The sequence below is a fragment of the Trachinotus anak genome, unplaced genomic scaffold, assembly GCF_046630095.1.
Source record: "Trachinotus anak isolate AG129_WGS33_773 ecotype Australia unplaced genomic scaffold, CSIRO_AGI_Tana_v1 ptg000008l, whole genome shotgun sequence".
Taxonomy (NCBI): domain Eukaryota; kingdom Metazoa; phylum Chordata; class Actinopteri; order Carangiformes; family Carangidae; genus Trachinotus; species Trachinotus anak.
The window spans coordinates 26,933,776-27,162,994 of NW_027273859.1; the positions used below are offsets into that span (position 1 = coordinate 26,933,776).

General features: G+C 40.0%; 7 protein-coding genes and 1 non-coding gene across 17 annotated transcripts; 2 read left to right on the forward strand and 6 right to left on the reverse strand.

Annotated features, from left to right (window-relative positions):
- Nucleotides 1–70,396: 70,396 nt before the first annotated feature.
- Nucleotides 70,397–75,357, reverse strand: dmrt2a (doublesex and mab-3 related transcription factor 2a). 2 transcript variants are annotated; one of them, XM_071483906.1, is made up of 4 exons: nucleotides 75,172–75,357; nucleotides 74,036–74,437; nucleotides 72,208–72,310; nucleotides 70,397–71,783 (listed from the first exon to the last, which is right to left on the reverse strand). In XM_071483906.1, exons 2-4 carry the CDS (start codon nucleotides 74,405–74,407, stop codon nucleotides 70,672–70,674), a joined length of 1,587 nt encoding a protein of 528 aa, XP_071340007.1. In that variant the 5' UTR covers nucleotides 74,408–74,437; nucleotides 75,172–75,357; the 3' UTR covers nucleotides 70,397–70,671. The 2 variants fall into 2 exon arrangements, with proteins under 2 accessions (XP_071340007.1, XP_071340008.1); XM_071483907.1 differs by having other exon boundaries at nucleotides 74,036–74,464.
- An 8,506-nt stretch (nucleotides 75,358–83,863) lies between these two features.
- On the reverse strand, nucleotides 83,864–88,674 carry dmrt3a (doublesex and mab-3 related transcription factor 3a). The gene is made up of 2 exons (XM_071483921.1): nucleotides 86,824–88,674; nucleotides 83,864–85,216 (listed from the first exon to the last, which is right to left on the reverse strand). The coding sequence occupies exons 1-2, from the start codon at nucleotides 87,221–87,223 to the stop codon at nucleotides 84,195–84,197; spliced, it is 1,422 nt and encodes a 473-aa protein (XP_071340022.1). The 5' UTR covers nucleotides 87,224–88,674; the 3' UTR covers nucleotides 83,864–84,194.
- A 5,703-nt stretch (nucleotides 88,675–94,377) lies between these two features.
- dmrt1 (doublesex and mab-3 related transcription factor 1) lies at nucleotides 94,378–126,947 on the reverse strand. 2 transcript variants are annotated; one of them, XM_071483924.1, is made up of 5 exons: nucleotides 126,581–126,947; nucleotides 125,270–125,444; nucleotides 123,165–123,322; nucleotides 115,768–115,963; nucleotides 94,378–99,812 (listed from the first exon to the last, which is right to left on the reverse strand). In XM_071483924.1, the coding sequence occupies exons 1-5, from the start codon at nucleotides 126,797–126,799 to the stop codon at nucleotides 99,652–99,654; spliced, it is 909 nt and encodes a 302-aa protein (XP_071340025.1). In that variant the 5' UTR covers nucleotides 126,800–126,947; the 3' UTR covers nucleotides 94,378–99,651. The 2 variants fall into 2 exon arrangements, with proteins under 2 accessions (XP_071340025.1, XP_071340024.1); XM_071483923.1 differs by having other exon boundaries at nucleotides 115,768–115,966.
- Nucleotides 126,948–129,012: 2,065 nt separating this feature from the next.
- LOC139624638 (cilia- and flagella-associated protein 157-like) lies at nucleotides 129,013–138,039 on the forward strand. The gene is made up of 9 exons (XM_071483920.1): nucleotides 129,013–129,268; nucleotides 130,139–130,410; nucleotides 131,023–131,176; nucleotides 131,317–131,584; nucleotides 132,522–132,643; nucleotides 134,259–134,409; nucleotides 135,216–135,361; nucleotides 136,537–136,677; nucleotides 137,137–138,039. The coding sequence occupies exons 1-9, from the start codon at nucleotides 129,114–129,116 to the stop codon at nucleotides 137,207–137,209; spliced, it is 1,482 nt and encodes a 493-aa protein (XP_071340021.1). The 5' UTR covers nucleotides 129,013–129,113; the 3' UTR covers nucleotides 137,210–138,039.
- On the reverse strand, nucleotides 134,149–134,220 carry trnac-gca (transfer RNA cysteine (anticodon GCA)). Its single transcript has one exon. It is a non-coding gene; the product is annotated as a tRNA-Cys (tRNA).
- A 444-nt stretch (nucleotides 138,040–138,483) lies between the features above and the next one.
- kank1a (KN motif and ankyrin repeat domains 1a) lies at nucleotides 138,484–199,008 on the reverse strand. Of its 4 annotated transcripts, none has more exons than XM_071483909.1 (12): nucleotides 198,047–199,008; nucleotides 165,725–165,852; nucleotides 152,526–155,207; nucleotides 149,959–150,081; nucleotides 147,319–147,427; nucleotides 146,793–147,014; nucleotides 144,763–144,850; nucleotides 143,384–143,603; nucleotides 141,456–141,598; nucleotides 140,340–140,540; nucleotides 139,663–139,761; nucleotides 138,484–139,475 (listed from the first exon to the last, which is right to left on the reverse strand). In XM_071483909.1, the coding sequence occupies exons 2-12, from the start codon at nucleotides 165,759–165,761 to the stop codon at nucleotides 139,413–139,415; spliced, it is 3,987 nt and encodes a 1,328-aa protein (XP_071340010.1). In that variant the 5' UTR covers nucleotides 165,762–165,852; nucleotides 198,047–199,008; the 3' UTR covers nucleotides 138,484–139,412. The 4 variants fall into 4 exon arrangements, with proteins under 4 accessions (XP_071340010.1, XP_071340011.1, XP_071340012.1 ...); XM_071483910.1 differs by lacking the exon at nucleotides 198,047–199,008 and adding an exon at nucleotides 190,546–190,639; XM_071483911.1 differs by lacking the exons at nucleotides 165,725–165,852; nucleotides 198,047–199,008 and adding exons at nucleotides 169,475–169,521; nucleotides 170,618–170,712.
- A 392-nt stretch (nucleotides 199,009–199,400) lies between these two features.
- On the forward strand, nucleotides 199,401–219,164 carry rufy3 (RUN and FYVE domain containing 3). 5 transcript variants are annotated; one of them, XM_071483914.1, is made up of 18 exons: nucleotides 199,401–200,017; nucleotides 205,796–205,969; nucleotides 206,350–206,467; nucleotides 206,774–206,875; nucleotides 207,229–207,352; nucleotides 207,607–207,671; nucleotides 208,639–208,704; nucleotides 208,790–208,859; nucleotides 208,995–209,084; nucleotides 209,663–209,746; nucleotides 210,120–210,287; nucleotides 211,207–211,304; nucleotides 212,437–212,556; nucleotides 215,007–215,130; nucleotides 215,208–215,293; nucleotides 215,387–215,414; nucleotides 216,139–216,216; nucleotides 217,223–219,164. In XM_071483914.1, exons 1-18 carry the CDS (start codon nucleotides 199,756–199,758, stop codon nucleotides 217,364–217,366), a joined length of 2,001 nt encoding a protein of 666 aa, XP_071340015.1. In that variant the 5' UTR covers nucleotides 199,401–199,755; the 3' UTR covers nucleotides 217,367–219,164. The 5 variants fall into 5 exon arrangements, with proteins under 5 accessions (XP_071340015.1, XP_071340014.1, XP_071340017.1 ...); XM_071483913.1 differs by having other exon boundaries at nucleotides 199,402–200,017; nucleotides 216,136–216,216; XM_071483915.1 differs by lacking the exon at nucleotides 199,401–200,017 and adding an exon at nucleotides 202,854–203,518 and having other exon boundaries at nucleotides 216,136–216,216.
- Nucleotides 219,165–220,532: 1,368 nt separating this feature from the next.
- Nucleotides 220,533–226,042, reverse strand: grsf1 (G-rich RNA sequence binding factor 1). Its single transcript, XM_071483922.1, has 10 exons — nucleotides 225,662–226,042; nucleotides 224,832–224,976; nucleotides 224,366–224,521; nucleotides 223,509–223,643; nucleotides 222,821–222,959; nucleotides 222,594–222,730; nucleotides 222,010–222,095; nucleotides 221,797–221,932; nucleotides 220,977–221,022; nucleotides 220,533–220,638 (listed from the first exon to the last, which is right to left on the reverse strand). The coding sequence occupies exons 1-10, from the start codon at nucleotides 225,890–225,892 to the stop codon at nucleotides 220,635–220,637; spliced, it is 1,215 nt and encodes a 404-aa protein (XP_071340023.1). The 5' UTR covers nucleotides 225,893–226,042; the 3' UTR covers nucleotides 220,533–220,634.
- Between the last annotated feature and the right edge of the window lie 3,177 nt (nucleotides 226,043–229,219).

Here is a 229,219-nt window from a genome sequence, read left to right on the forward strand (position 1 = left end):
ACATATAACTATGGGCTGTAATTGATTGAGAACTGTTTTTTTTTTTTTTTAAGATACTTGAATCATTGACTTACTTATAGATTGATCTGGGTAAAGTTGAAACAATAAGTCCTGCATTTTGTTTATTTGACAAAAACCGTTTTGGAAAAAAAAATGGTAAATGACCCAGAGTTGACCTAAAAGGCAAATTTTTATCTGTTGTTAAAAGGGCCTCCATTGGGTGACTAAAATACTAGCACCAGCCGACGTTGATATTTTGGTGGTTTTAAGTTGTGTTGTTAAGTAAATCCAAACTGAGCAAATCTAACGCCCTCCAAACATTTAATGGCACCATCATGTCGAAGTAGAAAACCATCCCTCCGGCTGTGATGAGATGTGGTGACCAAAACTCAGCCTCTGCTAAACATTTGGAAAACGTCACAATGTCAATTAGCCAATGCTGGGATTTGACATCCATTTGATTTTCATTTATAACTCAAGTTTTAAATTTTAAAGTCTCTCCGATGTTGGAGTCCAACGTCTGTACATTAATTCAATCACTCTGAGTTACGGCGGAGGGAAAAGGCTCTGACAGTCAGCATCAGTTACTTAGCAAGCTGCCTAGCTTAGCCACAGTCATTTAAAAGGTGTATTTGTACCATTGACTCTTGTCTCATGACTATCTGCAAAAAATACTCTATTGCAGAGCAGCTTATACTTTTTCAAAGGACGTTGAATAAAAGTTAAGGGTGCAGCAAGATAGCTAACAAACTAGCTTCCTCCATTTTGGAAGAGGCTTTCAGGCCATTTTCAAAACAGACATTTTGGATTGTGATAGTTGGGAAAATAAAGGTGATATTAATAATTACATTGAATAAATCTAATTCATTCAATATTAATCTTATTATTCACACCTGTGCTTTTTCAGTGAAAATGTCTTCAATAAAAAAGTCCCAGTCCACAAAGGTTGAGCTCTGCAGCAACTTTCTGGCAAAACTTCACCATTTTTAAATGCTGGTGTGACCAGATGTGTGATCCTTTCTATTTTTTCTTCCATTTCAGCTTTTTACTCTTTTACTTCTCAATTATCAGTTATTACCCAAAGTAATTATTCAATTGCTTATTCATCACCAGCAGCAGTGATAATAACAGTAGTAGTTGAAGTATTAGATAGTAGTATGCAGTCCTTGCTCTTTATCATTATCATATTGTCATGTTATTGGTGTTTTAAGTGTATCTGTTAGTCATCCACAAAAGTTATTGGGTATAACGTTACAAGAGCAATCCTCATTCACACAGACTGCTGGCAAAAAAACAGGCGTTCAGTGTCTGCATGATTGACTTTTGGATCTCAGAGGTGTCCAGTTTGGCCCCAGCTGTTGTGTCGTCTCAGTAAATGATTTCCTAAACATCATTCTTGGCCAGCTGGCTGCTCTTTCTCTCTCAAATTTATCCCCTGGCCCTCTGACCAGTGTTTGTTATTTCTCTCTTCAAGCTTCTCATGAAAGGAAAACTTCTGCAAGATTTACAGGCAGGTGCACCGTGCCCTCCTCCATTACTCCACCCTCAATTTCTGCCTGCCAGTGCTCAATTTTGCGAGAGCTGCTTTTGAGCTCTCTCATGGGACTGGCGTCTGGTCCACAGCGACGGCACTGAGATCTTTTTCCAAGATGGTGCCGGGGTCATGTAGGAGGCTGAAAAGAGAGGAAATGCTGTCAGAGGAAGCCTCTTTGTAGTTGCCTTTGTTGCAGGTGTTCTGCCATTCACTGTTAAAGCACACTGCTTAATATTACAACCTGCCTGACATCTGGTGTCCTGGGCCGGATCGAAGCAGGATGATCAACGATAACCCTGCCTGAAAATATCTTCTGGCAGATTACACATAAGCACAGATGCTGATTATCAGCAGATGGTGTGTGTTTATTGTCCAGTCGGAAAGTGAGCATCATTTCTTTTTTAGATAAACCTCGAGTTTTCTTCCTAAAGCAATATCTACTTGTTAAAGCTTAGGAGACAATCATGATCATGGTTAAAAGAAACCTGACTGACAGTGAACAGGAAGTGAACCTCATCCCTCTGTGAATCTATAGCAACACTTTACTACTTTCCAATTTGCTCCCTGTGAGCAAGAGTTTCATAAGACACTGCCACTCTAATGTTTTTTCTCAGGAGGAGAGTCAGACTCTGCACAGATTGATTCTCCCTTTGGCGTCCTCCTGATTACCATAAATCCTCTCGCACACAGGAAGTGACATGTTCTGCAGCAGTAAAAGAAGTGCAACAGTCTTGTGTTTCAGATAACCAGAGGGACTGCACAGTTTGCATCAGTAGCAACAGCCTCCTCGGCTGTAACGTGAATGTTTTCATAGAGATGGACCCAGTGTCTTGTCCCAGGCCTTATTGAAACCCCTGTGGCCCAAAAAGCACATAGACCAACATTATAAACAAGACAACCTCCACTTCTACAGTTCAGTAGCTTGTATGTCTATGTCAGTGTCATCTGCTGCTCCTTCTGCCACCCTAACCTCCACCTTAGTTCTCCTAGCAGGTTCCTTATTGCTGGATTTTTTGAGCGCTCCCTAAAAGTGCAAACTAACTGTACAGCCATTTGCTATAAACTGGTAATTACTTGAAGAAAGTGTTTTGGATTGCAAACTGCAGCACTTCAAACTCTGTCAAACAAGGACCAAAACATTACTCTCCTTCCCAAACATTTTTGATTGACGGATGATTTCTGGCAAGTAGAGTGCAACACCTTGGAAAGAAGGATCCATTTTTAGCTGCGGCAAATACGAAGCATTTAAATGTTTTACTGTTACTTTTTGAACCACAAAAAAAGAAACTGCCTTTGAAACATGTCTGTTAATGACATGTATAATTGAGTTGTGTCCTCAGGTTGGAACTGGATGAAACAGATGAAACGGGGCAGGATGGTTAGTTTGGCTCCTCTCACCCAAATGTGGGCTCCAGCTCTTTCAGCTTGTAGCAGAGGTGAAGCTGAAAGAGCGAAGCCTGCATGTGTTTCGAGCTTGTCACAGTGAATCCCTGCAGCTCGGGTGGTGGGGGTGGGGGGGTGAAGTCAGCCCTGAATACCTGCCCACCATCGCTGCATGTTGAGCATCTGTGAGCTGTTAAGACCACTTCATCTTAACCACATCCACAGGAGTGAGGTTAGTGGTGTTAAGGTGTAAAAGAAAGGTACAATATGTCCGTCTGCATTTGTAAAGAAATGTGTCTGTTGTTGTGTAACTGAAAAATGTGCAACTGTGTTTTGTTTTGTTGTTTCTCTTTGAACTGGAGCAGAAAGACGACACGAGAAGCTCAGGAATGGTAAACTATGGTATGTGTGGCATGCTGGGACTAATTGCTTGTTTCCACTCACAAAATTGAGTGTGGAACCTGAACAAATTGACAGTTTTAGTGTATGGAATAATCATTTTCTGTCCATAAATCACCCAAAATGTCATTATTGACATAATGCATCATGAAAATCCAATAATTGATTAAAATATACCTTTACAATTCAAACATGCAGTTGTGTCTGCTTTGTAGAATCACTAAATAAGAGTGAGGTAAATGTTTTCCTGGTCTTTGACCTGCCAGAAGACAAAGATCAACACGCCTAATGGATCTGTAGCTGCCCGGCTCTGTGTGAAACACTTCAACGCATCTTTGGACTCGTCCTTATCACCAGTTTTTCTGCCTCCTGTGAAATTTCTCCCACTAGACTACATTTTGTTGAATTTCACTGCAAACAAAAAAGGCTTTCAGGCTGTCATCTGTTTACAGTGTGTAATTCATTTGAATGTTAAACAGATTTGTTTTGAAATCCTGCAGAAATATCTCCACCTCTGTTTATCATCAGGTTTTGTTTGGATGATGTGATTAAAAGAGCTCCGGTCAAACCCCAGTCGACAGAAACCCATTAATGTTTGGTTCACGTGTTAGTTTGAGGAAGGTGGCAGCCTCGTCTTCGCTGGTGTTTCCCTCTCCTCAGTGGAGCAGAGGCTTCGACGGACGTCTACGTCACATGCTTCATGTGCAGTGCGCCATGATTTATTTGCTCAATCTGTTTCCATTGCAACATTTTTGAATTTCCAGCGATTTCACTCTGAAGTTTTTTATGTGCACACTGTGAACGCTCATAAAAACAGGCAGATAGAAACAGACTTTCAGTTACAGACAACAAAAAGTGTAAGTTACTGGTCTGGGCAAAGAAAGAGTTTGTTTTTAGTCCTAATTAAACACATTTTTGTGTTTATTATGCGTTAATTAGTTAGCTTTAGCTAAGCTAAGCTAAGCTAAGCTAACCAGTTGCTGGTCCTAGCTACATATTTGCATTAATCCTCTTGTCTCACCTCTTGGTAAGAAAATTATTCCCTAAAATTTCTATATCTTTCCTTTACAGTACTAATTCACACAGTCAGTGAAGTATTCACTGGCAAATATTTATTACATTTAGCATTTCTCGGTGCGATCTTGTCATATAGAGCAAACTTAAATGTTTAATATGACGGTGACTAAAAGAAAATTGAGAGAGTTTTGTGAAATGATCCTGTCATACAGACAGAGAAAGTGGCCTTTAACACAACCACAGTACATCAGTCTGAAAAGAGGTGGCATCCTTTGTTTGACTATCTTGACAGAAGTGATATATTGTGGTATTATGTTGTATACTTTAACATCGACCCAAACAATGCTCCTTTTGTTCATCCGCGTACTGAACATGGCGCCATATTTGTCGTCTGTCTGGTTTCTCCAGTTTATTTATTTTTCCTTAAAGCTGCATTTTTGATATTTGGCATAAATAAACATGTTTGATGTCAGGTTGTAGCCATTTGCACTGCTGTTTTCTAACAGCTGTATCATAGTTGTAACAGCTTTTTTGTTGATGTTTTTTAATTTTATTTGCATATGTGTTCGTTGCACGTGACTCTTAAACCTACACACTTGCACTGTGTTAGTATTAGGTATTCACACAGGTTATCACTTGCTGCAATGCACACCATTCTTATCTGAGTTAACAGTGTGTAAGTAGAGGATGATGTATGTTTTGTCAGCCCTGTGCCATTTGACAGGTTTCGAGGCTTAACCCATTACTGAGGTAACGACAGACGTGTTTTTGACAAACGGGATCAGGCGCTGCATTCAGATACATCAACCTTCATCTTTTCACTGGAGGCTCAGCACTCACTTCGAGAGAACAATACCAGAGATAAGTATTTAGTTGTTGAATTCAAGCCCGTGGTATTTCACCTGGCACTGCAGACGAAAGCCCACTGACAGCGATGGCAGCCACCCTGCGCTGCAATTAATATGGGATTCCTCTGCTCACAAAGAGCTTGTCAAAGTGCCCCACCTCTCTCCTCTCAGGCCTTTCACAATACAAATCCCCTCGCTATTCTCCAGGCTGCCGTTGAAGGCCTCTGCATTTTCCTTTCTCTTGCAGCAGATGTGTATGTAACTTTTTCACCCTGAACAGGAATCCTGTGATGACTTGTTGTCGCTCACAAACAGATTGGCCTGTCATATTTGTCAGGCTCATGTTTTGTTATGGTATTAAACAGAGAGAACATTCACAGGATGATCTGAGCGGAGTCAGCCATGTGAACTGATTGATACACTTTACTTGAATCATTACATCAATATGGAAAGACTGTTTCTATTAATATCTGTGCTATTGTCAACACTTTGTTATTTGTTTAAGAACGTATGATGAAATGTTTCCAATGGGCAGTGGTGGAAAGAGACTAATCTAAAATTAACTGGGAGTTAAGCAGAGTCAGGCACTGCCAAGATGGTGACAGCGAAGCAGCCCACTCCGAGCTTCAAAACCTGTGGCTGACGTCACGGAGGCTTTGTCCATCTTTATGTGCAGTTTATGGTATTTCCATTTTGCGCAGCTTTACACCATATTTCAGAGGAATATTTTGTACTTTTTACTTATATCTGTTGGAAAGTGAAGGCTCGGCACACCCACACAGGTGTTTTTAACTACCCTGGTTGATTAGACTTCAATCAGGTGAAGGTCGTGTGGCTCTCTGCTGGAAACGTGACCTCACCAATCTCTCTGTGTTAAAAATTACATCCGGCTTAGTTTCTCTGCAGCCACTAATAAGCAGCATAAGTGAGAGCACCTGTGGAGACCTGCAGGGGATTAAAGCCTTCACATTCAAATTATATGATACTATAAATGTGGGTATCAGGGGCCAAAACCTTCGACGGCTGCATTCGAAGACCGATTATCATAGTTCAGCCCTTCCAGTTCAAAGGCTCCTTCAAATGCAGCTAAGCAATGTAAAATAAATAAAAAAGAGATAAACAGGAAATCCTTCAAAGGATTACGGCCTTCTGAAGAATGCAGCTCTTAAATTGGGACACAGCTTATATGATGCATCACTTTAATGTTATTATAAGTAATTAGCATTTGTTTCATCTTGACCAGCTACAATATTGAAATGCTGCTAATGTAGTAGAAGCAATCAATTAATTCTACATAATGCACATGATCACTATTACTTTTTTAAATTTTAAACACCTTCTGACAATACTTTGTGAGGGAAAATTTATATTTAGAATTTACATGTTACATGTATTTTTCACACTTTGTTATAACCACTTTTACATAAGTAAAATATCTAAATATTTCTTCTACCGCTGCCCATTGATTGTAAAGAAGGTAGAAAAGTAAATAAAAGTAAGTATCAGCTCAGTAAAAACAGTTTTCAGAATCAGAGAATTACATACAAATAAAGAGATTATATTTCCAGTAACTGAGGTGGATTATTGCCAGGTACATCATCACTGACATGACAATAAAAAATATTCTTTGTAGTTGTTGTGAACTTGCAGAGAGATTTGGTTTGGCTTTTGACGTAAAGGATGAGGTGGTGCTTTACTTTATTACCACCATGTCTGTTCGGTTTTTACAGTTAAGTGCGTACTGTCTGTTTCTGGCAGACAAGTCTTCTGGGAGTCGTGTTTTTCAGTCTCCTCAGCACCAACTTGAGGTCATGAAAGGCTTAAAATGCCAAAACATTCAAGTCTTATGGCACACCAGAGGCCGAATCACTTAATCTCACTTCCACCACTTAATGATGTGTTGTGGCTTGATGACAAATTGCTTGTTAGTAGATACAGGCTATCTTAACCCCCTCTCTCTCTCTCTCTTATTTCGCGAGTTACAGCTGTAAATTCACAAAAAAGAGCATCTCTGGATTTTTCTAGAGAGGTTAATAACACTTCTAACTCATCTGTCTTGAATGTACTTCCCGTCATTATTTTAATTCCATTTTGGCATCAAAGTTGATAACTGATCCTACTAAGATAAGACAGGATTCCTGAAGTTAGTTTGGATTTGCTTCTGTAAAATCTAACTGGGGAAAATCCTGTCTTATACTCTTATGACAGGGAGTTTCTATGCCCCCAGATCACCAGACTCATAATGAATGGTAAGACTGGGGGCGTCTGAGCAGCCTGGTCCCTAGTCTCTAGTTTGACTCGGGACTTGTGTCTTGTGCTTCTTCCCTGATTTCCTGTTTGCTCTGAACTGTATCTGATCCAAAAAGAAAACAATGTTGTGAATGCTGATAACTTCTCAACCAAGTTTTCCCACTCCCAAAAATCTAGCTGACGATGACAGCTGTATGATGTGTGGGCCAAACAGAGAGCCTGCTCACATTTGGTCGTATGCGTCAGGATGCAGCCGAGCATGGCCACATTCAGCCACAAACAGCCTTGGTCTATTTCCAATGAAAAACATCTTGGGATCCAATTTATCTCCTGTAATCCCAGTTGCCTTTGGCTGCCTCTGTTCCCACTCTACCATGCTGTCCCATGCTACTGTTATTAACCACAAAATAAATCAGATCAGCAGCGGCAGGTCAGGACGTGCTGGCAAATTCAAACTTTACAAAAGAGGTTTACAATAAAGCAATTTAATGGCGCACTATATATGATTTAACCCTCATTTGTTCAGATCTTTCTCCAGTTGCATCCTGCAATGGCAGAAGGTTGAGTACTGTCCATCAGACATGTGTGGACGTGTCTTTTATTTTTAAGTTTTGACAATTTTTTAAGTGTATATCCAGAGAACCATAACGTCAAACTCTCCAGAAACCTTCAAAGGAGAACCGTCTGTTCCATCTTATGGAAAAGTTATTTATGATGGTGTCATTTGTAATACATTCAAAGCCTGTATTACCCTGCTATTCATCTCCTGACAGGTTTCCGCTGAACTCACTGCTACTCATCTGAAAAAGAAAAGGCTCACACATGAGCTGAATGCCATCTTTGAGAGGTGTGCTGATCAGTCCGCTTCTATTTTTATTCATACTCAAATAACACAAGTTACAGGAAGGAACATCTCTGAAAATCCATTTGAAAAGCCAAACATGCCTGAAATTGTCACAGTGATGAGTTTTCCAGAGGTTTAGCCGTACAGCTGGGATAAGTTTGTTCAGGCAAATTGCTGTGCAAGTCCATCAGTGAAATGTAGACAGGGCTGGCTCTGAGCCAGAGCATAGCAGGCCCACTGCAGTCATCAAGAGGAATTTGCTTTGCAGTCAAAGCAGCAAGGAGGGAATAATGATGTGACCAGTAGAAACCTGTTGATGAAAGAAAGTGAAATGTGTGAACACTGTCAGTAAACCCCGGTGCCTACTGCCATTTTAACACAGCCAAGAAACACTTCAAATGCAGTTGTGGGCATTGATATAAAAAATGTGCAAACTCAACAGTTTCTTGTATCATTTCTCGCGTCCCCTCAGGGTGCTGACACATCAATCAGAAATCCCAGAAACCCAGAAACACACATCACAGGACTCATGCCCAATCCTGAGTGTTATATTTAGGAAAATGTGAATTAAAATTCATTAAAAAAAACCCAAAAATCAGCTTTGGTATCATTCTCTTCATGCACTTTTAGTGTTTCCGGGTATTCTTTGCACCTGTTTTGCACTAATGTTTTTATACTATACTGTATACTACACTTTATACTGTCTTTATACTACTGTTTATAGTGTTATACTGTTTTTTACCTCTATTTTTATGTTTCTTTTTATTCTGTTTAGCACATTCTCTGTGTATGATAATGTGCTATGCAAGTAAATTTGCCTTGGCACCAAATTAATCTCTTTTTCAGAGAAGCCAATTATAAGTTTTGCCATTGATACATAGCTAACATTAGCATTTATATGTTGTTTACCTACCAGTTTTGCCAAGAGCCTCAGCCATACAGCAATACAAGAGGTTATAATACGCACTCTGAGCAGTGCGACTTCCTCAGGGTAGATTAGACGCTACAGTGACTCTGTATCAGACCAGACCAGGGTTAGCCGGTTAGCATGCTAACTAGTAGAAGAAAAGAAGTGACAGAAATAGAAGCAAAAAAACCAAGAGGGTTGCTTTCCTCCAGTGGAGACAGCTCTTTCTTGGTGAGTAAAAGACTAAAGTGTGATTCTGAAGTCACAGCGTTTCTTCTAGACTGGTTTGGAAACAGATTTTAGATTAATCACAGTTGCAGAGATGTGCAAATATGGTTGAAGTTCAGCTGAATGATTCTAAATATTATGTATATATAAAGTATCATGATTTTTTTAAATTCAGACCACAGGTCAAGTCTTCCAAACTGCTGCGTTGTTCAAAAAGCAAACAGTTAAATTATGATTATAAGTCATGACAGTAAACCCAGACAGACTGAATCATAAAAGAGGAACCGCAGTCAGGTGAACAGACATATTCAGTTTGAAGTGACTTGAAAAAAGGAAGCTGACTGACATGCAGACAAATGTAATTCACCTTTGTATTTTATGAGTTGATGTTTTTTCTTATGAAGTGCTTATATTATATTTTCAACAGCCTGTAGACTCATTAACTACAGTAATAATAATAATAATAATAAATGACTGACTAGTTTAGGATTGTTATGTCCACACGTCGAGTTGAATTATTTCAGTTTCATTTGTTCCTTCTGACACAAATGTGCGGAAATTCCTTGACATGCAAGTTCACATATTAAATATGATCTCACCTCCTGTAACTTCAGCCGTGCATGACAGACTTATTGCTGTATTTTGCCTTGTATCGTGTTCACACCAGGTACAAACAGAAGGAAACACCTGAACATCGGTGTCATTTGAGTCGTGCTGGCTATTACATGTCAACATCCTTCTCCTTTTACCCCTAAACTGTTGCTTTTTCATTAACTATAGTTCATTCAGATTCTGGTGTCACTTTAAACCAACCACAATGTGCTAACGGACACAGATTTGTAGATGTCTCTGTGCTGTTACTTTGTTTGAAGGATTAAAACCAAAAGTTTAAATCCACCACAAAACAGCTTCATGTGAATCTGTGCAAACACAGGCTGTTCTGCAGGGAAGTCCTCACCAGATGCTCAATACAGCTCTAAGTGAGCGTGAACGCTGTGTTTTTAGTTTTCATATTTTCTCCTTTCAGATGTGTTGAAAGGTTTTCACTTACTGCAACAACATGGCATGTACTGCCCCCCCCTCCACCCTCCCCATTTCAGAAACACAATCAAAGCACAGTAAATGTTTTCATGTTCAACCTCCCCCTTGACTTTCTATGGAGCTGCTGTCTTTTATCATCAGATCTCCACATGCATGAATCAAAACTCTACAAATGTGGTGAAACTTGTAATTTGCTCCATAACAAAACACAAATCTTCTCCATTCTGTTCCTGAATGTCGTCCCAAATGGTATTTACAATGTCTTAAAGAGGTGAAACGTGACGTTTTCGTCTCATTTTAATGAAGCCTTTGACCAGAAACGATCGCAGCAGACCCGCTGACAGCACTGATTCTGCATTTCTTCATGTTGCTTTAAAATATTCCAGGTTAACAGTAACATGGTGTGACTTAACGGGGAACAGGTGGACCTCCTTAAGCTGTAAGAAAATAGCAAAAGCATAACAAGGCCCCTGTGGTTTCCTAAGTGTGCCCTCATTTACCATATATACCCGCATATATCAGGGTTATAATCATTAACAACCAGTTCAGCGGGAGTTCAGCGTGCACCGGGAGCCTGTGGAAGCCTGTACTGAATGGAGATATTTTGGTTTTCCCTGAAACCACACGAGAGAGACTGACCAAATGTTATGGTTTACTTGTTTCACAGAGCTCAATGGGAACTATTTCCTTTCACTGCTGAGAGAAATCAAACGGGATAGAGTTGCAAATAATAGCTTATTTCTCAGCGGTTTCTCTTCTGAGCAAAGCCTGGTGCTGAAAATTTCCCTTAATTGCAAAAACGATTTAACATGCATGACACATATTTGACTTTTAATGGAAAAAAAAAAAGAGGAACTCTATCTGATGGTGCTCCTGCAGGCGCCATTGTCCCACTTTGCCCCCAAATAACGATTAAGGCTTCTATCAAATATCACCAGGGATCTTAAAAGGCTCTGCGGCGTCATATTGTCTTCAGGACGCCTCACCTCGACAGAGAAACGTGATCGCACCACGCTAAGAGCTGCTGGATGGGGGGGGGCACAAACATGCATGTGACAATTGAATACTTCTAGGAGGTAACCATTAGACTTTAAAACATACAGTAACCTTTCCATGAGGTGATTCTCTCATATCCCTCTTTTGTGCTCTGCAGAACGATCACTCAAAACCTCAAAGGGCCACAAGCTCGACAACCTTACAGCCGGCCAATCCTGAAGAATGACACCACTCCTTAAAAACTATACCCAAACAAACACTCTTACAAAGTTTGAGTGCACATGGCTTCAGACAGCCTTAAGAGTTCCCCCGCTTGTGCAACAATTACCCTTTTAGGATTGGCTAATCCTGAAATATGGGCCTGTGACTAATGGTGGAATTTAGCAAGAAATCAGCTCCAGTTTCACCAGGTTTTATTGACGCTAATGCATGATGCAGATACCTTTGGCTATGATGAATGAGCGTGGGGATACTGTCAGGTTTACCCCTCCACCTCCCCCTCCTCCCCCTCCTCCTCCTCGTCTTTCACTGTTGCTTTTGTGCAGGTGATAATGAAAAGTGTCAGAGAAGCATGTAACAGGCCCTTTTCACTCGCTTGCCAAAAGAATAAGCTGTCATGTCAACATTGATGTTGAATGGGAACACTTGAGCTGTTTTATTTCTTGTTGTTTTATAGGGCGCGGTGCCTCAGAGAAGTTTTTTTTTTTCTCTTTTTAATATCTCGATATAAACTGTAGCATCTTATTTTTGAGCGTGCGCCAGCCTGCTCTGATATCTTGCTACAGGGGGATTGAGCGTAAGAGCAGGGTTTAGTGTACTTTACTGCACAAACACGGCATCAGTCGTGCTTTGAATGTGGATCTCTGCGGCATCAACAACATGATGGACATGTGAAACGCCTCTATTAGACGGTGACAGATATTGTACTGATGAGTTGCTGCAGGTTGCTCGATGGAGCAGCCTCAGAGTTTCCATACTCACGGAGACCTAAAGCACTTCGAAGGGACCGTGTCAATATTTGCACGGTTACATCTGTGCAGTGAAAAACATGGATAATTACAACGTCATGTAACACAGTCTTTATCATATCTTTACTCTGATATGTGGAGATTTGATAGATTTCACTGAACCACAAAAGCAAAGCAAACAACCTAAAGTCATTTTAAAGAGCTATGATGGGATTTAAGATAAGTTACAAGAATATATAGGGCAGAGAGATACATGAAATATTTACATTTCAGTATTTGCAAGCTTAAACACATGCCACATATTGGCTAAATTTATAATTATGGTTCATCAGAAGTGTGAAATAAATAGTGCATTTCCTCAAGTACTTTTTTTTTTGTTATTTATGTGTACAGTTATTTATGTCACTCTCCCATGTTATTGTCATTCTTGTTATAATACTGCAGGTTATTGTTTTTGTGCCATTGGGGATTGTTTTTGCACTTTTCTTAATATGTACAGTTTGTCTGGCACTGGTTGTGGGTTTAAAAAACTTTTTTTTTGTGTGTTTCTTTTTTTTTTTAATGTCTGTTCTATGTGCCTTTTGAATTGCCTCCTTGAGAGAAATATAGTTTACACAATTCCACAGTTTCATTTTGTGAGTTTTTGTCTGCATTTTTAATACTTTGTAAATTATATAGAATATACAAATACATCCATTAAATAAGATCATAAAATGTCAGTGTTATTTGTCATTTATATATTTTCCATTTATATTATTTTCAAAACAAATTTGTATGATTTTCAAAATGAATGCATCAAGAATGTAACATTCTTACAGCACTACATTCTTCACAATACTTCTTCTTTTTTGTAGTGATTTTTTTTAATTCAAAATTTGAATTCAGGCCTTTTACTTGAAATGATAATCATTGCCGTATTACTACTTATGCATAAATGAAATGTGTCAGTACTGAGATGACACAATACCTAAACCATTAAATCATTGTGTGTGTATGTATAGAGGTTTGGCCTCAGAAAAACTGATGAAAGTAGGAGATAATAATAGAATATAAAATATTTTTTACATTTAATGATAAGAAAAGGCTGTTTGCCACATGTATTACAGTATAGTGAATAGAGACATAGAATAGGATTTAGCTCTGATCCTGCAGTAAATGTAACTCAATGAGCAGCAGCAGTAGCAATAACACAGCCCATCACACATATTCCTGAAAAGTTTGAATACATATTTACATAATACACAGGCAGCGTTTGACCACAACAGTCACTGCCGCCACTTGTTTGACGTCAAATAGAAATTCCTGATGAAAGAAACGGTACCCTTTATAAAACGCTGTTGTATAAATAAAGTGAAACCTGCGCTTTGTGGATTTTATTTTATGAATAAACAAGTGTATATGTATTAAACAAAAAAGAAGAGTAAAAAAAAAAAACTGCAGAAAATATACAGCAACAATGAGCCAGGAAAAACTTGCCAAGAATTTAAAGTAGCTGTCAACAGACAGATTGTTTTAAATACATTTAAACATCGCTAAAATGAGTTATTAATGGTTTATTCAGCCCATGCCAAACAGAATATTTTGACTTTTGTTTCTTGCAGATGTCCGTCTCTCACACACACACACACAGAGAGAGAGAGAGAGAGAGAGAGAGAGAGAGAGAGAGAGAGAGAGAGAGAGAGAGAGAGAGAGAGAGAGAGAGAGAGAGAGAGAGAGAGAGAGAGAGAGAGAGAGAGAGAGAGAGAGAGATTACATCTTGGCAGTTACAAAACCCAACTGACTATCTGACGTGACATTAAACAACAGCCAGAAACAACACCAATAAGTCACGCTCATAAACCCAGCAGGCAAATATGATGAGGTGTCAAAAGGGATGCAAAGTCAAGCCAAAGTGATACATGTTGAAGGGCTGAGCCCTCGGAGGCAGCTCTTTGCAACAGTCAGATGCTTTGATCAGCAGGCAGGATGAGAGGCATGGGCAGAAAACAGCCGCCTCCTCTACTGCAGATCCTCATGTTTTCAAGTGTTAATCTTCTATATTAAACTAGTTTCTTCATATCTGACAATAGCATTTACACATGAAGTGTGCAGATCTGTGTGTCGTGGTATCCTGGATTAACCCCCCTCTGATTCGAGTCCGTCAGCAGCTCTCTGTGCTCAGAAGCAGTGGGGAATCTGCAGTGCTGTTTAATGACACTGGATCCCCCTTTATTGGTGATGTTAAGTACCAATATGAAGTCAGGAGCCCGGTAATGACCCCCTGGGGAAAGAAACACTTTGGTGAATGGGGGAGATCATAAACTGCTCCAGCAGCTGCAGCTCACTCCTGACGAATGCTTGTCTGAAGCTTTCTGAGCAGCTACTCTTCATTATGTTCAGCCGCTGTGTCTGAAACTCACAATTCTTAGGAAAAGTTCATAAAAACAAAACTTTTTTTGTTTTGTTTTGGGGGTTTTTTTGGAATTTTTGGAGTCAGTTCATCAAGATGAACAGATGGTGTTGCTAATTCTCCAGCTGCTGCCATTAAAGCACAGCAGAAGAAGAGGATTCTCGTCAGGTCAAACCTCAAATGACAGCTTGAAAGAAATATGGCTTATGTGTTTGATTCATTTGACTGTTTCTATTACACTATGTCATATTTAGCTTTTTTTTGATTCACCAACTTTTCCAGATTTTGTCGTAAATATTTTGACTTCAGTCTTAAACAAAATGTAGTCGTTTATAAGAATCTGGAAATGGTGATAGTTTATTATTATTATTATTATTATTATTATTATTATTATTATCATTATTAATATTATACTTTTGATTACTATTAATAATCTTGCTGTATAGGTAGCAGTTGAATCACACAGATATTACATATGTCTATATATAAGATGTGTGTTGTTCCCACAGTGACCTTTGTTGTCATGGTTACAGTAATAAACACTTATGGCTTGGTAAGGTTTAGGCACAAAAACTACTCAGTTAGATTTAGGAAAACATCACGGTTTGGGTTAAAATAAGTACGTAACACGAGACGATCTTTGTTGCCATGGTTACAATAATAACAACGTCAGCAAAAGTCATTGATAATGGAAACAACATAAACTGCTATTTTCCCATGGGAATCAAACAACGTTCTCCTGTGTTATATTCCACCCTCCTCCAGATGTGGACTTTGTCGCTCTATAAACTACGTCACCGCACTTTTCCCTTTGCTCCTGTCATCATCACTACGACCACTAGATGTCGCCTAGCAACAAAACATAACTATGGGTCATGGTAACCTGCTGCACAGACGTTAGCTCGTTAGCTCGTTTTCTGGGTGATCAATTTTTCATTTCCTTTTTTTTTTTCAGGTTGATTTGATTTTAGCTCAGTTGGGGAAAGTAGTCATTTTGATTTCTATTCACTTTTCACAATTTCTAACGATTTGGCTTTAATACGAAACAAAAGTGGAATTATGTTGATGAATTTCACAGTAAAACTGCCTTTCAGTCGTTGGTTTAGTTGTAGGTCTCGAAGCCTCTTCTTCCACCACCTTCCTTCATTCTGCCGTTCTGTAAAAGGAAATTGGAAAATGACTGATCATTGGTCAGAAAGCTTTGTGCACATCATTGTTGAGTTACAAAAACAAACTGTGGTGAAAATGGAGCTTTTAAAAATATAATGTCACACAGACAAATGAAAACATTATAGTACTTTAATATCTATGATGTGTGGATTGAACTCCAATTATTAGATGTTAATTTACACAACTTGACACTGTGCAGCTTATTTGATGACTTGGGAGATGAAGTCCTTCATAAAGTCTGAGTATTTGAAAGGCTCTTAAGTATTTTTAATGTAACATATGTTAGACGGTGTTTGGTGTTGGATACAGATGTTGCAGATGCTTTTCATCCCTAAAATTTCTTTCCATTTGACCTTGATATATATTCAGCTGAACGCATCTCATTCACAGATTCCTCTCTACTCTCCAGCTCAAGTTATGTTCTCTCAACATGGACTCTGGTCTCTGTGCTTCTTTTCCCACAGGTTTGTTGGTCATTTATTTTGAAGGCAGACCTTGGCAGTCTATCAGCACAAGCGTTGATAGACAGCCAATGGAGCATAGCCAAACAACATGGACGCAGGTGTTGGTGCTGTATATCTGAGATCTGAGCAGCCATCTTGCTGAGGTCATGATCAAAGCGAGGACCCTGACCAGGGGAATTTTCCCATCTGCAAATCAACGAGCCGGTTTATCGTTCATGCTAAAATTGATGGGATGATGGCATTTGGATAGTTTGCAAGTTAGATAAAGATCACGGTCGTCCATCAAAAATGTTAACACAGTTCTACTCACGTAAGCGTGTAAAATAAAGCATCGTATCACCTAAAAAGAAATGGTTCCATCGCTGCTATCTTCTCTATCAGAGCTGGGCCTTTTGTTTGGGACCGTTATCAGTGTGGTCACAGTCAACCATTCTTCTTGTCACCTCAATCATATCTGCCTTGGTGGTGGTTTATGATGATCGTTTATCATATATAATCCAAATACCTGCATGCCCGTAGTGGAGAGTACAGTAGCACAAAGACAACTTAAGTTCTTATTTCTTTGGTTGGTTCAGCAGGTTCATGAAGAAGTAGATTATCTGTGGATGCAACTTTTCTGGCATGAAACTCAAAATAAAGATGTCATCTTGAAACAATTCCTGGAGAAATAAAAGGTTTTACAAAGGAGTTACACGGGGGAACATATTTGTCATGGTATCAGACATTTGTCAGTGTTGTTTTTCAATAACATTTACCACCAATCAGTCAAGTGAAATATAATGAATTTATGATATCAGGTTAAACTGGGATATCTACTTGTTTGATTAATGTTTACTAAAAAAGTGAAAAACCAGGAAAGTGTTTAGTCATTTTTAAAAATCAAATAATAACTGCTTTAAGAAATGTATGTCTTCTGTAGAAGCCACAGTCGGGCTCAGGAAGCAGGGAAGTTTTACATGGAGAGATGATGGAACATTTCATGGGATTTGCTGTCAATAACAAAAAATATGATATATCTCCAAGCTTATCCATCAATTGTTTCACATCTAGACATCTTGGTTACACAAGACGAAACTTGTTTGAAACATCGATTATATATTTTTTCTGACATGTACAGAAGGGATGTGGAAACGCTGTGTAGTAATGAAAACCCAGCCATTAATTCGCTAAACGATTATCAATCAATAAACTTGCTTTGTATTCAGACGAAATACAACATTTAATACAATTTTTGTGACACAAATCAAATTTTCCTCCTTAGATCAAGGACACACATGCAAAGACTCTGATCATGGAACAACATCAGGATTTCATGGAGATGAATTAAAATGAAAATGACTTAATGGAACTGTTGAATTATTATTATTATTATTATTATTATTATTATTATTATTATTATTATTATTATTATTATTATTATTAGTAGTAGTAGTAGTAGTAGTAGTAGTAGTAGTAGTAGTAGTAGTAGTAGTAGTATTATTATTATTTAACAAAAACCCTGTAAGCTGGTTTGGTGACTTGTAGGTAAAAAAACAAAAAAACAAAAAAACAAAAACTAATCAAGGCAAATATTAAAACTAAACAAAAATGTTTTGGTTTTTTTTGTTTAGTTTTGTTTACACATTAAGATAAGGTAACCCTTTACCCATCCCCAGGTGTAATATAGATTAAAAGATTAAAAAAGGGATAAAAGAAAAACAGAATTATAAAAGCTGCATCACTAACTACGTACTACGTACATATCCAGAATACCAAAAAACATGATACGTGAGGCCAATGTACATAAATGTGCTTTGTGTAGAATATTCACAATAAATACATACATACATACATACATACATACATACATACATACATACATAAATAAATAAATAAATAAATAAATAAATAAGGACCACTAATAATGCATTTTTTTCATAATCCTGATTTGGAATTACATTAAATTATATTTGAACTTTGTTATACAGAATTTTGATCCACCATGTTTTTTTCCGTCCATCTCCTGAACATATTTCTTGTCAAAAGTTGTACAAAAATCATTGAAAACTCAAATCTGTTGCAGACTGCACGAGATGGTGGCACACTAATCAAGGCTACTTTTCACACATATTTGTTTCTGTAAAACTTAGGGGGGGAAAAAATCCCTGTTTTTACTTAGACATCGAAATATTTTCTACTTAGATGAGTCAAAACTTTGAATTGAAGGATAAAGGAGTTGGTTAAATATGCAGTCAGGGGTGTGCATGAGAGAAAGGTGGCACACATTTTGAACACACATGTTCGGAGAAGGTGCGAGATCAAGTGTAGTGGAGTCCGCTGACTTGGCCCTGCTGCCTGCTGTGTGACTGATGGTTTGGTATTTCTACATGTGAAAGACATGCACTTCATTGATGTGTTGGGCCTGTTTCGCTCTCCTCTGCCAGTGGGAGACGGTGCCATGTGTAGATTTGCTCAGGCCTCGTTCTCCATGTGGCCACCCAAATGGAGTTAAAGAAAAGCTTTTAGGTGTCTTTTTCTTTTTGTCTTCAAATGCCAAACTCATTCTGCTGGGAGGACTCAGGGGAGATCAATGAAAGATAGAACAAAAACTGACACAACACGACCTCTCTGAAATAAACAGTAGCTGTTCAGGTGAATAGTGCTCTCTTTGTTTTTTGCATAAAGACTCTGTTGTACTTTTTTTTTTTTTTGTACAATCCAAGGACTACAAGCAGAGGCGTGTACATAATCTGTGTGTGTATTCTTACAGCACTACTGGTCGTTAAAGGGATAACTGAATAAGGGCAAAGGTCAAGCAAAGGGTCTCTCAGAACAAGCCCGAGGGGCATTTTTACGGTTCACTTTTTGCATAAAGGATTAGTGCAGGAGCAGATAAGTACAGCTGTTTTCCTTACAACATTTGCATAAGTGGTTTAGGTTTTCTCTCCTTTCACTTAGAATGAAAACACAGAAACAACATAACTCCTTTTTGTTACTAGACATGTGAACTTAACAGTTTAAATGTCTTCGCCCCCTCTGTCTGCAGGCCACATTGCTTTTGTTGATGCTTTGTTGAAGTTAAAACTGGAGTGTTATTATTTCCCATACACTGTTATTTACTCTGCCCTGGACCATGATGTTTAGGCTACATTATGACCAAGAAAGAAGCATAGCTACTATAAATGGAAGATTTAACATAAAACATACTGTATATGCTTCTTATCCCCATTTTTCATTTAGTGCTAAAAATCTAAGCCTGAGCCGGTTCCAGCATGAACTATCTAGACAACTGTTTAATAAGTTTGCTCTTGCTGACTTTTTTATTCAGCTCAAACTTTCTGTCGGTCCATCGCTTCAGATGTCAGAAAACCTCCTCAACTGTTCAGAGCGCAGTAATGCTAACACAATAATTAACATGCTACACTATAAGTTAGCATTTTACATTAACATGCTAACTCTACATGTGTTAATAACATGCTTAATATGGCTACAATGTTACCATGCTAATATTAGCATTATAACGTGAGACGATACATACTATTGTAACATGGTAAATGATCATTAAGATTAAAATCACACCACTGCAGTTCTTCATAATTTATTTGAGTTTTGATGGAAAACACTGAAACTCATGCTAGTTTGAAGCTCACTGGCTTCTCAAACTTATGAGTTAACATGCTACATGTTAGCATAACGTCCAGTGTACTGTTTACTTATGGGCTGTAAATTAGCGTGCTAAAATTAGCATTCAGCTTAAAGCACATCTCAAATTAATAATGCTGTTGAACTAAACTTTGATTGTGTTTGACTTAAGACATTAGCATACACGCACAGAATATGGGATGGCTGTTTGCATTATAATCTTTAAATCTGGGTTCAAATACCTTTAGCAACTGACTTTGAACGTCTGTATTATTAAGCACTAAGCAGAATACAGTATATTGGAGCTTTTCAGAAGTTTTTCCAGTTGTAACTCAGACTTCTATGTTGACATGAACAGTACACACATGTTTGAAACTGGTGACTGCTGGTCAGCGATGGTTTCTATGGCCGGGACCAGGGAAGATTATTTACCTCCATTAGAAAATAGATGTAAAACCAAGAAGATTAATAGATTATTATTTGAAAAATCACAAATTGGATACCTCTGTGTCCAATATGTATTTCTGAACCACCAAGAGTTACTGTGCAGCATATTCATGGTCGTTTCGGACACCAACCTCACCATTTTTTTTTTTTTTTTTTAAAGGATGCTAACAGCGGCACTGGCTGATTATTAGCCTAATAATTCCATCAGAGCTCCAATAAACCGAAAGACTGTTCCAGGACTTTATATCACACCGTGGTAACCCGGGGTTGAGATGCATCTGTTCTGTTTCACTGGTGTGAAAGGTTGAGCAGGAGGAGAGTGAGGCTCTCACACCTGGATGTATGAAGTGTTTCCTCTGGTTTACAGTACAGGGAGGTGAAGGCTCATCCTCGTGTGTATGTGTCTATATCAGGACCTCATTCAGTTACATGACCTGCTGGTAAGGGGAGGGGAGGAGAGGTGGGAGGGGGACACACCTGCCTCACCCTTCTGTCCAACAAAAAGGTTATGTTCCAGTGAAAAGCCACCATAAACCTGGACACGGGCACGCAAGCCCTAATCGACCTGATCCCGAGGTGTCACTTCTTCTCTGAAGTTGCTGCCAAAAAACTCCACCTTCCCTCCAGACCCCACTATGTACCCTGCCCCCCGCTGAGCTCAGGCCTGCTGATGTCCCGGCCCATCATCTTTATTGTCCACAGAAGAAAAAGAGACATTTTTTTAATTGTTTTCATATACTCTATGTGCTGCCCCATTTTGCAGCTTATGCATGTTTGCAGACAATGTGAGATTCGCCCGGACACGTTCTCCTTACCAGTAAACTGAAATGAAATGATAGGAGTCTGTCAAGTGTGCACCAGCAGGCATCTCTGTTGGCGAAAAAAAAAAAAAAAAAAAAAAGGGATTGTAGCTTCTCGGATGGAAAGAAGAGCAACTCTCTCCAGGGAGCGATCTGTCTTGTACTGGAGCTCTTGTGAAGTGCTTTTTAGTATCAGGTGCATCATCTTGAGAACACATCTGACATTCCTGGCTGAATTAGTCTGAAATTCCCACAAAAAATAAAAAACTAGCAGAGCCAGGTGGCTGACCATTATGTGCTCATGCTGTGTAGAACTAAAACGTTTTGCATGTCTCTGTAGGAGGAATGTTTGTGGCAGTGAGTAAAAAATGACCTTGCTTTAAATTTGCCCAGACACTTTTTAACTGGAGCTGTCAGCAGAGGCGCAATTTTTCACCGACCTGCTCGCTGTCACACAGGACGACTAAAATATTATCTTCATAAGCATTTTGAAGCAGACAAGTATTTAAGTACGTTTTAGATCAGACGCTGTTAACTAATATTCTTTTAAAAAGGTGCAATGTTGCATTCACCATCTATTTACAATTTCAGTGTGATATAATGCTACTGTATACTGTATACTATATACTATAATGCACAATAATGTCAAATATCTAAATAAAATGAAAATAAAATTTAGATTTGAGTCTGCATGATTCTTATTGTCAGGTTGTGAATTAACTCCCAAATGTACTTCATATTACGTTGCACTGTACTTGAAATCACCTGCTTTTTGATCTTATGTAATTTATAGCTCAAATAACATTAATCAATCCGGTATCTACTTCAGAAAACAATCTCTTTTGGCGTCGGTCTTTTTTGCTTCCAGTAATAAATAAAGGTTGTAAAGCTTGTGCATGTTGCAACTGGGAACGTTTGGAAACCTGGACCTGAAAAGTTTAGTTTCCAGTAATAATAGTTACAGTCTTTTTTTACAACCTGTTGGCATATCAGAGCAGAGATGTTGGCATGCATTTGACCATTGTGAAGCAGATACTATTGTACCAAAGATTTTCATAGGAAAACGTGATATGATTAAAAAACAACTGACAGTCATTTGTTGAACAGCGTAAGAACTGACTTAGCTTATTGCTGAGCAGCCGACACTGTGGACACAGGTGGAAATCATGGCGCACACGTAATGACAGATGCACAAGCAAAGTCTAAAAGTAACATGAGTACAAAACAGGGACCTGACAGTAATGCCAACTGCACAGCAATATCTGGTGAAAGTTTGGTAGCGTTAGCCACTATTAGCTATTGATCAAACCAGTCCAGGTGAGGTTGAGAGACAGAGAGAGAGACAGAGAGAGAGAGTGTTGTTTATTGGTTTTGAATTAAAATTTTAACTCTAAAAGAACAAATGTGTCATTTACTCTTTCAAAAATTACACAAGCTTCAAAGTTCCAGTTTTTCTCTGTGTTCAACTTGATTCATCGTTTATTTTTTATTATTTATCACTTATGTTTTGATAGAGCTCAAAAGAAATCGGCTTCTTCAACAACCTGTCCATGACGGTGGTAACACTCACTGTGTTGTCTTTATTGTTGTTACACAGCAGGAGAGGGTAACACACAAAAGGACACAAACCATGACATGAGGGGACATTAAAGACAGAAAATGATGATCAATTAAAAAATGACAAAATAATAATAGAATACACAAGACAGGGTGATGGGATAATAAGAACAAGTGAGATCAGGACACAAAATCAAATTGTTTTGATTGTCTCAATACATCTCTCTCTTTTTTTTCCAAAACACTCTTTGTTCCTCACTCTTGCTGTTCGTAATGATGCTAAATACACTTTCATTCATTCTTTGGAATATGTTCAACCAATGTATTTGGAAAATTAGAGAAAGAGATAAGATAAAAAATAAGATGACAATGCAGCAGAATTAGTTGACCTCTTAAATCCCAGTGGGTTAACCATAAGGAACCAAACTGTTTTCATATCTATTTCTACAGATTATTATTTTAAATGCCAGAGGAAATCTCAACAGAGACACCAAATACCAGATGTGTATAAAATTATGGAATATTGCATATGATTAAATTGTTCACCCAAAAAAAAAAAACAAAAAAAAACACTGCATCTAAAATAATTAGAAATAAGATGATTTAGCAACTTGAAAGATCCTGAAAGGAAAATAAAGTAAAACTGTCTGTGCTGTATAGGAATTAATAATAATTCTCTGCTCCTGTTTCCAGTTGTTCCAATAGAGTAAAAAACTGTTATCTCTGTTGGCTGCCTATATGGTTTTTATTTTTCCACCTCCAGGATGGTAATTGTCCACATGTTGTTGTTCTCTGAGGTATTTCAACATGACTTATGGCTCGATCCTGAGGTGGGACCCCCACCACCCCCACGCCCCACTTCACACCCACCCCTCCTCTTTTGTCCATATGGTTCGACTTGGTTACAGCGTGAGTGTGGTAAGATACTTGTTAAAATGTGGTATGTGGCGGCTGCACTTGCTGAGAAGACTCTTCTTGAGACGTCTGATGTTTTGTTCTTCACTTCAGGGGGATACGATACCCTCCTCATGGAAGGTTTCGCTACAGTAAGACCCTAACGTTTAGAAAAAAAATGAGCATTAAAATCAGAAAATTATTATTTAATGAGGACATTCTCCCATGTCAACTCATATTACATTACAATACAACAGACTGGACACAGCATTGTTACCTGTTGGTCAGATGTTTGGGTTAAATGAAGCAAGTAAACGTAAATGTAAATTACAACTGGATTAAATGTAAATTTCACTTTCGGAGGGAAAGTTTTTGGCTGTAGATCAAACCTGGAGTAAAGAAGATAAATGTAACCGGCAAAATAACCAAGTCAGGTGTTAAACACAACAAAAACACATGAATTTTCTTCAGTGTATCAAAACTTCACATCATAAAAATGTGCTGGCAAGAAATTACACAGGACTGTCAGCCAGTGCGATGTTTCAGAAGTGGGAAATTGGCCTCAATTTTTTTCTCCCAGTGAATAAATCTTTCAAAGTTTTTTTTTTTTTTTTAGTTCAGCACTGAGCTTGTTACCGAACATTTTGTTGTCTGATTTTTTTATTTTTTATTTTTTTGACTGGAATTGTGTAAAGGTCAATTTAACAGTGTGTGTGTGTGTGTGTGTGTGTGTGTGTGTGTGTGTGTGTGTGTGTGTGTGTGTGTGTTTCATTAGTTTTTAAGCTAGAGTTTCCATGGTCAAAATGAGATTACATAGTTTTTTTATTTGTTCTATAAGAAAAACTTGCATGTCATTTTTGATGTTATGCATAGAGTCTAAAGTATGCAAAATAAAATAATTACATTACTATTACTACTACTACATATATTACTTTTAATTTAAAGTTGCCTGTGACCCACTGATGAAATTATATTCAGGTTCTTGTTTTTTACAGTTTTATGAACAATGAACATGAGTCACAGAGATCGTTGACTTTGCAACTTTAAACTGGGACCACTTTGGAGCAGCACAACAAGCTGTGAACGGAACATTGACGTAATATAACGTTTATATTTATATTTGTTTGAATCACATAAGCCCACTGTTCAATTCACTGTTATTTTTAGCTCTAGTTTTGGTCTCAACCAACTCCCAAGATAAATAAGAGATTCTCTCGCTGCTTAGTCTGCATGTTGTTCGGTGCTGGGCAGGTTGAGTGGATTTTAAGAATGTGTGGATTTTTTTTTTTTTTTTTTTTATTGTATATTGTGGCCTTCTGTTTCAGGAAATAAGGTTGTTGAAATCATTGAAAGAGAACCAAAACCAGAGAACCAAAACAAAGAGCTGAAAGACGCTTAAACGGTTTAACTATCAATCCCAATCAAAAATGAAATTTCACTTCATTTTTTTAGATTATTATAATTTAAACAACATGGAATAATTTCTAATTTCAAAAAAATCTTTCCTTGCTGTTTTCATCTGTAATTTTGATTAAAAAAAAAACAACTTTATTTTAGCAAAGAAACACTATCACCAAAGTAGGAGACTCCTGCACTTGTCTTACAGCTTCTCACCGGGGTGGCTCTGTGGGATCGATTCGCTCTCCCCTTTCTAAATTTGCATTGAATCACCTGATCAGTTTCCTGTTAGACACTAGTGGATACTGGGCAGACACATGAGAGACTTCTCTTACAGAGTCCGAGCTCTTCCCAGACAGAGATGCGTACACATTTGAACCACATCCACAAATGATTCAATCTGATTTGACAGTCGGTCTGAGAGAACATCTGAGTTTCCCATTTCTGCAGCTCTCTGGCACGATGCAGCCCTGTTGGTCCGCAGAGGCTAATTGTTTCGGCCTAACTGTCCTTCTTCTTCTCACTTCTAACATCATCTGGAGCACAAACGGCCTGAGGAAACCTGTTGGCTCTGCTCGCTCCAATCAGTTCTGAAGGGCTGACACCCAGATCAAATCGCATCGCTCCATAAAAAAAGTATAATTTATGATCCATTACCAATGTTTTCTTTCTTTCCTCTCTCTCCACATCCCCTCTCTTACTTCACATCAGCTCATAATATCCTAACAAAGTCATTCTTTGATGGCGGCATTTCTCATGACTCCCGTAAAGTGGCTCCGCAGTGAGGGAGGAGAAAGAAACCGTGAAGGCCAAATGCGAGGAGGCTGAGATGGAAACTGAAGAACTCATCAAGCTCATTCATCTTGTCGGATGTGAAGGCCGAGAACGCCAAGCGGAGGAAATTTCACACTCACTCGTCTTTCTCAGCGTACTCTATGAATCATATCAGATAACAGGTTGCACTGTGAAGCCACTGAGGTTTTAAACAGATTTGTTGCTTCTCAGTAATTACATTCCTTCCTTTTGCCTGTCAAGACTTTGCGGGTGTGTTTAAGCCTCATTATGGTGTAAACCCCCCCCCCCCCCCAACCATAACCAGCTCCCCTCCTCGGCTTGGCAGCGGTGAGCGGATGCCTCTGGCCAACTATCAAACAGGTAGTTCAGGAGATTTATGTCTCTTTGTCGCCCTCACTGCACAGCAAACTGGTTGAGAAGGGAACGAGTGAAAGGCGATACCTCACTGAAGACAGTATCTTGCAGAAAACGTGCCTCAACATGCCAAGCTGTCTGGATGCCCGGCGAATTGGGCGAGTGGCCCAAACTGCTGCCTCTGTGCAGTGTGTGGCTCCAGGCAACACACAAAAGAAAAGTGTGTCCGCTGAGAGAGCAGCAAACGACTGCCAGAGGATGGATGAGGCCGGGATGTAATCACCTACACGTTAGCAGACTTGTTAATTTTCTTGTTTAGGGAGAAATGAGAAGATGGTGAGAAACTTTTAGTTTGGCGTTTAATAACTACGGTAACACTTTTTAAATCACTGTTCACAACCCTGAGTCGCTCCTCTGAGTTTCAGCTCCAGTTGGTTCAAACATGGCCGACACACTATTTGCTAATGCGCAACATCACACAAGTGTCGGCCAATTTACCCACAGAAGCAGAATTGATTTTAAAATTCTTGTAAGGACTTGGCCCCACTTTATGTTTCTGACTTACTGTGTCCATGATGACCAAAGATTTCTGGCTGTCCTGAAATCTATCGAGTTGGTCGATAGTTTTAAGAAACTCAGTGGTTTTGTGAGCACTCTTAAACTCTGGTTTACTAACTTTCAAACTAACCCACCCACAATTTACAGTAACTTTGTTGTATGAATCATGCACCAATAAAACACTCACTGGTTCCCAATGGTACTTAAATGTAAGAACAGTGGAAGAAAACAAGACTGTGGGGAGCAAGAGAGTAACAACTGGACATTTTATAGGAGAGTACAAATAAATTCTACTCTAAGTATTTTAAAGGTCCATACAGTCTAAAGGTAGATGTCCATGTTTATTTTTTTTTTATTGTAAAGCAGGTCTAGGTTCTATATTAATACTGTGACAGTATCAAAGCCTCAGTCCACAGAGAAATGCACACAGCCTGTATTCAGAAACTGAGCCTTAAAACCAGCTGTCAGGACTTCTGTAACTTTGTGATGTCACAAAAAAACAGTCAACGTCCTCAGCCATTCTCCAATCCCCGCCCACCTGGACCCACCATCCAACTTTGCAGGATTTAGTTTCTCTGAGTGTTTACCTGAAATCTGCTAAATTTTGTTTCTCTATCACTCAGAAAACAGTCAGCCAATCAGAAGAGAGGATCTGAGCCGCTCTTCTGATTGGCTGACAGACCTGTTGAGAGAAGCCTGAGAGAGGAGATGTAAAACTACACTGAGATGGTTTTTGGTTCTTAAAACCACAAATATATCTTCTGATGGAGATCAACACTTCAAAACTAAACAAAACTAAAATTTGGGAAAAAATTCTCAACCTTAATTCATCTTTTTTGTGTGTAAATACATAATTAAAGAGTGAAAAGATGAGAGGAGCCACATTTCCGCAAATCTTCCAGCAGGAGAATATTGCATTTCCCAAACTCTGAAATAGGACAGGCCTCAGAACTGTAAACATCACGGTGTTGATTTAAGGTACATTTTAGAAAAATCCTGTCACACAGGAAACATCAGTGGGGAACAGGTGGAATAAGCTCACCACTGGTGAAACTTCCTTATTTTATTTCATTAAAAAATTAAGCTTGTTTTCTGATAAGAGAGTTTTCTACTTTGTGTCTTGCAGCACAACAGGATTTAAAGACCCCTCATGTGGAATTACAAAAGATGAAGTCTGTTATTTGGGCTGCAGCTAAAGTGTTTAGTCAAAGCTTTAATGATTTAGTATGATTCTGGGAAATGTGACTGAAGAAAGGAGCCATGATGTTCTGCAAATACCCATTTAGTCAGGATGAAAGATAAAGTGGTGTAAATGCAACACAGGTGGTTGAGAGTCTCTCCATGGTCTGTGCTGTGGTCCTCGGCCCTGTTATCTCCTGGGGCTCGTAGTAACCGTCCATCTCTTTCATGGATAAGCAAATCAATCCGCCGCTGTCATCTTGAAGATTCCACAGCAGAAGGGATCGGCGGTGTGAAACGACACCTTGAGCTGGGAGCAAAAAAAAAAAAAAAAAAAAAAAAAAACACTGTAGCTTGGCCTCTGATGTGTTTCACCTCCCTCACAGCAGTTGTTCAGAAGTTTCAACACACACACACTCAGATACACTCAAACACACACACACACACACACACACACACACACACACACACACACACACACACACACACACGGAGCTGCTGTCCCCCCTCCCATGACCACATCATGACCTCATTCCAGTCACCTGCTGCTGAGACCGTGGCTAACCTGCCCTCCGAACCAGAAAATCTGCCGCCCTTTTTTACAAACGCTCTCTGAAGCCGCGCAGGTCAACGTGCTGCTAGGACGGACACATACCTTAAACTCCCTGACATGTTTGTGCATCCAAAACCAGCGGGTGGAAATCTGTTTTGTCTCTTCAAAAAGAAAAGAAAGACACTTTGTTGCACGCAAACCCGGGCGCAGATTGTTAAGAGAGAGCGAGCTGTTGATTTGTTGGAGCTTGAGATTGAATGAAAACCAGCTTGCAAAGTTACATCCTGTACGAGGAACAAAGAGCGATACCGAACGAGCCCCTCGGGATCCCCTGGCCACTCTTTAACATTTGGAACATTTATGCTGCTTTAAATTTTCTTTTTCTAAAAACATCTTTCCCTTGATATTTGGTCCGTGGAATGAATTTTGTTTGCCAGAATAATCCTGCTCTCTATTGTGAATACCATTTAAATACATCTGGGGATTTTGTGGTTGCAGTATTATGTTTCTGGATGCAATTTATTACAGGCTCAAAGAGGGCGCATGAAATAGGTCATTTCAGCATAGGGATGACTTGTTGAAGCTTTTTAAAGGAGCACAGTGTAAATGTTATGTTTCCATGTGCTGTTTATAAGTGAGTGAGGAGTTATGGCTTCAGTGTGACGATGAAAACTTTAAATCCCAGCGCTCCTCTAAGCCACGAACACTTGAAAATAAGGGCTTTTGTTGAAGCAGTTTTTCAACATTATCTTAAGAGGAAACAGGATAATTCTCCAAAGTGCTCACTGGCTGTTTTAACTGCTCATAGCAGCACCGGGCAGCTCAGGCCATAGTGGCAATTCCCATGAAATCTCACGATATTTCTTTCATTTGTTCTCCGTCCACAATTAGTTGTGGTCAGGCTGATCAAAGGCAGCGGTCGGGCGGTTGCATGTGAACCGGCGTCCACTTGCAATGACATCCACAAACCAGAATGAAATATGAAATATCAAGTTTCCACGGATGTATGGACTTGTAAAAAAGAATCTGAGGAATAGGAGGGTTTTCACACTGGGTAATGTGAAACATTTGGTGCGGATTGTAGCCCTCGGCAGAGGCAAGACGAGAGCCAGAGTCTGTCTGGCAGTAAAACCAGGAGCAGGCAGAAGTTAAAACAACTGCAGTCGCTGAGTCCTGTTGATTTAGACGTCATTATGCCTCTTGCTGCAAAACATGATTTGCTGCTGGAGGCTGCTTAATAAAAACAAAGAAGAAGAAAAGAAGAAGCCAGGAAATCAAAACACATCACTCACATTTGTTCTCAGTGCAACAGCTAATACGTCTCAAAAGAACAAAATGTCTTCATGAGAAAAATACACGCAGTGGCCACTTTATTAGGTACACCTGTCCAACCTATTACAACAGCTCTGCCATAAATTCTGCCTTCACACAAGTTTATAATGTCCAGTTCTTTCCTGACATTGCCAGAAATGTGTAAATACAATTATATGATTATTATATTGAGGTGTTTCTATTTTCTTTTTTCATCCATATTTTCAGCTCTAAAACATAATTCAATTAACCCGTCTATGAAAGTGTCAAAAAAAAAAAAAAAACCTGAGGAATAAAGGCTGATTTTATGACTTTATGGACTCTCTCTCTCTCTCTCTCTGAACTGGTTCTTAAGCCCTGATCCTCTTGTACAATGAGGAAAAATAACTGAAACACTGAGAACCTCACAGGGAACAGGTGGAAATATCTCACCACAAATTTATAGAAAGTCATAGATGCTGAATAAGAGATTATTATTAATTTGGAGATTATTGATCATTAATTTTCTTGCAATGTGGTGTTAACACAATGCCCCCTAAAAAAAAAAAAAAAAAAAAAAAAAAAAAAAAACAAAGAAACAAAAGTAAGATATATTAGCTGTGAAGGGGTGAATGGCTGTTATTTAATTAGTTATTTTAATTATTTTTTAATTTTATTTGTCTATGTCAGTGTTGGTGAGGATCCTTTTAATTTATATTATTTAGATGTTTGTAAAAAGAGACACAAGTTGTAAAAAGTGAGAGAAACAGTTTAGTTAATGGGAGATTTCATGTGCTCTTCTAAAATATATCATAAAAAAAGTGTTTGCATATTCGTTAAAAAATTGAAAAGTAAAAAGATTCTGTTCTGTTGATGTTCAACCATTTCTGTAACTTTCTGAAACTGGCAATCCAACATTCACACCCACAACAACAACACAATTTACACAAAATTTTGATATTTCCACGTCCTACAAACTCTGATCAAGAAGAACCCTTCGAGTATTGATTTGTTTGTCTCCATCATGCTGATATCTTGGCCTCCTTTCTCTGACCTCATTGAGATTTAACCAATAAATAAATATGAATTAAACCTTGTTTTTGGATCATTACAGGTGGTCTGCACTGATAAATATCATCATACGTGTCACCATGAGGGGAGTGGTACGGACGTCCCGCTGGCTGCTGCACATGATGGATCTGCAGGCCGACAGAACAAAGTCCGCCGTGGACAAATAGTGTATCTGAACCAAATGGCCCACTTCATCATTCCACAGCAATTGGCAGTAAATGTGGTGTCGGGTTCCCATGTGTCTACCCTCCTCATCTCCCCATAAATACTGCACGAAAGCAGACAGGTTGTGTGTGTGTGTGTGTGTGTGTGTGTCAGTGAATGCAGTAGAAGAAGAAGAGGTAAAATAATTGTGTCCCTGTTGTCTTTAAACAAAGAAGCAGACTGTGTTCCAATTAGTGTTGACTGAGACAGGTGCTGCATGGTCATTGACCTTTGGAGGCTGAATGAGCCATTGGAAAGCTGTGTAAGCAAATAAATAGCCATCCGTTAAGGAGGGTCGCTGGGTGGAGCAGGGTGGAGGGGTCTCTGTGTAACAGAAGCTGAAGAGAAAAGAAGCTTTATCTGTTTAGCAGGCATCCTCCTGCTCCTGAGGTGTCGGGGCGAGACGCCTCTCAGCGACGGACGACCTTAAAGCTTTTAATTGCTTCCTGTGTGTTTTCCATCTGCAGGGAGAGAGGATACACTTTCTCTTTCTTACAGGTTTATCTGTGTAAAAATGCACTTCACACACAACAATTTTATTTTCAAACTTTAGTGGAAAACCCAACTTTTGTTTTGTTTCAGAGGTCATTGCTGGCGTGTTCCTTTCCCTCAGTCGTCTTCTTCTTAGTCTTCTTAGTCTTCTTCGTCTTCTTCTTCTTCCTCTTCTTCTTCTTCTTCTTCCTCCATCAACATTTCCCTGTACACACACGTCATATATGACATATATGTCTCATATACAGTACGTAGTATATACAGTTTTTTTGTGAGGTCACAGTGACCTCTAACCTTTGACCACCATAATCTGATCAGCTCATCTTTGAGTACAAGCGATTGAGGCCAAAATTGATTGTGTTTTGTGAGGGCACCATGGCCTTGACCTTTGACCTTTGACCACCAAAATCTAAATCAGTTGATCCTTGAGACAAATGAACAAATACTTCTTTTTAACATAAAATAAAACATCTACATTTTACTTTGAAAGGCATTAGTTTGCTCGTAGCAACAACCAGAAGAGAATTACCACCAAATTTGTATCTTTTAGCTCACTGTTTTGGTTTTTCTGGCACATTTACTTTCTGTTCAGTTTTAGAGCTGCAGCAGGCAGCTGTTTTCAACCAAAGAAGCTCTGCTAAACCTAACCGGTGGAGTATTTAGCAGATAAAGAGCCAAATATGTTTCTGGAGTTGGTGGAGACCAAAACAGAGCTAAAAGACCGTAAATATTGTCCTTATATTCCTCTGCTGCTCTGTGTTTGCTAGATGTATAAGCAGATGATTGTTTGCTAACACATTAGCCTTAAAATCTTTAGAAGTAACAAACCAAACCAAGGTTTACAGCACATAGAGTCCAATCTGGTGTAATGGTTATATGAAGCAGTAAAACTCCACCTCAGTAACATTTTACAGCTTTGTGAAGCTTATAAAATTGATCCAGTTGGCTGTTGACTGTGAGTTTAAATGTGGAGCATTACCACTCCAGACACTGACTCCACCTTCATGCGTAATAACCACTCAGGGATTCTTTACATGCTACGACTTTGGAAAAGAAGATCTGTGCTAATCTCATGTTTTATCGCCAATGTAAAAGCATTTGCCAATTTGTAGTGTACTTTCTGCAAAATGACATCAATGGTCATAAAGGGTGTCTTCATATTGAGTTAATCTGTTACTATGGTTTCACCGAATAGGAAGTCATTAAATGCTTTTGGGTTGTAAAAGTGTAATATTGTATTTTTGGAGAATATGGGCTCGTGTTCCAATTTCACATCCTGTCTCTGAGGCATTTTGTCGATCTGTACCAATCTGGATGTTTTACTGGGGGCTTGGTAATAATACAGAGAGCAGCTTTTTTAGATCAAAGAGCGCTTAAGGATTTTATTATTTCATCTTTAGAGTCGATCCAAGGAGCAAAGTTTCATGGTTGCCTTCTGAGACTCGACTCCATCTCCAAAATCATTACTCAGCCTGCAGGAACACATTGACTGTGTGAGTTCAGGAGTGTGAAAATTAAATGAAACAGAAAGTGCAAGAATGTGAAAACCAAGACAGCATTAGACATCGTTTAAAAACGTGGGCGGTAAGGAGGGAATCAAATGATAGGCGGTATGTTTTTACTAAGTGACAGCTTGTGTGCCAGATCATGATGGGAAATGTGCTCAGTGCCTGTTTAGGAAATGGATGATGTGTCTTCTCAACTTACTGTAAAGACGTCTGACATGGATGAAAACATCCAGCTTCACTGAGTCACTGGTTTCCAGTGGTAGAAATGGTATACGTCCATTCACTCCCTGTGTTATAAAACTCTGTTCCGGTAATGAAACAGTATTCAAGAGAAATTACTAATGTTACATGTACTTAAAAGTAAAAAGTAATAACTCAGATTACATGTGAATGAGTTTTGTTATGTATGGTAACTGTACTAAGAGGAATTTGTGTCAAAAGTCATCATGAAAGACAAAATTTTATCATTTTCAGAGGATCATTGTGGCCAGTGACCAGTGAAAATAAACCCACTTAGAAAAAAGACCCTTCTTATAAATCCAGAACCTGCCTAAGAAACATTGCATTTTAAGTTTTCTTCACTATCAAAGTAATTATTTGATACTTGTTGGTACATCCATTGATACACAGCAAAAAAAGAACAGCTAATAGCAAATTCGGCATATTTATTTTCCAAAATCTAAACAAATATAGGCTAAAAATCAGAGTTTACTTTGTAATCACTGAATTCATGGCAACAGTATACTTCCTGTTTCTTGGAAAAGTTTACTTCAGGTCATATAACTAAGACTTCAGTGTTTTTTGTGACATTACCCATAAGACTCTGTAGGAAAAAAAAATAATTGTACTATATGCTGTATTTATGATGGACAATAAAAATCTGTCTTAAATGAAAATCAGTATTTGAGTTACTTTCACAAAATTGGGGCTTCCGGCATCACTGATGGTGGAAATAAAGATACAGTTTCCTCAAAACCAGTTTAGAGCAGGACACAGTCGCTAATTTTAGTCTAAACTATGAGATAGTTTCCATCCAGTGGAGACGTAATATTAAATGAACCAGGCTTTTAACATCAGCTTTTAAATGGTAACACAAATAACATAGGTAGCTAATTTTATGCTTCTTGGCCTTGGAAGCAACTTTACTTTTGCAGGTAGTAAGCTAGACTTTTGGAAAGGCTAAAAGAAAAGCCACACCCTCCTGCTTTAAATGCAGAGCGTCACTCCTGCCACACACACACACACACACACACACACACACACACACACACACACACACACACACACACACACACCAGTGTGACAGGAGGAAATGTATTTCTCCAGTCAGTTCCAGTCATGGCTTACTGATGTCCTGTAACTTCACACTGACCATTTATAAAGAGCAGCTTGTTGATCAGATTCTGTTCACTTGTTTCATTTTTAACAACACCGTGAACTTCTTGTTCTGTCAGGTCCAGCTCTGCCTGGAAAAAACCATGTGAAAACACGAAATAAAGATTAAAGAGGCATGTTTCCAACAATAATTCAATCTGGTTTATGAGTCACGTTTCACATGAAACAATAATGTCAGCGTGTCCTGATGTGTCAGCTGATGTGCCTCAGCGTACTGTTACTCATTCTCACGTTAAATATTTGTGGGTAATTTGTGGAGTCGTTGTCATTTTGTCTAATTGCAGATATCTGGGGTAAACATTTGTTTTTACTCAAAATAATTAGAACATCAATAAAACAGCTCTAAAGCATTTATTCAACACCATACTAAATCAGAAGCTGTAGCCATTTAGAGTTGTTGAAGTGGACTTTACTCCCAAGCTGTCTGACATGAAGTCAATAACTAAAAATATACTGAAAGAGGTGGTCCATGGCTTTATTGTTCCACGGCTTGATTTCTGTAATGCCCTCGACAAAGGTATTACTCAGGTTTCCCTCAGTCACCTTCAGTTGGTCCAAAATGCTGCTGCTGGGATCCTCACTGGTTAAAGAACAATCCTGAGCCCCCTGCACTGCAGATTTCCCCCTGGGGAAATGACTCATTTCTGATCTTGTCAGGTATGAATGTTTGTGTCTGTATGTGCAAAGCACATGTAAATTAGTTCTTGTAATCCAGAGACAGTCCAGTAATGTCAGTATTGTCAACACCAGTCATGACAAAAGGGGGAGTACAGAAAGTGGAAGTGGAGAATTTTGAACACTATCCAAACACAATTTTAAGACGCTTGAATTGAATAACACTTTAAAGGCCCCATATAGTATAAAGGTAGATGTCCATGTGTTTTTGATTATAAAGCAGGTCTAGGTTCTATATTAATACTGTGAAAATTACAGACAGGCTTACAAAACATTTCTTTTTCACACCATTTTGTATTATTACCTGCAACTGCCTGAGGAAACACAGATTTACTCATTTTACAGAAGATTTACTCATTATATCTTCTTCTCTGGGGAAAAATTATTTGCTGCACCAGAGAAATCATGTTCTAAATTTTTTTTTGGAGGGCTTTGCAGACTTTATCTTTAAACTCGCTGCCTGAAGCAGATTTTGCGGGGCTGCTCTCAGAGTCAGATCTCCTCTGTGTTTCCAGCTGGTCGCTGCCGCTGCAGGACGCTTATCGGCCCTGACACTGCTTTTGAAAGAGTAAGCGCACACACACTCCCCAGTTACTGCTCATTTCCTCACATCATTTAACGCCTCTGTTGCACCTGGGGTTACCAGACATGGCCTTCTCAGTTACACTTGACCAGGTTGGGTCACTCCTCTCAACTGAGCGCTCTCTCTCGAACCACAGAGCTGTTTTATTTCCTCCTCCTGCTCAGGATTAAGTTATATGAGGACTGTCAGCGTCTCTTTGATTCAGCTCTCAGACGCAGTGGAAGTCAACAGCAACGATTTCAGCATGTGTTGAAGTGTCCAATCATTTACTGCAAGCAAAGTAGAGCTACTTAGTAATGTCTGAATTTGAATCAGCTGTCCTGAGCTTTGATTCAAAAACCCAGTTAAACCGCTAAAGAGAAACCAAAGATTTTCTTGCTAAAGCTGGATTTATACTTTTGCTTTAGGGGTTCATATGAAGAAATCAAGCCTCTATAGCTACAGGTGTAGGCTACGCAAGCCTTGATGTACATTTCCACAAAAGTTTAACTATGCAGCAAGGCTGAGAGAAAATCCCATGAAAAGCCTGAAAGCAGCAGTGAAGCAACCTGGACAAGTTTTCATACTTGTTCACGGCCGACATTTATCTAGGGATCTTGTGCAGTTGAGCACAGCTTCGTTCAGCTTTGAGTGTGGTTTAGCCTTGTAATACTTGGAGCTCAACAGCCTGAATCTGCACTGTAACGGCAGTTATATCAACCGAACCTGAACCTTAGATCAGGTCTAATGCCAGGTGAGTCTCTGGTGGGACACACAAGTTTAGATCCAGATTAAGTCACATTGAAACAAACAAAATATCAGAGAAGGAAGCTGATAATATGAGGCCTTGCACCTGCTGACCCTCTGAGATAATGAATTTTATTATTGTAAGTTGATCAATGAAGAAATTATTGCAATATTTCATTTGAAAAACGGTAAAAAAAAGAAGACTTCAGAGGAGCAAAAGTACTTATTGAGACATTAATCTTGACCGATCTTCCTCGCTCCCCTTCCTCCGTTGTACGAGCTGCTCTCTGGCCACATCTGATTCGTTCTGGGTGTGAACTGACTCTGTCGAGGGGAAAAGCTCAGAATAATAAAGTTGTTTTCTGGACCGAGCAGAACTTTACTGACTAATAAAGAGTCCAACCGCTCAGAAGGCTCAACACTGGATTTTGGGTATAACAGACTCAGTACAAAGAACACTACAGGATATTATTAAGATTATTGTGCCAGAGGGAGCAATGCACCACCTCAAGGGGAGGCAGATGAAAACAAGATGGAGACTGTGGTGCAACAACTTCCTGTAACATAAGTAAAACTTTGCAGTGGAAGAAAAAAAAAAAAAAAAAAAAAAAGCAGGCGGCTAAATGAGGCTGGATGAAAAAGTGGACTTTTCTTAAGCAAGAACTACAGCTAAGATTTTAAGTGTTTAATACCTGTCAACAGTACTATGCCAGCTAATGTTAGCATTGGTACCGATTAAGGTTCAGGACCAGGTTTCTCAGGGTTAAATGAAGCCAAACCTCCTCTAACCCTAAGCCCAGGTTCACTGTGTCTTCCCACCCTGCAGGTAAAGGTGCTTTGTAAATAAACTTGACAGCTGAACCACCTGCTCTCATGCAACCAGCAACACATTCAGCATAGCGGCCTCATCTAATATGACACATGCTGTTTGAAATACCAACACAGCTTTTCAATTTTTCCACTGTAACAAGAAATGCTGGTCTCATGGAAACAAGTCTGAAAGTAGCCAAATTCATGGAAAGTCCCCAGGGGCCGCCTCTGCTCCCGGCTGGTCCCTTCACACCACCGCTGTCTGTTTTCCCCCCAAACATCAGGATGTCGGCTGCAAAATAAACAGGAGGCTGGTTTCACTCTCGCGAGAAGAATCGTCCAGATCACTTCAAGTCAGTGAAGTCAGAGCTGAAGTCCTTCCCCAGGGAGCAATACGCCGAGGTATGAACCAATCACAGCTAAACTCCCCCCTCACTGCACAACTCAACCAACAGAGAAGCTGGACTCGCACAAGAGAAAGGTCTGCTGGGGTCAGAAATATGAGAAGCGCTTGGCTTTTGTCTTCTGAGTGTTGAGTAACACAAGCCGGTGGGAGAGTACAGAAGTATTTGCGTGTGAAGTATTAAAATTAATATGCGTTTCCTGCTTCCATTAGCACTCCATATTTTGCTGGAGTCTGAGTGTGACCTCCTTTTTTTCTTCTTTTTCTCTCTTCACCTCCTGCGGTGCTGTCGTCTCACATTTGTTCCCGTTCGCCGTTTCGACTCATCTCTCGAATGAGCAGCTCACACCGAGCATCCGTCTCAAATGTCAACAAAACGCTGAGGGCCTCAGCTTTCTGTTCCAATTTGTAGTTAAAATACAACCTTGGTAGTCAGGATTTCCTTTATTGTTGTTGACATCAAAAGGTCAGAAGTGTGTAAAAGGTCATTTCATCTTAAAGCCAGAGAGGAATTTCTTTTCAGCACCTTTAATAGCAGTTTCAAGAATCAACCGAGCTGTCATGCAGCAGTTATGTTTTCTCCTCATCTGCATTAAATTACAAGCAGTGAAAGCTGCCGTTTGCTGTTTGATCCTGTTGTGTTAACTGAAACTGTTAAACACAAGCATTGTCAGCTCTCAGGAGCGTGACTGTGTTTACTGTGTTTCTAAATGAGACTTGCTGTGCCAGAAATAAGTTGAAATGTCAGGTGATTCAGTCAGGAGAGGAATTAGCTGTGCACAAACACAGCTGAAAAAAACTTCCATCATGTGTGAGAGAGTAGGTTTCACACCTTCTACCTATTCGAGTTGCTATTGCTACTAGCTAACATTAGCATTAGCAACTGTTTACCAGTCCTGCCAAGAGCTTCACCCAGCATTGCATTTACTATACCAGAGGTTATAACACATCCTCTGAGCAGACCGGGCGCTGCAGTGACTCGGTATCAGAAATTGACAAGGTGGTCCAACCAGGCCGGAGCTTGCCAGTTAGCTAGTTAGCATGCTAACTTAAGTAGAAGGTAAAAGAAAAGAGAAGAAGTGATAGAAACAGAGGCAAAATAACATTTTCCACCACTGCAGACAGCTCTTGGCAAGTGAAGGAATGAAGTTTAATATTTGCAATAACTTTGCACCGTTTCTTCGATAAGTAATCAGCTGTTCGTGCTAACGCCGGCTATGTAGCAATTGTAAAACCTACAAATGGTTCCTCTGAAGAAGAGATGAGTGATTTACAACAAACAGCCACAGTATCTAAGAATCGATCTGGTTATTCACCATCAATCTGCTGCTGTCAGTTAAAACTGGCTCTTCCACTGAAACAGCAGATAATGATTTGAATAACTGATGATGAAAACAGCAAGATAAAATCTAAGCGCTTGTAAAAACTGCATACTTTGTTTTTTTCTTCTTTTGTTTTTCTCTTGGGTTGTTAAGTTAATGCAAATTAAGTAATCTGAGAAGGGAAACTGTATCTTTGGTTGAACTTCTATTACTCTATTTATCTGTTTATTGGATTTTTCATTATTTTTATTTCTTGTGCGCATTAGTCACAAATTGTTTTACTGTATATGTTTTACAGCACTTTGTATAAAAGGTGCGATTTAAATAAAGAAAGAACTGCTCACATGTATGCAACTTTAATGACATAAGTTCATTTTAAGGGGCCAAAAGCCTAAAAACTTGGGAATCACTCTTGCGGTCTCTAGGCCTTGACTGTAGATGTAAATGTGTGTTTTATAAACTCTTTCTGTCATTGCTAGGTTCAAACTTGATCACCTAAAGCTATTTTGCAGTTCATTAGATCTTAATTTGATTTGTGCTCTTTAATTTGAAATACAGTAACACTGCAGCTCAGATTTCAGTCATGCAGCAACGTACACAAGCAAAGCTGTGTTTGACCCTGCAGAACGTCACTTACTTAAGGTTCAGAGAACAGCTGTAGGGATTCATGGAGCAGTGAGAGATCTCTTTATGTAGAAGGGATGTTGGAAGCACAAAGCATATTTATCTGTCAGGGCTGGCAGAGAGTCAAACTGACCCTCAGGTTTCCACTGAGCATCTGAGATCAGGCCAAACTTGGCTCCAGCCCGTTGAGCTGAATGATTTACTGATGAAGATGATGATTCTTTGCCACACTGATTTCACTGCTCGGATCCTCTTTAGTCTGCTGCGGCAAAGGTGCCATCTTTTATTTGGAAAATTACACACCATCCTTTTTTGCTATTTTTTGTAGTTTTGCACATTTCTTATCACCCATATGCAAATTTAATGTAACATATAATTAATTTATATTATTGAATAGATAGACTTATAAAACAAAAACATGAAAAAATTACATATGAAAGCTATTAGAAATTGGAACAATTTCATATAATGACATAAATGTCTAGCTCATACAAATGTGTGTGTATGTTTGTATTATAGACATGTTCATAATTACATCCCAAAGCCTTTCAATATATGTTGATATCATATAGAGTGGGTTCCAAAAATGTTAGATCACTTTTTACAGAATAAGATAGACATGTTTAAAATGAATGAAAAATGAATGGGAAAAGCATATATAAGACTATAGAATTTTTATGTTTTAAACTTTCATATATATAGTGAACATATAGATTTATTTAGCACAGAAAACAAAAGGCAAAAGTTTAAATTATAAATTCCTGGTTCAACTGATCCTTTGTACTGTAGTTTTACAGTACAATACAAAATCATAACAGACATTTCTTTTTTTTTTTTTTTAATCTCCAAACACATAGTTTGGACAACATGATCACACTTTTTTGTTTGACACCTCTCTTATTGTCTGACCGATGGTATTTATTGCCCACATGGAATCAAATTGTGAAGTCATCAAATCCCCAAAGTTTAACAATTATTTTGGTGAGTATGTGTTATCATGATAGAAACAGTGTGTGTTTGTGTGAAAAATAAGACCCAGGATGTAATAAAACACAGCTTTTCTTTAAAGCTACACACGATTCGCGGAATCAATAACACAAATGTTTTCAAACTAAATTTTTAATAGTGGAGTAGTGACAAGCAAAACAGATGATTTTCCACCCGTATGAAAGACAAAGCCAAGTTTAACTGTGATGTCCAAACTATTTCAAAAACAACAGACTTTTTTTTCCTAATCTGTCATTTTGGTATAAATCAAAACAGACGTGTATCTGGTCAAATTTTCTCCATATTCCACTTAAGCGTCAAAGTCTTTCAAAGCACCAAAGTGCAAATCTGTAAAGTGTTTAAAAGGTGCAATAATAATTAATTCAGATTGAAACCATTTATTAGTTAGTTGATCAAATACAAAAACCAAAAAAAAAAAAAAAAAAAAGCAAACAAACAAACAAACAAACAAACAAACAAAAAACACAACACTATCAACAACTTCTGTATTTTAATAACTAAATTATTTAGTTTAAGCAACAACACAAATGTAAATAAAATAGTTGGTTCCAGACTCACTTGTGCAAGCTGGTCTCATATCAGTTCATGTTCAGGTAAAGGAAACGTAATATATTGATATTTTGTAAATGGACACAAAATGTGCATTATTTTGTGACAGACAGCACAACTTTTATTTTGTAAAATAGTAAAGATATTTAATGTAATGGTTCCTGTACATTTACAGAAATTTCAAATGTTTTCATGATAGAAAAATATGTAATTTTAGGAACCACTGCATTATTTAACAATCCTTCGACCCTGCACGGATAAGCGGTGTAGATAATGGATGGATGGAAGTTAAACTTTTCAGTGGTTATATTGAGGCAGTCACAGAACATGGAAGAGGTGAAGGAAAGGTCATGGTCAGCTTTAAACCAGAAAAAGTTAAGTTCAGACACAACATGTTAATTTATATTTAACTAAAATCCTGATGTTTCCCCAACCTTACTCACAACAGTTGTATTGTATTAACCTAATCACAGACCAAACTGTGAATGGGAATCTGGGCCTCTGACTCCTGTCATCCACCCCAACCTGCCTCCTGTCGTCTTTGCAGCCATTAATCAACGTTGTGTTTCACACATTTGAAAAAATATGCTTCCATTTCCTGCTAAGTGTCACAAAAATGTGGAGAATTTGTGTCCATGTGCAAAAAAATCAATAGATAAAATGTGATGTGATGGACACAAACTGATACAAGACTGCATTGCAGTTGTTAGGATTTGCTGTTTTTGTTTAATTCATATAATTGTAAATGAAGAAATTATTATTTTATTTTAAATTTAAATTTTTTTTCAGTTTTCTGACATTTTTTAGACAAAAATATTCAATGACAATGATTCTTCAAAGTCACAATGAAGCACCCGGTCCGGTGGCACTACTCAATGTATAAGGCATAATTTATCTAACACATGTACAATATGATTGTAAGATTAAGCTCAAGATTGATTTTTCACTTCAGTTTGACTTATGTAAAATGATGAAAATCACTTCTGTCTTATCATTCAAATACTGAAGAACCATGTGAAAGAGATCAAACCAGAGGAGACAGTATGTTTTATATTAAAGACACATGCTGCATCAGAGCCAGCCAGAGGGATTAAACAAAAATAACAGCCCTGAGGTTTAGCATCGTTTAAAAGTATTTAAAGATCAATTGAAATATGTTTCAATTGCACTTTTGGGAGCACAACCACAAAATATGGGATTAAAATGAATCAATTTAAGGACAGTATCCAAACTACAGGTCCTCAGTGGAGAAAAACTGGCAAGTGAACCTGGCAAGGTCAATTTTTTTAAGTCAAAATCCAAAGATTTTACTGTTCTTTGTTGTTGTTTTGCTTTTTGAGTGATTTCCATTGTCTTAAAAGTTCCCTGTGGAGTTTTTGGCCACTAGTGGCACTGTGGAGTTATATTTTGTTTGTTCTTGGACTTGGCCAACGTCATACACATGAGTATATTTCATATTATTCCACTGATGCAGAGTTGCAAAAGAAGCAGAGCAATGTGCAACAAAGGCAGTGAAGAAAAGGACTGTAACCCAGTAAACATGGACGTAAACAGAATTTACCTCATCGGTTTTGCAAACATATTAAGCAGGGAAATGGATTCCAGATGTTTGTTCTACACCTCCAACACCACTTTGAGGCAGTGGAAACAATTTCTTAATCGAACATTGACATCTTGACGCCTCTAAAATTGATATGACAAAACTTGTTAGCAAACAGAGCAACATCATCATCAGTTTTTTCTCTGGTCACCTCGTAGGTAAATCCAGTATTTACTTTCTTTTAGCTCTGTTTCTGGTCTCCACCAACTCCTGAGGGAAATTTCTGACGCTTAATCTGTTAAATGATCCACTATGTTCACAGGCCAGTCTATAACTGTGTCTGTCTGGTGCGGAGCAGTGGAGATGTCTATTACCATGTTTTCCTTCTCAATTCTGATACCTGAACTTGTGTAAGTACTGATCTGATACAATTGCATTAAAATAAATGAATAAATAAATAAACAGTATATTACTAACGCTGTATGGGTGTGATATGATTGCTGTCATTGTTGTCTTGCATAGCTCAGGTTAAACCCTTAGTTTTGGGACTTTCCAGTGTAACAAATTGCTCAATTGCTGACATTTTGCTAACTGCTAAAATTACAGTATGTAGCCGGAATCAATTCTTCCTAGCTGCTCTAAAAAGCAAATTCCTGTGTGAGCTACTGCTTTAGAGCAAGAAGAGCAAAGAAGAATTGATTTCCATTTTATCCCGGTGTGAAACTATTAATGAATTACATGGTATCTGATCGGTACATAGGCTTGCATATTGACCTATACCATATTTCAGGCAGTATCAGAGGCATTTCTGATACTAGTACAGGTATCGGAACAACTCTGTGCATTTTCCTCTGAAAATGCTGGGGCTGAAAATGATGCTGTGAGTGCAGTTGTGGCCAGAAAACTAAACAATGAGCTGAAACTTAAAGCTCCGTGAAGCTGCAGACTCAGGTGAGATTTCTCTGTGGGTTCGTCCTCAGGATGTCACATTGTTTTCACATTGTCATTGGCTATAAAAACATAATTTAAATACACTTTAAATTGTAGGTATTTGCTGGTATTTGTAATAATTTATGTGCAGCACAGGTCCTGCACATGAATTATTTTCCCATTATTACAAATCTGTATATGAGTGGTGTCTTGTAACTGATGTATGTTTTTTTCTGTGTCGTCAGACAACAGCCAGCTGAGGTTTAAGCAGGATTAACTTTCCCCTCAGTGTGTTTATCTGTGATAGTGACACATGGCAATAAGATGTTCGCTTGTTTGAAGTGTTTTTTTTTCTCCTCCATGTCTTTAACTTAGATTACGGCTTCTGGAGCTGGAGGCCTCAGCACATCTGTAAGCCAGCGGAAATACCAAAATCTTGCATGCCTCTTTGATTGTTACATTCAAGATATCATGTGCGCTACCAGCTCTGCTGCTGCAAACCATTAGGCTCAGTAACTGGTGGCTTGTAAAATACGTTTGGAAATCCTGGAGACAAGGCAAAGGGGGTGAGATGGGGATTCCACATGGTTATCCAAAGAGATGATAAACAAAGGGAGAAGGTGATACAGTCTAAGTGATATATTGGGCACATGTGGGATCTTGGAACAAAAAGAGAGGATGAAAAAAAAAAAAAAAAAAAAAAAAAGACTTTTGAAGGGAGGGGAGAGCAGAGGGGAGTTTCTTCTGATTTATTCTGCGCTTCAGGGCTTGTGTATCCGAGAACAAGATTAGTTCAGTAGATCACATCACCCTACATCCTTTATAGACTTTCATCCCGCGACCAGAGAGTAACTCAGTACATTTACTCAGGTACTGTACCTGTGAGCAGTCACTCTTCTACTACTACTTTATACTTCTTCTCCAGTACATTTCAGATTGTACTTTTTAATTCAACTGCATTTCTTTTACAGCTGTAGTTCAGTCACCTTTCAGTTTAATGTTTTACACTTGACGATACATATAAGCTGATAAAATACAATTATTAAAGATTAAACCAGTGGTTCTTAACATTTGCTGCTGAAGAATCCTTATAAAATAAAAATCTAAAAAAACAGTGCCCAGTCTTTGCCCCTTGTTACATTTCATTTGACTGAATTTCCAAAAAATGTGCAAAAGAAAATGCAAAGTAATACACATTGCTTCATCAAGATCAACAGCTGGTGGTTTTAATTCTCCAGTCAGGAGATCCTTGAATCGCTGCAGAAGAAGAGAGCACAACAAGATGACGTAATTAAAAAAGCATCAGACATAAGACATTTCTGTTTGTTTTAATTTGAGGAGTGTTTCAGTCTCCTCATCGCTCCACACAGAGATGATGTGTTCATCTCTTTGCTGGAAGCTTGAGTGATTCATTTCCATTTTTAAAGCATTTCTACTCAGCTTTTATTTAGATGCAAATTGAAAATATGCATTAAAATGAATAAAACTTTATGACTTGTCAGCAGCTCCACCAAAGAGACATTTCCCCTCTAAACCTCCAGATGGTTTCATTTGAATAACTATATGAGGCCTGAAAAGCAGAATATCAGCAGAGTTTTGTAGCAGAACTTTGTTTTTTCTTCTTCTTTCTCCCATTAATCATTTCATGACCCATCAGATTCACCTTGTGGGCCTTTGGAGGGGCCTGGCTCCCTATATTGGGAACCGCTGGACTAAACTGTAAGTAGTTAAAATGAGCTCCACCTCACCCACACATTGGTGAATCCCCATCACAAGTATATTATGTATCCTATAATAATATGACAGTCAATCCAATGCTTTTACTTTGACACTTTAATTACATTTTTCTTGATAATAATTTGTTGCTTTTATTTTTAATTTTAAATAAAGGACTTTTACTCGAAGTGGAGTATTTTTTACATTTTAACACTTGATTGAAGTAAAGGATCTGAGTACCCCGACCCCTGGCCTCCCCTCCTCACAGTAACCCAGAGAGGCAGTGAGAGTAAGCGAGGGGTCAAGGCCGCTTGCTAAACCTGGAGTCGGACAGATGCAGAGGTCATCGCCGGTCGGCGCTCCGCGGATAAAAAGACTTCCAGAGCACAAAAGGAAAACCTCCTGCAGAGATTAATGCACTGCTTTATATGTTCCAATCTAGATTCCAGATCCCGTTGTGCCTTCTTTATGGCTTTGCAAGCATTCCAGTTCCTATTGTAACCTGCTTGCACGGAAATAGCTGCGTCATTCTTGCCAAGGTTGATGATTTGAAGTAGCCGTAGGAGCAGCTGGCCTCTGCCAAAAAAACGGACCAGATCTGGGCAGGTCATCAGCGAGCCCACATCAAGGAGCTGAAGCACTTCAAATCCTCTGTGTTAACTTTTATGGTGAGTGTTTATGCAAGGTCATGCACATTGACTTACACCTTTCTTTTATGTAGGGTTGAAGGGACACATGTGTCAGATGGAAATGTATCTTGTTTGGTCACGTCCGGTCTGTTTTCCCTGCTGCTCAGCTTTCAGCACGATTCCTTTCGATTATTCAACAACTGCCGTTTTATTATTATTTTTATTCATATCATTCTAAAGATGGTTTTTCAGTTTTCACTCTGCTCCCTCGCTGTTGCCACTGTGGTGAGCGAATCCTGGACTGTTCTCCGATCAGAGCGTCAGCGCTGTGGCTACATACCACGAATGTACTGAATCTATGAAAAGAAGAGGCAGTGTAAAATCTGGACAGAAGACTCTCTCACACAGGACCAGTGTCAGTCACACACTTGGCTCTGCTGATCACAGGCCTCTGACTGCAGCCTCCATCCAGATCTGTTCAGTTTCAGGAACAGTGATTCTCGCTCCAAAGCCTGAGACATCAAGGTTAAGTTTCTCTCTCTGTTTCAGCCCTCTGTCCTCACTGAGGTGGCATTTTCTCCGCCAGAAACTGAGCTTTTCCAAGATGTTCTCCAGAGTGGATAAATCTTAATAAGCTGGCCTGGTGTTTCACTGTGTAGAGCAATAGAGAGCTTTTCAAGTCGCTGACGTAAGCTGCCCATAAAGAGTTTGGAGGCTGTGTTGTCTCTAACTTTCTCTGTGATCGCTCATTTTAAATCATTAAAGCTAATCACACAGTTGTTGTTAATTCCTTAACCTTGATTTATGACTTGATTTATGGATGTTGCTGTCGAGATCTTCACAACCATAAAATACTGATCAGGTCAGCTGCCTGAAAAGAGGAAGAGGAGGATTCAGATTCAGTCGTTATATTTCTCAGTGGACAGAGTCAAGTTAAATTCTATTTATAGAGCCACTAATTATAATGGAAACTATCTGAGGGCACTTTTCATATAGAGCAGGTTACTCTTTATAATACTATTTACAGAAACCCAACAAGTCCCATCATGAGCCCCAGTGACAAGAAAAAAAAACTTGTGTTGACGCTTGATCTCCAGTAGCGGTTAAGTCTGAGTTCATGTCCATTGATTGATCCACACTAATTGATTAACTTATGATCAGCTGTGGTTTCTGTTGTATAGACAATAGATATTTCACTGATATTGTGCATTTGATGGCTCAAAAACACACAATTTAAGCTTTATTAAACCCAATTAAACTGGTGATGTAGTTTCTGCAGACCTTCATCTGAGTTTGTGTTCTTCAGTCACAGGACTTGACTATTTATCACTTTAGCTCCTCCCCTGCACAGCTGATTTCACTGAGTGGTGTCTGTGTGCAGCTGAAGCCGCTGATTACACTGAGAAACGTCAGAAACATTTATGTCTGAACTGAATGTTGGTGATTTCCATCTGAAATGGGCTCATTTATGATATTTCTTCGATATAAATAACACGTTGAGTTACTTTGGACGATGTTCTTTTATGCATAGATTTTATATAAAGAGCAAAAGCATTGATTCTTCTGACTGAAATGTTTCACAATATTAAAACAAAACATCCACCGTGCCCATTCACGCTCAAACTCACACCTGCAGGGAATTTAGATTTACCAATTGACCTGCATGTGTTTGGGTTGTTGTCTGATGTGACGGATGGATGTAAATCACCACAACATACGAGGTCATGTTTGATTGTTTTGTTCAGTTTGTTCATGTGATATAATGTGTTTGAATCCAGCACCAAGCCTTGGCTTCCTTTCTTTCTCTTACCTCTCTCACCCATTCATTTATTCATTCATTCATTCAGTCTGAGACCCTTCAGAATAAAATGCCACAAAAACACTGAGTGAAACTGTAACATGGAAGTAGCTCTGTCCCTGTGTAACCCTTTGGCCTGGCAGTTTTCTTTCACCCACCATCCTCCACTTCAGCGGTGTTGCGTATCGCTTGCCCTCTGAACCTGTGTGTGTGTGTGTGTGTGTGTGTGTGTGTGTGTGTGTGTGTGTGTGTGTGTGTGTGTGTGTGTGTGTGTGTGTCCCTGGCGCCCTTCAGCTCTGCTGGAGAGAGGGTGACGTCCTCCTCTCTCAGTCAGAGACCTTCGTTCTTACTGCGTCCACGAGCTGCTGAGTAAACACACACTGACCAGACACATGCAGACCTGGCAGGGCAGTGAATCACACGGTGGGAAACTGACCACAAATCACTGCAGAGAGCTGGTGCTTCAATTCCTCCTGTGCACGTTAAAAGGGTTAAAATAATGTGTTTATATGATATTATTACATTACAGCTTCTATGAGCATTAATTTGTTTTTTTGTGAGTGAAAAGATGTTTGGGTTGACTCTGTTTGGGTGCACATTCTTTCAAGAGCATTTTAGTGGCATATTTTGATGTGAAGCAAGTCAGAACTATGTGCCCATATGTTGTCATTTTGAGCATTTTTTTAAAAAGTAGACCTCCTCCAGATCACAGAACCAGAGCTCACTGGTTAGTGTGACATTTTGTGAGTCATGACAGAAAGTGGGGAGACCGGGTGGTGCAGTGGTTCTGACCTGCAGCAGGTTACATTAACAGCAAACAGAGCCCTGAGCTCTGATCAGGTTCTGGTGACATATTCCTCAGGATGGTACGTGCACTTGAAAACGCAATATTTTCTCAGGGTTGGTGTGATATATACACACTGACAGTTCAGTTCAGGTCTGGATGCAAAAACAACACACAGCTCTGCACTTTATCACTTTTTCTTCATGTACAACAAACCTACATCCCTGCAGATCTTTTCCACAGCTTTACAACAGGAGTGAGTCCCTGTTTTGTTTGTTGGCTGCCGTGATGCACGACCCTGCAGTGGTTTCACTCTTTCCCACTGATCTGCAGGGGGCAGTAACTCACCAAGAGACGCAGCAGTGCACCATTAAAGTGCAGAGAAGAAGGAGAGGACCGCTAGCTTACACATGTTGGGTTATTAAAAACTTAATCAGCTCTGCACATTTTTTTTTACGATGAAGGAAATAGATTCCACATGATTATTAGACATCAATGATACACACAACATGTTTTATCTGTTTACAAAAAACTGCAGGGCTCATTTATCTCGAGTGTTCAGGCCTCAGTCGTGAATATAAACATATTTTCTTGGCTTGATCCTCTTGAGTGGGAATGGTTGTGGTTTGAGTGAAGTAATCTTTTAATGAATAGGAAACTAATCTAAAACACTTTGTTTCTTGAAAGATTTTAGTTTTAAGATTTGAGATGTGAATTTAAAATGAATATTCTTTGGTTTTCTGATTAAAAACTTTAAACACAAGCTTTAAACACGCCAAATCTTGTCCATATAAAACGTCTGATTTGCAACTTCTCATGTTCATTACAGGAAAATCAGCAGGAAAAAAGAAAGAGCACTAAATGAGTGGGAGGTGAAGTGTTGTTCAGAGCTGAGGATGAAGAGAGAGATGAAGGGAGGTGGAATTAAGACAGAGAGAGAGAAGGATGAGCAGAACTGACAGAGGTGATACAGAGAGAGAAGAGAAGAAGGGGTGAGAAAGGTCTGGTTACCATTAGTCCTTATTGATCAAGTGTGTGTGTCTGTGTGTGTGAGTGTGTCAGGAACCCTGCTGAGCACCTCGGGGTGACACACTGGAAAACTATGTGAGTCAGAGGGAAGGGGGGAGACATCCCTGTGTTTCTGGGGGAGAGAAGAAGAGTTGATATCTGAGGGCTGAGAGTTTTATTTCACACTGACATTTCTAAGTTTCCATAATGACCATTCTCTGCTTTACCTAAAGTACCGACTCACACCTTTCATTTCAGGAACGTTTGAGGAAACTATAAACCAAAATAATAAAATAAATTGTTGCCAAAGAAATTAAACAGTAATTGTAGCGTGTGCAAAGTGTAACCTCCCTGTGGTAGAAACATCACAGCTTGCAAACACTTTCTGCAGCAGCTTGAAGTCTTTTTCTTTTCTATTCTTGATTTAGGAGTTTTCACTCACTCCTGCCTGAAGATCACTTCAGGTTCTGGGATATTTTAGGCCAGATTTTAAACACACTGTGTTTGAGATCCACCCACAGATTTTTCACAGCTGTCTTAGCAGGGCGCCCAAAATGACTAATGACCGTTATTTCCTTTCTATTTTATAAGTTCATGAAATAAAAAAATAACAGCACAGTAACATGAAGAAACATTGGCAATAACTTACAATAACATTTGAAGACAAACTCATTTATCAATACCTGTTGTATTTGTTTCTTTTCACTTGGAAAATCAATCAAATATGTACCTTGCCCAAACTTTTGCAAACAGCTGTGTATGAACTTATTCACTTTGCACAACACAGAAAAACCAGGTGATATATCCTGTATAAAAACATCTGATTTGCAAGTTTTCAGCTCCATTACAGGAAGTCATATCTCAGAAAAATGTTCTGATGCTTTCACTGGCTTTTTTTATTCACTAGTAAATTCCCACATTTGAATCCAGGTCTTTCCTGTTTCCCAGAAATCTTTTTTTTTTCAAAGGGGAAATTAGATATTTCACCGTAACATCTAAGATGCCAAGTAACCAAGTACGTCTACTGGAGGAGATTTGCTGTTTTCATCTAAAACCTTTCTTTGAGCAACTTACAATCTGTAAGATTTCCGACACACAGGTCCCTGCACAAAACCAAAGACAAAATAAATGTGTGGAGGAAGTTCAATAAGTCTCTCTTCCTCAGTAATTAGTGGAGCCAGGCACACACTGCAAAATGTGGAGGTTTGTGCAGTAGTTAGAAAAATCTCCATTTGCACAGAGAAAACTCAATGAGAAAAGTGCAGCTTATGGTCAAAGTGCAGAGATGAGGTGCAGCATGAAACAGCTGCTGCTCCAGTAGAGACGTTTGGAGGCCAGCAGTGAAGGACTGGTTGCACTAAAAAGTTCCCAGGTGTGAACGTCAGCTCGGTTTTAGGGAAACTGACAACTAGTCTTTTGAAGTGTGCAGTAGTTTGTTGTATCACTTTGTCTTTCTCCTTCAGAATGACAAGACACTGGTGCAACTGGAGCTCTTCCAGCTGCTTTAGTTTCTCTGTCAATACACAAAAAAGCCAACAATAACAAAAATCTATCAAAGTTTGTCTGTAGTTGATTTTGAGCTAGAGAGAAAAAAAAAGCTTTAAAATCACAAATATTCTGTCTTTTCAGTTTCCATGGAAGTAAATAGCAACAGAAATAAGTTTTTGGAGTCACAGCTCCAGCTGTGTGGGTCATCAGGCAGAGCGAGCCGGGCCCCACCAGACCCACAGAGGGCAGCGTACAGATGGGGAGGTCCACGTCTTTACAGGGACTCGGCCCTCCAGAGACCACCCTGCTGCTGCTCTATCAAGTCATCTCACTAACACACTTTACGGGAGGTGAAGCTCATCGTCTGCCTCATTTAACTGTTACATCCCTGTGGGAACGAGTGGAAGTGGGAAATGAGGAGCAGCACAGAGCGGACGACGAGGGCAGAGGCAGGAGGAACTTTTATCCAATTACTTAAGCCATCATAAGATGCAGCTTGTAGGCTGCTCACATAGTTTTGTGAAAGGAGAAACTGCAACTGACAGCAAATTATTTAAAGGTCCCATATTGTATAAAGGTAGATGTCCATGTGTTTGTGATTATAAAGCAGGTCTAGGTTCTATATTAATACTGTGAAAGTATCAAAGCCTCAGTCCACAGAGAAATGCACACAGCCTGTATTCAGAAACTGAGCCTTAAAATGAGCCATCAGTACTTGCAGTAACTTCATGATGTCACAACACTCACTGCTCTCAGCCACGCCCCAAGCCCCGCCCACCTGGACCCACCATCCAACCTTGCAGGATTTGCTTTCTTAAAACGAGCAGCCCTCTCCCATGAATAGTGGGGTACTTTTATTCATTTTTGTTTAGCCTATTTTATGACCTGTGAACAAGTCCGTTCTTTTTGCAATAAAATCAATTGAGTGGAATTTTTTGCCCACGTCATTTTTTTGTATTTTGTTATAATTTCCTATCACATGTACAGAGTCAATTTCATCATTTTTTTTAAAACTAGTTTGATATTCTTTTTCTAGGCAGCTTTAGTTAACTAAACTAGATTTCTCTCATTGGCAGCTTTGCTGTAGTTCAGCTTCTTCTAGTGTATTTAATTAGTAGCTTGCAGCTTTCAAAGTAGCTCCCCAACACTGGGATGTAGCACCTCTGATTATAGGCTGTCACAACCAGAGCAAACAGTACACGGATGAGTGTTTTACACATTGAATAAACGCACTGGGTGAACAGTCTGCAGCCCACTGAAACTCAAGCACATTAAGGGGTCATCTGAACTCCCAAACCTCCCTTTCATCCGAGGTTTTACACAGCCAGTGACATTTTCTCAACAAGGACTGGCGAAACAATAAACCGAAGCGATAAACGTTATTAGGCCATTACTGGACCAACTTTGTGGATCTTGATGAAAAGCGGTGATGACCAGGATGAAGAGTGAACAGGAGCCTTCCATCCACTTGCGTCACCAATACCCCTGGAGAGCCCCCCCCCCCTACTTTTTCTTTTTGTTACAAGCTCTCCGAGTGAAGCATGACGGGACTAGAAACGCTTAACCATCCTCTTTAAACATATGGGCTCTTTTAGGAGCGGTCCAAGCCGTTACACGCGCTTTGCTTTTCTCATCAGTCGGGTCAATTTGTAGGAAGTGACTGGCTTTGTCATTCTCCCTGGCCTAGTATTATCCTTTGCCTTTTTCCAAACAATACCACAACATATCCTGATGTAATGTAAAAATGGATCAAATTGGGCCATTAAAATGCTCTAACCTCAGCTCAAACCCTCTGTCGCTGAAGGTAATGCTCGAGGCGGATACCTAGCAGTAATGGTGAAAGAATGTGGACAGGCCCACTTTAAATGGAGCCATCAGCATGGCACGGCAAGACGGGAAAGGGAAGGGGCTTTTTATGATTTCCTTTGAAAAATTGATTCCAATTTATAAGGGGTCCTGCAAGGGTGTCGTATGCAGTTCCCCCTCTTAATACTAAATCTTTCAGGCAGAAGCTTTTAAAACTTCAAATGCAGCTAGATCTGCTTACACATGTCATGCTATAGCCTATATAGCCCCCTTTCCTGTTCGGCCGGGCAGCTCAAACGCAAACGTGTGTTTCATGGATGTGAGGTTTTTTTCCAGTGAGAAAACAGAGGAGCAGCCCACAGTAAAACACTGCACATGCTGTCTGGCTTTCCCATCAATCGTGTGGACAGGCCGGGCACGGCTCAGGTGGCTCTAAGTCCGTCCAGTCCTCATCGCTGCGTCATCGCAATCCCTTTAAGGCACTATATGCTGGATCACTTTTGGTACATGGTACCATGCAGGATGCAGATACTGTGTTGAATGTGAAAACACTCCCCTGAATCTGCAGTTCACTTCGGCTTGACAGCAACTTTCAGCTCATTTAGCTGTGTGGCTGCAGTTTTACTGGTTTGGTCCACTTTTCCAATCATTGGTCACCACTTTGAAAAGAAAACTCCTCCTTCAGGGTAAAGAGGGTGAAACATTGGTCTTCCATGCCACCTTTACAACACTCAGTAATAAGACACAAGTGTATTGCTGTTGTTTATATACAGTACTTTTCACAAGGGGCTGTGGATCAGGAGGTAGAGCAGGTCATCCACTATTCAGAGGGTCAGCAGTTCGATTTCTGGCTTCTCTAGTCCACATTTCAAAGTGTCTTTGGGCAATATACTCAATTGAATTGCAACTGATGTACCATCACTGTGTGAATGTGCATTATGTGTATGGTACAAAAGCACAATATGTGTAGGGGAAAGTACTTTATGAATATGTGTGTGAATGGGTGAATGTGGCTTCCATTGTAAAGCACTTTGGTCAATAAGACAAGATAAGCACTGTAGAAGTGTTGTCCCTTCACAAAGCATCAACACACCTTTATTTTCTTATTTTCACGCAATCATTTCTGCCTCAAAAGCAGCTTTTACTCAGACGTGTTTGTAAAACTAAAATAATTCTGTGATGGAGAAAGTAAAAAATATTCCACCAAGTTGCACCGATTAGCGTAAAGTCATCCATGACAAAGCAAACAGCCATCTGAAAACATGACCTACATTACTACGCACTTGTGGGTGAACACAGCACAGCACAAGCTACTGTAGACTAATATTAATACCATCACAGCTCATTCCTAATCCAGATAAGCCTCTGTGGTTCCACATTGTGGGCCTTTAGTGCACTGATGGGGATTTTGCCGATGGTGGTCAGATCAGATTATTTCCTCTTTCATATTGTGTGTTTATATCTGAAACCTGCAGCTGTTGTGAGTGTGCAGCAGAGGCAGATCATAGCTGCCGAGTCAAGCTCAGCTCACCTGTGGTTCAGCAGGGAAAAGGCAATAAGGTAATGGTTATAGAGGACCGAGTCTGAACGGGAGAAATCAGAGCTCCTGCCTGCTCAGCCTCTTAACCTGAAACTGGTCCAGTGGAGCCATGATGCTAAATTATGTTAAACATTTCCAGTCTCATGCGGCTTTGGAAACATGGAAAGTATTAAAAAACAGAACAGGTGCAGATGGGTGAAGATAAGAAATAAGCTCAGGCTGAAAATACAACTCAAAGAACTCGAGTAATTCAAGTAGCAAAAATGTTTGATTGTAATTCTGTCTTGAAACATTTCATCATGGTCCTGGAGACGAGTTCACAGACAGTAATCATTGCAACAGGAGCTGGTTCTGTCATGGATGTATTAAGATAGGTGGATACGCTGCAGTGAGTCAGCCTTCCAGCTAATTTGTCCCTTTGGCGAACCAAAGTACTACAGCAACAGATCCCTCAGAGTTCCCTATAGACCACAATTAACACAGAAGCCTGTAAAACTGTTGACAGGACCTCAGACTGCAAACAAGGCCAGTTATTGTTACTTCATTTTAAAACCACAAAGGTTTCATATAAGTAAAACTTCCAAAAAACCCTAAAAACTCGTCAACGTTCTTAACAGGTTCAGGAGAAGAGACTCATGCCCATCAGTAAGTGGGCCTCACAGTGTGGAAGCAAACCACTGGGTCTGCAGCTTTTATTTGAGTGAATGGGAACCATGTTGGAGTCTGTTATCCATTTCTTACAAAACATCCATGCTCTGTGTGTTGAGGACGAGGAGGGGGGAGAACAAAAAGAAGAGGAAGGTGGTAGAATAAATTAAGAAATGAAAAAAGACAAGGATCTGTGTGTAAGTGGATATTTAAACAACACCTGCTGACAGGAGGTGAAACACGGTGTCAAAGAGAGATACACCAGGTATCTGTACGATTTGCTATTGCTACACAGCTAACATTAGCATTATCATCTGTTAAGTCTAGAAAAAACACTGCAAGTTCAGCATCAAATGTCTTTCCTGAACTCATCCAGAGCCGCCAATGCCGACTCTTGTTTTGCTTCTATTTCTATCACTTCTTTCTCTCTACTGAAGTCAGCATGCTAACCAGCTAGCCACCCACTATTTCAGCCTGTCTCATCACTTTCCGATACCGAGTCACTGTGAAGAAGCAGCGCTGCTCAAAGGGCGTATTATAACCTCTTGAGAGTCAAAGATGCCTGAAGCTCTTAGCAAGACTAGTAAGAAAACAGCTGTTATTGCTAACCTTGGCTATGTAGCAACAGCAAAACTTACAAATAGCAGCTTTAAAGAAAAATTCAAGAATATTTCAACCTGGCTATTTTGCACTAATGTGGTGACTCAGCTGGTCTTGTTCACGTTGTACTCCTCATAAAGTAAACACAGGAAGTTAAAAGTTAAATGACCAGTATGGAAAACTGCATAGAGATCTACTGGACATCAACACTCAAATACAGGATGTAAGAGTCATACTGTTGTAAATATGGAAAAAATTAAAGGAATGCATATCATTGTAATTTTACATTTAGTTTGTTGCACAATGAAACTGGTAATTGTTCATTTTAACAGACCTTATTTGACTTAACATTTTTTCTTACTTTAAAAAAATGGAAAAAGACTAAACACTCAATTATAAAACTAATCAATAGCTGCAGCTCTGCTGTAGTCTGATAACTTACCTTCTGCAAATCATTCAAATGTTTTTCAGATTCAGAGGCTTCTCTTCATTTCTCGTGTCTTCGGGAGCTTTCTACATCAGTCTAAATGACGATGAGTTATTAAGTGAATCAACACATGGTCACTTGGAAATTCTAATAGCATTTTTCAGCATACATATGTCACCATGAGGACCTGTGTGAGGGCTCTGCGTACTGTTTTTAAAAACTCAAACAGGTAGAAGCATTGAAACATCTGTTCACACGAGGACTGGCAGCAGCGGTGGAGACTTCAACTGTCGACACTTCCCTCTCAGGCCCAAAGGAAGTGGATATTTTTCCTGCCTGGGTTTGTTCTGCCACTTGGGTCATTCTTTACACATATTACTTATGATGGAGGACAAGCAAAGCAGAGCAGCAGGTTTCTGAGAGACGCTACCTGAGAAGTTTAGGACTTCAGGAAGTTGTTTCACATGCAAACCACAAGAGTCATTAGTATCACAGATATATACCGTTACATCATTGAATATAATACACTCCCTTGAATCAGAGCAATAATCACACCCTTGGATGGTGATTTTATTTTATTTTTTTCTTCAGAGCAGGGGTGTAAATCTCTCCTGCCATTATTCTAACGTGCACAGGTTTTCCTGTGAAAAGCAGAGCTGGGCTATGAGGCGAGCAGCTGAGTAGCACATGTTAAGAGACCTCCCGCTGGCTTCCAAAGACCCTCTTGATAAATTTCCTACAGGTGGAGCAGTGTACCGTGCACTCACTTGCACAAATGTGCTCTGTATGGTATTTTAGTGAGCGAACATAAACTTGATGTTCACCTTTACCACTTTGCTTGTTCAACCCCAGCGTGTCTGAGGCAAAATAACGTTTGTATGTCGTTTTCTTTCTCCTCGTTAGTTTTTTCTTCTTTCATGTCTGTGCATCTGTTGTTCACTTTCACAGCAGTTTTCACTCTAAAGGGAAAAAGTTCTTGGTCAAAGTTGTCACAAGGCAATGGGTCTTTTTTACTACAGGTGAGAATATTTTAAGCCTCAGTGGTTCTTGATAATGAGTTCTGCAGTATAAATCCTATTGGAGGCCACATCAACACCCCCCGACCCCCCTGCTGAACGCCGTGCTGGACAGGAAACTGAAGATCCTGTTTCAGTGTTAATATTCTGGACTGTGGTGATTATTTAATGCGGAGGTGAGATGGTGTGTCGTGCTTGTCTTCTTCTCTTCTTCTTTATTAGCTGTATTGCTTTAGTCTTTCCCACAGAATGTGAAATTAAATATTTAATGACATTAGCAGTTACACAGCACTTAAACTAAAACATCAGGTTTGGTTTTACACAGATAAAATCCTGATTTAAAAAAAAACTTTTTACTTTGCACGTTACGATGAGATGAGCTTACATAATGCTCCAGAAAATAATATAAATTAGTTGAGACTGCCTCCACTTTGACCAGCTAAGACATTAAAATACTGCACGTGTTAATGCATCAATAATAATAATCCAGTAACATTTGATATTTGAAGTCTGAAGTATCTTTTTCTCATAACATTGTTTTCATAAGTAAGTGTTAATTTTATTTTAGTAAACGACTTGGCAACATCTTCCACCACTTCACAAATACTTGAAGCACAAACGCAGAAAAATTTAACTCATGAAGTGGAGTTTTAGTAAGTCTGGTACAAAACTGGACATGTTTCTGAAGATGTAGATTTTTCCAATAGACAAAGTTTGCACGAAAAAAAGGTTGAAGAGTTATCAAACATATGTTGAGTATGTCTAAGGGTCTAAAAATAAATTTGTGCTTCTTTCACCAATACAATTATTAACTTATCTCGTCATATTTTCTAATATTTGTAATTCTTTAAATCAAACATCCACAAATATAAAAGCAAATATTCCTCTGACCTAAGTTGTATTGTTTTTGTTTTTTAATGTATTTCCCAAGTAAGTTTGTGAAAAGTTTATCCCCAGGTTTAACATTTCCTGTCACATTTTAAACCTTCTAGAGCCCTCATCAACGGGGGTCATCAATAACCTAAAGATTTAGAGGACTTCAAATTTAAAACTATAACGTTTTGCAGAAAGGTTATGACCACCTATTCTGTTTGTGTACAGTGAGGCCACATTGTGGTTAACTTGTGACATGTGTGATTTGTGTTGTACAGTAAGGAATAACCCAGAACCCATCCCCCTGAAACAGAAGGCACTGACAGCTCTGTGATCGCCCTGTTCAAAGGCAGGTTGACCGTCTTTCCCAAAGATAGACTTACAGGTGATGTATTGGATGAGTCGAGTGTCTAAACTCCTTCAGAGGTGGTATCCCCCTGTGTCCCGCAGGTTCCCCATAAAACACTTTCATGTAGCTCAGTAAAAAAAAAAAAAAAAGTCCTGTAAAAATTTAAAGGTGGAGTCAAATGCAGAGGGTTTTATTTTTCATCTCCCGGCTTTGGATTTCATTTTTGACCCAGAGTCCAACTTGCTCGGTTTCTCCTACTGGGACAAACCTGAGGACAGGTATCACTTACAAGGATTCCTAATGTAAGGAATGTAATAATTCATTTCCAAGACCAGTAACACACGGTATCTTCAGCCTGGCTTGACCACGCTTCACTTTCCCTTGTTTTTCATTTTGCAACAACAGTTTGATGTATGTAGAGGAGCAGCTGAAGCAGCCTGTTAAATGACTGTTCTACTGGTTAAAGATTAATCACGCTCCATTTTCTACATTCACAATAAAACAAATGACTACATGTAATCTGAAACTTGTGTGGCATCAAACCAACATAATCACTGTTCTATTTAGCTTTTGGGCCTCTTTCAGCTCACTGTTTTGGTTTTACAGTACATCTACTGAAATATAGAGATTGACTGAATTGAGGCTCAAAAATATATTGTAGTTTCCAATTATCAATCAATCAATCAATCAAACTTTATTTGTATAGCACTATTCATACAGGTTAGTGCAGTTCAAAGGGCTTCACAGATGATTGATAAGCCAAAAAAAAACCCACTGTAGGAAAAGTTACAATAATCTTTAGTGGTAAATCTGCAGAGAGATAGAAAACACAACAGGTGTAGCAACAAAAAGTCTTAAAACCGAAGGCTTTAAGGGCCATCAAACTAAAACACATGTTTCTTCTTCATATGAAAATAATGTTAAGCTTAACTTAATGATTTCCTAAAAACTTGATAAGGTTGGTAGAAAAAAAAGCAAGTGAATCTCTTTTTTTCTGGGCATATGGACCTTTATTAGTAGTCGACAGATGACCTGACCTGACATGACCTGGACTTGAAGCAGGAACACTGAGGTCATGGTTGACTTACACCCTCAAGCCTCAACAAAAGCTTCACAATATGTTTAATTAATCTACAAAATTTGAAAAATTCTAAGAAATGTTCTTTATTTTAAATAATAAGGATTTCTCCTGAATTACTTTACACGTAAAAGGGTCATGTTTATGTGTGAGCTCATAGATCGTGAGAAGAAGCAACATCCTTAGGTCTGTCCTGGTCTTTACACCAAGTTTTGGGGTAAACAGATTCTGTCTCATTCAGGTGTCAGATAAGCAAAAGCAAAATGACAAATAGATTATTCTCATAAGAGCGTCCCAGCATCACCACCACTAAAGTCGGACAGTGAAAGACGCCTGTCTGCATGAGAGACAGCGTAAACAGCCTCTTCAAACACGCGGGCAGATAAGAAATGGAAACCAGTTTCTTCACACTGTATTGTACAGGAAACAAAATGTGTTGACGTGAAAACAGAGAGAATAGCACAGGCTGTGTTGACTAAACAGGGCTAAAGTGTCACAGTGGCAACAGGTTCTGTCAGACCAGCTCCAAGGTTAAAGCCTCGCCCTGCCCCTTCAGAGGTCAGCAGATTTCCACTGACGTAAAATCTTATTTAGGTAACATCCAGCACGAAAAGCTGGAGAACAGTCAGACGCTGCTGAAAATGTGTTAGCTGGGTGAACTTTTTATTAAATATGAGGTTAGAAGCAGTTAAATCACTTTTTAGAAACCTGTGCAGCAAAGAACAAAGCAAAATCCTACATTACATTAAATAATAATAATAATAAACTGTATTTATAAAGCAGTTACAGAAGTGCTTTACAGGTAAAACAAATTGAAATAAAAAATCCAAACAAAACCATTTTAGGGGCAAATCATGGCAAATATGTTCCTAATTTTATATAATGATAATAATAATGTATAATTTCAAATTTCCTCCAAATAGTGACCCTGCAAGATCCACAGTCTTTACAAAATCTTATAGTGTGAGACAAAAAACTGTCTTTAGATGTGAGACGGTCACAGACGTCAGTGTATGTGCAGCTTAATCAGGGCAAACAAGTGAAAACACATTTGTTATATGAAGTTTAGGACAATTACAACTTTTTGGCTAAAGGTTCCCAGTGGATCGCTGTGCAGCAACATAGTGGTGGGTTCCTGTTTGGTTTGTTCTCGTGCAAACACAAGGCTTCACACTGCTCCACGGACGTACAGGGGGTGGTAACACATCAAGATACACAGCGATCCGCCAACAAAGACAGGGAAGAAGAAGAAGACTGCTGTAGCCTCCATGTCGACCACATGGATGTGAACAATGCAGGTTTCAAAATTTAGAAAAATCAGCTTTGTAAATGTTTTTAACGCAGCACTGTTCCATGGAGGAGCACTGAACTTAAACCATATCGCCGCCAACTGCTGAGGGAAATATCTGTTGAATTATCTGTTAGATTTGTCTTGGTTGTGCTAAGACAGACCAAAATTTTTTGTACCAGGCTGTAAACATGTTTATTTCTGCTGTAAAGTTGTGAATTTTAATATGGGAGTTTGTGGGGACTGACTCACTTTTGGAGCCAGACTCTGGTGGTCATTTAAAGAACTGCAGGTTTTGTTACTTCTGTGTTGGCGTCATTTCTCAGGCCCGGAGGTCGCCGCTCGGCCCACCCCAACTTCCTCCCAGTGCGTACTTTCTGTTTATACTCTCTGTTACCTCACTTCCTCCTTTGCTCCCGTCATAATTCCTACAGTAAAATTTAACTATGGTTACTGTACAGACAACCTGTGGCTGTGTTTTTTTTTTATACAAGAACAGTCTCAAACAATGATGATAATTGTCTGTGGGTTTCTGACTTCAGGCGACTCATTATATCCACTTTCAAAAAGCCCACACTGTAAATAGGACGCTTGTGTTTGTGATATTTTTTGTTGATTTTTAACACAATGAAATAGACAAAAGAGAAAAAAAAGGCAGCATAAATTATTGAGACATGAGCATTAGTCTCAGCCAAATGTGTTCCTCAAAACCCTCATTTATTTTCCACACTCGATAAACAGAACATTTAATCCTGGAGGAAAAACCTGCCACTGGTTGTGAATCATGTACTGAAGCAGATACATCTGTGAGGTTTAAAGCTGATCCACTGCTCACTGAAGTAGAAGTAACTATAGTGTTAATAGTAGCATGTACCCTCCATCCACACATGAGCCCCATCAGCTCCTCCAGATGAGCTGACTTTGATGGACCAGTAAAAGTGTCCCGCTCTGTCCATGCAGACACAGGAAGTTCCAGTCTGGGGTTTGACTGCTGGTTTGAGGACAGACTATTAAATCCATCTTTCACAGTGGAAATACGTCCTGCAAACACGACACGATGAGTCGTCTCCGCGCACAGCGTCTGCAGAGCTCAGACCGAGAGGATGCTGGAAATAAACCGAGTGGAATCCTTAAAACAGGAAACAGAGTCACTGTGAAAGCTCGGGGATGATGACGACACCGGTGACTCACACTGAAGCTGCGTCCCAGCTGCACATACAAACCAAAACTATCCACTGAACTTTATTTTACCAGGTTATCAAAGAAAACTCAACTTGCAGAAAACACCTACAATTAAAAATAAAATTAAAAAGCCAATGACTAAGAAAAATCAGGATGTAAATAATAAATTGACGAACTTTGACAAATGCTGAAACAAGGTGTTTTAACATTTGATATACAAGAAATTAATGTATGTGAAGTATTTTTCTTGGTAGTTTTATCTGTAACTGAGGTAACAGGAAATCAGGGAAGGCAGATGAATTACATGAACCAGAGTAACTTAAATTAATGTACTTAAACATTTTCTCCTGATAGGAATTTAAAGCTTGTGACAAATAACTTACTAATATATTAATTTCTAGGATATGTCTGGAAACAATTAGTTAAAATTTATTAAGGTTTTAGAGCTAAAGCAGCTCATCCATTTCTATTACGCATTGCATTGTGGGTAGAGTTGCCCCCCATCCCATATAATACAGGATCGTACCCTATTTGAAAAAATAATGCTGCACAATTTGCCCCATATTCAGACAAAATAAAATATTTGAATATGTTCGCTTAGACTTCAGAGAATAACGATGGGTCTTTCACTGTTTTCTGACATTCTATAGACTGAACAATGGATTCATTATTAAAGGAAATGACTGAGCTATTGATAATGACAGTGACTGCTGGTTGCAGCCTGATCATGTGATGAATTAATGCTACCTCACCTGAGGTTTTCTCTGTGTCAGGTACTTGAGACACAGAAAAATTTAAATAATTTGATAAAACACAACTTAAGAAGAATTTTAAAAATAAAGTAAGTAAAAAAATAAATAAACAAATTCTGGTTTTAAAATTTTCATTTCTCTCTACATGTCTCTCTCTCTCTCTCTCTCTCTCTGTTGAATAAACCTGGGCCTATTGAGGCCTGGCTGCTCAATTTTTAGCAGAGAGATGGAGAGACAGAAGAGCCATCTCTGTCTGGTCACTGGCCACATTCACACTACTACATATTAGTTTTAAAACACATCTCTTTTGCTACGTTTACGTCTGTGTCTACACTGCTCTGGAGTTTTAAAGCAACTGAAATGGAGATTTTTGGAAAGGCTTCTGGACCTGTTTTAGTTTGAAAACTCCTGGTTGTGCCGTAGTCTGGACGGACTTTTGGAAACGATGAGTAGATCCTGATCAGGTCTCATCAGCCTCGACTGCCGGTGGTGAAAGCAACACTGATAACAAGTTACAAGCCTCACTGACCTGGTTGTCTCTGCTGGCAGCTGTTGTGTGGTTCAATTCTGCATTATGAAGCTACAACTGTCTTTGTTGTTTCTGGTTCCTGCAGCTAATCAATCAGAGACAATCTGCTTCCTGTTTGCACCGGCTCAAAAAATACCCATTAAACGGTCACATGATATGCGTTTTCAGGTGTGTCAGTATGAACAGGGATTATATCTGATACGGAGCTGAAAAGGTTGTCCGGATGGAGTCGTTTAGTTTAGTGTTCACACATGAACAGAGGAGGGACAGAGGATATATACATCTATAAATAATCAGAATACATAAACGTGTCCTGGGGGGAAGTTTTCTGTAGTTATTGCATCTTTTCATCCCATAAATGCAGTTTTTAAAAAAAAGCATATTGTATAAAATTCTAAAAAAAATTGTGTTGAATGTGCGTTTCTGGTTTTCACTGTATTTTTTATTTTTTATTTTTTTGACTCAGCAGTGAAAAAAAACAACTGCATGTCCCAATCTAAACATAGACAACGCTGCTTGCCCGGGGGAGGCCGCATAGGGAGTGTACATTTGAATAAACTCGTATAGGCTCATGCAAATCAGAGCTTTTAAGTGTTAACCTTGGCAATCATGCTGTTTACTCTAGTTAGCTTAAGCCAGGTGCGGTGCCCATTTATCACTGTGTTAGTAGAATCACATCTGCACCATCTGCACCGACCTCTACCTGCAGTGGCGTCACCGCGGCAACGGTCGCACCTGATACTAAAGTGCTGTGAGTGAACCAGAGGGGGCTGCAGAAGGCGGCAAAGACAACAACCCTGACAGAAATAACATTTGTAATCAGCGTGCACGGCCCAGTGTGACAGTACATCGTAAAGGATTGTGATATTTTCTTTGGGTGACAATGCAACACAAAGCGTTTTTCCATAGCATTTACATGAATGTTTAGACTGGCAAATTCCCTGCAAAAGCTGAGCAGGTGGAGAGGATGGTGATGTTGGCGCAAGTCACAATATAAAGACGACTTTCTTTATTTAAAAACTGGGAAAATCAAGGTTTTCAAAAGAAACAGCAATGAGAGAAATGGGTGATCAAATTAAAAAAATAAAAATAAAAATAATAAAAAAATGCCAGTGCAAACAGACGCCAAATGAAGTGAGCGATGATGAGGTTTGTCTTCTTGGTCTCTCAAGGTTCGCCTTCCCGAAACACCGGCTGCTCAAAGATTTACAATTATTTGCATCAACTTGCAAATGTGGCTATCATCCTGACTTCAAGTGGCTCGATTTGCCTTTCTCCTTGATCCTTGCATGAATGTTTCAAAATTATTCCAGGGAACATGAGACCAAACCTTCAAGTGGCTTCAACTTGCAACTTTACTTCTACTCCCGGGGAACAATTCATCTTCACAAAGGACGAGTGAAACAAAGGAAAACAAAAATCTCTCTTGTTGCTCCTTGTCCCTCGGGGCAGGCTGGAGAGGCTGGTTTGTTTTATGGACCTGAGGAGAAGGCTCACTGTTTACTTTGAGACACTGACTGACTGTTCAGTCGTCTTGTTTTTAGTGCTCAAAGTGTCACTTTGTCTCTGTTTCCCCACTCTCAGCAGGAGTTACGCTGAAGGCTCATGAAACAACACAAACAGGAGCACAGGTGTCAGCGGTAGAAATATTTGTTCTCGACCCTCAGGAGGCAACAGGGCTCAGTACAATGAACAGGCTGTGTCCATGTTGGCCTGTAGGGAGTTTATGTGTAAACATGGCTGATTGGAGGTGTAGATATAAAGACTTTTGATGGTACAGTGAACAAAAGATGCAATTGATGCTCCTTTATACAGCTAATTAGCATTAACTGGTTCATTTTGGAGGAAACACAATTTCATCCACATCTTCTTTTCTGATCAATATAAAAAATGAACATGTTGATAGTGAATATTTTGTTATTTATTGCTCCACATACAGCGAAAAAGACCATTTCCACCTGTTGCTCCTGGGTGGAGGTCGCCACTGATGCACAGGTTGATTAAATAAAAGAACTTTTATATTCAGTTCTATCAATGAGGAGTGTTGCAATAAGATAACCGCCCAGTTTAAAAGATGAAATACTGATGTTATGTTAATAAACATATGATCATATGGTGATGGTAGATGTTAGGTCTTGTGGATCTTTTGCTTTTCACTGTGCTTTAAGTATAATTATGCTTTTTGTTTGTTTTTCTACAGTTATGGTGACAGACTCTCTCTGGCAAAACGGAGATAAAACACATAATAAAGATGAATTTGATTGACAGCATTATTATTATTATTACCACTATTTTCACATTTTTTCTATAGATACTATTATAATATTGTTAACATAACATAACGTGACAGCCCTACTATCAATTCTGGTTTCTCTTATCTTCTCTTTCTCTAATGTTTCGGGAACTTAAAGCATTTGGTTAAAGTTTTGGAAATGTTTGTCATTCATTAGCCCAAAATTTCCAAATGCTTTTTGTCCATTAACAGTCGGGGCCTTGTTCTCCTTAATACATCAAATGTGTAAATTTGCATTACACAGCCCTTTTTGTGTTAGCGTAAGTTTCCACCTTACCCCGTTTTTGTGATAAATAGTCTGTCCAGGTACGAAGGAACAAACTTAGATCCGCCTTGCTGTTATCTCCCTATTGTACGTTCATATTTACATAAGTTAGCGAACTTACTACACTGGTCATCGAGGTTAAACTCAACCAATGGGATCATTTTCTGCCTCAGTAGCATAACCAAAAAATGCTTGATCAACTAATGCTCCAGTGTTTGTGGAAATGTATCGTGTGTGTCTTTGTTTTCGGGATATTCCCAGCCCTCGTCAGCCATGAACCACCAGCCTTTTTGCCCCCATCGGCCCCCAGGCCTGTCAGCCCAGACAACATGGTAATTAAGTGGGAGCTACTTGTCAAAAAGCTGCAGTGCTACACATTTCTTATTGGATTACAAGGTGCTGGGAAGGAATGCAGGAACCGGCCGGTGTTCCTTCCCCCTGCTTGCTGCTGGTAGAGACCGGGGTGAAAATGAATAGGGATCCTACCCCTTCCTTCACGCCCGCTGATCGGCAATGCAAAATACAGCATGTGCCATTTATTTCTAGAGTCAAAATAAAACCAACCGTGTGACTGTGTTCTGTCTGTGTTTGAGTTTGAGGTGCTTAATAGATTCTTAATGTGCAAAGGATTGTAGCGTGTCAGGTGGGCTGGGAGCTACTGGCGTGACAATAGCAACAGTGGGACGGATGGCTTGGCTCAACACCTGGAGAAGGGTTCATAGGTGTGTGTGTGTGTGTGTGTGTGTTAGGCGCTGAGATGACTCAGGCAGTGATAAAGCAATAAACCAACCACAGTCACTGGCAGGGCAGCCAAATGCTATATGGGCAGGAGAAGAATGGAGCTGTTGTATCAGTGCAGGGGAAGTCCGCGCTACGCATTTCATCTGCTCGCTGATCACCATTTTATTTTCATGTCTGTCAGACTTTTACTTCAACAAACGAATACATTTCACGGACTATTCTGCATACGTTTATAAAACAACACTAACAGTGCGTTAGCTGTATGTTGCCGCTCATGAATCTGCAGCTCTGGGGGCGTGTGGCGTTGAGAACATACTTCACATGCTCTGCTCCGACGGGACAGTTGTTGTCCAACAATCTTGCCGATTCGTTTCCACTGGTCGTTTTTCTTTTTTACGTCCCCTCGTAGAGAGTGGCACAACGATCAGCTGCCATTGTTTAAAGTTCACATTGTTGGCTACAGACTGCTGGCTGCTGGTCTCTGCCATGCTTTATACACCTGGGTGCAAATAGTCGCATTGCCTGCCCACCCCGGGTGCAAATAGCATCTGCAAAAACATACTTGTGGTAATAACTGCACACTCGCACCCATAAATACATATGCTTAAGGAAGGATCATAAATGCTGATTTTTTTGTTCTTTTGATGGATCACTGTCTGAGAGGTCAGCAAACTGGTTCTCTGTCCATATGACATTAAAGCAATGAATCTTAAATGAGACAAAACATGGTAAAGAAAATTACTGGCGTGGTCCTTTAAGTGTTGAATAAGTGCAGCTTCGTGACCTTTAACACGACCACATTAGTCTGTATAAGCAAAAAACACACTGTGACCCCTGCACCGATGTTTTTCTGAGCCTGAAACTAGAGCCCTGAAAGAGTAAATTCCCAGACTGTGTGTGTGTGTGTGTGTGTGTGTGTGTGTGTGTGTGTGTGTGTGTGTGTGTGTTTTTTTTCCTTTTCCCAACATCACAGCATGAAGGAAAGTCATTGAAGTTCCTAAATAGCAAATGACACCTGTGTACCCCAAACAAAATGCTACTGTGTGAAATACAACTGCTGATAAGAGGAGGGAGGGGTGGGAGTAGGGAGGGGGGGGTGGGGGGATCAACAATGCTGACATGTTAAATCTCACACTTTGGGAATGAGGCTGTGAGGACTTCAGCAGATACTTATCAGTGGCGGTTAGTGCAGACAAACACTGTCACCTTCTGCTCAGCAGCCAACTGCTGTTAGGGCATGAACACACACACACACACACACACACACACACAGTTAAGTCATAGACAAAACAGTGTCTTCATTGTGCTCTCATTATATCTCAAGACTTGATACTTTGGAGCTATAATGTTTGATTTCCATCCTGCCAATAATAACGTGTGTGCATTATATTCAATTTTTTTTTTTTTATAATTTAATTTAATTATTTAAACAACATGTGAAAATTGAAGAAAAAAATTAAAAACAAATGATTAACTTTCCCCCTGAACTTTCAGCGTCAGATTGTTTTTGTTTGTTCGTTTGTTTCTTCAGGTCAGTTTGTCACCATCACACGCAACATAAACCAGCCTCATGTAGAAGAAAGTGCATCACAGATTTTTATTTTAAAGGAACAGTTTGAGTAAATACACTTAGTCTGTTCAGTAAACATGAAGGTACAGCCTGTTAGCGTAGCTTAGCATAAAGGCAGGACACAGTTAGCCCGGCTGTGTCCAAAGGTAATAAAATCCCTTTATCAGCACCTCTGAAGCTCAGTGAAAAAAGATTAATTTTGGTTTTACAGGATGTTATTGTGCAAAATGTATGACGCTGAATAAAACTGTCATGGTTAGTTTCTAGTCCGAGTGCTTTGACTTTCAAGGCTGTTTATTCTGGCAACTTTACAATGATAAAATCCACAACTCCTCATTTTTACATTTTACACTTTTGTATGGAATAAACAAATGAGACAAACAGTACTGGCAGATTGTGTAACCTTCCCTGGTTCTAGTCTTTATGCTAAGCTAAGCTAAATTGTTTTCTTATTCTTTGTGTGGTAGATTCTCTGCATGACTGTAAATTAACATATTTCCCATATTTCTACATTAAAACCAGATCCAGAATTGTACAAACACACAGATCTCAAAACCTTAAATATGTTTCTACCATGTATGGTGATGTCAGTTCAGTACTTTTTGCATCATCCTGCTGACAAACAAACAAACAAGACACAGGTGAAAACACAATCTCACTGCTGGAAGTAAAAAGGAAAAAAAAGTCCTTGGAATGATTTAACACACTGATTTCACATTTTTATTTCCTCTTCTGTATTTTTCAGAATAAATAAAAAAAGTGTGAAAAATATAAATTGAGCCAGTAGAAATATGAATTAAGCTCCAGTGCGAAACACAATAAATCAAATGGTGAAATTTAGATGAAAAGTTATTTTTCTGTAAATGAATTTGGTGTTTTCTGAGTGCACCCTCTCTTCATCTCACACACACTTGTCTTTCTATACATGTGAGGACCCTCACTTGCATCATGCATTATAGCCCCAAACCTGAACAATCACAGCCCAAACGGTTTTGACCTTCAAACAGCCTCTGAAGTAGAGAGGAGACAATGTCTCCACTACGATGGTGAGGATTAAAACTGTGATTGGTCCTCACAAAGATAGCAACATACTCCCACACACATAAAAAAAAAGTGGAGTCAGCCTTCTCTGATGACACGAACCGTCATCATCAGCCCAAATCAACAAGAAGACAGTCACACGTCCACAGTCTCCTCCTGACGAGAGGTTTCTCTGCACGCTCCAGAGTGAAGGAGGAGACGTGAAGTGACAGGACAATAGAGCTGTGGTCAAACTGTGAAGTGGTTTGGCTGCAGACTCACGCTGATCAAACACAAACGTTGCAGGAAGAAGAGATTACCGACTCTTCCCTTTTTTCTTTTTCTAACCTCTCATCTTGTTCATTACTGCACGGATCAGTGTTCTGCAGCTCATGTGAAACCCATGTTTGGAGCCGTCTTTCAGCATGAACACACACACACACACACACACACACACACACACACACACACACACACACACACACACTGTAGTGAGAGGCTGTAACTGGAAAGGAATGAGTGGAGAAATGCATCTTGAACGGATGAGACGATGCTGCTCACAGATTAATGGGACGATCATGTTTCGACCCAGGAAACACAGTTAGTCCACATCCGCTCTGTTCCACACTCAGCTTGTCTTTTGTATTTGTTCTGAAGTTTATAATTAAAATATGTCAGGTTAATATTTAAATAATTAACATTAACTTTGAGCTGTTCTCTGTAATTTCACTTTACATTTGTCATTAAACACATCATGATAAACAGTATGATTGTTATATTATCAGTGTTGGTTGGTGCCAGTTTTCCAAGAATACACTGCATTTATTTTTTTAAATTGGACCAAGCACTAAATGTGGCGAACTTCAAATTCAAAATAAATAAGTTTTTGTTATATTACAAAGTCTCGAATCCTAACTTCAGCTCTAAATGTACATTTGGGAATAAGAGGCTCAAAACGTTAAAATTAAAAAGCCAAAATTTGCTTCTATTTTTTTTAAATGATGAATAATCTTAAAATGTAAAAGAGAAAAACTCTCCAAACACTTGTGGCAGAGTATTTTTTACAAAACCCATCAAGATATTAACAGGCCTATATAACAGTGATATTTTGTTTTCTATACATCTTAACTGTTTTTGATAACTGTGGACCGACACCCTCAGTGTTTTATTACTGGGTGCAGACTAACTCCTGACCCAAACAAAAACCTGCTCACAGTTAAACGTGTCATAAGTTGAGTATAAAATGAAATACAAGACTTTTTATGGAAAGAGTTCAGTCTTATAAAGTTTATTGACATGAGGAAAACATTGGGATAATGTTTAAATACTCTACACAATAAAGTTATTAAACATGCACATGTAAAATATAATATACTGTACATAAATATTAAATTGGGATAAAATAATAATTTCCAGCCGGTCTGTTTTCTGATGCAGTGCCTGTGTTGAAGTTTTTGTTTGACCCCAAAACCACAACTTGAGATGCCCCCTGTGTCCTCTGAGACAAAACTGCTATTTATAGTGCAAGAATAGACACTTAATGGAAATTAATGGAATGCTCGACTCATGGCAGGTGTGGGTCTTTTCAGTATGGCTTCCACTGAGAAGGACAAAGACTCACTGGGGGCCATCTTGGTCCCCACAGGCTTGGACAGAAAGTCTTTGGCGTACCTGTCGGCGATTTTCACAGCCTGAACGTCCTTGGTGGAGCCCTCCCTGAACTTGCGGGCGGCCTCCTCTAAGAGCTCTTTGCAGTAAGGAGCCCTGAGCTCCGGCCCAGCCCCGCCGCTGGTTTTTTCATTCAGCGAGTGCTGGATGAGGGAGTGAAAGGAGTTGAGTTTCATAGAAAGCTTAGCACTGTCCTTGCTCAGCTTGTTCAAGACTTGGCTGGAGTTTTGGGAATGAGAGTTGTTGTTGTTGGGGTAGGATTGTCCGAAGCTCCTCTTCGGAGGGGAGAAGGCTGAGCACTCCCTCTGCCCTCCGTGGCCGACACCCGGAGGTTTGGGATCGGCCCGTTGAGGGTTTGTCAAGTCCTGCAGCGCTGCGGCTCGGGATCCCTCCAGTTTAGCAGCAAGAGCGTCCGCGGCCTCCTGCTCTGGCAGTTGGCTCTCGGCAGGCATCGCCTTGGGCTCCCACACGGCGCCCGGCTTCATGTTCTGCACCGCCGTGGCATTGAACAGGCACTGCTGATAGAGCAGGGCGTCGCCCAGGTTGGCTGCACCGCGGGGCCACATCATGAAGCTACCTCGCGATGGCTGCAGCGGGTAGTGGCGGTAGGTGGTGGCCACGCTGACGTTAGAGGAGATGAGCTCGACGTTGGCGGAGCCGGAGGGGTACTGCATGGACAGATCCAGGCAGTTGGGCCCGATGAAGTTGCACATATCTTTGGGCTGCGGCTCGACCGGAGCTGCCGGCGAGTAGGCCGTCTTGTAGGAGCTGTATTCGGCGGCGTGGTGGACCATGCTGTTGGGGAAGATGAGCGAGGCCGAGGCCGCCTGGCTGTTCTCCATCAGCTCTCGCTCTTTGTACTCCCGCTCCAGCATGATGGTTTCCAGCTCCTTGTCGGCGAAGGCCCTTCTCTTTCTCATGCGATCACTCAGCGGCGGGGGGAGAGACGGGTTGGCCGCCAGGAATGGATCAGACTGCACCGGGCGATATCCTGTCATCAAAAGAACCCTCATTCAATGCGAGGTTTATGACACTCAATGTGTTTTGGATTATGGATGATGTCAAGCATGCGCGCAGAAATGTTCACAACACTGACAAACATGCAACACTGCAACAATTCTCACTCTTGTTTGAGCAGTTTAGACTAGATATTAATCATACTCAATGATAAACCCATCTTTGTGTGTCGACACAGTGATGGAGATTCATTTGTAAACTTATCACATGCCAAAAAGTTCAACAAGACACTGCTTACAGATGTTAGCAAGTCCTGATCACTGTTAAAGGAAAACAGAAATCCGAGAGAAGCTATGGGAGAAAAGTTAAAGCGAGACAGAGGGAGAGCAAAGAGGAAAAAGATCAGAAACTTAAAGCAGAAAGAAATAAGACATGTCTCTCGTTGTCAGATTTGTTACCTTCGAGGATGCTTTTGGCGAGCATGGTGGACGGACGAATGTGTCGCTGATATATCGTCCTCCTCTCTGCTGGGATTTGTTTCCCAGATATGCCTTTCTTATCCTGAGAAATTGGAAAAACAAAGAGACTGAAGACGTGCTTTCAGAATGTTTTCCCTGAGCCTTAAATAATAAAAATAAAATCTGATTTGTCACAGCTGAGATCCAGGTTATATCTGTGTTTGGATAATCTATGCTGGCATTTCCATTTAAACGCATGGCTCATACTATGGTTTTCTGATTTTATTACAGTTCCAAAAACTATCCTTAAATTACTTAAAGCTGCACCACTATGTTTATGAGATATAGGCCTAATATTTACCTTCAAATTAAATATGGCAAACAGATGTTAAATATATTGACGTTTAGCAATTTAAGATGTAAAAAAAAAAAAAAGACAGAAATTACTTTTTTTAAAAATAATAATAATAATAATAATAAAATCGATTGTATTACTTCAAACCATTATTTTTGACAAGACTGTGTAGTAAAAGTTAAACAAGCCAAGAAACAACGAATGCCAGCAGACAGAAAAACCTCCATCTGGTGTCATCTTTAAACAGCTGCTGCAGATGTGCTACGTTATTTTGCAGCAGCAAACTCTCAAACATTTGTTTGTCACAGGCCTCGAAACACAAACACACAGACCCTGAACACATCCCATACAGTATATTTAGTTGTTTAAGATTAAAGATGGTGCTCACTGTCTATGATCAGAACCTCTCCTTTTTAATATTATGACTTTAATAAACACGGTGATTATTCCTTATTGGTGAGGAAAGCATCAATAATCCCTCCCTGAATCCAACTGAACACACTGAACATTTACTGCCGATCCCTGAACCTTAAACTCCATCTGAGCGACTACGCTCCCAAACCTAAAACTCAACCTAACCCGAAAAAATGGAGGCTGAAGCTCCGCTGTAAAAACAAAACGGCATTTTCTGATGGTTATTGCGTAACTTTGGAAAATCTGCAAAGTCGCTTTGTGCCGTGGTAGCAGAATGAAGAATACCAATGTCAGCCCTGTAATTATGTCACATTCATCAAATCATAATGGATGTCATCTTGCAGTTACACACTCGTGCAGCCTGTCTCACACAGAACTCATGCTCATATAACAAAAAAAACAGATTTTAGCCTTTTGGGCCTATTATTGTCCTCAATCTTGCACGTAATGTTGTAGTGCAGTTCAAATAAATGCAAAACGAAATATTAAAGCCAAGTATGCATGGATGGAATATGAAGATGGTCACACATCAACAAAATATGAAACTGAGCTGACGATGTAATTCAATGTCATGCTATGTGAAAAGATGAGTGTGCTTAACTAATGAATTTACTGTATGGTTTAAAGACATTGGTATGTGTTTGACTTGGGTTTTCTCCTCAGTGGGGTCAGCGCAGTGTGTGCAGAGAGCGGAGAGTGAGCCACTGGATCCACAAAGTAAATAAAGCAGTGGAAAAGAAAATGTGAAGTATGAGCATCTAAATCAACATCTGTAAATCCATAGAGCAGAAAACGCTGCTTTCAGGGGCAGCAGGAGCAATGTGAGGGACACATGCCTGGGTTGAATGTTTTGTTGTATTGTTGATATGCTGTTGTAATTACTGAGCAAACAGAACTGTAAGTGAAGAAACTTTTAAAATAGGCTTCAATTTACTAATTACCTCTTGCACTTGAATGCACCACAACTTTCTCTGCACACTTTCAGTCCCCACAGAGGATTTGAGGGCCATGCATGCATCCACCTGCACACACACCCACACCCACTCACTCACGGCCTACCTCCGTGGCTTGCTGCCTCCTCAGCGCCACCTGCGCCGCCATCACCCGCTGTCTCTCCACCACCAGCAGGCAGTTGGCGCACTGGCAGTCCCTCCAGCGGCAGAAGCGCTTGTGTCCCTTCAGGCAGGACACCACGCCGTGGTTGCGGCAGCGGGCGCACTTCGGCGTCCGGCTGAGCTTCCTCTGGTCGCCCGGGCCCAGGCCGCTGGGACCCGGCTTGTCGCCGCCCTTGCTGTCCTCGCAGTCGTCCTCCGAGGCGGCGGGGCCGAGCGGCGCCGAGCCGGGGCGGCTGGAGGAGTCCGCCGGCTCGTCGCTCTCCGTCTCCAGGCTCTCCACGTCGATCTCAAACTCGCAGCCGGTGATGTCGGACATGTCTGCCCGCGTCCTCCGCCCAGTTCACGTCTGGAGACAAGCATGAATTATTTAGACCTGTGAACAATATGAGTCAACTCAGTATCACATTATGTTGACTCTGCTTTACTCAGTGAATGTCCCAGACTGAATAACCCTCAGCCCTTAAATACAGAAACTGTTGTCATCTTTTAATTCACTAAAATAAGTTGATCCTGGTTAAAAGGCTGATTTCACCCAGAGGCAATAAACGTATATTTCCATTAATTCACAGGAACCAAACTAAAAATAGATATAAGCGTTTAGGGCCTGTTTTTGCCCTTTTTGCCCCTGAGGTAATAACCACTGCATTTTCTTACACAAAAAGGCCAAATGCACCAACAGGCCGAGAGATGCAGGAAGACTGAAGCCTGTGTACATTTTCATTCATGTCAACACAAATATAAGAACGGTTAAAAAAAAAAAAACTAAAAAGTTTTCTCCCACTCGGATGTCATTTATCTGATTCAAATTATAAAATTAGGAATAATTTTTTTATGTCTTGTAATTCACTAGTTCACTAATTTTGCCTCTAAAGGCCTAAATAAGAAAGCAGAGCAAGCTAATATGAAGAGGCCTTTTCTAAAATAGAGAAAAGCGCCATGGTTGCTCTGACAGCCCAGTCATTTATTATTATGGGCTGTGAATCCAGGGACAGATAATCGCTCCGCTTCCCTGCATGCAGCGCTGCACTCAGTGGGTTCTTTCACGCAGGTATTTCCCAGGTGCGTAAACAAGCAGTTTACCTCCACCAGCGGATCCAGCCGTCTCGTCCACAGCTTGCGTGGGGGAGCGGGGTGAGCTCTTCGCGGTCAGACCCACAGTCCGGACTCCGGAGGAAACGCGTGGTTGGTGTAATGAGCAGGTAAGTGCGCGGTGGATCCGCGCGTCGCTCTCCCACAGACCGACTCTCCTCTGAGGCGCGCAGCCGCCGCGCCGCTCCTATGAGCCGCTGCGGGCTGCGCTCTCTGCCCTCTGATTGGCTGCTCCGCAACACGCACCGACCAATGGGATTGCGAGCGGTTAATCGTGCGGCGGGGGGGGGGGGGGGGGCTGTAGTTCTCCTAGTCACGGTTTGTAGTTTTGTATTTATGTCTACATATAATCAGAAATGGTTTGGATTCTGCGCCAGGTCCTGCATCTTTGAAGGTGTGTGCGCAGGACCTGTGTCAAGAATTAAACACAGAGAAGCGCGTTATTGTGAGCACTGTGAGGCTGTTACTGTCATCATCATCATCATCATCATCATCATCATCATCATCATCAGCCTACACCTGAAGATAATTTTCTTCCATAATGTATTTATTGTTCAGGCTGTAAAAAGTGGGAGAGGGAGCTTCAGTATTCCCTGAAGCCCAGGTTAAAAGACAGGCCTAAAGATGCCTTGTTGTTCACCGTCATAGAAAACTAGAAAATATTCACATTTGAGAACCTGGAACCAGAAACTTTTTTGAATGAAAAATTTATTAAATTATTGATACATTTTCTATTGACTGATCTATTAATCAGCTCATTATTTCAGCCCTACAGAGGCTGGTTTTTGGATGCCTTGGTGAATATTAACACTAGGGCACAAAAACAAAATTATGCTCTGCCCCCCCCCCAAGGAGGTTTATCTAATAATCATTTAGAAAACTTATTCCTACATGACCATTTTTCTGATTATGTAGGCTACTGTTAGCTTGATTATGCTATAGCTACAGCCTGTAAACAATGACAGCCTATGGCCTCAAGACATTTTACCTGATGTAAAATTTATCTAAGTTAAAACAAGGCATTCATCCTTCATGTATATGTGTGTATATATATGCATTTTACAGGCATTTAAACTTGAATTAGCAAGTTCGGAGCCTTTTTCATAGCAGTTTCTGATGTTTTGGGTTTTTTTTTTTTTTTTTTAAATAAGATTTTTAATTCACCATATAATTTATTTAAAAATGAATCAAAAAGACACAGATGGCAGATTATAAACTGACAGGTCGCTGTTGAGAACATGTGGTGTTAAAGCCTTAAAAACGGTCTGTTATTGTGGATATTGGGCACATTGTAAGTCCCTTTAATATGACAGTGATTATGCAGGTTATGATCCGCCTACGGTTTTATTTCTGTCAGGTGTGTTTACACAGATGACAGATTAAACTGCCCCGCGACAGAGCAGGTCGACAGGTGATAAATGTGTGATGCAGGTTGTTACAGTCTGTCCTCCTGGCAAAAGTAACTGAGGATGATTACAGTGTTTTCACAACAATCACACCTTTAAAAAAATCCACAATGTCAGCATGCAGGAGAGTCCTACACTAAACAAAAAGCCAAGCAAAGCCCAACCTAAAATATACCTGCGGCCTTAACCTTTAACTGATCCTGATACACAATAAACCCAAACCCATACCACTAAAATCAAAAATAAAAACAACACTTAAAAATCCAGAATCCTAAAAAACACCTCAGTTTTAGGTAATTCCCAACCATTAACCTAAATTTAATCTTAAAAAATAATCCTAAATCCCAAATTTTAATTATCCTTTCTCTTAATTGTTAATACATTAGATCCTATTTTTAACCCTAATATTTCATTATAAACCTAATAAAAAAATAAAAATGCCCCCAGACCAAATATTTTTGATGTGGGGACATTTAATCCCCCATACAGCATAAAATGGGCATAACAGCATTACAGCATAAAAAGTTTTTCCTTTTTAAACTTCTTCTTCTTTGTGAATTATTATTTCTCTTTCGCTGTAAATCTCTTTTTAAATAATCAGCTTTATCAGAATAATGTAAAACGGTTACATACAGTTCAGATGAAATCTGGTCAAGTTTATACAGAGAATAGAGACATGGGTGTGGCCTGGATTTAAAAAGAGGAATGTCGACCACTTTCTATGTTTGGCTCTTTGTTTGCAGCTTATTGAGTGAAGCCCGACTATTGCAGAATTTACTCAGCGCCAACTGACTTCCATGGGAACTGACAACAAGACAATACAGCCACGGATCTTCATGCAGCTGAAAATAGCCAGTGGACCTCAACCTTTTGTCCGTTTACTTGTGATGTAAAAGTAATGAACAAAGCAAAGTTAAGGGAGGATGAGTAGATATGAATCTCTGTCACAGACATGTTGTATATTCCATTCAAAATACAGGCAGGGTATAGTTACCTGTTTTGTCCTTGAATCCTGCTTGGCTTGACTTTAAGTAAATAATTTTTTTTTTAAGTTCCTTTAATTTCTTAATGTGTTTTTTATGTATAAATGAAGACTGCCAAGAGTTTATTCTATATCTACTAGATTTTAAAATGCCAAACAGGCCTTAAACATTAAGTAATATCTTACTATGATCTTTATATTTCTTTTTAGGGCAAAAACACAATGAAAATTTAATATTTTTTCACATTTCTATAACAGTCCTGAAAAGGACAGTAAACTATGTGATATCCTGATCTTTTTTTTTTTCACTCTAAACCTGTAGCTTTTTTTTTCTCTTTCTTTTAATAGTTTCTATACAATATAATAGTTGCCCCCTAAGGAATTGTATTTATTAATCAGCAATTTTTTTCTCTATCATATATTATTGTATTTTATCTCTATAATGCAAACAATGTCAGCTTTAGGACTCAGAATGTGTTTATACTTTTATTAATCTTCAATCATATCAGTATTCTCAGTCAGGAAGCATCTTTTAGCTTCTTGGTTAGCTAAAAGACACTGCTGGAGTTTATCCTTCATAGACCACAACTGCATTTGTATTGTTTACCTTTCATATTAAAATTAATTATTTTAGCTCTGCAGTTTGAAACACGTTACTTTCGTATTCTAAAAGCCGTGTTTTTCAGGTCTTTTCCCTTCAGATGAGGACGGTTCCTCTTAACGGTTCCTCCATGTGTTGAAGGTGAAGACATCAGGCCTGCAGGTGCAGCTTTATTTGCCACTTCATCTTAATTTATTACGGGGGTTACGACCGGCCACCCTGGGCTGCTGTTTCCACACCAGGAATGCTTTGATGTCGGGAGGAGGCTGGACGGTCGGACAGGAGGATCCGCACAGACCCGGACCCTCCAGGTGAAATGTGTTGGCTGTGTCCACTGCCTCGTTATGGAGGAGCAGTGTGGGGCGAGGGGGCCTCAAGAGGTGCTTGAATGGACTTCCAGGGGTCTTTGAGGACATTTCAGGGTCCCTTGAAGGAATTCCAGGCCTCCTTTAAAGACTTATAGTATGTCAGAGAATCTTGGGGAATCTAGAGGAAGTTTAAGAGGACTTTTAGGTGGTTTTGTTTTTAGGTGATCCTTTAGGAGGAGGTTCCAGTTCTCCTTTAAAGGAGAACTAAAGAAGTTAAAAGTTCCAGGGTTCAACATACGGTCTGGAAATCCTTAGGGAGCTCCTATGAATCCTTAAATGGATTCCAGGTATTATTGAACACATTTCCAAGTCTTTGGAAATGTCTGGATCACCTTGAGATGATTCCAGGGATCCTTAAAGATGTCTTAGACATTACTGGAGGCATTTCAAGAGTCTTTACATGGGTCTTAAAGTCCTTCAGGGTTTTCCAGGGATACCTGAAGTAGTTCATATTTGGTTTGTCTTTGGAAGGGTCTGATGAGCCTTGGGGATCCAGGCATTATCAAAGGAGTTTCAGTTGTCTTTGCTTGGGATCTATTAGAAATGTCTGAGGTCAATGAAGAGGGTTCAGGTATCTTTGAAGGACTTGTTGGGGGTTTTGGAGGGGTCCAGGGCTCTTTAAAGGGATTCCAGGCAGTTTCATTCTTAACACATCTCTCAAAATCCTTGCCGAGTTGAGGATATCTCCTGCTTTAGGAGAGGTACTTATTTCATCTATTATTGAAGAAATTCCAGGGGTTTTCAGGGGGTCCCAGAATCCTTGAGGTTTTTACATGAATCCTTGAATTGATTCCAGGTATTATTGAAGGACTGTCAGGGGTTCAGGGATCTTTGAGTAGTTTCCGGGGATCCTTGCAGGGGTTCGGGGATCCTTCTGGTGTTTCAGGGATTCCTGTATGGACTCAGCTGTTAGTGGGGGAGTTTCCAGGGTCACAGCAGGGGTCTTTGAATCCTTGGATGGATTCTAGGTGTCACTGATAATTTCAGGGTTTTTTGTGTAGTTTTCAGGGATTCTTAAAGGGGATCCAGGCATTACTCATGGAATTTCATGGGTCATTGTAGGGTTGTGGTGATCTCTTAGGAGTTTGCACACTGATTGGCAGGGACTCCAGGCATTATGATGCAGACATTACTTAAAAAACTTCCCTCTAAATTTTCCTTAAAAAAAAATAGTTGAGCATTTTCAGTATGTGTGCATTAGATAAACACTATTAATGTGTAGGATGCTGTAAAAGAAAACAGCATAACATCTTGTGGTATTTTTGTACCCCCACAGGAGCCGTTATAATATTCTTACTGTGACTTTTTTAATCAACTTTATACTGTTTGTTTTGTTGGCCAATCCACCACTTAAAACAAGGCTGTATCTGTCTAAAATGCTCTGTTGCTAGCTCTTCATGTCACTGGAAATTGCCCGATACACAGGCTTTAACTAACAGCGTGTTGATCTCTTTTAATGGCCACAACCTGAAGAGAGACACAGACACATCCCGACACTTTCTCACACGCTGTCCAGTTTACTTTTGGCGCTGATTGAAACAACAGCATCTTGTTGGAAGTGTCCCGCTGTGCAGGCTGTAAAGTGTAACAGGAGCTGTGTATAGGCAGAAGAGCAGTGTGGGATCACTGGGGATCCTGTTATGTTAATTAGCCTCTGATGGAGCAACAACACATGCAAGATGAAGACAAAACCAGGCGGGACAGCATTTGTCTCTGTCTGAAAGGGGGGAGCGACACCTCGACCTCTGATGGCTGATGTGCAACAAACAGGAGGACGTGTCCTTCAGCTGTGGACAAGTCACATCCAGGGTTTTTACATTTGTCTGCACTCAGGTGGACTAAATATCCTTCCATCTTCCTTTACAACATTTTATTTAAGGAAAGGGTGGAAGAAATCCAAATTAAATTCATATTCTTAGAAGAAAATATTAGTTTAAACTTTTCAGTGTCCACATTGAGTTTGCACCAGACTGATTTTACTTAAACCTTAGAGTTTAAATTAACAGTCGTCGGCAGTTATGTTTCTGTGGAAGCTGTTTAATCCTTTGTTGAGGAGTTTTATCAGATTTGTAATAAACATTGTCACAGATTTCAGCAAAAACTTTAAGTAATGGCTCCAGGCCACGTTAATTTCTCAGGTATATCAGGAATTATTGTGTGACAAATGTAAATATATTCCTGCTATAAATAATAATTGGCCTTATAGTCCCTACTCAGTTTTATTTCATTCTTTGACCTGTGTGACTGTGAAAAAGGTTTTAAAATACAAATTATTTGGCATTAAAGTAAAAGAAAATAACCAATGATTTTTTGCAAAACTTGTGTGCAACAAACATCATGTGAATTGTTTAATTCCTGCAGCAGGTTATCACTTTAAATGAACAGGCCTCTTCATTTAATTCAACCTCACATGTTTGTATATATTTCTACAGCTGGAGCCACGTAAGATTTGTATGAAATAATCAAATGCTGAAGTGAAATAAATGTTAACATGTAGATTAAAAAGTGATTCTAAGATTAATAACCTGACGTCCCCCTGTTGTCCACTGGGTGTCAGACTTTATCCTCCTGGTTTGTCACAGCATATTATCTATAAAGCCACTAAGATGTGGGATGGAATCAGAGAAAACAATTAACAACTGTAAACATTTTGTTAGTAATCAGATGTTTGAAAATGTATCAATTAATTGTTTGGTTCATAAAATTCATCACAGATTCTAAAGTTACATGATGCCATTTCTTATTTTGTCAAACCAAAAGAAAAAGAAAAGAGACTGATATCAAACTTTAATTATATTTTTATATTGTGTTAAAGTTGTCATTGATTAGTTTTGGGTCATCAATTAAATGAACTGATAATCTCTTCTTGTAGATGTGCCAGAAACCGAGCCGGCAGCTCAGTCTCTGCCCTGCTCAGTGAGAACCTCCCTGCTCACTTATCTTTGAACAAGGTTCATGGTTCAAAACCTTTGGCTCCACTGCTGAGATGCCACTGAGCAAAGTTTTAGATTCAAATCACTCGAGATCTTGGGGAAAGAAAAGTGTGTGTTGGTGGTTTGATTCCCTGCTCCTCCTGTCCTCATGTGTCTTTGAGCCAGACATTGAACCCGAGTGTGTAAGTGGTGTGGGGGGGAAACATTTCGATGCTTTGGTCAAAACAAAAGCATCAACTAACTGAATGTAGTTTAAAATGTAATGATTAGAAAAGCCTCATTTGCTGTCTTCTGTTCACACTTCTGTTGTTTGACATCTGTCTAGTTTCATTTAGTTTAAAATTTCTGTATTGAGTCAATTTGGGCTGTAAACTAAGCATGTTGTTCACCAGCTGCACCACTAGATAGCAGCATTTGAAAGGTTTAAACCAGAGGAGGGACTGAAACTGTCACCGGTGCAGTCTGTCACAGAGCAGAGGACAAAATAACCGAGGTGTGTTGTGAAGGGTAAATGAAACTGAAGTCTGTTTCTGCACCTCTGCAAATAAAGTTTCACTGCATGTGTAACAGAGTAGTTTAAAGCTTGTGGATGAATCTCTGTTGGAGGCAGACAACGAAAACAATTTCATATCTGCTGTTTTACAATCTACAGAATGTTAAAGAAATATTAAAAAACTGAAGTCTGCAAAACAAAATGAAAGTTAAGCTATAGCCCACTACATACTGACGCCCTTTTATTTTGAAAGGTTGGCATTCTCCCACACAGGTATTTTAATGTAATTGATAGTCACAGTATCAGTTGCTACATAGAAATGTACTTGTCATTAGAATAAAGTTTATTTCTTGAAAATATTCTCAGACATGCTGCCTCTTGTGCTGGAGCTTCAGCAGCAGTCTGTGCAGCACTTTAACATTTATTGATCAGTTGTTTCAAAAGCACAAAGTTTCCTTCTTTTTGGCTGCCAGCACATCTCCCTGCCAGCTTAACGTTCACCGCCTGCTTCGCACCTCTATTTTAAGCACTTGATATAGTTTGGTGGCTTATTCCACAGCAACTCATCATATTATATATGATTATGTTTTTAGCATCACTGTCCTGACAGAGCAACGTATCTCTAAGACGTCAACTTTTCATGAGCCAAGATAAACAGGTCTGTCCTCAGCTTTCAGCAGGAAGTCAGAACTTGACCTCTGCCCTCTCCTGCAGCACATATTAGGTTCATTCATTACTGTTGCATGGTTTATACTGTGAACGGCTCCAGTATTTGCTGTATGTTCTTTTTAAAATTATTTTTTCAATGTGCAGGGCGTCCAGACACATTATGAGTTGTAGGTCTCAATTTTATCTCGAGTGGTTAAAACAAGTCGGACGTCTTCACTCCTGGTGGTTTAACTGACTCTCTCCACTGAGCTCGCTTCATTATAAGAGTGTGGGACTAATACGTATTGGTCTGGGTTCAGCAAGGCAAGTGTGTATTTTTTATGTATTTGCCAAAGGCTTTTTATTTTTAACCAAACACTTGAATTTGATTATAAAGCCACACTGCAGCCATGGGTGAGTGCAGATTTTTTACTCTTTAAAATTATAATCCAAACTTCATTTATTCACCATTTAATTAAGATGCTGGACACTGCACCAAACTCAGGAAACAGTGGATCTCACACCAAGTACATTTACTCAAGTAACTGTACTCAAAACAGTTTTGAGGTATTTATACTTTACTTTCTACTTTTACTGCACAACATTTTAAAGGCAAAATATTTTACTTTTTACTTCGACTATGTTTATTCAATAAATAATAAAATTCAATAATACAAAGTATAATCAACTAAAAAATGATGGCCTATAGGTCAAGGTTATAAGACTTTATTGATCCCAGGGGGAATTTCACAAACTACACTGTTATTATACAGTAATTAAAATTAGCTGCTCCTGGACCAGCTGCAACATTAAAGTGATGCATATTAACCATCACTGGATATTTTCTAGACTGAAATGTGCAGGAAATAATGTGACTTGTCTGTAAATCTTTGTGTTGTTCCTTTGAAGCCAAGCACTGTTTCACCTTATATCTAAATGTAAAGTTATATTCTGGAGGACTTGCTCATATTGTTATTATGTCTTATGTTACAAATTAAGAGCAGAGATTTAGATTTAACATTTTTCTGTAACAATAAGTGAATTTTGACAGAAATCTTTCAGATAACACTGAACCTTCTGGTTTAATTTGACATTATGCATGATTATAGAAAAATAATTTACCACAAGGAAGAAAGTCACTGAAGATGTTTGTTAAATATGAGTTTGCAACATAAAGATTCGTAAACACAGGAACTAAACACCAACAACAACATCAACATGTGGAGGCCTCACTCAAGACAACAGCCTGATCTATTTGGACAACTCAGGTTTATTTGGCATACTCTGAACATGCAGTGGTGATTTTCACATCGATAGTTTTCACAGTAATAAACATGCTGACAGGAAATAGACAATGGATTTTCAAAATAAAATGAGCGATCACAATGTGTTACATTCATCCGTTTTGGTCAAGTTCAGTGACATCTTGAAAGCAGGAGGGGTGAGGATTAACATCACCTTAACAAAACACACACACACACACACACACACACACACACACACACACACACACACACACACACGTCCTCTCAGAAGAATACATTTTTGGTTCTCTCCTGCTGCTTTAGTCCATCAGCACTGATTCAGGTGGACGAGCTCAGGATGCGGGAGTCTCCGGAGTCAGACCGCTCCTCGTACTCCTCATCGGGGGAGTAGAGGCCGGGTTTGGGCCCCAGCGTGCAGCTCTCCTCCTGGATGCTGATGCGCTGCTCCTCGGAGGCTCTGGAGGGAAGCAAGGGGGAGCTGCGGAACACGGACCCCCCGGGGCCGGCGGGGGCTGCGGGGGAGAAAGGAGACACGTACTGGGCCGCCGACCGGAGCTGGTACTGCTGCTGCAGAGCCATGGTATTCCACAGAGTCACGTCGTTGTGCATGAAGGGGCCGGCCTGGCTGCGCGTCAGGGAGTTGCGCAGCATGAGTGGGTAGCGAGTGGATTGCGGGAAGGACGGGTGCTGCAGGGGGACACCCAGCGGGCCCGTGGAGACCACGCCCGAAGCGGAGTCGGACGAGAACCGGAGGGACTCGGGGACCCGGAAAGCGGAGCCCACCGACCACTTGGCGGAGGAGGAGACCGGGTGGTAGGAGCCCAGCGTGTGCTCGAACAGGTGTCCGTTTGAGGGCAGCACCAGGGCGTCCGGGTGCGGGTCGGCGTGCGTGTGCGCGCCCCCGTCCGGGTTCCTGCTGGACAGCAGCACCTCGATGGCCCCCACCAGGTCCCCCCCGCAGCCTCTGAGGATGAGCTCCAGCACAGGAGGCTTGTGGGCGGGGAAGATCTTCTTGAGGACGTCCAGCGGCGGCCGGTTGGCCCGGAGGCTGAAGGGCAGGTTGATGGAGCCGGCGAGGCCCTCGATCAGGACGCCCTGCTCCCCGGGGCTGGCGGGATACTTGTGAGGGCTCTCGGCCTTGGCCTCCTTCTCTACGCTGCCGGCTTTGGGGAGGCTGTAGCGGCCCTCCTCTTGGTGGGAGGGGGTTTCTGGAGGCTCCGGCGTGTAGCAGGAGTTGGGTTTGGACCCCTCCGGAGAGCTGACCGGGTCCTGCTCCTTCTCACTGGAGCTCCCCCCGTTCTCCCCCCCTGACGCCTCATCAGGACCGTCCTCCGCCGGCTCTGCGGGACACGGAAGCACAAAGTCAGGACACGAGTTTGGGCAAGAAACACATCAGATTTCAGCTTGTGAGAAAGGCATGCACATCACCACGGGGCATTAAATGAGAGAGACACTAATCTGACTCCTCTCTGCACAACCCCTCTCCCTGTAGAGGCCGAGCCGCCCTGTGAGCCCCCCCCCCCCCCCCCCACGAGGAAAGGTAACACGCACTGACTCGCTGGTCAACTTGTGTCCAACCCAGAGATTTATGGAGGACTCCTCGGCTCTCTCTCCTCTCCACAGCCGTCAACACGAGGTGCCCCCCCCGCTCAGGTGGAGGCAGGTGGAGGCAAACCAAAACCAAGCGCCTCCCTGAGAGAATTATGTGGCTAATTCATTTGATGATTGTAATAAGAATAATAAAGAATTTCAGAAAGTATTAAGTGCAGGGACATTTGACCTCTTGACCCGAGGGAGGAGCAGGATTTCTTACTAATCTAAAAATAATTCAAAAACAGCTCAATGTAAATGATTAAAACAATTAAATCCAACTGAAACTGACACGTTTTACAACCTCGGGATAAATATGTCTCAGATATTTTCAGAAATCAATTCTCAAGAAAAATTGACAGAATCATTGTTTTTAATTTTTTGACCTCACAGAACAAGGTACAAAAAAGAAAATGGATTTAAAAAAAAAAGTTCAATTATTGCAGGAATACAGAAAAGACATAGCTACTAATCTCATGCTGGTCTCATGGTTCTAATAATCACCAGGGCAAGTTTAGCTTATTACAAATAACCTGGTGATCAACGTTCAGCTCGTTCCTGCTAAAGACTGAATTCAAAAAAAATTACTAAACAAAATAAAAAATACTAAAAAAAAATAAAAAATGTAAAAAAAGATTAGTTTTGGGTTTTTTTTTTTTTTTACACAATTAAATTTTTTTTACAAAATATTTTTGTAATTTTTTTTTTTACATTTCTTTTTCATCTTCAGTACAACACACTGGATATTTTTGTTTTTTGTATCATCCTCTCGTGTTCTGTGATTTTTAAAGATAATTGACTTAATAACGTCAACACATGTTTAATATATTTTGTATTTATTTAATCATCTGCTTGTAAATTTCGTTTCCTTCTCTTGTCCTTAGTTAATTTCTCCTCCTGACGAGTCATCTTAGCTTGAAACGGATGTGAAATATAACTGCTTTTAAACATGAATTAATTAATCCCTTTAAAAAAATTAAAAAAAAAAAACCACATCTAAAACCTAAAGATCAGATAAACTTTCACCTTTTCCATATTTTTCATGGAATGTTTTTTTTTTTTCACAACAATGTTTTGGGAAGTTTCTGTGTGAGAAAAATGTTTGGTCCTGTGAGAATCTGACACTTGATTTCTCTCTTATTTTAAGAATCAGTAGTAATGGTGGAAGCCGTTTAAAATGCTTTCTGTCACTATTTCTGCTAAATAAATAAAAAAGAAAAAAAAAAAGAATTTACTCCAGAATTTGAGCCAATTTGTCATGTTTCATTATGTCCATTACATCAAACAGAAATAATGTAAATGTAAAGGTTGGAAGTGGAGCTTCCTCCCCCGGCTCTCCTCTTCACCGCCCCCCTACCTGCGCATGTCTGTGCCCCGGCCTGCACCGGCTCCGCGCCGCTCCACCTCAGCTCCAGCTCCTCCGACCTCGGCGGGGTCCCCTGGTTGCCCTCGCCGGCCCCGGACATGCCGATGCCGGGCAGCACTCTGAGGGACTCCGGGATGAGGCTCTCCAGACTCTCGTTCGCCTGCTGCCTGCGCAGCGCCACCTGCGCCGCCATGACGCGCTGCCGCTCGATGATGAGGATGCACTTCTCGCAGGTGCAGTCCTTGAAGCGGCAGTAGCGCTTGTGACCTTTGAGCCACGACAGCACGCCGTGGTTCCGGCACCGTGCGCACTTGGGGGTCCTCTGGAGCGGGGCCCGGGGCTGAGACACCGGAGCCCCCATGTACAGGTAGGGCGACCCGTAGCCATTCATTCTGTCGGACTGTTTCCCAGGACGCACAAGAGCCTGTGCAGGAGAGGCGAGGCGGAGCGGGAGTGTCGCTGTCAGCAGCGGGGGCGGCAGCAGTCAGAAGGATGGAGCTGGATGGAGCTGCTCTGCTACACGCATGACAGGATGAGGATAAGAGGTGTGGGCTTGTAGTGGAGGATCCACCTTCCCGCGGCTGACAGCACAGATATGCATCAGGCTGCACGCACTTATGGAGACGAGTAACCAAACGCTGCTACTCGCGTCAAAGCGCCTGCACTGTGCAAAAAGAAAAAGGAAAAAGCCCATGAGAGGCTGAGGGGAGGATCAGATGACCCCACCGAGGGTTCTGCACAGTTTCCTTTAAAAAGATCAAGACTCAAGAGGACTAGAACTGTTGGGTTTGCACTGGAAACAAACGCGCTCTCCATGTATTTACACTTTCAGGCCTGATCCTGCAGCTGAAATAAAATGTTGAGATTCTTTAAAGACATATTACAGATTTATCAATGGAGAACTGCAACATTACTGTATCCAGAAATGGTGTCCACAGCCCCAGCTGAAGGGAAGGCCTTTGATATGATATCCAGGAAAACCCAAAGGCACATTTAGATGAGCTTTGACACATCAAATATAAATGCAGGGGTCAGTACATTTGTACTGGCACTTGGTAGTAGATTGATTTTAAAGCATAAAATATTTCTGTCAATGAAACAAAACATGGAATTTGTGAAAAGTATCATAAAAGCATCATGTGCAGGATTTACAATAAGTCCAAATTCCATCTCACTTTGTTAATGCCGATAACAAAAACTTGACATCCCAGCTGTCAAAACTGCATAATGAAATGTTTTATAGATTTTATGCAGGACAACTGAGTCCCTGCATGAAACAAACATCAATAAAAAAAAAAAAAAAAAAGAAAGAAGAGAATGATCAGATGGTCAAAAGTTGAAATGCTCAGGTGCATTTTCTACTGGAACACATTTGAAGATTTTAGAAATATGTCACAGCTCAACATGGAGGGAAAAACACGGCTTTTAAACTGAACGTATCGTTATAAATCTACTGCAGTCTGTATTCTGGGTACAAACCCAACTGTCATCAATGATTAGGACATTACAGTCACCAACGTCCTACAATGAGACAGTTTATATGAAAACTGAGTCTGCATGAAACCATTTGAACATTTATATCGTTATAAATAGAGTTAAGACAAACTGCAGGACTAAGGGCCTTTTCTAATGGTACATACTTGTAGATTTTTTAAATATGAGGCCTATGATTTACATTTTCACATTAACCTGCAGAACAGCTTCAGAAATCCCTTCAAAGACCCTGAAGGTCTATAGTTTCAGTCTCAACCCAAATGTCAACTGGACATAAGACATCACCATGACCATGTCAATTTTGACCATTTCGTTATTACTGTAAAAAGTCAGAGAAATTTAAGTTGCCATGGCCTAACCCTAACCCTAACCTGTAAACGATGTGCAACTATAAAAAGACCACAGAAGTCACCTGAATATCAAACTGAAATCTGACATCCTCGCTGTCAACAGTGGGACATGAAGGACAAAAATAAATACAAAAATGTAAAACATTTTGAGGATATAAAAAGAAAAAAAATGCACAAGTCAGCACCTTTTCTCTTGGAGTTTGAAAAATTAATATATATATATATATATATATATACACACACACAATTTAAGGTGAGAGAAAACATGGGATTTAAACTGAAAACAGCATCATAAACACTCACTCAGTCCTCAACGTGGCCAAATATTGGATGTGAAAAATGTGTCAGTCAAAACTCTGGTGTCTGATTTAAAGATCCACAGGTTCATTTTCAGAGCAATAACTCAGCTTGTGTTTAATTCACTTCATATTCTGAAGGGTCAGGACAGGGGTGTGCTGTTTCCCCTCCCTGCTGCCTGCAGGCCCACAGACAGCAGGCTTCACACCTTTTTTTACACAGCCGTACATAACTGAGATGATTAGGTCTCTACATGTTTAAAAAGCCCTTTGGGAACTATGTCGAGGATGCTGATATGTCCCTTCTGCTGGACTAATAGAGGGCATTGAAACATAACACCGGACAAAGCCGGGGCCCATTTCTGACCGTAAAAAAGGTTTATTCAAGCAAATAATGGGATCCGAGGCTGCGGCTTACAGAGAATAAGAGCACGGTAAACTTCCCTACGTGAAGCCGGTCTCCAGGGCTATTAAGCTTTTAATTGGAAAATAGCAGAGGAAATTTCAAGGTGACTAGAGTGGCTTTGCAGTTTGTGCCGGCCGAGTAGATTTGTGGGAGTGGGAGGCGGCGGGTGAACGCATAGTAAATTTATTCATGTGGTTCGTTGATAAAGAGTAAAACACAAAGCGGAATAAAAGTTTATACTGCAGCCTGCACTGGAACTGGAATAAGGCCTGATTTCTGATGGTTTTTTATTCTGATGCGCTGCAGGTGGGGGAGGCAGCGACACCAGATATCCTGTGATCTGTGCATCTAGCACAAACACACAATATTGATTTTAATGAATGAGAAACACCCACATGTTCTTTATTGTGAACAGTGATACAGTGCGTTGAAAGGCCGCCATGCAAGTATGACATTAGACCTGCAAGGAGGGGAGGCGGCCTTCTCAAAGATAATGTGATAAAATGTGATATTTGAATCAGGAGAAACATGAAAAAAAATGTCCCCAAAATAAAGTAAATTACACAGAAACTTCATATTTCTAAAGGAATATTAGAATAATTAAAGATGACAATGTCTGCAGCTAAAATATGAAGCATTGGATACATTATTCCCAATTTATTATTATTTTTTTTTTAAATAAATTGTAGCACAGTAAAAAGGAAGTGTTATAAACTGTTGTAACCTCCAACAAATCCTAAATTAAACAACAAAACCCACTCATTTTGTGCAGTTCATCCAAAAAGTGATTTTTCCTTCTGCAGACTGTCTCATGAAATGACCATCTCTTTATTTCACAAGAAACAGTCTGAGTTACATTCATGCTCGCGAACCATGATGGGAAACCCTTTAGTTTAACCACATTTGGTCATAAAATCTAAGTAATGGACAAATTAAAGACTGAACCTGGTGATGGCCCCGCAGGAAAACTCAGGGGTTCATCCTCATCCTCTGGGGACCATGAGCAGGCGCTGTCTCTGTGTGCATTTTCGATGTGCACATAAAATAACTGAGTGAAAAACGCAAATCTTGAAATATCTCAAAAATGTTTTCAAAGTCAGAGGTGGAAAATGTGGTGCATTGATTAAAAATGTGAAAAATGTAATAGAAACAGACTTAGCGAATAAAACATTGAGTTTCAATTAAGGAAACAGCTCTATGCCCACAGCAGCACTGTCAGAAGCTTTCAACTTCTTACTCAGACTGTGACAATCAAACCATGAAAGTGTGCCAGGAAAACATTCCCCTGACATCACACCACCACCACCACCAGCAGCCTGGACTGTTCACAGCGGACAGGTGGGGTCCATGGTTTCATGCCGTTGACCCAACCTCAGCACAAATCCAGATTCATCAGACCAAGCTACGTTTCTTCAGTCCCAGACCTGCTGTCTTCAACGAGTCAAACTGCACCAGTCAGCCTGTACTCAGACTCAGTGCCGGCTCGCCTGTGGATATTACTCCTGATTAACTTTGCCTGCGGTTACACGACTTTTAGCGTCTTTTACTGTCAATAAACGTTTTGTATTTTGATTGAAACACTTTGATCATATTATCTCCAGGTTATTTTTTGTTTCTGCAGCTGTCGTGATGCAACACATATAGTCCATAGAGATTTATTCATTTTTCTAAAAATACACATGTAACATCAACACAGTTATCACAGTAAGGAAAACACTTCTCAGTTTCATAATTTCAGATTTATGCAACTGACATCTTCATATTTTGTTTTTCATTGTGCTGATAAAAAGCGGATAGGCCCTGATGTACATCACAGGCTGCACGCCTTTAGTTTAAAAGAGTCAAAAATCAAAAGAGCGTTACTCAGTGTTCACCTTGGTTCTCAATAATCTAGTGTCTTAGTAGTTAGTCTGAGAATGGCTTGTTAACAGGGAGGGTTTAATAGAAATGGTTATTTTATAATTAAAGTTTATTATTTCAAACACGGCACAGAAGAGCTCACGACGTAAAAATGCAGAAAAATAAATAAAATAGAGAAAAATAAGATTTTTATCAAACTTGAATGACAAAGTCAACATATGATGTGTTGACTTAACATCTCACTCTCAAACATCTGGGATCTCATGCTTATTTTAGCAGAGGAGACTCCTCCAGCAGGGACCCCCCCCCCCCCCCAGACATGAAGGAGGAGCTGACCTCTGCTGAGTGGGGTTATTATTAGGTGCTGATTGGGGGCGTCACTGCCACTCAGAAGTCCTGTCACAGAAACGCTGATTTAAACCTCCCTGGGGAGGCGGGACACCGAGCTCCTACAGAGGAATTAGTCGGACATCTGAATTAGTGAGACGTTTTTTCACCCACCAGCCTCCAGGGAAAAAAGGGGAAGTTCAAAGTGTTTTTCAGGCTAAAACAAAAAAATGTTTTACCTGAGCATCGGTATAAAATATGAGCCACAGCAGCATGAAATGTAGATTATACTGAAAAATCTGTGATTCTACTTATTGTTTGGCTTTGATTCTACCTGATGCAAGCTTGTGATTGGTGACTGATGCAGTAACATACCTGTTATCACAAAGAAGAAATGTAAAGCAGAATATTACATTTTCATATATTTGTCATTAACAATTGATTGTAAGGTTAAACATTTTGATGAATGTGGGCTATTATAGTTCAGGGTTTTTCCAGTTATCACCACATTTAAAAATCACATAATGTGACCTGGACCCTCATAAGTGGCAGATAATTGATGGATTGGATGAATATGTTTTTGCTAAAAATGACACTTACGTTGTACAAGTCACTGTCACAACAATCTCACTGTGACTGTAAGTAATTGTGATTTTATTTCTCCTTCATCCTCCTAGAGGCATGGATGGCCCTTCTCCTCATTTTACCTCCCTTTGAGATCATTTTGCATCCGTTTGTGGTAATTCTGTAGCTCTATATAGTTATTTTATATCTCTTTTTAGTTGTTCTGCGTCATTTTAAATCTCATTTATGTTCCTTCATAGTCATTTTGAATCTCTGTGTTTTGTTTGCGTCCCTTTTTGGTCAGTTTATGGTCAGTTTGAGTGACTTTGTGGTGGTTTTACATCTCTTTGTGGTCACTGTGTCTTTTAAAAGAGGTCTATAATTTTCAAAGAAGAAATATTGACAGTTACTTCATTCATGGCTCAGGCCCACAGCAGGGGCCCCATGATCTGGCCCTCTGCCCTGTTGCTGTGTTTGGTAATCCATCCGTGCCTTGACGCCAGTGTAGTATCAGTGAGCTGAGAGAAGCGTCTGTTCTGATTGTTTGGCCACACATTTAAGTTTCTTCCTCCAGGGCCCAAACATTATGTATTTTACTCATTGTAATGTGGGCAAAACTACTGGCGATCTTTTCCTTTTTATGTAAATGAAACTCATGCAGAAGTATAAAATATTGGCAAAAAATTTTGACCATCAATTTCCAAAATCCGAATATGATATTAAAATCTTAATTCACATCCCTGAGACACTTGTGGAGAAGAGTTCGGTCCTCCGGCAGGAAGCTGCATCCTCTCAGGTGTGAAGACAAATGATGAGTAAGATCCTCAGATTAGTTGTGGATGCGCAGCCTGTTAAGTTGGTTCAGTCTGTCAAGTGCAGCCTGTTTATTGGTGCTTGGCTCTTAGGGCTGGACGTTTATGACCGGAGCTCTGTCTGTCCTTCAAGCAGCTCTGTGATCCTCCAACACTGGACAGCAAACACACACACACACACACACACACACACACACACACACACACCAACTACATGCACTGCCTGCCGGTGCTCTACACGCAGAAGTGTTGGCTATCAGCTTTTTAAAATAACAGCAATTAGATCAATTTGAATTAAAAATTCAATACAAATTAGAACTATGGGTGGTTACATATTAAAGCTGCACTGTACAGCTCCATGCTGTGTATTGGCAGCTCAACAGGACAACAGGATGTAAAGTGTCCAGCGGTGAACTCATGTTTAACTATCCTGGAGGTCTGTAATGCTTCTAACTAAAGAGAAAAGACAGGTTTGAAATGAGAAAAGCCAAAGATCAGACGTTTAGGAGACGTTTGAATGTTACACTCAGGTCCAGACTCGTGGCCTCTTCTGGACAGAAAAGTGTCCACAAGAATTTAAGGTAACACTGACAAAGCCTGTGATTCACAGCGTCATTTTATCGTGTGAATCAACTACTAATAAATTCGGAAGGGAGCATTTCAGAAAAGGCTCTGAGCCTCTCTTCTGATTGGCCAACTGTTTTTTGAATGATCGAATAAAAATATGGCAGATTTCAGGTAAACACTCAGAGAAACCACATCCTGCAAGGTTGGATGGTGGGTCCAGGTGGGCGGGGTTTGGGGCGTGGCTGAGAGCAGTGACTGCTTTGTTGTGACATCACAAAGTTCTAGAAGTCCTGATGGCTGGTTTTAAGGCTCAGTTTCTGAATACAGGCTGTGTGCATTTCTCTGTGGACTGAGGCTTTGATACTTTCACAGTATTAATATAGAACCTAGACCTGCTTTATGATCACAAACACATGGACATCTACCTTTATACAATATGGGACCTTTAATATTTTTATTTTAGAGCTGCTGAAACATCTGTTCCCATTTGCTTTTATTATTAATCAGATTCGTTTCATGCTGTTTCTATCTGCAGCCCTGCAGACCTTCACAGGTGTTTGCAGGTTTTCTGGCTGCTCAGGGTCCAGTTTGTGTGGTAGAGAGGGAGAGAGAATACAGTGTGAAGGCACCACACAGTCCTGAGAGGAGGCCTGCTGAAACAGGTCAGCGTTCAAAGTAACCTGCACCATGTGACCAGAGTGCACAACTTCATTCTGTTCTGATGACATGATGCCCCTCGGAGCGATGCAGTGAATAAAACTATTGTGTGTGGTCTTGAGATGTCTGACTGCCCTTAACGGGGAGATGGATGGAAGTGGATCCCCTCCAAAAACTGTCCACGAACAGAGTACGCTGCCTTACAAAGTCAGAGAGCAGTTAACGACAGAAACAATGAAGACTGAAGGCTCTTAACTGACTAACACGTAATATACTCTGTAAACCTTTAGTTTTATGACCTTTATCCTGATTATTAATCACCACAGACCTTACATCAGTGGTTCTCAAACTTTTCCTGGCACGCCCCCCTTCAAGAGCAGGAAAAACCTCATGTCATCACAATTTTGAATTTTAGTGCCAGTTTTTAGTTTCCATTAACTTTGTATTATCAGTTCTGGACCAGGACATATGTCTGTATTCATATGGGGTCTCTAACACCTTTTTTTCTGATTTCATTTTCTACCCAGTAGCTTCAGTTCTTCAACTCAAAGTGATTTGATGTTGGACAAATAACTAAACTGTCAAGTCTTGACCTGCCAGAAATCTTTCCAAATTATCTGCAGCATGATGAGTGAAAGTGAACGTGAACGTGAAATTGAAATTAAACTTCAGGGCTGCAAAAAGACCGCAGACATTTCCCCTACATGCTGTCCTTCGCTGCTTGAGCTGCAGAGAAACACTTTTATCAGCTCCTGATGAGAGAGTGGCCGACAGCTGGGCCACTGCTGCTGGTGAACTGCAGGAACACAGGTGCTGATGATTATTAATCACCTCAGTCATTGATCACTGAACATTTTAGATATTTTTGGGGGGATTTTACATGACTTGTGTCCAGTTTAGCAAAGATCCAAACATCCTGACTGTGTCCTACCAAACGTTGTACATGATGCTCTACATGTGAAATCCCGAACGCTTGTTTTGATGCTTAAGTCTTCAATAAGTCACCCAGTAAGAACAAGCAGATAAGAATATGTGTTTAAGCTATTTTATCTTCACAGATACTTTAAAAGGGTTTAAGGTGTTAAAAAACAAACCCACAAACAAAGAAAAACAGAGATATAACCCAGTTCTTAAAAAGGAGTTTGTGTTAATTTGATAACTTAAGTTTTTTAGGCTTTGAGCAGATTTCACTTTGTCCAAATAGTAAATGCTGTGGTGCATCGGCAGCAAGTTTGTTAACATGTCTGTGGTTCTTTTCACCTTGTGGGAGATTTTGCTGGTGTCAGAAGTTCCTGATATCTCAGACTCTAAATTACAAATCAGAGCATGAAGCTAACAGCTGCTCGTAATTACTGCTTAAATGATCTGATCTCTGTCCTCACAAAATGCTTTTGGACATAACTCACAAATTCATACACAAATTATGGCAGAATTTAACTCAAATGTCTTTCAGGATAAAATAAAGTGATGACATTTTATATCCAAATAGTAAAAAGTCAACTTAATCATAATGTTCTGAAAAAATACTTCCTGGTGATTATTGAATGCTGTAACTCAGGAAGGAGATTGTGAGCATATTTCCTGCAACTTGGCTGATTTGTGGAGGCAGCGATTCTAGTTTTATGTTTGTGATTTTCTTGCGCACAATGTGCACTGAACTACGCCTTAAAAGTTTGTACTTCAATTTAAGTTTCAAGTTTCCGTTTCCACCTCTGAGCTCACAGCGTCCTCCTCCACGCTGTGTGTCTGTATCGAGCCGCCATCACTCCACCAGGAGGTGTCACGGTGGGATCCGGGCAGATTTTATCTATTATGGGAGGGCGTGATTCATGGAGGCAGAGGCAGCTCAAGGAAAACCAATCCTGTGACACTTTCTCCCCTGCGCTGTACACAGGGCAGCAGCAGCAGCTACAGAAGGACAAGGCGGCGGCAGCCGGTCGCCCCTGACAACCATGATAAAATGGCCTTCCTTAACTAAACTCGTAAAGCACAGGGCAATAAAACTCAATCTTCTGTAAAATCCAATTAAGTCATTATCTGACTGATTGTATCTTTAATTGAAAACAGAAGTGACAGTAAATTTCTGTGATATATCAGGATCAATCGATACTGCTGTACAATCTGGTCTCAAGAGGTGATTTATAATGTCAAAGCCGTATAGGTAACTCCACATTCTTCTCTCTAAAACCACTGGTGGATGAAATTAAGAGTAAGTGCATTTCATAAAAAAACAAGATGGTCACGTTATTGATTACAACAGATGGGGCAGAATCCAATGAATGTTCCCACAGCGCAGCAGAAAGAAAATACAAGTAATTTTCTGAGTCTGTTTTATACTGTTGTTCCCAGCACACCATCACATTTACACTCCATCACTTAGAGCGTTTTTATTTCCCTTAAAACTTGTAGCGACATAAACTCCAAGACTCCAAATTACTTTTGCTGCTGTCTTATTCAAACACAAACACAAATAAACACTTTCAAAGCATGCAATTCCAAATGAATCTCCATAAAACACAAAACACATAAAGAATAAACAGTACAGTGGTGTGCTAGTCAGCGTCACAACAGCAGGAAGTTGGAAAAAATATCTCTTCTGAGCTGTTTTTTTTAAATTAACATTTAAACAGCAAAACTGAAAAGTGGGCAACACAGGATTACTCTGATTAGTTCATGAGGTAAAAAAGCAATGGAAATGTGTTTATTTTGCGGTTATTAATGTTCATATGCAAATGTTGCAGCACAGCACAGCTGCCTCGTATTTTATCTGTTAAAAGCACAACTGTAGAGTTTACAAAGGCTGCAACTAACAACCATCTTTGAAAATGGCCATTGAAATTTCCCACTTCCCAATGTGACATCTTTTAACCAATCAACAGTCCAAAACCCAAAGATGTTCAATTGACGACAAGACAAGAAAAAGCAGCAAATCCTGACATTTAAGACACTGAAAACGACAAACGTTTATCTTAAAAAATGCCTTAAATGATTATCAAAATAGTCGGTGATTGTTTTGTTTTTTTCTGGATCAGCATATTGCTTCAGCTCTGCACATTACTTCTACAAATTCAGCACCTCAGCCTCTGCTAGATCTACATCTACCTGAGTGTGTAGAGGTTGTAAACAGTAACCCATGTGCATCGCAAATCTCCTGGACTGAAGGGGTTAAATATACAATAGACATGCTAATCCTGCGGAGTAAAGGATGCTGCTGGATCGGTGCCATAAATAAGCAGCCGATGCTCATCACATGTCAACACAAGGATTCATGTCTAACCCGCCTGTTGGATGTTTTTTTTCTCTCCCTGCTAACCCTCGAGTCACACTCGTCCTACAGCAGGATGTCTCCATGTCTCTGAGGGTGGATCTGTCTCTGCTTTGAACTTAAATACAGAGCCACAGGAAAAATAAAGAAAGAAAGGCATCTTCAAAATCAGACTGTTGTTCAGGGATAAATGACTGTTTTCAGCTGGTGCAGGTAAAAAGATGTCAAGGCATGAATCTGGGCTCAATTAGTTTAAAGGTGAATGTTGTTAATGGAGATCGTGCAGGTTTATAAACAGCCAATAACTGATCTTCCAGATTATTCCAGATGTATGTGTATTGGTGCATCTGTTTGCTTGTATGTTTGAGGCAATTTAGAAACAGGGTCCCCATGTGATGTCTGATAAAATATCCAACTCAGTTCAATTCTTGGTCACAATTCTCATGAAAAAAATCATTATCATATCCTTATAAGAGTTTTAAACTCAATATACTGGCCTATTGTTTCTATGCTCATTATTTCAGCAGCATCTTAATGACAACATATGAAAGAGAAACAGGTCCTAACTACACACTGAAATACAGTCAAGTCATTTAAACACTGTTGAAATAATAAACACATGTCAATGAAAGGACAGGGTCACAGTTTTTCACGTGTGTCTTAAAACAAAGGTCAGGTCCCCGTATAAACGCTGAAGCAGGTTTTTCTTGCTGTAATTGCTCCTCCTGTTCAAACTGGACATAAACAGATTTATGCTTCCAGTGGAAGTGACGGGGGCCAAAATTCACAGTCCTCATTTTGTGCAAAATTAAGTTACATCTTATAAAGTTAAACTTTTTTTAATGAAAAGCCCTTTGTTTTTGTTACTGTGCTTCTTCTGCAGCTTGACAGAGAAACACTGTCCTGGGGAACACAAGGAAAAGAGTGTAACTTTGGAAGATGCCCTCTTCAATTTATTTACTCATATTTGATTAACTAAAGCATAAAATTAGGTTCAGGTGAACTTTTGAATACTTTTTTGCACAAAACCAGGACTGTAAATATTGTGCCCTGTCAAAAGTGAAGGGATCTTTTAAAGACCAGTGTGAACAGGAGGGATGATTACTGCTAGAAAAACCTCTTTCAGTGTTCATATGGAAACATAACTGCTGTTATATAAGAGATAATCTGTTGATTACTTTTAAGATTAATCGATTAATTGCTTTGTCTACAAAATGTCAAAAAATTATGAAAATTTTTGATTAATTGGACCAACAAAGATATTTAGTTTACAGTGATATAAAAAAGAGAAAATCAGAGAATATTTGTCAGTTTTTTATTAAAAAAAAATGTTTGAAACGATTAATCAAATATCAAAATAGTGGATTTTTTTTTTTTTGGTCAATCAACTAATCCAGCAATCAACTGATTGTTGCAGCTCAGACAAAATATGGTCCTATTTTAATGAAGATGTCTGGACATCTTTTAACGTACAAAGAACCAAATCAGTGTTTACTGAGAACAGTGGGGTCAACTTTTTTGGTCTATTTAAAAAGCTGATAATAAATAATAATAAATGTAGTAAATTTAAACTGGGGGAAATATTACAAGAAGTTAAGGCACACACTGACTCCATTTGGCCAAATTTCACTTCTGACGTTTTCTGAATAAGTGCTCGAGACGTTCAGTAAAAATCAAAGTCTGATCTGATTGTCAAAAATCCACTAATATCTAACTACTCACCTTTACTTCGCTGTTAATGTAACACCTCCATGACTGATACTGTGTGAAACTGTGCACTAGTCAATTTACTGTAAGTTAGAAAGACTTTTAATATCATTATTCTGCAAACCGCATCACTTTATCTTCCAGTCACTGTTGAGTTTCAATAATTTGGTCCAATCTTGATTATTGATAATTTACTGTACATTTAGTCAAATTTTCTCTTTACAAGGTTTTTTGCTCATACAGCCTGACTGCATGTTATTTTTGAACGTGTATATTTCTCTTTTATTTTCTGAGCATTTTCTCTGCTGGTGAACTGGCTTCAACAAAAGATTTAACAGCTGTGACGTTAAACGTGAACTAAAGATCTGTGATCTGAACTACACTGTGGATTTATGTGCTTTTTAAACAGAAACAGAGAAGCCTGAAGCAACAGTGAACTATGAAATTATTTTTCAAGAACAACAAATATTTTCTCAGCTGATCTCATGATGCTTGTGCCGCATCCTTAGCTTCTTTATTTGGTGGCGTCACCACTGGCGATGGCGTTGGCGGTGAAGTTGGGCATCTTGCTGCTGGCCTCGCACTCGGCCTTGACATCAGAGTTGACCAGGGAGATGATGGACCCGCAGGTCATGGTGGAGTCGTGACCAGCGCTGATGCTGCTGGGTGAGAAGGCTGCAGAGACGGGACAGAAAACATCGTCCTGGTCAGAGACAAACTGAAGAGCTCGGCTGATTCGCTACAGATCTCAGTATACGTCAAACAGAGGGCCACTGATGACTTTTTGAAACAATTACAGCACAATGACTGGACAGGTGGTGGTGGGGTGGGGGGGGTGGGGGGGGGGCTTCAGTTGTATTTCAGGAGACACTTTTATTTAAAAAAAAAGACCTTTATAGTTGTTCAGGTTGGAGGACTGGTTGGTCAAGAAGCATCCAGTCGCTCTGAGATTTGCTGAGTATTAAAACCTCCTGTATGTTTTCTGACATAAACAATTTTCCTCCTTCATTATGAGAATATGTGGAGAAGTGGTTTTAAATGTGAGTATGAATCGAGACTCCACCTTATGCTTTAATCTGGTTGTGCTAAGCTTCTGCTGGTTACACATCCCTTCGGCTTTAACACTCATACAACCTCTTAGTCTTGTGGTAAGAGCTTGAATTTAAAGACAGGGACAGAAAGTTCCTGGAACCTTAAATGCAACATCAGGTGTTGAATTGACTCTGGCAGGACACGCTGCATCAGCCACTAGTACGGGTGCTGGTGAATCCCATCAGATACATGAAGTAAACAAAGAGAAAAGATTTGTATTAACTTGCAAAACAAATGTAGAGTAAATACTGTATGTATATAAAAATGTGAATTAAAGGATGACAAAGAAAACCTGTGCTCTGAACTGATCAGGTTGTAGCAGAGATGAGCGCTGAGTTTATGTATTAGCTGAACTCAGTTGTTGGAGGACTGTTGCATCTAATCCACTGCATGAGATCAACATCCTTTACAAAATGTGGACAAGGGACGATGGTAAAGTGTGTTTCTGCATTTCTTTCACAGGTCTTGAGCTACAAATCTTTTTCCTGGATACTCCTCGAAGTCATTAATATGATAAACTCATATTGCCTGGTGGAGACAGACAGTACAGCAGCATACATAAAATAAAAATGTCTTTGCAGTGTAAGGAGAGTAAATAAAAAGGAGAAGAGAAATACTATAGTGAGACAGACAAAACAGCAGAGTTGTATCATCAGCACTGCAGAACAAATGGTCCTCCGTGTTAGTGCTGTATTCACCTGATATAAATACGACTGTACAGTAAAATGATTCTTAGCAAAGCTCAAGATTTATAGCAAATTGAATCAACACAGAGGACAGTAAAGAAGGGTATTAGATCTTTTACCATTAACATTAGAGATCAGAGCACCGACCCATTTTAACACTCGTTCTACAGCCACCGCACACACACTAATAACACTGTGAGGCTGGTTAACAACAGTCTGCTGAGTTTGTACACTCGCTCACGTTACTAACGTTTCACACTCACTCTGGACGTTATTCTCATTTATAATCTCTATAATATCTAACTGTGGTTACACCACATTTATCTGTGAAGATTCTCAGTCACTGTCACAACATTTACTTCGAAGTGTGTACAAACAAACAAACAAACAACTTTTCGTGATGAGATGATTGGTCAATTGATTATTAATAATTTATCTTGTAAGTCATTTATTAAATGAAAAAGCCACTAATTTGGCTGGTTCAAAATGTGAGGATGTCATATTGTGATGGTTATTGTTCACTAGAGCATCAATTTAAGATTATTTACATCATCGATTTCTTGATTAAGGTAACATCCCGTCACATGTATTTTGTCAGAGAACAGCTCACACATGACAGAAAAACAGGAAATATTCGCTAATCTATCTAATCTAATCTAACAATAAATCTATCACAAATTTTTCAGTTAGGTGATAGTAAAAATAATCATAAGTGACCCCCCAGTTTTGATACTGAGCTATTATTCATTGCGTTTCAATTTGTGGTAAGGACCGGGTATTATTTGAAAATTTTCAATACATTACCTGCCTATTACCACTGATGCCAAAACAATACATTTTTATACTTTACTGTGAAAAATGTGAACATGTTTTTCAATAAAACCAATTGTTTCATTTAAAAAAGAAGGAAAACTTCTGAACTTTTGTTTTCTGTAACATAGCAGCCAATCAAGAACTCAGTAGTTGACGGTGAAGTACCAAAGTTCAATACCCAGCACTAATCCTGGATGTTTATCAAAGTAAAAGAAATAGAAAAAATGCAGGATCATTAGTAGAGCAGAAAAAAATTATCAATAACTCAATCATCAAAAACACAGTTTATAAGATTAAATATCTTTTTAAGCAAAAACGCAAAAAATTTACTCATGTCAGCTTCTTAGACTTGATTTTGTTTTCTCTTTTATAAACACATTTTTAAATAAATCATGTATCTTTGGATGAACTTGGGCTTTGAGAAATTGTGATTTTTCCCTGTTTTGACACTTTATAGACCAAATGATTAATTTATTAATCAATACTAAAATTAATCATCAGATGCAGCTGTAATCATTAGAGACACAAATATATTTTCTAAAGGGGACCATTGAAAAAAATGTGGATAATAAGTATTTTGAATCATCTCACAACAGGAACAGATTCCTTCTAAAGCCACAATATTCAAATTTGTCTGCACTTTAAATTTCTAATGATCATAAACTGTCACTAACACATTTTGACCCCAGATAATCTCCTGATCAGGGAAACATTAACGTAAACAAGAGCTGATGTCCAGACTTGATTGGCCTCATCCGGGCCTCTCCTCTCTCTCTCTCTCCTCCTCTTCCTCCTCCTCAGCAGCGGTGGGAGGAGAAATGTGGAGTAATTTTTCTCCTCATTAACTTCCTGATTGGTTTCGGACTCCAATTTCTGCCCGTCTGCAGTTTGTCACCAATTTCAAACTGGCAGCTCAATCGTTAATACTAATGTTTGTGTAGCTAAGTGCACCCAGCTTTTTTTTTTTTTTTTTTTTTTTTCCCACCCCTCAGTGATCTACTTGTACAGCAATAACAGCATGTGAGTGGGAGAGAGCAGCTGTGAATTAGCCCGTTCACTGTTAATTCTCTGCCTGTTCATCAGCAGGAAATCTATGATGTAATTAAAGGCTGAAAGCAACTGGACGTGTTAGTTTCACTGGGGATGTTAAATCACGACACACTGTGGTACACATGTTGTCTGCTGCATCCAGCAGTCCTCTGCTCTCCTGCTTAATCCAGATTAATGTCTGAAACAGCAGAAAACCTTGTTCCCTATTAGCCATCAACAACCTGTTAATGACACTAAAGATGCAACTAATTCAACAACTGACAAATTATTTTCATTGCCAGTTACATTTTCTTTTATTTGTTTGATTTATCAGTTCATTATTTGGTCTAAAAAAGTAAGAAGACTGTTTTAAAGAAATACTTTTCAGTGGATCAACAGAAAAATAATCGGAAACTTTGATTATTCAAGTGAACACAGTTGACCCCCGCTGACCCTGTGGATATCGTATAGAGATGCCAAAGGCCTATAACTAACATTAGACTGCTTCTTTAGCAGAATTTGTGCTGACAGTCTGCATGAGTCCAACACTTTAATAGCAGTTGTTCCAATGACACTTAAAACCATAGTTAAGCAACACTGTGATGGGAATAAATCTCTTTGCAGACAAGTCACTCACAGTATTAAGTTCTTGAATTACTGGTTCAAAAGTTAACACATTTCCACTGCAACAAAATCTCCATCTGAAATGTCTTTATTTCTTTATTTTTTTTTGTTGTAGAGACACAACTGCCTCAACCAGTCCCACAGTGTGTTTCTATTCATCTATGAGATCTCAGCTGTGACAGTCACAGTGTTGCTGATACTTTATGTTGAAGATGAACCATGAAAAGAGAGGGCTTTGTGTAAATTACAATTTATTTAAAGTGAAAAGGCTGTGTACAAAAACAGCTTGTAACCAGGCGGACTTTACCTGCTGTAGATGTTGAAAGAGAGTTTACTCTCCTCAATGAACTTTTGCCCTTTTCCCAGTCACTCAGCACTCTATATAAGATTTCCAAACTATTAAACAGTCTTTGTGTGGAATAACAAAAGGAAGCTTTTTTAACCTCCCACTTGTCCTGTTCAGAGAAGGAGGGAGGGAGTGAATGAAGGTGCAATCATTTCTGCTGCTGCCAAAGAGGGGAACAAAAGCCCAGATGTGAGAGGAGATGGTAATTCAGTCTGATCCACTGGGGATAAGCTCTCTCTGTGGGTTTCATACTCTACACTCATCCACCGTACACAAGGGTCATGGGGGTAGATAACACTTAAGTAAACACACACACACACACAGGGGCACACACACAATTCTGAGGTAAACTGTAGTGACAGTTACTGAGTTTCTAATAATTCCCAATTAAAACAATGATATATATTGTGATGAGAATTAGCAGGGATAATAATTTCCCATTAATTGAGTGGATTTTATCACCTATTGGAAAACAAGATTTTATTTTGTTATTGGTTTTCAGAAGTATCATAACTAACTAGTCCAGAAGTTAGTGGGCTGTATGCTGTGGAAAACATTCATATCTGAACTAAATTTTCTGCTAATCCACCAAATAGAAGTTGCAATATTTTACAGAAAAGTTGAAAAATGTGTCCGTCAGAGGGTCACAAACACACATCCAATATTTCAACAAACATGTCGACCTCATGGTGGTACTGGAGGAAAAGTCAGGGAATTAAAGTCACTAGGATTCATCCATGAATCCCTGCACAAGAATTTGATGAGAATCCATCTAATAGTTGTTTAGATATTTCAGTCTTGATCATTGTGGTAACCAGCTGTTTTAGACCTGTCAGTAACATCTCATCATGTCCTGTTCCTGTACTTTTTTCAGTCATTATAATATGTAGTTGTTTCTGTGCAGCTAGCAGGAAGCTGTTTAGATTTACGCTTTTGTGAGTTGTAACAATGTTGAATGCACAAGCTGCACGTTATCTAAAACTTCCTGAATGTGTCAGCGGTGTCCAGGGACAGGAGCAGTTAGTGGAGGCTAATATCAAGGGAACAAAAATTCAATCTAAAGAATGAAGAGTCACCTGTCACATGACAAGGTTGGGCTGGGATTAAATGGCTCCCACTAAAACGATACGAGCTGTGTCCAAAAAAAATCGTCCCTGGCCAGTTTGAAAGCATCCCATGTGTGTCCAACTGAGGACGACCCTTGTAGAGATGGACGCTCCCCTCTCTGGAAACGATATGGGCGTCTGGCTCCTCATCATCAGCCCAGCAGCGGGACTTAATGGTCCAGAAAACTCGGTCGAAGAGCAGACAGGCAGGCAGGCTTTAAATACTGAACAGTTCAGCTCATGCCACTCAGCTGATGTTCACACTGCAGACCTTCACCCCCAGTTTCAAATCACTGATCTTATCTGGATGATTCTTAATTCAGCAAGTCCTCTATGATGTGACCAACATGTGATATCAGAATGAAGTCAGATCCAATGCAAAGCATCATTTTTAAAAAATTTCATACAGAGCAGAACTAAAAACTATAAAACTTAATGACACTACAGTTGCAACCCCTCTAAGAAATCGAAAAAAATGAATGAATGTTGACACCAATCTATCCAATAGTTGTTGGGGCATCTAACTGAAAACCACAAATCTCAACCTCATGGTGGCTTTGGAGGTGAAGACAGAGGATTAGGATTGATCCTCTGGGAACTATGAATGTCTGTACCAAATTCTGCAGCTACCCACTCAATAGCTGTCTGGACATGTCACTAAAAATCAGGCTTCCAGTGACTTTAGAGAAAAAGTCAGGGGATTATCAGCAGGAAGGAGGATCCGTCCTCTGGGGACCACGACTGTCTGTGCAAAACTTTGATGGTTGTTGAGATATTTCAGCCCGAACCTAAATGGTGGGCCAAGCAACCAGCCATTGAACAGATCATTCTATCCATAGAGCCTAAAAACATTTCTCTATCATGTCAATAGAAAATGAATCTTGGTTTATTTATGGTTCATGTAAAATACTATAGATACATAATTTCTCTGAGACAAGATAGAAGAAGCACGTTTTGATAATATACCATTTCTATGATCTGTCACGTCAAATAAATGATAATCAAACAGATATTTTGATATCCATATCCAAACCAGACGTTTTGCTAAAACCAACCAAATGCATTTTTCACTAAAGAGTTACTGAAATATTGCTGCTGCTGCTGCTGCTGGTAAAGAAAACGCCACAAGTGCCTACACTGAACTATGGCCACTGCTCTTACAATGAGCTCGGTGGTGAAGCCTGAGCTCCTGGTAATTTCAGGCCACATCAAACACCTTAATCAGAGAGCTAAATAAATCATAGCTTTTGCATAAATAAAATCATAGCTTTTGCATCATCATGAATAAAGACTGTTCCTTTTATTGTGTGTGCAGTTAAATCTTCCACATATTTCTCATTCTCATCTCCCCAGTGAAGCACTGTTGAGACAATTGTTCAAAGGGATGCAGTCTCTTATGCAGACATTAATGAAGGGTGGGGGTGGGGAGGGGGGTGTTAGAAAACACTTAAATGGTCATTATTGGTTTGCTATGGAGCTGAAGAGAGCGGAGGGCCATCGTAGGCTGACAGAAGGCATCAGTGTCGGGGTCAAAGGCTAATTAAGCAGAGAGGAACCTTTGCTCCTGCATTGTTAACCAATCTGTCCCCAGTGAAGATGACTGCCGGAGAGGCGTGACACAGCCCTCGTCCCTATGCTAAATCTCCATTTCGGCTACTGTGCCCCATCAACTCACCAAATGGCCTGTCAGTCTATCGTTGGGCTTTTTGACGTGGTCCGTCGAAAAGTTATGGATATGCAATAATGAGCTGAGGCGGCCGATCAATATTTGCAGGACTTCTCTATCATTACATTTTAAACAAGAGATTCATTGTCAGTCGACAGGGTAAGAAAAATGCCAAAGTAAAGGACACAGGAAGAGTGAAATATATTGCTATGGAAAGGAGGACGCCTCTTGCGGGCGCTAAACCTGCCAAATGTGTTTATCCAAGTCGCTCAGCTGTTTCAGAGCTGCCAAGGCAACATCATTTGTCAATCCACGCCGAGCTGCCACTGCTGCTCAAAACAAGGCGAGGAAAGTGACGACAAGAGCACGATTAGGTAGGAATGCACCGTAACTAACCAAGTTTGTTTTCTACAGAGACATCAGCAGAACAACATCCACTTCATGCTCGGTGTGAGATTTATCCAGTGTATGACGAGGTCATTTATATGCAGATTACATTTAGACATGTGCAGTAAATGTATGTTTTGAAAATGTCAGAATAAAACTGTAATAATAGTTTGGACAGATATTTACTAAGTTTGTTTTGGGTTTTTTTTGTCGTTTTCTTATGTTTTAAAAAATAAGCAAATAACATATTACAGTTAAATTAAATTAATTATCATACCTCCCATAATACTGGTTAGAAATTAGGAATGCCATGTTAATTGCTGATTTATTATTAATGTACCAACACAACTTCAATCACATTTAGTTTCATTAATAGAGACATTGCATCTTTATCATAAAGAGTCCAGACCAGTTCACACTAGGTTTGAACCCTGAGTAGTGTCTGCAAATCTTGACTGTGGCCCCAAAATTTCAACAAATTAGATGGTTAGGGAAACCTGCACTGGCCTGAGAGACAAAACTCAGGGCAGAAAAAAAGTCCACAAACTAGTTACTGCTGCTTTTTGATGATGTGATGCAACAGGAACAATTAACTATATCTTCCCTTATCTGGATTATAGTGTCAGGACAGTAAGAAGACATTGTCTCTTTGTAACATGGGTTTAAAAGGATTATTACTATTATTATTGTTTAGAGAGACACTCTAAGATGGTGTCATCAAAAACGTGCAGTACATTTTTTAAACAAAATAACTGGAAATAATAAGCATTGACTCTCCTCATACTGAATTTACAGAAACAAGACAAACTGAAATAACTCCGACTACCTTCGATGATTATACACCACCGTTCAGAAAATGGTATAATATAAAACAGAAGTCAGCACAATCATTTCATTTCATCAAACCCCTAAAAGCAAGACAGTGTGTGAGAGAGAGAGAGAGAGAGAGAGAGAGAGAGAGAGAGAGAGAGAGAGAGAGAGAGAGTGCGTTTTTGTGTGTGTGTGAGAGAGAGAGAGAGAAATAGAGAGTGAGAGGAAGGGGACATAAACTACACAGCCCTGGCCATTTAATGTCTCCACAGCCCCAGGCCTGTGTTAATGGTGGTGTTGTACAACACATTACAAAGGTGCTTGTGCCCTGAACAGACAATTACACTGGTATTTAGCCCATCCACAGCACCAGAGGCTATCAGGGCACTTAGCAGCACCGCAGGGTGGGGACGACAATCTGACAGACCACACAGGACTTTTCCACTGTAACCAAGAGGCAGCAGAGACCCTCAATTAGCTGCACATTCAAAGAGGCCCCTCAGGGCCGGACGGGACACAGCGGGGCCACTGTCTCCTTCGCCGGCTCTTACTTACAGATTGAATCATATCATTTCCTCAACCAGATTCAGTGAGAGGTTTGGATATTTTCTAGGCTTTAATCTCCTACTGCAGGAATATTTAAGAGGCTGCAACATCATTTAGCTCCTTTAAAACATTTTGTCTTTTTTTTAAGTGTGCGATCTCTCATCTTTATCATTAATAAGAGAGATTTGTTCACTGAACTCACAGACTTTTGACATTTGCACAGTGAGAAAATCAAATAACGCTGATTAATTAATTAATCATAATTTACAAAAAATAGATTCAGTGGTTTAGCGCACAAAGGCATTTCCCATTTCCCACATCTTTTCTGTTTCCTGTCAAACATCAACACTGTGTTCTTGCTAATAAAGCAGAAAGTTCATTAAAGCAATCAGAAAAAATCAAAAGATATTCAAGCAGGGTAGACTGTTGACTGCCAGAAAATGAAATGAGAGCTATCCCAGTGAACTGTTGATTGAGTTTGTTTTCTTTAGACAAACAGGTTACATATGATCATTGTTTCAACAGCATTCAAGTTTAAATCTGAAGCAGGTCCTAACCACAGGTCCAAACAAACACTTCAACCAATTTTAACCCAGTTTAAACATCAAAGGTAAAATTCAGTGGGATACTTGAGGTTTTACAAGATCCTATCAACATAGTATCAGTTATCAAAACGCAAACACTGCACCACAATCCAGACCGACAGTCGTCTCTAAGCCTTTGCTTTTCTCAGGAGGTGAAACAACAAGGAGTACATGTGCTGAGGTGAGTGATGTCCTCAACATATCAGTGACCAAGGAAATGAACTCTGGCTGCTACATGACATGAAACAGCACTTCCTCTGAAAAGGTCACCTCTTGGGTTAGAAGTACCGCTTAGTTTCAGGTTTAATAAATCCAAAAGAGTGAGAGGCCTTTTTGACATTTCAGGAATGAATGTGGCCCCAGTGTTTGTGTTCAGGTACATATAGTGACTGTGTGTGTGTATGTGTGTGTGTGTGTGTGTGTGTGTGTGTGTGTTTGTGTGTTTGAGGGGACGTCCTTCACTGTTTATGTGTGTGTGAGAGTGTGTGGGTGTGAAGTTTTGATGTAATCTGATCTGAAAGCAGGTAAAGCCCATTTTTACACACGAAACAAAGAAACTTACTGACGCCGATCTCTCTATCGTTTTTTGTTTTTGTTTTTTTCACAGGAGGCTGAGAACCCGAAACGACAGACTTTATACGCAGTAACTCACTTTGGTGTACAGTACAGTATAGATTGAAGCGAGGAAAATCAATAGAATATCATCTAGAAAGATAGTAATGGATTTCTAACTTAATGGGCTCACGCAGGTCTATCGATTAGCAGGATTAACATCTGCAATACCTCAACAATCTGATTTGCATTTAAATTACTGTACGCTCTGTGCTGACACCAATATAACAAAACAGACAAATGTATAGCCAGCACGGCGGCGCTCAATTAAGGTCTGACTCTAGTATAAATCTTTGTTTTTAAGAGAAAGCGAGAAGTACGTGAAAGGAAAGTTGCTGTGCCGACAGCTTGCAAACTTTGAGTAGTTTTAAATTTTGCAAAAGTCTCGACAAGGACAAAAAAGAAGGAACATAAACACGGACAGACTCGGCTTGAAGCTGTCTCCTGTAAGACTGAAACAGCCATAACTCTTGCGGGGCAGCTCATCTGAGCCTCCCCGCTTAGATCCTCGTGAGGAAGCAGGGTGGGTGGAGAAACAGTGTGAGTGCATGTGTCTGTGTGTGTGTATATGGAGGGTGGGTGTGGAGGAGTGGGGGGGGGGGGGGGGGGGACAGTGTGAGGTGAGATGTTGGGAGGGCAGCGAGGTGGGGTGGGAGTTTGATGGACTGCGCTGTCACCTCCCGCCTGGCGATTTACGGCGGCGGGGCTGCTGACGAGCGCGGGGCAGTAAACAGGCCGGCCGGGGGCGTATTTCACAGAGAGCTGGCTTTTATGAAGAACACCAGGACGGCTCTACCCACAGCTCCGCCCGGCCCGCCGTGACGGATGGAGAAAGACGCATGACAAGCTTCATCATTGTTTGTAAATCTTAACTGTTCCCGCTCACTAACTCCAGAAGGCAATTTTGCGGAGACAGCGGGGCCTGGGGAGGGGGAGGGCAGAGAGATGGGGGGGAGAAGGAGGAGGGGAAAGGACAGCGTGGCACTCCTGAAGGTTATTTGGATCTCTGTATTTGGCCAACTGATTAGCCCTATCCTCGGAGGGAGATAAATCTGACAGGGTGTTGTTTGGCAGCCAGGTAGAAGGGGAGGGCAGGTAGGCTCAGAGCTCACAGCTGTCTCCTCCTCACGGACTGAGCCGAGGGTACACAACATGTTCGGTCGAAGCGAAACAATTCAAGGCGTAAAAGGAGATGTGGCTGAATTTTGATGCTCTGAAGCAAATGGTAAAGTAGATCAACAGCTCGGACAAATCCTGTGTATTAGCTTACCATCGTTCAGGGTTCCCACTCTTTTCCAGAGATCATTCTCCAGGACATTTTCAGTGATGATCCAGCTCATATGACAGACAGGAATCACACCAATATGTACCACAATATATCTGTCGGTGTCTAATTTCAAATAAGAACTTATCTGTGAAATCATCTCTTACATACTTAATTATGATATTATGACAAATTAATCGCAAGAACTTTGTCTATTTGTAATTCTCATCACTAATTTATAACTGGACCCACTTTTTTCTTATGAATCATATTAATCATTGCTGCTTCAACGCCAATATCTAAATAGTAGCCTACAATTTTCCACACTGACAAATCTAGTCTGAACTTTACAGCTTAATGCACGATTCAAAGCTGAAGACTATTTACTGCCCCTTTATCATACTTTAGAAAGTAACAGGAAGTGAAGTCTTTAATGAGGTTAATCCCACCAAGCCACCGCAACAAAAGTAAAACATTTCCTGTCATATTACTTGAACAACGCAGCACTGGGTTTGAAGTGATGCTAATAAAGATGCTAGCAAAGTAAAAACTGCTGTTAGTACTAGTAGTATTTAGCTTGTGTTTGACTCACACACAATTGGGCCCGTGTTCATTGTATTGACCCTGCCTTCACATTTAATATTATCCAACTCTCAGCAATGAACCAACCCACATTTGAAACCTTTGCTCCACCAGAGTTTAATCACAGACCTTAAACCTAAAATCTAGCAAGCACGTCAACTTCAGCAACTGAACCAAACATGCTAACCCACTTTTCAGCAGTTTAAAACAAGTTTATCTATAAATCTAATAAAAATTACCACAGTTAGCAGCCAAAAGTGAATTACGTACATTTAAAGGATAATGTAACTTGTGTTCTTCAGCATTTCGACCACTTCAGTTGTAAATCATCCAACCTGCAACATTACATTCACAGCATTGCCAAACAAAACCGATAGCAGCCTATTCAAAATACTGTTGTCCATAAACTAGCCTACCGTTAAAATGTCAACATGATCCTGAACATTGCCCAAAACAGAAGAATGTTGAAATCATTTTTTAGTACAACAAAATATGTTCAGGATATTTTACTTTTTCTCTCATTTTCCATGACTGGAAAACTGGTCAAATATTTTCCAGGACGCGTGGGAATCCTGTCCTTACATAAGCTGTTTTGGGGATGTTGGACATGGGCCTGCAGCTTTTTTAGTAGCAATGAATGTGTGTGGAGCTGATAATCAATTAATGATTTCAGTAACTATAAATAATTCCGGCTTCTCAAACTTCTAAGATGTCAGACATGACATCTTAGATGCACGTTCCGGTAACAGGGTTATTAACTGTTTAGAACTGACACTCATCCACACACTGGATTTGGCATCATTTGTACCAAATGCTTAGTTTGGCTCGTTGACAAAATGCTCAATCAAACCTGAGTCACAGCCAAGAAATCTCCTTCCACAGAATCTCCTGAATCAGCTCTGTACAGCTCTGAATCCAATTCTGTAGCTGACTCTACCTCCGATCCCTCCATCACATTATTACAGTGTACGGCAAAGGTTCTCAGCAGAAGAAGTGAGACGATTAGGGATGAACAATATAATATTGCAATTATTTTGTCAGATATCACTTTTTTTTTTTATGATAATGAAGCAAATTTTTGTTTGTTAAGTATGTTCCCTTAGGTCCGTAGAGTATTTTCTGTAGGCCGGCATTTCTGTAGCACCACAACACTTATGGTGCTAACAATGCACAAAAATTTTGTCACACATTTTATTTCTGCAATTTTTTTGCAGCTCCTGTGATTTGGATATTGCACTTGGCCATTCTGTGATATCAATTATGTTGTGATGAATTGTGCAGCCCTAGAGATGATTAACATTTCTATGAAGTCTTCTCGTTTTCTCTTGTGTCTCAATGTTTTATGTATAACATGTTATACAGTATGTATAAAAGAGGATTACTTCCTCACAGAGGCTCTCTATCACTGTCCTATCATGTATAATCAGCTTTGATAATGGGAACAAAGCGCTGCTAAAAACAGATTCCCAAAGACGACAATTCCACCTTGTTTTCAAAGATGGTCAAGATGGTAATAACTTGAACTGTCAATCTATACGGGAAAAGTCCTGGACACCTCTTCTGTAGTATCTTCAGGCAAAATGACTGTGCTTTAGGCCTCAAGTCAGGCTGTTTGCTGATTTGTCTTCATAATGAAAAGAATAAAAGATAAATATTCAAAGTCCTAGAGGGGAAAATCACTTTTTGATTGAATATAAAAAATATGACACATGTGATGAGAGGTTGCTCATGAATATTTCTTCACTGCAAGGGGTGAATCACACAGCAAATAAAGGTTGAAAACCTCTGATATAGGGGGTTGTGTTTCTCTGCTGCAGGAGTCTGTGTCACCACCAAATGTGGGACCACCCGCTGAGAGTGTTGTTATCCTGTAATGAAGCATGGCAGCTCAGGGCAGGAGGCTGACATGGGACCCTCACAGAAAAAGGACAGGTGAAAGTCATAAACAAATACAGGTACGAGGGGAGATGCGGGGGTCTTTAGGTTGTGATGCTGGTGGTGTGAGCAGTCTATTTCACTAAAAGAAGGATGTTGATGTTGTACTAAAGACACCCTTCCCCTCTATAAATGAGTAAAAATATACAACACCATTTTGTTATGGAAAAGCAAACCACTTCATCTTTTAATTCCTGAAAAGAATATCACATCTTTGTTCTAGTTGCAGGGGTAAAAGGAACTGAGAAGGATAGCTGTAAGATAACAGATCATTGCTGTATTTAAGGGACAAATGCAGCAGTGATTTGAGCTTTTAGCTAATTTGTTAATATTTTCATGCACAAACTAGCTGCACAAAACCTCTTGGTTTCTTTTACTCGCAGTCAATTCCAAACACCATTGGAGACTTGTAATTACTGACAGGACCTGCTTTCTGTTAGTCACAACCACAACCAGATAGAGCACTGCTTAATTAGAAGCAAAGTAAAGTTTGATTTTGCACAATTACTACTTCAAATAGCTGAAAAGTATCTCTGCACACCTGAATGTGTGGCAGGTGCATCGGAGGGCGGCACACCCTGAGTAACAGTGAAGAAACTCCTGCATACTGTCTCACATGGTGCTGGTACATTCATCTACATAACAGTCTATATGTTCTGAAGGTATATCAACACAGGTCAAACAGTTCTTTGTATATAGATACACAGATACTCGGTTAATTAGCTAGCAAAAGGGCTACAATAATTAGGTCAAGTTTTCTTAAAATATCTACAGTATGAAACATCTGCCAAAGGGAAAATACAGAAAGTGCCAATATTAATTACAAACTGGAATCTTAAAATTTAATCTCATACAAGTAAGTTGCATTGCAACTCTGGTTAAAACCGCAATGAAAATCATTGGACACAAATGTCAGCCATCTCTTCAATCCATCTATGATGGAAAAGTAATAAAACAGACACACCTGATCATCAATGACCCAACACATCCTCCATCAAGAATATGAACTCTTACCATCGGGAAAACTGTTCAGAGCCAGCAGATACATAAGCAACTGCTACAAACTCTCATTCATCCCGTCGTCGATTACACTTCTAAAGAAGCAGTCACAGTCATAGCACCCCGCAGCTTGAACTGCAGGAATCACTTTAGTTTTAGCATCTATCTTTAATTACATTTAATTTACGTTTTTAGATTTTTGTGGATTTTTATTTGTCTTATTCTTAGTTTTTATGTAGTTTTATTTTATCTTATTGTGTTTTAACAAGCCTGACCCATGTTGAGCAATATACAATCCCTGTGCAATATGCAATACATGACAGTTGTATACACTGTGAAAGCTTGTTGTATTGTGCAGCTATATTCAGCATTTTTAGCCAAAAACAAATTTCCTTCAGGACAATAAAGTTCATCTTATCTTATCTAATCTTAAGACTGGGGTCAAAATAGTGACCCCAGACTGCATTAGAGCTTGAAATCAGCGCCTTAACTGCAGAAACAACAGGACAGTTGGTGTAAGCAGTGACTTCCACCTAAGCTGCACTGACCAAGAAAAGAGCGACTCCTGCAGCCGTTTTAAACTTAATCTCCCCCGCACCACGCTGTTTGACTCGCTGTTGATCTGGGGTCTGTTTCAGTTTCATTTGCAACATGGAAGCTGTGGTTTCCAATGTTACTTTTTTTCAATCATTTGTGAAAGAGGATGCCACCATTGGTGATCTGAGCTTACAAAACACTGTCTCACAATGAAATCTAAAACTTACTTATCCTTCCTGAACTGCACTAAAACAAAAATGAAGTACAAATAAAATATGAGTTTTAAATTGCTTGTAATCCTCAGTTTGAACAGGCATGCCAGTTAGTCCAGTATCCTTGTCTCTCTCTCCCACTGCACTGTGCTGGGATCTTCCTCTTATCTCTCTCATCGTGCACTTACATGCATTCTTTGCAAAGTTCCATGAATACTTTCCTGAACATATTAAGCAATGCACATAATCTGATTTACCAACATTCACAGGCAGAAATCCAGGCAACCACAGTCGGCAGCCACGCTCAGCTGAGATCACCATCTGAGATTAGTGGCAGAGCCAGAAATCAGACGTCAGATATAATTCATCCTTAAACACGGCACTGTCAGGTCTTTGAGAGTTTTGTGGTGATTGGTTTATTTATAGCCAATAGATATCTGTCTTTTAATTTCCACTGAATGTAAATGAGAAAAGGTTAAGGCTGAAAGGGGGAGCACAGTTTTAATTAACCTTCCGTCTTAAGAACTTTTCTAACTTCTCAACGCATGACTTTAACTCGAGTCAGACAGATACACACAGTTGTGTAATTTTAGTGAAGTAAAAAGTAAAAAGTAGAGTAAAGGTAAAAAAAAATCTTCACTTCTGACTAATTTCATCTTCTAAATTTTATGGCACTCCCAACTTGAGTGCAATCCTCCCTTGACTGTACTTAACCACACTGTTGATAAAGTCTGGGTAAAACTTTATGGGGCCTGAGAGGTGTGTGTGTCTGTGTGTGAGTGTTTCTGTATGTCACTCACAGGCTGCCATGGTCTCAGAGCAGTTGTTGTTGTTGTTATTGTTGTTGTAACCGTTGTCGTCCAGGCTGAAGAGGGGGGGCACACAGGTGGTGGAGCCCAGGCCCTGAGTCAGGTAGGTGGTTGCTGGGTAGTAGGAATGCATGCGGTACTGAGAGGACATGTTGTGGCTAGACAGGCGGCCGTCACCATGGGGCATCTGCTTCAAGCAGAGAAGACAAACAGGCCATTTCACAAACAAAGTAATAATAATATAATATGCTTAATTCCTTATTCCTAATTAGAGACTGAAAACAGAAAACGCAGCTAATGAATACTTTCATTATGACTTAATCTGATGATTATTTTTCTCTTATTTTGTCTGACCAATAGTCAAAAATAGTCCAATATCACATATGACAAATAAAAGCAACAAATCAAATTTGAGAAGATGGATATAGAGAAGGTTTTGCTTTTTTGCATTGAACATTACTTCTGAGATGAATCAATATAAAAGTAGTTGCCAATCAGTCAATCTGACTGTACTCTACTGTGTGACACAGCACAGGCACTTTACTGCTGTGGACAACCCAACCTACATTTCTATTGTACTTGTACATGTAACATAAAACATGTAAATTCCCAGTGTAAAAACATTTCCATTTTATCTCGATTTATCTTATTATATTCTACTTTATCTTATTTTCTTACTTCTATTGGTATCTGTTTATCTTGAATGTAAGCTGCTGGAATGCTCAAATTTCCCTTAATAAAGTGTTATCTTCTGTTATATTAATAAACTTTGATGTCAGAGGTGTTTTTTAGAGGTGGGTTACACTGTCTCTGCTTCAGCTTCGACCATTTCAAAGTGGACAGCTGATAAAATGACTAACAAATGCTGGGGCAAAAAAAAAAAAAAGTGCACATTGTGGCCTTAAAAGGTCGTTGTTTCATTGTTGGTCATTCATTGTTTGCAAAAGAAGCTACATTTTATTATCTACGGGAACACGCTCAAGGTGAATCATCAACAAAATAATACAATTTATAACTTCTGCAGTTGGTATCTGACTTCAACTGATACTATGTCCTTGAAGCTATTTTTTTTCACTACCAAATCATGATGTAATCACCATCATCTGCGTTTTAATTTTTTTTAGATTTGTAAAAATATCAAATGTCCTTTTTCTACATTTGATATTTTCAGATACAATAAAAACAGCATTCACATACTATTCAGACATCAGATATTCACAGGCTACACCTTAACTACCTAAACTGACAAGATGAAATACAGACATAAAATAATATGTGACAGAAAATTAGTGGTGTTTGATTTCACAGGTCCCTGACTTGTTCTGAAAACAGGCTGCAACACAGTGCTGCTTTTCTACAGTCCACTGAAAACTTTAAAATGAGCTGTCTACTCAGCAGCAATGCCGCCTCACAGAGGGTTTTCAATTTCACTTTTATGGAATTTGATTTCTGTCAGCCTGTAATATGTCACCCGTATTGTCCACACCATCAATTCTCCGACAGCTTTATAAACTGTTATTTAAGCTACACTCAGCTCTTGTATTAGGCTGTGAAAAATACAACAGAGATTGGACTGGAGTCTTGAAAGTGCACTGAGCTTACGGTTTCCCAGGACACATACAGCACCAAGCAAAAGTGTCTTTGTCTGAAAGTTGCTCACAAAAAAACAAAACAAAAAACAAACAAACAAGTTCTATCATGTTTACAGATCCACACAGAGCAACCTGCCTAAGCTGTCAATGAGATTAAGCCATATAGATAGTAATGGAACTGTAAAGCTTTCTCAATGTATACTGGTGGGATGAGGGTGTAACTTCAGTCAGTCCAGGAACATTTTTAGTCTTAGTTATCTAACCAGTCAATCCATGATTAAGTCACATGATGACAGATGTACTTTCAGCATTAACTACTGTGTGTTTGGTGCCAGTTGTGGACTGAAGGGTTAGCTGAGCAGGCCTTTTGCATCCCTCCATCTTCTCAGAGAGAAGTCTGCAAATGTATTGTCGAGTTCTAGGACGTGTGTGCATCAACTGTTAGACCTAACCCTATAGTAACATTTAATATTGAAGGTTATGGGGAATGTAGATGAGAAGACCCTCTCATACTGTGTCCTATTTGGATGGGTCATCATATTTCCAGTAAATTACGGCAACACTGAACAAGGAGTAGAGTCAGTCTGTCAACACTGTCCATGGAAATAGCTCCAAAGTGTCTATTACTAGAAGTAGTTAAGAACAGCCTGAGGGGTCATTTGTCCTTCTGTGTTCAAGCAGCCAAGGGCCAAACTGGAAACCAGTTCCCAGCCAGTGTTCATCACTTCACTTATGCTACAAAACCCAGTGAGACTGTGGTATTTAAACATAACATCCTGTCAGTGCTTGAGCTCCACAATAACATTTGTTCTTGTGTTTTGTTGACATATTGCCTCTTGTTTTTTTTTTCAGGTTACTTTTTGACCCCATACAAGTGATTGAACACCTTAATTTTTTCAACATGAACGGCCTATGAGCCATTGTTTAGTGGTTTTCAAAATAAAGGTTTGTAAATGTGTTTTCCCACTGTACTAAAATCATACTGAACAGTGACCCCACCACCAAACTGAACCATAACTCTTGTGAAATGTTACACTCAGTATCAAGAGAGTTAGCACTAAAGTGTGTGTGATGTAATTTATGCTCTTCCTCACAGTTAGGGTTCACCCTCTTTCTCGACTCATTTCAGTGGGCAGAAACAACACATTTGAGATAAATCCTAAGAGGCTTTCTACTCTACACAAGCTACACCCTGGCTGTCAGAAGCAAAAATGACCTAAAGATAAAAAAAAAAATAATAATAAATTGCATGTCCAGATGTGATGGACCTAGTAGATTGTGGACAGAAAGATATGAGATCAACTCGGTAACAGCAGTGATGTAATTTAAAGTAGGAATAACACTACATGAGCTTTCTGCAGTAACTCCTAAAATCACAGGCAGGTCATATTTTTTCTTCTAAAAGGATGATGCCACACATCTATGCATCAGCTCCCTGGCTAACTTGACTAACTCGTGGGGGGGCTTTTCTTACCTCCCTGAGAGGGCCTGTCTCCTTATCTGGCACCATCTCTTGTCTGGAAGCTCTACACCACCCTTATATTATTATCATCCACCTGCATGACAGCCAAGCACCACTGAGTGCACAGAAGAGGAGAGGAGGAGGCAGATGGCCTTACACTGATAAAGACCACTGTGTTTCCTTGTGGGCTTTGATTTGGTAGCGAGAAGAGTGCAAGACCTACAGATCACTACATTACAATAAGCGCTACTATTAGATTGGCTTGATGAATTAAAGGAAATTAATATTTTACTACAAATTTTGCAGCTGATTTCAATGATGTGACTGAGAAAAATAACATACTTAATTAAATTACTGCAAAACATCAAGTAATTGATAATGAGAAAACTAGATTGATATTTTGCAAGGCAGCTAAGTTATAGATTAGGAACCTGCTACTGTAATAAATGTGATTTTGGCAGAAGGTGTGTGTGTGTGTCTAAGATGTAATTTAGCAGTAAGGTAGAAAGAGAGAACTGATAACAACAGATAAAAACAATCAAAATATTTGTATATAGATAAATGTACATTATAACCAGCATTGGTCTCTTCTTGGTATATACTTTTAAATAAACATTTGTTTTTATTATATAATCTTTAAAAAAGATATAAAATACACTTTCACTCAGTGTTATGATGGAAAAAAGAGCAACACCTTCACAACAAAATGAACAAAAGTCAATGACAAAAGACGTCACAGCCCAACACTGACTGACAAGTGCTTCTTGGATAGTGCAGAAAAAAAGCACAGAGATAAGAGCTTTGCAGTGAATATAGAGACAAAATCAAAATTGCGTAACTCAAGGATAATCACTTCAGTTGGGGATGTTAAAACTGTGGAGGTTTAGGACAGGTAAAGGAGACAGGGGAGACAAAAGAGAAAAGCTCTACTGATAACAAACTATGATTAACCGCTCTTTTGATTTCCAAACAAAATATTCCATCACGTTTTCTTATCATGACAATGAATCTCTAGTTACAAACTGTGCATCTGTGTATTTCAGACTCATCGTCAAATGATCAGCTCTTCATGCAAATAAATAAAAAGTGGTCCCTGAATTTGAATAACCACAGCACGTAGCCCTCTCAACCTGACAACTTCACTGAAAATATCATAAATCACAAAGGAGGATGGCTAAATTATGCTAAAGAGTGCTAACTGATTAGCATTAATGTGCTCACTTTCTCCCTCGAGCGCTGAGGCATGGCGTTTTTTTTTCCTCTGCCGACAGACAATACCATTAACCTTTGCAATTCAGGCTCTGCTGTGCGCTGGCAGGTTAGCAGAGGCAGTGACCCCAAAACTAGATGTTGCTATTGGGGAAACTGGGGAGGGGGGGGGGGTTGGGGGTGGACGAACGTTCTTCATAAAAAAACAAACCACTTCATCAGGGAACACTGGAGAGTTATAGATCTAATTTGCTTCACCCACAAGCTCATCTCATTTGACACAATAGAGATACATTTCAGCATAAATCAGCGTGAATATACAGATGGGTGAAGGACCATGAGTGTGTGTGTGTGTGTGTGTGTGATTGTGTGTGTGTTGGTGGGATGTTGGGTACTATCTCCCTCATGTGTCCTACGTTATACTTTAAACGTTGACATTAAAGCAGACGCTCTCATCCATCTTTAAAGAAAACAAAGAAACGTTTTTATAAATCACAACCAGATGCAGAGAAAAGGTTGTCAACACATTTTCCAGGAGCAGCTGCTTTGTGTTACATCATTGCCATGTCAAAGTGATGCTTTCTCCTTTTTTATATGCTGTATATATATATATAAATGTGCTTCTATTCAGGGATTCAATGTAACAAACAAACTTTTCATCACATTGCTTTTGTGTGTTTCATTCTGTAAGTCGGTTAAATCAAGACATAAGTCTTTTATCAGTGCTCGAAACGATAAAACAATTCATTTATTCTCCTCAAATGTGCTGATTTAAGTTGTATTTTCTTTTACATTTTAAGTTGTTACTTTGAATTATGGATTTTTTTTACTTTTTCATATTAAATTATATCAATTAATGAACAAAATAACAGAATAACTGATAATAAATCTTACTTGCAACCCTCAATATGTTCAATATGTTTTGCCTTCATTTACCATGTGACAGCAGAAACCGTCAGGAAACATGGGGGAAGTGATGGAGGTGACATGCAACAAAGGTGGAGTCAAACCAGTCCCATACAAGCTATATGCACTTAGACTGAGAGGTCACTGGGATGCCAATGGTTTTGATCACCATCAGATTATGGTTTCAGTGGTGAGAGTAAACAGGTCTGCAACATCAACTAGAAGTATTTGTCTAAACTGTGCTTGAGGGGTCAGACACCTGCCAACCAATCAGAATTACACTACAGCAGTTTGATAGAAAGCCAAAATGAAACCAAAACTTCCAGATTCTGTTCCAGAAGCAACAAAAACTCACTCAAAATACCACTGACATTTGTAACTACACTAATACTGTAACGTAAACACACTAATACACATAAAATTATGTTAGTGACTCACCTCCTGTCTTAATATAGGGACATTTTTTTAATATAGCAGAAAGACTACAACTGATGAAAGTTGAATTGAATAAATTAATTTTAGAAGAGAGTGTTGGAAAATGTTATGATTATGGACAAAGCCACGTTTCAACAACTGAAGTACCCATGCTGCTGCATTTGTAGTTTTTTTCATTGGAGCTGTAGTTTTTTTCTGTCCTTAGAAAGTAATCGTCACAAAGTTTTCCAGCTCTAAAAGAAACTACTGCTGCGGATGTTATTTGTCTTACAACATGGGTAGTAAACCTGCACTGAGTTACAGAAGCTGGAGGAACAGAGTCAGCCTTGGCTCTCTACGTTCACACTGGTGAGCTACCAGGTACAACCACAACCCTGTGCTGTATGAATGTGAACACCTTCATCGTGGGCACCTCTGCAGTTGTTGCAGAGTCAGATAACATTGTGTCCACTAAATTTTCCTCTAAAATTAGCTTTTATAACTTTACAGGAAATCTTTGATGAAAAACAGCCAAAATATGTTTCTCAACTCAAATGTTACATCATTAGTTTAACAAAATATGATTTTTTGAAATATTTTTCAACTTGTTTGCGCTCATCATTAGACATCAGTGGTTTTGGTGTGATATCCACACAGTTCAGACTGTCTGACTGACATCGGTTTCTTATTAGTGTGACAATTTGCTTGATAAGCTGATAGAAAGTGAACCTTTTTCATGTTGAGGTGACTCGTAGCTAAGCAGCTTATCTCCTCTTTCTGTGGCATGAAGCAGCTTAGTTCCCTCTCCAACATGCACACAGAAACACACACAGATAAATGACACCATTAGATTACTTAGTGTACGCCTTATCCATCTCTTTTAGCACCCAGCAGCGAGGCTTTCAGATCTGTTCTCTAACTCTTATGACTCGTGTCACTGGTCACAAGCTGAATCCTAAATCTTTCAGTGTAAGAGCCATCGGTCTAACCACTGAAATTAGTCTACAGACTGAGCCACGACAGACGACCTTACTGAAGTTACCAAAATCTATCTTTTTAATGCAGGTATATTACAGTGCTGGCTGATAAGTTATCAAATATTTACCCAAAATATTACTTTTATTATAATGGGAGGTTTCTTTCTGACCTCAACTATGGACAGAAAAGACAGAAAAGTTGCGAAAAAATCTTCATTTGCTTTCTGCACATCTGAAGCAAGTGTTTAGCATTGTTTCTGTAAAGTTATTTTTCGTTTAAATGCCGTAACAAATCCTGGACTCAAAAGAGATTTGTTGTCTCATAATAGTCTAAATGCTGCTTTAGGAGCTCTTCCATCATGAAAACAGTAATGTTAGGATTGAATTTTGAAATTTAAATGCAGAAATTAAATTATATCAAATATAAGCAGATTAAATACAAGAGTTTTAACATAATATACCGACTTTGAAAACCCCAGAACTTATGAACCCTAGCTACCCTAGTTGATGTTGGGACACAACAGGAGAGTACTAATAAGATTACAACTTGCAATGTAGCTTGAAGCATGAACACAGCCCATCTTCCACTGATGCAAGCCAAGGTAAACACACATTGCAGGTAACCAACAAGCAGGACCAGTATCAACACACCTCATACAAACACATTCATCTGCTGTTCAGGAGTGTGTGTGTGTTTGTGTGTGTGTGTGTGTGTGTGTGTGTGTGTGTGTGTGCACTGCAGCAGAATATCTACCATAACCTTAAAAGTGGCTTTCAAATTCAATCTAAGTGTTACTGATTAACAGCAGGGTGGTTATTGCTCGTCACCTGGTATTGCTGGTAGTTGTAGAGGTTGCTGTAGTAGGTGGGGTAGCGTGAAGGCTGGTAGAAATTGTAATAGGAGGTTTCCATCAGCAGGTCGGACGCCCCCTCAGTATGACCCCTGGCAGCGGAGGATGGGCTGGAGGACGATGCTGAGCGACTCCCTGCACCAAGAGACACAGAGAGGAGACAACGAATGAGACAAAGATCCGACCAGAGGAATGATAACGATGTTTGAGGATGGGTTATTACAGGTTATTACATTTGAGACATGGAGCTCAGGATATATTTTTTGCACTAATTTTGTTTTGCTACAACTTAAATAATTCAAACTGTAAATGTAAGGGTGTTTTCAGATCCATGCATCCAACAGCAGACCTGAACTAGACTTTCATGAATCTCTGCTGCTGTTGAAAACAACAATGAAAAAGATCTTTCACACTAATCCATTCATGTTACAAATGTTTTATTAGACATGTTAATTGAACTTTACAAGATTTTTCCAGTCGTGCCTCCTCTACCTCAAACTACTGTCAACAGCACCATCTGCAGGTGAAAGCTGTATTTGCTGGCACCTACCACAACACCCATCATACTACAGAAATCTGTTTTGCCACATCAAGACAAGTAAGAACATCAAATCATCATAACTCATTATCTTTTGTACTTTCCTTATCAACAAGGCCACATTCTTCTCAGGCAGACCCTGATCTTTTGGCCTTACACAATGAAGACACTGTGCACCACTGAAGCCAAAGATAATGACATTTGTTGTCCTCGTTCTAAGTCTTGTCATCAGTGAATCACAGAGTGCTCGACTCCTTTTTTTTCCACAGCATTTTTCCTCTGTTTCCAAGCCAGGGACCCAAAGTTCAGTGTTTCACACAGACGGTCGGTCGGAGCAGGACATCAGCAGCCTTGACCACAGGCATATTCCACCTCCTAAAATTTGCTATCAGGCCAAGCGGGAACACAGTGTCTGTGTCTGCCTCCACACGACAAGAAAGACAGCAAGGAAGCCCTTTCATGCTGCTGTCATCAGATCCAATTTAATTTTTTATTTAATTTTCCCATAAAAATGTATCTTACTGATGGTATTTACTGTGCTAATAAAAAGCATTATTGTCCTGTCGACTGTTTTACTGTTTTACAGAAACAGAAAATTACTCTTTAATGTCAGAGTGATTCAAATTAAGTGATTGAATGCAATGTGGCTTAACTGCTGTCAAACGATTTTTCTTGCAACCTTAGTAAACAGTGATTGACATTTTGTAAAAGCCAGCTGATAAGAACAATCCCCTGAATTTTGAAAGTTGTCATCCAACTACTCCTAAGACTGACTTATTAAGAAGTCAGAGACTTTTGTAGAATTTTTAGTCCAGAAAAATAATTCCTTGCTTAAAGTGCAATGTTTTAAAGATGGGAAGGGGGGGGGTTATCCAGAAGCATGTCAGCTGTTGAATGGGTTTTTCAAAAGAAACAAAAGAGTGGAAAAATACCGCAACACATTCTGTTAAATTCAAATAAATACATTTTAACATGCAACAAAGTCAGAGTTCATAAAATCAAATAAATAGCATCTTTGAATATTGTTTTTTATTTATAAAAGATGCAAAATGGACTGTCTAGACAAGCAGATGTATCTAGAAGTACTATCTGCTTTATTAAAGGGGATTTTCTATGTAGCAAAAACATGGTGCATACTGATCATGTCATGGATTATCACTCCGAAAAAGAACACATTGGCGTATTTACTCCTCATCTGATGTCCACAGTGTGCACTCAGATGCTGAAGAATCTCTTTTATAAGGTTTCAGATAACGCACAAATCGTCCCTTTCCATATATTCTGATGCAAATATTGTTGTTTTCCATGTTTTTTCCATGTGAACATAAAGTGGCAGATGCTGACTGTTGCATGTTTGCAACCATGTGCATACCTACTACAACCTACCTCTACTTTATTTATTAATATTCTAATGTTACCATATATTTTTTCCATACTTTCCGGAGCTGTTGTTTGGACACAGTGACTTAGCTGTGCGGCCAATCAGATAGTGGTGTGACACGTAACAGGGCGTGGAGGGACGATAAGTGAACAGTTGACTAAACCTGTGACAGCAAGCGTTGAAGATGAGATGCTGGTGGGTGTCAGGGATCGTCCCTCCACAGAGAACAGGCAGTCTGCTCCAGCTTCATTCTTCACCATCACCTCAGGGCCGGACAGAGTCACCGGGCTACAAATCCCAAGCTCCTCCTCCTGAGCCTGCTGCCTCCTCAAGGCGACCTGGAGGGGAGGAAAGGAAAGGCCTGATAAGGGACTGTTTGGCATAAAACAGGATCAACTGACTTAAAAGAACAGACTCAGTATCTCCTTGCAAAACAAAATAAAAACTAGACACAATTAGAAAACGATTACACTTGTCTTGCTTTGTATGACCAACAATCCAAAACCCAAATACAACCAATTTAGGGTTATACAGAATAGAGAAAAGCAGGAATAGCAGCAATTTTGGGGGCATTCTTGCTTGAAAAACTACTTAATCAATTTTGAAAATAGCTGTTGATTATTTTTCTGTTGATTCACTGCTCTGTTATTTGTCTCTTGTGACTTGCTAATTGTGTTTCCCCCCTGGGTGTTACGATTCTTTCCACTGTTTATTACCTTTCAAAACAAAGCAGTGTGTGTATTGAATGGGAAGGACTGACATGTCATGTTATTGCTCTTTCTATGCACCAACACAACACTGCAAACGAAAATTAATTCATTGTAGATGTGAAATAAAATACACAGTGACATAAGTTACAAAATACTTATTACATCTTATTACAGGCGTTTTTATGACATTTTATTCACAGATCAATTATTAATGAAAGTGTTTAGTATAGTTGCAGCCTTTGTGTTACCTACTTTCAAAATATAAACAGCAATGAGCCTGAATTGATCTGAAATTACTGTTTAACAAACCCCACAAATGTTACCTCAAGCTACAAAGTGCAAAGTTACAAAGTAAATGACCGCAAAATATGAAAAAGTAGCTGCTTTATATACTGTAGCCTACTTGTTCATTAGTTTCGATTAATAATCTCTCTTTTGAGTGGAACAACTTTAACAACACGCACATAAAACCTCCCTAAAATACTTAATAATTGATTATAAAGTCAAGCTAGCTGTGTATAAACTAAGCTACAGCTAGCTTGACTCAAGTTGCTCTGCCGTGTTTGTACACAAACAAAAAAAAAAAAAAAAAAGAGGGAAAACAACAAAAGTAAACTTGTCCTTGTTCCCAAAAAGAATACAAACATTATTCAAAATTATTTGTCCAAACAGATACATGTTGTATTTCATGTTTTCACACGGCAGAAGCAGTTTGGTGTTTACCGGCTAAAGCTAGCCGCGCTAACAGGTGCAGTAACGGTTACCTGGGCCGCCATGACTCGCTGCCTCTCGGCTATCAGCTTGCACTTGGGGCACTGGCAGTCCCTCCAGTTGCAGAAGCGCTTGTGTCCCTTCAGAGGAGACACGTAGCCGTGGTTCCTGCAGCGGGAGCACTTGGGCATCCTGGGGGGTTTCTGGCCTTTTGATGGGGAGAGAGGTCCGGTGCAGTCCGGCACCTGTTTGCTCTGCTTGTCCTTGCTCATGGCTGCTGTGGATAAAACAACCAGATCCCGACCAGGAGCAGCCGTGAGGGGTTTAGCTACTGTGTTTGAGGCTGGGCTGGCTGGAGACTGTACTGGTGCCAGGCTGGAGGCTGTAAGGTCACTGTCCCTCCCCGCCCTGCTGCTGCTGCTGCTGCTGCTGCTGCTGCTGCTGAGATTTTTTTTTTTCTGACACTTTTCCCAAACTCCAGTGGGCAGGAACCAGCTGGGAGTCCAGTGCCACCACTCAGCTGATTTAAATGATCAGTAAAACATATCCTCGTAGTTGATCTGAAGCCCAATGTTCCTTATGAACTCCTGTGAAATTGTAACTGTTAAATGTTTTTGGGGGGTTTGTTGTTAAATTAGCTCAATGGATTTCCACTGTATTTATAAACCAATCAGAGGTGATTCATCAATATGTCAACCGACAGAGAATTAACTGGCAGCTGATTCACTGTTAAAGTAAAAAAAAAAAAAAAAGAATTTGATTATATATATTTGAATTCAAGGGAATAATTTTTCACTATTGAAATTCTTGACATTTTATTCACTAAACAACCAGCTGATGTTTTGTCTGGTGTATTGATAATGAAGGTAGCTCTTGATTGCAGGCTTAGACTTCTCTGATGTAATGATGCAACCTTGCCTGAGATTTTCTGTGTATTTACAGCAAATGAGCTCAATTTGACAGATATAACAACTCTGTAGATTAAATACTACTGTGACGCTCTACAGCAGCTGATATTGTCTATGGGACTCAGTTTAAAACAGCCAGTGGCATTACTGTGATACCCCCCCCCCGGGCTTGTTCGTCTTGCAGTAATATCTGAGTAGCATCCCACTAAAATATATTTACTGTAGCTCTTTTTTCATGGTGGCTGATATGCTACACGGTGGATTAATTTACTAGGCTTGACTGAGCTGAAACTGAATTAACCTCCACACCGCTCGGTCAGTGAGCTGAGTGAATTTATAGGCAGGGAGTGAAGCGAGGTGAAACACACAGGCACCCAATTAAAATCCCTGCATTCAAATGGTGGAGGGATGAAAAGCTACCAATTAAAAAGCAGGCCACACGTCATTGGCTCAGGTCCTGGTGCTGCATGTAAACTAACTGAAAGCAAGGTTACACACTGACTTTAATTACCTCCATAGCATAAGGCAATAATAATAGATTGTAATGTAGCAATAAAGTATGCAATTTAACACATTTAATTTTTCTATTAGTCTGACTCCTCTCCAAGTTGACATTTAGTGTCAAGACAGTGAATTCCATCAGACAAATTTTTACTGCAGTATTTGCTCACACCACCAAGAGGAGCCACTGAGCTGAAAATAATTAGATGGGTGGTGGTGGACAGGGGTATTGGCCAAACCACTGGGTAGGTAGCTCAATTTCATAATGTCTAATGGTGGAGGCTAATGATACAGACATGCTTTAATGGTGATAAAATAGCAGACGAAACTTTATTTTGTAGTATATTCTTGTAGTATACTGAACACAGCATAGCTGCGGTGGTGAAAGAAGTATTTAGATCATGTAACTGAAGTAAAGTAACAGTACCTGATCATAAATACATTATTAAGTCATTGCTTCAGAATGTTACTTAATAAAAAGTAATGGCATCAAAATAAAAGTATATCTAAAGTAGCCTACAGTATATCTACAATATGCATACTCGTCCTGGTCGGTGTGTTATTATAATATTATTATCTGAACATTGTTGATGATGTAGAATGAACAATACTTTAATTTACTTTAATCTTAATTGGTCAAATATGTTTTGGTAGTTTGATCTATAACAATGCATAGACTAAACTTTGTCAACTGATCATATGTTTTTTAACATAAATCTGAAAAATAATAAGTAACTATACTTAAAGTACAATATTTAAGTGAAGTATGAAGTAGCATAAAATGGTTATGTTGCCAATTTTGAGAAAAAATAAGCAGAGATTCAATATTTTTGCACACAACAAGCCTTTTGTTGTGAATTTGGTGATGCCTTTTTAATAATCGGATTTAGCAAAATTTCATTAATCACTTTAAAAATTTGTTCAAAAACATTTCTAAAACCTCAAACAAACACCACAACTACAACACACATTTTCTCAGGGCTGTATTTGTTATATGAGCGATAAAATTAAGAATGCTCGATCATTAGGTTATCATATTTTAATCATCTTCCAAATGAACGTACCTGTTTCACTGAGAAACTTTCCGAGGAGTCCCTGAAGGCAGCATTGCCTAGCAACAGTGTAGCTAGCTTACTTTCTCCGCCGGAGTAAACTTTAGCAAACTTTCCCCGACGCGATGCCCAAAAAGAAGGAGAAGAAAAACGGAGACAAACAAGATGAAGCAAAGAAAACATCGAAAAAGGAGAGTCCAGCGGATAAAAACGGTTCTGACGACAAAGAGAAGGATTTGTACCTGACTCAGATACGATATTTGAACGATCAGTTGGAGAGGTAACGTTAAATTGAATCAGTTATTATTATTGTTATTATTATTATTATCAGTTTTATTCGGAGAATTGTGATATATGTTTACCCAAGTACGTAAATAAACTGCAGATAGAGGATATTCTGTTATATTCTCGTTTAAAAAAAAAAAAAAAAATCACTTCAGCGTAACTTTTACGTCATTTACGCAGCACTTTCGCCGTGTTTCTGCTTTGTTAGCTTGTTTTTGTTAGCTAGACTATCGCTGTGAATTTAGCCTGTGTAACTAGATACCCCAGCTAAAACACCTAACAGAACCAAAGCTATTAATATTTTTAAAAGTTTAAACACAGTGAGATGTTCACCTGTTCCCTGGTACAGCCATAGACACTGAGAGATAGGTAAAAGCCCCCCCACCCCTCCTTATGAAGGAGCCAGACACAGACACAAGATACACAGAACCGTTTGTAATCGTTTTTTATATATTGTAGTTTTGATATTTATGTATTTTTGCAGTCATCTTGCATCTCTCTGCAGTTGTTTTACATCTCTTTGTAGTTGTTTTGGTCTTTTTTATGCCTCTATTTGTTGTCATTTTATGTTTCTTTGCAGTTCTTTTCATCTCTGTGGCCATTTTCTGTCTTTTTGTGGCTCTTTGTAGTAATTTGTGTCACTTTGTTGTTATTTTGTGCATCTTTCTGGCTTTTGTTATTGTCTCCTTTTTGTGACTGAGGTTGAATGCACTTAAAATAAGTCACTTTGGACAAAATTACCAATTGAGTGCAATCTGATGTAATTCCATTAGCTACCAGCCAACTCTACGTGCAGTATGTACCTAAAAGAATCATTAAAGAATTTGTCCTTAACCCTTAACCAATGTCCCTCTTCCTCCTCCAGATACCAGCTGAAATGTGATGAACTAGAGAAGCAGAAGAAGGACTTAAACTCTCAGTACAGTGAACTGGAGAAAGAGAAAAGGGACATTGTTGAGTATCTGAAACGCTCCCTGTTGGAGAAGGAGGACGAGGTGGAGGAGCTGTCAGAGAGCCTGGGGAGTCAACGGAAGGCTGCAGATAAGGACAGAGATGCCCTGCAGCTGCAGCACAGCCAGCTGAGGCAAGAGCTTCAAGACCGGATAGAAGAGCTCACCAAGGAGAACGAGACACTCGGTGAGACTGAAACCAGAGTGGGGGTCAGCTCTCAGTGTAGTGTGTTGAGGGTCTGATGGAAAGGATTTGAGATGGTAACTTTTCTGTGATTAGATGTCGCTCATGTAAAACTGAGATACTTATTTAATCAAGTGATGAATACAAGTATCAAAACAAAAATGTTTGTCACACAGTATGAAGTTCACATTAGGCCACTCAGAATAGCTACGACAGCAAATGTACACAATTCTTTTCCACAATGACTCATCTAACTCAAAATTTAGGATAACATTTTAGTGATAGAAATAAAATAAAAAAATTACTCTGGTATGGAAAAGTAGGGACAATACATATTTATATTTACAGTTAACAGTAGAGAAACTATACACCCATGGACACAAGATAATGAGAAAACCATGGTAAGTTCACTCATCATAAAAACAAACAAGATGACATCAAGAGCAGATTAGGAACCTCTACACTTCATTTTACACAATTTGGATGCAGAAACAAACTCATAAAGGAGGATAAACCTCAACGAACAAAGCCAAGGAACAAAATATTTGCAGTAATTGTAATTAAAGACTGGACTCATAGTATAATATAGACTCTCCTCCTCTCTCCTCCTTCCAGTGGCAAGGCTGGCTAGTCTGGATGAGTTTCAGAAGCAGAAGGAGCAGCTGATTTCCAACATGGAGTCTGTGGAGAAGCAGCTGGCCACTCAGAGGGAGGAGCACAAAGCTGACATCCACAGCCTGGAGATGAAAGCACTGCTCGAAAAGAGGAGGTTGGGACTTTCATCTGTGGTTGTACTAATGATGGTGTATAATTACATCTTATAACTGTGGAAAAACATGCAGTAGAAATGTGTAGAGCATGAGTGAAATTTCACCTGTCTCTCTCCCTTCTCCTGTCCCCGGTCATAAGATTGGAGAAGGAGATGGAGAGCCATGTGGCGGCCATGGCAGCAGAGGTGCAGCAGCTGGTGGACCTGAAGGTCCCTGAGACGACCAGACTGGCCCTTCAGGAGAACACGGAGGTGAGGGCTCAGTTAAGCCAGCTGTCAGAGCAGACTCACGTCCTGATGAAGGAGAACTCGGCCCTGCAGGACCGTAAGAGTAAACTCAGCGTGGACGTGGACATCCTGGAGCACATGATCAGCGAGCTGTCCCGCACGAGCTGCATCCGCAAGAAGGTAAGAGGAAGTTAAACAAACAGTCTTTGAGCTACTGATTTCTGTTGTGTATCTAACGTATCGATGTAATGTAATGTACCTGCAAATTATCTGAATTATACTTTACTATGATAATGTGTGTTTTTCATGTTCCGGGGCTATATATTGTAAGTCCTATCTCAAAAATGAATTGCAATTTGGTGCTATGAGGTTCTACTGTGTGTTCTATCCTATTTAATATGTTAGAGGTTCGAATGTACTGTGAACAAGGCATCCAAGGCAGAAAATTGCAAAGTCTCCTAGCGATGAGTGGGGTCTTTAGGATTGTTGTTTCTGTTGCTGTAGAGCATGTTTCTGTGCTCATAGAAAAATTTAATTTTATGTGAATATTCATGGTCCCCAGAGGATGATTGTTTGACTAAATTTACTGTGGGTGTTCATCCTCCCCAGACATTTAATCTTAATGTTTTTGGTGACTTCTTAACTTTTCCTTTAAGTGCCATTTTCAGGCCATAATTTCCAGTTACATATCAGCGACAGTCAGAGAGCGTAACAGACAACATCCCCTGACGTTAGATGAGCACATTCATGCTCCCCAGAGGATAAGGAGCTTGTGAAAAGTTGTTTTTAGAGTGTTATGTACATTATATCACTAAAGTAACTGCATGAGTGGTTTCACAGTTCCATGGAAGGAAGCATGTTTTCAATATCCAGTGTCTGAGCTCCTGTGTCATAAAATGTGTCATTTATGATAAGAGATTGTTAATCTGAAAGTTTGGTGGTAGGTAAACAGCTCTACTTAACTTTCTCTTTCATAATTTTTCAGATTTCCTTTCTTCTTTCTCGCCACCACTTGAACATTGACATTATTTTTTTAACTTCCTGCCCTTGGTTTTTAATATTTATAACAAATGAGTCACTAAAACAAGACTAAAACTGGACGTCTTCTCTCCATCAGGTGGTTGAGCAGCTGACGGAGAAGTGTCAGCAGCTGCAGGCGGAGCTGAAGCTCTGCAGACAGGAGCATCAGAAGCTTCACGCCGAGCACAAAGGCATCCTGGCTGAGCTGGAGGCACTCAGGTCAAAGTTTACTCTGTCCCTACTGTCCACTCCACTACTAAAAAACACACATAAAAAAGCCACATATTATCCTCATGACCTGATAGTAAAAACAAGGGAAAAAAGACCTAATGTTATTCATGTGATTCTACAGAAGAGTAGAGAACATGCAGAATGACCTGTTACAGCCAATCCAAACACAATCTGACATGTGAGGGCTGACACACAGTTAATCAGGCACTTTTGAACTAGAATAACATGCCTGGTAATTATGCCACAAAACACCAATGTTATAATATACATACACAGAAACCTGGAGCAACAAAGACGGGACTGGACCAGGCAGGAACACTGGAGCACACAGTCAACTATAAGGACTAATTGGTCTTAATTAAATGAGGCTGCTGCAGCTCTGCTCATTACAATGTCCAGCAGATGGCAGTGAAACCCAGCCTGACCAAACACTCTCTGTCCTATCCAACAGAGTAACACAGATGACAGATGGTGAAAAGAAAAACAACATATAGAAAGAAACAAAATGACAGGAAGCAAAAGGGTGAAAATATTAAATTAAAAAAGCTAAAATTTGCTGTTGGAAAAAAAACAAGTGTCTTTATAACAAAAATGTGAGGGGTTTTGAGTAACTTATGTAAAACTGGCTGCAAACTTCAACATTAGTGATATTTTGTGGGTTTGATGATATGTCGTTATCATAAAGTGGCTATAATTGGATATATATATAATGGTGGCTGGTTCTTTACAGTCACAATGTCTTACCACCTAAATTTTTTCGAGTCCCTTTGACTTTACAGACCTTTCTAGTGAGTCTCAGCTTATTGTTTACCTGTCGGGTCAGTGGTTCACTCTCACTGCTCTTTTAGTGTTGTTTCCTGCTGCAGCAGCAGAAATCTCTAAAAACCTCCCGTACACAACCTGCTGAGCAGCAAACAGCAGACAGGCACTTAGAGACTCACAGGTGAAACATATTGGAGCATTTAGCAGCCAAACAGTTCATGGAGACCTGAAAGGAGCTAAAAGAGAGTGAACATTAGACTTTCATGCTTCAGGTGGTCAGACACAGGAGCCCAAAGGAATGATAATATGCTCTGTAACAGCTGGAACAGCTGTGTAAACAAGCAGCTGTTTGCTCATGAGTTCATCATATCAGCTTTAAAGGTGATAATATGTCAGTGTTGCATTCACAGCCTGACTCCGCTCCATGTGAGGTGAATTTATTTATAGACACATTTAAAAACAACAATTAATGATGATGATTAATTAATGAGATGAAATTATGGGATTATTCTATCGATTATAGACGAATAAAAACACAAAAGAAGACCAACAACGTTACACAGTGAGGATTTGTGAACCAAACCTTGTCAACATCAGAGGATGAGCGGTCTGTGCTGATGTTAGACGGCATCACTGGCTTCACTCAGAATACTGAAGCAGACGCAGCTCAGTCCGCATTAACAATGACGACGTGATGAAAAAACACTTTGTTGACATCATAAGGTTTCCTCAGGGGGCATCCGGACTCGAACCAGAGACCTCTTGATCTGCAGTCAAATGCTCTACCACTGAGCTATGCCCCCACAGTCTATTAACACCATCACTGTTGTGTTTATTTTAGACAGGACCGGGCCTCGCTGTCTGCACAGGCCAGTAAACACAGAGCTGAGGCAAGTCGGCTGGAAGCAGAGCTACAGGAGGAGAGGAGGAAGAGGAGCAGAATGAAGAGCATCATGCAGGATGCAGCCGTCTCCCTCAGAGAAGCCCTGATGGTAAAACAGCACAGTCCCTGAACACCCCACAGCAGGAACATCAGGACACACAAACATGTTGAAGGGAAGGTTCTCAGTTTATCTCAATGCACATATCTTAACACATTCTTTGTTTCAGCCCTGAGGTCTGGCAGCTGAGTTCTGGATTACCTGATCATATTTTTTGGAAGACCCATAAAGAGTCAAGTCGACTACATGTTAAGGGATTAACTTGTTTTTCTGCATCTTTCAAAGTTAAAAACGGCTGTACCTTTGTAATATTCCCATGACTAAAAAAAGCAGCTTTGGTCACCTTGTTAAAGTCTAATTCAAAGTCTAAGATGAGTCCAATTAGCCAAACTTAAGCCTGATTATAGGTCTCAGTTGCTAAATTACTTTCCTGTATGTTGTTTGCTGTTGCTGATGTGGTCGCGCTGACACAGTGTGCACTTCGTGACCCGTGTCATCAAGTGTTTTTACCACTAAGCTAAATGACTCTTCCTCATTTAAATGGAGGAAGCAGAGGTGGTGTAATGAGATTATGTGTTGTGAGATATGTCACAGTACATGTCGATCTTTGTTCACTGTACTTTACTTAACTCATCTTAGTGACATTCGAAATATCTCCACCTGCTGTTTGCACCTCTGTTCATTTCGTAGGTTAGTAATGCCCTGAAGTATATATGCAAACTACCCATGTAACACAGGACCATGGAAAACTGGTTCTTTGACACCGTGATGTTTATCTCAGGTGATGAAATAAATATCGTTTCATCCTCTTAGAAATGATTAGTGGCCTCAGCCCTGATGCCGGCTGTTTCCTGCAGGCTCAGGACTCGGAGTTGGACCTCAGTGTCGTCCAGTGGAAGCAGCTGATGCAGAGGCTGCTGGTGGTCTTGGACAGACCCACACTCACCAACTCCTCCGCTGAGAGACTGGATGAGCCGCAGACCTCTGACCCTGCAGCAGCCAGGTAAGGAAACACTCTCTCACTAGATGATGTCTGATGCTGCGTGTAAACTTTTTTTGAAGAGCGGTGAATGGACGGCTCTTTGATCAGCACTGTACATCACAACGTGAGACTCTACTGCCCCACGAAGGCAGAACGCACTAACTACAGACGCAGTGAGGACAAACTGGTCTGAAGTTTTCAGACCAGACAGCAAACTGTTAAACACATGATTATTCTTTATGGTTATTTATTGTAGCAGAAAAAAATAGAACCCACACAATACCTACAAAAATAGCTTATGAGTGTGGTGTTTCAGGTTCTGGCTGAAGGTCTGAGTAATATTAATAGCTGTTTTAAAATAAATACAATACATTCATTTATAATTTAGTACATTCAATGTAGTTTAACAACTAATTCACAAAGTAGCTTCATGTGAAATATCCCTCTCACTTTAGCTGTGTAGTACCAGTCTGACTCTGTCCTACAGCACACAGTTCACCAAACCATTCTACACTTACTATGCTTTGGTTTTTAGCTCCATTATATAGTTACATAGCTACTTTCATTTTAAATAATAGTGCAGTACAGTAACCATTAACTTCACTCTTTCTAGCAGGAGGTTCATGAAGTTTTGCACAAAATGTTGCAGAAGCTAAGCTCAGATAGAATCTGTTCAGAAATACCAACTGCTGATGGTTAGATTGACATTTATGGCGTTATTTATTTATCACATCTGTAAAATGGAAGAATATTAGACTGCGACAATTTTTTTAAAAATCCTGTATGTGCATCATTTGTTTGATTTTTCCTTCCTTTTTTAAAGTGAATTAAAATATTGTGAAGGTACAGCCGACCATTCTGATTGATTAAGTTCTGTTTCTATCATGTGTTATTTTCTTATTAATGTTATAAGTATTATTACAGACCTTATCTGTATTATTCTCTGTTTTAACTCAAGGCAGAAACAGTCAAGGCTTCCAAGTCTTAATACAATGAACACAACAAACAGTCACTAAATAACTGAGGGACTTTAACAGTGTTGATGGGAGAAGTTTTTTTGACCTGATCACAACAAAGAAAGAAAACTTGGTCGGTTTTGAAAGAAAAGTTTTAGCAGCAGAGTAAAAATCAAACTGTGTGCGAGGAGCAGCTCCACCTTCGTCACCATCATCATCCTCTCTCTCGTGCCCTCACAGAGCAGTGACTCTGGATCCAGCTTTGAGCTTCCAGTTCCAGCTGGCCCGCTACAGGCCGGGAGATCTCGGCCTTGTCCCCCCTCCGGCACAAAAACACCTTCTGTCCAGGACGGGGGCGGGGTCCATCCTGACTCTGCACAGGTTTGTCATGACCTCAAAATCCAACTGAGTCTGCAGTGGGCTCCTCTGTATCCGGAGGTCCTGTTCAGTGTAGGAGATCAGCACATGCAAATGTAAAATGACAAGTACTAATAAAAATAAACAGCCACGTACTCCCTAGAAGCTGAGAAGACTTTGTGTACAAATAACAGAGAGAAACGTATTTATTTAGTTACTAATATACTTCAAAATAAAAAAAAATAAAAAAAAAGAATTATCTATGGAAACAGAAAAATAAGTGGGATCAGGCTGTGGAAGTAAGAATATCTTGTTTTTTTCTGTAAAATACTTAAACTTGTTTTGATATTTCAGGACTTCAGTCACCACCTATTAGACTGGATTTACTTTTCATAGAAACAGTTACCACATGAGGAATTCATTTTGTTGTTTTTGGATGACTGATTTTTCATGTTGTGTATATTTCTGCTGCTTTTTCTCCAGGAAACCCTCCGTTCAGAAGGAAACAGCTGTCGGACGTTTGACCTCCAGACACTCAGTCACCAAACTCAAGTGACAGTAGCAAAACTCAACTTTAAAACAGTAAAAAAAGGCTTTTAATGTCAGAAAAAACCTGGCATCTCTAAAACAGAAGTATACTGTATGTCACCTACGTTTATTTTGTGTCTTTGATACAAGGACACTGTGTCTTGGGTTTCCTTTGTTTTTTGTTCAGCCATCATGATTTTCAAAAAACAAAAACAGATAATCGTAACATAAAATACCTGTACTTCTATTTGGCTTCTTTCAAATCAAGGCACAAGTCGTCTTGCAGCCATTTAAAAAACAAAACAAAACTCTACTTCTTTAGGATCATGAAGGCAACATGTGTCAAACCTACAATTCATACTGTAAAATGTATTAATAAAATGTGAACCTCCAGTTGATTAGGATTTGTTCTTTTTCATCAGGTCTTCATTAAAAGATAATTTTACTTGGGCTGCAACTAAAAATTATTTTCACCATGGAATAATGTGTGGATTATTTTCTCTGTCTTACTCTTTCGGTTTATAAAACATCAGAAAACAGAATAAATCCATGTCACAATATCCCACAGTACCAGCTGATAACATTCAAGGTTCAAACACCTGTCAAGAAATATATTTTTGGTGATTATATTTTGTATGATTCAGACTCTGTAACTAAAGTTATCAGATAAATGCAGTAAACACTACAATAGTTCCCTCTGACATGCAGTCTAGTAGAAGTATGAAGTATTAGAAAATAGAAGTACTCAAGTATAGTACCTCAAAATAATATTTAAGTACAGTGGTTAATGTACTTAGTTATCTTCCACCACTGTCCTCAGTTCAGCGATTTCCATTAAAGGTCCCATATTTTACACTTTACACTTCTCCTGTGTTTTATTTGAAGTGTTGGTCTCCATCAAAATATATATGAGTGGTTTTCAGAATCAAAAACCATCTCAGTGTAGTTTTACATCTCCTCTCTCAGGCTTCTCTCTGAATCTCCAGTAAAAACAGGTCAGTCAGCCAATCAGAAGAGAGGATCTGAGCCTGTCCTCTGATTGGCTGACTGTTTTCTGAGTGATCAAATAAAAAACCCAGGAGATTTCAGGTAAACACTCGGAAAAACCAAATCCTGCAAGGTTGGATGGTGGGTCCAGGTGGGCGGGGCTTGAGGTGCAGCTGAGAGAAGTGCCTGTTTTGTTGTGACATCACAAAGTTACAGAAGTCCTGAAGGCTCACAGACAATACAGGCTGTGTGCATTTCTCTGTATGTGACCTTTAAATGTAATCATGTGGGTGATGAATGAAGATGAGACACTGATTTATAATCTGTAACTGATGTTTATTGTTATATGGCAAAGTCTCAGGCACTTCAATTCTCATGTGAAGATGAAAGTCAGTACCTTGATAAACACTAGAGCAGGACAGACAGTTTATATTACACATGAGAGACAGAGAGAAACTGGACATGAAGACAAGAAGAGAGAATAACTAAACTCTACTGACCACCGTATGTACAATGAAATACATATATCTGCATTAAAAACTATACTTTGATAAATATATAACTTCATGGATCGTTAAGCAGTAATAGGACATATTCAAAATACTGTGATTCTTCTTTTTAAATAGATACAAAGGATTTGTATAAAAGTACAGTTCCTCCAGTCTAGGTCACGTCTATTCACTGATGCGTTCGTCAGGCTGGGCGCACGTGTGTGAGACCGGGATGTTGAGGTGAGCAATATATACAGGAAATATTTCCTCTAACATGTGGGTGGATTATTCTCCATTTGTCTACTCTGATGCGCTCAAAAAAAAAAAAAAAAATTAATCACAAATGAAGATGTTTTGATGCTCTTGAATGATCAACATCGAGCTTTAGAAATAAAAAAAATGGTCAAATTGAAAAAAGGAAAAAAAAAAAACTAAAAACAAGGCAAAAAAATAAAAATAAAAAAATGTATTTAGTAGTTGGATTTGTGTCCATGTTGGTCTGAACCCCAGTGGTTTGCTGATTATTTCAGCCTGAATCTGATGGGACTTGAGGCACCAGCTGGTTACATTCATGTTCAAAGGACACTTTGAGAGGTGTGCACATAAATTAAAAAAAATAAAAAATCTTCCAGAAATCTCATTGGTTGATTAATTGGTTGGTTCTTGGGATTAAGTCCCTCATCCAGCTGTGGGTAAGGCATCGTTCAGCGTGAACCAATAGCAGCGCAGGGTTTCTGGGCAGAGGCGGGACCTCTAATCGAACATGCCTCTCCGGGTGGGACTGGGTGACGTCTTCCTGCCGAGTCGAGGGGTTCCCTAGAAAGACACACACAGACACACATTTCAGTGGTTCGGACCAGAGTCAAGGTGGAAACGAACATGAATTAAGGAGGACGGAGATTTTCTTTATCTGGATCAGAGGGTGTCACTGTCAAGACTGTAAAGCCACATGAGTTAAATTTGTGGTTTTGGGATGTAAAAATAAAATTGATTTGAGACTTACTGGAGACTGGGCTTTGGAGAAGTTGACATGTGCATAAAGCAACACTGCAATGTCCTTGTGTCCGGCTTCCAGTGCTATGGACAGGGCATTACTCTCGTCCTGCAGCGAGGGAAACAACACAAGTCAACCAGGGAGATGGAGAAGATTCAAAGTTAGAAAAACTGAGAAATAAAATCTGTCAGATAGCGATCAATCAGTACTCAGTAAATCTAGAGCAACTACAGTAAAGGACTCTCCAGGAATCTATATGAACACAGACAAAAAAGGAAAATATATCTGCTCGTGTCATTATTTAAAGGACTAATGTTTTCTCAGAACCTGGTAAATGGTTTTGTCTATAAAGCATCACAGGACAATAAAAAATGCTGATCACAGTATCCAACAGCACAAAGTGACATCTTCAAATGTCTCGACTCCACAGTCCAAACCCACAGCAGCGCAGCACATTTAAAAACCTGAAACTATCAAAGGTTTGGTATTTGTGCTTGTAAAATGATCAATTTATTATCAAAACAGCTGCAGATTCATTTTTTTTTCCCCAATCGATTCATTGATGCGGCTGGGATCTGCAGCCACAGACCTGACTTCCTATGCTGGCTGTCGTGCAGCTTGTTTTACAGTTGGATACAGGAAGTGAAGAACAGTTTCCTGGCGCTGCAGCTTCATGAGTTACTCACGCTGTCGCTGAGCGTGGCGTCACAGCCGGGTTGAGCCAGCAGCAGCTTGACGATCTCGACGTGGCCGTGTTCGCTGGCGCACATCAGCGCCGTGGAGCCCTCGTCGTCCTGGACGTTGACGTCGGCCCCGTGACCCAGCAGAGCCCGAACCATGTCCATCCTGCCGTGACTGACCGCCAGCATCAGCCCCGTCTGACCAGCCTGAAACAGAGACAAACAGCGAGGTGAGGGAGCTGGTTTCACGCTGCCAGGTTTGGGGTTAAGTTTAGGACTGGGTTAGGTATTTAAATAATTAATGCACACATTCATTTTCTCTATTGATTCTTTAGTCTACATCGTAACATCGTGAAAAACGTCCTTTATAGTTTTTCAGAACTCAGTTTATTCAGTTTACCACCACATCTGACAAAGAGAAGCATCAAATCTTCACATTAGAGAAGCTTGGAGTGTTTGAAACTTTCGCCTGAAATCAGGTATCTTAAAGTTTTTCTCTCTATTAACTGATCCAGTAAAAAAGTCACTGATTCCGGCTTCACAGACGTGAGGATCTGCTGCTTTAACTAAATATTTAGTTACAGCCGTTGGTCGGATAAAACAAGCAGTTTTACGGTAAGTTGTTCTCCATCAAAATATTAAAGGTCCCATATTTTACACTTCTCCTGTGTTTTATTTGAAGTGTTGATATCCATAAGAAGATGTAGTTGTGGTTTTGAAAAACAAAAACCAACTGAATGTTTTTTGGTTTTTTTTACATCTCCTCCTTACCTGTGTTTACCACTTGGTGTCACCAGAATATCATTTTCCTACTAAAAAGTACATCTGATAATAAACTTTCTGCTAAAAACTTCAACTGCACAGTCTACTTCTGTGCATTTCTGATGTCATAATGAATCACAAAAAGACTGGCAGACAAAAACACCTCATTAGAAACCTTTTGAATAACCTTTATTAATGCTGGTATGTCAGTCAAGCGCGCTCTGCCTCTTGTCAGCTTTAACCTGCTTAATTTACAACCTTCATATCGCGGCTCATTGAAACCTAAACCGTGTGTGGAAGCTGCTGTTGGTGCCCTGCCGCTGCCCTCTGACCTCTGACTCCCGACCTCCAGTCACTGACCTGGCTGGCTCGGGCGTTGACGTCGCCCTTGCTGAAGAGCTCCTCCACAATGCGCATGTCCTTTGGTGTTTCGACGGCTGCCAGCGCTGCCAGCATGATGGGTGTGTATCCTGCCTTGTTCTGCTGGTTCACGTTGCACACATCTGACACACACACACACACACACACACACACAGATTTAAACACCTCAACATACTTCTTCATCATGGGTGGTCTCAGTCAGACCCTCATATGCTCTGACTGCCTGTGATTGACTCGTCACTGTCTCCGCCTGTCAGTCAACAACACAACAACATACAAGACCTGTGATGCCTCAGTCGATCACTTCTCCTCCGCCCTCAAAAAAAAACTAGAGTCCCGGGACCACAATGCTTTGTCTGAGCCTTAAAGAACTCATCCTTTACTCTTTCTGCAGGCAACCTTTTCAGGCCAGGAGACATCAGAGCCTGGATGGGAGGGAGGCGGGTATGAGGGTGGCTGCCCCGCCACCGAGGGGTGGAGAGGTCTGAGGAACTGGGACGGTGTGAGGACAAAGGCCACAATGGGAACAGGGGGGTGGATACGCTGTCACACAGCACAAGGACACAAAAGGCCGATGAGACAAAAGGCTTTTAGAGCAGCGAGTGGCCGGGACCTCATCACAGTCTATTGAGCCTTCAGAGAGATCGCTGCATGGATGTATCGAGGAGGACTGTGTGTGTGTGTGTGTGTGTGTGTGTGTGTGTGTGTGTGTGTGTGTGTGTGTGTGTGTATCAAAAAATAAGTTTCCTCTTTACCACAACATTAGTACATGTTTTCTTCTTTCTTTTGTTTTTCTCATTAGTTTTTCTATATTATTTATACTAAATCTAATCTTGGTTTAAGAATTCATAAAGCAAAGAGCTGTCACTGACCCTGTGGCCATTCCAGTTTCCTGTCCACAGTTTTACACACTTATTTTGTTGAAATGCTCCCTCTGGGCTGCAGGGTGTTGTTTTGTTTTGACCCCTCCTCAGTTTTATCCTTTATTTTCAGGCTTTGAGCAGAGTTAGTTCTTGTCTTAGCTACACTTTCTACACACTGTTCATTTCAGGATAAATTGGACTATTTGCATGTGACTGGACAGTTTTTATGAAAGAAAAAAAAAACATTTAGAATTACTTTGCCTGTATGTCCACAGGATTTAAGCACACAGTAAATATCTTCATAACATTCAAAAGGATCAGTATTATAATAATATAATAATCATGTTGACAAATCTTATCCTTCACTGGGTAAAAGAAAAATAAGCAAACAAAAACCTATTGATAACGTTAACCCATTAAAAAGCTGTTATTGTTGTTTGTTGAACCATTGAGATCACTTTTGCACGTTTGTCTTAATTTGAAAGTCTCAGTAACGACGCAGACAGGAAATGCAAAGAGGGAGAGCAAGAGGATTACGACATGCACCAAACGTTCCCTGCTGGAACCAAACCAAAGGACATTTTGGTCACATTGTTTGTTTTTTTTAACCAGGAGAACATCAGACGCTCCTCGATTTAATTCTCTGTTTGGGAGGAAGAGGAAGAGGAAGATGAGGAGAAGCCAGAGAAGGTGAAGTTTTTTAACTCAACTGGCAGTTCTGCTGATGCAAAATAGTTTTACAGTTTTTACATTTCTGGGGTGAGATGGTTTTGTCAGCTGCTGTTTCCAGGGTCAGGACTGAAGTTTTAAATTGCAACACTGAAGCCAACACAGACGACCATTCAAAGTGCTCAGAGAAAAAAATTCAAATATCTGCAATTCCCTGACAACTGGGCAAACTTCATCTCCTGAGCAGGATTGTGTCGCACATGGTGAGATTTTACAATCAGCTGCTGTGTCTAAGGTCGATTTAGAACGTTTACAATTTGTCCTCATCTGAACTTGTTGCTTTGATATTTCAGAGACTTTCAGAGTCGCTCTCACCTGCATCCAGCAGCTTCTTCACCACCTGGAAGTTGGAGTGCGACACGCTGTAGTGCAGCGCCGTGTTGCCGTTGCCGTCGGCCATGTTCACTATGTGGCGCAGCACGGCCGGCGAGATGGCCCCGAAGGCCCCCAGGTAGTCCTCCACCATGGCCGCCATCGCCGCCTTCTGGCTGGACACACGGAACCACTCGTGTTGCACTGTGTTCAGACAGGCTCTCTAAAAAAAAAAAAAAAAACCAGAATGAGTCATCACGTTAGAATAATGATAATAAACTTTCATACAGACAACGCAGCTCAAATTGTTCACACCATTCTATACACTTTTAGAATGAATAACATGTTCATACATGATGGAACCTGAACTCTGCTATTCCTCTCAGAAAAATTCATAATGTGCAGTAGCTGAAGTGACACTGAACGTCTACTTTTAATTGTTTTAAACTGAATAAAGAAAACATCAGAATGAAGCAGTCACCACGTAGGTTAACAACCTTTATCAGTGAATATTACCATAAATTCTGACTTTGGTTTGAGTCTCGTATGCTGTGAGACTTATTCTGAATAATTCTGAACTTCACTTAAAAGCAAAAAATTTTGAACCAGAACAACAAAAAACAAGCACGACAGAGACAGGCAGTCCTTGGATTGCCTCACAGCCTGAATATTAAAATATTAGGCCTCTGTATTAAAGAACTTGGTTTCAGGAATGTAAAATTTCAAATGTAGTGGAATTTAAAGCAGCTGTTCGTACGTTTTCTCTGCCGTTGAATGTGGTTTCTTGCTGGGAGCAGGCGATGATTGTTGCTTGACAAGAGCTTCGGCTTTGGTGTGTTTACGAGACAAGAGGTTATAATATGGCCTCGGAGCAGTGCTGTGTCTTCAGGGCAGATTGGAGGCTGCAGTGAGTCGCTATCGCAAAGTGATGAGGCGGGCCAGGGCTAGCTGGTTAGCATGCTAACTTCAGTAGAAGAAAAGACGTAATAGAAATATTGGTGTTGTTTTCCACCTCTGGAGACAGCTGTTAGTGAGTAAAGGAATTAAGTTTAATGCTGAACTTGCAACATTTCTTCTAGACTGGTAAATAAGCAGCTGCTAATGCTAACGATTGCTATGTAGCAATTGCATAACAAATAGCTCCTTACTGGTCACCAGGCAGACACCTGACAGACTTGACTCCAAGACTTAAAACAGCTCTGGCTCTTACAGACAGATAATCTGGTGATGGAAGCTTGTAACTACTGAATATGTTAAAAAACCAGTGGGACTTTTGTGGGGTCTCCATGTTTTTGTCAGCACATTGAGATCCAGTCAAATACTTCAAAAACTACAGTAGAGTTGAGTGTAAACATGACGAGAACAGAAGTGAAGCTCCTCACCAGATCTTTACTGCTCACGGCCTTCGAGTCGCTGAGGTGAGTTTTGAGAACGTTGCAGGCAGCCAGCATCTTCTCACTCAGCTCATACCTGAAAGAGGTGACAGACAATAACAAACCATCATTTTAAAATTCAAATAGCCTCAATCCTGTGTTCCTATGCTTTTATTCTACTGATTTAAAACCTTTATATGCATATATTACTTTTATCGACCTGTGTCCTATATTAAATGTTTTATTGTTTTTATATATGGCTTTTATTTTCTTAATTCATTACAATGTTTATTGCTTATCAGTTCAAACTGTTTTTACACTTGTAGATAATTGTATTTCTTCATGTTGTATATTTTGTTTCAGGGCATCCTTGAAAAAGAGAGCTTGCTCTCTCTGTATAAATAAAGGTTTGAATGAATGAATGTGCTCCTTATCTATTAAATGCTCCATATTACAGACTGTCAAATAATTACATCCCACAATAACATGAAAAGGAAAAAATAACCGCAACTGCTTTTATCAGATCTTGCAGCAATTATTTTAACTTGTCGACACACTGCATGTATAAATGATCTTTATTATTCAGCTGGTTTTCTACTGTGTTTGGGGTGAGTCAAATTTCCACATCTGGTTGGACGATAAAGTTTTATTCTATTCTGTTAAAGGTCTGAAGTTTGTTTTTCACAGATGTTTAAGAGCAACCAGCACTGCTCTGCTTCTACTCTTCATAAACGTGGTTATTGTTGCTATTTATTTATTTATATATCAATCAAAATCAACCAAACGTGAAAATGAAAGCCACTGATTCTCCTTGGATTGAGATGTATGCAGGGAAAATACATCTGTTCTTTACACAGATGTTTTAGTTTCTCATGGTTTATTGGCTATTTGGCAAATAAGAAAACTGTTGGATCTCTTGCTCAGGTAATACAAAAAAAACAAACAAGCAGGTGCATGTTAATCTTTTACCTATGTAGCTATTAAAGGGTCATTGACAAATAAAGCTTTTAAAAATGTTGGTTTTTTTTTTAAGTATTTTTAAAATGGATATCATGCATATTTTTGATATTGGAACAATGTGTTTCAACAAGCCTTATTTATTGTATTTACAGCATTTCAAATTTTTAAATTCATTTTTTGACTGTATTTTTAACTTCACCACCTGAAAAATGTCAGGTGGCGCAACCAAATTTTTGTAAAAATTTATATTTTATACTATACTTTATACTATACTTATATACTAGTTTTTTAATAAAATGAGGAGTTTTATAATAAAATAACATTTTCCTAGTTTTACCTTGGTTGTACCACCTGACATGAAAAGTGTACCATGAGTTGAAAGTAGCTATTTTTATCAATATTTGAGAGAGCTCTACAAACCTTTTCACTCATCAATAAAGATCACCTGGGGTCCTCTGGCTGATGGAATATCCTGTTTGATGTTGTCACTATTCACTTCAGAATAAAAGATGCATGTTTCCAGTTGCACCACCCTGACATTTGACAATACACAAATTCCTGGATAAAAGTTTTTTATTTGAAAGGTCTCAAACATGAAATCATGCCACAGTATTTATTTTGAATTTATTATTATTAAAATATTATATTTAATACTTCTCTCAGGCTGTTCATTAACTCGGATGGTTGCGCCACCTGACATTTTGGTGGTTTGAGAGGCCAAAATATAAAATATATACATTATTATAATGTACTGAAAACATGGTCAAACTACAGCAGTTTTATAGAATAAAATGATGCATGTCATGAATTCATTAAAATTATTTTAAAGGAAAGTAATACACTGGGACACAAACATATGCACGTCATGTCAATGACCCTTAAACCTGTCAGGTCTGTACTGTACCTCTTAGAAATCAAAGTGAAACAAGGAACCACAATAAATATATAGGACAAATCAAACACTTCCTGATGAACTGCTTTACTATCACATGTATCTCACGTGGCATTTGAGGCCATTAAGGACAAACACTAGGTTAGTGCAATAAATAAAGTGCTGAATTTAATTCTCACCAACCCACCTCTCTCTCGCTTCCTGCTTCTCTGAACTTTCATCTTCATCCTTCTTGTCCACATCCTCGGCTCCCTCAGGCTGGAACTCCTCCCTGGTACTCTTTCCCTCCACATTCTTATTTTCCTCCTTTCCTCCGCGCTCCTTCTCCTCATCCTCTTCCTCCTCTTCGTCCGACCCAGAGGAGCTGCTGTCCTCTGAGCTGGAGTCGTCACTTGATGTGCTTTCATACCTGAGTCACAGGGAGGCGACAGAGATACACAAACTTGAAGACTCAGGTGTTGGGAGGCAGCTCAGATTTCACGACATGTGAAGGCACCACGCTCTCATCCAGAGAACCACATGGATGTTAACAGGCCCAGGTTAAAGAGGAGAGAACATCAACACAACTGCCTTGTAAATGTAAAGCAGCAGCACCTTTAACCTCCAATGCATGACCAAACCACCATGTTAAAGCCACTTTAAAATACAAAGTAAAATATTGATCATTGGGGTTAGTTTAAACAGGAGAGCCCGTGAATACATTTCCCACTCACCCTCCGTTCACGCCGACAAACTGCAGGTTCTTCTTGGTGCCGTTGGAGTCGGCTCTGCCGTCTTTCTTCTTCATGATGGATTTCAGGGTGTTCTGGCTGCACGGCTGCCCTGAGGGAGAAGAAGAATACAGCACGATCATTTAGACAAAAAGGTCCATTACAAAGTAAATGTGACACTTACCTTAAATTCATGGGTCACAAAAGTTAAGTTTGCTCTTAACAAATAGGCAACTGCTGCTGATTTAAAGTCTACAAATGCATCTTTTCTCATGTATTGTTTCCTTCTCATTTTCTTATATTTTTAATAATAATAATGTTCCTTACAAAACAGAGACGTTCCAATACCATTTTTTCTTTCCCAATACCTGAACTTGTGCATCGGCTGTTCTGAGTTCTGATCTGATACCAGTGCATTAAAAACTTTAGCAGCTATAATCTATTAACCCTGTATGGATGTGATATGATTGCTGTCATGGGTCATGTTGAACCCTTTGTAAAACTTGAACAAATACTTGAATCCCACAGAATCTTTTCGTACTTGACAACATCTGGAGGAATTTAAAACTGTTGTCTCCTATTGCCGTAAACTGTCGGGTGACGCGCTTCGACTCATTTCTCCGACCGTCTCTCGTCTCTAGGTTAGAAAAGCTGCGTCAGTTAAAACAGAAACAGTCGTTCAAAATGTAATAATTCTCAATAATTTATAAGTTATAGGTCTGGGTCCGGATAGGACAGCATTTGGGTCTGGGCTTTGGTCCGCCTATTTGCGACCTTGGCTAACGGCTAACGATAGGCTTCTTCTTTGCCGCTCTAAAAGCTGTTCCCATTGGCCATGCAACGCAACCAGCAGCCTACTGTTTTAGAGCGGCAAAGAAGAACTTATTTCTGGGAAAGTGGCTTTTTATCTGAGTGACTCGGGTACTCGCTAATTAAGATAAGATAAGATTGTCTTTATTAGTCCCACAGTGGGGAAATTCACAATTCCCGATACAGTAGTTCAGGCAATATCAGAGGCATTTACGGTAGTACTACCGTTATCGGAACAGCTTTATTATAAAATATCCCTTTAGATTTAGATTTATCGATAAGACTGAAATGCAGCTGCAAAAATGGTCAGCCAGCCTCATTAAGACAGGCTTTTATTAAGACATCACAAAATAGAGTCATGTAAAAAACAAATAAAAAATATTTTCAAAAGCACACAAAGTAAAAGTGTCAGACACATTTAAGAGAAAAAGTGTTAAAGGTGGGAGAGACTGACTCCTCAGTGACAACAGAGAGTTTATTCCCTTTGCATTGTTCTCCTGCAGCAGTAACAACAACAACACATCCTGACAGCAACACAACTTAACTACCAACCCCATTACAAATGGCCGATAAAGCCTGAATGGTCCTCTAAAGTTCAGTGACATGATCGAGAGCTCTGGGAGAGAGGAAAACAACCATTTAGTGTCCATCTCATGTTCTTTCCAGAGCGATCTGTCAGCGAGGCGCTGGAAGTTGACCCAAACCCTGAAGTATCTCAGTTATTTTAAGTACAGGCTTGAAAACCAAAATCTCAGCAGAGGAAGCCTGAACGCTCAGCACATCTGCCAAGACCTGCCCCGGTGGAGGGGCCTCTCTCAGTTGCCCCGGGGGGACAACAACTGAGAGAGAGTGACCGCGTGTGTTCATGTAGCAACTTGTATGTAGCTGCATGTGTATATACTGGCGTGTGTAAGCTCAGTAGCAACAGAGTCATTCAGCGCGTTTCTCATGTTTTGACAGGTGGGAGCAGCGTCAGGAGGAATCCACGCCGATGATGATGATGTTTGTGGCCATATTTATACATGAAGAATGTGTGAAATCCACACAGATAATGGCATTCAGGCACCATATGGTGGGCCTCTACTCCTGAAACAAGCACAGCCTTGAACATCTGCTGCCATTTCTGAACCAAGTGTATTATTATCACTTCACCACCGAGGAAAGTTATCAATTTTCTGTTTAGAAGATGCATTTTTAGCTTCCAAACCGCAGTCTAAACATCTGATCAGATAACTTGGTGCAAAAACATCAGGGTTACACACTGACACAGCCTCCAGCTCAGTCAGCCTCTGTCCACCAGTACACTGCATTTAAAAATCAAATGCATTCAGTTTTTTATTTCTGAAACAAGGCTTCTCTGTCTTAGAGAAAGAGAGACTTGTTTCCATTCTTTGCTTGTCTATAGGATTGTACTCTACATGCTTGCAATGTCGGACACTGTACATCACTGAGCTGTAAGATTTTATTTACAAATAGTAAGTTTCTCTCACATCATTGTTCTTTGTGCACAAATCCACAAATTAAAAGTGTGTCATTGTCGTCCTACAGCACTTTCTTAAGTGTTTCTATCAGGAGGTGGGTTCAGTAGTTTGGACCAAAGGCAAAATCAAAGGCTTAGAGCAAGACAGGTGAATTAAATTTGGACAGAAACCTACAGCACCACATTAACATAGTGACGTTAACTGTCTTAATTCAGTATCTTATTGGTGGACATGTGTTTTTGCACAGGTAGAAGACATGTGAGGCACCAACCTTAACAGTGGACTATCACATTTGAATTTCACCGTAAACATCAACATTTGAGACGGTGTTGTGTTGTGAAGACAGCCGTACCGTGTAGTGCTGTAGACATCTGCAGGTCCATGCGGCTCTTCTGCTCAGCTGCACTGATCTGCTGTTGCTGTGAAGGTGTGTTGGCAACGGTGAGAGACTGGGAGCACAGCTGCTGACTGAGCTCTGAAACAGGAGGAGACGTAGATGAGGGTCAGTATCTGAACGCACAGGTAGGGAGAGCCTACTCAATTATGCAATGAAAGTTTAATGCAATCAGAGGTTCCTTGTGGAGTTACCGACCTCTATGGATGCTGTACATTGTCATCTTACTAATAATAATAATGAATGTTGTAACTCTGGACGTGCATGCTACAGGCACAAGGGTCTGGTGAGTAATTTGCATTCTATTAAAGTCCTTGAAAACCTTTTTCTTCATCAGCTTGTTACTTGGCCTGAACAAAAACAGCAGTTCCTCAAATGATCACTTGAGGCTGGCTCCAAAAGTGGCTCAATCCCCATAAATTCAAATGTTAAAATGGCCAACTTTACGTCCATCTTTATTATTTTACAGGGCGGTCTTCCGTTGTGTAATATTTGTGCACCAATCCATTAGATTTTAATCAGACTGTGATAAGAGTTGTAGCCACTGTAATTCAAGTTGGATCAAACAAAACCTGCACATCACATATTGTTGAGGCTGATTAGTTCATTTAGAAAATAATGAAATAATTTTCTACTATTTTTCTATTTCTTAAACTCACTGGCTCAGTTATGCAAATGAAGCTAAATTAAAATTAAAAACTGACTTTTACATCAAAGTCTGGACATGTCTATGAGGGAGTTTATGACAATTCAAACAATGTAGGTTTCAAACATTAAAAAAAAATATCAGCTTTGTAAATGTTTTATGAGAAATAAATGAGAGGTATTGGAAGTCTAAATGTAGGAAGTGGGTTTAACACGTTTTTGAGGCCTCAAAGAAAAAAAATTATCAATTAATCCATCATCACAAAAATAACCAGTACCTTTTGTGAATATCAAAATTTTTAAGTCATTTCTAAAAAGTAAAAATTCTCCGGTTTCAGCCTCTCAAATGTCTGTCAAATTTCTGCTTTCTGTCATCTTGTATAATGTGTATATGTTTGGGTTTTATCAGACAAAACAAGACATGAATATGTCGCCATAGGTTTTGGGAAATGGACGTTTAGTTGTTGCCCTAATGATAAGTAGGGCATGTTATGGTGAGTTCAGGTGCTCAACACAAAACAGCTTCAAAATAAAAATGCACCTCAAATCAACTGACTGCTTAAAGGATCTTTGGATAAAGTTGCATACAGCTATTTTGGATCTTAGAGCAACTACTTGTAAACAGAATCCAACTCCAACCACAACTTTCAGGATCTAAACAGACACTTTCATGAAGTTGTTCTCGATTAGCTTATTGTGTCCCGTGCTGTGATTATACTGAATTTACAGTTATCGGAGAAGGACATACAAAACATACCAAAAGAGGCCAGCAACCGACCAGAAACAAGCTCGCACACAGACAATTGCCCTGCACTCATGTGCCAGCCAGCATGAATGCAGGTTATGTAACTCAGAGGGAGCCATGAATCAGCATCAACAGTGAGGTGTTAGTGAAGGCAGGGCGGTCCGCAAAAACAACAAGTGGCCGATTTGTGCGACGTTACTGGCTCCCGAAAAGAAATGAGCTCATTGTTGGTTCACGTCCAAAGCCCCCGCTGCATTTTTCAGGGTCAGAGATAACTTAGGCCTGTCCGGTCCCATCAGGATTCTCTCTGAGTGTGAACAGTGCAGCAGAAACTGGGCTGGCATTCAGTCCCAAACTACTTGTGTCTTTGTCAATGCTACAGCTGATTCACTGCCCTATGAACAGCCCGGCTAAACTGAAATTCATTTGTTTTACATTTCATACAATTAAACACATTTGAGTTTTTAACACAACTTTATACTTGCTGCTAATAATTATTTCATTACCATAATGACTTCCCAAAGGAATCTGAGAAAATGTCCCTGCATCCCTCAAAAGAAACAAATAACTATAATAATAGGGAAAGAAACTAAGTTAATTTACATCCTGTACCCTCTTTTTCCTCTTTGTAATTGAGGAGTAATCACTCTGGCCCCAAAGGCAGTGTGCACTTAAACACAACATCACTTTTGATTTGTAATTACTAAAACAGAATACATCTTCTTGCAATCATTAAGCATCTTAGCTTACTGTTTCTCTTTCAAATTTTCCAACTGTAATGAAAGACAGACATATGAAACTAATTTTAACTATTGTGTAATAACCACAATAGAGAGAGAAATAAAGCATAAATCAAACCGCACTCTGTCTTCAATGATTCCTCAGGCACTTGATAGATGGCGGACAGCTATTTTGCTTAAGCAAGATATTGTGTATTTGTGTGTGTGTGTGTGTGTGCTGTGTGAACATTTTCTGTTGTCAGCCCTTGAAGCTATGATTTGATTGCCTGGCTTGACTTTTCAACCAGTTATCACAAGAAACCCTGTTTGTGCAACACTTGTGGACGAGAAGGGACCCTGTTGTGAGAATGTGGAGCCATCAGCGTTCTCAGTGCTGGATGTGGGAAATGTCTCACCTTTGTCTAAGCCCACAGAGTCTGACTGCAGCTTGAGGATGTCCTCGGCACTTCCGTACTTCATGACAGAGTTGATGGACGAGAGAGTGCTGACCAGCTGACTGTTGATGGATCCAAACTGGGACTGGGGCTGACCAAAAGCTTCTGCCAGCTCAGTGTAGTTCTCCGCTAGCAGCATTTGTTGCTCCTGCAGCAGCTTTTGCACCCTCTCGATGTAATGATCTAGTCCGACACCCCCCTGGGCCTGAGCTTGCAGTGGTGCAGGCTCTGTTTTAACCTCCACGGTCTCATTGCTGCTGCTGCTGCTGCTGCTGCTGCTGCTGCTGCTTGTGACAGTTTCAGCTGGTTGGGAGGGGCCACATGCTATGTTTCTGGTTTTTAAGCCAACCAAGAAGTTCTCGTGGATGCTAACTGGTCCAACACCACAATCCTTGGTTTTAGTTGAGCTTGATTTGCCAAGGAATGACTCCACATCTGTGGTTCCAACAGCAATCGAACGCATCTTTGCTGTTGAGTGAACATCTTTGACGAGTCCCTCTCCAGCAGCGACCGTCCTCGTTTCCGTCACAGTTGTGTTGGTCTGCTTATCACAAGTGATCAACACCGTTTCAGTGAAAGAGTCTGTAAGGACAGCTGTTCTTGTGTTGGTGGACTTGTTTGCAACTTCTGTCTCAGTATTGGTCTGCTGAGTTGCTGACTCAGGAGCAGCCATGACACCAGCGTCCACTTTGCTCACAAGATCTGGGTCAGTTCCTTGCGACACCAGCGTCTTGATAGGACTGACGATCACATCGACTGAACAATCTCCACAGCCAACAGACCTGCACTCTTTACTCAGCTCTGTCATGGGTTTGCAGAGAGCCAAGCTGTCCACTGATTCCTCTGTGTTAACTCCCACCTCACAAACATTAAGCTCTACGCCTACCTGCTGGTGGCATGTCTCCACCCGCCTCCCTACACACTGGTCAGTTGTCTCCACACGCTCATGCACCACCCACCGGTCCATAGGGATCTCTGGGCCAGTGGCAATGCTGGTGACACAGGGTTGACAGGACACTCCTACAGTGTGGCTTTGTATAGTTTTAGCTGTGCTAACATGGCTGAACTCCAGATGGTCACCCACTCCGTGACTGCGCGTCTGGACTTTGGCCTCCACGCAGGCGTTGTACATCTCTGGCCTGGCCATCAGGCCTTTGTCCGCTTTTTTCTTGTTTGACCCACCAGCCACTTGGAGCTCCAGTTTTAACTTTCCCATCTCCATCTGGTGGGTGGTTTCTTTCAGCTGTACCTCCAGGCGGTAGATCTTCTCTTTCAGTGCTTCAATGGTCTGCTGCTGGAGGTCAATCTCTTTCTCAGCTTCACTGGTCATGCCCAGCATGGCCTCGGTCACGCCAACCGCAGCGCTGCGCATTTCCTGCCGCTCGGTCACTACCCCTGCATCCCGGAAACAGTGTTCATTAGTCAGTTTTCTCTGACTCACAGGAAGGTTGTTCATGTTCTCATCAGTAACTATGCCAATGGACTTTTGGTGGGCTTGGTTTTGTGTAAAACTATGAGGCTGAAGTTCATTTATATTATTGTCGTGGGTGGTCTTCTCCAGAGCTTGGACCTCTGCAGCCAGACGTCTGAACTCCTCCAGCCGCTGAGCGCTCTGTTCCTGGGCTTCAGGCTCCATGATGTGCAGCTCTGGTTCCTTTTGAATGGGGCCTGGGTTCTCCATTTGGTCAACACTGCCTACACTGTAGGAACGCTTACGAAAACCTCCGGGACCTGGATTTTTGGATTGAGCAGCCAATTGTCTTTTCTCTTCCTGTAGAACAGCAATCTTAACCTGTAAGATTGGAATGGTTTTCACCTGCTCCTCTAACTCTTTCAACCTCTTGAGGGCCACCACCATCTGCTCCCGGATTTGCTGAAGGTGTAATGGGCTGACGTTAGTTACAGGTGTGGCCATGCCAGAGCTCATTGGGCTGTGGCGGATTGAGCTGCCCATGGATGGTGGGTAGTAGAGGTTATACTCTCCATTAGGGAGGTGACCGTTGATGGGGAGAGGCTGATGGGTGCTAGGGGAGATCTGGCTTGGGGCCATAGAGCCTGAGTAAGAGGACAGCGAGCTGCTGGAGCCCATGCCACTGAAGCTGGCAAGACGGCGGCGAGGCAATGGCGGGTCGCTGTGTGGCTGCATGAGCAGACGCTCCTGTTCGAGCCTAAGACGGGTCTCCATGAGGGTCTTCTCCACTTGGGGGTTGTGACGAGGGGCAAACCTGGGCGAAGGAGGGGGCAGGAGCTGTTTCTGCTCTGCAGCGGTTGAGTAGGATTGTTGTAGGGGAACTTCAAAGGTCGCCCTGGAGAGGGTGGGGGTCAGCGGAGCAGCGACCTGGGGCCTGGAGGTGAAGAAGACCGGGGACTGCTTGTCGTCGCTGTTGGAGGAGGACAAGGAGTCTGTGGAGGTCCATTCAGCCTGAGCGCTGCCCCCGCCAGTGCTGCCCCGAGGCACTGCCAAGGGTTTGGCCACTTTCGGCTTCCTCTGGATACTCAGCTTCTTGATGGTGTTGCCCCTCTCAATGTCATCGACATACTTGAGGAAGTCCAGGTCTAACTGATAACCATAAGGAGTTTCAACATAGTAGGGGGCCACAGAGTCCTTGTCGTCTTCTGTGCTTGGGCATCTTTGTCCTCTTTCTGAAACAGAGAACAACATTTTAATTAGGACCAAAATGACAATTTTTACAAGCTCTAGGTCTACAAATGTAACAGACAAGTAACATGCAAAGAAACATAAACCTGAAACAGCTTTAGTATCAGGTGAAGCATTAAGTGTTTCCTCAGCCACTGACAATCACCGTAATTTGACAGTGCAAGTACAAACGTGTCTCAAGTTTCTGACATCTATGCAGGAAAAGCACGAGTGGTAATCATTTTGGCAGGGGTAGTTTAAGTCAGCCCAAAACTATGTGAGATCTGACTGTATGACGCAAACAACAACTAGAAAGTGGCATAATAAACTTCAAAATTAAAAACAAATGTTGGTTGTATGTGTATAATGTAGCCTGGGGTTGTTTGTGGAAACCAGACTATGGAAGTGCAAAGCTTGTTACACATAAACAGTCTATTGTTTACAAATGTTGACTAAGAGAAGAGCCAAAGGGGTCAGTGAGACAGAAAAACAGACTATGTCAATATTTTCTAGTCCAAAATCCATCCCTTATGTCAGCATTTTACAATTCACAGACAAAAATGAACCAATAATTACCACATTTTGAAAAAAAAAAACAGAAATAAAAAGTAAGCTACAGTAAATTTAGAGTTTCTACATTTTGTACAGATCAATCAAAGCTACTTAAATCCAAGTCCAAACTCCACACGTCCAGCTGTAAATGCTCTCGTCAGTGAGCAGAGATTAGGAGGCTCCACTACAGTTGCACTGTGTTGGCTAAATACAGCGTCTTGTTCTTGGTATGCCTGGAACTCTCACCAACTAAAGCAAACACAGGCTTGAAATAAACAGCCCTGCTCTTCCTCCCTGCTCCGGCAACTTCTCCCGTCAATCCTTTCCATTCAGCTGAAACAGAGGGGGGGGATTACAAGGCTAAGCCTGCTGCTGAAAACCTCACCACCTTGTTGTTAAAGCTTCACTCACCTCAGACCAAATGCACTTTCTCCATTTTTACTCTTTTCTTCTTCACTCCTCTCTCTCTCTCCCCCTTTCTCTCTGTGTGCCGGCTGTTTTAGAGAGCAGGATAAACTGTACTCAGATCAGGCAGAACTGCTGTTTCTCCTCACTGTGGACTCTCTCAATCCTCTCTCCATAAGGGGGAGAAAAAAAAAAATCCCACTATTGGTGTAAAACAAGCACAGCACTGCTCTGGCACACTATTGGACAGCTGCTTCCTCCAATCCTGTGAGGCTCTGAGCCGGGCGCTTCCCTACCCAAATAAGAGTCCTGTTATTCAGCTGAGGGGAGGTGAACTCACGACAATAACAGCCTGTTCTCAAGACAAATCGCTTCTCTACTGTGCATGTCAAACTTTTATACTGTGGTTTATGCTTTGATCCACCTTGCAGTATACACCTTCAATTCCAGCTTTCACAGCAATAAATCAAGGCCGGTCCATGTCTACATAAATCTCCTCATAGGGTTGACCTATTTTTCAGAAGTTACCTTACATTTTATAGCAAGTAAGGCTTCAACTACCACATTTTTCATCATTTTATCAATGATTTTGTTAATTTCTTTCCCAATTTTAATCTATAAAATGTCTTCACACTGCTTACCACTAACCAGTGGTTCAAAACCCCAAGATATTCAACATTATTCCATTTAGAGTGAACATAAAACAAAATTCACACATTTGAGATGCTGAAACTAGCAAATGTTTCGAGATTTTTGCAACTGATCGACAAAATCTCTGTGAATTTTCTGTCATGACTGAAACTGCAAGTTGATCAATGGATTAGTCGATGGACAGAATATGAATCGACCAGTGTTTTGATAACAGAATAATAATTGAGCCAAAGTGTCAAACATTCACTGGGTTCGGCTTCTAAAATATGAGGATTTGCTGTTTTTCTTTGTCAAATATAATAATGAGTTAAACTAAGTGGGTTTTATGACAACATCAGCCACTTGAAGACATCCTGAGCATTTCTCACTTTTTTCTGACAATTTATAGGGAAAAAAAAAAAACAATTAACCAAAGTTAAAACTCAAACATCATTTCACTTGTACTAAGCGCACTTTTTAGACAAAACTTTGACTGTGTTCTTTTTTGCACTGTCTTAAAAAAAAAAGCACATCCTGTTTTTGTTTTCCTGGTATAAATAATCCCTGTGAGGCAGCACAGTCACGGTCTTGTGCTGTCTGGTTTTGGAGGACTCCCCCTGGCACGAGTTTCTGAGCACTGACCGGCCATGTCACTCTCACAGAGGAGTGACAAGCGGCCCTCTGGTACCGCAGGGACCCCCAACAGCTGAGCGATGACCTCATAGACACAGGACAACTGAAGGGGTCACGCTTCAGTGACAGGGAGCCAATAGCGACACTGGCGAGAGCCCGGGACGCTGCCCCAGTTATCCACAGCTGTTACATTGTCAATTTGACAGGGATTACACAACACTGACTCAGCCAGAATCTGCAGGACTTTCTCTCTGACTCCTGTAATCGCTGTCAGAATTAGGAGATTGCACGACATGTTTTTGAAGAGATATTTCTAAAATTTTCTTCCTCTACAATCATCGGTTAAGATTAGACTGTGGACAAAACCAACAAACAAGGCATTTTTTCGAGATGAAGTGATTCCCTGAAATGTTCCCCAACAAGGTTTCCCAAATTGACCTCCACCAATATGACTAAGCCCTAAGGAACTTTAAAAAAAGACCTCCACCTCGAAAAAACTAAAGACTGTGTATGGCCTCTGCAGCCGATGAAAGGGACAGAAAAACAGACAAAGGAGACATTATTGTATCTTTGAAATAAATTCCGACGTCAGCTTCAACAGCAGGATTCCTCTTCCAGGTTTGGAGAGTGACGTGGACAAAGTTATATTTTGTTTACAGTTCATTCAGGTATTTCTGTATATCCTGATGCTGTACGACTATTAGATACTAATAAAGGCCGTGCTGAGAATGATCTTTATTGTCATTATTACTTTCTATGAAGCTTGGGCCATAACGAAAATGTATTATGATATACAATATTATCACAGTTTTTCCCCCCCGATATTTTAAAAAATATTGCATATGGTGGGAAATACTGCAATATTTGATATTATTGAATACTTGGCCCAGGCCTATTTTCTATCCCCTGAGCTGTACATAGAAACCACCCAGCTGTTTTTTCTTGTTTGACCTGAACTGCACCTCAGCTCTCTTCATGTCTTTGGTTTTCTTCTTCCTTTTGCGTAACATTAAGGTTTGCAAGGTGTTTAAAATATGTTGTGGCACATTATATTGTGATACAGAAATGTGACAATATGCAAAGTTAAAAATGTTCTTGTTCTGCTCTAGAAATCAAGAATCTGTAAGTAAGTTTGTGGCTGACTCTTATTCTTCAATTGAACCTGCTCTTCAGTTAAGTTTTACGTGGATATTTCTTTCATTTGGAGAATACAGCTGATTTTTTTTTTTTTACTGTCATTAAATCTCATGAGAAAAAAAAAAAAAAAAAAACAAAAGCCAACAACGCATTAGTTTGTCTCTCAATACTTTTTTGACTTCCCTTCTATGTCTCAGCCCCAAACGTATTGGTTCCTTCTGAATCTTTAAAAAAAGTCATAAAAATATATCTAGTTTCACTTAAAATAGCTGGGGACTGTAGTTTTGAGAAAATGTTACTCAAACGGGAGGAAATAGTGGATATATTTCGGGACTATTTTCAGCCGCGGATGAATCCATATTTGGTGCTCTAGTGAATATTTTGGGGCAGCTGGACTGTGAGTGTGAGTGTGTGTGTGTGTGTGTGTGTGTGTGTGTGTGTGTGTGTGTGTGTGTGTGTGTGTGTGTGTGTTTAGGACTGAGTCAAGATAAACTACAGTGTGTGTGTTCATGGTGATGAATCAACATGTGACCCAGTGTGGCTCATTGATTATTTGTTTTTACCATTAAACCTCTATAAATACCGATGTAGCACAACACAAAAATGTGGGAAAAACTGACCTTATTTGGTCAACAAGAGCTGAAGAAATTGACCAACAGAGGAGCTTTAATTACTGCCCTAAACATTATGCAAGTGCCAAGTCAACAACTTAAAAATAGCATTCAGGGCTTGGCGTGCAGCCCTGCTCCACTTCTCTCAGCTGGCATATTAAAATATTTCAGTCAAATTACCTCACATTAGCTGCGCATTAAATCCAACAGCATATTCTGTATGAAACTCTACAGCGGCTGCAGAGAAAATGTGGTTGTTAAATTCCAGGAGCTCCTTGCACGTCTTCCACAGCTGATTTCCAGGCCAGAGGCTCTAACAGGAACCATGTGCTGCCTGAACACAGTTGTTCTTTAAATTAAGTCAAACACACTGATATCAGAAAAGCCGCAGTCTAATTACTCAGCCAGATTCACCCACTCACTTATGTGACACTGGTGGGACACATGTTTTAGCCATTTCCAGGGTAACAGACAGGAAGTAGCACATCCACACTTCAGGCCTTTTCTGTACTTGAGCAGTAAAAAAAAAAAATTCATTTGCTTTTTTTGGTATGGTTTCTTCTACAACATCCTTTCAGTTACTTTTTTCTCTCCCTGTGTTTGCTCTTAAAATATTGCTCTGAAGGCCAGTTTGGGCCTTGATGTTAAATCTGTGAGGAAACACACACACACACAGGGCTTGGCTTATTTTGTACTGGCTCTGTTAAAGTTTAAATTTAGGGCTGACAAAAGCCTTTTAGCATCCTGAGCACCCTCGGAGACAGAATAAATTAGGCCACTGGTCTAAATCTGTCTGCCAGTTGTTTGTCTTCCAACCTGAGAAGAAAAATCTTTTGGTTTTAAATCAGTAATCTGTTAATTTTGTATATTTTTAGTTAGAAAATCAGACTCATCTCAGGTAAACCTAAATCATTTCTGTCAAACATCAGTATCTGTTTCCAGTTTGAGTCATCTGATACGCCCAGATAATCAAGCAGCTTTCATATACCATAAAACATGTAACTTATAATGTACCGACAGCCTGTGTCATCAGTCCATAAAACCTGATATTGCGCAGATCTCACCACACACCAGATTTCAATGACGTTATCATTTTTTCTGCACAAGATAAGAGAGTTTTGTGGGGGAGAAACATGTTTTGCATCCAGCTGCTTCTGGTTTTCTCCTCATAGGCTAAAAAATGTGTCACTTTGTTGAGTGTCACAACTATGAATCCTCTAGTCCACCAACATACACAGTTTTTATCACTGTGAATTGGAGGTTTTGGGGTCTTGGACTTTTGAATGGAGATAAAAAGCAGTTTGAAGAAATCACCTTGGGCTTAAGGAAATGTTGAGGGACCTGTGTATGTCTTTAGTGATGATTTACAGCAGAAACAATGAACCTATATAGCGGGAAAATGAAACGGAGGAATTAACAGAATTCTATGTGGTGAATATGATCATTAGCTGCAGTCCAAGTTTGATCTGTCCTCCAGCAGCTTGGACACATTTTTCTCAGATGTGCAGGAGCTTAAAAGTTAAACTTTTTCTGTTAAATGAGTCAAGAAACGTAACAAATACAGGAGCTTCCACCCAGGACACAAGGGGGAATTGTTTGATGAGCATGATTAAGACGTTCATGGTCACCAGATCTCACCCTGTGGGGGTGTTTTCAAACTTGTGTTGTTTTGTCCAGTCACATCAGACTCTGGTTCATTTTCCCCTCTGGGTGCGATTTGTTTGTACAGATCTGAGCACAGAATCATTCTTGGATTTGAAGTGAAACAACCGCATTGAGACTCTTTAGAGGAAGCGGTCTGGGTCGGGTCATTAATAAAGTCTGTAGAGTTTGTTTGATCTACAGGGAGTTCAGTATTCAAGTCTGCACGTCTGAGCTAAAGTTTGACCCAGGTGCACTTTGAATACAGCGGTGCAGAACAGTTGCTAGCTGCTAGCCAGAGACAGAATCAAGGTCTGGCCTGGATTTATTACCACACGCCTCACAGCTCCTCTCCTGTACACCCTTGCTGTATTCACCAGACATTTTCTGCTAATGAAGGCAAGACAGCTGGAAAGGAAAGCTGCGCCAAGAGTTTTGATTCTGATGACTTGCAGTGAAGCTTGTGCTGGTCTGCACCTCACTGTGAATGTAGTCTCAAAGTATGAAACTCAAGCTTCTGCAAACATCACGTAAAAGCACTGAAGTGTTCAGACCAGAGTGAAAGAGCTATATGTTTGAAAACGCCCCATGATACTTTGTTTTTGTCCTTGTTTTTACTGGTCTCACACACAGCTGCAGAGAGGAATAACACAGTGAAGTCTCACACTTTGCTCTCACTGAGAGAAATGCAAGTGCCTGGGTGGAGGGGACTCAAGTGGCCACACACACACACACACACACACACACACACACACACACACACACACACACACACACACACACACACACACACACACACACACACACACACACGTCCTTTTCTCATACAACCAGCCTGGTATTTCCTGGCTCTGCCTGTGAGCTGTATGTGCCTAATTACTCACGAGAAAAGTAGAGCCAACGTTTCATCAGCGCCTCACACTGTAGCAGCTCAACACAACCAACAGCTCAACACATCCGTCCATAAAAAAAATAAACTAAAAAAAAAAAAAAAAAAAAAAAACAGGAAACAAGACAAAAAACAATAAGTACATTAAAGCTGCACATTCCTGGCCTTTTCCCACATGAGCAGGGGCTGGACAGCCGGAGCCGAGCCGCCGACCGTGATGTATTTGCTGCTTCTAGAAAGTCACAGGACTCTGCCAGGCGCTGCTGCCAAATCCAACAACTTAACTCTGTACATGATGATGCAGACCGGAGGAAATGTTCGGGCTTCCTCTGCAAACACTGAGGCAGTTTGAAAAACGTTGCCCACCTCGGTCCTTTTCTCATAGATGGTCAAGAAAAACAATCAATGTCGCAGATGCAGAGAGGCTGCAGACAGGTTCTTTTCCAGTGAGGAGAGCTGTTATGAGTGAAGACTGATGGTTGTTTTAATAAAGTACAAAACATTTGATAAATAGGAAATGTTCTACAATGTCAGTCTGGGTCTGGAAACTAACACATTGTTTGGATTTTTAAAAAATTGTGTGGTTGTTTTGCTGCAACGACTGTTACAGACAGGAAACAGTAGTTTGACAAAATAATATCAATTAAAACAAAATAATAAGATCCAAGCTGCTGCAGTTAAGATTATGTTGCAGTACATTGTGTTATAAACAGCAGATGTAAAGTTTTTTCCCCCATCAACAGTAATTTTTCTCAACCACAAAAACGTGGTTTCTTGCTGGGAGCAGGTTGTGGCGATTTTTTTTCACAACACCTTCAGCCATTGTTGTGTTTACAAGCCAAGAGCTTATGATACATCTTCAGAGCAGATTGGAGGCTACACTGAGTCGCTATCAGAAAGTGACGAGACGGGCCAGAGCTAGCTGTTTAGCATGCTAACTTCAGTAGAAGAAAAGAAGTGATAGAGATGAGTTAACGTTGGCGTTGATTTCCACCGCTGGAGACGGCTGTTGGTGATTCTGAACTCACGTTTCTTCTACACTGGTAAGTAAACAGCTTATTTAATGTTAACGCTAGCAATGTAGCGCTAGCAAAACTTAAAAATAGCTTCTTAAAAAGGCAAAACAAATGGTTGCGATTAGCCGGTCTGGTTAAATCATGTCATTTATCAGTTTGTTTTTAGGAACAGTCATAAAAAAGAAAACAGGACTAGTTTTCAGAAATGAAAAACGAAAAAGTTATGAACCAACTTCAGTCTTATTGAGATTTTATACATTTTCTGTTTCAAATTATTTCACATGATCTATGTTTGTCCAGCCCCTGACAAAAGTACATCACTGTGCAGGTCATCTCCGATTTCTCTAGTGATCTGTTTTAATTTTCTATCAAGCAGTAAAATGCTTTACTATGGTGGAGCAATTAACATATCTTCTGCTGAATCCTCTTCGGATGTTCACACCATCGCACTGTTCGGCCCAGATGGCTGCAGGGAAGCATTTAACATCCTGATAATGGACCCTTCACTGCACAGTAAGATACAGTCACACTTAAACAAGCCAGAGCTACATTACTCCATCACCCATTGTTGCATAAAGACAGTAAGAGTCCAGACCAGTCAACAATTACACTGTTCAGTTTACAAAACCACAGCACTCTGCCCCTTTGGCACACAATGCTTTAACCTCACAGCACTTACAGAAACACACACAGACACAGTAGGAGAGGGACTGAACAGTACCATGGGGTACTTTAAGTGGCAGCTGGGTCTGTCCCTGCTGCAGAAACCAGACCACTTCAGTGGGTTTGAATTAGCTGCAGGGGGTCGACAAATCGGCCCCTGGGTTTTCTGTCCACAGCAGACTGGTGGCATTCAAGCTGGGCCAAAGCCATGGTCTGCTCTGAGCCATGACTCAGCCTCTGCAGGGTTTTTTATTTTAGACAAACAGAAGTTAACTGCAGGAGGGAAGATGGATTTGATGCTGTGGTGTTTTCTTTTTTTGGTGCTTTAGGTTAATTTGGCACCAGACAAACATCACATGCAAGAATCACATTTAAAGGTCCCATATTGTATAAAGGTAGATGTCCATGTGTTTGTGATTATAAAGCAGGTCTAGGTTCTATATTAATACTGTGAAAGTATAAAAGCCTCAGTCCACAGAGAAATGCACACAGCCTGTATTCAGAAAATGAGCCTGAAAACCAGCTGTCAGGACTTCTGGAACTTTGTGATGTCACAACAAAGCAGTCACTGCTCTCAGTCATGCCCCAAGACCCACCCACCTGGACCACAAGTTTGCAAAATACAAACTTTAACAACTGATAATATTTGACTTTAAAGCACAACATCACAGATTAGGACAAAACTGAATGACTGAGTCGTTTCGATGTCCAACTACCTGATCAAACTCAAACTTCATTATTCACAATGAATATCTCCACGTTTCAGCACCAAGTTCTGCTCCGGTCCATCCCTGCACTAAAGGTTGAATATCACCGTATTCTTGAAATTCCTCCTGTGCAGCAGGTGACCACTTTGGCATGTTGACTGCCAACAGTGCAGAGGAGCTATTTTTACAGAGTGAAGGGGGAGGAGGTTAGCTCTGTTAGCGTAGCATTCCTCAGCTTTTTTTCTCATTCTGTAAAAACTGACAATAAAACACTCTCTGTTGGGGGTGCAGCCTTTGAAGCAAATCCATATTTCCTTGATGAGATCTCCACATTAAAAGGGATCGTCTCAGCGTCGTGCACGCTCGTGGCAGACTGACGCTGACGACGGCGTGTGCAAGTGTCCTGCGTTGCTGTGCATTCCTGGAGGGATTTGGAAGCAAGAGGCTTCACTCTCTCCTGTTAGTCCTCCCAGGAATGCGAGCCGTCTGCAGGTGTGTGTTCAGAGCTGACAGTGTTTATTTCACACTGAGGCGTGGAAATCTTCTCTACGAGTGCAACGCTGTGTGAAAGCACGAGCTCAGTGTGTTTTAGAAGCACGAGAGGCTCAGAAACAACTAAGAGGAGCAACTTTGTTTGGACATTTTTTTGTTTTCCTCCACCATAAGCTAATGTTTAACATTCCTGGAACTATGTGTGATGAAGACTATGGGAACAAATACATAGATAAAGATCAAAAACATTTGTGCTTTAAACATTCTCTCATCTTTCTTTTCATTTATTTAATTTTTTCTGATGAAAATATTCATCAAAATGAATACTTCATACTGAAAGATAAAACTACTGTTGGCCAGCTGACTTTCTCTAGACTGGTATATCATATAATGTCCTCTTATATAAATTAACAATAACAATAACTGTAATCAAAAATTAATTAAATTAGTTATTTAGTTTTGCTTAGTGGAGAGTTAAGGAGCTGTTGGAGATGAAACACTGATGAATGCTGCAGGAGACATATTTAACGCCTGTAATCAAAAAATATTTTATTATATTAATATTGGAATGATAATTTAGCCCTGTATATCATGGATTTAACCCTAACACTTCTACACTATACAAACACCCACCAATTTTTTATCATGACTTTATTATGCGACCACTGATGTAAACTCATATTTTGGTTAAGTCACTGAATGACTTCAGCTAAAAGTAATCTTGACAATGATCTTTTTTTTTTTTTCTGAATTCTTAATGCAGCAGTGGAGAACAGACAGATGTGCTGCAGAAGCTGACCGGTTAAATATACATGCCTGACACAAACCTGAAACTAGACACCTGATCCACATTTAGCCGCATTGTCCCCCCATCAGGCTGAGTTTTATTTAGCCACAATCAGCACATATTGTTCACAAGGCAGCCACTTGACATGTAGGGATACATTTACTAACAATGCACCATGGGAAAACTGATTTTGTCACATTGGTGTGACCGACTTTTACCACCTCCGTCTAACCAATTACAGTATAATCATGTCCACATCAAGTCCTTAAAGAAATACATGCCACTGCATTACAAACAAAATCACAATTAAAAGCAAATGGAAGCAAAAATCAAATAATGCAACAAAGGGGTTTCGTTACCTGGGCCGTTGCCGTTCAGGTGTATGGTTTGAGCCATGGCTGCAGCTGTGTGCTCTCAGTCCCACAACAAGAGCAAGAAGTCATGCAACTGCCATGCATCAAGTCCAGATTACCATGCAACCTGCAAGCTGAGACAAAACACAAAGGAAACATTTACTCTCATGTCAAGTTTAGTCACAAGCAGACAGGTAAGGGGGGGGGTTAGAGACAGGTGTTTATATCAGAGCTCTCCACGGACATCACCAGGAAATCCTCGCATTAAAGCAGCTGGGGTCAGTGAGTGTTTGTTATTTTTGAGAACAAATTAATGGCTTATTACAAAAAGTTACCAAATTATTGTTTAACTGACCAATCATTTTAACATCATCATCATTGTTATCCAAAAATAATTGATTCATAATACATTTATTTACATTAGTAAACAGTATAAACTTAAATTACTTATTACTTAATTAATATCACTGTCAGTCAAACTGACGGCATGAATGTGAAAACAAAAGTTGTCACGGCAACACGACCTGTTGACAGACCCTTATTTTTGCTTATGGGCGTAAACCTAAAGAGAAATACTCTGAGTACACGACAGGCCTCCGTCCAACATGTGCTTTAGGTCCCGTCACACAAAAGCCGTTCTTTGTAAAGGGGAAGCCCACTTAACATGACCTCTGCTTTTTCACAGGTGTCTTTGCATCTGACATTTATGAACATAGAGGCTCCTGTGTGCACGGTTCTGCTCATTATCAATGGATACATTATGAGCAGGAACAAAAGAGCTTTTCTCTCTCTTCTTATAAAAAAAAAAAAGGAGTCAACACGAGGGGGAAAAGTCGACTTCGTGTGCCACACAGAGAGGCCACTGATTTGTTAGAAGCATCTGGAGGGGCAGAGACGCAGACGAGGTCAGCTCTGATAGTTTTATAAAGCTGAGGATGTCGGGGCCACAAGGGGACTGATCTCTGATCAGTGTGATTCAGGCCCAGTGATCTATTAACGGGCAGAATAAGATAATCTACTCTCTGGTTTTTGTGTGGTCTGATGTTCACCCACAGCCCTGTCAGATGAACCCAGGTAACCTTTCATCAGCATCACCTGACGTGTTCCCAACACGTTCATTTCAAACTGGATGTTACAGCTGTTAACTAAATAAATCAACAGCAGATGTTTCAACTATTTTAATTAAACTGTTCATGTTTATATTTCAACCAGAGTCCATCACTTTGAGCATCTATTACAGCCATTTATCTTTTACTCATTTCAACATCTGATCCAGTACTTTTAGCTCACTATCTGAACTGTTTATTAGTTTTAGTTGTTCATTTCTGTTTAGAGTACACCTGCTTTTTCACATCTTTATTTCCTTTATCTTATTTCGTATTACCTGAGCTATTTTCCTAATACCTCTTGGCAACTCAGAAGTAAGTGCCGCTGGTCTGGTATCGCTGCAATAAAAGTCAGTTTATTAAAATTTCAACCGTTGGGAATAAATCAGTGTTAATCCTGACTGTATTATTGATAAAAATCAGGTCTAGGAAAATCAATACCAAAAAATACTGGTGAAAACCAGATTTCAAAAACTGTTGTTTAACTTGTTTACAGCAATACAGTAACAAAACTGACAAATCAATCAAATCAATAAAATCCAACGTCAACATAAAGTAGTTTTGCTCATTCATTTTCATTGTTCCTGACTTTCTAATACAACAAGGCGTATTTAAGGGACTAGAAATAGTTTATCAACGTCTGTTATCAGCCTTTCAGAATAGCACAACTGGCTGCAGATCAATCTTCTGATCCACGTGGGACCTGAGGCCACATAGTGATTCAGTGGGGACATCAGAAAGGTCAGTCTCTCAATACTTTCTTTGCAGACGACCTTTCACTCGTCTGCCGCACATGCAGATCCTTGTTTACAGGACGCACCCAAATAAAGAAGCGTAGCTATGTCATTAGGCTGATGTGTCTAAATCCTGCCTGTCCGTCATCCTGAGGGACGGTTATAGACCTGACACAGAGAGCAGAGAGCACACCGAACTGCTCCAACACCCAAATAAACCAGAGCCATGTTTTGGAAAAGACTGAAGTCCCTCCTCCTCATCTGAGCTACTCTCCTCACATTTAACATGTCAAGTCAATTTCATTTATATAGCTCCACATCACAACAGAAGTTAACTCAAGGCACTTTCCAAATAGAGGATGTCTAGACCTTCTCTTTATAGTATTTTTTATAGAGACCCAACAATTCCCACCAAAATCAAGCACCTCAGGCAGAACTGGGCTCAGGGTGGGGGGCCATCTGCCTCGTCAAGTCGGGGTCAAGCGACAATATGTCAATCAACAGCTTATCACAATATTCATATTGATGTAAACTGCATTTTACAAGCGCTATTAGGGTCATGTAGAAAAAAAAGTGCTACTTTCAAGAACAAAACAGGAAGAGGACGTTGTTTCTCCAGAGTAAAAGTATCCAAAACCTTTGAAAGTTTTTTTGCTGATGGCACGTGGAAGGAGTGAATGCAGACGCACCAAAACAAAAGAGATTGAAAGTGTTTCACTAAAGAATCAGTTGGAAACAGTATTTATTTATTTATGTGAAGTTATATTTTAACAGTAAAACTTGCATTTAAATAATATTATTATTATTATTATTATTATTATTACTATTCATGATTTCAGCAATGTTTGTATCTGCTTGTGGTATTTAGAGTTGTTTGATACTGATACAAGTATCAGAAATGCCTCTGATACTGCATAAAATATGGAATCAGCAAGTACAGAAGTCTATGCACTGATCTGATACCACCTAATTTATTATGAACTTTATAGTTTCTTACTCAGAGAAGACTTTTCCCAGAAATCAGTTCTTTTTCACTGCTCTAAAAAACAGGATGTTGTGCTGTGCAGCCACTGGCAGCTCCTGTTTTAGAGCAGCTAAAAAACACTGTAACGTTAGCCGTTAGCAATTTGGCAAAATGTTACACTGGTAAGTCCCACCAGTAAAAAAGGAACATGTGCAGTGTGCAAGGTTTTATTTTTTATGCCGTGGTACTGGCCAATACACAAACTGAAGTATTGGAATCGGGAAGAAAAAAAATGGTATCAGAACATCTCTAGTGGTTATTGGCAAATATGATTTTAGAAAGCACCCAGATGTGAGTGTTCAGGCCCCGGAAAGTCATTCAGATAATTCAACGGCCCCTTTTTACAAGACTGTGTCTGAATACAGCCATACATTTGTACTGGTGAGCTGGTTCTCCTGACCCATCCCCATCAAAACTGCACCTCCTTGCATGAAAAATTACACATTTTAATTATGGTTTTAGCCGAACATGTGGATTCCAACAGTGACAAGTAAAATGATTTAATGAAACCTGAAAGAATGTTTAGTAATGACACAATGTAGATAATATCCTAAAGGTTTTGCAGATTTGTTGCACAATACCAGCTGTAAACTAGTTAAACTGTTGTGTGCCCATAGAACCTAAAGAGTGAACAGCATTTTGATGTTTCTAGTTAAAACTGTTATGGTTATTGATTAAATTCCTCAGGTGAGAAACTCCCTGTTATTGTCAACAACAGTAAGTTTGCAGAAAAGATGAGAGGAATGAACTGAACAGAGGACACAGACGAAGTGAGCGACAACATGTCATGCTGGCTCAACCTTAATATCCAAATGCAGCTTTAACAATTTAAAACATGATGAATGTAAAAATGTCCAACTCCATGCAAAGAAACCATGAACATCAGACTGACCAAACATCTCCCAAGCGTCCTGCTCCATGGGCTGCCAGAATGCAAACCTGCAGGAAGGAGCAGGAAATCCTCAGATGAACCAACAGAAAAACTCAGATTCTGTCCTTCCTCATCAAAACCATCATCATCACCTGTATCCACCGTGTTTGTAAGAAGCTGACAGATGAAGGCTGCACAACCAAAACATAATGCTTTTGTACTTTGAACACATTTTCAGTTATTGGCTTTGAGAACGTGACAGGAAGTATGAAAATAAAACTGGTCGATCAAAGTTGTTGGTCGGCTGTAAGTTTGTTAGATTTATATTTATAGCCATTATCGTTTGTCATATCATGTCTTATCATATCCCGCAACAACTAGGAGTAAATACTGTATTTTATGAAGTCTGTTTTAAATGATGACAGTAAATGTTGTGTAAATGACGATCTATAAGCCAGATCAGATAGGATCAATACATAAAACCAAACTGTAGGAACCTTTAAAGTTTGATGTACTTGTATTGAAGCTCTGTACCTCGCTGTGTGTGTATTTTCGGAACTTGAAAAATAAATAACCTTCCCCTCCTGCCAAGGTTTTAAAGGACTCTTCTGGGCTGTCTTTTCTCTCCTTCCTGCTGGGACATTCAGTTAATGATCAACAAACTGCACATTTTTACTCATAATTTTCTTCTCTGTTTGACTGAGACGCACCAGTATTTCAGTATTTGTATGGAAACCCTCAGGACAGCCTGAGTTTTCAGCCTGTTGCGTAATAACTCAGTAAAACTGGGCGGACTCGGCTGGAGGTAAACTTTTTTTTAAAGCTTTAAATGTCACACGCATGAGTTCCCGGTTTAAAACAGGCTCAGAGGATTATCACGTTACATTTCTGGACCTTTTATGCAACACGTTTGGAAAAACTGATTCCAAAATATTGTGAAAAACACAATCTGTTGTCCTTGTGACTGTGTGAGGTTAACAGTGAAAACGAGCTGTTACTGCTGCAGGTCGAGGCCTGTGGGACCTGATGCATCGTCATCACCTACAGCGGACATACACCAACAGCTCTGAGGTCACATGTTTGTTTGGTTGTTACACATTTTAACCTTCATCAAAACCATAACACTGAGATCTTCTGTTCCAACAATCAGCTCATGCAGCTTACCTGTAACTCTCATTCTAACTTCCTCCCACTGCCCGCAGGTAGCAAACACACAACTGAGCCCACAAGCCCCCCGACAACGAGCCTATACCCAGAGTCCTCTGAGCGGGAGGGATACGTTTCACGGCTAAGATTAGACGACTTCCTCAGATGACAGCCAAATGATCTGTGTCCTATAAGAGGAAACAGGACTTTAAGGCCGTTTGTGCAGAACCGATCCCTGCGCTGGGCCTCCAGGTGAAACGCACGGCCAGTTAATGTGGTTACAGACCTCCGGTCACTCCTCAGCCCTCCGCTGACCTTCAACTCATGGCCAAGAAACAGCTAATGAGCCAGACAGTGGAAGGTAATGGAAAGTCTTCCAACACACGGTTACTCATTAACCAACACGGCAGCGTTTTCCCTTCAGGCCTCAGCAGTTGAAGGTGACGATGGACAGAACAAAACAAAAAGGCAAAATCACCAAATCTGAGCCAGACCGAGCTGAGGACGCCTCAGATAGGACGACTAGAGATGAGCTTTCAAAATAAAAGACGTGTTTATCACATTTATCAGGTAGCAGGATTACACAATGATTAACAGTGAAAACATGTTAAAAGTTTGAATTAATGGAAACGTTTAAGATTTTTTTACATCTGGATGTGAGACTACAAATTACAACATAAGCACAACAAATTAGATCTGAAATAATTAGTAAAAAATCTAATTTCATCATTTAATCAACCAAAAATCATTTTTATATCTTTCTAAACTGATAGTTTGGGGGTTGTGGACCATTTTCATGCATTTTGTTGCAGGTAAAGACTAAACTAATCAACAGATTAATATATAATTAAGAAAAATAATCATTAGCTGCAACCATACAATGATTCACCCTGTTTCCCTTGTTCCTGTCTTACCAAACTTACTTGCTAAACTACATTGCAAGTCATTTTATTTGCTCACTAAACACAGGAAACATTCACCTATTATATCATCAACCATGTCCCAGCTGTGCCCTCCCCTCTCCTGGTGTTGCAATAAGTGGGAACACACATATGAAAACCCACATTTTATTTCACTACTTATGTTTAAAATAAATTATGACATTCATACTTAAGAGGCATTAAATCCTGCGTGTTCTCTAAGGTTCTGTGTTTGTAATAGTTAACATCATAAGAGATGAAAGCATTCAAAACTTCTTCAGTTTCAATTATTACTTTCAGTTTTAATTAATCGTTCACTCAATGAAACATCAAAAATATTGCTGAAGTGAAGGCCACATGTTCAAATGTCTTGTTTTGTTCGACAAAAACACAAAATATTCAGTTTACAACAATATAAGAGAAAGAAAAGCAGAAAATTTTCTTTTTTCAAAAGCTGAAATCTGCAAATATTCTGCATTTTGTACAGACAGAACAATGAGCATCATTGTTCTAAAAACTGACAAATCGACTAATTATTCCAGCTCTAATTCTGACAGTCCAATATAAACTAAAATACTGTAGACCTACACTGGTGGACAATCTGCTACCAGAAGACAAAACCTTGTAGTTGTCCCAGTCAAATGTGGCATCATAAACGCTGCAGCATTACGTCCTGTAGTCTCACAGTAGTATTTATCTCTGCTTTCTAGTATCTTGAAGCATCATTCAGCTTCAAAAGTAGCCGGTTTCAGTGTGTTCACAGGGAAAACCAAACTATCAGCCTGTCCTCGTGGCCTTTTAGACTAATCCAACGCTACCATTCAGTCTGAACAAAGACAAGAAGAAGAAGACTCACCAGAACTCACTCCATACTGAACACAACAAAAACATTTATAAGTTCCTCTGATCCGAGTAGAGCTCAGCAGCTTTCCAAAGACGTAAAATTAAAAACAACAGGGCAACAACATCAGCTGACACAAACCAGAATAACTTGTTTTGTTCCTTCTCAGCTGTTGCATAAATATGAAACACGCACCTATAGCTTCCAGTGACAGCAAGTGATCTACAGTGACAGGTCAGGTCTGGCTGCTCTTCACAGGGAGGTGTGTGCCTGTGTTTAAAAGAAACCCGCCTGAATGATTTATTATGATACGAGAGGCTTGACATGTACGATTAACAAAAACAGATGCAAACTGAGAGTGGAGCAGTTTGGGCAACACAAGTAATCAAACACTCATATTTCACACTAAAACTGAACAAATCACAGAGCTACAGGAGAGAAAAGAGGCTAATTTGTTCCCTAGACTTTATAATTTTTATATATAATAACAAGTTCTCATGAATTTCTAATCAAACAGTGAATCAAAGTCACCTTCATGGTTTCAGGAGCACTTCACTGCTATAGATTTATTCACAATTAAAAAAAAAAAAAAAAAAAACATGGTCTAAAGCAGAGCTGAAAGAATTAGTTGATTAGATAGAAAATTGATTGGAAAAATGTTTTGTAACCAACTAATCGCTTTAGTCATTTCCAGACAAAAATGCCAAATATTACCTGGTTCCAGCTTTTCTCTAAATCTGATGGTGAACAGGACAGTGATCTTTGGATTATTGATCATCAGTAAAGTAAAACAACATGAAAATTTTTGGCTTTAGGAAATTGCAATTTCACAATTGGAAATTTTATTAATCACTTAATCACTCAAATGAGAAAACAACAGGCAGATGAATTGATTTGTGAAATTAAGGAAAACAAATTGACTAGTATCTAGTAAGACTGTAAATGACAATTATTTTCATATTCAATTGATCTGCCAATGATTTCTTCATTTAAATTATTTATTGTTTTGTTTCTAAAATGCCAGAAAAACATCAGTGATGATTTCCCACAGAACAAGGTGATGTCTTCCAATGTGTGAATTTGTCTGACAAAGAAAATCATCACATCCTCACATCTGAGGAGCTAGAATCAGCAAAGACATTTTTCATTTAAAAAAAAAAAAAAAAAAAAAGAAAAAAAAAGAAAAGAAAAAATGATTGATTCGCAGAATAGCTGATGATTCCTGTCATCAACTAATCAATTAATCGACAATTGCTGCAGCTCTAGTTTCTACAACCACTGCGAGTGTAAAATAAAGTCATTTTACTGTCCTGTGACAGTATCTTATAGCACTTTATAGAGCACATAGGTGTTATGTGACCAAAACTAACTGAAAATGCAGAGTTAGACAACTTAAATGGAAGAAAAACTACCTTTCATAAAGTTTTCAACACGAATCACCTAAAGAAACAAACTTCAGCTTTAAATCACACAATGACAAACTCTCAATGAAGAGTATAAAGCTGCCACTTGTTTAGGAAATAACACATGTAAAAAACAAAAAGAAAAATTAAATCCTGGACGTTCAATTAAAAATCAAATCAGGATCAAAAATAATTGCTTCACTATTGAGTCAAACAATCATCCCTCTTATTGTGAAAATGGCCTAAATGCCACACCAAGTGTGTCTAGACCCATTTGTCTGCTACATAAACTGACCATCTAAAGAAAAGTCACTCAGTCTTGACAGGATGTGGTGCCACTGTTCACATTTTCCACTGCGAAGACACACGAAGCTCGGGCTTTGTAACTTGTGCGTCAACAGTAAACGGCATGAAAAGTTGAGACGGGGCTGTAAAGGTTGCAAACCCGCTGCGCTGAATATTCAACAGGCTTGTTTTTCCCCTAATAAAAGCTGAGGCTACAGCTTTAATGGAGGGAAACAGCCTCGAGAGAAACTGGGATATTTTTATTCAGGAACTCAGGAGCAAGAAAACATGAACCGTTTTGTGCAGCAGCATGTTAAGCATTTTAGACTAATGTGGATCATCGACTTGGTTGTGCACAGGTGTCTCTTCGACAGCAACAACCAAAAGACAAAAAGACAATGAAGTGCCTTGTAACCAGACAGATTACTGTGTGTGTGCACATGTGTGTGACTGAGTGTGTGTCGGCATAATTGCAGAACAAGCAGCGGCTGCTTGTCGTCTCAGCTCTGCGTCTGGCCCTCGTTAGGAAATGCCTTTGAAGCTTTGCAGGAGAAGCTGCTGTGCCGACTGTGGAGAAGACGCGGGCCGGGTGAGGAGGTCAGACGCCTCAGCGCTGACGTTCACTACCGTTTGGCAGTGGCAGTGTTGGCCGCGGCGCCGACCCTGCCGCGCGCTGTCCGAGGGTTCGCTTCCCTTTGATGTCCTGCGCGAGCCCGCTGAGTTCAGCGCTGGAAAGCCTGGCTCAAAGCCTGTCAATTATCCCGGAGAGGAGGGAGGAAGTTACAGGACTGAAAAGATTCTGTCTCCTACTTGATCCGGAGAAGTCACAAGGTAAAGCAGGAAAAGAAAACACTTCCATCTGCATCCAAGTGGCTGAAAGTGAAGACTTCCCATCGTTATGAAGATGAGGAAGTTTTAGAAGGTTCATAAAAAACTTTCTGCTCTGTGGAGACAATTCATTCAAAAAAGCTGGAGGGAATTCATGAAAAAGAGGATCATTTACAGAAATAAACAACAAGACTCAGTGGCGGCTCTAGCCCCCACCCTCCAGCTGCAACTAAATACCAAAATAAAGTAACAAGAATAGAACGTTTATAAAGATAAAATAGAGAATCAAACCACTAAATTGTACAAATCCTTCATCCTATAAATAGACAAACACACTTGAGAGAACCTGAGTACGACACACAGTTCAAAACACACATTTGAACTTGCACAGCTGCCATCTAAAGCTGAACTTTCTTGTTTTCCTTCATGCGAAGTCACCAATCACATCATCATATGAAATCTGCCCAGCAATCACATGGTTAATACTGATACTGCACATAAATCATACCAATGTTATTGTCTTGAGTAACAGAATGTTCAGAAATGTTCATAGATAAAGACTTGTATCTGTATCTGGCAAAAGACGGACACCAAACTTAAAATCTCACACATGAAATACTCAAAGCAAGACCTGTACCTTTAAAAATGGGACCAGGATTCTGTTCTTTGTCAAACAACTGAAACTCCAGGAGCTCTCCAAGATTCAAGTCTTGACCATCAAGTGTTCAAACATCAGGTGCGTTCAGTCAGAGGTTAAAGAAACCAGAACGGCACAGCGGCTGAAGTCCGTTCGCATAAAGAGAGAGGATGAGTCAACCTTCAGTCATTCCTGTCGCTGTATAATCACACATCAAGTTATTTCTGGTGCTATCACTTTCAACTCCCTGCTATTCTTCCTCTTGTGCAGTCGGAGGCCTCATGCGTGAGGATAAACATAGCGTTTAAGAACGACAACGTTTGGTCAATTAAGACTGTAGTTACGTTAAAGAAAGAAAATCAAAGAAAATTATACATACACCCCTGTTATTATGTTCCCAGCTATCATTCATTCCTCTTTCTGACCAGCTAAACCTCATTTTTATCTCCTTCAGAAAAATTGTTCAGTGCGTATTCTGAAATAGATGCTTGGAAAACGATCCTTATTATTTCAAGATAGGAAAAGACAGAATCAGAGTTTCTGAGCATGAAACTTCTGGCCTCTGGGGCGAGGATGTAAAAATTACAGAGCATCAGATTGAGCCATGTGCAACACACATGCAGCTGAATCTGAAATCTACAGCATATTTTACCGTTTAAAAAAAAATTCCACAGCAGCTCAGATGGTTTGCAAATGTGGTGACGGTTTATGTAGGAGTGAAAAATGTGAAGCCCAGAGTCTGAGGAGAGAAGAAAGCAGGTCATCCAGTCAAGTTTGTTCCAGAAGATAAATTCAAGGCACAGAGCAGGTGATGGTCTGAACTTAACAGAGTATTAAAACACATCGACACACACACACACACTGACAACCTCCTCCTCTCAACACAAGTGAGAATACACACAGAAACATGATACAGGCAGCTCTGGAAGAGGCTGCTGCTCTGTTAGAGAAGTTAACCAACACCTACTCAAAGAATCTGCTTTCACCTGATGCTTCTTACGGACACAGTCGTCATTAAATGGTCACGAAATCAACATCAAAGAAAACTGCATCAATGTGGAAAGTTAGTACATTTCTCTGCAGCATGCACACGCGCGCACACACGCGCACACACACACACACACACACACACACACACACACACACACACACACACACCACCTCCTCCTCAGCTCTGAACAACATACACGTCATTATCTGCATTTTAAACCATTTCTTTTTATTTAAATCTATATCTTTCTATTTTTGCATACGGTGCTCAGGGAGTCGCTTCACCGTCTCATTATTTTTAACAGTAATAATAAAGGTTATGGCTGCACAATATGCAAAAGTATCACATTATGAGACATGAGTCACAATTTCAATTGTTATGGTCATTTTTGCATTTAATTTTCTTTGAAAAAAAAAATTTAAATGATGTGATTTGTGTTGGGGCTTGTACCGAATAAACATGGTCCCTTACGTCTGGAGAATATCATTTGTAGGCTGGGGCGTCTCTGTAGCACCACAATGCTTAAGGTACTAACAATGCACAACGATGTTGTGACACATTTAACCTTCATCAAAAAAATAAATGATATTATATACAGCAGTCTGCACTAATGTTGCACTAATGTATCCGTCCCCACTTAAATAAACATTAATTTTGCTGCCATGCCCCCACAAACCCTTCAGAGGAGACCAGACTGCAGAAAGGTGTCTGTGATTGTCTCTATTTTAAGAATGGGCTTTATCAGGTTCAACCATTCATCTTGACAGCTGTTCTCCAGAGGTTCAACTGTGTCCTCAGAAGAATTTGGTACCAGGCTGTTAAATGCAAACAAAACGGTTTGACAGGATCCCCCTCGATCTTTCCCCAGTGGGGTTTGAGAAAGTGAAATAACACGTAAAAAGCTGCAATAGGAAAAAAAATATCTCACACTGTTATATTCCAGGTTATCTTTGGTTGTGATCACACTGACATGTGATTATTCTGCCTGTGTGAGGCTGGTGGGATAAAAATCCACCTCTGAATTATTACTCTGAGATGCTACAAGTAAAGTTTTTGCCAAGTTGCCAACAGTTTGTCTCAATTTTTATTGATTTAATTAGATTTAGCCTTTATCTTGTTTGAGGTAATAACACTTAATGTGTTTTCAAAGAAAATACAGGTGCAGTGTATCTGCAGCAGTAACAAGGTTGATTTTCACTTTCACTGTTCGCAACAACAACCACATCTACTGCTGTGTATTATTTAAGAAACATGACCTCCTGCTCTTTCATTGAAACCTCAGAAATCCAGGGATCGTTTTCACCTTTCTCACACAAAACACCTTCATGCACAGAGAAAAGGTCAACTTTACCCTTTACGGTTCATCATCATTTAGACGTTTCAGCTCAGGGCAGCTTTCAGATGCCCTGAGCTGAGCAGTGATTCAGTTCAGGACACACACACACACACACACACACACACACACACACACACACACACACACACACACACACACACACACACACACACACACACACACACACACACACACACACACGTCCCCACAGCCTCTGCTCTAAACACAACTCCTCCTGACAACACCGCCCCCTACAGGAAAAACACGGCTCCGGTCCAGAGAGCATGTGCTTCACACTGGACGTCGGATGTTTGTAAATCACATTCACACGTTCACAAGCTTTACTCACTGCGCATTTTTATTTTTTCCAATTAAGATATAATAATAATAATTGTAAAATCGTCCAATTCCTTTTAAAGTTGAGTCCAGGTACTGCAGCTATAGATTATTTATATCTAATATATTTTATTATTTAATGAGTAGCCTGCTCATCATTCTCTTTTTTCATTGATTAATCTGTCTGGTCAATAAAATGCCCAAAAAAAAGTCTAAAATACCTACTACAAGTGTAACCAACATACATACAAACCTAGAAATAATCGATTATTGATTGAATGATATAAAGTTAATAAATAAAAGCAGCAAATTTTCACAAGTGAAGCTGATTCATTTTGGTATTTTTGCCAAATTACAACTGATTATTTATCCAAATAATTACTGATATATTTTCTGTCAATCCACTGACTGATTAAAGGAGACACATCAGCTCTGGTCCAGATGAAAAAACAGCTCAAACAACCAACATTGTCAATTTCACCGTCCTTCACACGAGACTAAACATTATCCAGACCTTTTTAACTTCCAGGTCAAACTTCCTGTCCTCTGAACCTTCAAAGAGTCTCAAATCTCTCACCGGGTCCCGACAAAGACACACTGTAATTTTTGCAGCGTCTCTTACCAACAAAGAGTTTTGAGCTGGTTCCCAAACAGCAGCAGAGTCACACAAACTTTGTCTCTTTAGCTCTTCCAGCTCTGCCTCTCTCCATCGTCCTCCCCACTGAACCACTTGTTCGATCTGGACTTGAATACTTTAAAACGTCCTCCGTTCCTCCTCCACGCCGGGACGGACTTTATCCTCCCCCCCCCCCACACATGCCCTCCTCTGTCCAGCCTGCACTTGACCAAGGACAGGCTGGAGCCACTTATTTGTTTAGCTCTTGAGTGGAGTCACAAAGGCGGAGGGGAGCTGTGGGCTGGTGAACACCACCCACCCACCGCCCTGTGCAGGGGACCCTCCTCAATGAGGCCCCATGCAAAAGAGACGCAAAACCTATCTGCAGCAGAAGTGCGATCACAACCAGAGATGCTTCCGATTCAGTTCACAGAGACACAAAACAGACATATTTACTTTTAACTGAGCATCAAATTATTGCAGGTTATTTTTCTGACCACTGACTAATCGTTGCAGCTCTAGAAGTTTCGTCTCCTCCTCGTGTTTGTGAGACAATAACTCATCATCAGTAACTACGACCTCAGTAATAAACATCACACATTTCCACATTTCCAACCATGTCGAGAAAAACTGAACATTAATGTGAAGGTAGGATTTATGACAGAGCTGTTCAACCTTTTGTTTTACATAATTGAGTTTTATACAGTTGGATAAGTACAATACCCAACAGTGGGACCAGGCTTATACCAATATTTCCTGTTCGCTCACCTTTAGTTTGAAATTTTCTTTAATTTAAACCATTTAAAATAAACAGAGCCTGCATATATAAGAACAGCAACTACTTTGATAATTGAAAAACAAACATTCAAAAATGTAAAATTTTTTGCTGTTTCTAACTCTTAAACGTGAGGATTTGATAGATCTGTTTGTCAGACAAAATAAAACACCTGAAGACGTCACCTGTGGGACATGATGACACCAACATTTAAGAGAAAAACTGATTAATTGAAAATATAATCAGCAGATCAATCAATAATGAAAATGGTTGTTATTCAGCCGTAATCTAATTTTGATGGAGGAATGAGAATAAAAACACAGAAAACAAAGAAGAAAAAAGAAAGAATGTCTCATTTATCTGCATCACAACACAACATCTTTGCTTTAAAAACAAAGTGTGTAGGAATAATCAGGACTCCAGGTGAAGTCTGTCGCTCCAGTCAGAGACTGTCACTCCTAGAGCCTCCACTTCTGTTGTCAGCTCGCTCAAGGAGGCATTGTGGGAGAAATTCCCCATCTTAAGTGCTCCTGTGTGTGTGTGTATATATTATATATCTTAGCAGCAGCCATGGTTCAGTCTCATCATGTCAATCATGTGGCATTCGGCTGACCAATGATGGAATTATGAATTATGATCACTCACTCAGTCAGTGACTATGGAGAACTATCCCGAAAACAAGGACCATGTGTTCAGGATGAAGCAACTCGTGTTTCTTTGGTAAAGAGATGAAAGAAACTACAGAGGTTGAGAGATAAAGAAAGGTCCCAACGAGGCAGATGACCTCCACCCACACACAGTTTTACTTTGCTTACTTTCACTTTTATTTGTGAGTAAAGCATCTATGACAAAGACTCACTCACATGAAAGTCTCTCTCCTTGTGCTTCTCTAGGTTCAAACACAGAGCAGCCCCTCTTTAAACCCCCTTTTAAATAAAATAATATCACCAATTTTAATTTTGAATAAAGAACATGGCTGAAAGTTCTCTTTCAAAATCAATCAGCACTGCTCAAGAGCCAGATTTTCATCTGTAGGAGCTGCAATCCCAGCTGTGCCATGGTTCAGGTCCCGGGAACAAAAGGCGGTGGAGCATCACCGGGGGAACAGGAGAGACACCTGCCAGATTCAGGGGCGTTCAACCACAAGATGAGCATGAAACCGCCTCAAAGAGATAAGAAGTTCTCCACTCAGCGTTTTATCTGAATCATTAAACCACTTGGCTTCCGAAAGCCAGATATTGATCAAAATCTCCTGATCAGTGTCGTCGATAGAAGGCTGGCAACTGACTGAGGAACTTGAACACATGTGAGAAGGTCATGCTACACTGATTCAAACCAAGCTCATTAAAGCAATCCTTAATCACAATTAGAAAAGACACTGAAAAGACATCTTAAAAAAAAAAAAAAAGATGTAACATATGTCATCTCTTTTTCCTCATATTTGCAGCTGCAGCAGTTCATGGATGAACTGAATAATTTATCTACAGGAAATTAATCTGCAACTATTTTGATAATGAAGTAATATATATTATATTTTTAAGAAAAAAAGCGCCAAACAAACATTCATGTTTTTCTTTGTCACATGATGGTAAATAAACAATCTTTGACGCAATTTGGAAAGTGAGAAGTTATAAATATAATTTTTCACCATTTATACAGACAAAACTATTTAATTAGAAAATAATCATCAAATTGATAATGAAAATATCCATCCACATAAAATATGTGGATGGAAAAAGTTCTTTGCCATAAAGTTTTAATCTTCAGAGTCAAGTAACCTGAACTTTCACTTTAAGGTGCAAACTGAACATTTAAAAAGTGTGTCAGTGGAATCAGAGCAGAGATTGACTTTGTTGAACACTGACGGGCAAACTGACACCAACAGCAAGTCATCCTGACAGTGCTGACCTGTGAGGGAACAGAGTCATTGAGTCCACAATGGAGGACGCTATCGCAGCCTATTATCTGTGTTGCATATTATCCTCTATCAAAGTTTAAACTGCTCCACAACAGAGACTCACTTTGGAAACAGTTATGAGTCGAAGGGACAAATCCATCTTTAGATAAACTTTATGAGGATGTTTTTCCCTCTTCAGTAAAACTCTTCACTTAATGAAACAGCTAAAATCCTGAGTACAAATGCTGAGGGTGATAAAAACCCATCGATTTGTAATTTTGAGGTATCCGAGCATCTGATTGGACCACAGGCTTTGAAGTGGTTGGTGCACATAGAGCTACACATTTATTAAAATCTAATCCCTGTCTAGTTCCTCCATCACTGAGCTTCTGGTGCAGCAGATTTCATGAAGATGAGCAGATGAACTTCGCTGTGTGACCGAGCTTTTGTACTTTAATTGTTCTGCAACTGCTTCATTTGGTTCTGTTGCTTTTATCACAGGTTGTTTCTATAGTAAAAAACCTCAGGAGAAAACCATCTAATTTAAACCCTAATGTACAATATATTCATGTCCATCTGCTGAGCGCCTCGTCCCCAGCTGGCCCAGACGCTGGCCGGCCTTTGTGGTCCTCCCTCTCTCTCAGCTGGCCTCATTGTTTATCACGGCGATAGCAGGGATGTACTGCTTAATGTGGTGACATCAGTGTTTAGGCCTGATTAACTGGCCTCGGTGTCATTTGTCATCAGGGATATCAAGCATGCTAATCTGGGGGGGACTCGCCGTTATCCCTGCTCGGTCTCTGGGATGCCTTGTGTTGATAAAGCGGCTGAACTGCAGCTATTAGGAGTTTATTTGGCCTCGAGTGCAAACAGAAGGTCAACTTATCCACAAGATCACAGCCACGGAAGTTTCAGTAACAAACTCAATAAACAGCAAGAGGCCAGATAAGGTGAATGGAGCTCTGAAATCCTCCATTTACTCCTCATTAATTCACAACTGGCCCTCTCCACAGCTTTTCATTGGGATGGACCACTTGTGCTTTTCCAGAGGCAGCGCCCCAAAAGAGAGGAGCTGGAGGATGGAAAAAAGACAAGAGAGGAGGGAAGAGAGGGGAGGAGGGAGGACTAATCCCTTTAGGGTGGCAGCTAAATGATTTGTTCCACTGAGAGAAAGGGAGATAAAAAGGTGCATATGGGGAAGGAAGGAAGGAAGGAAAGAAGGGGGGGGTTGTCTTTTTGGAGGAGGACAGTAGCAACGAGGCACAAGACTCTTCCAAAAGGAAACCACCTTCTCTCCTTCTTCTTCTTCTTCTTCTTCTTCTCTCCACATTAGCAGCCCCAGGCATCATCATTACCAGCACTCAGAGCTGCCCACACACCATTACTCCTAAATTTGAAAGTCTAATTGCAGAGACGAGGAAATGTGAGAACAAAAGGACAGAGACGGTGGACGGGGCTGTGACGAGCCAAATTCACCCACAAAAGAGAAATTAAACTTTTTAAACAAGGCCAAGGAAGGGAGCAGGGCTGCAACTAATGATGAATCTGTCTATGATGGTCTCAATTAATCAATTAGTTATTAAGTCTATAAAAGCCCAGCATGATATTTTCATGTCTGAACGATATTCAGTTTACTGTTACAGAAGACGACAGAAATATTCACATGAGAAGCTGAAACCAGAAAATTTAAAATAAAATAAATAAATAAATAGTTTCTGCTGCTTAATTTTCTGTCAGTCACTCAACTAATTTGTTGGAGCTCCAGCTTTGGATTTAAGATTAAAACAAATGTCCTTGTATATCATTAACGAGATTAAAAGTCAGTGTTAAAGCAGCTGGGACCCTGACTAGAAGACAAAAGCCAAACCTTCTCAATACTATTGCCTCTGGGACACATTAATTTTTATAACAATAAATAAAACATTTTTAAATATCTTACATTGAGATATTATATTTTTATTTAACACAATAGCTAAAATTAAAAACTATCCAAACACAAGCAGGTTAAATTAAACAGTCTAAAAATGTGATGAAAGAATAAAAATATGAACAGACTCATCTGGTACTGGCTCATTTCATTCTGCAGAAAAATGTTTTAATAGTCAGTCCTGTTCATACATGTGGAAAAACACTGCATCAGACACCAACCACTCACTCACAGTGTGTGAGAGGTGCGTCCTGACAGACACTCGAGCTGTTTCCATCCTCCTACAATGACAACAAAGAGACTCCCTGTCTTCACACAGGAAACTTCAACGGCTTCAGGAAGTAGTTAAAACAGCAAAAGGGTGTTTGGCTCAGAGAGAGACACAGAGCTGCTCCAGGTGAAGACAGGTAACAGGAAAATAAAAGAAAATGTTTTTTTAACAACTAAGAGCCGACAAGTTTTAACGAAAAAAAAAAAACAAAGACAAATTTTAACATCACGCAGATTAAAAAAACCCCACAATGTTAAACTGTACAGAGGGCGGCCACCTTTACACACTCTTATAAAATAAGACATTAACCTTTTGGAAAAGGAGGCCAGGAAATGCCATTAATGTAAAAGGAGTATGGTTATTATTGAGACCATCACTAATTAAATTAATCATAAAATGACATGAGTGAGTTACAACTAAATAATACTAACATGAACACAAACAGATCCAGTATAAGTTTGCACTTCTCTCATCATTAGCTCATCACAATCAGAAATTTCAAGTCTGAATAAGTTGTGTCAGTATCACTAGTTTATCAACAGGCAGTTAATGGGGAACTATTTTATTTTATTATTATATTTAATATCTTTCAGGTCATGTGTGCAAAAGGCTAAATATTTTTAGGCTCCAGCTTCTCAAATGTGAGGATTTGCTGCTTTTCTCTATTTTCTATCTTTCTGAATTTAATATATTATTAAAACACACAATTTAATATCATAAGATGTCACTTTGTCTGGGAAATTTAAATTTCTTGGACACTTAATAGACTAAATGCTTCCTTGTTGAATTTAAAGGAGATTATTGACAGATTAATATATAATTAATAATAAATAGTCTTTAGCTGCAACCACAGACATAAAAACTTACATAACTTCAGTTAAACATAACCGGTTTTAAATAGAAGCTAAAAACTGCTTTTCTCCGCTGCCTTCATTTAATCTTTTCATCTTGCACTTTAATTAGATATTATCTGTTCTATAATCTGTTTTTATACTGTTTTCTTAATACGCTTTTTACCTCTATATCTATGCTTCTTTGTATGATATTGTCCTATACAAATAAATTTGCCTTGCTTTGCCTAGTTTTGTCTCTTGTGTTAAACCAATATGGAAAATATTATATCTGCAGAGATATTTTTAATGTGCTTACATCAACATTGAACCATGCAGATGTAAAAACTTGTACACCAAACAGGAAATGTCGCTGTGGTGTGTTTAGGCCTGCAGCGTTGTGTGTTTGAAAAAATAAAAGCCTGGATTCCCAGCCGCTGTAATAACTGTGGGACTAACCAATGACTTCCGTGTCGTCCTTTTCAGTAGCTTGGCCTCGGCTCGCGGTCGCAGGGTCATAGGCTATGAAAACAGTAGCATGCCTTCATAGGTATAATGCAACACATTGTATTGTGCTGGCAGTGAGGGGGTGAGGGGTGGGGGGATGATTTGGAGGAGGGGGGCGGGGGGGTGTCTTCCCAGTGGGTGTTATCCTGGTTGACAATAGCTGTAACATTCCACTGGAAACACTGTGGCATTATGGCTGCCCTCTGTTTGCCGGGAGGATCCCCACTTCCACCAAAACAAAGGGATTAACTCCCGCGGTATTCTGGGAATTTTCAACGTCACCTTTGGGAAAAACTGTTGTTGCAGTGCTGTCAAAAAGATTCAGCATTGCTCATAAAAAGTCATGTTTTGTTCACCTGATGTGTCTTCTCAAGCCTGTACTGACAAAATATTTTCAGTTCCCGATTCCCACACTTCAATGTAAGAATATGCTCCCATAACTTTTTGTATTTTAATCTTATTTTGTTTGACATTGTTTTTTTTATTTTTGGCCCAGTTTGGCTGTGACAAGTTTTACTCTCTACGACAGCTCTGCTGACAAAGATTTGGGCTTTTATTTTGGTAAATGAAAACCAGTGGATTATGATGTTTGTTCTAGCAGCCAGAAGGAGATGAAATGAACTACTTAGAAAATGAGTGTGTTACCAATGTACCTGACAGAGAATAACAAACAGGTTCATTTCTAAGCTGCTGCTCTGGCAGGTTAGTTAAAGTAGAGGCAATAAAGGTTTTATCTTTCGTAGAGCTACTGTCATGTGGGTTTAAGCAGTGAAAAAAGTGATTTGTTGGATATAGAAGTGAAACTTCAGTGATGACAGATTTTCTTTGGCAGTGTAGAAAACTGCAGCTGCTGTTCCACATCCATCAACAGTTCAACAATGTGCCACAACCCTTGGCACAAAAAACCAAATACACATCTTAAACAAGTCTGTGCACTCGAAACTGTTGTAGTTTAAATTGGTTTGATTCTGAGTTTTTGAGTTTTCAGTGTTGAAGACACCATCTTTGACATTTTCTCAGGTCTGTATTATTCTAACAAGGACGATTTGTCACCTCTGGACTATGGACAGGTTTTAAAAAAAAAAAAAAAAAAAAAAAAAAAAATGGTTTAAATCAGTGGTTCACAACCTGAAAATCTCAAAGATGTTAGAGGTCCAGAGAAAATATGGAGGCCAAATAATGTTTTCTTAGAGCACTTTTTATTTTAATGATAATGATCAAACATTCAGGACTGAATCGAAACCAGAGGAAGCTAAATTTTTCTCTTTTAGTTTGACGAGGGTCGATTCACCATCCGTCTCTTGACTCTTTCCTTTTAACTCTTCCTGTTGCTAACTAGTTTTAGCCTTGGATGTGGATCTGTCAGTGCAAGTACACACTGTGGTCTGTACTAGGGAAAAAATGAGGAGCTTTTAAACATTTGTCATGTTTTTAAAGATCATGTTGTTTCAAAACATATAACGTTATTACATCTTTTCACCAAATCTTTACTGTTTTGCCAATGATTTGTCAGCTCACTTGCAATACCTTCATGGCCCACCAGTGGGCCCTGGCCCACAGGTTGGGAACCACTGGTTTAGATCATCCTGATGAGCCAAAAACAAGAAAACTTTATAATGAGATCTACCCTCACTAAGCCTCTATAAAACTGAGACAGTGCCTGAACAGAAGGCACTATCCATGAACAAATATTGACTCGAGTGGTGACCCGCGCTCGGCTATTATTTCAGCCACGCTGCAATAATAGCAGGAACAAGCAGCATTTGCCGGTGGAGAGGTCTGTGGGCAGATGTCACTGAATATGCAAAACAGCTTGACAAGAGAGGAAGGGAGGGTGGTTGTACCAACAGTGAACAGCAGACGACCTGCCGAGGAAACATGATACCACCATGTTTATGTTCAACATGTCCTCTAAATATGAGCTTATTGGAACATGGATCCCCGTCACTCTGCAGCTCCTAAATACCAACTTCATACACCAGTCAACTGAAGACTTTTTATATTTAACAATATTAAGCAATACATGTACCAACTGCTGCCTCGTTATGAAAAGAACAATCCCAATCTTTAATTTGAATAAACTAAACAGGCTGTTTAGTTTAATCTGTCTCAGTGGTACTTGGTCATCCAGGGATAATGATGCCACAGTGCTTCACTTCTTAGTGATATATTAAAGAGACACAGCTGCCCATAAGTGCAGGTTATACTACTCACCCACTGCAGTTTGAAGTGGAGTAGATAAAGAGAACTAATGTACACACCATCACATGACACAAGCTCAATTATGATAAAACATTTACAACGTTTTTCATGTCAACATTGAAGTATCATAACCGTCCCTCACAGCAGATGTTTGTGCAGTTATACAACACCTCCTCTTCAACCAGACAGAAACTAATGTAGTCACAGTTATGATCCACAGGGCAACAACTATTATTATCATCATCAGTATTATCATCATTAAACATTAGTCCAACTGAAGTGTTGAAGAGCGGACTGGACTCTGCCTCCTTCCACTATCACTGTTTCCCTCTGTTGGGTTTGAAGTGGCTGACAATTTCCATTCACGATCATTAATACAGATACTTTACCTTCTACCATGAAATCATGAGCTTACAATCAACAAAGCTCCTCAACCTGAACACAAAATGTTGTAGACTATTTCTGTAGACATCATTATTTTAATGTTTAATTATGTTTGATTTATAATTAAAGAGACTTTTTGTTTAAGGAGATTCAACTTTGCAGCCGTAGTTGCAGAAAAAAAAAAAAAAAAAGAATAAAAAGAAAAAGAAAACACCTGACCAGTCACAGAGGGTCACACCAACCTGTGCTCCACACTCCTCACACATGGGATAGGTCTGGGAACCTGTGGACGGCGTTGCCATGGAGATCTGCCCCTCACTTTGTGGAAACTGAAACCTGAGAGGGAGCGGCGCCATTGTCAAACTGACTTCACTGCAGCACGGTGGTGAGGACTGAAGTCACATCGCTCCCTGTACTATCATCAGCAAAAAACAAACAAACAAACAAAAAAAAAAAACAGGAGCCTTCATCATCTAAGTGATGATTACACATCACACAAGTATCTTCTCTCTATGATTAATGTGAGATTTTAAAAATCGGCCTCCTGTAAATGCAGCAATCATATTAAAACGCTCCTCCATGAGAACAGGAGCTTCATCACCAGCAGATAAGATTAATGGTGTCAGCTGGGAGTCGATCTCCACTGTAAACACAGCCCCACAGACCGCAAGAGGAAATAATTTACTGCTGCAGTTTAACAGCTTACTGAGAAACGCCCGACCTTCTTTGGGAAAGACGCTGACACACTCAATCAGAGGCATGTGTCCACAGAGTGTTTTATTTAAGATTTCAAACTGTTTCCGACTTCGGGAGTTTTGTTGTCCTGGCCTGTCTGTGGTCATTTCCTACTAGTTTGTCACATGACCAGTGGAAGGGGAAAAGTTCAACAAACTGTCTGTTCAAATTTAAAGATTGTCGTGATAATTTATTATCACAGCTTTGAGGAGGTCACTGTAACTCAGTGGACACTGCTTAGGTTTGCTGCCAGCTGTGTTGCAAAAAAATATAAAATCTGTAAATCTGTGTTTCTCTTCACTTCTCCTTTGCCTCTGACAGGTGTGGCATATCCAGATGATTCCACAGGATTGATTATTGCCCAGGTGTGCCTCGGGCTGGTCACAATAAAAGAACAAGGATCAGAAAATGAGTCAGTATGTGGGACGGCCACCATTTGCCTCATACAGTGCGACACATCTGCTTTGTACAGAGTTGATCAGGTTGTTGATTGTGGACCACTCCTCTTCAACAGCTGTGCACAGTTGCTGGATATTTGCAGGAAGTGGATCCAGAGCATCTCAAACATGCTCAATGGTCGACATGTCTGGTGACCAGACCGGGCGAGAACACCTCTCTTTTTCTACCAGATACCAAGATGTATCACTCAGGTTGAGCTAACAGTTCTAAGTTCTAACACAAACCAAGGGGCCAGTTGCCATGTCTGTGAACTCTTAGTCTTGTTGGGATAAGAAAGCAGACTACTGACTGGTTATTTCTTCTCATGCATGTGCAGAAGCTATGGGCAAGTTTATGATCAGCTGGCTGTGTGCAGTGTGTTCATATGACACAACTGTCTGCTTGGGGTCAGACTGAGATCACCTCGCCACCTTGGTCTGATTGTTTAATCTGCACTAGAGCTCAACTGACAGTTTTCACACCAGCCCAAGAGAAACAAACCAAACTGTCAAGTCTGTCTGAATCACAACAAACAAGTCAGGTCTGTAGGCGTCCTCAGAGAAGGTAACAAAGACATGTCCTGCTCAGGAAAGACCACAACATACCAATTTTTGTACAGCCAGCTGCACATGCCAGCCAAAAGGAGGGCGGAGGCTCGGCTGGCTGCGAGGTCAGAGTGACTGTATCTTCACTGGGAACATGTAGAGTAGCAGCTGTAGACGCAACAGAACCCCCTCCCTGCCCCCACCCACAAAACCTTGACCAGACCCTCGATCCAGTTCACATCACCTCACAGACATCAACCGTGCTGCTCCGGTTCATCAGTTTCATCAGTCAGAGCAACAACATCACATCAGCGTCATCATTTCCAGACAGTAAAACTTCCCACACTTGCAGGTTCACAGCAGATAATCTTTTGAAAGAAGAATAAAGTGCATTTACTCCACATCCCATCTGCATCCATACTAACACCTGAAAACACTTATCACATGATCATGCACGAGCCAGTGTAAACAGGAAGCAGATGTCTACTCTGAACAGCAAAGACAGTTGAAGCATTAAAATGCAGAATTTAACTCCAACAACAAGCTACCAAAAACAACAAGGTCAGTAACAGATGTCATTTGTTAACCATGTTGCTTTCACCACCAGGCTGATAAGACCCGATCAGTGTGCAACCGTGGGTCTCTACGTCATCGATTCCAAAGGTGACCATTTTTGGCCGTCAAGATGACAACGCAACCGTGGAGTCTTCAAACTAAAATGGAGCCAGCAGCGTTTCTGAAAGTCTCTGTTCAAGCTGCTTGAAACCTCCGGAGCATTGTGGACACCAGGAGTAAACATAGCAAAAGAAATTAGCTTTAGAACTAAACTACAGTAGTGTGAACATAGCCCCAGGACACGATTCTCATTGTAACCAGGTTTCGGATCATTTGTTGCACAGTTGTGTCTTGATTTCTCACCATCACGAATGAAGGATGTTCAGAAACCTGAATAAGGAGCTTTATACCACAGTGTCCTGGTTTCTATCGGAGTAATCCAGGTTTCTCAAAACCAGGATAAGAGCTTATCTAAGTTTCTGGAGACAAGCTTCTGGATAGAGATAAGAGCTCAATGCAGCATTCAGTGGCAGCTCTGAGCATGCAAACTATGAATAAGACAAACAAAAGATTGTTGGCATCTGCAGGATATATGGATCCAAATCTGCAAATCCAAAAATGCAGACATCTCCAGAAAACCACGCAACAGTTCCAACTTCCTCACTCAGAAACATACTCTGTACTCACCCTCCTTGTGTCGTGAAAGTTAATTTGTGAATGCATCTCCCTCATCTGCAGCTCAGACAGCTCCCAGTACGACCAGAGAGAAAACATCCCAGAAAGAAATGAGGGATTAACACGGAGACGTCACCCGGCGCTGTCTCACACAGCTGAGCACGGGCCAATCACAACACGACCGCTCAGACAGACACACACACACACACACACACACACACACACTCTGTAACCTGACAATACCAGCCAGTGAGGGAGACTGTAATACGAGCAGCTTGGTGACTGGCAGGCCGAGGGTCTGGGGTTCTCTCAGCCGTAAACGGTGGCATCCCCGGCAGGAGACAAATTCAGCAGCTCTTTGTGTGGTGTCGAGGATCATGGGAGTGTGGAGACACTTCCATTAGACTGTGGGTGGAAAGCTATGCACCTCACCTCTCATTATAGTGATACTCCACCCATTATCTATCTATTGAGAATGATACACAACACCTTCAGGGCCCTGTTTTTAACTGTTGATTTACAGTGAACTGGAAGGATCCCAATAGCTGCTCATTTCATGGAAGGAAGAGAACATTCAACTGTTTTGTTGCTGATTAATCTGTTAATTATTTCTAAATCAATCATTTGCTTATTATTTTGAAATCCTGAGTTGACGGATTGAAATTGCTCCAAACCCAAAGATATTCAGTGTGCTATCATTGGAAATGAGCGTTTGAGAAGGGAGCGATTTTTGCAGAGAAAACACAAACTCTACATTTGTTTAGCCTTTTGACGGAAAGTGTGACTGTGCAACTTGTGAAGGAACAAACAAAATCTCAGGATTAGACAGAAAAATTGAATTTATAAGAAATAAAATGCACCTTTGTTAAGTTTTTTCTTTTTTTTTCCCCTGCTACAACCCTACTTTGTCTGGTAGCTTTTGGTGGCTAATGTTAGCTAAAGTCAGCTGGCTTTTGGTAGATATTAAGATTATGGAGTCATTTAGCTGACTTTATGAATCTTCTTTACTCATGTTACTGTTATACTATGTTTTAGTGTTACGTATTTTGTAATTGTCAGTTGTTGCTTTAACCGGTCACTATTCAGAAAACAGTCATAGTTTGCTTTGACGAGCTTTTCCTGGAAGTTCAACTCTTTGGTTACCTCCTAATATATTTAGACCACCACTGTGTTGTGAATTTTACCTAATAAAACTACCAGAAAGCCAAAAGTTTTCACTATGGAGAACATGCAAAACTCAGCTCATTATTTCATAAAGAGAATTTAGTATTTTTGGTAAACGAGCCTGGCGTTCTGCCTGTTTACGGCTGGTTCGCTCTCCTGATAAGGGTTCAGTTCTGGCTAAACTGAATCAGACTGCCAGCTTGTGGGATGCTTCAACTTGACAGGGAAAGTCTGTGCATGCCTGCATAGCTGAGGGATTATCACAGTATCACTTGAACCCTGAATTCCCTCTGCACCTGCCTTGTCCTGCTTAATGCACAAGAAACAGGCGCGATTTTCACTCCTCCGTTTTTCAGACAACTTGCTTTTCACAAGCAGATCGACAGGGATAATGACAAGCTGAGGGTGAGCTGCCCTGACAAACTGACACTTCCTTCTGACACAGGCAGCCATGGATGTTTGGTATGTAGGATGCAGAATGTTTTGCTGATCTCTATCATCCCTGCTGCACTTCAGTGTACGAGGACGGATAGAACAAGTTCAAAGTATGGTGGTTAGAATAAACGGACCAGTAACAACAAAAGCACTGCTGGTTGGTTGGGATGATTCTCTACAACATGAGCAAGGCAGCAATTCTCACTTTGTGCATCATGAAGCATTTTCACTGTTTCACCAAGTCCAAAGATTTTCAAAATATCTTTAATGCCACATATTAAGTATTTTGCACCAGTTCCACCGTCATACGGACCAAAGTCAATATGCTGATAAATATAAATGTGCACAAATTACAGGTATGTTTTAGGCTTATTTTTCATTCGTCAAGTTCAACATATTTTAGTGTTTTAGTGCTTTTATTTGGAACATTCTTTAGTTTATTTTATTAAATGTAGCATCTTACATTTAACTTGAAAATACTGTGCCTCTGCCTTCATACATGTTTTTGTCACAACTCTTTCAATCCCGAAATTTGAGGGATCATTTTCATAATTGTCAATGTTAAGTATTTAGGTACCGTAAACATAATATAGTACTAGGGCAAATTTATTGTGATTAACGACCCTTAAAGAATACTTGTCCTTCCACCTGCAGCTTGGAAGTAGGTGGAAGTGTAGCAGAACTCTACTCCTGAGAGATGATATATCAGACCATTTAACATCAGCAGAGTCTTCTTCTCTGTGTGTTTAGCCATTTTCAGCACTGCAGAAAAGTGAAAATCATCTGCGTTTCCCTTGAAGCATGGGTAAGGCCGTGAAAGATAATTGGAGTTTCCTGCCTCCCAACATTCTGCTTTTCTCTGCCACTCCTCCCATTATGGTCAAATATCACAACAAATATTTTCCAGCAAGCCATGTCAGGCGCTGTGCTTTCACTTCAGGGGAACTTTTCAGTGTGTGATTAATTTAATTCACAGGATCAGCCCACAAACTCTAGCAGAGACCACAGACAAACAAAGCACAAAGTCATGTCCACAATGGACCCACAAGCAAAGTCAACACTGAACCACCGTCATAAGAAATCACTGATAAACCAAGGTTCACAGGTGGTTTCTTCAAAAAACTTTGCATTCATCTGATTCAAGATACTGGCAATTTCATTTTGTGTTAAAGCACCTGTCAGAGAGTTTGGTCAAAGTGCTCAATCAACCAGAAATAAAATTGTCTGTGTGATGATGTAAACTCTCGTTTAAACCAAATTAATTCGCAATTGGCAAACGTCATCGATTCCTCCTGATCACCTCTGATACAAGGAGCACATGACGACTGAGAGGAGGTGTGAATGAAAGCAAAGGGATTAACATACCAGGAAACAAAACATCTTTGTGAAGCACACTTCGAGGTTTATCCAGGGGTTAATCCCAGCTACACAAGGGAAATATCTTCACTCATTCACGTTCGCCACGACAATTTTAGCTCCCAACAGAAATCTCACACGAGTTGAAGCACGCAGGACCGAATCCTCTGACGATTCTCTGTACGGCTGAAAACGAGAGAGGGAACGTTACAGTTGAGGATTCATTATTGGACTTGCTCTGATATGTAACGTCTCTTTATAATGCCACTGTGGCGACACGTGATGCACCAGCAGAAAACGCAGGTTTGCAAAAATTTCAAATGAACTAAATAAAATTGTATTTAATGAAGTAAAGAATTGAACAGGTAATCAAAATGATAATCTTAACACATTGCCACGACTCAAAAAAAAGATCTATTTCTGACCTTGTTTACATCAAAACTACACACTGCAACTGTAAATGTTAGTATTAATAGGCCTTCCAGTATTCTATGTAATATTTGATCAGTGAGTGTATGAAAAAACCCAGCCAACACAAACGTCTCCCAATCTGTCTCAGGCCGCTCCGGCTCTGTTAATAAGCCTAGATTTTGGAGCGTTTTTTGCCAGTGCTTTGATCGCTGCAGTAACGACTTCCTCACAAACAATGTGGCGCTGACCTGGCAGCTGCCCCAGGCCGATGGAAATCTTTTAGGAGGATTCCCTGAAGCTTGACTTTTCTTTTTTGTTTTTATTACATTAAACAAGTCCATTTAAAGTCTGCTTCGCTGGCCTTGTTATTTTATATCTGACAAGTCCACACCTCTCCAACCAAATCTCATGTCTTGCTAAACAGATTTAGCTTTCATCAAATATGTTCTTTTGGTTCTGAGTGAGGTTTGGTTTTTGCAGGGGAGCTCTAATTGTTTCGTTTCGGTGGATTTACTATTCAAAGACGATTTGATCTTGTAATAACAGGGCAGTCCCTGAGGCTCATGTAGGTCTTCATCCCACACTTTAAAACCTGAGCAGCTGTAACAACTCCTTCACCTCCACAGTCAGTAAGAGCGGTTTCTTCTGGGTTATACAGCAGTGAAGATCTCACAGAAAAAAAAAAAAAAAACATCTTTTCATGTTAAAGCATCCAAAAATGCAGTATTTTTAGCACTGAAACATGCAAGAGAAGCACAAATGGGACAGAAGTATGCACAGATGTTCAGGCTGAACTGAAATTACAACTCAGCACCTCCCCTCTGCATAAAATTACAGAGAAAACACCACAGCAAGGACTCCACAAAAACTGCACAGCCACAAGAAAAGCAAGGCCAGAGTTGACGTGCAACCCGCTCAGACGGCGCAGTGGAGTGGAAGTCATTTTCTCTACACAAACAGTGGAAGGATGGGAGTCATAATCACAGGGAGGTGGTGGCTGGGGAGGGGTGAGCGGGTGACACATCTGAGCAGCGGAGGCCGGGCTTTGATCATGTGGACAGGAGGCTCGTCTCACCGAGGTGTTAACTGAGAGACCTTTGCCATATGTCCACAAAGGCCGAATGACCGGGCTGATGATGTGGACCCGATAAGCCTGATGTACCAACCAACACCAGGCTGTAGGGACCTCCACCAGATCTGCTTATGTGTTAATGGGAGACCACTGAGAGGCTGAGGAATGCCTCTCACCGGTGTTGCCGGGGGGGGGGGGGGGGGGGGACATGCACAATGCACAGATTTAACACTAAGCTTGATACAGTAAGAACAAGTCTGAGCTCAGAAATGTCAGTGAAATAAACAGCAGGCACATGAGCTACCCACTCACTAAAAGTCAATAGAGTGTAATTATGCTAAAGCTACGTCCACACTACTATGTTTTAGTTTTAAAACGCATCTTTTTTGTTACCTTTACTCCTGCTGTCCACAATACTCTGGAGATTTCAAGCCCCCTTTGGAAACAATGAAATAGACGCCCACAGTCGCTCCCCGATTGGCTCCTATCAGCCTCGACAAACAGTAATGAAAGAAACATGGACAACGAATTACAAGCCCCACTGACCTTGTTGTCTTTGCTAGTGGCTGTTGTGTCGTTGCTGTTCCTTGTTCATAGTGTTTTCTACAACTAATCAAAAATCTGCTACACCGGCTCGCACAAGCCTAGTGTATGTGAACGGTCATGTGATCCGTGTTTTCAGGTGTGTTAGTGTGGATGGAGACCTTTCCTGATACAGAGCTAAAATGGTCGTCTGGACGGAGATCGTTTTCACGTAGTAGTGCGGACGTAGCCCAAGAATCAGCAGTTTTCTGAGTTGAAATGATGAATCAATTGAAAAGAGAACAATTTTAAGAGACATATGGAGACCTCATTATGACTCTGTGAAATTGTAATGGGCTTCTTTCTTACTGTTTTTCTGGCATTTTATAGATTAATCACGAAAATAAGCACCAGATTCATAAAAAAATGCAAATAATCTCTAGTTCTTACATGTTTTACTACCAAAATACTTAAACTAAGTTGTGGCAATATACAAATTATATAATGATTTTGTTACAGTGCTTGTCCTCATTGTTAATTTCTACAGGAAGAACATTAAAGGGTAAATATTTTGTGTCCCATCGTCCTCTGAACACAGATTCTCAAGTACGTGCAGGCAGATGAACAGACTGACAACACAGTGAAGACATATTGTCTGTATATATGTTGTACCATGAAGGCAGCACAAAACAAGAGTGATCTGCTGGTTACAGTGTCCATAACAAACTCTGGCTCTACTGCCAAGAACCACTAAGCTGAACAGAAAAAAAAAGCTTCTTACCAAGATTTAACTTTACCACTTTGATAATGTAAATATACATCAGCTGCCAGTTTATTGGACTCATTAGCTAAAAGTAATGAGGACTAATGCAACAGCCCTGCCAAATAAAATTTTAAAGAGATACTGAATCAACTTAATGGTCATCTTGGAGGTTTGCTGTACCTTTCAGTTGTATTGAGAGGTGTTTCTGATATTTTGTCCACTGATAGAAATGTGTTCAATGTTATTTGGTGTAAAGAATCAAGTACTGTATTAACATATTGTACCTACATGACAGGAAAACAGTGGATCATAAAGTATATCCGAACTCATAATGACAAAAAAAAAGGTCTGGAGAATGGGTCTTTATATGTTGCAATTTTGAAATCATTGCTGGTTTGATAATTAAGTTTCCATGTTTTATGAATAAATACATTAAACCTTGAAGTATTAGTATACATTAAGACTGTGGATCAATGTTATACAAGAAAAAAGCAGCCATACTGTCTAAACAGCCTTGTATTATCATGGAGTTGAACACCAGTACAGCCAGAAAAATCCACATTTTTTAAATAATTTATAGAAAATATGACATTTTCCCACATTGGCTGTTGAAAAGATCGCCAAGTTCAACAAAGACACACCAGGTTTGGGACGTTTGTGTCTGAAGGAATGCTTTGTTTGGTCTACTGAATGAAATCACTGTTTGTAATCTGTACTTATTATACCCAAGTGTAGAAAAATGGATTCAGAGATATGCCAAAAGTGCCACACTGGAAGCCTAAGAATTTCATTAAACCGGTGTCACAATGCTGATATTCTTCCCCTTGACATATCAATTCAGCGCTTTATCTCTAAAGGGAAAGTGGAAAAAGCCTCTGACTAAGGAGAAAATTAAGAGCCCTCTATTTCACCCCAGCTCTCCACCAGCACAATAGGGACCACCATCCAGGTCTCTGTCCCCTCTGTTCAGGTCCCCAACACGACCTCTGACAGTAAGAAAATAGGTAGTGGCATTCCCTGAGGAGCAGAAGAAGAAAAGCGACTCTGCAGTATGGGTTTGGGACTGGATACAAAATATGACCAACAGCAATAGCCTATAAAGAGGCTTTTGTTAAGAGTCAAGGACTGGACTTTATTTCAAGATATGAGTAGGAGGCAATGAAAATGAGTGTGGCGAAAGAAAGAAACTATTATGTTCTTTTAAAGGCTTTGAGGTGAGGATGTTTGGGCATTGCAAGTCTTTGGTGAAGCCTCGTTTAAACTGCTAAATGCCAGGCAAAGATGAGTCAGTGTGGACGGTACAATGGAGAGGGATTAGCAGGTCACATGAGAGAGACGGGTCACTGTTTGAAGAGCAAAATCCTTCAAGGAATCAGCACCGCAAACCTCAAAAGTTGCACAAGGCCACTTTTCTGAGCCTCCTGTTACGCTCCTGCCGCGTTTGCTTGCACTTGCAGCTCAAAGTTCAACCCATGCTGCAGCATGTAAGACACCTGTATGGCGCGAACATGCTTGTAAGGCATCAACCACCAGATTACCAGACCGAGCAGATACGACTAACACACCATATGAGTTTAAACATAATCCTTCTTAACCAGCAGCGCTTCACGGGATTGTCTGCTCCGCATGGAAAACACGTTGAACTAATCCAAACAATTACACCGAAGGCTCCTGCATGCTTGCATAAGCACAACATATCCTCAATATCTTTCCTGCTTATATGAGGATTAAATCGATACACCCTTAGCATTTATCAGAAGCTTCCTGTGCATGCAAAGCGTTTCACTTACCCCCACAGTGTCCCCCAGGCTGTCTTTGGACTGAAATGCAGCTCCTCCTCTCTGTTAACTCAACTCTTTGTCCTTGGGGTCAATGTCTTTGAGAGTGAATCGTCTTTATAATATCACAGCGCCAGGTGAAACTGCACAAGGTCGCACTTCAGCCCGGCGGCTCTCTGCACGTCCCGTCCGCAGCCTCTTTGTACTTGTCCACTTCAGCTGCGAGTTGTTCACCGGCGGGCATGCGCAGTCGGTGCCCAGACAAGCTCAGGCCGCTCGGCGCTGACACACAGGTCAGTGAGCGCCACAGGTGTGCCTTACCTGCCGGCTACCGGGTTGGCCTACTTCTACTGTCCGCATTAAACCAGGATATTAACTCAGCAGCCTTCCTGTTGAAGAGTTTAAGCGCTACAGGCAAACGCACCGGGCTCTTTAGCGGGACAACGCTAGCCTTTAAAAACGAGTAACTGTTCATTAACTTTAACGCCTTAGTTTTGTGGTTACTCACGATGTATGTGAAGCGAATGACTAACCGTGTTTCTTAGAGGAAATAACGTAACTAAACTGAGTTAAATTAAACAAGTATTTACCTAGCCAGCAACCGCACCTGGCGTGAGTGTAGATGTTTTTCCTCCGCCAAATAATATAGTTCTTGCTCGGTCTAATGTACTTTAGATGGGGCCGTTGTAACTTGGCGGACTGATCTTAACTTTTCTCAGTTGTTCTGAGTCACAGAAGTGCGGTTTGGTTTTTTTTTGGCTAATTTTAACGGTTTCTAAAATCTCGCAGCCTTTGAAATGTCATGAAATATTACACAAGGTCATATAAAATTAAAACTACAGTCAATATTAAGAATATTAGCGATAATTCTGAGACACCAGCACACACCTGCAGTGAGTGTTTGGGACGGAGCGAAGAGTCAAGGTCCCAGACGAAGTCAAGGTCCGCCATCTTGTGGCGGTTTGCTTTAACCGCACAATATGAAGACTTCTGAGACAAGCTGCTGATAAAATGATGCGATTATTGAGTATAAAATGTTAATTCTTATCAAAATATTAATTAAAAAAAGAAAACACTTCGGTTATATGTATTTTTGCATCATGAAATCTAAGTTGTCTACTACAGATTAACTTTACTGCACGACAGTTTAATTGATTCACAAATGCCTGTTCGAAAGCTGTAAATGTTCACAAATGCATTTTATTTATTTGTAAATAAATTGAACGCATTGACAAACATGGTTTTTTTTTATCCGTGGAATTTGTGTATTTGCAAATCCGTTTTATATTTAAACACATCGATCTGTTCACGATCAATAATGTTGAGACGACCCTCATATGTACCGCAATGGAACATGGGAGTATTCAGGGGGCTGACGTCGCTCAGGGATCTACCGCTGGTGTGCCATCTCCTCCCGTACATTGTCTCTGGTCATGTAAAGTCTTTGCTGGAATGCAGGCACAACAAACTCTCGCGAAATTAGCAACAGATTTGACCAAAAAATACTAATGCCTAGCTATTTCCGGGTCAGGTGGAGGCTGTGGAGGACAGGACGAAGGGTGGAGTAATAACTGGGAAGATTTTTGGACTAATCGGACTGAACTGACGACTGCTCCGTTAACCCCGGAGCGCAGCGGCTAACTGCAGCTAGCTAGCTGACCGCGGGTCGACAGCCAGCCTCCGGTCACATGAAGGGAGTTTGACCGGGGGAGGGGAGGAGGATGGCGGAGCGGGATATGCTGCCGGGAGAGCTGCCTCTGCAGTCATCCTCGGAGGTTTCAGAAAGTAGTGGGAGACAGAATTCCTCGGATGAAAACGGACACGCCGACAGCCCAGATGAGACTCTCTCCCCGACCTCGGTGATTTATTTCAAGGAGGCTTTAAACTCCTCCAACTTGCGGTTTGGGAAGACGGGGTCGCTGTCACCTACTTCGCTTCGACAGTATGACTTCCAGATTGAAAGAATCCAGTCAAAACGCAGAAGTAAGTGCTAACAAACTTGGAAAAGTCCAGATAATGACTCATCTTGCAAACAGTGTCATTCTTAATAACCCAGTGGACAAAAAAACAGAAACTGTGCCAACTGTTAGCTGTGCTAACTAGCTTGCTAGTGTAGTTAGCTAACTTTAGACCGTCTCAAACTAGCGGCTTCCACCTCCTTGTGACTCAGAACTGCCAGTAACTAACTTGGCTAAGGTTTGGAAGGTAATAAATCCCGTAAACTCTCTTGTTAGCAGGTCGTCATGCTCCAATGAGCATCAGTAATTTGAGATAGGCATGTCAGCATGTCAGCACATCCAGTGCCAACAAGATAAGATAATGTAAACAAGGTGTGTAGTTTATATTATTAACTCATCTGCTTCCTGTTGTTGTTTTGATAGACTCGGTAATCACTTAGCAATGCTGCTTATGTTTGTCACCAACATTTCACATGAACTAATCAAACATGTGCTGTCTGACTGTAACTTAATGCTTCAACTGAACAGAAAATAAATGGAGATTATAGCCTCTCAGAAGAGGATGTAAGCATGGACTATCTCCCATATCTCACAAGTAAAAGCAAAGTACCCAGAAACACATGTGTAGGTAGGCCAGTAATCAGTGCTCCCTGGAGAGCAGCAACAATCAGTTGATTATTAATAGTTAACTATTTTGATAACAATTTAACCATCTCAACTGAATGATCATCACTTTGTCATTATGAAAGTGAAAAATGTAAAAAAAAAAAAAAGAAAGAAAAACATCCTCTTGTTGCAGCTTCTTCATTGTGAGTGTTTCTGTGTTTGATCATTGTTGTAAACAGAATCAGATGTTTGAACATTTTTCACAATTTTCTAATATTTTATTGGCCAAACAATTGATCCATCAATTGAGAAGATAATCTCCAGATTCATCAATAATGATAATAATCTGTAGTTGCAGTCCTATTTCCCCTGCCTGTGTTTGCCATTGTCAGTGTTACCCCAAAGCATTGAGGACTGTTTCAACATGAAACTAAATATCGTCTGGGATTTGCGTCAAACTAGAGCTGTTTCTTCTTTTGCTCGTCTTAAACTTGTTGCTTGGTTTTTGGCTGAGTAAGATTTTGTGTGTTAGGAATTATCCCTTTACTCTTTTTTTTTTTTTTTTTTAACTTGTCGTCAATCATTTAATAAATTAATCAAGCAAAAATTCTTAACATTCATTTGTGCTGACTCCTCAATTGTGAGAATTTGCTGCTTTTGTCGTTTTATTGTCGTAAATTGAATATCCTTGTTTTTGGGGCTGATCAGGCAAACAAACAATGTGAATACGTCACCTTGGGCTGTTGGATATTGTGGTCTGTGCTTTTTTCAACATTTTTTTGACATTTTATTAATTAAGAAAATAATATAGCCCAACTGATACTGGATTTTTGAGGCCAACACTACATCGACATTAGGGAGTTTAAAACGTTCTGATAATGATGTATCAGCCAATAGTAATGTGTAAGCAACATTGTGGATCCCTTTCAGTATCGGTGTAGATACCAGTACCTTGATGTCCATACAGATTCTTACAATACTTTTTTTGATGTCAAGTTAATCAAATCCATTTTAACGAAAGGAAAACCACAATACACATTAAGATACAAGTTTTAGTGGTATTTTTAAGCTCATGTTGGTGTAAATAAACAGCCAATCACCAGCATTGTTGGATCTAGGTCCAAGCTTGCTGCATGCTGAATAGCTCACTGATGAGATTTACTCATTTAATCCTTAGGTATCGAAATTTTGGATCAAATGACAAGTTATTTTTCCATCCTTGATACAGAATCAGTCGGTAAATAAAAGTATTGAAGATTTGATACCCAGCCCTACACTTTTCAGTGTAAACTAAACATATGCACACAAGTGCTCTTTGGTGTAAACATTATGTAATTGTGACACTGTTTGTAAATTACCTCAGGCATTTTTTAGCATTTCTGTAATTTCGTGTGACTTACTGCCCGTATAAAGTGATATCTACCAGAGGTATCAGACCACAGGGAAACTCCTGCACTGACCTTTGTTTATCTACTTGACCTACAGCATTTCTTTAATTAAATCAGCTACTAAGTTAGTCAGAAAAATCCTGTGATTATCTATTATAGGTATAATCAGCCTTTATAAGATTGACACAGCACTTTCCAACATTTATTTAAGTGGTTTGTAACGGGACACATACAACATGACAGAGCTTGAATATTGACTTAATCTGATTAAGGCTGGTACCTACTTTATTTTCTCAGTTAACCTGTTTTGGTCACTTGACCACAGTTACAAATGTTGTAATGTGGGTATTTTTTTTGCTCTCTGTGTGTATTTTTCTCCTCCTCTAATGACACAGAAAGTCATACCCTAAATATTATGTCTTCACCAGTGTCATGTGTGGCTTTTAATTTTGTGCAGCCGTTCTGTAGAAACTATACCAGAGTGATGGCATTTGTTCTTCTTCTCTGATTTTTATAAGAAGTGCAACACTTGGTTTCCCCTAAGTGGAAATGAAAATAACACAATGACCATTTACATCCAGGACATTTGGCCTTATTCCCCTTGTTGCTCACTGCTGTTGGTGTTTCTCTGTGCTGCTGCAGCCTGTTCAATAATTGCTTTGTCAAATAATAGGCCTCTTGTTTCAGGTCAGGGGAAGCTGTTGATGCTTGAGAGACAGAACCGTCCTCTGCTGCATCATTAGCATTGCCTGGGTACTCTGGGGACCCCCCTCCCTTACCCCCCTCCTTTTTTCTTTTTTTTTTTTACGCATGCACCATCTGCTCACGTGACAGTGTGTTGCTGTGCCCAGCACTACTGTCAGCCATCTTGGTCGACACCCACCCAGTGCATTCACTGCGGTGCACAGGCAGCCCAATCAGAGTGAACCGGTGTTAAGCTGGCCGGAGGAGGGCTGTGATTTCCAGCACGGTGCTCTCTTGCATTTTAAATTCCCAGTCTGCACAAAAGGGATAACAAGAGGTTCAAGAGGAGGAGGAGGAGGAGGTGGAGGAGGAGAGAGCAGGGCAGCCTTTCTCAAGACGGCAGCGTATTTCCCTCAGTTGTAACAAGGAGGAGAGAAGGATGCAGGCTTAAAGAGGAGGAGAAGCAGCACCCTTTCAAACACCTGCTGTGGGCCTTCTCCATCTTGGCCTGTTCTCCCTTTTGTGTTGATGCTGTTCTTATCCTCTCTGATTTCTTCTTCTCTCTGAGCTGTTATTTTTTTTTTGGGGCCTTCACTGGCTCCTGGAACAAAAGCTACTACGCCTTTTTCCCTCGGTGGTGTTGGTTTTGCCTCACATCAGCTGAGTCATCATGTCTGATCTCACGCCTCAGAGCGAAACCCCGACTCCCACCACCGACAAGATCACCCAGGCCGCCCGGGAGACAATTTATCTCTGCAACTTTCGCGTGTCTGTCGATGGCGAGTGGCTTTGCCTTCGCGAACTCAACGACATCTCCCTCACCCCGGACCCAGAGCCGGCGCATGAAGGTAATGTGACAGATTAGCTCAGCGCTTGGCTGAGGAGGTTGTTGTGGGCACAGTGTGGTCTCTGTTAGGGCGTGGTGGTACACAAGGTCCCCAGACGCTGCATGTTTCACCTAGTGAACTGTGGTGATGTGTCCTGTTTGAGCTGTGTCATGGTGGATTTCAGGAGAGACAGTTTGGGAGTCGCTGAGAGTCACAGAGCAGGATGCTGCTGCTCGTAAATAAGCCAGGGATGGGCAACAAAACAACCAGGAAGTGCAGGTTGTTTTGTCCTGAGAATTCATTAGAGCTTGTAGTAAATCAGATTAGATTGATAACAGTTGCCGCCTCTTACCTCTATCTTTGGAAATTTTACTAGGTTTGCATGTTGTCTATTTAAATGTTTTTTGTTCTCACTGAGTCTAAAGATGGGATGTAACATAATTTAACAGCAACACATACTTAGCTTTAAACAGATATGTTTAACAGATGTGTTGTGTTTCTATGGTTTTGAATTTAATGGAGATCGCAGTGTCTGCTGTGTGCTGATCAATACAACAGATACTGTTGTATCTGTAGGGAGACTTCCTCATCTCTTGCCACGCCTTCTCTCTGTACAGACCAGGCAGGTTTGCCGATCCACAGTTTCCCTAAGAAAGGGAGGCAGCTCAGACTTTTCCTACACTGCAGCACCTCAGCTCTACAGTAGATTTATGGTCCACTGTAATGATGGAACAGAGGTCATTGTCATTTGCCTATAAAGTAAAGTCTTCATTTGTGAGTCAGATTACTATTTAATACTATAATATAATAGAGTACAGCCTAGACCTGCTGTATATGAAAAGTGTCCTGAGATAACGTCTGTTGTAATTTGGTGCTATATAAAGAAAATATTTACTTGACTTCTTTATTATGGGAGATGATCGAGATTTAATTTTTCACTTGGGAATTGCCATTTCACTCCAGCTGATACTGATATTTTTCATGTCACTGCAATATTACCACATGTCTAGTTTCCACCAGTGGAGTTTACCCATTAAAATTTAAACTATAAGGCTCGTTGCACAAGAATTCCATCTCAGTTTTTAGTAACATAAGACATTTATTTCGGAATCCACTTTGCACACATGTTGGTGCGTGCATTTTTTTTGTGTAGAAGGGGAATTCTTGATTGCTTCCTTGTAAAAAGCTGACCATTTCACCTAAAGGGACTTTCCAAAGAGGAAACTTGTTTTAGAAATGCAGAAATCAACAAAAACAAAGGCAGGCTGGTTGTTGGTATTAGTAACTAGGTGAAATGACTCATCTAGCTTTGTTGTTCATGTTGGATATGTTCATGTTAAAATCTGGGATTTTTTTTGCACTTAAAGGTCCCATATTTTTTTAGGTAGATGTCCATTTCTTTTTTGATTATAAAGCAGGTCTAGGTCTCAGTCCACAGAGAAATGCACACAGCCTGTATTCAGAAACTGAGCCTTAAAACCAGCCATCAGGACTTCTGGAACATTGTGATGTCACAACAAAGCAGTCACCGCTCTCAGCCATACCCCAAGCCCCGCCCACCTGGATCCACCATTTGATCTTGCAGGATTTGGTGTCTCTGAGTGTTTACCTGAAATCTGCTATATTTTTATTGGATCACTCAGAAAACAGTCAGCCAATCAGAAGAGAGAGGCTCAGACTCTCTCTTCTGATTGGCTCACTGACCTGTTGTTACTCGAGGTCCAGAGAAAAGCCTGAGAGAGGAGATGTAAAACTACACCGAGATGGTTTTTGGTTTAACTGCTGAATTGTATGTTGTAGTTACCTGTGATGAGGAAAGTTTTTCTATTAAAAACATATAAAATCTCGATGTTCTGTACCAAAGTCCATGAAAATGCAAATTAAAGACCAAATGTATGACTGTTTAACAATGGCAACAAACTCCTAGACTAAAAGCCCCTCGGTGTTAGTTGTGTATTTACATAAGTAATGGAGGTTTGGTTACATTTCCTCTGTCATGTCTGTGCCTTGTTTTAGCTTCACATTACAGATGCATCAAAGGTTTTGCTGTGTTAGCTCCTACAGTCAGTCTGAGGTTTCATACTCACAGGTGACACAGTTTTTACAGCAAAATATAACTTTTCTTAATACCTTTACAGCCTAAAATCATTTGATCTTGTGGTTTGAAGGAAACATGGAACTGACTCAAAATAGTTTTTCTCCCCTGACAGGCCTTGATAAGTTTAGCTCCTGACTCATTCTTGTGTCTGTGTCACCACTATGAGGACTTTAAAGACCTGTTTTTGTGTCTGTTTTTAGATCCCAAGGATCCCATTGCAATCGAAAGGCTTAACTTGATGAACATGGCCAAACTGAGCATCAAGGGCCTGATCGAGTCTGCTCTCAACCTGGGACGCACACTCGACTCTGACTATGCACCTCTCCAGCAGTTCTTCGTGGTGATGGAGCACTGTCTCAAACATGGGCTGAAAAGTACGTATGTCACACTTCACTCTGTCCTCTCTTTAAAACTGTGGCTCTTACAGGTCTGTGATGTTTGACCACTTTGGTAACAGTTTATACGTCTTCAGTCCCAGAATACATATAAAATCCACAGTTGATGTAGTTATGAGTTAAGTTGAGTTAAATTATCCAGCCACTAACACTGTCCATTATATTTAAACCAACTAAACAGACATAAAAGGGAATAAACTCATTAAATGTTCTGTATTTACTGTTTGTTTTTGTTTTCTCTGTGCACTAGAATATTTTCTAGTTAGTTTCTGCTGATTATTTAAGTCCACAGTGATGAGTCAGTGACCTGATTTCCTGAAAATAAAATATCTCAACACACACTGTCTCTCAACCATCAGCTAAGAAGACCTTCCTGGGGCAGAACAAGTCATTCTGGGGGGCGTTGGAGCTGGTGGAGAAGTTGACGCCTGAGGCAGGAGAGATCACTGCCAGTGTAAAAGACCTTCCTGGCCTCAAGTGAGTCTGTTATATCAGTTCCCTGAAGAGCACAGACAGATTTCTCCCAGTCATTCATAATATTTTTGCATTATTTTGTGTACAAAACAGTTTTATAGAAAGATTTAAAGACATAAGAATTATTTATCTTGGCAAAAGTTTAAGTTTAAAGGAGTTCTTTTGCAAGTTGCCTTTGTTTATTTAAGCTTATAAGGAGCAGTGGAGTAGTTTTTTTTTTTTTTTTTTTTTTTTTTTTTTTTTTATGTGTTGTGTTTCAGTTGTTGGGTTTCAAGTGTGTTTATATCAAACTTCCCTGTTCCACTCCAGAACTCCTCTAGGCAGAGGGCGTGCCTGGTTACGACTGGCCTTGATGCAGAAGAAACTCTCCGACTACATGAAGACCATCATCAACAGAAAGGACCTGCTCAGGTGTGTTTGTGTCGCCCCGTCACGTCTAAAATAAAACATTTGTGATTGATCTTCAGTTCCATCAAACCTTAGAGGGTTATTTAAAAAATGTACAAAGGTCTTAAATATTTTTCCTGTCTGTTGTTAACAGTAACATTAGTTATTTGTTGTAGCAGCGGGAAGTGCTGACAAAAAATATCATATTAATCTCAATAACTGTAGGCCTTATGTTCCCTACTAGTTTTCCCTTTTTTATTGACTGGTATGACTGTGGAAAAAGTATTTAATTAATTGCATTATATGTTTTTAAAAGGTCTTAAATTTAAGGTTGCTCTGACAGTGACAGTGTTGTAACTCCCGTCTCCTCTCTGTAGTGAATTCTACGAGCCAAACGCGTTGATGATGGAGGAGGAGGGAGCCGTCATCGCTGGACTGCTCGTCGGGCTCAATGTCATCGATGCTAATCTGTGTATGAAGGGAGAGGACCTGGACTCGCAGGTTATTCTCATTTCACTCTCACTTCCACCACGACACACAAGAACGAACAAAATCAAATTGCCACAGGAAGGAAGGGAGGAACTTTTTTTTTTCTTAAGAATAAGAAACTAAAGTAACTGGGGGGGGGGGTGTATTTATGTAAGCACAGTATCTAAACCCTGCACATCCTGAATCACCTACATTTTTGTTCTTTTACAGAGAAGCTGTGGTTTGGTTTCTGCTGCCATTGATTTTCTCTCAAATTACCTCCACAGGTCGGGGTGATTGATTTCTCAATGTATCTCAAAGATGGCGGACACAGTAGTAAGAGTGCAGAGGGGTGAGTGCTACCTCCTGACCTTTGACCTACATCATTGTCATCTCAGTTCATTTCAATCAGTCAAACCACCAACACCAGTTACAGTAAAGTCGACAGCCTGTCCTCAGCCTGACTTTTAGCTCTGGTCCATCGAGTGAACGTCCTCTCATTGGCCAGTTGTTGTCTGAATGTTCAGTAGACGGGGTAGATTAGAGTTGATTATAAGGGAGGATTCATTTTCTGTTTGTTTGGTTTGCTGAGTTTTGTGAGCAAGAGATGATTTAAGAAATAAAAATAGTAAAAAATCTGGTGGATACATCAGGGCAGTTAGTACAGCCACTTATTGATTAAACTGCCAATTATCTTCCTGATCAATCATTTGGTCTGCAAAACATCACACTGTTTGAACATCAATCACACCATTTTTTAAATATTTCCTTCAAAACTGACTGAAATAATTAATCAATTATCAAAGTGGTTACTGATTAATTTTCTCTCTCAGTGTTAAACTAATTGTTGCAGTTTTATCAACATGAGACAAGCTTTAATTGGTGATTTAAAAACATTAAATACAGAAAATGATTTGATTTGATTGCTGCACCAGCTTCCTCTGCTGCGTCCTTTTGTTTGAAATATGCTCTGTCAGTGTAAATCTAACTCCCATGTTTCAATAGTCTGCACCACTAACTATAAAAAAACATCCTGGCTCGGTGGGATGCTAAAACAAAATTAAAATTCTGGCTTCACACTTTCTATTTTCCTCATTATGAAAGTGACAGAAAATATTAGGCGTTCTTCATGTGGCTGCAATTAATGATAAACAATAGATTGTTCATATTATTATGTATGAACTCAAACCAAGGTGGCCCACAGATAACTGTGTGTTTTTTTTTAAATGCTTCAGTGTGTTTTCTTCCATCCTCCTCCATGTCTTATTAATATCTCTCTCTCTCTCTCTCTCTCTCCCTCTCTCTCTCTGTTCGTCCAGCGACGGTCAGATCACAGCCATTCTCGACCAGAAGAATTACGTGGAGGAGCTGAACAGACATTTAAGGTTTGTCTGACTCTCTTCGCTCTCTTCCCCCCATCAGCAGCTCGCCAAGCTCGGTGACTGAAGTTATGTTTCTGTCTGTTTATAGTGCGTCAGTAAATAACCTCCAGGCCAAGGTGGACGCTCTGGAGAAGTCCAACACAAAGCTAACAGAGGAGGTGAGTCTCACTGAGGGAAGGTTTCATTTCTGCACTAATGCTATTTTTTTTTTTTTGTCAGTCTTCCTGCTTCTCTGCACGACTGCTGGTGTTTCTTTGATGACAGAGCTGTTTTGTTGACTTTTGTCTGCACAGCTTGCCGTGGCAAATAACAGGATCATCACCTTACAAGAAGATGTGGAGAGAGTAAAAGAGGAGAGCTCATATCAGCTGGAGTCCAGAAAGGTGAGCAGATCATCGTGAGGCCAGAGCCAATATCTGATAACATCAAATATTCCAATATTTCCAAAACTTCTATTTACAGGCTTAAAAAGCAGCAGTGAAGGAACTGAACTCAGTGACATGCTCTGACTGTCTGTCGATCTCCTCCACTCTGTTTAATCACAGCGCAGCACCAACACACAACACAAAGCACTGCAGAGACTATCAGCTGGTGTGTGTGTGTGTGTGTGTGTGTGTGTTAAATATCATGTTGACATTAATTAATTTAATCCAAACTTTTTTCTCAGTCAGACACATTTATTATTGACCTTGTAAACACATTGATTTATTTGTGGTTAGAAAAAAACTGAGAGCGAAGATTCCTCATCAGAAAAAAAACAGGAGACGATACATCTGACTGGTTCTGACTGGCGGAGACAATAATGTGTCACTTCGTCAGACTGATCCACTCAGGACTTTAAAATATAAATGCAAATTTGTCTAATTTTTGGCTCTGATGTTAAATATCTGAACGACTGTAATCTGTAATGAAATAGAAACGTTGCTGTTTGTCTTATTGTACATGTTCCTGTTTCCTTCAGGCATTAAGAAGCGACTCAGCAGCAGACGGACAAGCGTTGGGCGAAACACGCAAGCAGCTCAAAGAGGAAACTCTGCTGCGATTGGTGCGTTAACTTTTAGACCCTGATGCTGTCGTGGAACTGAAAGTGTAGCTACAAATGCTGTCACAGTTTAGATTTAGTGCCGAAGTTTCACAGTGACTGAAAAATGTAATTAAAATTTTCACATGGTCTGTTTCTTCCCTCAGCATTTAGGTCGTAGTTATGTTTTGAACCAGACTGTCCTTCAGTCTTATTCTGACCTTTTTTTGTTAGTAGTTCTCGTAGCTTAGTTAAGATATGTCCACGATATTATTGACATTGAAGCTGTGGAAATTTTTGCATTTAAATGTTGAATTTCCTGCAGCTGCAGACCTGCAGACCTGTATTTTTCTGGTTATGAATTGTGAGTCTGAAGTCAGAGCTGATGTCTGTGCAGGATGTGGAGAAGGAGCTGGAGGTGCAGATCGGGATGAAGCAGGAGATGGAGCTGTCCATGAAGATGCTGGAGAAAGACATCTGTGAGAAGCAGGACGCTCTGGTGGAGCTCAGGCAGCAGCTGGAAGACCTCCGGGCCATCAACCAACAGCTGGGCCACAAGTCACAGGTAGAGCCACATCTCTGATCCTCCAGCAGGTGTTCATCTGTGAAACCTGTGATCACAGGTTTGATGCCAAGCAGCCACTGCTGTGGTAGATTATTACTGCGAGAGACACAAATCCATCATCCAGAAAATATCCAGAAAGGTTTTTATGAACTTACAGATGGTTGTGCAGATGAGGCTGACGATTAAAATTCATCCAGTCCAGTTAGACAAAATAAAGACAGATGATATTTTTAGGGGGTAGTAATAAGTAATTATAATAAAATGATGTGTGTTTATTTTCATATATATATATATATATATATATATATATTCTCTATATAATGATGTAACAATAACTATATGTCATTTAGTATTTCAAGGAAAATAATGAGTTTTATACAGAATAATGACATAACAGAAGGCTTTGAAAAACTATAAGTGTTCAGTTATACAAAATGAAATAAAAACTGTAGCTTGAATTTTCATTTTTCTTCATTATGCTTTACTCCAACAGTGAACAACCATTTTTATAAACAATCTGAACACATCTAGCAACTGAACAGCTTTAACACATTATTTTCTCCTTCTTTCTCTCTTCCATCTCACTTTTACTCTCTCCCCGTGTGTGTGTGTGTGCGTGTGTGCGTGTGCGTGTGCGTGTATCTTTCACTCATGGACTTGAGTTGCAGTGATTAGCTGAGTAGCATCACGTGACTGGTGCCATAAAGACTAGAAAAGCTGTGCCAGTTAAAATATAAACGCTCCATCAAAATGTAATAAATCTCAGTAATTTGTAGGTCATACGTCCGGGTCTGGATCCAGACTGTGGTCCAGCTGTTAGTGACTTCTGCTCTAGACTTTCTCCAGACAAACAAAATGCTTTGAGTCATTGTTATGATCGTGAGGACACAAGCTGACTAACGTGGTTCGTCTTCCTCAGAGCGTGGACGCCAGCTCTAAACAGAAGAGTGAAGTCATCACTCGCCTGGAGGAGAAAATAAACCAGATGTCAGGGACTGTAAAACAGCTGGAAACCAGGTGAGGACAGTAACAACAACACCACAGTCATTTAGGATAATTATTACAGTAGACAAAATGAGTTGTGGTTTCACTCACTTAAAAATCTCTTACTCTCCTGTTTGTCATTTTCCCCCTTCACTTTCATTATCATTATTTTTCCTCTATCATTTATTTATCCTTTGTTTTTAAATCAGTGAGAAACATTTGGTGAAGCAGGCCAGAAACCTGAACTCAGCAGCAGGGAAGCTGCTCCAGCTGCAGCAGTAGTGGAGCCTCTGCTCCTTGACCGCTTTCATAAACCCGAATACAAACATACAACCCTGCCTAATATAGAAATAACCAAACTAGGATGTTATCTTTTTCTGTACGATGCGCCTTTGTTGTTGAAAATAATAAAAAACCATCTTCCCACGACCTTCTGCAGTGGCTCTCCAGCATCAGCTTTGAGTAGTGTGGACCGACTCGATCCTTTTAGCAGCCCTCAGTCCTTGTGTTCTCTGACAGATGTGTTCGTCACATCAGGGTTATACTTTCATTTGGTAGGCGTTTCTCAAAAATACCCCATTAATGCTTTTTTTGGCAAAGGAAAGACGAGTAGATGGCGTGGTGTCCCTGAGTCCACTGCGGACACTTTTAAAATGATGATTAATGTGCCAATGGACACATCCTGGATGTTTGAGCGGTAGTGGACTTGTTGTAATGTTATTCTGAAGAATCCGACAACTACCAGAGGCCGTTGTTGAACGTTTTCAACCAACAGAGACTAAAGACAGAATCTGAACCGATGTTTAGGGACTGATATCCAAGAACTTGTTGTCATTTGTTGATCTGCATTCGAGTGTCGCAGGCCAGGACAGGAGCAAGATAAAGTCAGACGAACAGGGCAAAATTAATTTATTAATTTTGAATTGTATGTGAACATAACATTGGTGTAAACTGTAGTGATCATTAGGCTAATAAAACAATAAACAAAAACAGCCTGATTCATCTTCTTTGGCTAAAGTCTCCCTGTTGTCCTCGTTGGGTTTCACTCTTTAGATCTTTTTTTTTTTAACTTTAGTTTTAGGAGATATCTCTCTCCAACTATGTTTCTTTCCATCAAGTTATCATTTTATCATAAGTTTGTTTTAACCCGCTCACCCCACACCAGATGCAAACAGGCTGAGAGAGAGAGGGATCTGGCTGTAGAGGCGAACCGGCTCTTCAAACAGGAGTTTGGAGACAAAATCGAGAGTCTGCACGTGGAGGTGGAGCAGCTGAGGAAACACAGGTAACGTCTGAGGAAATGCCAATATGACGCTTTAATGTGTCATTTTTCAAAGGATAAGTCTGGTAGATAGTTTTGTTATTGTCAACAAATCCCATCATACATCTTGACACATACACAGTCCCTCTGCCACAAATACTCAGTAGAGCTACATGTGTATTAAAGGTCCCATATTTTAACTTCTCCACTGTTTTATTTGAAGTGTTGATTTCCATCAGAAGATATATTTGTGGCTTTAAGAACCAAAAACAATCTCAGTGTAGTTTTACATCTCCTCTCTCAGGCTTCTCTCTGGAGCTCTAGTAACAACAGGTCAGTCAGCCAATCAGAAGGGAGGATCTGAGCCTCTCTTCTGATTGGCTGACTCTTTTCTGAGTGATCCAATAAAAATATAGCAGACTTCAGGTAAACACTCAGAGAAACCAAATCCTGCAAGTTTGGATGGTGGGTCCCGGTGGGCGGGGCTTGGGGCATGGCTGAGAGCAGTGACTGCTTTGTTGTGACATCACAAAGTTCCAGAAGTCCTGACGGCTGGTTTTAAGGCTCCGTTTATGAATACAGGCTGTGTGCATTTCTCTGTGGACTGAGGCTTTGATACTTTCACAGTATTAATATAGAACCTAGACCTGCTTTATAATCACAAACACATGGACATCTACCTTTATACAATATTGGACCTTTAATCCGCTGCTGAAAATAGTCCCCAACAGATTCACTATTTCCTCCTGCTTGAGTAACGTTTGCTAAAAAACTACAGTTCCCAGCTGTGAACGTCTGTGTCTGTGAGCTGTTTTTAAAGATTAACATCTTCAGTTGGAAGCAGTGCGGTCGTGGCAGAGACAGAAAAATGGACCAAAACAGTGTTGGTTTCGAGCTTTTAATTGGATTTTTTGACGATAACAACAATAAAAGTGTATTACTAACTGAATCCTTTAAACTGCTGTAGCACTGTCAAATTCATTGTGATTTATCCAGCTCCATTCCTGTGTTATTGTTAGTGCAGCTGTTAAACAAAATAAAGCCTCTACACCTCCCACAGGCCTGACAGTTCCTGTCGTGAAGATGATGTTAATGCTGGGTTAAAGAGTTTATTCCTGCCTTTACTGAGGAGGATAAACATTACTTGTGACGAGATATACCCACCTACTTCTTCAGTAGCCTGGGAGCCAGAGGGAAACATCTTATTCATTTCCAAAATCCCTACATGTGGTTTTCAAGGCTCTGAACCAGCTACAGATTCTGTTTATGCTGATCTGTGAGAAATGGAAATAAAGGCAAAGCTGTTTTTAACATCTTAAGAGGGACAGAAATTCTTATCCCATAATGTCACTTCTCCCAGACAGTAAGTACATCTGACACAGCTCACAAGGACATAAGTTGTCATTGTTCATCAGTTGTTGATATGAACAAGTTGAGCTATTTTGTCTTTCAAAATAAAGTACATCCTGTTTGACAGTGGAGCAGGTGCAGTAGGTAGCTGACGGTAAGATTTCGCTCTTGTCTTGGTCAAGGCTGGATTAACATCTCAAGGTTAATCCAGTAGTCGCTGGGCCCTTGTTTACCACCATTACACAAGGCAGTGTCATTATTTCCCAAGACACTAACCAGTATGCTAGAGCTGAAATGACATAATCATTTAAATATTCTCTCGTTTCAGCCTTAAAATGTGAACACTTGGTCATTTTCCTACATTTCTCTTATAGTAAACTGTCAAACAACAAAATCATTAGAATATGTTGAATTGGGCTTCAGGGATTAATCACTGACATTTTACAGACTAAACAATGAATTGATTTTTAAAGAAAATACTTGACGAAAGGAATCGTTGCTCACAGCCTTGCAGTTCGTCTATGATGGAATAATATGACCTTGCCTGAGGTTTTCTGCGTGTTTATTAAAAACAATTTAAACCCAACTTTAAAACTAAGCAGCACAATATAAACTATAACAGAAGTGGAATCTCAAAACTAGATTCTGACACAGTCCCTCTGCAAGACCAGGGTCACAAGATAGAGAATGGAGCCAGTCATAGTTATTGTAATTTAATGATGCAAATTTCCGACAAATTTGGATTTAATCAAATGATGTATCATATGGAGGTCTGGTGATCTGGGACCCGGGCAGCTGGTGATCCAAGTAAAATTCACAGCTTCAAAGCTTTAAAGGTGATGTTGACATTCCTGACTAGTGAACTTTACTTTAGACCTGTAATCTACTATTTCACCAGCAGACTGAGAGTAAAAATGAAATCTTCTATTGTGAAACCAAAACCTCTAAGAACCCAGCTTTGCTCTGCAGCTCCCTCTGTGGGCCACTACTTCTCCCACCAGCAGATCCTGTGTCACACATGATAAATGTACCACAGGCTGCTAATTTCATAGGTGATGACTTTGTCAGTTTACGTTGCAGAAATCATAAATCATAGAGAGTTTCACTGCATGTTGTTGTTTCAGGTCTAATCTGGAGCAGGAGCTGAGAAGAGAGCGAGAGCGAAGGAACGAGCATCATCTCAACGCTGCAGCCAGACAGTCCAGTGCTCCTCAGAGGGAGAGGAGGCAGCCGGAGAACATACCCAAAGTAAGTCTGTGCTCACGTTCACGCTAAAGTAAAGAACTGCTGAGAGCCGTGTACTGAAGTGCGTCTTTGTCAAACAGCAACTCCCAGAATCCCCTTCAGTGAAAAGGGAGAGTGAGCAGCTCCACAGTGGACAGGAGGATAAATCCAGTCTGAGCTCCAGCCTGTGAGAAGTTCAGAGTCTGCATTTTCAGAAACATCGTTAATGTTGACGTGTCGACACTGTTTTTATTTTCCGTCTCTTTTCTCCTCCTTTAAGGTCTTTGTCGCATCACGAGGACGAGAAGGTGAGGATTTCACCTCTGATTTGATTTTATTACAGAATCATTTAAATTCAGTTGTTAAACTTTTACACATAAACTTCTGGCAACACAAATGAATAATGGGTCACTGATGATTCCCAACGTGCCTCCTGTTAAAAGACAACAAATCTGCAGCAGCTGAGCAGAAGAACTGCTGAGAAGAACAGGGTCACATTTTTATTAATCTAACCAGGAAATGTTCATATTAATTTACATATGTGGCGAGTTGCAAATATGTTGGCGATGACTGGATCAGTGAAATGTTCACTGACGATGTATTTCATTGGTTTTCTCTCTGATCTTGCAGCACAGTATCTGCTTGTTGTGACTGCAGCATGAATACACTGTTTATGGTTGTTTAGACTCTCACGGCTCTCGGTTACGGTCAGGAAAAGATCTTCACATGTTTCCCAACCTTAACCTTAACCTGCTTTTGTGGTCTAACCCTGACCACAGACTGGAGTCAGGATGTGAATCCTGGTCTCCGGAGTCCAAGTCCTGCTCTTCGTATGCAGACCACCTCCCAACAAACCCAGTGCAGCTCATAAACATAACTCAAACATCATCTCTGAGAATAATCCAGGCAGCAGCTACATTTGTCACTTTAGCATAATTCAGAAAACAGTTTACAACAGGTAGAACTAGCACTAAAGTAGAGTATGCCTGTGTTAAATTAATACCATGTTACTGTTTTACTGGTTTTCAGCAGGATGAGTCCTTCGTGGAGATCAGTCAGCCCTCCATGTGCACGATGTGTGAACAGGACGACTCGCTCCTGAAGACGAAGGTATAAAGATTCCTCAGGAAAGATTTACAACATTTATGGTTTTAGTCTGAAAAAGCAGGAGGAAAAAAAGGAAAATAGCTTTAATATCACGCAGGTGAATGAGTTGTATTGTGGTGAAAGTGGCCGAAAACATCACCAGACCTGTTTCCTCGTGGTCAGATAACATGAGGGAAATGCAGTTTATCCACTGTTCCCATAGCTGCGTCGTGACAGAGACTTTAATGTGAGGTCTGGACAGAAAACAGTCAATCTTCATCATCACCTCACAGACTGGAAATCAGCCTGTTTCGACCCGAACTTCCCACAAACTGTGAATTAATTTCTAATGGTTCTGGCTGTATATTTAAAAGTAGAGTTGTAGAGATTTTTAAATACTGACATCACTCCCGTTGTTTATTTATTTATTTATTTACTTATTGGAAGATGTTCACAGTCATAGGAGGAGAAATGTGAAGTTTGGCCATTATAATAATATAATATATAATATAATATATATATATATATATATATATATATAAGAAAATGGAGACATTTATGTGCCGCTCTCGCATCTATTTTTACTCATCCTTTTTATAAAGAAAATTAAGTTTAGTTTTACTGTTAATTGCAGTTAACAGCTCCAGAGTCAAGTGTTTGTTTTTATCAGTCTGAAAATGAGAATATTTATACTGAAACCACTACAAAACATGTATTTATGATGTAATGCATGTTATTTAAATTATGTGTTATTTTATTATTACACATTCCTCCGTCATATAAAGTAAAACATGTTAGAAAGTAGGACATGTTATATCTCAGTTTTAGGGCAGTTTGTTGGAAAAAGAGCCGAGCAGTTATTATCACATGGTGCCTGAAGATGGTTCCAGGAAGGCGACATTTAAGCGTCAGTTTCTTGAGCCTCCTGGTTTCTGTAACGCGGAGCTCTTGTGAACTGAAGCTCTTGAACTGAACCGACTGTGGTTTTCTTTCTCAGCAGTTTTATAAAATTCAGTTTCTCTTCCTGCAGAAACAGTGTAAGAACTGCAGCGGCATTTTCTGCGAGAGCTGCGTGTCCAACGAGCTGCCGCTGCCCTCCTCCATCCTCCCAGAGATGGTGTGCACCGCCTGCTACTCCCTGTTACTCCAGCAATACGCTTCAACACCAACATGAGCTCAATCGGACACAAATGACCAGACGCGTGGAAACCAGAGGCATTGATTTGCAAAACTGTCACTGAAAAAAAAAGCACTTTTTGACTTCACGGCCTGAGTCCTGCAAGTCCTGAATCTGTGGGATATTTTAATCACTTTTAAGTCAGCAGTGGTCAAATGTGCAAATATGTGCCATGAAGGGTTGCGTGTGTGCAGGTTTTTATTTTAGGCCAAATACTGCTGTGGTCTCTTCTGTTTGAAAGTGTGTTGAGCTGCTGTGGTATTTTTTTTTTTTCATAATGGAAACCTGCACTAACGCAGCTGAAAATGGCACCTGGTTGGACATTAATGACATAAATAAGACAGGAATCATCTCATTCATTTAAAAACGGACTCTCCACAGTGTCCACTGAGTGGATTATTGATTAAAAGGTCAACTGACAACATTTTTAACCTCAGTTTTAAAAGATTAAAAAGGAAAAACTGGATTTTTCGTATACAAATCAGAATCTGTGTGTGGTGACCAATGAAATTTTACTGTGCACAGATGAAGCAGAAATGTTCACACTTTTGTGCTTAACATTGATTCAGGGGAAAAACATCACAAACACTTTTGACCAAATAATGTTAAACATATGTCAATATTTAAAGCTTTTTACACAGTGGAAAATTGTTGGGAAATGTTTATTCACTCAGACGAATGAGTTCAGAAAATTGTAGAACTGTAACTAAAATAAAACACATTTAAGTTAAATCACAATTTTAAAACAAAATACTGCATTATTTCTGCAGTTTACCGTATATCTAGTTTCTTATCACAATATTGATGCGTTCGAAGTGTCAGAGGAAGAGTTCGACAGTTGGGAAATATGTTTGTTTGCTTTCTTACCAAGAGTTAGGAGAGAAGATTGACACCACTCATGTATGTAGGTTAAATATGAAGGCGCTGACAGGAGAAGATTAGCTTAGCTTAGCATAAAGACTGGAAACATAGGGAAACAGCTAGCCTGGCCCTGTCTGAAAGTAACTAAATCTGCCTACAGGCACCTTTAAGGCTCAATAATAATCACGTTAGATCTTGTTTGTTTAATTTGTATAAAAAACCAAGTGTAAAAACAACAGGCTGAGGACTTAAAGGGCTTATGTGTCGGGACTGTTTCTCAACTGGGAGCAGAAACATCCTGAAGGTTGTGTGAGATTCGACTCCTGGAAATTGTCATTTTTATACTAAACACTTAAAATAATATACTTATCAGACAAAAGAAGTTAATTAGTGAGCTGTAGAGGTGCCAGTAGGTGTATATATATATATTTTACCTTTAAACAGAGTCAGGCTAGCTGTTTCCTCCTGTTTCCAGTCTTTATGCTGAGCTAAGTGGCATCTTACCGCAGCTTCATGTAACAGAAGGAAGAGCAGAGTCTGTCTCTGCAGGAAAGCAAATAAATGATTTAATGTCTTGACTTTCCTCGTTGAAAAAACTGAATATTGTGGGTCTAATTTTCTCTACTGTTACTGGCATTAACACAGCAGCTAAAACTCACCTCAGAGTCTGGTTTATCTTATAAACAGCGCAGCATTTAGATTCTAGTCTGGATAATCTAACCTTTAACTGGGCATCTTAACATATGACAGCACTTTTGAGGAGCATGGCTCTGCTTGGTTGAAGTGGGCGTATCAGGGCGTCTTTATAACAGCTATTTTTATGTTACGGTGATTTCTATGAAGAAGCTGAGCAGCTGTAGTGTTTCTTGACGAAGCTGATTAACATGAGATGGAAATGCTTTGTAGATCAACAATAAACTTTTATCAGATTTTACTGGTGTTTAACTCTGGATTATTTTAACCTTGATTTCACTTCATGGTGAGTCCTGATAATTCAGTTTCAGATAATCTCCTCTGTGAGTAAAACCAGAAACTGAAAACCCTTTTCAAAGTATCTGAGAACATTTTTCAGTGTGCAGGATGTGACTTGCTTATTCTTTTGAATGTGTGCACAGAAACGTTTCAGTCTAAAAAGCTGTGGAATTTTCTGAAACCCGGTGCCTCTGCTTTCCATTTCACATCACCCACACAACTAAACAAAGCAAAGTCTCCTGCAGTTCCAGCAGCCAGAACCAACGTTTAAAAGAAACGCACACAGAGCTCCTCTGTTTATAGCATTTTTTTACTTGATGTGATAATTGGACACCAGTTTTTACAGAGGGTCGAAAAAAAATAAATAAATGAAGTTTTTTTTAAGACTTGATTGGCTCACAAAGTATCAAGTCCAGCTGGAATGAAACGTGAGTGTCAGCACCAGGCTGGTTCTGTTACTGATTTATCTGCCAGACAGTTTCTCAAACCTGAGCTGAGTAAAATAATGAACTGGAATCTGTTTCCAGTCAGTTCTGTTGGTTGCTTTATAAATGAAAGTGACACTGTAACTGTGTCGATATCAGGTTTCACATTCAGTGTGAAAGTTTCCACGATTCTGCAGAAATTTACAAGAATTATTTCAATTCTCTTTTTCTCATTTTCACTCGGTTACAGCGCTGCACAAAGGTTTTAGTTTTCTTCTTATTTTTTTCTTATTTCTTAGGTTTTAGTTAAGTTTTTAGTTTTTTTCTTATTTCTTAGGTTTTAGTTTATATTCTTATAATTAATGAAGTATCATCAAGGAGGAATTTGATCCGTTTTTTTCACAGCCCTGCACACTGCATGTTTTCACTGATGACATAAGTATTTCATTTTATTATATATATATATATATATATATATATATATATATATATATATATATATATATATATATATTTTTTTTTTTTTTTTTTTCCCCATCTTGAATTTTTCTATCCTTCATATTTCCTCAGTCTGGTCTTAATTTATCACATTTGTCTTTTAGCACAAACATTTCTGCCAGTTTACTTCCTGGAACATTTGTTCTTTTAACACGTTAGTTCAACAATTCTCAGCAACTATTTTGATAAAATTAACATAAGAAGTGATTTCTTTCAGTTTTTATTAAAACCTTATCAGCTGATTTCCTGTGTTTCTGTATAAAGTTTGACGATGTGTGCACATCAGATTACAGGCTTATGCATTTAGTGCCACATTTCAATGCTATAAATCTTTATTATAATGAGAATAATATTAATTCACCCAAAACTGTGATGCTCCACCTCCTGTTCAATGAAGACAGCTCAGGTTTTCCTTTGACACAAGGAATGTTTATTGTTTGAGATTTACATCAGGCTGGAAAATAAATACCATCATCTCGTGCGTGTGATCAGCTTCTGAGTGTCGGCGTTCACCTGCCAGAGAAAACAACATGTGAAATCACATGTGGAGAGGAGGTAAGAAGGAACCTCAACAACATCTGTCCCGCTTAAAAGAGCAAAGCTTTAAATCAGGACAAACATTTACAAAAGAAAAGCAGCACAGAGACTAAAGTGTGTTATTATTGGTTCCTTTAAAAGATGCATTGTTTTCACTTCTGTGTTACAGCGATTGTCTTTAACAGATGTGGGACTGTTTCCTCTGCAACCTCCTTAAAAATGTGTAAAAATTAACCTCACAACTGTGGATCTGTAAAGTGTTTATTTCTTTTTAAGAATTTAAAATGTCTCTGGGTGTAATTCGTGTTTCTCACCTGCTGTCTGACTGAGAGTTCAGGAATAACTCGATGTATCTTTCTCCTGAAAAACACAGAAGGTTCAGACATTAAGTCAAACTCCCACAGCGCTGATACAACTGTCATATGAGCTCGGGCTGAAATTTGATCAAATTGAATATCGCAATATTTCCTAAGATATGGATGTTGGTTTTTTTACTTTCAATGCCTGAAACATAAAATACAATAATATAATTAAGTTGTTTTTTTTTTTAAATTAAATTTAAAAAGACAGAAAAAAACAACTGAAACATATTATTAGATATTAGATATTTGATATTTGGCCTGGACTGTATTGTTACAACACATTTGGGAAACTGCCAAACCAGGTTACAATATCATAACCAAGAGATCTGTTGAAACCAGTCAAGTGCAAACCCCAACCAAGACTGCACAACTTTTTAATTCTTTTATCTAATAATATAAAATGTTTATAATCTGAAACTGGAACTGCCTCTAATTGGTGCTTAGATACAAAAATATATCTTTAGTGAGTGTGTAACTCCCCAACAACTCAGTGTTGACCATTTATATTCCTCATGTTGTTTTTATATATCTTTAACATTGCCACATTCAAGATTATTGAATATTGACCAAAGCCTAATTGGTTTATTGCTCATACAATAATAGTAAATATCTGAAAACATAGGAACAGTTAAATACTCAAATATCTGATCTGATTCTTAGTTGAATTTTAAAATAATATACCCATGGAGTCATGTCGAAACAAATTAAGATCAGTATCAGATTAAAATGAATTCAGCTGGGCCTGATGATGAAGTCTCTCCGTCAGTCTCACCTATACACATTCTGTCTTTGGACATGGCGGCCACGGCTTCCTGGTGGCATTTAAAGTACACGTCGGCCTCGCCGCTCGGCCGCCCGTCAGGACCACATTCAATCAGGATCTTTGACACGACCAGAGGAAAGAAGAACTGCAGGAGGGAAAGAAAAAACACGTCAGGAAAATCACATCTTCACATGCATCAGCTTCAGCGTCTCACTGTGTTACCTTCACGATGTCTTCTCCAGACACCTGGAAAGGAAGACCTCTCATATGGATGTAGTGAAACGGCACAGCTGAGCTCGGAGGGGATCCTGACGGAGCAGATACATCAGTTTACTCCAGGATGAACACTTTTTAACAGTTTCTTTATTTAAAAATATCTCTTTTTTTTTAATTCCACTGAAAATTACTCTAAAGCAATAAATGAGTTTAAACCAACAAAATGTATTTGTCTTTTTATTTGTGTTCTTTATACTTGTCGTAGTCTATTGTGACTGATTTGACCTGTCCAGGGACTACTGATGGAAATTAGCATTTTTGCTACAATCCATCATGTTTACATTGAGTATCTTTTTTTTTACTGATGTTCATTAACATGCACTGTCCCTATCAAATAAATCAATATGATTAGAGTTCAGTTTTGCATTTTTTTTTACATTCAACTGTGCAGAAAAATAATCCAGTTAGAGTAAGAAAGAGCAAAAAAGTCCCTCTAAGACATAAAGAGTTAAACAGCAGAGCCCTTCTTTTTTTTATAATATCAGAATAAACACCATGTTATTTTACTATGAGCTCTAACATCCCCTCACCAGCTCTGGGGTTGGTCTGTGAGGCAGAGACGGTCCTGTTCACCGGGGGGGTGCTGGTCTGAGGAGAAGCTGAGCTCATCCTCCTCCTCCAACCAGAATGAATGTCCTCACTTCTGCTGGGAAACACCTCGATGTAGCTGCAGGCGTTACAAACAGCACAGGGTGAGCAGCAAATTACCACATACAACAGAAGAGACACAGACTGTAAAACATCCGCAGCGTCCTACCGGTTTCCAATGACCTCTCTGTCTCTCTGCAGAGCTTCATCAGCTGATTCCTGCGAGGAGAACTGCACAAAGGCCTCCCCAGACCGTCTTCCTCTGTGGTCTGTGACGATGGTGATCCCGTTCTCCATTATTTCCAAACCTGCAAATTCATTTACCTTTCTTATTAAAATAGATTTAAAGCTCACCGTGTCTCCTTTTATTTATAGATTTATAAAAAATATCACTGCTTTTCTTCCCCTATGGTAACTTGTCAGTGAAATAAACAATAAAGTGGTATTTTTACAACAGACACTCATCTGGCAGACAAGTGTCAGCAGGCTGAGCCGTGAGAGGATAAAATTTGTTTTAGTGTCTCAAGTGTGTCTCTGGAATAATTTATATAAATCTTTATCATTTAAGAATTAAAGAATTTGATCATTAAAAACAATTGAAATTACAGTGCATTTAAATTATGCATTAACGGGTAAATGTTTCAACTATTAATGTTTACTTACTAATTTAATTTTGCACTTTATTCTATTCATCTTTTCGTTCTTTTGATAATATAATATAATATGATTCAATATATGAAATTATATTATTGTATTAAATAATATAATATAATAAGACAGTGTCATGTCGAGTCAAGGTTGAGTGATCTAACGACACACAGTGTTTCCACCACATCTGGAGGAGGGGGAAGTTCGACCTGAGAAGAACTGGACGATGTCGTCCTCGGTGCAGGTGAAGGGGAGGCCTCTGAGCCGCACCACGGGGCTGTCAGGTGGAGGCTGGACGGCTTTCTTCAGGATGGTTTCAGCGTCTCTGTTGGTCACCTCATACACTGCAGACACACACAGAGCAGGACGAGTTCGCTTGTTTTCATTGTTTAAATAGAAATAGTTTAGTTGGCCGGTGCTTTAAAAAGGTGTGTGTAACAGACTCAGTCTGAAGGCTCTCAGTCTCCTGATTCTAGTTCTGGTTCTAGTCCTCACATCACAAAACAACAACTTATATTTTTACCAGGTTCGTGCCTTTGTATCTCTTACACTCTTTCTGACCGCTTGGTTGTAAAGTTTAGTGAGTTCCTTTCAAAGGAGACCAGGGTTTCTTCCAAAGAAAATGTATGAAACAATAAAGAGAATTTTAAAATGACATGAACACAGATTCACCTACTTTGTTCCTGCGTTTGCATTAATCTAAGAAATATACAAAAAGCCGTATCAGGACTAGTTGATCTCAGTTCCAGTCTCACCACAAAAATAAAACCTGCTGATCACGACATGTTGATGTGAGTTTTCCTTATAAGAATTTTAACAAAATAAATGTGTAAACTCTTTCCGGAGATTTCTAAACGTACCTGTTATTTAAACCAGAAGAAGAGGTTTTTACAACCAACCACATCTTAGGTTAAAATAAAATCTCCAGAATTTCCTTTACCATCATGAAATACAGGTGTTCCTACTGACATTGACGATGGCTCTGTTCCCTTCAGGTGTCTCAGTACAACACATCGGGCCCTGCACTGCTTCCTCGCAGGCTCTACAAGCGACTTCAGGGACCAACCTTCCAGGTATCGTTGGCCGAGGTACTGTCGGTGCTTCTCCAGAGCTTTGCTGACGTCCGCCTCGTGCTCCATCTCGATGAAGGCCCGTCCCGACGGCCTCCCCAGCCTGTCCACTGTGAGGTGGATCCCATTCACCCCGTCGCGGATCCTGCACTCTGCACATCGAACCAGGACAGGAGAGCAAGACGACCGTGACCATGAGTATTTGGAAATTAAGGAGTTATGACAAAGGCAAGATGTTTTACAGCTGAACAATAAACGGATAAATTGCCATTTTTGCTCATCAGTCAAGACTGAATGAAAACATGTTGTTAGAGTCCATAATGAAGGATTATTCAGGTCAAATTTTGTAGTGAAAACAAAGCAGATTTGCAATTAAAAAAAAAACATGAATAATCAATAATATTATCCGGCTGCTGTTTCAGTTATGAACTTTACATCTGGAGTGAAAATCCAAAGTCTCACCGGAGAAGAACTGCAGGAGGTCCTGAGCCGAGCACGACCACGGGATACCTTTCACCTGCACGATGTACACCTCCTTCTTCTCCGGCTCGGAGTCAGGGCGGTAGGCCGGCAGCGGGGGGTACTCGCCCTCACACTGCTCCCCTGTCTGGGAGACGAGGCGGGAAATACGACCGTTCAGACACAAACCTGCTGGAAGTCATATGCTGATATCATCCTGTCCTACCACTCACACTGTCACCACTTTAGTCATGATTAGACTGAGCACTTTATTAGGAACACCTGCTTATTCGTGCAGTTATCCAATCAGCCACATGAAATCCTGCAGGTACAGGTCAGGAGCATCAATCATAGTATTGTTGATGACCATGTTCATCCCTTAGTAATGGCTGCTTCCTGCATGTGACAGTGAAAATGTGTCTCACTGAACATGACAGTGAGTTCAGTGAACCTCTGCGACCTCCCCAGTCTCCAGATCTGAATCCAGTAGAGCTCCAGTAGAAGCAGATGTGGTAGAACTGGAGACTGGCTGATAAATCTGCAGGAATAATGTGATGCTGTCATGTCAACATGGAGCAGAGTCTGAAAGGAAAAGGTCCAAACATGCTGTAATCCTGTAAGCAAAGCGATCCACTGCCCAGTATTAGTGTGGTGTTCCTAATAAAGTGCTCACTGAGTGTATGTGCTGTGTTAGTTGTAAAATAAATGTGACCGACATGCACTGAAGCTGAAATATAAAGTGACCTCCCATCCTCTCCCCTGGGGGACAGGTGAAGCTGTCAGCACCTGGCCCACCACCCACCAGGTGAGCTCAGGTGAGGTCTGGCTCTCACCTTGGTGCAGAGGCCGAGCCGGCCGCTCCTCACCGCGGACTGGAGCCGGCTCACAGCCCGTCCCTGCACACAGCCCGTCCGGGTCGTCCACGTCCGCGATCGCTGCTGCGTGAAGCCGCCCCTGGAGCACAGCCCGCCGGCTCCCGTGGTGACGCCTGCCGGCAGCGTCAGCCTCCGGACTGCGACACAGCGCTGCAGCAGAACCAGCAGCGGCTTACCGTGACCGGACATCCCGGCTCAGCGACCGCCTCACCGGGGGCGGGAGCACGCAGGTACCGGCGCTGCGGAGTTCGTCTGTGTCTGAATCGAGCCTGTCCGCCGGGTCAACGTGAGGTCAGGAAGCGGTGCGACTCACGCTGCTCGTCAAGGGCAGTTTGACGTAACCACAACGTTAGCTTCCGTGTTGTCAACATCCGGTTCTCATTTTCAAAATAAAGGTCGAAACACAATGACAAACCTCTTGCTCACCAAAGCTAAGACACACTGTAAAGCGTGTTCTCTGATTGTTGTCAAATCACACAAACACCAACACCACTTCAGGTTTTTTATTTAATTGGTTTTTTTTTAGAATGGAACATCTATTGATTTAATTTTATCAAAAAAAAACCAAAAACATAAACAGAACAATTGTCCAAATATTCACAAAATAAGATCAAAGAGAAAAGACAGAAATCTAAAAGTAAACTATAGTAGAATGATGTATAAATGAACACATTTTTTTTTACCCAAGGAAAACTTACTGTCTGTTAAATTACAGACAGTACACACACCAGAAATGGACAACTCACCACTATGACAACCTCAGGCATCTGTCAACCCACAAACACTGCTACTGTTGTTGTAAATATGTTATTTCTTGTATCTATATATATATATATATATATATATATATATATATATATATATATATTATTATTATTATTATTATTATTTATCTTTCTAAATATCTGTTATATATAACACTGTGAATTTCCCCACTGTGGGACTAATAAAGGTGATGTTATCTTACTAATGCCATCTTCATCAGCCCATTAGGCTCATTCAGTTAATATAAAAGATGTGAAATTAAAAAAAAAAAAAAAGGGGGGGGGGGGATAAAAAAAAGAATAAAATATAAAATTATGCACTAAGTGAGTATAAGAAAATACGCCACAGAAAAGGTTTATTCTACTTCTCTTACTTCACACATATAGAATAAAACAATAGCCTACTTGTAATTTCTTCAACAGTTAAGCACAAATGTACCAGCTGAACTAAAAAAGCATAACGTAGATAAATAAACTTTGGATGCCTGTTCGTTTTTGTTAACTCATAAACAAACACTTTTAGGAAACATTCAAGCAAAAAAGTTTGCCTCAGTTTGTAGCAGTTGACAGACATAATCATTTTTTGCATTATTATTAGTAGCAGTAGTAATTATTATATGTATATATTTATTATTATTATTTTATTTTTGTCTCAGTGCTGTCAGCTTAGACATCATGATGAACATGAACGCTAGACTTCACTGATTTTAATTAGAAAGCTGTGCAGGATGTGATGTTGGTGCAGACTCCTGCACACTTGACAACAGTTTTCTCCCTGAAGTACTTCCCCTCTGTCTCTGTCTTTGCTCCTGTTCATGTCTCATGTCCACCGCCATCTAGAGGGCAGGATGGCAGCCGAGCCTCACTGGGCCTATATTTTCTGTGTCTTTCTAATAGAATGACTTTCATTCCTCCAACTCCTCCAGTCACACGGAGGAACTTTAATTCAGGTTTTGAGGCCATTACAGCACAGAGATGTTAATCAGGAAAAACTCATTGAGATAGTGCTGAGCCCTCGAGCTCTGAGCGTTGTCTCCCACTACACATGTGCAATTACAAGAAACTGCCTCCAAGACTAAATCTGTTCATTTACAAGCTAGTTTTGGTTTCAGCTGCAGCGGGGAACAGTTTAATTGGCTCTGATTCTCAATAGATAAGAAAAGATGAAATTTTAATGACGTCCATGGGGAAAATGTGTGATTACAACAGCACAATACAGGATATATTCAGGAAAGGAACGCGGCATTTGTACTTATATATTGCACAGTGCTTCTGCAGTGGGAGTGGGATGTGACTGTGAGGTTTGAGAGCCAAACTGTGAACTGTTGCATATGTTTAAAATGTACATATCTGATCAAACATACAGCTCATCACAGAAGGGAGATTTTGTCACAGCCTGAGACATTCACTTGATTACAAAAACATGAATAATCTCCATGAAAAATCTCTCTGCTAATGTTGGGACTGCAGCTAATCACTATTTCCATTAACAATTTATCCTCCAATTATTTTCTTGATTATTAATTTTGTCCGTAAAATGTCTGAAAATCAGAGAAAATATTCATTATCCATCATAATTGCCCAGAACCCAAGATGAGACACTCAGACACCAACAGTCCAAACACCACAGATGTTGAGAAACGCTTATCTCTTGATTGAGTCTCATCGAATACCTTGTTTTACACAAAACACAAACGTGTGTGTGTGTGTGTGTGTGTGTGTGTGTGAATGAGAGGCTGATTGTAAAGCACTTTGGATGCAAACATTATATAATGCAATTTTCTGTCTATGGACTGTTACAGCCAGGCGGTTTTCATCTGCAGCAAAAATAGGAGACACACAGATAAACTAAGTGACAGGGAACTTTATTGATCACAAAATCAAAATCAAAATAAACACAAAGAATTAAATGGGAAACAGTCAGTAGCATAGGGAGCGGCTGCGTGAAAATGTGCAGCATGGATGTTGTGCTGTAAAAACCAAGAAAAGGAAACAAAAATGCAGAAGTGTGTAGGATGAGGAGATGCTGCTGCTGCTCTGGCGAACATACATCAGGCACACTGGGCCCAGACGTGTCCCATGGCACTGATTAAACTCCTGATTGGTCTGCAGCCTTGGAGACGCAAAGCAACAGCAGAGTGAACCAAGCAGAAGAACTGTCACAGGACTAATCCGTTAACTCACAAGACTCAGTTTTGGGCCCCCTCTTGTTCTTCAAACACAAACTCTCTCTCCTCTGTCATCGCATCCGACAAATTCCCGACTACTGCAGCACCTGCTCGGGGGACGAAGGTCAAAGAGGTTCGATATCTCCTGTTGATGGAGGTCATGAAAAGGAATTTACTCCAGAACTGGATCTATTCATGCTCTCACTGATGCGTTTGTGTATCGATGTTATTGAGCTGCAGACACAAACACACACAGCAAACATTTCACTGATAATGATTCTTTCAAGCAAGACACTGAGAAAAATCTTTCTTCTTTAACCAACTCTCTAACTTAGAGATTAACTTAACTGAGCAGTATTTTTTTATTACTCTGTGCATTAAAAACAGACATGTGACTGTAACTAGAACTGACATAATACACACATAAAACCATTATATTCCTACCAACATCAACCAAGCACAACATTAAGTTTAATAAACAGTGAATGACAGCAGTGCCACAGGATGTAATGTGGTTTTGTGATAATGCACTTAATGTAGTGATAAAACACACTATAATCATTTCCTAACACAGTGCAGCACTG

Coding starts and splice junctions, on each gene's coding strand:
- grsf1 (XM_071483922.1), bottom strand. CDS start 225,892: ATGTCCGGTCACGGTAAGCCGCTGCTGGTTCTGCTGCAGCGCTGTGTC. Junction 222,960..223,508: donor CATCGTCCAGTTCTTCTCAG/GTCGAACTTCCC, acceptor ATGAATTTGCAG/GTTTGGAAATAATGGAGAAC. Junction 221,023..221,796: donor CAAAGACAGAATGTGTATAG/GTGAGACTGACG, acceptor TGTGTTTTTCAG/GAGAAAGATACATCGAGTTA.
- dmrt1 (XM_071483923.1), bottom strand. CDS start 126,799: ATGAGCAAGGACAAGCAGAGCAAACAGGTGCCGGACTGCACCGGACCT. Junction 125,445..126,580: donor AGCGAGTCATGGCGGCCCAG/GTAACCGTTACT, acceptor CCTCCCCTCCAG/GTCGCCTTGAGGAGGCAGCA. Junction 99,813..115,767: donor CTCTGAGACCATGGCAGCCT/GTGAGTGACATA, acceptor CCGTCTCTGCAG/CCTTCTCACCCAGCAGCATC.
- kank1a (XM_071483909.1), bottom strand. CDS start 165,761: ATGGCTCAAACCATACACCTGAACGGCAACGGCCCAG. Junction 150,082..152,525: donor CTCTGTGGGCTTAGACAAAG/GTGAGACATTTC, acceptor CTCCTGTTTCAG/AGCTCAGTCAGCAGCTGTGC. Junction 139,762..140,339: donor ACGCCACGCTCAGCGACAGC/GTGAGTAACTCA, acceptor CCCTCGCTGCAG/GACGAGAGTAATGCCCTGTC.
- dmrt2a (XM_071483906.1), bottom strand. CDS start 74,407: ATGTCCGACATCACCGGCTGCGAGTTTGAGATCGACGTGGAGAGCCTG. Junction 72,311..74,035: donor GGAGGCAGCAAGCCACGGAG/GTAGGCCGTGAG, acceptor CCAATTTCTCAG/GATAAGAAAGGCATATCTGG. Junction 71,784..72,207: donor CGCCAAAAGCATCCTCGAAG/GTAACAAATCTG, acceptor TTTTGATGACAG/GATATCGCCCGGTGCAGTCT.
- dmrt3a (XM_071483921.1), bottom strand. CDS start 87,223: ATGAATGGCTACGGGTCGCCCTACCTGTACATGGGGGCTCCGGTGTCT. Junction 85,217..86,823: donor CGGGGCACAGACATGCGCAG/GTAGGGGGGCGG, acceptor CGTGTCCCGCAG/AGCCGGCGGAGGACGGTCCT.
- LOC139624638 (XM_071483920.1), top strand. CDS start 129,114: ATGCCCAAAAAGAAGGAGAAGAAAAACGGAGACAAACAAGATGAAGCA. Junction 131,585..132,521: donor CGAGCTGCATCCGCAAGAAG/GTAAGAGGAAGT, acceptor TCTCTCCATCAG/GTGGTTGAGCAGCTGACGGA. Junction 135,362..136,536: donor TCTGACCCTGCAGCAGCCAG/GTAAGGAAACAC, acceptor GTGCCCTCACAG/AGCAGTGACTCTGGATCCAG.
- rufy3 (XM_071483913.1), top strand. CDS start 199,756: ATGGCGGAGCGGGATATGCTGCCGGGAGAGCTGCCTCTGCAGTCATCC. Junction 205,970..206,349: donor TCTCAAACATGGGCTGAAAA/GTACGTATGTCA, acceptor CTCAACCATCAG/CTAAGAAGACCTTCCTGGGG. Junction 211,305..212,436: donor GTAAAACAGCTGGAAACCAG/GTGAGGACAGTA, acceptor ACCCCACACCAG/ATGCAAACAGGCTGAGAGAG.